Source organism: Oryctolagus cuniculus, chromosome 2 (assembly GCF_051225735.1).
Source record: "Oryctolagus cuniculus isolate XC-2025 breed Fujian yellow rabbit chromosome 2, ASM5122573v1, whole genome shotgun sequence".
Lineage (NCBI taxonomy): Eukaryota > Metazoa > Chordata > Mammalia > Lagomorpha > Leporidae > Oryctolagus > Oryctolagus cuniculus.
In genome coordinates, this window is record NC_142868.1 from 176,264,723 (window position 1) to 176,552,317 (window position 287,595).

A 287,595-nucleotide genomic window follows, 5' to 3' on the forward strand; every position below is an offset into this window, starting at 1 on the left:
CCCCACAGTGCTCTTGTACTTCTAATTCCATCTTGATGGCTGCTTCTTGGTGAACCTGGATTAATCAACACAGCCTCTCGTTTGTACACATTGTCCTATAGAAGCCACACAAGTAGCGTCCAGGTGGTCCCTCTAATTCAGGTTTCTGAGAGGCGTCACCGTGGGGCACACAGCCCCATCAGCTCAGGTGAGGCTCCTGTCCTGGAGACTTTCTTATACGTTCAATGGATCTGAGACTCAGCCTTCTGTGGGATACGTAGAGACCAGGAGCTAGAGCTGGTGGCAGAGCCAGCTACAGAAGAAGGAAGCAGCCTTGGCAGGTGGAGCTCCATACCTTGGGAGGCTGGGCAGCAAGATTTGGTGAGAGGGAGGCCAGAGGTCCAGGTAGTCAGACAGGGAAGTTTAGCAACCAGAGGAAGACGGCATCCTGGAAGATGGCTGAGGTCAGAGGCCAGATAAAATGCGCCCTCACGCTTAGGAATGAGATCAAACCTAAGACTCTAAAGGCAAGAGACAGTGTTGCTGTCTGGTCCCAGGGAAACCGGGCCATATTTGGGAGAAACTGGACACAGGTTGGAGCAGGATTCTGGCCACTGGCTCTGTGCTGCGTCCTTGGTCCCACTGCCTTGGGACAGGGCTCCTGGATGTCCCCCTGACTGGCAGAGAGGTTATAATTGGAGCCTAGGGTAGGAGGAACCTCAAGAGTAGAGGATGTTGGGGGGGGGGTGCCCAGGTATAGAGCTGCCAGTACATGAGGGGAGAGTGGTAGGCACATCCTTAGGTAGCCGGCTGTGCTGTGAGCCAAGCGCGGCTGTGTGCTTTCTTCATGCACTTAGCAGTGGACCGTGTTAACATGAGGTTGCTTTGTGACAGTTGGCAGCCTGAGGTTTGCATTCTGATGGCTATGGCAGGCATATGACTGTTTTCCAGAGCTCAGTGATGGGCTCAGTCAGCCCTGCAGCAGCATTGTGAACTGGAAGAATCCGAAGGCCCTGGGCAGATGTTACAAGATCCTGGTGATGGCACTAATGGGAAATGTGGACACTTGAGAACCGATTGCTTTCTTTGGCTCTGAATTCCAATTTCTTTTCCAAATCCATCTTCAACCAAACTGCCACAAATGGGAAAACCGACAAGCTAAACCTCTTCCTGGGCTCAGGCTTACCAAATAGGTAAAAAGGTACAAACAGCCAAAAATCTGTAGAGAAGTGAGAAGTAGCCAAGCCTTTCATTAGGCAAATGCTGCTATGTCAATCCACAAATATATGGAGCTGGCTGAGAAGCAGCAGACCTGATATGGGAACTGGACGCGCTCCAAGGAGCACATGCATGCTGGCTGTAGACAGCAAGGTCAGCACACAGCAGGCCAGGCAGTGAGGAAGCCCGAGCTGGGGCTGGGGCAGACCCCGGCGAGTGCTGTTCCTCAGGTTTGCCTCCGTGGGAAAATCTCCCCCTCCCGGGGCAGGGTGGGGGTAGTTAAATATGCAGATTCCCAGACCACGTCCAGATAATGGCCACAGACTGCTTGTAGCAAGCATGTTTAGGAAACCATGCAGACGCAAGTGCATCTTGAATTAGGGAATTTGGCCTGCTGGCCCTCTTTCGAAGATTTTTTTTTCTCTGTTCTGGTGATTTCCACCCCTGATAGTACCTCAGTCCTTGTAACATATGGAGACTTGACCTTCATGGAAATGTATAATGTTATGACGTAAAACCTGGGGAAGGCAGTGTCAAGTAGCGACCATTTATTAGCTTCCGTGCTGGCATTTTGCCCCTGCGTTATCAGACTTATTTCTCACAGCAACTTCACCTAGGTCATCTCGTTTCCTTTTACAAAGGAGGAGAGTGAGGCTCACAGAAGTTAAGAAACTTCCCCCAAATCATGCATTTAGAAGAGACACAGCTAAAATGTATTTGAAGAGTCTTTGATTGACACTTTAACCTTACTACCTAAATATAAGATTCAGGGATTTCAAAAAGCTCATGGAAAAATGTGCTTAAAAGATGGTGAACATTTTCCATGGATTTTTTTTTGAAAACCATTGCTTTTGAGATCAGTGAGATATTTCATTTCTTTAGAAAAAAATTTTATTTCTATTTATTTGAAGGGAGGGGAAGAGAGAGAGGAAGGAAGGGAAGGTGGGGAGAGAGAGGGGGAGATTGATCAATCTTCCATCTATTGCTTCATTCCCCAAATGCTTGAAATAGCTGGGAATGGGCCTGGAGAAGCCAGGAGCCACAAGCTTCATACTGGCCTTCCACTTGAGAGGCAGAACTCAAGCACTGGAGCTGTCATCAGCTATATCCCAGAGTGCACATCGGCAGGAAGCAGGTTCCAAAGTGAAGGTGGGACACAATCCCAGATGTACTGACATGGGATGTGGGCATCCCAAATGGTGGCTTAATCCACTGTGCCACATCTCCGACCCTGTGACATTTCATTTTGAGGAGGAGAGAACTAAAGCATGAAGTCATCTGGAGAGTTATGGTGGGTCCAGGATAAAATGCCTGGACCCCTCTGTCGTGCTCTCCTGCATTTTTCCAAGCCCTGCAGGTGCATAACTGGGTTTGGAACTCATGCTCCTCCAAGCCCTAAGGAGGTGGCTTGCACAGAGCTCCTTAGCTGGGGGAGCCCCTGCATAGGTCTATAGCCTGGATGGGGTTACACACTTGTTGGCTAGCTTCACCAACAGGGCTGAAACCTGTGTCCCTCTGCCAAGATCTGACCTTTATATCAGCTGATTCTCATGTACCATTTCTCATATGTGAGAATGACTAAGAAATTCAGATCAGAGCAAGCACTCAGGAGTCGGTTCTTGTAGATGACTTTTTTTTAAGTTTCTCTTGAAATAGTTTTAGTAGTTGCCTGAGAAAACTTACCTTGTGCTCATTAATAAAGCAGGCGGGGGCAGGGAATGTGGCCAGGTGACTATGCAGGCAGCAGGAGCTCACGGCTGAGCAGGCTGTGTTCTTTGGCCTGGCAAACAAAGGCATGATTTGTGCCTGGCAGCCTCAGTGCCCTGGAGGGAGCAAGAGGGCGCGCGTTGTCGGAATCCATCCTGCAAGCTTGCAGTGCTTTCTTTTGTCCTCCCTGATTTTCTCCCTAGTAAATTCCTCTTCCTTCTGTAAAACTGAGTTCCAATTCTGCTTCACTCATACCCCTGTTTCTCAGCCTTCACATGGAGTCAGCTCCCATGTCTCCCACTCAGACATCCGGTTCTGACATCTCCCAGACTACTCCACTAAATGTTGCTTGGTTTGCTTTGCCTTCCATTTTGCTCTTAGCTACAAGATCAGAAGCTCTCAGAGCGCAGGAAATTCTACCTTGCCCCTCTTGGCTTCCTTCTCTGCAGAGCACAGTACCTTCCAGAGTCAGCATCCATCATTGAGGACCGCACAGTGGATCTCCAAAGGTGCATTAAAAGCTCCTCCCCGGCTTTCAGCCACCAGATTTCTGGATCCCTTCTGTCGGGAGGCTTCTGTGGCTAAACTCACAGCCCCCAGCCTCCCTGTATGCGGGAGACCTGTCACCAGTTGTCATTGTAGAGCCTGAGGCTGAGTGCCGGGGCACAGAGAGATCCTTTTTATTTTTTGGCCGAGATCTGTCTTGAAGCCTGGAAGAGTAACTCCTGTCCTCTGTTGCCTTGGGGTGCTGGGCTCTGGCTTGCTCTGGGGCTGACAGATGACTGTATTTCTGTGCCTGAGGCATCCTGCAAGGACCCTCACTGGCTGTGGAGCTGGCCTAGTTGAGGAGGAAGCAAAAATAGGCTGAAGCCCTCTGGTGGAAGGGGAAGGAAGGTACTTTCTTAGCTGTGCCTCTGGGCCAACAGGAGGAGCCTGAATGGAGTCCTGGGGAGAAGCTTGGGATGGGCTGTGAGGAAATGGAGAGGGCTTTAAGAGGAGTGCTGACATCAGAAGTGGTTTTCAGACAAGTGACCGTTTGCGGCAGCCAAAGAGAGAAAAGGTCTGGCTTTTCTAAGCAGTGGAGAGAACTCTTGCCTGTGAACTTGAGTGTGACCTGCAAAAGAGAACTACCGCACAAGGTTATAACCCTGAACCCTGAACCCTGAACCCAACTAATTTCCAAGTCCAATACTTTCATAATCAAGGCCCAGAGTCCCTTGTTTACTGAACAGTTGATTGCAGAGAGGGGTTAATGTGGGTAGAGGAGTGGAGAGAGAGATGAGTTGCCACTGGAACTCGTGCAAAAAGTTCTCCCACAGAGCCTGAGAAGGGGTCTCGGGGCTCCCCGCTTCTTGTCCCTGGGCAACAGGCATCATGGCCAGGGCAGATGTGGGCTGGAATGAGATGAGCCCAATTTCATTTAGCCTCACACATGTTCTGGGTATCTTGGGGATACCCAGTCCTGAATTTGATCTGGGGTCATCTGGCTGTGTTACACCCACACTTGTGCTGGGTCCCACCTCTTTCCCTTAGGATCACTTGAAGTTGTCAATCCAGGTTTGAAGATCAGGATTGGAGTCTTAGAGGTTTTCCCATGGTTGAGTAGGAAAAACGCCTTTCTAGTGATCAGACCCTGTTTCTTCTTTCCTTCCCTGGCAGGGTCCAGCACTAGTCCCAGGCCCCAGGGTGCTCTGCTGGGGACCCTGCAGCTCAGGTGACAGCCATGTTAGTCCCATGGACTTCTCACAGGCTCTTGGAGAAAGAAAGAGAGGACCACAGTTATCCCTGTAAGCAGAGAGCACAGAGAAAGGTTAAGAGTGGAGGTGGATGGGGCTGGCGCTGTGGCATAGCAGGTTAAACCCTAGCCTGCAGTGCTGGCATCCCATATGGGCAGTCATTCAAGTCCTGGCTGCTCCACTTCTGATCCAGCTCCCTGCTAATGCACCTGGGAAAGCAGCAGAAGATGGCCCAAGTGGTTGGGCCCCTGACATCCACGTGGGAGACCTGGAAGAAGCTCCTGGTTCCCGACTTTGGCCTGGCCCAGCTACAGCCATTGCAGCCATTTGGGGAGTGAACCAGCAGATGGACAATCTCTCTCTCTCTCTATTTACCTCTCCCTGTAACTCTTTCAAAATAAATAAAAATAAATCTTAAAAAAAAAAGAGTAGACGTGAGAGGTGGATATGATTGTTCTATTAATTTACTGAAATGGGGATTTTATATATGGAGCGTTTATGAAAGGTTGGCTCAAATTTAGAATTGGAAGTGCCCATGTTGTGGGGCGGGGAGTTACGCTCCCACTTGTAATGACAGCATCCTATAGGAATACTGGTTTGAATCCCAGCTGCTCCACTTCCCATCCAGCCCCCTGCTAATGTGCCTGGGGAAATAGCAGAAGATGGCCCAGGTGGTTGGGCTCCTGCCCCTGTGAGACCTAGATGGATTTCCTGGCTCCTGGCTTTGGTCTGGCATAACCCCAGCTGTTGTGGCTTTTTGCAGAGTGAATCAGCAGATAGACGATTTCTTTGTCTGTTCCTTCCCCTCTCTCACGCACTGTCCCTTTCAAATAAATAAAATAAATCTTTTTTGAAAAAACATTGCAACATTCAAGGACAAGTGGAACATGTTGTATTAGAAACTGGGTTTCCTTGGGTCACAGTGTCACCAGACTCCTAGTGCTCTAATGACACCTACTTTACCCTGAAGGATTCAGAGAATGACTACTGACTATGGGAACTTGCTGGCTGTGCCCGTGGGCACCACAGTGACAGCTTTGTGACGTCTCAAGTCCGGTTCCAGGAGTGACGATAAGCAGAACATCAGCGTAAAGCTTCCTGCCATCGTGTCTCAGGTCAGCTGCTACTCAGAGAGGAGAGAACTGAGTCATAGCCTCCCCAAGCGAGCAGGGATGGCCGTTGCTGGGGAGCCTTGGCTTCTCACCTGACCAAACCGCATTTGAGCACCTCCTCCTGGGTCTGTGCTCTCAACTTCTTGTTCCCTGGGAGACTGTTCCAGAATGCTCTGAGCATCAAAAGATGGGTGAAGGTCAGTAAAGCACAGTGCCCGCGTGGCATGGGCCCAGGGCAATCGTCACAGACAGGCCCGCCATCCCTTGCAGGCTGCCAGCATGCACTCTTTTCCCTGGACACAATTTAGTTAGCTATCCCCAGTCTCCCGGCAACCCTGCTTGAATTGCGGTTGTTACAGTGCACTAACTGGGAGGGACGGCATGGAGGGCACATTGTGCTGCTAGCATCAAGCTGGGTGGGCCATTCTGCCACTTCTTTCACAGTGTGTTGAGGGTTCGTTATGGAGCCCATCTTACTCACTTGTATTGCCTCCTCCTCTCCCAGGGGTACACTCATGTGACATTCAAAACAATGGGAAATTGGAAGAATTGACAACAAAGAGGAAAGCACAAGAAACAGGAAGTGATAACACCGGAAATGAAATTTGAAGAGAGCGTGAATGGGGTCATGGAAGGTGGCTGGCTGTGCCAGCGTTGTCACGGCTGCCATCCATGAGACACAAGCTATGAGTCCCAGGTAAGAATCTCACTCTCTTATGAGATGAGAGGAAGACAAGCACTAGTCTAACTTGGCTTGGTAAGGATTTTTTTTTTTTTACAAAGACACACAGTGTTTCAATTTTCAGTATTTCTAAGATTTTTAAATTACTGTGTACTAAATAAATAAATAAATATTTCTTTTCCTATGCCTTTATACCAACAGAGTTTGTAATGTCTTGGCAATCATTTTTAAAGGTCACATAACAATTGTAATTTTGTCACTGATGATTAAAATTGCTTGTGTGAGTTCAGCATCCACAATTATTGTATTTTATTTTTACAGAGGGAGACAGAGAAAAGGAGGGGGAGGGAGATGGAGGAGAAGGAGAGGTAGAGATAAGGTGGTGGGGGGAGGGGAGGCAGTGGGGAAGAGGGAGGGAGAGGGAGAGATGTTCCATCTGCTAGCTTACTTCCCAAATGGCCACATCAGCCGGCGAGGCCAGGCTGTTCCAGGAGCCAGGAACTCCATCTTGGTCTTCCACATGGGTGGTGGAAACTCAAGTACTTGAGCCATCATTTGCTACCTCCCGGATGCGTTAGTCTGCTTTGGAAGTGTGGAGTAGCTGAGATGTGGACCAGGCCCTCAGATGTGGGATGTGGGGGTCCCCCGTGGCAGCTTTACCTGCTGTGTGACAGCACCCACCTCCCCAGTTGTTTTTAAGGTCTCACACAGCTGTGCAGTGTGAGGGCTACACACAAAAATACACACACGCACACATCCCACTGTGAGTGACTTGCGATCATTTTGCTTGGATATTTTGCATGCATGTCGGGAGAGCTTGGGCTACACATTTCATGCTGTGATGACCTTATTAGGTTTCGTAACCACTGTTGATTTGGACTCACAAGTTGGGAAATATTTCCGTGTTTCCTGTTTTCCGAAAGTGATTGCATGTATGATTGGTGAATTTACCAAAGATGCTATCTTTTCACAGAGATTCCTTCTTGGGATAGTTTCAAATAAAAAGGTCAATTTCTTTAATGGAAAGTTTAGTTTTGATGAGCTTTGATTTTCTAGTAATATGTCATCTGAAAAGTTGAAGTTGATATAAATTCATCTTTCTTATCCTTTCACTATGATTTTATATTTATAAAAACTTTAGAGATTTCTCATTTTACATTCATGCTATTGATAATTTGTGCCACCACTCTCAATCTTTTTTCATGAGTTTTGTTAGGGGTTTATCAATTTCATTAAATTAAAAGTAACAAGCTTTGGTTTCTTTCTTTCTTTTTTTTAAGATTTATTTTATTTATTTGAAAGACAGAGTTACAGAGAGGCAGAAGCAGACAGAGAGATCTTCTATCTGCTGGTTCACTCCCCAGATGGCCCCAATGGCTGGAGCTGGGCCGATCCAAAGCCAGGAGCCAGGAGCTTCTTCTGGGTCTCCCACATGGGTGTAGTGGCCCAAGGACTTGGGCCATCTTCCACTGCTTTCCCAGGCCATAGCAGAGAGCTGTATCAGAAGTGGAGCAGCCGGGACTAGAATCGGTGCCCATATGGGCTTCAGGCCAGGGCTTTAACCCGCTGCGCCACAGTGCTGGCCCCTGTTTTCTTCCTTTGGAGGATTGTTTTCTGTTTCATTAATGTCTTCTCTTCTCTTTACAAATTTCTTTTTATTCTTTTGTACTAAATTTACCATTTTTTCTGATCTATTGAGTCTGATATTTTAGTTATTGGTTCCCTGTTTTTCTTCTTCCATAATTTATACGTTCAATGTAGTAGATTCTCCTGTAAGCATGGCTGTAGTTGTGTTGACCAGTTTTCATGACATTTTTATTAACACTATGTCTCAGAATACTTTCTAATTTCCTTTGACCCATAGATTATTTAGAGATATTACTGCTTTACTTTTGGAGGATTCGCCAGTTATTATTTTGATGTTGATTTCTAGCTTAATTCTTATGATGATTTTACTATAATTAGTAAAATGAGGAATTTTGTCTTTTCCAATTTGCTGAGGCTGATTTGAATTGTGTCCTTCAAAAGATATTGAAATCCTCATCCTTAGCACCTGTTACTGGGACTTTATTTGGAAATAGGGTCTTTGCAGATGAGAAGTTAATATGAAGTCACTGGATGGTCCATTTCCATTATACCTATGCTTTTATAAAAAGGGAGATTTGGGAGAGAGGTACATTAAAGTCTCTCTAATTTTGTATTTGCTTTTGATTCTGTCACTTTTTGCTTCACTTATTTTAAGCTATGTTATTAGATGCAAACATATTTAAGATTGTTATATCCTACTAGAAAACCAGCTCATTTATCATGAGATATTCCTTTTTTCTCCAGTAATGTTTCTTGTTTTCCAGTGCACTTTGTATGTTACTGTAGTTTCAACAACCTTTTTGAGTGAGTGTGTAATGTAGTATTTCTTTCCCCATCTCTTTACTTTTAATCTTTCTTGCTTGCTTCTTGCTTACTTGCTTTCTTGACAGGCAGAGTGGACAGTGAGAGAGAGAGACAGAGAGAAAGGTCTTCCTTTTCCGTTGGTTCACCCCCCAGTGGCTGCTGCGGCCGGCGTACTGTGGCTGGCGCACTGTGCTGATCCGAAGCCAGGAGCCAGGTGCTTCCTCCTGGTCTCCCATGCGGGTGCAGGGCCCAAGGACCTGGGCCATCCTCCATTGCACTCCTGGGCCACAGCAGAGAACTGGACAGAATCCGGCGCCCTGACCAGGGCTAGAACTCAGTGTGCCAGCGCCGCAGGCAGAGGATTAGCCTATTGAGCCGCAGCACCGGCCTACTTTTAATATTTCTGAGACTCCATAGTCATGTGTCTTTTAAGTGACAGATTAAAAAAGATCTATTCTGACCTTCTTTATATTTTTCTTCTAAATTTTTTTATTTTCATTTCATTTGAGGAAGGGGAGGGGGGTCTTCCATCTACTGGTTTACTTCCCAAATGCCCACAATAGGGCTGGGCCAGGCCGAATCCAGAAACTTGGAACTCCATCTGGTTCTGTTGCATGGTTGGCAGGGACCCAAGTACTTGAGCCATCATCATACCCAGCAGGATTCTGGGTCGGAAGCAGAAGAGCCAAGACAAACCAGGCACACGGATAAGGGATGTGGGTGTCCCAAGCAGCAAGTTAACTATTAAGCCAAATGTCTACCCCAGGACCTTCTTTGTCTTTTAACTGGAGATAAGTTTAGGTTTATATCTACTGCTTTGCTGTTTGGACACCTATGTGTTTTTTTCTTTTATCTTTGCTTCTTTCTTAGACTACCTTTTTTTTTTTTTTAGAATTTATTTCATCTCACCATTTAAAAATTTGTTAGTATATATCCTTTTTTAAAAAAAGATTTATTTATTTATTTGAAAGGCAGAGTTACAGAGAGACGGAGGTAGAGAGAGAGAAAGATCTTCAATCTGCGGGTTCACTCCCCAGTGGGCTGCAACAGTTGAAGCTGTGCCATTCAGAAGCCAGGAGCCAGGAACTTCCTCCAGGTCTCCCACACAGGTGCAGAGGCCCAAATACTTGAATCATCCTCCACTGCTTTCCCAGGCCATAGCAGAGAGCTGGGTTGGAAGTGGAGCAGCCAGGACTAGAATTGGCACCCATATGGGATGCCAGCACTGCAGGTGGCGGCTTTACCCACTACGCCACAGCACCGGCCCAGTATATGTTCTTTTAATAATATTTTAGTTGTTACTATAAAGATTACAACATATGTATTAGGAATGTTTGGGAAAAACAAATGAGAGAGAGAGAGAGAGAGGAAGGAAGGGAGAGGGAGAGGGAGAGGGAGAGGGAGAGAGAGAGAGAGAGAGAGAGAGAGAGAGAGATTGTTTTAAGGAATTGGGTCACATGATGGTAGGGTAGAGTGTAGAACCTGAAGGCAGGCTGGTAGTCTGAGTCCACATGCAGTCTTCTGGCAGAATTCCTTCTCTTGGGGGAGGTCAGTCTTTGATCTATCAAGGCATTAAACTGATTGCATGAAGCCCACCCACATTATGGGGAATAATTGGCTTCATTCAGTGTCCATTGACTTGGCTCCAAAACACCTGCACAGACACCTCCAGAAAAACGTTTGATCGAGTATCTGGACACGGTGGCCCAGCCAAATGGGCTCATAAAATGAGCCATCACACATGCATCCTTGGCTTGCCACACTCTAATATAACTGATTAGGTTTATCAGTTCATTCTATTCTACCCCTTCCTGCCTTTGCATTTTTGCCATTCCACACCCCGTTTCTCTGTATATTTTCAACCTTAGAAGTTCAAGTCTTAGTAAGGAAGTGTCAGTGTTGGTCACTAATGTGCAGCTCTCCCTAGCTGGCATTGACTAAGGCATTGCTAAGTTTGTTCCTGTCAATTCACATCTGAAAAATCATCCTATCCATATGAACTTTATGCTTTGGTGTCCACTTTCGCTCCAGAAATTCTAACTTTAGACTTAGAAGTTAGCTAAGGGTACAGGTTTTGTTGAGAGCCATATTTACACATCACCTAGTGTTCACTGAAAGGGTTAAGCCTTGGGAGAGTCTGATCCTTTATTTGTTTCTTGGGTCAACTGAACTACCTGTAATTCACAATCCAGATACTTCAGTATGATTTTCTTTGTACCAAATAACACATAGGCAAGTTGCATAAAGTGTCCACTACAGTGAATGTAAGGAGAGAAATTTAACTACATGAATAGTAGGAGACTTCTGTACAATCTAAGACAAATCAAGTGGTAAAAATATATACAGCATCTGAAGAACACTAAAGCAAGTCTTATAGCTATTTTGAAACTTTACAATTTTTTTTTAACATTGTGCTGCATTTGCTTCAAATGTAGACATTACATACATGTACACATGTGCTATTTTTCTTGAAAACAGAGATATTAATACCACGGGGAAGAGATTCATGACAATGATCATGATTTTGGGAAAGAATAGTGTATTGTCATTTTCATGATATGATTCAATGAAGCAATATTTCTAACTAGATACCCAGTGACATCACATACACACAATTTTTATGCTCCATATTTTAGCTTCCACAAATAAGAGAGAACATCATATTTGTCTTTCCAGTTTGGTTTATTCAGTTAGCATAATGATGTCAGTCCCATCCATTTTGTTGAAAATGTCAGGGATTCATCCTTTTTTATGGCTGAGTAATATTCCACTATGTATATATAAAACACATTTTCTTTATCTAATCATCAGTTGATAGACATCGAGGTTGGTTCTATATCTATGCTATTGTGAATTAAGCTGCTATAAAAATGGGAGTGCAGGTAGTTCTTTCCTATACTGATTTTATTTCCTTGGACATATTCCCAGGAATGGGGTACCTGGGTCATGTGGTAGGGTAGATCTGTGTTTAGTATCCTAAGGAAACTCCATACTCTTCCTTAATAGCTGTACCAGTTTGTATTCCCACCAACCATGTATTAGGGTACCCTTTTCTGTACAACCTTACCTGAATTTGCTATTTTTAAAATTTTCAATGGCAGCCATTCTAACTGGAATGAGGTGATACCTCGTTGTGCTTTTTATTAGCATTTCCCTGACAAATAGTGATCCAGACCATATTTTCAGGTCTTTTGGCCAATTGTATCTCATCTTTGAAAAATATGTCCTCATATCCTTTGTGCATTTATTAATTGGGTTGTTTGTTTTGTTGTTGTCGAGTTTCTCAAGCTCCATGTATAGTCTGGATGAGGCAGTATTGCTGTGCAGAAATTTCTTAGCGTGATGTAATCCCATTTGTCTATTTTTCCTTTTACTGCTTTGCGTAGGACAAGGTATTGCAACATTTCCCCTATGATTTTCTCTAATAATTTGATGATTTCTGGGCTTGAGTTTAGATCCTTGATCCATTGTAAATTAGTTTTTGTATAGGGTGTAAGGTAGGGGTCTTACTGCAAATTTCTGCACGTGGAAATCCAATTTTCCCAACAATATTGTTAAAGAGACTGTCCTTTCTCCAGGGAATGATTTTAGCTCATGTTCAAAGATTATTTTGTGGGGCCGGTGCTGTGGCGCAGCAGGTTAATGCCCTGGCCTGAAGCACTGGCATCCCATATGGGCACCAGTTCAAGTCCTGGCTGCTCCACTTCTGATCCAGCTCTCTGCTATGGCCTAGGAAAACAATAGAAGATGGCCCAAGTCCTTGGGCTCCTGCACCCACATGGGAAACCAGGAAGAAGCTCCTGGCTCCTGGCTTCGGATCGGCGCAGCTCCGGCTGTTTCAGCCAATTGGAGAGGGAACCAATGGATAGAAGACCTCTTTCTCTCTCTGCCTCTCCTCTCTCTGTGTAACTCTGGCTTTCAAATAAATAAATAAATATTTTTTTAAAAGATTATTTTGTTGTAGATGCATGGGTTAATTTCTGAGATTTCTGTTTCCTTTCATTGGACTACATCTCTAGTTTTGTACCAGCACCAGGTGTTTTTTTTTTTTTTTTTTTTTAACAGTCTTGTAGTTTGATTGAAATCTGGTATTGTGATGCCTCCAGGTTTGTTTTTATTGTTTGATTGCTTTGGCTATTTGGGATCTTTTGTGTTTCCATATGAATTTTAGGGTTGCTTTTTCTAGTTCTGTGAAAAATGTCCTTGGGATTTTCATTGGGATTTCACTGAATCTATAAATTACTTTGGGTAGTATGGACATTTTGATGTTATTAATTCTTCCAATCCATAAACATGGGAGTTTATTTTTCTATTTTTGATATCTTCTATTTCTTTCATTAATGGTTTATAATTTTAATGTAGAGATATTTCACATCCTTAGTTAAATTTATCCCAAAATACTTAATTTTTTTTTGGTGGCTATTGTGAATGGGACTGATCTTGTAAGTTCTTTCTTAGCCAGAACACTGTTGGTATATAAGAATATCATTGATTTTTGTGTGTTGATATTATATTCTTCAACTTTGCCGAATTCTCTTATGAATTCTGATAGTCTGTTAGTGGAGTCTTTTGGTTCCCCCACATAAAGGACCACGTCATCTGCAAACAGGGATAATTTGACTTCCTCCTCTCCAGTTTTTACACCTTTGATTTATTTTTCTTTCCTAATAGCTTTGCCTAAAACTTCCAGAACTATATATTTTTTTTATTTTTATTTTTTTTTATTTTTTTTTTTTTGACAGGCAGAGTGGACAGTGAGAGAGAGAGACAGAGAGAGAAAGGTCTTCCTTTGCCGTTGGTTCACCCTCCAATGGCCGCCGCTGCAGCCGGCGCACCGCGCTGATCCGATGGCAGGAGCCAGGATCCAGGTGCTTTTCCTGGTCTCCCATGGGGTGCAGGGCCCAAGCACCTGGGCCATCCTCCACTGCACTCCCTGGCCATAGCAGAGAGCTGGCCTGGAAGAGGGGCAACCGGGACAGAATCCGGCGCCCCGACCGGGACTAGAACCCGGTGTGCCGGCGCCGCAAGGTGGAGGATTAGCCTATTGAGCCACGGCGCTGGCCCCAGAACTATATTGAATAATGGTGGTAAGAGTGGGCACCCTCATGGCTGAGGAAGAACTCCTAAGATCAATCCCATTCACAATAGCTACAAAACCAATCAAATACCTTGGAATAAACTTAACCAAGGACGTTAAAGATCTCTACAATGAAAATTACAAAACCTTAAAGAAAGAAATAGAAGAAGATACCAAAAAATGGAAAAGTCTTCCATACTCATGGATTGGAAGAATCAGTATCATCAAAATGTCCATTCTCCCAAAAGCAATTTATAGATTCAATGCAATACCAATCAAAATACTGAAGACATTCTTCTCAGATCTGGAAAAAATGATGCTGAAATTCATATGGAGACACAGGAGACCTTGCAGAGCTAAAGCAATCTTGTACAACAAAAACAAAGCTGGAGGCATCGCAATACCAGATTTCAGGACATACTACAGGGCAGTTGTTATCAAAACAGCATGGTGCTGGTACAGAAATAGATGGATAGGCCAATGGGACAGAATAGAAACAGCAGAAATCAATCCAAACATCTACAGCCAACTTATATTTGATCAAGGATCCAAAACCAATCCCTGGAGTAAGGACAGTCTATTCAATAAATGGTGCTGGGAAAACTGGATTTCCACATGCAGAATCACGAAGCAAGACCCCTACCTTTCACCTTACACAAAAATTCCCTCAACATGGATTAAAGATCTAAATCTACAACCCAACACCACCAAATTATTAGAGAGCATTGGAGAAACCCTGCAAGATATAGGTACCGGCAAAGACTTCCTAGAAAAGACCCCAGAAGCACAGGCAGTCAAAGCCAAAATTAACAATTGGGATTGCATCAAATTGAGAAGTTTCTGTACTGCAAAAGAAACAGTCAGGAAAGAGAAGAGGCAACCAACAGAATGGGAAAAAATATTTGCAAACTATGCAACAGATAAAGGGTTGATAACCAGAATCTACAAAGAAATCAAGAAACTCCACAACATCAAAACCAACAACCACTTAAGAGATGGGCCAAGGACCTCAATAGACTTTTTCAAAAGAAGAAATCCAAATGGCCAACAGGCACATGAAAAAATGTTCAAGATCACTAGCAATCAGGGAAATGCAAATCAAAACCACAATGAGGTTTCACCTCACCCTGGTTAGAATGGCTCACATTCAGAAATCTACCAACAATAGATGCTGGAGAGGATGTGAGGAAAAAGGAACACTAACCCACTGTTGGTGGGAATGCAAACTGGGTAAGCCACTATGGAAGTCAGTTTGGAGATTCCTCAGAAACCTGAATATAACCCTACCATACAACCCAGCCATCCCACACCTTGGAATTTACCCAAAGGAAATTAAATTGGCAAACAAAAAAGCTGTCTGCACATTAATGTTTATTGCAGCTCAATTCACAATAGCTAAGACCTGGAACCAACCCCAATGTCCATCAACAGTAGACTGGATAAAGAAATTATGGGGCATGTACTCTATAGAATACGATACAGCAGTCAAAAACAATGAAATCTGGTCATTTGCAACAAGATGGAGGAATCTGGAAAACATTATGCTGAGTGAAGTAAGCCAGTCCCAAAGGGACAAATATCATATATTCTCCCTGATTGGCGACAACTAACTGAGCACCAAAGGGGAAACCTGTTGAAGTGAAATGGACACTATGAGAAACAGTGACTTGATCAGCTCTTGTCCTGACTGTTGATGTGCAATGTAATACTTTATCCATTTTAGTATTTTTTTTTGTTCTAGTACGATTGGTTGAACTCTGTAATTAACACACAATTATTCCTAGGCATTTAAATTTTAACAGAAAAGTGATCCCTGTTAAATATAAGAGTGGGAATTAGAGAGGGAGGAGATGTACACTTTGGGACATGCTCAATCAGACTTGCCCCAAATTGTGGAGTTAGAAATGTGCCAGGGGATTCCAATACAATCCCATCAAGATGGCATGTACCAATACCATCTCACTAGTCCAAGTGATCAATTTCAGTTCACAGTTGATCACACTGATAGGTCTATGAGTCAAAGGGATTACACAAACAAGACTAGTGTCTGCTAATACTAACTGATAGAATCAAAAAGGGAGAGAATGATCCATCATGGGAAGTGGGATACACAGCAGACTCATAGAATGGCAGATGTCCTAAATAGCACTCTGGCCTCAGAATCAGCCCTTAAGGCATTCGGATCTGGCTGAAGAGCCCATGAGAGTATTTTAGGCATGGAAAGCCAAGACTTTGACTATGACCCTGTCAGAATAAGATCAAAGTCGGCGAACTCAAAAGGCTTCTGTAGCCTTGGCAACTCATGACTAGAGCCTAGGGAGATTACTGACGCTATAAACAAGAGTGTCAAATTGTTAAGTCAACAACAGGAGTCACTGTGTACTTACTTCTCATGTGGGATCTGTCCTTAATGTGTTGTCCAATGTGAAGTAATGCTATAACTAGTACTGAAACAGTATTTTACACTTTGTGTTTCTGTGTGGGTGCAAACTGATGAAATCTTTACTTAATATATACTAAATCGATCTGTATATAAAGATAATTGAAAATGAATCTTGATGTGAATGGAATGGGAGAGGGAGCGGGAGATGAGAGGGGTGCGAGTGGGAGGGAAATAATGGGGGGGCATTGTAATCCATAAACTGTACTTTGGAAATTTATATTTACTAAATAAAAAAAGTGGGCATCCTTGTTTGGTTCCTGATCTTAGTGAAAATGCTTCCAACTTTTTTTTATTCAATATGAGGCTGACTGTGGGTTTGTCACAAATTGTATTTATTGTGTTGAGGTATATTCCTTTACCAATTTTTATGATTTCTATCGGGAAATGATGTATTTTATCAAATGTTTTCTCTGTATCTATTGAGATAATCATGTAGTTTTATTCTTCCTTTGTTGATGTGATGTACCATGTTTCTTTACTTGCATATGTTGAATCATCTCTGTATCCCTAGGATGAATCCATTTGATCAGGGTGGATGATCTTCTTGATGTATTGTTGGATTTGATTTGCTAGTATTCTATTGAGGAGTTCTGCATCTATGTTCATCAGGGATACTGACCTGCAGTTCTCTTATTTGTTGTATCTTTGCCTAGCTTTGGAATTAAGGTAGTGCTGGCTTCATAGAACGAGTTTGGAAACATTCCCTCCCTTTCACTTATTTTGAATAGTTGAAGAAGAATGGGTATTCATTCTACCTTAAAAGTTTGGTAGAATTCAGAAAATCCTGGGGTTTTCTTTGCTGGGAGGCTCTTTATTACTGCTTCAATATCAGCCTTGGTTATTGCTCTATTCAGGTTTCCTATGTCTTCATGCCTCAAATTTGGGAAATTATACATATCCAGAAATTCTTCTAGATTTTCCAGAATATTGGTATATAGATTTTTGCAATAATTCCTAATGATTCTTTGTAGTTCTGTGGCATCCGTGGTAACATCTTGATTTTCAGCTCTTATTTTATTAATTAGGGTCTTCTCCTTTTTTTTGTTTATTTGAGCCAGTGGTTTATCAATTTTTCTTATTTTTTCAAAAAACCAGCTCTTCATTTTGTCCTTTGGTATAGCTTTTTAAATTTCTATTTTGTTTATTTCTTCTCTAATTTTTATTATTACTTTCCTTCTACTAATTTTGGATTTGGTTTATTCTTGTTTTTTCTAGTTCCTTGAGATGCACTGTTAGATTATTTATTTGATACCTTTCAAATTTTTAAAAGAGGTTTATTAGCCGGCGCCGTGGCTCAATAGGCTAATCCTCCACCTTGCGGCGCCGGCACACCGGGTTCTAGTCCCGGTTGGGGCGCCGGATTCTGTCCCGGTTGCCCCTCTTCCAGGCCAGCTCTCTGCTATGGCCAGGGAGTGCAGTGGAGGATGGTCCAGGTGCTTGGGCCCTGCACCCCATGGGAGACCAGGAAAAGCACCTGGCTCCTGGCTCCTGCCAGGATCAGCGCGGTGCGCCGGCTGCAGCGGCGGCCATTGGAGGGTGAACCAACGGCAAAGGAAGACCTTTCTCTCTGTCTCTCTCTCTCACTGTCCACTCTGCCTGTCAAAAAAAAAAAAAAAGAGGTTTATTTATTTATTTTAAAGTCAGAGTTGCACAGGGGTGGTGGAAGGAGGGAGAGAGGAAGGAAGGGAGGGAGGGAGGGAGGGAGAGAGGGAGGGAGGGAGAGAAAGTAAGAGAGAGAGAGGGAGGGAGAGAAAGAGGGAGAGAGAGAGATTGATAGATCTTCCATCCACTGGTTCATTCCCCAAGTGGCCACAATGGCCAGAACTGAGCCAGGCTGACCTAGGAGCCAAGAGCTTCAGCTGGGTCTCCCATGTAAGTGTCAGGGGTCCAAGCACTTGGCCACTTTTCACTGCCTTTCCCATTAACCAGGGAGCTGGATTGGAAGTGGAGCAGCCTGGATGTAAACCCATATGGGATACTGGCATCACTGGTGGTGGCTTAACCCACTATACCACAATGCCAGCCCCTCCTTTCCAATTTTTTTATTTAGTCACTTATTGGTATAAGCTTTCCTCTTAACACTGCTTTTACTGTTTATGATAAGTTTTGATATGCTGTGTTTTTATTTTTGTTTCAAGATTTTTTTCCCTTTTAATTTTTTAAAAGACTTATTTACTTATCTTGAAAGTCAAAGTCATATCTTCCATCTGCTGGTTTATCACCTGAATTGCCTCAACAGCCAGCACTGGGCCAGGTGGAAACCAGGAGCCAGGAGCATCATTGGGGTCTCTTATGTGCATGGCAGGGGTACAAACCCTCGGGCCATCATTTGCTTCTTCCCAGGCCATCAGCAGGGAACTGCATTGGAAGTGGAGCAGCTGGGATATTAACTGGAACCCACATGGAATGCTGGCATCACAGGTGGTGGCCTCACACACTATGCCATAACACTGGCCCCAATTTGTTCTATTTATTACCAGGTGTTCATTGAAGGAACATGTTGTTCAGTCTCTATGTGTTAGTGTATTTTTCTAGAGTTTCTTTTGTTAATTTCCAGCTTCATTCCATTGTTGTCTGAGAAGATGCATGATATCACTTCAAGTTTTTTTGAATTTGTTGAGACTTCTTTTATGGCCTTGTATGTGGTCTGTTCAAGAGGGTGTTCCATGCACTGATGAAAAGAATGTGTGTTCTGCAGTGGTGGTATGTAGTGTAGCTTAACTCTGTTGTGTCTTTGTTGATTTTTTTGTTGGTTGATCTCTTCATTGATGAAAGTGGAATGTTAAAGCCCTCACCCCCCCATTATTATTATATTGGAGCTTATGTTTCCCTTGAGGTCCATTAACATTTATATTATAAAACTGGTGCCCTAGCATTGGGTGCGTATTCATTTACTATAGTCACATCTCCTTGTTGAATTGATCCCTTAATAACTTTTCTTTGTCTCTTTTAACCATGTTTGTCTTAAAGTCTGTTTTGTCTGATATGAGGACAGCTCTTTCTGCTCATTTTTAATTCCTATTTGCATGGAATGTCTTTTCCATCCTTTCAGTGTGTGCATCTTTATTGGTGAAGTATGTGTCTTACAGGTAGCATAGAGATGCATCTTTTTTTTTAAATCCATTCTTCCAGTTTGTATCTTTTTTTTTTGAAATTGTATTTTTCCCCAGAAACTTTTTATTTAAGGAATACAAACTCTATGCATTTCATAAATACAACTTTAGGCAGTTTGTATCTCTTAATTAGAGAATTTAGCCCATGTACATTCAAGGTTATTATTGATAAGTAGTGACTTGATCTCCCACTTTCTCCATAAATATTCACATTGTTTGTTTTGACTCTCCTCTGTGCTTTCAATAGGAGGCCTTATGCCTTCACATTGTTTCATCATGCTGATTGTCTTCCTCTGCGTGTATGTAGGCAGTACAACCTTAAGTGTCATTTGTAGGCTGGCTGCATGGTGACAAATTCTTCCATTTTTTGCTTGTCCTGCAAGGTCTTCATTTCACCCTCATTTATGAATGAGAGCTTTGCGGGGTAAAATATTTTGGGTTAGCAAAATTTTTTTTCCTTCTATACTCTTGTCCTGTAAGGTTTCTGCTGAGAAATCTGCAGTTAATCTCATGGGAGAACCTTTAAAAGTTGCCTGGCATTTCGATCTTGTAAATTTTAGGGTATTCTTTTTGTGTTTTACTTTAGGATATTTGACTATAATGTGTTATGGTAAGGATCTTTTCTGATCATGCCTATTTGGGCTTATAGGCACTTCCTGTATTTGGATGTCCATTATCTTTCCTCAAATTGCAGAAATTTGTGATATTATTTAACTGCTTAGGTTTTCTTTTTCTTTTTTTCTTTGACAGGCAGAGTTAGACAATGAGAGAGAGAGACAGAGAGAAAGGTCTTCCTTCCATTGGTTCACCCACCAATGGCCTCTGCTGCCAGCACACTGCGCCGATCCGAAGCCAGGAGCCAGGTGCTTCCTCCTGGTCTCCCATGCGGGTGCAGGGCCCAAGCACCTGGGCCATCCTCCACTGCCTTCCACATCAGAGAGCTGGACTAGAAGAGGAGCACTGGGACAGAATCGGCACCCCAACCGGGACTAAAACCCGGGGTACTGGCTGTGGCGCCGGCCTAACTGCTTAGGTTTTCTAAGTCATTCACTTTTCTCTGCTTTCAGGAACTCTTAAAACTCATACATTTAGTCATTTGGTGGTATTCCATAGATCCCAAACACAGTTTTAGTTCTTTCTATTTTTCTTTTTTTGTCTGACTGAGATATGTCCAAAGAAATATCTTCTAGATCAGACATTTTCTCTTCTGCCTCATCAAATCTGTTATTAGGGCTTTCCTCTGTGTTTCTTATTTGAATTCCTGAATTCTTCATTTCTAATAACTCTGTTCGGTTCTTTTCCACTACCTTTATCTCCTTGCTGAGTTTCTCATGCATGACATGTACTGATTTCCTAATTTCACTTAACTGTGTCCCTGTATTTTGTAGTAATCTTAAAATCATTCCTTTGAATTATTTTTCAGGCATTTCTTCAGTACCCCCTTCTCCACAGTCATATTACCTTCCTTGTTCAAGCTTCTTGTGTTGATACATCGATTTTTGTTCATCTTGGGGATCTCGTGTTTCTATTTCTTCTGGAGATTTCTTTTTGTGTGAAGGCTTTTTTTCCTGGAGGTGTGTGTCTAAGGCTCAATGGTGTGCCTAAGACTTACCCTTGAGCTCTAGGGGTAAGTGCTGAGTGTGGCCAGGGAACCCAGCCCTGATTTGTGGGTGGGGCAAGAGTCCAGAGTGACAAACAAGGAGGTGTGGTGGAGCAGCTCCGGCTGCAGTCAGTGGAGGAGGGGTGGGGTGGTTGGAGCTGGCTGATGCGCTCACAGTTCCCACCTTTCTCGACACCAGGGTGAACTCTGATTCAGAGCCCAGAGTGTGCCCACAGCACCAGTGCAGCCCACTCCCCCAGGCATGCCCGCTGTCTAGAACTCTGACTCACTCTATGGTGCATCCTCTGAGCCCACTGTGAGATCATTGCCCAGTGTGCAGGGAGCTCTGAGTCTCCACCGTCTGGCTGGGTGGATGCACAAGGAACCCACCCACGATCTGTGGCTTTCCCAGCTCTGGAGCTTACGCCCAAAACTCCCTCAGCCACAGGGAGGAGGTGCAGGTGGTACTTCCTCTGCCCTGTGAATAGCCCTGTCCCTGGCTCAGCTAACCCCCAGCAGCAGTGGGACTGCCTGCTGTCCCCCAGATCAGAACAGAGTCCAGCAACAACTCTACCACAGCAAACTGACTCTGGCACTTTGGTGGAGTGAGGGGAAGGAGGCACTGTGGCTTCCTTTTTGAGAGCAAAATAGTGTCTCTGATCCCTGCTGGAACCCTCATCTGGACTTGAAGTCAGTGGGGACTGTGGGATTCTCCCTCCACCAAGGCTGCTGGTGGTGGGGGCTGCAGCACCTTCTTCCAACCCTCTCTTGGCAAGAGAGCGTTTCCCATCTGGGAGCTGGTTGCGTAGATGTCGGGGTGGCTGGCAGTGCAGCTGACATGTCTGTCTTCTGTCTTCATTGCCCTGGAGTTTCTGTACTGTCCTGCCACTTTTCCACTGAACATTTCCATCAGTCCCCTGGGAACATGGTCCTTCCATTGTTTCTCTGGTATCTTCCTGTGGCTGACATTGGTGCAACTTCTCAGAATTCACCCATCTTGGGTGAGATTGTTTTGACATGTTTTCCCTAATAATAGAGAATGTATGTTCTTTTCAAGTAAATATGGGTTATTTGACAATACTTACGGTATATTTGAGAACCTCAGCGAATTCTAAAAAATAAAATTAATACAAGCAATGTTCTCTGACCACAATGTCATAAATTAGAAGTCATTAACAAAGCTTTAAAAGGGACTTTCCTCCTAGAAATCAAAAAATAAGACCCAATCCTCCCCATTAAACAATGCAGGGGTCAAATGAGAAATGCAGACTGAAATTTATAAAATTTCCAGGGTACACTACTAGTGAAAACTACTGGTCAGAATGTATGGAATGTAGCTAAAACAATTACCAGAAAAATTAACTTTAAGTAGCTATGGCAACCAAAATGAATTAAATAATATAGAAATTATGAAAAGAACAAATAAATAAAAGAAATAAATTAATAAGGATGACACCTGAAATTAGAGGAAGATTTTTAGCTTAGTAGTAAAGATGCCTGCATCCCATAGAGCCTGGGTTTGATTCAAAGCTCTGGATCCTGATTCCATGGAGGCTGTAAGACCCTTAGAAGCAGTGGTGATGGCTCAAGTGATGGGGTTCCTATCCCCACATGGGGCCGTGAATTGAGTTCCCAGTTCCCAGCTATGGCCCTATCCCATCCCTGGCCTCTAAGGGTATTTGGAAAGTAGGACAGCAGATGGGAACTTCTCTCTTTCTCCCCCTGTCTGTCTGCCTCTCAAATTAACCTCCCCAAGCCAAAATTTATCCTAGAAATGAAAAAAAATAGATGAGCAAGATGATTCTTTGAAAAACATTAGCAAACTGCTACCTAAACATTGTTAATTAAGAAAATAATATCAAAAAGGGATAATAATTGAAATAGAAAGAGCCTTAAATAAAATATATTCATTCATACATACAATTCTATGTGAATTAGTTTGAACACCTAAATGAAATGAAAAATTATCTAGTAAGATATAATTTTCCCAAACTGACCACAATAGAGATGGGAAAGTCTAAACAGATCAATTTTAATACAAAGAATAGAGAAATCGTCAAAAAAGTCTTTCTGGTGGCTTCATACCCAAATAGCTTCATGGAGAATTAGGCTCAGCAAATATCCCTAACATGAAAAATTACTCATCCTCACCCATAATAAAAGAATGCACATTAAAAATGCATCTATTGTCTACCAGATAGGCAAGAAATCCAAAAAGCTGACAGCAAACTCTGCTGGCTGGGTTATGAGGACAGAAGTATTATTGGTGGGAGTACAAATGGTACCACCCTCAGGGAGGGAATTTTGCAATATCTATTAAAATTACATGTGCATTTCTGGTCCAGAAATCCCCTCCAGGAATCCATCATACAAATACATCTGACAAGTAAGGAGTGATAGATGACAAGATTATGAATCATAGCTTTGTTTTTAAAACAAACACCCTGGAAATGATCCAAGTGTTTCTCAGTGGAGGGCTAATTGGGTAAACCATGGAACAACGTCCTGTGGGTTATGATGCAGTCACGGGAGTGAGGACCTCATTACTGCTATGGGGTGATCTCTAGGAGGCAGTGTTCTAACAATGATACATACAGTATTCTACATTTTGCATATAGATGGAGAGGAAAAACATAAAAGCATATTTTCACAGAAACACTGGAAGGCTGAATTAGAAATTCAAAGTGGTCACTTGTTGGGTTTGGTGTAGGGAGGTGAAGGTAACAGGTAAGTAAGCCTTCCCAGGGCAGAGTTTTTTCTCGGTAGTCTTAAATTTGAAAGCTTATGAATATTTTATACATTCAAATCATTAAAGAAAAACAAATCCTAAAATTGAAAACAAGTGAATTTACCTTTACTTCAGTTTTTTCTTTGTTTCAGAAGGAGAGGGAGAGAGGAGAAAGACTATCTGAGAGAGAGAGAGAGAGAGAGAGAGAGAGAGAATGCGCCGTTATTTGCTGGGTCACTCCCTGAATTCCCACAATGGCTAGCGTGGGCAAGGCTGAAGTCTAAACACAGTAACTCAATCCTGGTCTCCCGTTTGGGTGGCATAAGTCCAACCACTTAGCCATGATGTGCTATGCCTTGGGGTCCACATTAGCAGGAATATGGGATTGAGAGCAGAGCTGGGACTTGAACCCTGAGCACTCTGATACAGGATGTGGGCATCCTAGTTGCCACCTGTCAACCCCCACAACCACTTTTTATTGGTTTATTTGAAAGGCAGAATCACACATAGACAGTCAAATTTGTGTCAGTTGCATGGAGAAAACAATTATTTCAAATGATTTGAAATAAAAATTGACTTAGAACTTGGTTCTGTACTGCACTGCAAAGAAATCTTAAACTTCATGAAGTGGTCTCATCCTGCAGTTTGAATAGGACATGGCCTCCAAACTCATGCAAGCAGTTATATCCCAAAGTCATAAGTTGATGGTACTAAAAAGGTGGAAGCTCAATTCAACTGTGCTGTATAGAAGGTAGGCCAAGTGAGGAGACCTTGGGTCACTGGAGAAGCGTCCTCAGAAAGTAATTTTTGTGTGGGTTGATTATGAAAGCTGAGTTGGGCCTCTCTGCTTCCTGGCTCACCCTACACAGTTCAGATGGCTGAACCAGGTGAGCTGCCTGATCTTAGACTGTGAACCTTCAAAATCACGAGCCAAAATAAACCTCTCTTTTTTCATAAGTAGCTCCCATCAGGTGTTTATTAAAGTAATGAAAAACTGACTAATGCAAGTAGATTTATTGCAGGCAGTTATTTTGAAGCTAAAGATGAAAAAAAGCAAAAGAGTGATTATGTTTTTGTTGTCAGAAATCAATATTTAACCATTAAGAGAGAAGAGATAAAACCTAAAATTGAAGAAAACCAAGCAGTAATCTTGTAATGTTAAATTTGAATTATCAAAGTACAAGCTCATGACTTAAGCAAATACATTTCATAGTTCTGGCCACCAAAGGGATCTTAAAGCAAAGGTGTCCCAGGAGCACAGTATCCCACATGGCCAGATTTTGGTTTGTAAATACTGTTCTATACAGAAAAGAATAAGGCATCTGGAGAGTCAGATGGTTCCACATCTGGGGAAGAAAATGTATGTAAGCTGAGCCTGGATTGATTTGATATTTAGAAAGCAAGTAAGCACTCAAAGGCTGCTGAAGTCATGTCGTAGGACCCAGGGGCCAGCATGCAGGGACTCCCAGTAGCCAAAATTGGGACAACAGAGGATTTATGACTATCAATGATTGGCACATACTAAGCACATAAAAAATCACCAGTCCATAATTATGCTGAGGAAAATCCTAAATAAAACATAACCTTCCTTCCTAACATTGGGGGTGTCTATGACCACAGTTTTCTGCTCTGAGTATTGGTGATTCCAGGAAGAGAATTCAGCACACAGGCTATCATTCCAGCAGGGGCTCTCAACCAGACAACCACTCAGTCCCAGGATTTAAAGGAGAGCCCTGCCTTCCTGCAGAATGCCTGCTAGAATAGACTCAGGGGACTCGACAGACACGGAGCAGCACCACACAGATCCAGAACTCGCAGTGCGGAAGACAGAAAGTTAGAGTGCAGAGATCTGGTAGCCACTCCCTTGTCCCAACCATCAGCTCAACAGCACTGTGGTGAGATAACCAGACAGATGATGCATATGCATGCTTCCTCCAGCTGGTCTTGAGCAGATGAAGGCTCCCACAGCATGATCTGTACTCTTGCTGAAAATGTTTGCCTAAGGTGCTGGTTCGAGACCCGGGTGCTCCATTTCCTGTCCAGCTCTCTGCTATGGCCCAGGAAAGCAGTGGAAGATGGCCCAGGTCCTTGGGCCCCTGCACCCACCTGGGGGACCTGGAATAAGCTCCTGGCTCCTGGCTTTGGATAAACACAGTTCTGGCCATTGAGGCCACCTGGGGAGTGAACCATCGGATGGAAGACCTCTCTCTCTCTCTCTCTGCCTTTTCTCTCTCTGTGTAACTCTGACTTTCAAATAAATAAATAAATAAATCTTTAAAAAAAATGTTTGCCCAGAATCTAAGTGGGCTTGTAGGTTTAACTTCAGTTCAAAGAAAAAATTAAAACCATAAAGAAACAGACAACTATGTCTTTTCTACAAGATGATTGAGTAGGATTCTTTTTTTTATATAAAAGATTTATTTTGTTATTTGTTATTTGAAGGACAGAGTTACAGAGAGAGGTAGAGACAGAGAGGTCTTCCATCCACTGGTTCACTCCCCAGATGGCCACAACAGCCGGAGTTGCGCCAATCCAAAGTCAGGAGCCAGGAACTTCTGTGGGTCTCCCATGCAGGGGGAGGGTCCCAGGGACTTGGGCCATCTTCTACTGCTTTCCCAGGTCATAGCAGAGAGCTGGATTGGAAGTGGAGCAGCTGGGACTTGAACTGGCTGGCGCCCATATGGAATGCTGGTGCTGCAGGCCGAGGCCTTAACCTACTACACCACAGCGCCGGCCCTGAGTAGGTTTCTTTAGCAAGAGAAACAAAGGAGGGGATGGCTGTTCTCAGCTCAAGGAGACACATTCATCAAATATAACATGAGGTTTATTGGACCTTGGTATGAAAAAAACCATTATAAAATACGTTTCAGGGGAACACAGATAAAATTTTGAATATAGACTGAGTATTAGGAAATTATTATAAATTTGATTAGTAATAAATAAATCACTCACAAATGCTATTGTGATTATGTAGAAACAGGATCTCCCTTTTCAGAGATGCATAATGAAATCAATAGGGGTGAGGTGCTGGCATGTCCATGCTTTACTCTAGAATACTGTAGCAGAACCAAACTGATAAAAACAGATAGGGCAAAATATTAACCAGTAAAATATCTAAGTGACGGACCTATGGATATTCATATGTGTGTTTCTCTTCTATATATTTGGGGGTTTTGAAAGTAAAAACTTAGGACAATGTCTTGTAGCTCAAGCTGTTTGCCAACCAAGATGCCTGACTGCCCAAGTGTGTCTCTGGTTTTTCTTTGAGATTGGTGGAGAGGGAACTGGAGTTTGTTGGCTAGAATGCAGAGCTGTTCCCATACTGGCTGGAGATTCCAGGACCCTTCCCAGTGGGTTGGAAAGGGGCCAGCAGGACAACTGGCCAGGACACAGATCGACGAGTGTCACTGTGTGTCCGAGGACTTCTTCAGCTCCGTCCTGACCTGAGGCTTTGAGTTCTGACTAACTGGGGGTCACACTGTCCCGGGTGGAGTTCTGTAAGCACTGGAACATTCAGATCTCTTTCACTGCTGGTGGCTTCCTCTCTTAGACTCCACCAGGGAGGTTCATCTGGCCCCCAGAGTCATTTGTTCACACATACCCGTGTCTCCGGCTGAGGGAATCTTGGGGCTAAGAAAATTGGCATTAATGTCCTATCAAGGAACTGAACCTGATGCTTCCCTGCAGCACTGAATTTGAGGACGGACATCTTCAGTGGTTGATACTCTGGTTGTGAACCTCAGCGGCTCATACACAGATTTTCTAGAGGGTAAACTTGAGCATTCTAGGAAACACTCTCATTTTACATAGGAAGATAATTAGGCACAGAGAAAGTAAGGAGCTTGCCTAAGACCCCACAGCTAGTGGTGCAGCTAGGGCTGCCATCCACTGGATCGCAAGCTCTTGTCAACCCTGTTGCATTTCCTACGCTGTTGCTCCCAATTCTCAGCCCCATCCAGGTCCTTCCCTAGTGCAACAAGTTTTCTGAATGTTTCTGCACTCATGTACTGCACAACTTATTTTTGACAAACATGTAAAGGACACGCTTGTGTTTTACTTGGAAAATTGGTGATTAACTAGTAATACAGGGTGGCCAACAGGTAACAAATGCTGATTTCAGAGGATGCTGCCAAGCAAGAGGCAGAGAGCTGGGCTGGTGGAGCCTTTGGCTAGCTTCTCAGTGGGGGCCTTGGACGGTAGTCAGTCTTGCAGGGCGAGGCACGTGCCTGTCTTCCCACAAAGAACAACGCTGTCTAATTCCCATCCTCTCAAGAGTTCTCATGAGATTGCCGTGAAAACTGGAGAGCCAGTGTTCCAGTTTTCAGGGGGACAATATGTCTGTCTTGGGACCTGGGTATGGGATTCTATTCAGGGCATTCTCTCCCTAATGAGCAGGGAGCCAGAACCATCACCAGCATTTTGCTGGTGATTTTTGATCCAGGACAAAGGATTTCGGGTAGCCTTGAAGAGCTGATTGCCTTGCCGTGTTCAGACCCATCAACCAATCCTGTTCCAAGGCGTCACTGTGCCTGCTTTGCACCGGGTGGAATTAACATTGTGAAAGCTTGCTTTTCAGTTCCTTTGGCTACCATCTGTTATCACCACTTAGTAGAAAATAGGTTCTTTTCAAGTTTATTCAAACCTTACTTTAGCTCCTGAGTCATTTCTCCTGCTTTGATCAAGTAGTCAATTTTGTCCTCTAGGTAAAGATGTCCATTTCACTACATTCTTGTGAGTTCCATGTCTCCATGAAATCTTTTTTTTTTTTTTTTTTTTTGACAGGCAGAGTGGACAGTGAGAGAGAGAGACAGAGAGAAAGGTCTTCTTTTGCCGTTGGTTCACCCTCCAATGGCCGCCGCGGCCTGCATGCTGCGGCCGGCGCACCGCGCTGATCCGAAGGCAGGAGCCAGGTGCTTCTCCTGGTCTCCCATGGGGTGCAGGGCCCAAGGACTTGGGCCATCCTCCACTTCACTCCATGGCCACAGCAGAGAGCTGGCTTGGAAGAAGGGCAACCGGGACAGAATCCGGTGCCCTGACCGGGACTAGAACCCGGTGTGCCGGTGCTGCAAGGCGGAGGATTAGCCTAGTGAGCGGCGGTGCCGGCCACTCCATGAAATCTTATTCCAAAGTCTGAGATGTATTGCTGCTGGCCAGACAGCATGCAAACAGGACGGGCCAGGGTTCTCAGGGAAATGAACTGCGACTGTGACAATGACACAGTTTTCCCATGGTCAGAAGTCACTCAGGAAGCTCAGCTTAATGGTGACTGTGTCACCCCTTTCCCTAGAGCTGCTTGTTCGCTCCTCCCTGTTTGAAGCACTCCCTTGAATGGGACTCTCGTGTTGTACATCACCTTGGCAAACTTCTCTTCTCCCAGGAGCCCTTGGGGAGTAGCACTGTAGAATGGCACGCGTGTTTGCAGCGATAGTGCAACACAAACGGGCATCTGAGGGTGTCATCGCCACCTCACAGGCAGCCAACTGGAGGAATGTGGTGTGACGTGAGATGAGATGACTTGTGATGATGCCCACGAGTCCTATGACAAATGAGTAGAACAGCTGACGCTAGAACTTGGAAACATACACCAGCAAGTGTGCAGCTCGAAATAGCATTTCTAGAAACTGCAACTAGGTCAGGACTTCTCACAGGCAGTTTAGCAGTCAGGGAAGCATAAGCTGGGGTGCATCTAATCTCAACCAAACACCTGAGGGAGGGAGACAACACCTTGACAAAGACTCCTGCAAGCCTTTCATGCCATCCCCACCCTGATGCCCAGGGTCAGGGCCCACCTGCTGCCCTGGCGTCTCTCGCACACGTACAGTGAATGAGATGCAGAAGGCGGCCTGCAGCTCGGGTCCTCACAGGTGCTGTCTCCAGTGTGTCTCTCCCCCTGCTCTCCTGCTGTTCTTACCAACCTGGCCTCCTGGAGGGGAGTTTCACAGCCGGGCACAACTGCTGCTTTTGCCATCTGAACGTCCTCCTCCCTCTGGGTCCCAGCCAGGGTCTGTCCTTGTGGAGAGGAGGAGACAGAGTGTCACTTTCCAGGAATCCGACTTCGAGGCCTCTCCAGGCCGGGTTCCTGTCGAGGTCTGAGCTCCGCCTGGCACTGCACATTCCCATCAGCACCCAGGCAAGAGGTTTAAGGAAAGGACGCCCAGTGAGGCCGACTGCTGAGGCCCCAGACAGACCCAGGCTTTCCTCTGCAGGAGCCGTGGAGACCCTGGGTTCAGATCTTCAGGATTCAGCCATGGCCCTGGGACCCTGAGTCCCGAGGCCAAGCTTGGTTCTGGAGCACAGGTTGCAGATGCTGGCCCCAGGGTGCACAGGCGTTTTCCCTGGGTTGCCAGAAACTGTCCTTGTCGGGTCTTCAGCTCTTGCATCTAGAATGAGAGAGACTTTACTTTATTCTGTAATGGTATCTTTCTATTTCTTTGATGTTAAAATGTCATGTCTTCTGTGAAATTGAAATAGTAGCAAACAGTTTTATTAAAAATGTACTCAGTTATCCAAGTACAATGGTGACAATTCTTGGATCATAATTCTAAAACATTAAGTTTGTAAAATTTGAGAAAATGTGAGAACCCCTGTTTGTGGAGTTCTGAGGAGAAATTGGTTTCCCAGAGTCTTGGGAATAGGAGGAGCATTTTAAAAAAGCTTGTTTATTTATTTATATTTATTTGAAAGGCACACGTGCACACACTCATATGCACACGCAAACCGAGTTATCTTCCATCTGCTGGTTCACTCCTCAAACGTTCACAACAGCCATGGTTAGAGCAGGCCAAAGCCAGGAATCGGGAACTCCATCTGAGTCTTTCATGTGGGTGGCAGGGACCCACGTACTTGGGCCATCATGTGCTTCCCCCCAGGGTAAACATCAGCTCTAGCTGGATTGGTTGTAGGTAGTGGAGTGAGGACTTGAACCCAGACACCCTGATATGAGATGCAGGTGTCTCACTCACTGCACAAATGCCCCACCCCAGGAGGCTTGATTTTTGGAGGTGATAGGTTTAAGGCTCCTAGATTCATTCAGTTCCCAGTCCCCACTTGCACTGTTCCTGTATTAGACCTCAGCTGCCCTTAGCCTTGACCCAGTTTCCTCAATGTGTGGACCTGCTGCTTCAGGAACACAATGAACTTGGCCCAGCAGCCCTGTGGTCTGTGTCCACCCCCACAGCCTATGCCCTTTGATGTGTCAACTTCCGCCTGACTGATGGCCTGTCCATTCTCCTTCAGGACACAGAAGGGGCTGTCTCCTGGCCTTCCTGATGATGTTTCTTGGCTGACTACTAGGAAACGGATCACATTTAATTCATAAAGTGTCTCATGGAACAGATTCTAATTTGGTGATATGATTTGAAAGCTCTGGACAGCCCTCAGATATCTTCCTGAAAGATCTGCCAGCATGTCTGAAGTCTTGAGTCACTTTTCAGCAAGGTTCCAGAAAAAAAAAGCTCAAGAACTAAACTTAGTTGAGGTTTAGTTTCACCCGGAAGTCGTAGCACATTGGCATAATTTAATGGAGCTCTACAACTCACCATCATGAAATGATTTATTGGATCTGATCATCGTCTTCTTATCTCCTGCAGCACATCACAGGGCCCTGGGGGAATGGCAGATGGGCAGGCATGTTTGGATGGAGGGGTGAGACAGAATATGCATTGGAGTTTTCTGTTTTAACTAGCTTTGTTTTCCATTCTGGGTAGAGTTGGTGGCTGAAGAAAGTCATGATTTGTGGGGCTGGTGCTGTGGCTCACTTGGTTAATCCTCACCTGCCGCGCTGGCATCCCATGTGGGTGCTGGGTTCTAGTCCCAGTTGCTGCTCTTCCACTCCAGCTCTCTGCTGTGGCCCGGGAAGGCAGTGGAGGATGCCCAGGTGTTTGGGCGCCTGCACCCGCAGGGGAGACCAGGAAGAAGCACCTGGCTCCTGGCTTTGGATCGAAGTAGCGCCGGCCATGCGGCCATTTGGGGAGTGAACCAACAGAAGGAAGACCTTTCTCTCTGTCTCTTTCTCTCACTATCTATAACTCTACCTGTCAAATAAATTAAAAAAAAAAGTCATGATGAGCATGTGAGTGTGTGTGTGGGTCTCCTAGCATGGTGCTGGGCGGGGAGTGATGAAGATTTGTGAATAAGACAATAGGGGTCAAAGGAAGGTGTTGGTGCTCAAAATATGTAGATTAAAGGCAGTAGCCATGAACTCTGCCTACTTCCCAGTTCTGCGCAGGCTTGTCCTTAGGGCAAGAAGCAGGCCCAATCTCAGTATTTGTGGGGCTGGGTAAGACTCTCATCAAAGCCATAATTTCACATGTCTAAATGCAGTCATATGTCACTTTATGAGGGGCTACACTGTGAGAAGTATATCATTAGGTGATTTCAAGATTATGCAAAAACTGAAGACTAGATGCCAACCTAGCTGGTACAGGGCAATCACTGGACAAGGCCTTTTGATGCAACCCAGAGAAGTGATAAATGTGAAGGTGCTGACAGTGGAACACAGCATATAGCTTTATAGAAAACAATTTTTAAAAATACAATTAGCAGGCCGGCGCCACGGCTCAATAGGCTGATCTTCCGCCTGTGGTGCCAGCACCCCTGGTTCTAGTCCCGGTTGCTCCTCTTCCAGTCCAGCTCTCTGCTGTGGCCCAGGAGTGCAGTGGAGGATGGCCCAAGTGCTTGGACCCTGCACCCACATGGGAGACCAGGAGAAAGCACCTGGCTCCTGGCTTCGGATCGGCGCAGCTCCGGCTGTAGCAGCCATTTGAGGAGTGATCCAACGGATGGAAGACCTTTCTCTCTGTATCTCTCACTGTCTGTAACTCTACCTGTCAAATAAATGAATAAAAAATAAATAAATCAGGGGTGAGTGTTTGGCTGAGGAGTTAAGATGCTGATTATGACACCTGTGTTCCCTATCAGGGTGTCTGGGTTTGACACCTGCCTCTGGTTCCTCACTCCAGCTTCCTGATGGCACAGACCCTGGCAGACATGTGATCACTGAAATAGCTGGACCCTGCCACTTGTGTGGGAGACCTGGGCTGAGCTCCTGGCTCCTGGCTTCAATTTCAAAATCATCCCTCTCATTGTGGACATTTGAGGAATAAACCAGAAGACAGGATCGATCTCTCTCTCTGTCTCTCTCTCTCAAAAAAGAACTAATAACTCAAGCCAATTAACTACTAAACAAAATATGAAATATGCACTGTGTTCCTAACTTGACAGATACACGCAGATCTCCATTATTTATTGATACTGTGTTTTTTTTTTAAAAGATTATTTATTTATTTATTTATTTGACAGAGTTACAGACAGTGATAGAGAGAGACAGAGAGAAAGGTCTTCCATCTGCTGGTTCACGACCCAAATGGCTGCAATGGGTGGAGCTATGCCGATCCGAAGCCAGGAGCCAGGAGCTTCTTCCTGGTCTCCCCTGCGGGTGCAGGGGCCCAAGCACCTGGGCCATCCTCCACTGCTTTCTGGGGCCACAGCAGAGAGCTGGAGTGGAAGAGGAGCAAGCGGGACTAGAACCGGTGCTCATATGGGATGCCGGTGCCACAGGCGGAGGATTAACCTAGTGCGCCACGGTGCCGGCCCTGATACTATGTTTCTAAATTTGCCTACTTGCTCAAATTTATTTGTAATCCTCAAAGTAGTGATCAAAGCAGAGACTTGGGTGATAATTCATGTACATGCACACAGTGTTGAAAAATGTGCTTTCCAATTTGCATGTTGCCAGGTGCAGTCAAACAGGTGACACTCTGCCTTCTTGTTTTGGTTCTTATGTTGTAAACAAGTGCCCTGTGCATGTTTAATGCTATCTTTTCTGACGTTTTTCTGCTTTCTCATGGTTCTTTCATTGTGGCAAATGGTCTTTAAGGATAGTGCTGAAGTGCTGTCCAGGCAGGGTTCCTAAGTGCAGGCAGGCTGTGGTGTGCCCAGTGTAGAGAACACTCGGGTTAGATACGCTTCCCTGAGGCCTGGGCTGCTGCTGTTGGCTGGCAGTGTCGTTTAGCAGAAGTGCATGTAACTTGAATTTATGTATTAATCATTGATAAAAGACAGAAATCAAAGTTAAGTATTTAGCAGTTTATAAAAATGTTGGGATGCAAGGTTTGGAAGGAATCTAGCTCTCTGCTTCTTCAGGGGCAAGAATTCAGTATTCAGCAATCTAGGGGCCACAGCGGCTTTGTAGAACATAACTACTGTAAGTAATGAGAATGGAACAATCCTCCAAGGTGACAGAATTGAAAAGTCCATGTAAAGCTATGGTTTGTACTTAACTGGAGTGCATCAAAACATGAATGCTCATAGAATTTAATAATTATATCATGTATGTGTGGTATCTGTTGATTGGTCTATGACATTTGGATAAATAATAGAGATAGGTACAATTCATTACTTTTATGATTTATTTCATAATATTTATTTTTATTGCCTTCATTTCAGCAGTCACTATTTTTTTATTTATTTTATTTTTAAATTTTTTTTATTTGACAGAGTTACAGACAGTGAGAGAGAGACAGAGAAAAAGGTTTCCATCCACTGATTCACTCCCCAAATGGCAGCAACAATGGGAGCTGCGCCAATCCGAAGCCAGGAGCCAGGAGCTTCTGGGTCTCCCATGAGGGTGTGCAAGGGCCCAAGCACTTGCGCCATCCTCCACTGCTTTCCTGGGCCACAGCAGAGAGCTGGAGTGAAAGAGGAGCAACTGGGACTAGAACCCAGCGCCCATATGGGATGCTGGTGCCGCAGGTGGAGGATCAACCAAGTGTGCCATGGTGCCGGCCTCAGCAGTCATTAATTTTTATAGTGACTATTATTATAATCAAGATCTGTACCTAATTATGTTCTGTTAGCAAAAATGATAAAGCATTTAAAACTGTTTTAAGTGAATATAATATGAATATATTTTCATCATAAATTCTAATGGTATATCAGAAAAATTGGTAATGTTTTAATATAATTTAAAAATGATTTTATTCTAAAATATTAAAATTATGTATTATAAATTAAATTGAAATGGAGATAAACTTTTTTTTTTTGACAGGCAGAGTGGACAGTGAGAGAGAGAGACAGAGAGTAAGGTCTTCCTTAGCCGTTGGTTTACCCTCCAATGGCCACTGTGGCCGGCGCGCCGATCCAATGGCAGGAGCCAGGTGCTTCTCCTGGTCTCCCATGGGGTGCAGGGCCCAAGCACTTGGGCCATCCTCTACTGCACTCCCGGGCCACAGCAGAGAGCTGGCCTGGAAAAGGGGCAACTGGGACAGAATCTGGTGCCCCGACTGGGATTAGAACCCGGTGTGCCAGCGCCGCAAGGTGGAAGATTAGCCTAGTGAGCTGCGGCGCCAGCCTGGAGATAAACTTTTAAAGTCAAATTTAGTGAGTCTGGTTTGTAATGTAAATATTTAAAAATTTGATTAAGCCATTAAATATTTTTATCAAAACAAAGCTATTCAGTTTTTATGCTCAGTATTCACCAATGTTACTCTATTGTTATCCAACATGTTACATTTAGATATGTAAAATTTAAAAAAAATTTTAAGTACTTTATATTGCTTCTCAGTTGTGAACAAGAACTGTAAATATAAATACAAATATAAACTCTAAATATCTCTAGAATTTGAATTAGTAGAGAAGCAAGAAGACTGACTCAGCATTACCTGGAAGCAGCATTTTGTTGCCAAAGAGTTGATTGTTTTCAGGTTATCGAGGAAGAAGTGTTCTAAACCTGACTAATCTGTGTTTCCTTTCTACATAAGCATTTTTGCTGCAAATCCTATCCACAGCACTCCAAATCCTTCTCACTCTTCTGGCTTTTTCTGACAGCAGTGGAACAAGCTTGTGGGATGCAAGATAGCTTCCAGCTTATATTGGACTAATATACCTGCCTATAACATTAGTAGTTCTAAATGAAGCATTAAAAACAAGACAAAACTGTTGAAGTCATTGAAAATTAATTAAAGGTTGACATAAATGGGGGAACTCGACAATTGAAAGAAGGGAAATGAAGCAGCTGAGGTGCACATCTCTGCTGAGGAGACCTCCAGCCCACGCAATGTCAGTGCTGATGTCGTCCAAGAAGAAAGCCATCTCCCACTGCAAGACGGTTCAGAAGTTGGGGGTGTGGAGCTGCCAGATGGCATATAAACTCCTGTCAGATAATTGGCTGTGGGGCTGGTGTTACCGCGTAGCAGGTAAAACTGCCCCCTGCAACACTGGCATCTCGTATGAGCGCCAGTTTGTGTCTCGGCTGCTCTACTTCCAATCCAACTCCCTGCTAATGACCTGGGAAAACTAGTGAAAGATGGAACAAGTGTCTGGGCTCCTGTCACCCTCGTGGGAGACTCAGAAGAAGCTCCTGCTCCTGGCTTTGGCCTGACCCAGCCCTGGCCATTGTGGCCGCCTGGGGAGTGAACCAGCAAATGGAATCTCTCTCTCTGTCTCTCCCTTTCTCTGTAACTCCAATTTTCAAATAAATAAATAAACCTTCAGAAAAAAGTCATTGGCTGACCCCTGAAATCTGCATTTGTGAGTATAAACTAAGACCCCGGGAAGCCTGTGAGAAATGGGAGCTGAAAGGCTGAGAGAGTCCAGCCCTCTCTAGTGGAGGGAGAATTTGAAGTTTGATTCCTGCCAGGTAAGAATGATTTGGCAAGAATGATTTGGCAAATCATTCTTGGCCTTCCCATTAAGACTCCACTAGAATCACATCTTAGGAATAAAAACTGCATTGCAAGACTAAAGGATTTCTCTCAGGACTAAGAGGAAAATCAAAATAGAGCCACTCTTAAAAACAAACAACAACAAACAAAACTAAAACCAAGCCTTCACAAGTTCAAAGTGATTAAGAGGAAGAGGCCCAAATACAGCATCTTTATAACATACAGGTAATTCACAATGTCCAGTTGCAATAAAAAACTACTAGATAGGTAAATCAATAGGAAATGTGATTCAAGGACAAGAGAAAAATATGTTTAAAGAAGTTGACCCCTGGGGCCAGAGATGTGGCATAGCAGGTAAAGCCACCACCTGCAGGGCCAGCATCCCATATAGGCGCCTGTTCGAGTCCTGGCTGCTCCATTTATGATCCAGCTCTCTGCTATGGCGTGGGAAAGCAGTGGAATATGGCCCAAGTGCTTGGGCCCCTGCATCCACATGGGAGACCTGGAAGAAGCTCCAGGCTCCTGGCTTCAGATTAGCCTAGCTCTGGCCAATGGGGCCATCTAGGGAGTGAACCAGCGGATGGAAGACTGACTCTCTCTCTCTCTTCCTGTGTAACTCTGACTTTCAAATAAATAAATAAATAAATATTTTTTAAAAATAAAATAAACAATGACAATAAATACATAAATATTAAAAAAAGAGGTTGACCCATGGACACCAGATGTTTGAATAAGTATAGTGACTTCATTGAAACACATTAGAGAATCTGTGGAAAAATGTTAGGAGTGAAATTTCTAAAGTTAAATAGAAGCCATAAGAAATAACCAAATGAAAGTACTAGAACTGAGAACAATTTTTGAACTACAAAATTTAGTTGATGAGATTAGTGGCAAATTTACCACTGTGGAAGAAAGGGTTATGTATTTAAAGGCAGATCCTTAGAAGTCATCCAAACTGAACTACCCAGAGGAAAACATAAAGGTTGAAAAATATATCGGAGCCCCAGGGATCTGTGAAACTACGTTAAGCAATGTCATATATATTGGAGTCTCAGAAGAAGAGATGGAGATGAATAAAGGAAAAATATTTGAAGAAGTCTTGGCAGACAAATTTCCTGATTTGATGATGCTAATTCGTGATCCAAGAGTCTTTGGGAATACCAAGTAGGCTCAATACATTGGAAATGAAATCATATGACAGTCAGCTGCTGAAGAAAACAGAGATGGTTTTGCGCACCTCATCTGGAGGCACTTACTTCCAAGGAATAAGACTTGCAAGGACAGTTGTATATCAAAACTTGGAAGATAAGGTCTCCTTATGTAGCAAAGGGTAGGTTTGTATATGTTTCAGTATACAAAATATAGTATCTCCCTGTTGAACCAAGGTTAGGCAGAGTTAATTAGAAGCAGCTGTTGGTGACGAGAGTTGGTGGTATTGGCATAGTGTTAAGATGCCTCCTGGGATGCCAGCATCCCTTATCAGAGTGCCTGGATTCAAGTCCCAGCTCCTTTGCTAATTCTAGCTTCATGCTAATACATACCTTAAGAGAGAACAGGTGATGGCTCAAGTAGGTGGGTCCCTGCCACCCACTTGGAAGACCTGTATTGAGTTCCTACCTTCTGATTTTGGTCTGGCCCAGTCCTAGCTGTTAGGGGCATTTGGCAAGTGAAGCAGTGGATGGGAGATCTGTCTGTCTCTCTCTTGCTGTCATTTTCTCTGCTTTTAAAATAAAACAATAAAATAAAAAAAATTAACAAAAAGGCAGCTGTTAGCTTTCTACTGAGTTTTTGTAGAAACTGACCCATTGTAACCCAACCCTCTGGCTTGATTTTACCATTTTTGGGTGGGTTAACTCAGACTTGATGACTAATAAATCGAGTAGACACCCAAGTGCTCCTCTTGTCATATGGAAATAGTATATTCAAGAACCCAATTGGCCTGAGCTCAGTAGCATTTTGGCTCCAGGTGGAAAAGTGGTACTTACCACTTTGGAAGAAATGGTATTGCCCAATTCACTGCCTGAAGTAAAGCTGTTGCTCAATGGGCCCTTGAATTACCAAAGTTCCTGTAAATATTTGGGCTTAGACTACACCGAAGCTGACTAACTCATAGGTTGTTGCCAATAGTCCAGCTTTTTGGTTTGCCACGTGGAAATAACACTAGAGGATTAATTACATCCCTCTCTGTGGCCATGAAATGTGGGAACAGATTGTGGCTGCTGATTGAAATATCTGAAACACTCAGAGATGCCCACAGTCAGGGCCCATTCTCTGATAAGACTAACCAGAATGAAGCTACTAACTGAATCTGACTCCATGTTTCTGACACAGAGGCTACCACCAAATACCCAATTTGGGAATCCAACCAAGAGCGGGAGGCCAACAGTGGATTAATAATCAGAATCTACCTCTCTATTATTTGCTTGGTCCACATAACCTTAGTAAGGCAGGTGTTTCATTGACTGCACCTGTTGCCTTCTCAGGTCATTATCAGGAGGAAAGGGGAGGGGAGATGGAGGGGGCTATGTAGACCTGCAAAGATGCATGATGCATCTGTCTTTTCTCTAACAAAAACCACAGGGCACTGGGGTAGCACACTTGGTGAGACTTCACCTGGAGCTTTTCTCACGTGGGAGAACATCCTGATGCCAGACTGCAGCGAGTGCCCAAGGCTTCACTGCCTGCTGAGTCCGTCTCCCCCTCCGAAGCCTCTGTGCTTTTCTCGCCACCTGCTTTAACCTTGTCAACAAGTCTACTGAAAATGACAGGAGAAAAAGCACAGATTCTGTACTTCCTATACCAAAAAACCTTTTTTCCTTGAAACAAAGATTTACTTATTTGAAAGGCAGAATTAGAAAGAGAGGAAGATGGATACACAATTCACTGGTTTATTCCCCATCTGGCTGCAATGGCCGGCCAGGTAGAAGCTAGGGGACTGGAACTCCCATGTGGTTTCAGGGGCCCAAATACTTGGGCCACCTTCCATTGCTCTCCCAGGTGCACTAGCAGGGAGCTGGATTGGAAGTGGAGCAGCTGGGACTAGAACTGGTGCCCATGTGGGATGCTGGCATTGCAGGTGGTGGCTTAATCTGCTGTGCCACAGTGCTGGCCTCTCCAAAAAACCTTTTAATGCCATAACCAACCTTATTTCCAGCCATCTATGGGTGTACAAATCCCAAGTGGCTGGTGTTTTGGACAAACAGGACGGGTTGACCTGGCTGTCCTTGAGCAGATTCTCTAAAATATGGACTAGACTCAGTTATTTCAACCAGGAATTCTATGGTTTCCTGGATAGCCAGGAGGTGCTGTTGGAGCCACTGTTAACCTGTATCTCTTTTCTGTTGTTGGTCCCATTTGGAGGGACCCCCCACTGTCAGCATTGTATTTCTTGTGTGGAAGTCAGGCCATAACTTGGCTCCCTTCCCTAAACACTATGACCTGCACCCTGGGGGTGGCCCTAAGAGACTTGCAACACAGCTATGGGAAGCTTTCAGGAAATCAGCTTTAACTCTTTGGCTAGAGTGGCTGTAGATGGTAGAAGTATCCCTAGACACCCTTCTCAGAGATAATGCTGGAGTCTGGGCAATCAATAATACATCCTGCTCTAGCTGGGTTTCTGTCTTGGGCCAAGCAGAAGGTCGCTACAGCAAGTTAAAGGCAAAGGCATCTGGCTCTCTGAGGTAGACCCTGAATATGGCAGGTGTTCATTCAGAGCCCTGGGGAGTAAGTCGGCTCTGCGAGCTGGCCTCAGCCTCAGCCTCCCGCTTGGAGTCCTGTTCAAAGGAGCCTTAATTAAATGCTGCTTGAGGCAAATTGAATGGGTTGTCTCAGGTGGACTAGATGTGGTCTCAGCTAGAACTGGCCATCTGCCTTTATGGGGAGATTTTCCAGTGGCAAGTAGGGGTAATGTGTTCAGGGGGCAATTTCCGTTTGGAATCTCTTGTCACAGCATTGACAGTTGTGTTTCAGAGTCGCCTTCCCAAGAAAGTTTCTATAGCAGGCAGTTTGGAAGACAGAGATGGGATCTCCTTCCAGGGAGAAGGCATCCTTGTGTCCTGACCGGGATAATGTTTTTCTCCAGAGCAAATGTTGGACGGGCTTAACCTGCTGGACAAGAGCCACAGGAGCAGCTGCCTGTAGAAACAAGTTTCCTGCGAAAGAGACACCTGCAAGCAAGGGTTGCATAGGCTTCAGGGCATCACGAGGCTCTGAAGTGTCCTGTGGAAGGCAAACTGCAAATGTCCCTAAGCACGTCCCCTGGAGCTCCACGGGGTAGGTGGAGTTTATGATTGCTGTCCCGAGAGAGACCATAAGATCAAAGTTGAGAAGCTATAACATTATGGTATGCCCTGCCCCTGCTCTTTATTTTTAGAGAACTTTCTTACTTTGTGATATAACAAGATGTGTCAGCCACATTTTATACTTTCTCTGCATTAGCTCTGGAACCAGCGCCCCACCTTTTTGTTTAGGAGCTCTAGATCCTTTTAGTGAGACTGGTATTAGAGACCAAGATCTGGGCACTAGGTGTGTTTACTGCTGTTGTAATGTCTTTGCTTCTTGTCCCTTTTTACATACAGAGCTAGGAAATGTTTGCATGTGTGCTTGCTTATACATACATCCATATGAATATACATGCATATGTTATGCAGTCTTTCTCCATGGGGTGACTTATTTTAATTCTTGCATTCCGTATTAGAATGTACAATCACTTTTTCCACAGTGAGAAACTTGATTCCTAACAACATCAGCATAATCATGTACTTACACGTTTTCTCAATCCAATATCTATATCCCACAGCTCTTTTTTTAAAAAGGTTTATTTATTTATTTGAAAGAGTTACACAGAGAGAGGACAGGCAGAAGGAGAGAGAGGTCTTCCATCTGATGGTTCACTCCCAAATTGGCCGCAACAGTTGGAGCTGTGCCAATCCGAAGCCAGGAGCCAGGAGCTTCCTCTGGGTCTCCACGTGGGTGCAGGGGTCCAAGGACTTGGACCATCTTCCATTGCTTTCCCAGGCCATAGCAGAGGGCTGGATCAGAAGTGGAGCAGCCAGGTCTCAAACCAGTGCCCATATGGGACGCTGACGCTTCAGGCCAGAGCGTTAACCTGCTGTGCCACAGCGCCAGCCCCTATCCCACAGCTCTTAAGGTAGTTTTAGAATTGCTTCATCCAACAATAAATAATGCTAATAAAAATTTTAAAAATCCATAATAGTTTGGGTGCCCTTTGTTGAAAAGCAATTGTATGAGGCCGGCGCCGTGGCTCACTTGGTTAATCCTCCAGCTGCAGCGCTGGCATTCCATATGGGTGCTGGGTTCTAGTCCTGGTTGCTCCTCTTCCAGTCCAGCTCTCTGCTGTAGCCCAGGAAGGCAGTGGAGGATGGCCCAAGTGCTTGGGCCCTGCACCCGCATGGGAGACCAGGAGGAAGCACCTGGCTCCTGGCTTTGGATTGGCGTAGCTCCGGCTGTAGCGGCCATTTGGGAGGTGAACCAATGGAAGGAAGACCTTTCTCTGTCTGTCTCTCTCTCTCTGTCTAACTCTATCTGTCAATTAAAAAAAAAAAAAGAAAAGCAATTGTATGAGGCTCTTTCAGAACTCTCTATTCTATTCTGTAACTCCACTTCCTTATGATATATTACTTTTTGGGTGTATTATTGGGTTCATTTTATCAATATCTTGTTAAGGATTTTTGTATCTATATCCTTGAGGAGTAACAACATGTTTCTTTTTTCTTGTAATGCCTTTGGCTGATTTTGGAATCAAAGTAATATTTTTTAAAGATTTATTTATTTGTTTGTTTGAAAGGTGGAGTTATAGAGAAGAAGAGGGAGAGACAGAGAGAGGTCTTTCATCCACTGGTTCATTTCCCAAATGGCCACAACAACCAGAGCTGGGCTAATTGAAGCCAGGAACCATGAGCTTCTAATGGGACTCTCCCATATGTGTGCAGGGGCCCAAGCACTTGGGCCATCCTTTGCTGCTTTCCCAGGTGCATTATCAGAGAACTGGATAATAAGTGGAGTTGTTGGGACATGAACGGGCACCTATATGGGATACTGGCACTTCAGATGGTGGCTTAACCCACTGTGCCACAGCACTGGCCCCAATCAGAATAATATTGATCCCATAAAATAAAATGGGAATTATTACCTCCTACTTTTGTTTACTCATTTAAAATAGCTTAAGATATAATTTATATAAAGATTATACATACAAATAATACAATTTGATTTTTGATATATTCATAGTTATGAAATTATCACTGAAATGAAATTTTATAACATTTTCATCACTCAATTAAATTTCCACGCCCATTTGCAATCACCCTCTCAACCCCATTCTTGTCTGTCCTCAAGCCCTAAGCAGCTGCTAATCTACTTTCAGTCTCTCTATACTTACCTATTCTAGACACTGAATATTAAAGCATATCATGTGGTCTTTTGAGAACAGGTTCTTTATTATTATTATAATGTTTCTAATAATGTTTTATTATTATGATGTTTTTGAGATTCATGCTGTATCATGCATTAATGCTTCTTTTGCTTTTGTGGCTGAATAATGTTCCATTGTGTGACAAAAACACATTTTATTTAGTCATTCATCTACTGATGAACATTTAGGTTGTTTTCAGTTTTGATCATTAGGAACTAGACTGCTCTGAAATTCAATGTCCAAGTTTTTGTGTGAATATATGTTCTCATTTCTTGCAGGCTAGGAATGGAATTGTTGGGTCATGTGGTAACTTAGATTTCACTTTTTGAAGGACTGCAAAATGATTTTCCAGAGTGGCTACACCATTTTACATATCCACTAGCAATGTGTGAGAATACGATTTTCCAATACCCTTGTTAACATTTTTTATGGTATGTCTTTTTGAATACAGCCATCCTATGGGGTATGAAGTGGTTTCTCATTGTGATTTTTGCTTTTCACTTTCTTGATGGTGAATTGTGTTGAGCATCTTTTCCTGTGCTTTTTGATCATTTGTCTATCTGCTTTGGAGCAATGTTTACTGCTTTAAGAAAGGATGACAGGCATATCTTGGAGTTCCATTCCAGACCGCTGCAATAAAATATTGCAAGACAGGAAGCCACACAAATATTTTCGTTTCTCAGTGCCTTGAACTTTTATGTTTGCGTTATTCTGCCATCTATTACATGTGCAATAGCATTATGTCTAAAACAATCAATGAGCATACCTTACTTAAAAATATCTTAGTATTAAAATTGCTTATGATCATTGGAGCCTTCAGCAAGTCACTAAGTATTTGCTGGTGGAAGGTCTTGCTTTGAGGTTGACAGTGGCTAACTGGTCAGAGTAGTGGTTGCTGATGGTTGGGGGGCTGTGGAAATTTCTTAAAGGAAGATAGTGATGAATTTTGCCGGATCTAGTGGCTTCTTTTCCTGAAGAATTTCTCTATAGCCTGCAATGCTATAGGACAGTGTTTCACCTACAACAGAACTTCTTTCAAAATTGGAACCCACCTCTTCAAACTCTGCTGCTGCTGTATCAACTACATTCGTGTAACATTCTAAGTCCTTTGTTGTCATTTCAACAAGGTTCACCATGTTTTCACTAGGGGAAGGTTGCATCTCAGGAAACCACTTTTTTTTCTCATTCATAAGAAGCAACTCCTCATCTATTCAAGTTTTATCATGTAGAATTAAAAAGGAGAGAACAATCCAACATGGGAAGTTGGATACACAGCAGACTCATAGAATGACAAATGCCCTAAACAGCACTCTGGTCTCAGAATCAGCCCTTAAGGCATTTGGATCTGGCTAAAAAGCCCATGAGAGTGTTTCAGGCATGGAAAGCCAAGACACTGTGGCAAAAAAATGACCTAAATGAAAGATCTCTGTGAGTGAGATCTCAAAAAGATGGGGTATCACAAAAGGAGGTACCTTTCTCTGAAGGGTAGAGAGACCTTACACTTTGTTTATGGCCTTGTCTAAATAAGGTCAGAGTTTGTGAACTCAAGAGGCTTCCATAGCCTTGGCAACTCATGACCAGAGCCTTGGGTGATTACTGACATCATAAATAAGAGTGTCAATTGTTAAATCAACAACAGGAGTCACTTTGTACTTGCTCCCCATGTAGGATCTCTGTCCTTAATGAGTTGTACTATGAGGATTATCGGTAAAACTAGTCTTCAAACAGTACTTTATACTTTGTGTTTCTGTGTGGGTGCAAACTGTTGAAATCTTTATTTAGTATAGAGTTGATCTTCTGTATAATTAAATGAATCTTAATGAAGAATAGGATGGGAGAGGGAGTAGGAGATGGGATGGTTTGCGGATAGGAGGATGGTTATGGGGGGAAGAACTGCTATAATCCAAAAATTGTACTTTTGATATTTATGTTTATTAAATAAAAGTTTTCTATTAAAAAAGTTTTATCATGAGATTGTAGCAATTCCGTCACCTCTTCAGGGTCCACTTCTATTCTCTTTCTATTTCTAGAACATTTGCAGTTACTTCCTCCACTGTCGTCTCGAACCCTTCAAAGTTATCCATGAAGGCAGAAACCAACTTTTACCAAATTCCTCTTAATGTTGATATTTTGACCTCCTCCCGTCAATCATGACAGTTCTTAATGGGCTCTAGAAAGGTGAATCCTTTCCAGGAAGTTTTTGATTTACTTTGCTTAGATTCATCAGAGGGATATCTACAGCCTTGCAAAAATGTATTTGTTGAATAAAAAGACTTGAGGGGCTGGCATTGTGGTATAGCAAGTAAAGCCCTGCCTGTGATGCCAGCATCCCATTTGGAGTCTCAGCTGCTCCACTTCCAATCCAGTTCCTTGGGAGTGCTCTTGAAAAGATGGCAGAGGACAGACCTGGGTCCCAGTACCCATGTGGGAGAACCGATGAAGCTCCTGGCTTCAGCCTGGCTCAGCCCTGGCCATTGCAGCCATTCGGGGAGTGAACCAACAGATGGAAGATCTCTCTCTCTGTCTCCTCTCCTTTTCTCTTTCTGTAACTGTACCTTTCAAATAAATAAAATAAATCTTAAAAATTAATAAGACTTGAAAGTGCAAATCCCTCCTTGGTTCATAGCCTACACAATGCATGCTGTGTTAGTAGGCATGAAATCAATGTTAGTGCTAGTGGACATATTCATCTGAGCCCTTGGTCACCAGGTGCGTTTTCAATGAGCAGTAACATTTGAAAGGAATCTGTATTTTCTTTCTTAGTGGTAGGCCCCAAAAATATATTAAAATGTTTGGTAAACTGGTATACTATAATTTGTAAACAGGTATGCTATAATCAAGGCTTTTTTTTTTTTTTGGTTCCATTTATGGCACGTAGGCAGTGCATTTAGAGCATTCACTGGGGGTCAAGGTAAATGACTTTAGCTTCAACTTGAAGTCACCAGCTGTGTTAAGCCCTGATGAGAGTCAGCTTGTCCCTCGGAGCTCTGAAGCTGGCACTGACTCCTCCTCTTTGGCTCCAAAGGTTCTAGCTGGCATCTTCTACCAATAGAAGGCCTTTCGTCTACTAGCTGAGCTGTAACTTCCGGGTAACTTGCTGCAGCCTCAACGTCACCCTCGCAGCTCCCCCCTGCACTTCCATCTTATGGAGGTGGCTCCTTTCCTCGAACTTCATGAATCAGGCTCTGACAGATTCAAACTTTCTTCTGCAACATCCTCACCTTTCTCAGCCTTCAGAGAATTGAAGAGAGTAAGGGTCTTGCTCAGGACTAGGCTTTGTTTTAAGGCAACGTTGTGGTTGGTTTGACCTCCTATGTAGATCCCTAAAGCTTTCTCCACATCATGAATAAAGCTGTTTTACTTCATTATCGTTTGTATGTTATGTGGAGGAGACTTTAAATTTCCTTCAAGAATTTTTCCTGTGCACTCACAACTTGGCTAACTGCTTGGTCCAAGAACTTCAACCAAGATCAAGAGTCAGTATCTGATGAGGGTTCTCTTTCTGGGTTGCAAATGACCATCTTCATGCTATGTCTCCCACATGATGGAAAAAAAGAGATTTCTCTCTCTGTATGTATTTGCTTATTGAATTTGGGTGCCTTCTTTACAACACTGTTTAGCCTTAATTCCTCATTGACCAATTCCCAGTTACAGTCACATTTGGGGTTAGGACTGCAACATAAAAATTTGAAGGAATACAATTCAGTCCATAGCAGGGAGTATGACATCTAACAATATTAAGTTTTCAGTCTATGAACATAGACTATCTTTTCATGTATTTAAGTACTCTTTAATTTATTTCAACAATTTTTTGGTAGTCTTTAGTGTGTAAGTCTTGCACTTCTCTTGTTAAATTTGTGTCTAAGCAATTGTGTTTTTTTGGTGCTAGTGTAAATGGATTTTTTTTTTTTTTGACAGGCAGAGTGGACAGTGAGAGACAGACAGAGAGAAAGGTCTTCCCTTTCTGTTGGTTCACCTCCCAATGGCTGCTGCGGCCCGGCGCACCACGCTGATCCAAAGCCAGGAGCCAGGTGCTTCTCCTGGTCTCCCATGTGGGTGCAGGTGCCCAAGGACTTGGGCCATCCTCCACTGCACTTCCGGGCCACAACAGAGAGCTGGACTGGAAGAAGAGCAACCAGGACAGAATCCGGCACCCCGACCGGGACAAGAACCCGGTGTGCTGGCGCTGCAGCGGAGAATTAGCCTATTGAGCCATGGCACCGGCCAAATTTTTTTTTTTTTTTTTAAGATTTATCCATTTCTTTGAAAGGTAGAATTAAAGAGAGACAGAGGCAGAGAGAGAGAGAGAGAGAGAGAGAGGTCTTCCATCGTTGGTTCATTCCCAAATGGCCACAATGGCCGGAGCTGGACTGATCCGGAGCCAGGAACCTGGAGCTTCTTCCCAGGTGGGTGCAGGGGCCCAAGGACTTGGGCCATCCTCTACTGCTTTCCCAGGCTATAGCAGAGAGCTGGATCAGAAGTGGAGCAACTGGGACTTGAACTGGTGTATGGGATTCTGGCACTGCAGGTGGTGGCATTACCTGCTACACTACAGCACTGGCCCCATGGATTGCTTTTATAGTTTCACCTCAGATTTTAATTGCTGGGGCATAGAAACACAATTGTGTTTTTATATTGATCCTATATTTTGTACCATTGCTGAACATACTTACTAGTTCTAACATTTTTAAAAAGATATATTTATTTATTGGAAAGTCAGAGTTCCAGAGGGAGAGGGATAAACAGAGAGAGAAAGAGAGAGAGAGAGAGAAAGAGAGAGAGAGGTCAGTTTTCCATCTACTAGTTCATTCCCCAGATGGCAACAGCAGCTGGGGGCAGGGCCAGGCTGAAGCCAGGAGCCAGGAGCTTCTTCCAGGTCTCCCATGTGGGTGGCAAGAATGCAAGCACCTGGGCCATCCTCTTCTGCCCTTCCCAGGCCACCAGCAGAGAGCTGGATTGGAAGTGGAACAGCTGGGACTTGAACCAACACCCTTATTCCTATATAGCCTTACCTGCTATACCACAACTCATTTTTCTTTTCTTTTTTTTTTTTTACATTTTTTTTAAAACCAGATTATATACAAGATCATGTCACCTGCAAATACTCATAGTGATACTTTCATGTCTGTCTCTCAAGCAGTTCTAACCACTTAACTCCTCTGTGTTTAGTTTTTCTGTTATTCCTTACATGTCCCCCTTCTGTATTTTTAGATTTTATTTAAGTTTTCCTGGGGAATCTGTGACTATTATTTATTAACTGTGTTATAGGGTCCCTTAGGGATGTCAGTATACATTCATAACTTACAAAATAATTGTAGTTGCAGAAAATGGGAAATCCTGCAACCTTATACATTCGTATCTCTCCATCCTTTAAAATTGTGTATATGGTACATCAGATACATTATAAATTTTATAGAATCATATCATAATACAAACATAGATAGTTAAATGGTGTCTTATACAGTTTGGGCTAGCATAATGGAATACCATAGACTGGATGGTTTAAACAACACTTATTTTTCAGTTTTGCAGGCTGGGAGTCCCAAGATCAAGGCACTGGCTGATCTGGCGCCTGTGAGGGTGCTCTTCCTGATTTGCTGGTGACCATCTTCCTCCGGCTGGATCCATAGCTGACAGTGATCTCTTTTCTCTAAGGATTCTAGTCCCAGGCACGGGAACTCCACCTTGAGGACCTGTCACCCTAGAGTCCCACTTCTTAATACCACAGTCTGGGTTAGGATCTGACCGTGTGAATTTGGGAGGACACAAACAGTAAATCCGTAACAAGTGCATTAACGAATATTAAGAGGAACAAAGAGGCAAAAATAGTGGCTCTTTTTTTGTTTACCTGGCTGTCCATTTCCAATGTCCTCTTTGTTGTTGTTGTTGTTGTTGTTGTTAAGGATCCATATTTTCCTCTGGTATGTTTGTCTTTCAGCCACAAGACCGTTCATTACAACTTACTGTTGTGTGGTTAGGATTCAGCAATTTACAAGATTTATTTACTTATTTATTTTCATCTACTTGAAAGGCAGAGAGAGAGAGAGAGAGAGAGCCCTCCTATTCATTAATTCGCTCCGTAAATGCCCACAACAGTCCTGTCTGGGCCAGGCTGAAACCATGAACCAAGTTCTTGGTCCAGGTATTCCATGTGGATAGCCAGGCCCCAAGCACTTGAGCCGTAATCCACTGCCTCCCAGGATGCATCAACAGGAAGCTGGATCAGAAGCGGCGCTCTGATATGGGATGCTATATGGGATCAGAACCAGCACTCCAATCTGGGATGTGGGCATTCCAAGCAGCAGCTTAACCTGTCATGCCACACCGCCCACCCATCTTTTGGCATTTTAAAGATATTGTTCCACTCTCTCCTGACCTAAATGTTTTCTTATAACAAGTTGGTTGTTACTCAGAGTATTGTTCTATAGCATAGAAAACGAGATTTTTTTTTTCTGTTACTGCTTTTGAGATTTGCTCTTTGTATTTGGCTTTCAAGAAAGAAATTACATATGTTGAGCCTCAGTGCGAGTTTCTTTGGAACCGTGAATCTGTGAAATTTTTTTTTTATCAAATTTGGAGATATTTTAACCATTATTTCTTTGCATGCTTTAAATCTGTCTCTCTTCTCAGAATTTCCATTACATATACATTTGACTCTTTGATTTCATCCATAAAGCTACTGATAATACATTTGTTTTCCATTGTTTTTCTAGTGATCTATCTTCAAGTTCACTGCTTTTACCTTTGTCTTCTTTGTTCAAGCTTTTATAGCTAACCCTCAATTTTTTTTCCAGAAATTGCATATTTTATCTGGAAGTTCTATATTAAAAAAATTTCTAATTCAATGCTGAGATTTGCTATCTCTCTGCTATGATTTTCATGCATTGAAAGCAAGTTTGGTTTTATATTTTACTAAGGTTAATTATTGTCTTTGAATTATGGTTCCTTGAAATAGGATGGGCCCCAAATCGAATATGACTGGTGTTCTTATGAAAAGGGGGAAATTTGGGGGCACATACACACACACACACACACACACACACAAGACCATGTAGAGATGAAGGCAGGAATTGGTGTGGTGTTTCTCCATGCTATCAAATGCCAAAGATTTCTGCCAAACCACCAAAAACTGTAGGAGAGGAGTAGACCAAGTTATCTTTCATCAACTCTGCTGACAACTTGATCTCAGATCTGTAAGACAATAGATTTTTATTTTTTTTAAGTCACCTAGTTTGTGACACTTTGTTACAGGAGCCCTGGCAAACTAATGGGATGATAGTAGCCACTTGTCCACAGATGTAAAATTTGGTTCATCTCTAGATGGAACTCGGTTGGTTTTCTCTCTTGAGGATGTGTTTAATTTTATTTTCCTTCCTATATTATTTCAGGTAATTTTGGCTTTTATTTTGGACATTATTCATGTTAAATCGTGGAGAATATGGTTGGTGTATTTTACTCTCATCAATATTATTTCCTTTATTCGAGCAGGTAAGCTCTTTGGCTGAACCTGAACTTGAAATTCTGTTTCTCATGCCTTTATTCAGAATGTTTATCTTAATCTGAGCTGTTCTGAGTCTGCTGTGCACATGTACTGTTCATGGGTCAGCCCGAGGTGTGGGTAGACAGCATTTGGTGAGTCCTCTCTCCGGTTCCTCTACTCCGGGAATGTGTGCTCTGCCACTGCTGTGTGCATCCTGTATACCATAGCATTTAGTGCAGACTCAAAGTCTCAAAAGGGGCAACAGACGCCAGTGCAGTGGATGCTCACTTCTTCTCTTCACAGGTTTGTGAATCCTCCATCAGTATCTGTCTGGTATTGTCCTCCACTTTTCAGCATCTTCAAGTAGGTTTTTCCTTGTCAAGTTGTATCACTGCTTCCTGCAGTGTGTGTGTGTGTGTGTGTGTGTGTGTGTGTGATTTCATTATTCTCATTGGTTATCAAATTCTTGGTTGGATTTTTTTCAGCATCTTAGATATAATTTTTAGTTGTCCTCTGGTTCATACATTTTCTGAGAATTCTGTTGTTGAGGGGGTAACAGTTTATATAAATGTGTATAAAATTGTTTACTACTTAAGAGCCTATTGTTATAGACTGAATGTTTATGGTGCCCACGTTCATGGTACAGTCCCAATCTTCTGGCGTGGCTGTAGTTGAAGATCGGGCCCCTAGGGAAATAGTTGAGGCTAATTGAAATGGTAAGCGTGGACTCCTGATCCGATAGGAGTCCTGTCTATTAGAAGAGACACTTGGTAACTTATTCTCATCCCCCCCACCCTTTTCTTTTTACCTCTCCCTTCCTGCCACCATTGTGCCTGCACCCAGGAAAGGCTCTATGTCGACATAACAAGACAGCAGCCCTCTACCAGGGGCACAACTTTCATCAACACTGACTTGATCAGAATCCTGATCTTGGACTTCTAACCTCCAGAATCATATGAAAATAAATTTCTTTTGTTCAAGCTGCCCAGTCTATGGTAGTATGCATAGGACAACAATAGAACAGTTAATTAAGTAATCAACTACTCACATAATGGAATGATATAGAAAATTGAGAAAAAAAGTACAACCATATGCGCAACATGGATGAATTATATACACACACTGAGGATTAGATCTTTTATTTTTTCTATTTCTGATGTTTGACCTCTGGGCCTTTGCCAACAATGGAGGGACTGCCTCTTTCAGGGCTAATTCCTCGAGATTATAAATAACTCCAATGTTCTTTTCATATGCAAGCCAACCAATCCACAGCCTGTATCCCAACCCCCTCCTCTTATTCAGGGACATTATACCCTGGGTTCATCAGCCCAGAGCTGGTCAACAGGCAACTAGAGATCTATACCTATACCTCGGAACCGCTGGATGTATTCCAACCATCCAATCTTAACTCTGTCCATCCCTCACTTACTCCTTCCTGCAGAAGTCATACCAAAGACACCTGCCCACAGGTTCTAACTCTGCATTCTGCTGACTGATTCTTGGTGCTTCCCCACGTGGCCCTGTGTAGTAGCTTGTTGTTTCTAAGGCTCTGTGAATACACACTTTTTCTTTCATGACAGTCATATCAGTGTCTGCATGCCCTGCCATAACTGATTAAAACAAACTGTAGATAAAACCTATCCAGAGAGTCCATAGTGTATCATTCTGCTTAGGTGAAGTTCAGGGTTAGGCAAAGCTAATCTATGGTGGCAGAAATCTGGAGAAGAGGATAAGCCTGGACAGGAATTAGGAGCGTGCTAGCTCTTGGCCCTACAGGCTTTGTGTGCTTCTCCTAGTGTCTGCTTCTGTTGTTGACATTACACAGACATGGTGGGGGTGCTAACTCACTCATCTAAAGCCCTTGATCCAAACCCAGGCTGGAGCTGGGCCCTAAATTGCCTCATAGAAGAAGGAGTGAGCATGGTTGAAATCAGCCAAGCCCCAGCTGAATCAAATGACTGCCAGCCAACCCACAGACACACAAGCTGAGAATGATTGGTTTTTATTAGGTATTGACTTTATGGGTGGTTTGTTTTTCAGCAAAAGCTGTTACAGTGGTGGGAAAAAAAGATAATGAAGACCAAAATGGGTGAAGAGAAAAACTGGGTGGTGGTGAGGAATTGATACAGGAGAAATTTCATTATAAAAAAAAAAGTCATTTCATTGAGCTGGGTTTTCAAAGGTCACACGGCTTGTTCTCCTAAACTGTAGGGAACCATGAAAAATGTAGTTGCTTGGGTCTGCAGTTGGCTTCCTGGGGAAGCTATGGCTGCTGATGACAGAGAAAAGCAAGCAACCAGGACCACACAGGGAGGATTTGAGCGTGGGTGGGATGAGGGGACGATAAACTGCGTCAGTGTTGGGTAGGGTTGAGTTTGAGGTCTCTGGAAGGCATCCAAGTAGGGTTTTGTAGCAGGGTGAAAATGCGAGTCTGAAGCTCAGGTCCCTGCTGGAGGTTGTATTGGGTGTCCTTACCAAGCAGGCAGTGACTGAGGAGGCTGGGGCTACATCCGCAGGGTAAAGCAAGTGCAAACAGAGCTGGAAGCAACCAGCTAGCTGACATCTGATTATCCCATGGAATGTGCTTCAGTCAGTCTGGGGGAATCCTAGGTGTGACTAGTTAGAAACTGAAGCATGATTACCAGTAAATTTGTTTTTAATGCCAAATATCTTTTATTTGGGATGACATGGTTGAAGCGAGATTTCCAAGACATTTTCAAAAGGCAGAGGAGATAAATGAATTTAAGTCAATGGTTCTCATCTATGACTGACATATTGTTAGGTATCTCAGATCATCAAGAATGACACAAAAATCTTCAAAACAAAAATAATTCTCAGTTTTATTCAAAACTGTAAATAAACAAACCAAATTACACCCAAGCCTGAGAGGAGTGTCATCTCCTTAACAACATAAAAGTCCAAAAATACTAATACTTAGTGTTCACTCAGCTCATACTGTTACCCTTTTAAAGTAGCAGTGCAGTCACAAGAAAACGTTTTATGGGCACCTCGGATGGGCCTCAGAGAATCACAGAGCAAGGAGCCACAGCCCTGCCCCCAAGAAACTTCCAGTGTAGCCAGAGTGACACTGTAGACTTCCAGAACACACAGGAAGACCTGGCTCTGACTCCACACCTCTGTCCTGACACGAGCCATCATTGGCAGAAGGCACCCTGTGTCTTCACAAATGAGCCCCAGGAACATCTTAGCACTTCAATGCTCAATCAAGTTTCAATTTGACAGGTCAAGAAACAAAATGTTTTTGCTTGGTTCATTTACACTTGTTTCCCTTCATTTGAATTAAAAGAGGAAAAGCATAATTCTGGGCCAACTATACATAATGTTCATGTCCTAAATGAAGGGGTGGCTTGTTCATGTCCTAAATGTATCTGCAGTTCCATGTCCTGATGTCAACTTCAGTAGTTTTTATCGCCAAACCAATGTGCCAATTCAGACAGTGTGGAGACAGCGCCTTGTCCCACCTTAGGGTCCATGCTGATGAAATGCTCCTGGTTCACCATAGAACCCCCAGTCTCAAGGCAGGGATAAGGCAGGGATGGCTCTCTCCAGTTCTCCCTAGAGTCTTTCATGTGCGATTGGCCAGAAGCAAAGTTCTTTGTGCAGAATCTCCACAGAGTGCTCTAGGTTTCCTCCTGAACGGTGGGTGAATGTCAGACTTAAAGGCATCTTCTACACTGGATCTTGGCTAAAAGGCCAAGAAGCCAACAATAGCATCTTCTACATAAGCATCAAAGGGTCGTTTCCAGATAGGTAGCATCTTGCTGTCATTAGATAGGACAGTGGTCACGCTTCTTGAGTGTTCATAGAGCTTCCGAATATTTTCTCCACTGTTAACACCTACTGTAGACACAGGCATCCGTGCAGGGCTGGCTGGCCAGGGATAGACAGCAAAGGCTGTGGCAGGGCCGTCTTTCTGGATGGGGGGCTAGCTTGGGCACCGCCCAGGCAGGGGTCCGAGGTGAACCAAGCCGCCAGTTGCAGGAAGGAGCCAGTGTGCAGCTCACCGTGCTGGTTCCGGGAGTAGAGTCTACCATGAGACTTTTAACCCAACAGGGAGATGGTAAATCTCATTGCTTAGCAAACAGAGGGTGCCTTGTAGCACCTTCTACCCGGTCTCCCAGGAGCTCGGATACATGCCCAGGTGGAGCAGATGAGGCGGGTGGGGGCGGGCTTTTATTGGAACAACTGGTCTAACTCGGAACAGCTTGGGGCAATCTTGAGTGGGGCTCTGGGAGTCAGAGCTGCAGCGAGCCAGCGCAGAAGGGTGAAGAAAGCTCTCAAAGAAAGGGAGACGGAAAAGGACCGGAGGAGACAGGAGCAACGTAATCTAGGAAGTTGGGACAAGAAGATGCGAACGTGAGGGGAACAGCAGGCAGGAAGAGATCGACCTGGAAGGAGAAAGCCAAGACCAAGAAAGAAGGAAGCGAGAAAAAGCAGAAAGAGGGAACGAGGCAGGAGGCGACAGCCACGGAAGTCTGCGTGCGGAATCATCGAAGGGAAGAGGCAGGAGAGACAGAGAGGGAGAGAGAAGGGCGGGAAAAGAACCGCGTCTGGGCCTGCGAGGCGCCGGGGACCCCGCTCAGGAGCTGGGAGGGGGCGTCCCGCGGGAGAAGATCCACACTTCAACCTGGCTCGGAGGAGCCGGGGCTGGGGCGGACAGACAGGACGAGGACCACGACCGGCAGCCGGAAGCCGTGCGCTCGCACCCACACCTAGCGGACGTGCGTATCTGATCGAGGCAGGTGACTCAGGGGAGCACGCGGGGATGCAGATAAAGCGCGGTGAGGCCAGTACTTGCCTGGGGGCGTGGTGGGGCACAGCCAGCACTGACCCGGACAGCGGCGAAGCAGCCGGGCCCGCGGACCAGGGTGGAAGGAAGGAAGGAAGGGTGCAGGCTTGGGTGGGAGCTGCACAGGGGGTGACGGAGCGCAGAGCACCGAGGCGCGAGCGGCGTGGCGACCGCACAGAGGATGTGCGCGGGGCGGGAGAGCGACCCCGGCTGGGTCGTCCCAGCGGCTTTCATTTGGGATTTCGTAGCCTCAGAAGTTGCCTTAGGAGAGGGTGTGATGGGTGACGAACAAGTGACCTGGGAGGAGAAGGCGGGCTCGCAGGCGGGGCCGGGGGCCCGGCGCAACTCTTGGTCCTCCCCTTCTGCGCTGGCTGCATCCCGACGCGCCAGCTCTGCGTGCCAGGCATCGTGGCTGAGCCGAGCCTGGGCCCGCCGCACAGAGGTGGGAGGCACGATGGAGGGGCGGGAGCCAAGGCCGAAGGGGCGGACGCGGGGTGGCGTCTCTTGCTTCATAAAGGGGCCGTGGGGGGCGCGCTCTCCTCTGCGCGCGCGGTGGCCATCGGCGGGGAGCACGGCGCGATGCCTCTTAGGTGCCAGCAGAGCCCGGTGGTGGCAGGCAGCGTCACTTTGGCCGCCCTGGGGGCACTGACCCTGTACCTCGCGAAGCCTTCGGGCTACGGGAAGTACACGGAGAGCCTGGTGCCCGGAGCTGCCCGCCTGCCCGCCCGCGCCGCCTGGTTTTTGCAGGAGCTGCCCTCCTTCGTGGTGCCCGTGGGCATCCTGGCCCGGCAGCCCCGCTCTCTCTTCGGACCGCCTGGCACTGTGCTTCTGGGCCTCTTCTGCACGCATTACTTCCACAGGTAGCATTTCCCTGCGGGAGTCCAGGGCGTCCAGGAGCGCTGACAGCTCGCGGCGCGCACCGGGGAGCGCGCAGAGGCAGTGCGGCCAGCTGCGGGCATGCGGGGGCCGGGGCCTGGACGGGCTGGGTTGGGACGCGGCTGGCTGCGGGGTAGAGGCCGCCTCCCCGCGCCCCCCCTCCGCCCCTCCCCTGGCCCTGCACCTTTTTCGGTGCTCCAACTCCTCTGGCTGCCCTGGGGAGGAGGTCCTGCGGGGCGGGCAGCGAGCTGAAAACTCAGGTTGGGCAGAGCTATTGGCAGCGGCTGCACCTTACCTGGGGGCCGCCGGCGCCACCGCTTCCTGTCCCTTCGCGTTTTTATGGCAAGGGGCGGGCAGGTTACTTGGGGGCTTGAGAATTTGAGTGTTGGCGCTTCCTGTAGCAAGCTGGCTCAGGGGTCCTGGTCCTTTTGGGTCTTTGCGGGATGCCAGAGGTGAGAAAGTGAATGGGGGACCCCCTACTCCTTAGTTCCCACCCGCAGGGACTGAGCTCACCCCCACCTTAGCGACCTTCCCTTGGAACTTGAATGGTGAGTCGGTCAAAGTTAGTGGAGAGCCCAAATGCTCTTCTAAACCCGAAATTTCCAGTTCAGGACTTTGCTTTTTGACCTGGGAAGGAAAGGCAGGGAAGAAACCAGGGGATGTGGGCATCCGGAGAATGAGGGGTGAAGCCTCCCGGCGCGCGGGCGGGGGGCGGGGCGGGGGGAGAACAGGGTTTTTAATCACCTGCCGTGCGCCACCATTTAGTGTCTCCTGTCTGATTTAGCCCCTCTGGGAACCTTGTGGGAAATTAAGTATTGTGTCCACGTTACACAGATTGGGGCCGAGTGAGGTTCTGTGACTTTGAGAAGATGATACAGCTAGTGCCCAGCGAGGTTCCAACATGAGCCTGCAAATCTTGGTGGTTCCGGGTAGGGAGATGCTCCAAGCCAGCAGGGGGGGGGGGGGGGGGTCAGAGTCCCTCTACGGAAGAAAGTTGCCAAAGCAAATTAAGCCATCAAACAGAAACACAACCTTATTTTGATAGGATGATCCCTGGGCCGCAAAAGACCAAGGGCATTTAGGTAACAAATTAGGTTAAAGAATTTCTCTGGAAGCTGAGCCGCATAAGTCTCTCTCCCATGAGGGGAAAATAATGCCTCATTTCGGGGGAGGAGGGACAGACAAGATTTCCACCTGTCTGTCCTGATTCCCTCCTGTCCCCTGGATCTTCTGTATTGGCCAGGATTTCATATTTATGCAACCTTAGCTGAATTTTATTTTAAAAACATAAGTATTGGCAATCATTAAGAAGCAAAGTTTATGTCCTCACCACAGATAGTTACTGAAAACATATGGTGGACAAGCTGTGCTTTTTTTTTTTTTTTGCCCAGCATTAGATGGTTTAGTTTGCACAGGTAGAAGGATGTCAGATGCCAGAGATAAGAGATCAGTTTTGATTTCACCAATTTTGGAGCAGATACCTATCTTTTTTTTAGTAGATTTTTGACAGTAAACTGTGACTGTATTGACAATTATTTTTATCTTCAGAGTAACTGCTGTCGGCAGGATAAACAGCATTTGTATGAAGTATGGTTAGTGTTTTCTGACAATCCTATTAACATAAATTTTAGACTTGTTTTTAAAACCAAAAGGCACTTTGCACAATGAATTATGACCAGTACATTAAAAAGAAAAACCAAGAGAGTAATTATCAACAAAACGAATTACCTTCATGCCGTTCTGCTTCTTCAGGGGAAAATTTAAAATGTTAGTAAAAGATTTGGGGCTTGGTGCTGCTGGAGGGAAAATTGCCCACTAAAGGCACAAATTTGAGAGACCTGTCCCTGTGCGTCAGGTGGGTGTGCCTCCCTCTCCTTAGCTGGAACTCTTTTTTTTTTTTTTGGAGGACCCTGGGGTGTTGGATCTGTTACTCTGTATGCTCACTGGGTGTCAGACTCTGTGCCAGTCCCTCTAAGTGACTTCATTCCAAGCTGTGTAGACAGGGAGCACGGCCACCTCCATTGTTTGGTGGGCATCTGGGGTGAGAAGAGGTTCAGTTACTCGCCCATGGTCACAGCTGGAGGAATCAGAATTCAGACCCAGAAAGTCTGGCTCCGTATTTCAGACTCCTAGTTATGATGAGGGGTGTGTTGGGCTTGTTCTTGCAACCTCATGCTTGCTTTCAAAAAAGTATGTATAGGCTTTAAATTTTTTAATTATAAAAAGTAACAATCACTAAAGGAAAATAGAATGTAATAGAAAAATATTTTGAATTTTAGCATCTAAGTCTATTAGGTATTAATGTTTTAGGACATATCCATCAATATCTTCTTTTTCTTGGTAGATATTTATACATCCTTGTTATATTGAATAGATAGTGGTTTGTTCTACTTGATTACCTAACACTTCATATTAAGTGTTTTCCAACATTGCCATAGTACTGACTTAATGGCTGCTTGTTATCTCAGTAATTCACCTATCCTTTCATTTATAGTTGGTCATATAATTTGCTTTGTTTTTTTTTTCTGCCTAGGTCAGATAAAGAAGTGATGTGTATTTTTACATGTACCCTTTTTTCAGAAGCAAGAACTATTTTCTTGGTTAAGATTCCAGGACATGGTCCAAAGTCCATGTACATTCTTTAGGGCCTTGATGCATATCTGCCCTGGGGCTTTAGGAGTCCCTTGGCTGCAGAATGAAGACATGGTAAGCATAAAGCGCCTGGCTGTGTTGTCCTTACTCTGTCCTGTACATTTGACGTGACACAGAGACTGGGACGGAGGGACAAGATCTCAGGAGGAAGCATGGCTCCGGTCTGGTCCAGATCCTTTTGCAAGGTGTCTCCTGGGGGCAGTTCAGAGCAGCAGCCACGTCCCATGGGATAGAAGTTAAATCTCATCACACTTTTTCTCGATACAGGATGACACACTGAAATGTAAGTTCCACAGGGGCAAGGGGTTTTGTGTCATTTCTTCATGGTTGCATCCCCAGTGTATTGAAAAGTTCTGGTCCTCACTAACATCTGCTGGGTGTTCGAGTGAACGCCACCTGCAGCATGAGTACAAAGCAGCTGAGGGGGAGCTGGCAAGTACGTGGGAATGCCTACTGCTGAGGTTGCATGGCCAGGTCAACCCAAATAACTCTCCTCCCTTCAGAATCTATTGTTGGCATTGTTCGGGTTGTTTAACCACATGAAAATGCTGCTGCCTAAGCATGTTGCTTAATCCCACTGCCAAAGTCATTTGAAGTCAGATGTATCTTGTCCCTCGTTGATCTCAACAATAGCCCTGGCGTGTCCCTTCGCCCAGCCTCTCTGATTTATCTTCACATTGCCAAGAAGTTGTGGTGTCCGAACAGTGAACATCACAACACCTATGCCTGTGCTGGCCTGTTATCTTTTTTGAGGTTGGATGGGACCTTGGTAACTGGATGACAAAGAAAAAGAAAAGCCCCGAATAGTAAAAGGTGCTGGCCAGTCTGACCTTCCTGGATACACATTTAGCGAGAGTGAGGAATGCACACATCGGAGTCTGAACGTGGAGAGCTCATTCCTGAGACGTAGCTGCTGGAACACATTCCTCATTGGCCAAGTTCAGTGACGCCTCCATCAGATAGCATCGTGCTTGACCGGGCAGGTTCCTTCTGCGGCAGCATGAACGCTTCCTGATCCGTTGAGGCTCCGGCCAGCCGTTGTTTCCTCCAGGAAGCCTGCCTGACTTCCTTCCCCATGAATCCAATTGCAATGCTGTGCCTTGAGCTTTGGTCACAGCCAGTGTGACTGTCCGAGTGGTACTTCTCATGCTGGGTCCCAGTTTTCTGTTCTAAGGAAACAGTTCTCACCTGTTCAGCGTCCTCATTTTATAGAAGCAAAGGGCAAGTGGCTGAGCCAGGGACAAGTGGGGATTGGGAATGTGAATCTCTTCATGGGCCCTGATAATGCTGCTTTTATATCATGAGGTGTGCAGGTATCTTTAAAAATTTTTTTAAAAGATGTATTTGAAAGGCAGAGTGACAGAGAGAGAGGGAATGAGGGAAGAGGGAGGGAGGGAGGGGTTTACTCTTTAAATGGCTGTTTGGCCAGGGCTGGTGCAGTCTGAAGCCAGGAGCCTGGAACTCCATCAGAGCCTCCTACATGGATGGCAGGGGCCCAAGTACTTGAGCCATCTTCTGCTTTTGCAGGCACATTAGCAGGGAGCTGCATGGGAAGCAGAGGAGCCAGGACTTGAACTAGCACTTGGATATGGGATGCTGGTGTCATAGGCAGCAGCTTAACCCAAATGTGCCACAACGCCAGTCCCCAGATGTCTTAAATATTTAGAAGTAATCAAACCTCCCTAAGGAAAATGCTTGTGGCTAAAAATCAGAGGGATAATTAATTCCTACATGGAAACACTAGACAAAAATGTCTCCTGTCACGGACTAAGAAGAAAAGCCAAGACACAATAAGCAACATTCTTATCATGATTTGATCATGTGTCAAACACATTCATGAGACATCCATAATTTGGAACAATTAAGAACAAATGAAAGATGTTTTAGATTGGGAGGTCAACAATTTTTTTTTTCTGTAAAATGTCAGAAAAATACCTATTTTAAGCTTTGCAACTATTCAGTCTCTGTGGCAACAGTGCCTCTCCTGCTAAAGCAGGAAAGTAGCCATCGGACATCTTGTAAACACATGGGCATGGTGGTATTCCAATAAAACTTTATTTATAAACACAGCCAGTGCACAAGTTTTGGCCTGTAGGCTATTGTTTACTGATACCTCCTTAAGAAAACTGAATGTTATAGAATTGCCGGGACACTGAGTATAAAACTATAACATAATTTAGCTAGGTTCTATAGCAAAGCAATGGGCATATTTTAGAAAATCTCTACTGCTTTTTTGTTGTTGTTGTTGTTGTTGTTAAATTGGGAACTTGGAGGTCAGTATTTTCTGAGAATTCTTGGGTTCCAAGTCCTTTATTTAAATTCTTATGGGAAGCAGTAAGAGACTTGGAGTGTTCATTCTAAATGGGATGACATCATAAGCACATCTGAAAAATACGGGACTGTGTTTGCCAAAAGTGTAAACCAGATTTGGAGCTCTTGTGCATTTCACTTTTACCACATTGAAGAAAGGACCATCGCTCACTTTAGATCTAACTGAATGTCACTTAAAACCACAAACAGAACAGGGAAAAAGAGATCCAGACTGGAGAAGTGATCTATACCAAGTTACACAGCAAGGAAGGGGCAGAACAGGGCTTGAACCCAGGACCCCCGCTCTTTATCCCAGTTCCAGCTTCTCAGAACCATGCTGGATCTTACGGGAGACAGGGAAGAGGCTCTGCGCCTGGTACTTGTCCTCTACAGTGAAACGAAGAAGCACCAGTGTGCATCTCCTGCTCTTTCTGGGGTAAACTTTGGGTGGCAGCAATGTCAACCTGAGCACAGCAGATGGGTGAAAAAATCTGAGAGGAACCAGGGTCATGCCAAGGATCTGGGGCTTGTCTGCATTTTGAGTGTGCACAGGACAGAGGGCAGATGGACAGGTTGGGTTTTTAGGGCATTTAGAAAGTCACCCTTCTTCCCTACCCAGGTTCAGAACTGACTGAGAGGTAGACCCAAGAATTCATCAACTAGAGACCGATTCCCACCACCCTTAGTATTGGTAAGGTGGTTTGGGGGTTTGTATGCAGTGTAGATGTTGAACTGTGTAGGTCTCTTAATACTGTACTTAAAAAGTACTCAGCAATGGCAGGGGCCGCACAACCACAGGCTTTTTGCAGTGGCACCAGCTCGGAAAAGACCCAGAGCTAGGTACCAAGCTGAGCTACCCTCCCTCTGTAAGAGGCTTGAGTGAAGGACGATGGGAAGACCAACAGGGATGCTCTGATAAGGGGCCCTTGGCAAGTGGGAGGGGGAGCACCAGTGTGCTTTGTCCCTGCACAGAGTACAAAAGTCATCTACCTACTGATTTTTGCCAGAGCCTGGTGACTTGCTTCTGGAACCGGGGCTCTTTCCGTTCCTCGGTTGACTGCCTGCCGTGCGTGGCAATGGGGATACGGAAGTCTGGACTCAAGTTGTTTAAAAAATTTCTTTGCTCAACTCAGGAGCCTAAAATGAGACTCAGTGCCACATAGAAGCTCTAAATTTTTAAAACCTCTGAACTGAGGCCAGAAGTGCAATTTGCCTTCCATCTCGTTCTGGGAGAGGGTGAAGGGAAGCAGAAGCCAATATTTATTGAGCTCTGGATGTTCACGGCTGTGTGTCATGTGTCTCACATTGCTATCTAAGTTTGTCCTTGAGATTACTGTTGCTGTGGCATTGTGTTGGGGTGAATGGAGCAAGCTTGGGAAGGCAGGCCCTGAAGCTGGTCCTGGTACGAAGGTCTAGTCCCTGAACTGTGGGTGGGAAGTGGTGTAGGAAGAGGGGTCCATATAGTGATCTGTGACTTAAGTTGTCCTGCACTCCTTGTATTCAGTCTTCGATATTTCTACTTTTTAATTCCAAATATCTTCTGTATCTATGCCATATTATCTAATCTTAAACAGGCTGTAGGCCAGGATGAAACTGTTCTCTTCTATTTGCTTTGTGTTGTCAAAGCTGACCTTAGGAGTTATTGTGAACAAAATAGGAGCAGTTGACTTTGATGTTTTTCCTATTTTACCATGAAACATCTCCACATCCTTTGTTGTGTGAGTACAATCTCTTTCTCTGTCCTGTCTCTGTTCTTGTTAAGGAGCAGAGTGTGATCTTGCTTCTATCCTGGAAAACTTACCTGTTCTATTCCTTAGTCAGCCAATGCTCTTCACTTGCCCAAGTTACATATTGATTGAGCAAATCCAAATATTAGTGTATTGGGTTGTTTGTTTTCTTATAGAGTTTTGACAGTTGTTTATGTATTCTGAGTGCTAGTATTTTACCACCTAAGTTCTTAGCAAATACTTTCTCTCAGTTTGTATCTGTCTGTTTTATCATTTTGATGAAGTCTAATTTCCCAGTTTATTCTTATTATTTTGGACAGTCAATTATTCTAGTTAAATTTGTTGAAAGTACTATTTTTTCTCTCCAATGAATTGCTACTGCACCTTAAATTTAAGATGCTGATTACAAAGGTGGAGTTGCACATTGGATTGGAATCAGATCTGATTTCTGATTCAGCCGCCTGCAGACCCTGGTTGGTAACAGCAGTAGTTCAAGTCATTGAGTTCCTGCTACCCACATAGCAGACTTGGATTGATTTTTGGTTGCTGGCTTCATCCTAGCAACCCTGGCCCTGTCCTGGCCACTGCAGGCATTTGAAGAGTGAGTCTATGGATGGAAACTCTCTTATTCATTCCCTCTCTTTTCTTCTCAAATAACTATAAAAATAATTTTCAAAAAATCAGATTAAACAAATAGATATTTTGCCAAAGACATGCAGATGGAAAATAAGAATATGAAAAGATGATCATTATCAGTCATTAGGGGAATGTAAATTGACCTCAATGAGGTACCAGGATGTATCTACTAGGTTGGCTAAAATTAAAAAGACTGACCATACCAAGCATTGGTGAGGAAGTGGAAGTCTCATACAATGTTAATAGAGTTATAAAATGGCAGCCAGTTGGGCAAACATTTTTTCATTCTTAAAAGTTAAACACGTGATGCAGTCATTCAATTCTAGATATTTTCTTGAGAAAAATAGAAGCGTATGGTCATGCAAATATTCAGATAATATTGTTTGTAGTGGCTTTATTTTTAGTAGCCCAAACCTGCCAACAACCAAAATGTTAATCAACAGGTGGACAGGCAAACAAGCTGTGGGCTTGGCCACTGGAGTGGTGGAGGGGAAGGGAAAGGGAAAGACCTTTGCTAGTATCTCTGTATCTAGAAGATGGTTTTAGATTAGACCAGTAGGTGCATTTGTGCATTTCAGGTAAAGTACTTGTGTTTATTATGAACAAAAATCATTCTTTACAACATTTAAGCTTTATAGATGTCCTAGGGTGACCGTGTATGATAAATAGTAGAGGTAGTGAGTTAACCAATTTGTATGTATCTTTTTATTATAGTTGATATAAAAGATGTGTCTTGGACCTGGAATTGTTAAACCACAATCTTATACACACTGTAGATCTCTCAGGGTTGGCAGCAGAGGGGCAGAAGGAAGTATAAAAGAAGAAACCTATGCAAATATGTTTGTATTTATATTTTGGTGATAGCCATCAGTGGGTGTGCATTTCTGTTGGCTGTGTTATAGGAGTACATTAAGTAATTGAATGGAAAAATACCGTCTTGCTAATCATTCAATAATACCCATCTGATTATGAATTGTCTTAGAAGTATTACCGTTAGTATACCCTGTTGCTGTGTGCGTCATTTTAAATTGGACAGTAAGGGAATGCAGTGTCTTAACTGTAACTTAGCCAAAACTTGTTTTTAGAGGCTTGTTATCATTTTTGTCTTACACAATTTTCATCCCCAGGAAAATCAGAATTACAGTTTTTTCTAACAGATTGAGTTGATGTAGTATGTTCTTGGTTATCAAAATACTCATATAGCATTGGGATCTTTGGACTTGTAAATGTTGGTGAAGTGTGAGAAAGCATGATGCACACACTCTATGAGCTTAGTCATTTTTAAAAAACTTTTTTCTGGTATGTCTGACTGGAACATCAGTTTTATGGATCTCAAAGAAGAAGATTTTTCTTTCATTGAGTTTCTCTATTTCCTGTTTACTATTTGTTTCCAGTTTTTATTTTCATAATGTTTTCTGCCTGCCTTGAGTTTAACATGCTTTCCTTTTTCTAATTTCCTAAGGTGGAAGCTGAGCCTAGCGATTGTGACCTTACCTTTCTTCTAATAGGGACATTTATTACTCTGACTCCCACCACAAATATTGTTTTATGACACTTCACAAATTCTGATGTTTTTGCCATTTTCATTCATTTCAAAATATTTATATTTCTCTTCTGACTTATTCTCTTATCCGTCTTATTTAGGAGGGTGTTATTTGGTTTTTAAATGTTTGGGATTTTCTGGATGACTTTAGTTATCAATTTCTAACTTAACTCCATTTTGGACAGAGAATATGACTTTTTATGACTTAAATCCTTTCAAACTTATTGAGTTTAAAACTCACATTACTGCCAGGTTGTGTCTTCTTGGCAAATGTTCTGTGTAAACATGAATATACATACTGCAGTGAGGAGAAGTGTTCTAAAAATGTCTATAGGTTAATTTGATTCGATTGATAGTACTTTTCACATCTCTTGTATCATGCTGATTTTCTGTCTACTTGTTTTATCAATTATTCAGAGAGAATTGACATGTCAGATTAAAATTGTAGACTTACTTCTCTTTACATATATTTTTAAAATGATTTATCCATTCGCTCAAAAGGCAGAGTTAAAGAGAGAGAGATCTTCCTTTCTGCTGGTTCATTCCCCGGATGTTCGCAGTGGCCAAGGCCGGGCCAAAGTGAAGCCAGGAGCCTCATCTGGGTCTCCCACAAGGGTGCGTAGTTTTAATAGCTGTTTAATGTCATTGCCTACTAATATTGACATCTGTGTCATTTTTTGGCCTGTTTTGATGGGTTAATTGTTACTATTATGGGAAGTGTTTTTCTGCTTTTTGCGTGACTGGTAATCTTTGTGTGATAAGAAGTTGCATCTTGTTGAGTGTTTGGTGTTTTCCTATTCCTGTAACTATCCCTAGGGTTTATTCAGGGATGCAGTTAGGTCACTTGGAAGTTATTTGTTCCTTCAGATATTGATCTGATTTGTTAGGTTGTTCAAGTGGAGCGTTAGGGCTCCGGCTAATTCATCTTTTCCTCTGAGGTAAGTATTGGAGTATTCTAACCGCTATTTCATGCCTGAGGAATTTTCTGTCTGGCTGGTAGAAACAGGCTCCATTGAGTATTGCTCCCTTTGATAGTTTTGTTTCCTCATATAATTACACTAACAGTCTGAAGATCTCTGGCCTCTCTCTCCTCTTGGGTACTCTGTTCTGAGAATTCTACATGTCTTGATCTCAAGAGATGTCACTTCTGTTTTCTCAACTCAGGAAGTCTCCCACCTTCTTTCTGAGTCCCCTAGCTGGGTCAGTTATAAGGCTGACCTCACTTGGTTTTTGTCTCTCAATGATCACTGTCTGTCTTGTAAGACATTGTTTCATATAATTTGACTTTTTCTTATTGTCCTGGAGAGTAAATGTTTCTTGTTAGCCTGTCTTTGCTGAAAGCACAAGTCTCTTCTATGGGTTTTAGCATCTGTCTTTAGTAATCTGATCTTTTTTTTTTTTTTTGACAGGCAGAGTGGACAGTGAGAGAGAGACAGAGTTAGAAAGGTCTTCCTTTTGCTGTTGGTTCACCCTCCAATGGCCGCCGTGGCCGGCGCGCTGCGGCTGGCGCATCGCGCTGATCCGAAACCAGGAGCCAGGTGCTTTTTCCTGGTCTCCCATGCGGGTGTAGAGCCCAAGCACTTGGGCCATCCTCCACTGCACTCCCTGGCCACAGCAGAGAGCTGGCCTGGAAGAGGGGCAACTGAGACAGAATCCGGCGCCCCAACCGGGACTAGAACCTGGTGTGCCGGCACCGCAAGGCAGAGGATTAGCCTAGTGAGCCACGGTGCTGGCCGTATTGGTTTTTAATGGCTTCTGATTATATTCAATGCTATGCCTCAGCCCATTGTTCTAATACTATACGTTCTTTAGAAAGAGTCTATATGTTAATCAAATGTCATAGGGTATTCTGGAGCATGTGTCTTCCCACCCATCTAAATTCTCAATTACCAGTGGCCAGTACCTTTTGTTTTTTAAGCAAAGTGATTAGTGTAGACATAAATATGGGAAAGCTCAATTAGGATTAAAAAAAAAATGATGAAATTCCAAAGTGAGGTTTCAAATGACCATTTTCTACTCCAGTCCTCCCAACTCCGGCAGCAGACATTGAGATTACTCTCTGGAGCTGGATCCGGTGGTTGGAAGTGGGTCCTTTGGCTTGCTGATGGAGGAGAGAGGAGATTCGTTGTGGCTCCATTGAGTATTGCTCCCTTTGATAGTTTTGGGTGATTGTTTCCTAATATAATTACACTAACAGTCTGCAGATCTCCGGCCTCTCTCTCCTCTTGGGTACTCTGTTCTGAGAATTCCACATGTCTTACCTATCCTTTTTTTGGTATAAGTTCCAGTCCTCTCCCAACTGATGATCCAACTGATGATCCAGTCTTAGGATAGCCGTTCTGTGAAATGACTGTAAGCTTCTATTCCTATGAATGTTTTCCTTGGACATTCTGCAGGGATATTGTTTGTAGCATGGCTCAGTGACTTTTCCTGTGAAGACCCAGAGGAGAAATTTCCCCTGGTCTCAGATTAGAAGCCGTGAAGACCCCCCTGAACAACTGAATTGTGTGTATGTGTGTGTGTGTTGGTTTGTCTGCTTATGATCACTGATTGCATTGGTTAGTAGAAAATTATATTTCTATATTTTATCACAGTTAATTTTTTTTCCTATTCTAGCAAGCATATCTGACTTGTTGGCATAGAATCTGAGTATTAATTTTAGTTATTGTTCTCTGTTACTTTCATACCATTATTTGCATATGCCTTCCTATTCTGTAAATTTTATGCTACCTTGCTACACTTTATACATCTGTGTTTATGGCCTTGAATCTTTTTATTCTTTGTTTTTTTTTTTGGGGGGGGGTAGAGAAAGCTGCGAGTAAATAAAATCAAATTCAGATTAAAATATTTTTGCTCTATTCAAGTGTGTGTTAAAATATTCAGAGAATAAAGGTGCTTTGAGAATAAAAAGGAGGCTCTGGAATGATGGTAAGGAACACTTTCCAGGAAAGTTACATGAGCCATCATTAAGAAGGGGGGATACTGAATGGGTCAGAGTGGTGTTTCCAGGGAAATTTTTCCATAACTGAAAAGGCAGTGTAGGATTTTCTGCAGAAAACTTCATCCTTTTTTTCCTGATTGGAATCTGGAAAGGCAAATATGCAAGGAAGTATTCTGTTCTGGTTGGTTGGTGGCAGGACAGGTTAGGGTGGTCACGTCTGGAGCCTGGAGATCAGACAGCCAGGAGGCCCAAACATTAGTCATTAGATGCTGATGCAAGCCAGAGGCAGAGCCAGGGTATCCAGTGGCAGGATAGCTTCTGGGGGTGGTATCCAGCCATGTGGGTACACTCAAAGGTAAGAACAGAGCTGTGTACTGGGTTGAATAGTGGAGCCCTTGAAGGTTCTTTGCAGATGCAATTAGATGAGGCCATACTGAGTTGTTGCTGTTACACAGCAGGTTAACACCACCTGTGACATTCCCTGACTGTCACAGCCATTTGGGGAGTCCATCAACAGATGGAAGATCTCTTTCTCTCTCTCCCTCTCTCCAACACTCTGCTTTTCCAATAAATAAAAGAAATCTCTTATTTATTTATTTTAAAGATGAGATCTGGGGCAGCCGCTGTGGCATAGCAGGTTAAGTTGCTACCTGCAGTGCTGGTGTGGCATATGGGTGTCAGCTCTTGTCCTGGCTGCTCCACTTCTGATCCAGTTCCCTGCTAATGGCCTGGGAAAGAAGTAGACAATGGCCCCTGCCACCCACATGGGAAATATGGATGAAGCTCCTGGCTCCTGGCTTTGGTCTGACCCAGCTCTGGCTGTTGTGACTGTCTGGTGAGTAAATCAGTGGATGGAAGATTTCTCTCTCTCTCTGTAACTGTGATTTTCAAAATAAATAAACAATTTTTTTAAAAAAAATGAGGTCATACTGGATGAGGATGGGTCATACATCTATTATTACTGGTGTCCTTTTAAGAAGAGAGATGCGGAAAGACAGCAGAAAGAAGGCATGAGAGGATAGAGGTAGAAATGGGCGTAATGCCACTACAAGCCAAGGAATGCCCAGGATTTCTGGCCATCACCAGAAACGAGGAACAGTCAAGGAAGAACTCTTCCCTAGTGACTTCAAGGGGAGGAAGCTCTTGCAAACCCCTTGGCTTTGGACTTCATACCTTCAGAGCTATGAGACAATACGTTCTAAAATTGTTTAAGCATTTGTGTTAGCTACTGAGTTTCACACAGAAGTACTGGGAAGCTCATACGCCTGGGAGAGTCCCATGAGGGATCAGACACGTGTCAGGACAGCACAGTTAGGTGGTAAACAACGTGGGTCCTGGTTACTGGAGTTGGTGCAGTGTCAGAGCAGTGGTTGCCTTCAAGCTGAACCTCTCATGGCCAAGGGCTCTTAGTATCTCTCTACACCAAAGGTCTGGCACAGGAAGGCTCAGGTTCTCCTCAAGTGCAGAAGCACCTCTCTTGTGTGTTTTGTGTACATTGGCCTCCCAAGTCAGATCCCCATTGAAGAAAGTGACTCAGTGGTATGGGTGGATGTAGTTTGCCTAGGGTCTCGTTTCTCAAGTCCTTCATAGTGCTGATCTGGAAGGTTAGATAATAAGCACTAACCCTGTCTCTACTTGTTCAGATTCAGATTCTGTGTCAGAAGGTTGGGCAGAGCTGAGCTCTGGCAGGCCAGGAGCTGGCTGTGGGAGCTACTCTCACAGTCTGTGATTTTCTAAGAGTGTACGAAAGCTGGTTCGGTTTTAGAAGGAATAGCAGCCGTGGTGTTTGTTCTAGGGAAGTCCCCAAAACAAGGCCCCCAAGGTGTTCATTCTGGATCTTGAGGTTGCAGATCTCCAGAGCTGTCATTGGCTAGCGTAGGTTCTGGGAATGTGGCTGAATTCTCATCCATTCCTGCTCCCTCTGCACTTTTTCATTCCCTCCTCCCATTCCACCAAGCAGCAAAATTAAACAATTTGTTGGTGACCAGGTGGGTTCTGCATTGCATTTCCTCCTGAACAGCCTTTAATAGAAATGGAGCAACTACTCCGTTACAGGGGGAAAAAAGTGGTTTTATTGAATTGAGCGTTTTACTAGGTTTGGCACTCCAATCTCTGGGCATAGCCTGTGAAGAGGCCAAAACATCTGAGCAATCAAATTAGAAAAAAAAAAAAAAAAAACCTAAATCAGCCACCTGAAGTCACTGTGTGGTTGTTTTAAGCCTGGCTGCATGTTAAAGTCATCTGGAAGAATGCTTAAATCTACTGCTGCCTAAGATCTTAGCCCAAGATTCTGATGAGTTAGTCTTCAAGATGCTACCTTCCGTTTAGTAATGGTAAAGCCACTTAGGTGGTTTGAATGTGTGGCCAGGAGTGTGATCCTGTGATGTGGACATGTGTCCATGCAATGACAAATTAGCACACACTGAGTGGTTTAAAGGAACAGGTATTTTTTTTTTTTTTCCTCTCATCATCCAGAAGGCCAGTAGTCTGAAGTTAAGACACCAGTAGGCCTCCACTTCCTCTGGGAGCTTTGATGGAAAGTCTGTCCTTTGCTTCTTCCAGCTTCTAGAAGTTGTTTCTTTACCTTGGCTTCTGTCTTCACGCTGTCTGCTCCTGTGTGGGCCTTATGTCCATCACGTATGGAGACACATTTATTCAAGGCCCACCTGGATTCTGCTGGGTGAGTTCCTTCTCTCAAGATCCCTTCTTTAATCACATATTTCACTGTAAAATAATATTCAATCTTTCACTATAATGTAATACAAACAAGTTCTGGGGGTTAGGAAATAGACATAGCCTTTTAGGGGGCTACCGTTCAACCCACCACACAAGAAATCACAAGAAGAGTAAGATTGAAAGTAGGCACCTAAATTATCAATTAAGATGGCCATCTCTCATATTGGAGTGCCTTGCTTAAATTCCCAGCTCTGGCTCCTGACTCCAGCCTCCCACCAGTGCAGACCTTGGGAGGCAGTGGTGATGGCACAAATAATTGGGTTCCAGCCACCCTCAAGGAAGACATAGATTGCATTCCCAGCTTCCCTATTTGGTTACATCCCAGCCCTGGCTATTGTGGGCATTTGGGGAGTAAACTAGTAAACCAGCAGATGGGAGCATGCTTGCTCACTCGCTCTCTCTCCCCCTTCTCCCCCTCCCCTTCTCCCTTTCCCTCCCTCCCTTCCTCCCTCCTTCCCTCCCTCCTTCCCTCCCTCTCTCCTTCTCTCCTTCTCTCTCTCTTTCTGCCTTTCAAAAAAAAAAAGTCAACTTGGATTTGCTTCACCACTGACTCATTTTGTGTTTAGTCACCTTCTCACCTGGCCTGTACATCCCATTCTCTAATATGTCCAAACTCATTATTAAATAACAGGTGCCATCTGACTATACTCACAGTGAGTATTCCTTGTCAGTGTTTGTGTTTATTCCTTGGCAACAGCCCTGAGAAGTGGGCCAAGGGCACAGAGGACTTGTCCCTCTGCCCGCTGGCATCCAGAGAGGCTCCAACAAGGAGAAGCTGCTTGGTGGTTCTTCTCTAAAGAGAACATCTCAGGGGAAACTCCATTTTATGCTAATATGCAAATAAACTAAAACTTAACCAGTTTTGACTTTATGCTCAGAAAAAAACATCTGGTGGTTATTTCTGAAGAGAAGAGTGTAAACTACAGTAATCAGGACTCTCTTGGTTCCAAGTGACAGGAAAGCCCATGTGAATGGGCTCAAGTGAAACCTTGATCTACGAGCTACTGTAACTGGAATGTTCCAGCTTCAGGTTCAGATTGATGCAGTGGTTCCAAAGGCACCATCGGGACTGGGTTGATTTCTCTAGCTCATGACTCTACTTGCATTGGCTCTGGTTTTAGGAAGGGCGTCTTTGGATGATAGCATGACAGCTGTAGCCTCCAGAATCTTGCATCTTTACAGGTTCAAGGCATATGGAAACAAGCATTTCTAGGAAAAACTATAAGCAAGGCTTTGTTGGGGTTCATTGGGTCACATGCTCATCCCTGATACAACCAGTGTGACAGGGCTATCTCCTGAGGAGACACCCCCTCCCCTGAGCACGTAGGCTAAGGCTGGGAAGGAGGTAGGTCATGGTGGAGGACCAACACAGGTCTCAGAGAATGGAGAATGAAGATAGTCATTGCCAATGCAATTAGGACCTTGGAATGAAATGCATGCAAACCAAACCTGACTTCTTTTCCAGAGCATGTGGGATTTTATTTTCCAGTTGTATGAGGGGACTTCAACAAGTTCTTGGAAAATAGACTTAAATGATAGATATTTATTTTGGTGCAAAACCATTTTGAGATGCATGCATATATGTGTGTGTATACATATACACAATGGAGTACTATGGACATAAAAAAAGGATGAAATGCTGTCATTTGCCACAAAGTAGTTGGAACTAGAAGACATCATGTCAAGTGAAACAAGACAGACACAGAAAGACAAAAATGTCTTCCCTCCTATGAACAAAAAATGTTATTAGGGGCTGGGAGGGGTTGGAGGGACAGAGGGAGTTTGGATTTAAAAAACTGGGGAGGGGCTGGCGCCGTGGCTCACTTGGTTAATCCTCTGCCTGCGGTGCCGGCATCCCATATGGGCGCCGGTTCTAGTCCTGGTTGCTCCTCTTCCAGTCCAGCTCTCTGCTGTGGCCTGGGAGGGCAGTGGATGATGATGGCCCAAGTCCTTGGGCCCTGCACCCACATGGGAGACCAGGAGGAAGCTCCTGGCTTTGGATCAACACAGTGCCGGCCATAGCGGCCATTTGGGAGTGAACCAACGGAAGGAAGACCTTTCTCTCTCTATCTCTCACTGTCTGTAACTCTACCTGTCAAATAAAAATATAAAAAAATAAAAAATTGGGGAAATTGAGTGTAGGTTACAGATTGTGATGAATATATTGGAAGGGAAATTGCATGTAAAATATATTGGGACTTTTGTACAACTCTACAGTTTTTCTTTTGTAAATTTAACACTATCTTGAAATAAAAAGTTAGAAAAAAAAATCATGGGTTTCAACATTTTTTTGCACCAGAAAAAACTTATCTTTAATCCCATTGTCCATGAACTTTTTGAAATAGTCATGAACATATTGGTCACAATTTCCTTTGCCAGCTGGAAGGGAATGAATTGTTTTGAAGCAAAACACCTTAATTTAAATCTCATTTTCTCTTGCTCTCTGTAGCTGTGTGATGTCAACACACTAGATGCCTTATCAGGACCGTCCATCACCAAGACACATAAACAGGATAGGCCTACCTGGCAACCATGGGATTGGTATGAACGTAAGGCAACTGTAAAGACTTCAGGCAAAATGATCTTTCTGTTTTCCCAAACCTGGATTAGGATTCTTCTCTAACTGCTTTTCCTGTCATTATGGCAGAGACTTCATATTTCCTGGGGATAACAAATGCCATAGAGAATATCCACATTAAAAAGATAACCGCATCTCTCCTTTTCCCGGGTCTCTCCAGTTGGAAAAAGACCCCTCTTCCACCATTTCAGTTCTCATTTTCACAGTGGAGTTGGTTTAGGTTGGGTAAATACTGTCAGATTACTATTTGATTAGAGTATTTATGTGAAGCATGAATGAGTGACAGGTTCAACTTTGCTTAAGGTATAGTGTTTATCTTCAATCTTCTAATCTGGATTGAAGTAAGAGTTTTAGAGAAGGTACTAGGCTTCTTTCCCATTCTCTTACCATCAGTTGCAAATGTGATCACAAACGATGCTAACTACACAATGCTCCACTTCTAAAAGGGCGTTGGCCATAGGTTTTAGCTATTCCTTAGAAGACAATAGAAAGTGGACCCACCTGAGGGATTTGGACAAAGGAATGGTAGTTTTGATAATAAAACTGGAAAGATTTGGAGGCTTGGAAATTTCCAGGAAAAATAACCTTTTAGGATATGATGTAGGCAAAGAGGGCAGAAGATATGATGTGAAGAAACAGAGTGTGCTCTTTACCATTTCCTAGGACATGGGTCCCAGGGCACAGTAGTGACCTTCCCCTTTGTTCTTGGGCTGGCTTTGAACTGAGAAACTCTAATGATGTAGTTCCTTAGTTCTGGAAAAAGAAAAATTTAGACATTGAATTCTAGTGTTTACTGGTACATACTATAAATAATATTTTTTCAACAATCTGAGGTTGGGTCATTATTATCTTTTAAAAAAAATTTATTTATTTGAAAGGCAGAGTTACAGAGAGGCAGAGACAGAGGCAAAGAGAGAGAGGGAGAGAGAGGTCTTCCATCCACTGGTTCACTCCCCAGATGGCTGCAACGGCCGGAGCTGAGCTGATCCGAAGCCAGGAGCCAGGAGCTTCTTCCAGGTCTCCCATGCAGGTGCAGAGGCCCAAGGAATTAGAGGATCCTCCACTGCTTTCCCAGGCCATAGCAGAGAGCTGGATAAGAAGAGGAGTGGCCAGGACACGAGCTGGCACCCACATGGAATGCTGACAGTGCAGGTGGCCAGCTTCACCTGCTATGCCACAGCACTGACCTCTATTATAATCTTTTTTTAAAGATTTATTTATTTATTTGAAATTCAGAGTTTTATACACACACACACACACACACAAAGGGGTGTGGGGGAGAGAGATGGAGAGAAAGATGTTCCATCTACTAGTTCACTCCCCAGATGGCCACAATGGCCAGAGATGAGCTAGGCTGAAGCCAGGAGGTTCATCTGGGTCTCCCACATGGGTAGAAATGCCATCATCTGCTGCATTTCCCAGGCCATTAGTAGGTAGCTGGATCAGAAGTGGAGCAGATGAGACACAAACTGGCTCCCGTATGGAATGCCAGTGTTGTATGCAGTGGCTTAACCCACTATGCCACAATGCTGGCCTCCATTATAATTTTTTATCAGTGGAAACTGGAGTTCATAGGAGTTAAGTTTCCATAGTCGTTGTGGTGGTTTAAAAAGTTGTCCTTTAATTTTTTTACACTATTTTTTTCTAAAAGACCATATCCAGTGCCCTCTCCTAGAATGTGGGACATAGCAAAGTAACAATATGTGATTTTTGAGATGAAGTTATATAAAATATAGCTTCTGCTGGCTCTTTCTCTTGGGTTGCTTTCTCTGGGGGCCTGTCTTGAGGCTACTCAAGCAGCCTTCAGGAGAAACCCATGTGAGGAGGAAGTGAGGTCTTGTCTCTGCAGCCAGCACCAACTCAGCAGCCACGTGTGCAAGTCACCTGGGAAGCAGCTCCTCCAGGTGAGTCAAAGCTTCAGGTGACTGTGGGCTTGGTCAACAACCCAGCTGCCCTCTTGGGAGGCGCCTGGAGCTAGAAACGCCCAGCCCAGTCATTTTGCAAGTCCTAATGGATAGGAACTGTGGTAATAAAGTTGTTTGTGTTTTTAATCGCTAAGGTTGAGGGTGAGTTATTATGCAGCAATAGGTAACTAATATAATCAAGTATTTAGGAAGTGGCACACCTGCCATGTTCAGTTATCTCTATAGAGAAATAATTCAAAAGCTTGTTGATTTAAAGCTAGAGTAATCCAAAACTTTTTTTTAAAAAATTTTTATTTATTTGAGAGGTAAAGTTACAACGGTTTTCTTCCGCTCTCCAAATGGCTGCGATGGCTGGAGCTGGGCTGATCTGAAGCCAGGAGCCAGGAACTTCTTCAGGGTCTCCTACATGGGTATCTTCCACTGCTTTCCCAGACCATTAGCAGAGAACTGGATCAGAAGAGGAGCAGCCGGGACTTGAACCGGTGCCCATATGGGATGCTGGCAATGCAGGCAGAAGCTCAGCCTACTACACCTCAGTGCTGGCCTCCCCAAACCTTTTTTTTTTTTTTAATTGACTACTGTGACAATTTCTTGAGAACCTTTTTTCTCCCAATAGTTACCAGACACTAGACTGCCATTCACATAGTTGGATTAACTCTTGAATCTAGATGTTAGAATTTTCCTGAGACTGGGTGCCAGGCTCATAGCATCAAAGTCATCTGGAGAAAGACTTAAGAAATTCTTGAGAATCTTTAACTTAATAGATAAATTTTGATGCCAAGCAGTGTCTGCAACTGACCTAGACAATTTAGAATATCTCCTAAGCCAGGATAAGAGACTCTATAATGGTCCACAAGCAAACAAAACTGTTACAGCTAAAAACTGATTCTCTGGGTTGGTCACCACTGGTCATATATATACACAATTACATGATTTAATTTTTAATTTAACATTATATATATATATATATTAAATATTTTTATTTATTTATTTGGCAGAGTTACAGACAGTGAGAGGGAAAGACAGAGAGAAAGGTCTTCCATCCACTGGTTCACTCCCCAAATGGCTGCAATGGCCAGAGCTGGGCTGATCTGAAGCCAGGAGCGAGGAGCTTCTTCTGGGTCTCCCACGTGGGTGCAGGGGCCCAAGGACTTGGGCAATCTTCCACTGCTTTCTCATACTATAACGGAGAGCTGGATGGGAAGAGGAGCAGCCGGGACTAGAACTGGCACCCATATGGGATGCTGGTGCCACAGGTGGAGGATTAACCTACTGTGCCACAACACCTGGCCTAACATATTTTGAGATGGCTGCATATTCACAAGTAATTATAAGAAATAATACATAGAAGTTACCTGTTACCTTTACCCAATTTCTTCCAAAGGTAACATCTTCAAATTACTATCCAGCATTACTACTAAAGCACAACCAGGAGACTAAGACTTTCATGCAGTGAGGAAACAGATCAGTTCCTTCCACAGAAGGATCTACTACGTTGCCATCTTTACTTCCTTCTTCTTCCCACCCTCACCCAATCTCTGGCAATCATTAATCTATTATTAGGTCCTACACTTTTATAATTTTAAGAATGTTATATAAATGGAATAATAAAATACGAAAACTTCTGGAGTTGACATTTTTCACTCAGCACTTTTATCAGGAGATTCATGGAAATTGTGGCATGTATCATTAATTCTTTTTATTAGAAATCAGTAGTTCATGGAATGAATTTATCTAAGTTGAGTTGGAATTTCTTGTTGTTCAGCTCTTTGAGTATATTGTTACATTCTCTTCTGGTTTGCAAGGTTTCTCTTGACAAATCTGCTGATAGTCTTATTGAGGTGCCCTGGTATGTGACATGTCATTTTTCTCTTGCTACTTTCAAAAAGCTCCTTGTCTTTTGACTGTTTGATTATAATGCGCTCTGTGTAGACTTTAGGTATATTGTATCTGTGGTCTCATTTCCCTTCCCTGATTTTGGGAAATATTCAGAAATTATTATTTTTTATTTTAAAGCTTTAAAATATATGTATACATGTATGTATATATGTCATTTATTTATTTCAAAGGCAGAGAGACAGAGCTCTCTCTGGGACCCTGTGGAGCAGCAAGCCAGCCAACCCCTCTCCTTTGTTCTTAGCTGCCACTATCACACTCTGTGTTGTGGGTACTTAAGGTGAAGGGGGGCAGACAGCGGCCCCTCAGGCAATACACTGAGAGAACAAGGATTTGAACACCAGTGCCAGCATCCTCCCTCTCTCTTTGGAGAGATATCTCAGCTTCTAAGCCTTCTCCCAATCTACAGAGCTGTGTTGGGCTGTAGTCGTCTACCTGCCCTTTCTCATTTGTACTTAGATTCCCAGAAGTCCAATTTATGGTGGTTCTGTCCTCGTTCCACGGGAGGCAAGGCAGGAACCTGTCCCCTGAGACGTGTACAGAAAGGCCAGCAGTGCTGGATGGGATGGCCCTTTCACTCCCTACGCCATCTTTGAAGCTGAAGTGTGTGTAGAGATGATCTATCTTTTTTTTTTTTTTTTTTTTTTTTGACAGGCAGAGTGGACAGTGAGAGAGAGAGACAGAGAGAAAGGTCTTCCTTTGTCGTTGGTTTACCCTCCAATGGCTGCCATGGCCAGTGCACCGCGCTGATCCGATGTCAGGAGCCAGGTACTTATCCTGGTCTCCCATGGGGTGCAGGGCCCAAGGACTTGGGCCATCCTCCACTGCACTCCCGGGCCACAGCAGAGAGCTGGCCTGGAAGAGGGGCAACCGGGACAGAATCCGGCGCCCCAACCGGGACTAGAACCTGGTGTGCTGGCGCCGCAAGGCGGAGGATTAGCCTAGTGAGCCGTGGCGCCGGCTGATGATGTGTCTTGTGCAGGCTTGAGGAAGGGGCTGATGATATAGGTAACGTGAAATACTCTTGTTACACGGGAGTCACTGGGTACATGCTCCCCATGTAGGATCTCTGTCCTTAATGTGTTTTACTATGAAACTTAAAAACAACACTACTAGTCGAACAATACCCTATACCTTGTGCGGTTGTGTGAGTGCAACCTGTTGAAATCCTTGCTTAGTATATACTAAGTTGATCTTCAGTATATGAAGGTAATTGAAAATGAAACTCGATGAAGGGCAGGATGGGAGAGGGAGTGGGAGAGGGGAGGGCCGCAGGAGGGAGGGAGGTTGAGGGGGGAAGCCACAACAATACAAAAGTTGCACTTTGTAAATTCACATTTATTAAATAAAAAAATTATTAAAAAAAAGAAATACTCTTGTTACTTATTTCAATGTGGCCATTCTTGGTTTTATGCTCATCTGTGGTACTTGCAATCTGTTTTTAAAATAACTCTTGTAAAGGCATTCTGGTCAGTATATCATTGTTAACTTAGTGATTCTATGAGAGATTGAAGGTAGTTTTCCTACTTTTCCATCTTTCTGATATCACTCTCCTACAGTGCAAATGTTTTAATGTCGAAGAAGTCCAATTTGTAGATTGTATTTTATGGATGCTCTTTTTGATGTTAATCTAAGATTTCTTTGTTTAGATTTAATTCCTGAGGATTTTCTCCTGGTTGAAAGGCTATCTTCCCTGTACTGAATTTCTTTTGTTGTTTTATCAAAAATCAACTGAGGTCCTGGCACTGTGATGTAGTGGGTTAAGCTGCCACCAGGGGCCCCAGTACTTGGGCCATCTTCCATTGCTTTCCCAGGCCATAGCAGAGAGCTGAATCAGAGGTGGAGCAGCCAAGATGCAAAACAGCGCCCATATGGGATGCCAGCACTGCAAACCAGGGCTTTAATCTGCTGCACCACAGCTCTGGCTGGCTTTTTACTTTTTAATTTCTTTATTAACTGACTGTAACTCCAGCACTTTGGTGAATAAGAGTGGTAAGAACTGATATCTCTGTCTTCTGGATTGGAAGTGGAGCAGCCAGATCTCAAACTAGTGCCCATAAGGGATGCCGACACTGCAGGTGGCGGCTTTATCTGCTGTGCCACGGTGCCAGCCCCCATCATTGACCATTAATGTAAAGTTAGTTATAGATATGCTTTATCAAGTTTAGGAAGTTTTCCTCTAGTTCTGTTTTCTGAGATTTTAGCACTAATAGGTATTGAATTTCATGAATTTTTATAGTGATTGATATGATCAGGTTATTTCTCTTTTTTATTCTATTAATATGGTAGATTGCATCGATTCCTTTTGAATAGTAACTAGCCTTGCATTTCTGGAATCAGCCTCAATTTCTCACTCATGTGGTATAATTGTATACTGGTGAATTCTGTTTATTAAATATTTTTGTGTTTAGCAATAGTGGCCTATACTTTTTTTCTTGTACCTCTCTGTCTTTGTCTCAGGATAATATGAGCTTTGTGAAAAGAATGGAAAATAGCCTCTATTTTCTGAAAGAAATTGTGTAAAATTTGTGTTTTCTTTAAATGTTTGATAGAATCCTCCAATGAAGTCATTGAAGACCTGAAGATTTTGACCCTGGGAGATTTAAAATTGTGAAATAGGTTTTCTAATTCACTTCACAAAGCTGATACAAAATCCACTGAAGACAGTTTAATATAATTTTTAAATTTCTTTTGAGGCTCTCTCTTTGAACAGTGAATTATTTAGAAATGTGCTATTTAGTTTTCAATGATTTCTTTTTAACATTTTATTTATAGTTTAATTCTATGTGGTCAAAGAACACATTTTTTAAGATTATGTTTTTAAAAAATTTGTGGTTTGAATTATGATCTAGTAGGTGGTTTATCTTGGCATACGTTCATGGTCACTTGAATATAAATATTTTCTCTCTGACCTCAGAATCAGCCCTTAAGGCTTCCTGCTCTGGCTGAAAGGCCTGTGAGAGCACTTCAGGCATGGAAAGACAAGACACTGTGGCAAAAAATGTTCTACATGAAGGACCTAAGTGAGAGAGACCCCACTGGAAAGAAGAGGCCATCAAAGAAGGATGTGCTTTTCTCTGAAGGGAGGAGAGAACTTTCACTTTGCTTATGGCCCTGTCCAAATACTGATGGAGTTTGTGCTCTCAAAAGGCTTCCAGAGCCTAGGCAGCTGATTTCAAGAGCCTTGGGTGGTCACTGACATCGTACATAAGAGTGTCAATTGTTAAGTTAACAACAAGAGTCTCTGTGCACTAACTCTCAGGCAGGACCTATGTCCTCAATGAGTTGTACTGAGAGTTAACTCTAAAACTAGTTCTCAAATAGTTTTTTTGGTGTGTGTGTGCAAATTGTTGAAATCTTTACTTAGTATAGAGATGGTATTTTATGTACAAAGCTAGTTGAAAATGAGTCTTTTTTTTTTTTTTTTTTGACAGGCAGAGTGGACAGTGAGAGAGAGAGACAGAGAAAGGTCTTCCTTTGCCGTTGGTTCACCCTCCAATGGCCGCCGTGGCCGGCGTGCTGCAGCCGGCGCACCGCGCTGATCCGATGGCAGGAGCCAGGAGCCAGGTGCTTTTCCTGGTCTCCCATGGGGAGCACCTGGGCCATCCTCCACTGCACTCCCTGGCCACAGCAGAGAGCTGGCCTGGAAGAGGGGCAACCGGGACAGAATCCGGCGCCCCAACCGGGACTAGAACCCGGTGTGCTGGCGCCGCTAGGCGGAGGATTAGCCTAGTGAGCTGCGGCGCCGGCCCTATATTTTTATTTTTTGTAGCTGAATTATTTCACTTAGAAGAATGCCTTCCAGGATCTTCTATGTATAGCATATGTGAGAATATGCTTCTTTTTTAAGGCTGCATACTATTTCATTGTATATATCAATCTAAATAACAAGCTAACACAAATAAGAGGAGAGACTATTGAAAGCTAATGACACTAGTTTGCGAATAGCAAAGCACTGCCATAGTAAACTATGGGCATATTCAAAGAGATTGAGGCTAAGGCAAGGGAAAAATTGAAAAGGTGCAAATGAGGAAGATTCATAAGACATTTTGAAGCAATAATCTTTTTTCCACAAAGATTATTAACCAGAGTGGCATTAGCCTAAGGTTGAACAGAGACTTGCTGGGCAGTTGTCACCATAGAAGTATCTTGTGTGTAAGGTTATGGTGACCTCTGTGGAATGGTTACTGTCCGGCAATTGTATGTAAGACCCTTTCTTTATAACCTCATGGCTTCATTTATTTATTTTTGTTGGCGTTGACACAGGCAACTCCATTTTGGTCCTGACAACTTTCATGTTTCTTTCACATAGAGTATAGACACCACACTTTGCCTTTCCATTATCTGTCGATGGGCATTTGGATGGCTTCCATGTTTTAGCTGTTGTGAATAGTGCTGTTAAGAATATGAGTCTGCAGATATCTGAGACTTTACTTTTAATTTTTTGAGCATATACCCAGATGCAATTGCTCTCATATGTTAATTCTATTTCTAATTTTTTGAGGAAACACCCACCATACTGTTTTCCGCAGTGATTGCCTGGTTTTACATTCTCCCTAACTGTACAAAGGTTGCAGTTTCTCCACATCCTCAACAACACTTGTTACTTTGTTACCATCACCGTTGCGAGTACTTTACTGTGTTTATGATTTTCACTTCTGTAATGATTAGTTATGTTGAGCATTTTTTTATGCACTCATTGGTCATTTGTTTATTTTCTTTGGCGAAAGGTCTATAAGTCCTTTGCTCATTTTTAATCAGTTATTTTGTTGTTAAGTTTTAGAAGTTCTATATTCTTTTAAAAATTTTGTTGTCATTTTACTTAAAAGGGGTAGAGAGGGAGAGATGGTGAGTAGGATCTTTCCTGCTGCTTTTGAGATTTTTCTCTGTCTTTGGGAAGATTCACAGTCGTGTAAGCCAGTGCTGAGCTCTGTGAGTTCATCTGACTTGGAGTTTATTGAGATTGTTGGATGTTTATATGCACGTCCTTGATCACATTTGGGAAATTTCCTGCCATTGTTTCTTAGATCGTCTGCTTGCCCCTGCATCTCTCTTCTCATCCTGGGAAAGATGATGTCCTAGAGCTCCTTGGGTTCTGTTTACTTCTCTAACTATTTTTTCTTCCTTTTCCTCAGACTTAATAGTTTCCATTGTCCTATCTTTGTGTTTGTTGATTGTTTCTTCTGTCTGATCAAACCTGCCTTTGAATAGCTGTAGTGAATATTCTGTTTCATTTATTGTACTGTTCAGCTATAGAATTTCTTTTATTCCTTCTTAGGTTTTCAGTTTCTTTAATTGGTGTTGACATTTTGTTCATACATTGTTCTCTTGACTTTCTCCACTTTTTTATTTCCCTGAATTTATTCAAGACAGTGGTTTTAAAATTTTTGTTGAGGAGGCCGTCATTAGACCTTTTGGGGGGACAGTTTCTGTTAATTTTTTTCCTTCAAAGGGGCCATGTTTCCTTTCTTTGAATACCTTGTGATTTTTTTTTTTTTTTTTTTTTTTTTTTAGTTTCTGAAAACTGGGCATTTGAATTTTATAATGTTGTGACTCTGGAACTCAGATTCTCTCCCTCAAGATTTGCTTATTTGTTTCATTTTTTATTTTTATTTTTTTTTTGTTGTTGTTTTAGGCTGTCTTTACACCAAGCGTCAGGTGTCAACATAAGGTGTTTTCAAGTGTGTGTCTTTCCTTGGTCATGTGTCACCACTTCGTAATTTTCTCTGTATATTCAGTTGTTTTCAAACAAACTCATTTTTAATGTCTGGCTGCAGAAAGGGGAAAAAGAGGAACATCAAGGGAGAATAGGAGGGCTTGGCCCTGTAAGTCCTTTGGGAGTCACTCCAGCCAGTGGCAGAAGGCTTTGCTACAATGAAGGGAGGTGCAAAACCACAGCCTCCCAGCTCTGTCTCTGCGCCTCTGTGATCTGAAGCAGAGGTGTGACCCAAGCACACGGTTCTGATATCTGGAGGGCAGGTTTGGGGTTTTCTTTGTTTTTGTTTTGCTTACCCTGCCTCCTGTAAGCTGTGTGTTAGGTGTTCCAGAAACATATGAACAGCTGCCTGCTGTGGAGCTAGGGAATGAGTAGCTGCTACTGGGCTAAGAGCTGCAACTGAGCACAATTTACCATCAAGCCTTTCGCTGGAAGTTGAAAATCTTTAGTAAATTCACCATTTCTAAAGCAGACTCTTCCAGTATAATTGTTATGGGGGGCGGGGGGCGGGGGTTGGGGGTGGGGAGGCGGGGAGACAGATTCTGCTCTTTTCCTAGAATCCTTTCCTTACTTTCTTTTGATTAATGTTGGATAAATAGACATTCATGAAAGTTTTATCCTTGCTATATATAATTCAATAATGCTTTAGTCAATTGTTATATTTAAATAATTTACATTTGTTGTATTTTTTGATATAATAATGCTTGTCTTTTATTTTTTGTTTTCTGCTTTTTTTCCCTGTTTTTATTCCACTTCTTTTTTCTCTTTTTCTGATTCCTATAGATTACTTGAACTTTTTTTATAATTCTGTTTGGATTTACTTACTGTATTTTTTGAAATCTCTCATCTATGTTCTGTTGCTTTATGTGTCTCTTGTATCTTACGCTGCTTTATTTCCATCATTTATAATGTAATTGTCTTATTAAATATTCTTCTCCATATATTTTGGATTATATAATATATTGGTGTTTATTTTTTCATTCAGTTTATGATCCTCTTGGTTCTTGGTAGGATGAGCGATTTTTTTAAGATTTGTTTTTATTTATTTGAAAGATAGAGTTATATATAGAGAGAAGTCTTCCAACCGCTGGTTCACTCCCCAAATGGCTGCAATGGCTGGAGCTGAGCCGATCTGGAGCTGAGCTGATCTGAAGTCAGGAGCCAGGAGCTTCTTCTCGGTCTCCCACGTCGGGGCAGGGGCCCTAGGACTTGGGGCATCTTCTGTTGCTTTCCCAGGCCATAGCAGAGAGCTGGATCTGAAGAGGAGCAGCCGGGACTTGAACTGGCGCCCATATGGGATGCCCGCACTTTAGGCCAGAGCTTTAACCCACTGTGCCACAGCATAAGCCTAAGTGATTTATTTATTTATTTTTTAAGATTTATTCATTTATGTGAGAGGCAGAGGCAGAGAGAGAGACAGAGAGAGAGAGAGAGGTCTTCTATCTGCTGGTTCACTCCCCAAATGGCCAGAGCTGAGCTGATCTGAAGCCAGGAACCAGGAACTTCTTCTAGTTCTCTTACATGGGTGCAGGGGCCCAAGCACTTAGGCCATCTTCTGCTACTTTCCCAGGCCATAGCAGAGAGCTGGATCTAAAGTGGAGCAGCTGGGACTCAAACTGGCACTCACGTAGGATGCTGGCACTGCATTTTTTTTTTTTAAGATTTGTTTATTTGAAAGTCATTTATAGAGAGACAGAGATCTTCCGTTTGCTGGTTCACTCCCCAGATGACCACAATGGTCAGCTGAGCCATGACAAAGTGAGGAGCCAGGAGCCTAGCTGGGTCTCCCACAAGTGTGACAGGGGCGCACACTTGGGCCATCTTCTGCTGCTTTTCCCAGGCCATTAGCAGGGAGCTGGATCAGAAGTGGAGCAGCCGGGATGGGAACCAGAGCCCATATGGGATACCGGCATAGGAGGCGGCAACTTTACCTGCTGTGTCACAATGCTGGCCCCATGAGTGATTTTCAGTGAAAACATGGACATTCTGGACATTATGTTATGAGACTGGATCTTGTTCCAACTTTTATCTGGCCGCTTCCCATACTGCTAACAGCAGGGAAGAGGGCACCACTTCAATATTTTGTCATAGGGTGGAAGACCGGCCCTGACATGTGAATGTGGAGGTTCCTGTGTTACCACAGGGGGGTGGAGCCTGGGTCCCTCCAAGTCCTGCACTGTTATTTGGCTGGGAGAACTAAGAGTGTTTCCTTTCTTCTTCCAAATGGCCTCTACCGACACCAGGTAGTAAGTGAGCGGCAGCCCCATTACTGCTGGGAAGGTTGGATATTCCATTTCTCTAACAGGCCTTCTCCGTCACCACCCAGGCCGAGACAAGGATACGGGGTTAAAAAGTCCCAGCCCCCAGCGTGGTCTCTGCTAACGCTGTGGGGAGGTCGGACGTCCTTGTTACTTCCCAGAAGGAATCAACGTGCAGGATCCCTCCTCGGCTTCCTCGGACGCCCTAGAGGAAGCTGGGAGTGCCTGTCATGGTTGGTGAGGGAAGAGTTGAGACTCCCTGTCACACTTGGTGGGTGGGGTGGGGCAATGGGACCATAGTCCCCCCACCCCCACCCCCACCCCCACCCCGAGTGTTGATGGTTGGAGAGCATTTGTTTTCTAAAACTCAATGTCTTTTAGGTTGCCCCATTGTTTGGTCCCTTGGCTAGGCAGAGCAAGCTTTGTTGGGCTTTTTCATCTGTGCCCGTTGTATTTCATGGTTGCCAACCTCCTCAGCTCCAAGTCTAGCTTGTCTGAAGCCAAAAGAAAACCTAAGGAACTCACTACTGTGTTTTCCATCAAAAGGCACTGTGTGCCTTTCTCTGCACCTTTCAGAATCTTCTGTTTATTTTCTATATAATGTCCAGGGAGTTAGTTACATGTAGCAGGAGGGATAGGGGCAAAGTATATCCACTTCCCCTTCCTGGAAGTGATGATACATATTTAATAGGATATAATTGAGAAATTATATGCTTATGATATCTACTATTTACAGCATAAGAATGGCTTTTTCATTCAGTCTTCATTGTAGACCTACTGTGTGCCAGGCATTGTTCAAGTATTGTGGATGATGAGCAGAGAATGTTTCTTTGCTTATGGACCTCACATTCTTGTGGGAGGAGGTGATTAACAAGCTAACTATAACCTGTTAGGTACAGAAAAGTGCTCTTGGAAAAAGTAAGGCTGGTTAATGAGGACAAGCCCTGAAAGCATTGCAGATCTGGTATTGTACGTAGGGTGGCCAGAGAAGCTAACACTGAGCAGATTTAAAACAAGGGGTGGGGAGGATCCCCATGCACGTCTGGGAAGAGCTCTCCAGGGAGCTGATAAAGATCTGAGGCAGCAAGGAGGCCAGGGTGCTTGGAGTGAGGCGAACAGGGGAGAAGCAGTAGATGGATTCAGAGAAATAGTGGGGGACTCAGACATTAGAGAGTCTTCAAGGACATCATAAAAACTTGGGGAATTTTTAGAAAGAAGTAATATGATCCAGCTTATAGCTTTACTAGTTCTGTTTATAGCTTTAATTATTTACAAGTTTTACTTGCCTTAAGAGTGGGATGATAGTGAGGGAAGTATGGTGGTCACACGAGAGGGATTTTGCAAATAGCCAGGAGCAGCTTAATGATAGCTTGGATTCCAACTGAGTAGTGTAGTTGGTGAGATATGGTCATATTCTGGCGATATTCTAGAGGTAGGACAGGGTTTGCTAATAGATTTTAGTGGAGAAAGAGGGAGAATATATGAGAGAGGAGTGGCCTAAAGTCTTTATTCTGGGCAAGTTAGCAATTGGAAAAAACAAACAACATCTACTGAGTTGGGGAAGACTCAGGGACTTGAGAATGGTAGGGAATTAGATATTTTATACGTATTGGTATTGAAACATCCATGAACGTGGACGTCTGGTAGGGGGCTGGCTATGTGAGTCTGAGTTCAAGGACTGCAGACATCTTGTGTGGGGATGTAAAATTGGAAGTTGTTATTTTATAGATGGCAGTCTGGTCTGTAAGAGCAAATCTGAGGCTGGGTAACTGATGAAGAAGGCAGGAAGCAGGAGGACACGAAAGAGCAGAGCACCAGCCCTTCTAAATGGCATTCATCTGTTTATGAGGGCAGAGCCCTGCTGACCTAAATACTCCCCTGAAGACCCCACCTCCCAGTGCTGTTGCATTGAGATGAAATTTCCAGCCCACGCATGCTGAGGACACTTTCAGACAGTAACAACGATGCGCGATGACAGATGTGATCACATAGGTAGCGACTGTAGATAAAGAAGACAAGAGTCTTGAGCTCCGTGGTCTCCGCGATTTAGAATTCAGGAAGATGAGAGAGAGCAGCAAAGGAGAATGAGGACAAATCAGTGAAGTAGAACCAGGACAGTGTGGTGGGCTGGAAGCTAAGTGATGACAGCGTTTCCAAAAGGAGGGAATGAATAACTGCCCAGCAAGAGGAGTTGAAAACTGGCTCCTTTGAGTTTCGAAATATGGTCTCTGATGGCCTCACCAAGACCTGTTCCTCTGGGGTAAAGGCTGGCAGAAAGGAGAAGAGAAACACAGAAATGGTAAACGAAGATGACTCTATAAAGGGAAGCAGAAAGGTGGGGGAGTGGATGAAAGAGGACATGGGGTCAGGGAATGAGTTACTATCACACAGAGCAACTGCCAATAAGGCCTGGGAGCCTTGTATTTATATACAGAAGTTGAATCCATTTTGATTGACAATGAAGTCTGAAATTTCATATAGTGAAAAATCTTCAACTGGCTTGATAATCTTAGCAATTGCAGTTATATTTGAAGAAGATTCAGTTAAATATCAGTTGGTATATGCAAGATGTGTAATTTTCAAGGTTTTGTTCTTAATTTTGATTTGCAATTTCATTTAACCCTTTCCAATAAGAGTCCCCTCAAATGAATATTTACTTAGCAGTGACAGAAAACTTTATTTTTGCAGAATACTTGCAAGTCTCTGTATCACAGTAAATACAAAAGAGTGAAAATCTTTGTTAGAAGTGTAGGAAGGAATTAAAGGGGTATGGTTTCAAACTGGAGAAAGTTGTTGCAGGGTCTGGGATCTGAAAGGGAATCTCCCTTAAAACTGTACACTGCTAATTGCCAGTCACTTGGGTTTCTTTTCATCGTGTTTGTTTTTTTTCTGTGATGAAGCATCCTATTTCGCATAACTTCATCTCAGCAGTGAAGACTTTCAGATCAGGAGAATGTTGTTTGTTTGCCAAAACTTCGAGCTTTTCAGAGCCTTCTGCCTGGGCCGTGTGTTTATCAAACCTCTTCTCCTTTTCTTGCTGGAAACCCAGCAGGCTACATTTCCTAGTCTTCCTTGCAACTGGCCAGGGCCAAAGGAATGAGCATGGGAATAATCTATGCCACTTCTGGCATGAAGCCCGATCCTGCACAACCCCTCATACTCTCTGTCTTCCTTTGATTGCTAGACACAGAAGATTTGGAAGAGCCTGGATCCTGATTGACTGTAACAGGGCATTGCCCCTGCACAGCTCGACCCTGTAGCACGAGCAAGACTGAGGTTTTCTTACATTGAACTTCTGATGTTTTGCTGTTGTTACAGTAGGCAGCCTGCCTTGATTAACATGCATGCCTTTGGATGAGATGCAATGAATATCGGTGTTGCATACAGACTTAAAATGCCTGAAGAGTAGGGGCAGGTATATGTATAATTGAAACATGGCTGTGCTTTGAGCTTGTTTTGGGGGCCTCATTGGCACTGACCTAAACAGGGCAGCAGACGAGTATAATGCTTTTCTGTAGCCTTCCAAGACCCTTTCCTCGGGTCTAAAGCTCCCAAAGTTTTCACAGGATGTCAGTGCCAGGAGTACCAAATATTCAGCAACAACCCAATGCCGGGTACTTTCCCTTGTATCATGTTTACTTAATTTCTGCAAGAATCCAAGGAGGTAATAACGATTAATGTCCATTTGCAGATGAAATGTGTCCAGGATCAGAGTTATGGAGTAATAGAATCCTTCAAGCCAGGCCTTTTGGACCAGCGAGTATGTGCCCTTTGCACTACATTTTCAGTCTGTTCTGCTTTACTCTGGGAAAGGGGGCAGTGCTTGAGAATATAATTTACTTACGCACAGTCTGGCGCTGGGTATTCAAGCTCCTCTCCCCTCTTGTGTGTATTTTGATATACGTTAGAAGCACAGAAAATAATTATTTATGCAAAGACGTGAATTGTAGGCACTGCTATGATTGAATAAGGTTGGAGGTATTCTGGAGGTGACACAGGGGCCAGAGTCCAGATGTAAAGAAGAAGGTGCAGCAGAAGAGAGCATTTAGCTTGTAGAGAAAACACAGGCAATGAACTTTTCTTTCCTGCTCAGCTCTTCAATACCAATAAATAAGGGTCTCCATGATCTCACACCTGGCCAGGGGCCTGGGAGGTAGAGCAAGGGGCTTTTGAGCCAAGAGAAGAAAGATGTACAACTAAGGGGGAAATGCAGGCCCTCAAGATCACCTTGATGTTCTGTGTCTAGAAAATCTGCCTCTCGTGATGCCACACCTGTCTCTGTACTCTTGGCAATCACTCTGTAGTTTGAAGCCTGCTTCTCCATATATCATCCACGTTCACCCTCACAGCCTTGAGCAAGGACAGGGAAGGAGTTATCATCCCATTTCCAGGCAAGGCTGATAATAGTGGCCCTTCTCCCCTGGCCTGAAACCACTTACTTTTTTTTTTTTTGGACAGGCAGAGTTAGACAGTGAGAGAGAGAGAGAGAGACAGAGAGAAAGGTCTTCTTTTTCCACTGGTTCACCGCCCCCCCCCCCCCAAGTGGCTGCTAAGGCTGGCATGTTGCGGCCGGCGCACCATGCTGATCCAAAGCCAGGAGCCAGGTGCTTCCTCCTGGTCTCCCATGCAGGTGCAGGGCCCAAGCACTTGGGCCATCCTCCACTGCACTCCCGGGCCACAGCAGAGAGCTGGCCTGGAAGAGGAGCAACTGGGACAGAATCCGGTGCCCAACCGGGACTATAATCCAAGGTGCCGGTGCCACAGGCGGAGTATTAGCCTAGTGAGCTGCGGTGCTGGCCAAAACCCACTTAATTTCAATGAAGAGATCTAACACATGCCAGGCAGCGGTGCTGGGAGTTCATATCCACAATGCAACTGTGGTCATCGGTGGCAGTCTCCAGGCCATGTCTCTCTCTGTTGTCTTGACAAAAATCAGGCGAGGAATGCTCTGGAGATGCGAGGAGATAGCTGGGGTGTGTGTGTGTGTGTGTGTGTGTGTGGTGGGGGAGGGGAGGTGGTGAGGAGGGGAGGTGACCGTGAAATCTGTAAAATCAAATGTCAGATCTCAGAGCTTCAGGATCCATTCATCTGTGCAGGAGTGCCAGTCACTTTTTGGCCAGTGTTCTGGAGTTGAGCTCTAGTTCTGTGATGGGTGTGGCACCCTGAAAGGTCCCTTCTAGAGAGTCACCACATGCTTCAGGAAGTCCAGGCTTGAAAAAGCAAACGTGTAAGTGCGTGTAGTAAGTGGACGGACATGCTAGGTTTGTTTGCTGTAACCAGTCCCAAACTTACTTAATGGTAGAACCCCTGTTTGGGGTGTATCGCTCAATTCCATGCCTGACAGTATAGTTGTCCTTTGCTATCCCCCCAGGAATCTGTTCTAAGATACCAAAGCTCACAGATGCTCCATTTCCTTATATAAAATGATGTGGTATTTGCATATAGCCTCTGCATCCTCCCATATACTTTAAATCCTCTCTAGATTATTTATAATGATTAATAAAATATCAATGCTGTGTAAATGATTGTTCTACTATTATGCTTAGGGAATCATGGCCAAAACAGTCTGTATGTTCAGTACAGACACATTTTTATCTAAATATTTTTAGTCGGCTTGCATTCACAGATGTGAAACCTACAGAGGACTGAGTGGATATCTTTTTGAAAATGCCAATTAAAGTTGAGAGCAGAGAATTTGGCTGTCATAAGACCTGGGTCCTGTCCTTACCCTCCTCACCAATGAATTCTATATTCTGGATACATTGTTTGATTTCCTTGGGCCCTAGTTTTCTCATATATAAAAATAAAGAGTTTGATAAAATTTTAGGTCTAAAAATATATCATTCAGTTTCTTTAGCCTTAAACCCAGTATGATATCCAGAGAGGATTTGCATAAGTGTTTTAGACTCAACTCAGCCTAATCTGCTCTATAACCCAAGCCTCATTTGCTCATATTTGAAAAATGCAAGTGTTGAGAGTTGCTGAGGTCTCTTCTACCTCCACATTTCTTGGACTTAAAAAAAATTTCCAACCATAAAAATCTTTCAGAGTCTAAAACCGATGATGAGTCATTTCTTTCCTGCATGAGATCCTAAGTCTCTTGTTCTTTCTAAACTGTCTGCTCCAGGCTACTTATTGTTTATTGCAAGTATTCCGTTCTTTATTTCAACTATTACATTATTCATATCTAACATTCTTATTTAGTTATTTTATGTGGTTCTTTTCCTGCTTTGAAGGAAAAACTTCTTTGAGGATATTTATTGTGTTTATTTGAAATTGCTGTTCTGCTGTGGCGATTCCATGTTCCATAGTAGATGTTTGTTCAATATTTATTACATATATTACTTAGATACTTTATGTGTTGTTGATATTGTTGATTATTTCTTTCTAGGTTTACTTCCCAAGTGTCTAATTACTTTGGCCTGTGGGTCAAGTTCTCCTTGGGAATGTCTGGTAATGTGTATTGGGTTAGGGCTCAAGTCCAGCATTCCTCCTTGTGAACTTAAGAAAGAGGAAGGGATGAGACTCAAGTTGAGAGTTAGAAATACCACAATACTGCTGTCTCCCAAGGCCCCATGTCATCCAAGCAATTAGTCATTAAACTCTTAAAAGTAGCACCAGGAAGAGCAACCTGCTAGCCTAGCCATGAGGATTTGGTGAGGGAATGAATGCCCTAGGAATGGCTGGTTAGTCTGTGCCTATTCTCATCATGGCCCTCCCAACAGGAATTCTGCCACCCTTTGGTGGGGCTGCATAGATCCCAGGCAACTTGAGCTGTCACTGCTTGCAATGGCAATAGGCAGAAGGTAGGGTGGACATTAGTTTAAGAGTTCGCCTAGGCAGCTGGCGCCACGGCTCAATAGGCTAATCCTCCGCCTGCGGGGCTGGCACACCGGGTTCTAGTCCCGGTTGAGGTGCTGGATTCTGTTCTGGTTGCCCCTCTTCCAGGCCAGCTCTCTGCTGTGGCCAGGGAGTGCAGTGGAGGATGGCCCAGATCCTTGGGCCCTGAACCCCATGGGAGACCAGGAGAAGCACCTGGCTCCTGGTTTTGGATTAGCGCTGTGCGCCACAGCAGCGCACCGGCCGCAGCGGCCATTGGAGGGTGAACCAATGGTAAAGGAAGACCTTTCTCTCTGTCTCTCTCTCTCTCTCTCTGTCCACTCTGCCTGTCAAAAACAAAAAACAAACAAAAACAAACTAAGAGTTCTCCTAGGCTGGATCAGGCTGCTCTTCACTCTAGGATGTTGCCACAGCCCCACTCTACCTAGCAGTTGTAGCCTTAAGTCTGTTTAGGGGTTTCTCACCATTTTCACATTCCTGCCATTTTGGGGGGTTGAGTCTGAGAGCAAGCAATCACTGCTAGGTTGCCGTCTATGTGATGCTCAAATAAGCAAAGAAAAGGGAAAGAGTCAGTCGATGAACTCATTCATCACTGTGGACTAACATATGTATTCTGCATTTATTGGTTCTTTAAAAATAGGACAGCTGAAGGCCTTTCTTGGAACCAAATTCAATATGATTGTGAAGCTTTCCCCAAATTATGGGTACATCTTCATTTGCAAGCTGGAAGAGTTTTGTTGTGGTTGTTAACTCGAAACCCTAAGAGTTTGATGGTGTCTTTAGGGGGACAGACCTCAGAGAAAGGGCTGGATTATGAGTTCACATTATTATAATGGATATATAGTTTTAGTAAGGCAAGGAAGCTTGGTTAATAGGCTGATAAACTTGAGGACTTATTGGGCTAGTGCAGGTATATTTGGGTAGCACTATTAAATCCTGCTGTGTTGGCAGCTGTGTAGGATTCCCTGTAGCTGATGTCAGATACAGGGCCCCTGGGGAAGAAGAGAGAGGCACCTAAATGTGAGTGAATGTGGGGAGGGAGAGACACAGAGAGAGAGAAAACACAAAGGATGTGTAACCTAGATAATATGCCACCCAGCAAGACCAGCATGGCACTGCTTCAGGAGCAATGCTTAGAAAAATTAGAAAGTTAATAAAATATTTTTAAAAAGAAAAATAGGGGCTGGTGCTGTGGTGCAGTAGGTTAAAGCCCTAGCCTGAAGTGCCAGGATCCCATTTGGCACCAGTTTAAGTCCCGGCTGCTCCTCTTCCAATCCAGCTCTCTGCTATGGCCTGGGAGAGCAGTAGAAGATGGCCCAAGTGCGTAGAAGATGGCCCAAGTGCGTAGAAGATGGCCCAAGTGCTCAGGCCCCTGCATCCTTGTGGGAGACCTGGAAGAAGCTCCTGGCTCCTGGCTTCAGATCCGCACGGCTCTGGCCATTGCAGCCATTTGGGGAGTGAACCAGAGGATGAAAGACCTCTTTCTCTCTGTCTCTACCTCTCTTTGTAACTGTCTTTCAAATAAATAAATCTTTAAAAAAAGAAAAATAAGAAATTTGTGGATATATAAATATGCATATTTATTTTACAAAAATTAGAAAATGTAGATTAGCAGTAAGAAAAAAAAAAGCATCCCTAATCATATCCAATGGAAATAATTATTGCTAATGGTTTTTTAATCAAAGACTTTTTCTTTGTTTTCTTTTTGGGACAGTAACTTTATGATTTATTTATTTATTTGAAAGAGTTACACAGAGAGAGAAGGAGAGGCAAAGAGGGAGAGGGAGAGAGAGAGGTCTTTGATCCACTGGTTCACTCCCCAGCTGGCTGCAATGGTTGGAGTTGTGCTGGTCCAAAGCCAGGAGCCAGGAGCTTCTTTCTTCCAGTTCTCCCACATGGGTGTAGGGGCCCATGGACTTGGGCCATCCTCCACTGCTCTCTCAGGCCACGCAGAGAGCTGGATCGGAAGTGGAGCAGCTGGGACCAAACAGTGCCTACATGGGATGCTGGCACTGCAGGTGGCTGCCCTAGCCACCATGTCACAGTGCCAGGTCCTGTTTGGCTAGATTTCCTAAGTAACTTTATTTTTGCCAACATTTTTTTAATGGAAAATTTCAGAGTCAGATAAATTGAAAAAAATAATGCAGCATCTGTATACCCAATACCTAGTGTCAACAACTTAACAGTTTGAAAGTTTTGTTTTATATTTCTCATGCTTATGTAATTTTATAATAATATATTTTAAATCAGAGCTTTTGTGTATTTTTTACTGCTTGCTTATTTGAGAGAGGTAGGGCAAGTGAGCTCATCTGCTGGTTGACTACCCAAATGCTTACAGAACTTCACTGAGCTGAAGCCAGGAGCTGGCAACTCAGCCCAGGTCTCCCATGTGTGTAGAAGGGACTCAATTACATGAGCCAACACTGCTGTATCTCAAGGTGTGCATAGGTAGGAATCTGGAATTGGCCTCTGGTGCCAGGAATTGAACCCAGGCACTCTGCTATGAGTCGTGGGCATCCTAACTAGCATCTTCATCACTAGATCAAATGCCTGCCCGATAATTTTATTTCTGATGATCCATTTGAAATGGTGACAACATGGCTCGTATAAGAATAAGGGTGTTCAGGGGCTAGTGTTGTGGAGTAATGTATAAAGCCACCGCCTGCAGTGCTGGCATCCCATATAGGTGCCAGTTTGAGTCCCGGCTACCCCACTTCTGATACAGCTCTCTGCTATGGCCTGGGAAAGCAGTGGAAGATGGTCCAGGTCCTTGGGCCCCTGTACCCATGTGGGAGACCCAGAGGAGGCCCCTGGCTCCTGGCTTTAGGTCGGTGCAGCTTTGGTCATTGTGGCCAATTGGGGAGTGAACCAGTGGATGGAAGACCTCCCCCACCACCCGCCTCCTTCTCTCTCTCCTTCTCTCTCTCTTTGTAACTCTGGCTTTCAAATAAATAAATCTTTAAAAAACATAAGGGTGTTCTCTGACTACACATGGCCCAGGAAGATAGCAATTCCCTAATCACATTTACATATCCACTGTGTAGTCACGCTGCTTCAGTTGTCTTCCAAATACTGCTGAGAACCATTGTATTCAAGCCAGGAACCAGCGGAAGTTCGCAGGGTGGTGGCACGGCTCTTGAGTCTCCTGTCTAGAATGGACTCCTCCCTGCTATATGCTATGGTTTGCACATTAGTTTGGGTGTCCCTCAAAGACCCACTTGTTAAAGGCTGGGTGCCCAGGTATCACTGGGAGATGGTGGGGTCTTGTGGGAAGTCCTTAGGTCACTGAGGCTGTGGCCTTGACAGGTGCTTCTCTTGTGACCTCTTGAGCCCCCAGGAGAGGGTTTTTAGAAAAGCCTGGGTTTGCAGTTGTCGCGGAAGGGCCGCTCACGCGCTTCCCCGGGTGTTGCGGGCAGGCGGTCTGTGAGACGCGCACCCGGTCTGTGAGACGCGCACCTTGGGCCACGCCAGTGCTGCTCGACCTGCACGCGGGCCCGGTCTCCTGGGGAAGCCGCTGTCCCTGTCCACGGGGGCTGTGCTGGAAGAACGCTGCCTTTCGGCTAGGGCATGGGCGCGTACCCCAAAACACTGAGGGGCGCGGTGGGCCGTGGTCAGCCGGATCAGGGGATTCTTGGCGGGCAGTTTGCAGCTGGCCATCGCAAGAGGGGGTTAGAATGAAGTCAGTGGAGGTCAGAGTGGAGCGGAAGTGCCCCGGGGGCCCCTGTGGCCGTCAGCTCTCGGCGATGCGATGTGGCGCAGCCAGAGCTGGCAGTGGGGCCAGAGGTCAGCCTCCTTAGTGCGGAAGGTGCTGTGAGGTTGCAAGACCGGGGAGTGCTGGCCTCCACAGCCTCTGGGCGCCATCCGATGCGTCTGCCTGTGCACGTGACCCCAGGGGCATGCAGACGCCTGGAATCCAGAAGTTGGGTTTGAGCGGGGGCTTGCAGGTCTACAAGTGGCATTTGCTTTTCAGGTTAAACTGGGGTGCAGGGGGCTTCAGTAACCTTCTAACAGTAACGATCGCGGCAGAGTATTTATGTAAACGTGACGGGCTGGGTCGGGTCAGGTACTGCTCATGTGTACAATAAAGGCTCTGTGACGAAAAAAAAAAAAAAAGAAAAAGAAAAAAAAAGAAAAGCCTGGGTTTGGACTCATCAGTTCTCCCTCTGCTTCCCCATGCACATGCTAATCCATTCTCCCACTTTTGTCCATGCTATGTTTGGTCTCTTGGTGGAAATGACGACTTCTAGATCTCTTCCTCTTAAATGTGTGTTTTCCTTGTAATTAGCACATGATCTGTTGGGTAATACTTTGGTATCCTGTGAATAATAGGTTTTCTGACTTTCAACTTCATCTTCTGTTTGTTAGCTGTTATTCCTCAGAAAAGAAAAGCTTTTACTCAGCAGCTGAAGTGTATACTTCCTTTTAAGAAGGTGGCCACATTGGATGTGTTTAATTATCCCTTTAATTGTTTTATTGGAGTAAGGACTTGGTGTAATAAGCATGTTCAATGGTAGCAAACATTTAAAAAAAAATTTAAACTATCACTTTGGATCCATGAGGTTTTATTCATCCAATGGTTATAATTAACTCTAGTCATGATTCTTTTTGTGAGCCAGGGTGTCTCAAGTTTGGCCCTCAGAACCCCTTTCTGATTGGCATCTGCCTAACTTCGCCAACCTGCTCTCTGCCCTTCAATCTTCAACTCTTTCCTTACTTTGCAACACATTCAAGCATCCCTCACTCTGTGTGTTCCCTGGCTCTGTTGCACAGTTGGTTCTTCCTCCTTGGTGCTCTGCTTCCTTTAGGGGATGGTATTAGGTATAAAGACCTGGTTGCTCAGTGTGCTCATTGCTGCTGGTGCGTCATTGCTCCAGGGCCTCTGGGTGGGCCCATTTTGAGTCATGACTTGAAAGTGGTATTTCCAGTTCAAACCTAATGCTATAGATTTTCCTGTGATTTTGTATTTAATCTTCTTGGACACTGAAAATCTTTTTTAAATTTTTTTTTATTTTTTTAAAGATTTATTTATTTATTTGAAAGTCAGAGTTACACAGAGGAGAGGCAGAGAGAGAGACAGGTCTTCCATCCGATGGTTCACTCCCCAGTTGACTGCAACAGCCGGAGCTGCGCTGATCCAAAGCCAGGAGCCAGGAGCTTTTTCCGGGTCTCCCATGTGGGTGCCGGGGCCCAAGGACTTGGGCCATCTTCTACTGCTTTCCCAGGCCATAGCAGAGAGCTGGATCGGAATAGGAGCAGCCAGGACTAGAACTGGCACCCATATGGGATGCTGGCGCTTCAGGCCAGGGCTTTAACCTGCTGCGCCACAGCGCCAGCCCCGGACACTGAAAATCTTGCTTCCTAATCACAACAGTCTATTTACTTCTTTGCTCATTTTGACAATATGCATAAACTCATTTATAAATTAAAATGCCAGTAATATAAGAATCAAATGAAATAAACTTTTGCTATTTCTTTGCCATTCTTTCTGTTCTTATACTATATCTACTTTATAATATATATTCAAAAGTCGCTTGACATGATTCTTTTGTATGTGTGGTTGTGTAACCAGTTTCATGTATTGTTGATTTCATGTTTCAGCTTATTTTCTGTTGTATTATTTGATTTTTCCTTTTTGGTATAATTTTTTTAAGGATTTATTTATTTATTTGAAAGTCAGAGTTACACAGAGAGAGCAGAGGCAAAGAGAGAGAGATCTTCCATTTGCTGGTTCACTCCCCAATTGAAAACAACAGCCAGAGCTGTGCAGATCTGAAGCCAGGAGCTTTTTCTGGGTCTCCCATGTGGGTTCAGGGGCCCAAGGCCTTGGGCCATCTTCCACTGTTTTCCCAGGCCATAGCAGAGAGCTGGATTGGAGGTAGAACAGCCAGATCTCAAACCGGTGCCCATTTGGGATGCGGTGCTTCAGGCCAGGGCTTTAACCCACTGCACCACAGCGTCGGCCCCTATAATTTTAGGTGCACACAGAAATGTCTGTGGTCCAAAGCTCTAATCTATATAAAAAAGGATAAATTCCAGGAAGTTTAACTCCTTTTAGTTCCTGTAGTCTTCATCCTCTCCCTTCCTCCTGCTTCCTAGAAGTATTTTTTAAAATCCATTTCTTATTTACCCTTTTAGGGATTTTATTTTTTGCAAAAATAAGCAAATTTGGCTACTATGTTAAGCAGTTTGTCAAATCCTCAAATTCTCAACTGTATGACCTATACCTTCCACTTGTAGGTGTCTACCTAAGAGAAACAAAAATATACACTCGTGGAAAATTTAGACTTGAATGTTCACAGGAACTTGATTCATGGTAGCCAAAAAGTGGAAACAGCACAAATTCCTATCAACTGATAGATAAAAACATGTAGTACCTCCATACAATGGCATATTATTAGCTTCTATAAAGAAGTGTAGTGACGCATGTTACAACATAGAATGAACCTTGAAAATGCCATGCCAAGTGAAAGAAACCAGTCACACAAGACCATGTATCATATGGTTCTATGTCCAGCAGAGGCAAAGTCATGGCGTGAGAAGGTAGATTAGTGGTTTCTAGGGGCAGAGGGGAGGGGACGTTAGGATTGACTGCTACCAGGTACTGAGTTTCTTTTTGGGATGATGAAAATATTCTGGAATTAGTTCATGCTGATGGTTGCACAACTTTTGGAATACACATAAAAGTCACTGAATTATGCATTTTAAAGGGGGTGAATTTTATGTATGTAAATTAGAGCCCAATGAAGCTTTCCCAAGAAATGACAAAGTATGTACATACATTTTCGTTTCCCTTTGCTGATTGCAAAAAGGTGGCACATTGTACATGCTGTCACTTATGTCATTTTTCCACTTAAAAATATAGCTTAGAATTTGGATGCATCTTGAAGGAATTACACTGGTTGAACAAAACCAACTTAGAAAGATTACATATGTAGTGATTCCATTTATGTGATCTTGAAACAACAAAGTATAGAAAAAGAGAACAGAAAGTGGTTACAAGGGACTGGGTCAGGGGTAGGCGTGGGGCTATGCAAAGGCAGCAGGACGGATCTTTGTACTGATGGAGTAATAAGAAAATACACAGAATTTCAGAGTTCTGGAAAATACCATCTTTCAGTCTTATACAACTACATTTAAAAACTTGAACTCTGTGGATGGCTTCCTATTTCTACAGAAATGTGAATTTTTCAGAATTCATCAAGATGTCCCAAAAGACGCAGATAATTTAAAGACACCAATACCATGAAAGAAATAGAGACATTGTCCATCACACGTGTATTAGTCAAGGTTCTTTAGAGAAGCACAATCAATAGGGATGTGCATATCTTTATGTAGCTTACGTACATCTCCATCTAAGTGCTTTATCATGGAAACTGGCCCAGCTTGATTACAGAGACCAAGAAGTCTCATGATCTGCTATCTACTAGCTGGAGACAGGAAGGCCAGGGGTGTGATTCAGCCACCTGAGGGCCTGGGAACCAGGCAGGTGAGGAGGAAAAAGCAGACAGGGAAGAGCATGACTTCTCTTGGGCAAGAGGCTTCAAAAGAGCCCCATCCCTGTTGGGCTCCCACCAGTCCTGGGAATGGGACTGCCATATTTTCAAGGCTGTGCAGAGGTAGGGAGTGGGAGATGGGACTACAGAAAATTAGGAATGTCATAGAGCTTGCTGGTCTTGCTGAGGTCCTGTCATGCCCTTGGCTAAATGCTCGCTGGGGTGCAGCAAGCCTTTGGTTGACTTCGGTTGATGCCCAGAGTTCCGAGAGAGCTGTTTCCCATCTCCTTCCCCTGTCCCCGGCGCTCTTTCCCTTGCTTGTTGTGGAGGGGTAGACTCTAGGAGGCTCTCCTGCCATTTGTACTCTCTCCGTTAACTTTCACAGTGAGGAGTGTTTTCACAATTTGAAGGGTGTAGATGGCGTTCTTCAAGTTGAATTTTAAAAAAAAATTTATTTGAGCCGATGTCGTGGCTCACTAGGTTAATCCCCCTGCGGTGCTGGCATCCCCATGTGGGCGCCGGGTTCTAGTCCCGACTGCTCCTCTTCCAGTCCAGCTTTCTTCTGTGGCCCGGGAAGGCAGTGGAGGATGGCCCAAGTGCTTGGACCCCTGCACCCTCATGGGAGACCAGGAAGAAGCACCTGGCTCCTGGCTTCGGGTTGACGCAGTGCCGGCCGTAGCGGCCGTTTGGGGAGTAAACCAACGGAAGGGAGGCCTTTCTCTCTGTCTCTCTCTCACTGTCTGTAACTCTACCTGTCAACTAAATTAAAAAAAAAATTATTTGAAAGACAGAGTTAGCTGTTGAAATCCTTACTTAATGTATACTAAGCTGATCTTCTGTATATTAAGATAATCGAAAATGAATCTTGATGTGAATGGAAGGGGAGAGGGAGTGGGAAAGGGGAGGGTTGCGGGTGGGAGGGACGGTATGGGGGGGAAGCCATTGTAATCCATAAGTCGTACTTTGAAAATTTATATTCATTAAATAAAAGTTAAAAAAAAAAAAGAGTTAGCAAGAGGGAGAGAGAAAAATAGAGAAATCTTCCATCCTCTTGTTCACTCCTCAAGTGGCTGCAATAGCCAGGGTTGGATCAGGCCAAAGTTAGGAGCCTGGAACTCTATCTGGGTCTCCACATGGGTGCAGGGGCCCAAGAACTTGGGCCATCTTCACCTTCCTCTGCTTTCCTAGGCACATTAGCAGGGAGCTGGATTGGAAGTGGGGCAGCCAGAACTTGAACTTCCCACTGCTCATATGGGATGCTTGTGTTGACAACGCCAGCCCCATATCGCATCACTTTAGATATCAGGCAAGCTGTGGGAGAACTCAAGAATCCAAATATTTCAGACAAATAAAGCGAGCAAGGGCCCTCCTGTCCCCACACCTGCCCCTGGTTCCTGCATATATCTCGTCTCTGCTTCATACCTCAAGAGATTTTTTTTTTTTCCCAGAGAAAATAGTGAAATCAGAAGGAGGAAATTAGATCAGATGTGGCCTTACCAACTTTCAGTCATTCCAGAAATCAAGAAGCCTTTTAAGATAAAGTCACTGGGTGTGGTGACCTGCTGGTAGTTAAACAAACACAATGACAGAGCTGCCCTGAGGCTCAGAGGCGCCCTCCAGTGGGACAGTACTGACCCTATCACTGCCCAGGCCTTGGCGCTCCTCCACACTTCCTGCTGGTGAGACCCAAGGGGTTTTCTGTGCAGAGGCAGACCCTCCAGGCCCACCTGTTACAACCGCAGGAATTCAAAACCGGCAAACACTACGTCACTTCTAATATAATCCCTCTTGCTGGCAACAAAACACCCCAAAGTTGATCTTAAGGTTTACATGAACAAATAAGCAAGGGTAACCTATAAATCCACCCTCCAAAGTGTAATGATTTAAGAGTAACTTCACCAAGGGTTAACATTTTTTTCCCACATTTTCTTTTTTAATCTGTGCATATTTGTGTGGTACGACATGATGATTTGTTACACATGTACATTGTATAATATCTATAATGATAAATACATTTGTCCTTTTAAGCATTTAACATTTCATTATATGTAAGTTAGTTTAAAAAGACTACAGTTATCAAACCAGACCAATGGCACAGAACCAAGAATCCAAAAGAACCAATCCATAGGATAATTTAGTGATACAATTCCAATGGCATTGCCTATCAGTAGAAAGGAGATACTTAGTAAATTGATCATCATCAGAAAAAAGTTGGATTCTTATCTAACTTCTTATAGCAAAATAAACTTTGATATATAAAAGATAAGAGAAAATCATTAAAATGACATAGAGTTGGGAGTTGTAACAAAATAATCTCAGAATGGGTACAACCACATTGGAAACAACAGAAATATTCATCAAAGTTACATGGAGGAACAGATGTGGTGTATTTAAACATAACAATAACATATAATTACTTAAATAAAGGGAATGTAGTTATACACATCATGTTTGTGTCTCAAACATAATGATGAGTTTAAGAAATAAGATGTTGTTCTTTAAGAATCAAATAATGTGATTCTATCCAGATGGAATAAAAATGAGGAAAATAAATGTTTTTATTAAAAAATGACTTTCAAATTTATTTTTTTAAATTCTCTCTCCTCATGGAGAGAGCAAAAATGAGAAAAGAATAAATAAATAAATAAATAAATAAATAAATAAATAAATAAATAAATCTCCCATCTATTGATTCAGTCCTCACATGCCTGCAGTAGCTAGGGCTGGACCAGGCTGAAGCCAGTAGCGAGGAACTCCATCCAGGTCTCTCACATGGGTGGCAGGAGCCCAAGTATCTGGACCACGATCACCTGCTGCCTCCCAGGATGAGCGTTAGCAGGAAGCTGGATCAGAAAGAGAGGCAGGATTAGGTCCAAGACACTCTGCTGTGCCATAATGTCCACCCCTGTTTTCTTTCAACTATTTATTTGGGAGAGACAAAACTCTCAGCCATCGGTCCACTCCCCAAATGCCCACAGTGGCTAGGGCTGGGGCAGGCCTAAGCTAAGAGCTGGGAGCTCAATCTTTGTGTCCCACATGCCTGGGACTGAGCCATCACTGCTGTCTCCAGGGGTCTTCATTAACAGGAAGAAGGTTTCAGGAGCTGGAGACTGGACCTGACCCCAGATACTCCGATGCAGGGCAGATACTCCGATGAAGGGTGCAGGTGTCTTGACTGGCATCTGAATCACCAGGCTAAATGCCCATTCAACTTTTTAGGGATATGTGAAAATATATTGAAATTGTAAAAAAAGTGGTGGCTAATGTGGATTTTAATGAAACAAGACAAATATTAGTGTCAGTGATTGCTTAGATCCCAGGGCCTCCCTGCAGCCGTCCCACCTGTTGGGTCTGTCTGTTCACAGAGATCTTTCCCTTCCTCCCCACTGCCCCAGGACGTTCATTTACTCGCTGCTCACCCGAGGGAGGCCTTTCCCAGCTACACTGTTTTTCCAAGGCTTCATCTTCTGCATCGGAAATGGGTTCCTCCAGGGCTACTCTCTGATTTACTGTGCGGACTACCCTGACTCCTGGTACACGGATCTAAGGTTTAGCCTGGGTAAGTGAACCTGCACGCGGATCCTCCGCAGGCCAGCTAAAGCCACTGCCCGGGTCCCAGTCACCTCACCCTCTCCCTGCTCTACCACTGCGACCGCACGGTGAGCCCCTTCTCCCCGTCTCACGCCTCCTCAATGAGGCTTCCCCTGACCACCCTGTCCCAAATAGTGGAAGACACTCAGTACTGGCTTTGTTCATTTTTGGAACACGAGATAAAGTCCAAAAATAATAAGCTGAAATCAGAATCAGCTGAAATGTCTAACCTGCTTAAAACCAACCAATGGCTTCGTGGTGCACTTAAAACCCCTGTCTGCTCACTGAGGCCTTGATTGACTTTTGACCTGTCATCCTGTCCTCATCTCCTTATCTCCCGCTCTGACCTCGCTCTTCAGGTGCATTGGACTTTTGCACCTGCTAGTCCCTCTACTAGGTTGCTCTGTGTCTCATTTTTGATTCCCCTTGACCCACAAAAGAAATGCAAAGTCTTTGGGAAAACTTTCCCAGCCACTTATCTAAAGAGAGATACCTCCTACCCCTCTCTACTCCCTGTCTCATCACCTTGCTTTGATTTCTGCATTGTGATGGCCGTAATGTGATCTTTTGCTTTACTTTTTAAATCATCTTAATTTATTTCTACATTCTTCCACTAAGATGCAAGCTCTTTAACAAGGGACCCCTTGACTGTGCCCTACTGGGTCCCAGGAGCTTGGGACAATGCTTGGTACCTAGTAAGCCCTCAATGAGTATTAGTGAATGAATGAATGATCTTAGCACTCTCCTTGTAACATAGGTGACAGAATACGTTCGACGAATCTGAGGCTGAGAGAGGCGGAGTGAGTTGGCACACAGGCACGTCTCTATCTCTGCACCACTCTGTTTCCTGTGCCCCCCCCCCCAACCTCTGCCCGTGCCCTTTCTCCCAGGCCTGTGATCCTTTGTGTAGACTGGGTGGGATGGTCATTGCTTCCTATCATGCCAAACCAGGGACCCTGGGTTCTGAGGCATTTTGATCAGGACCAAATGCGCTCTGTTGAGAGCGGGGTTGGGCCGCTCAGTGGGACAGGGAAGGTTCTGGGTTGTCATAGTGCCCATTGGGATGCAGGGCCTCCCATCCCTGATCCTGGCTCTGCTCTGCTCAGACTGGGCCCTGTCTTTACCAGTGGATGGTACATGTGGAGACACCACCAGGATATGTGGTTAAAAATACATAAAGCTGTGATCAGTATATATACGTGTGTGTGTGTGTGTTTGTGAAGTGGCAGTGGTGGCAATCTGTTTTATTGCCATACCCTTTCATCTACCTCAGATTCCTTTCATGAGCATGGGTGTATAGGTCAGGAATGCTCTCAGCAATGTGTCCCAGTAAACCAATGACTGGTGACCTAAACAATTCAGAATTCACATTGCTTACACAGCGTGGAGGGTGGACAGCTTCTGCATTCCTTTGGTCGCTTCCTGGAGTGATTAGGGACCCGGCTACTTCCTGTCCCATCTCTACTCAACACTCTCACCTGTGGCCCTCATGTTGGTCACCTACAAGGCAGTGGCTGCTGCTCAAGGCGCTGCGCTGTGCAAGCAAAGGGGGAGCAAGGAGGAAGTGGAGGCTCCAGGGCCATCAGCAAAGCAGGAGAGTTTCAGAGGACGTCCCTGGAACCCTGCCTTTGCATCTCATTGGCAGGACTAGGTTGTGGGATGCCCTCATCTTTCCATCCTCTATGGGGGGATCACAGAGGAGAAGGGGTTGGAATTAAGTCTTGAGTTCAGCAGCCCTGGTTTGATTGGGAAGGAGCCGAGGGCTTGCTGTTACCCATCTGTTTAGTTAGCTGACTATTAGACAATGGTGCTTCCCACTCCCCTGGCTTCCCCCGCCTGTCTCTACCACATGGCTACATGCAGGGCCAGCCTTTAGGCCTAGGGAACAGTACAGCCCTTCCCCCTCCCAAACTCGGTACGAGGGCTGGTTGCTCCTCACACTCCCTGTGCTCCTCCCATATCTCAGTCCAATTCTCAGACTTAGAAAATAAGTGCTTCTCCCTTCAGTTTTAGAAAAAATTGTAGCTTGCAAGGAAAACACTAAAATGAGGCCACATTTTCACTTCTCTCTCTTCTTTGCCTAGGTATCTGCTTATTTATTCTGGGAATGGGCATCAACATTCATAGTGACTATATATTGCGCAAGCTCAGGAAGCCTGGAGAAATCACCTATAGGATCCCACAAGGTAATGCCTGTCCTGGGCCCCAGGTCCCCACTCCTCCTTAGAGCAAGGAAGCTATGGTAACCAATGGGGAGGGGCAGTGAGGGCACACGTGAAGCGGTACAAACCCGCTTGCTCCTGACTTACCTTCCATGCCCTGTCCCAGCCACAGCATGTCTGCCTTTCTAGTCTGTACCCAGAAGTTAAGAGCCCCTGGAAGGAAGATGCTAATCCCCCAGAGGTGGAGAGAATGAGAGGTGTGGGTGGGGTGGGGATAGACTGCCGCCTAGTAGACAAGATTGCCACACACACACACAGGGCCAGTCCTTGCTGCCTTAGCAAATGCAGCTGAATCCTTTACCACCAACACATTTGTCCTCACTCTCCATGGATCTGGACTCACCTAGTGAGTTCTAGGGGGAGTACTTGGGTATTTCCTTTTAAAGGCATTGGAGAACCTTGTGTATGCAATCAGAAGTTAGCCTTAGAAATATAAGTACAATAATGCATCACTTAACAACAGGGAACACTCTGGAAAATGCATCCTTAGGTGGTCCCATTGTTATGCAAACAACATGGAGTATACACACATCAGATAGCCCAACTTATGATGCACCTAGGCTATATGGTCCAGCCAATTTTAAGTATTTTTATTTTTTCCCTCTTTACAGCATTTTTCTTTTCTTTTTTTCAATTAAGAACTAAGACACAAACATGCACATTAGGCTAGGTCTGCACAGGGTCAGAATTTCCACCTCCACATCTTTTTGTCATGCTGGAACGTCTTTGTTGGCAATAATGTGCAAGGAGCTTCCATCTCCTGTGATATCAACGCCTTCTTCCAGATACCTCCTAAAGGAACTGCCTGAGCAGTTAACTTTCCTTAATAAGTAGAAGTGCACTCTAAACTAATGGTAAAAGCATAGTATAGCGACTGCACAAACGAGTACCATAGTTGTCTATTACAGTTGTCAAGTGTTAGGTACTATGTGTGTGTGTGCATGAGTAATGCATTGTGCTATGACAGCTACAGTGGCTATGACGTCACCAGGCAATAGGAATTTTTTAGCTCCTTTATAATCCTGCAGTATACACTGCTGTACTGGAGGCCCATAGTTGACTGGAGCAGTGTTCTGTAGTACATGACTGCACAATTTTGGAGATAAAGGTATGAAATAGTTGAAACTGTAACTGTTCCCAAGAACACAGGATATGAGGATGACCAAGAAAAGCAGGTAGAAGTGACTCAGTCCAAATCCATTTAGAATATTTGTGTAGATCAGTAGCTTCCACCCTTTTTGACATAAATACATCCCTTTATAGCCAAAAATTTCCTGAACTCTGATATAGTAATGCGGATTAATATTCATCAAGAAAATAATGGCACAGTTATTATTAATTCAATAGCACATTAAAATAAATTCAAATGTTATGAATATGTTTTGAGTATCTGCTTCAAGCAAAAATGATATAGTAGGTTGAGGTATACCATTTACTATACTCACATGATTTATAGATCCTTTGCAATAGTCCACTGGTTCTTTTTTTTTTTTTTTAAGATTTGATTTATTTATTTGAGAGGTAGAGTTACAGACAGAGGGAGGGAGAGGCAGAGTGAAAAGTCTTCCATCTGTTGGTTCACTCCCCAAATTACCACAATGGCCGGAGCTGTGCTGATCTGAAGCCAGGAGCCAGGTGCTTCTTTCCAGTCTCCCATGCGGGTGCAGGGGCCCAAGGACTTGAACCATCTTCTGCTGCTTTCCCAGACCACAGCAGAGAGCTGGATTGGAAGAGGAGCAGCTGGGACTAGAACGTGCACCCATATGGGATGCCAGTGTCACAGGAGGAGGATTAACCTGTGCCACAGCGCCAACCCCTAGATCACTGGTTCTTTCCAGGATCTAGGGACTCTTAGGTCAGAACCACTGACACAATGGCATCCTCAAGGAAGGTAACTTTAAGGAGCTTTGATTTCTAAAATCTTCAGTCAGTAACGAGACAAAGAGGAGCAGAGAAAGCTCTTACAAACCAGATTGCCAAGGTTAGTTTCCAACTTTTGAGTTATGATGGAGGATGATTTACAAACTATTTTTATGTAACTATAGAAAAAAATGGCTTTGGTTAGAACATCTCCAGTTTATTGTGGGTCATAAAATTTGAGCTTGGATATATTTAATATCATTAGAAATGTGCTGATTTCTAGATACAGTTTTGGGAAAGGCAATAATTGGTCGGATAGAAAAATGAGACATTTCAAAACAGCAGAAGCAGACATAGCTGGCCCATGGGACACATACCTCCCACCCCTCTTCCCTTCTTTAAATTTCAAGGGAACATGCTCCTTTGCAGAGGTGTGTGTCTGTGTATGTGTGTGTGTGTGTGAGAGAGAGAGAGAGAGCAAATGGCAAAAGAGAACATGATTACTTCTCAAGCACTTCCGATTTGTATTATGTTGACGTAGTGTGTTGATTTGCGGTGTGACCGAATGTGAACTATGTTGAGTGGCAGTGATCGGTGTCCTGAAAATGTCCCTTCACAGAACAAAACTGAAACCAGACCTCCTGCCCCTCTTCCTTGTCTGCCCAAAGCCAATGGTCCAGCAGTTGCTAGAGATTTGGACAGAGCCCACCAAGCAGCTGGGGCTGCCACTCACGATTCCAGAATGTTCTATGGGCCACTGGCATGTCTATGACTGCCAAGGGAGTATCCAGCCCTGCATCTGTTTTGGTTGCCTTTATGCATTTTGGAACAGAACAGAGGGGTTTCGTGTCATAATCAATCAGCTGTGGTGTTGACTTGTTGGTTCTTCTGCACACAGGTGGCTTGTTCACATATGTATCTGGAGCCAACTTCCTGGGTGAGATTATTGAATGGATTGGCTATGCCTTGGCTGCCTGGTCCCTCCCAGCATTTGCATTCGCGTTTTTCTCTCTGTGTTTCCTTGGGCTGCGTGCTTTTCACCACCATAGGTAAACTTTCCAATAATGGTGGCAATGGCCATGCAACTTTCTTCTGACAGGTTTTATCACATGGAGTCCAGTTTATAAAGCTAGGACATTTGTTTTTATAAAGGAAGGTGGGTATTAATCATCTGGTAAGTTGCAACTGTGCAGGCTCTTCTTGAAGTTGGAATTTAGCTGGATGACAGCCGCTAAAACTTTTGCTAAGAGTAGCAATTGGCGCAGGTAGACAGAGGCACCTGAGAACTTCACTGAAGATGGGTTCACAGAAGAGCAATAGGGAGTTGTGCCCTGGAAGGCTTGCCTGGTGATCCTTACTGCTTAGCAGTAAGCAGCAGATATGAGTTAAGAGGCAAAAGAAGTGACTTCCAGTTCCTTGCTTGTTCAATTCATGTCTGCCACATTTCTTGGAGTGTGTACCGTGGGTGGGACCATGGCCAGAATTTCCCAAAGCTTCACAGATAATTCTGGGTTATGGCCAGGACACAGTACCCTGTGGGGAGCACCAGCCCTGGTGCCTGTAACTCTATTTTTAATTCCAGGTTTTGTGCTACCAGTTCAGGTCATCACAGAGCTCTGGCAACTCCAGAAGGATTATTTTCCCTGGAAACCCCGGGGCTTATTTCTGTCCCTCCCTTCTTACCTCACATTCCCGCCCTGATAACTCACAGCCAAGGTCATTCTTGGCTTCCTGGAGAGGTAGGGTAAGCCAATTGTGTGGTGCAATTTTGAAACAGCCCCATCTGCTGGGAAGTGCTGGAATTACAGGCATTTAGAACCTGTTCTAAAGGTCTTTGGCCTAGCTTTCCCCACCCCACTAACCTGGGAGACAGAAGAGCTAACTAAAATCGTCATGGGAAGGGCAGGGGTAGCCTAGGAAGTTGTTACTTGGCTTCAAACCTGAGTGTGAACTTCAGATCCCTTCCCTGAACTTGATTTTCAGGAAGGTGAAAGGCCATGCTGACAGGCAACGGACAAGGAAGGGCATCTGTCCCCTGGTAGGCAATGACCTGGAACCGGGACCAGGAGGGTCCTCCTCCAGCTCTTCCTTGGTGTCACAGTCTGGCCAATGACTCATTCCCTGGTGTTAAACCAAGGAGGGTTAAACCAAGAACGGCTTCCTTCTTCTGAGAAAAAGGGGCATGGAAAGAAATGAATGAGACGACAGCTTTCCTCGGGCCCTCTCCCTGCCACCTCCTTGGCTGAGGTGGGTGGAGGACAGAGGGGCCTTGGCTCGTAGGACTCAGTTCTCCCTGCTCCAGCCTGGTCTGGTGTCTCCGAGAGGCACAGAGCGAGAGGGAGAGGAGAGGGCGTCACTGGCACTTGGAATGTCCCTAGGGAGAGGGAGAGGAGAGGGCATCACCGGCACTTGGAGGGTCCCTGGGAGGCGGACAGTGAAGCCACCAGACGTTCCCAGCTTGTGCCACAGCACAATCCAAAGCCAGGTCTCATCCTTTCATGTCAGATTTCCCAGAGGGAGGGTCCAGGGGCACCTTTTTCACAGCCCGCATGGGGCTTTGTGCAGGTGATTAAAAAGCAAAGGCACGCATTTGCCAGAGATGGCACAGGCAGGGGCAGCTCGCTGGTCTTCTGCAACCAGCACCCAAAGCCAGCCGCCTCTTGTAAGTCTTGTTGTTTCTCTCCCAATTCAAACAAAGGTGCTTGAGAGCTACCAGGCTCGACTGGTTAAGAGGACAACCTGGTTACCGAAGCCGAAAGACTTTTGATGAGATGCATTGGTCTCCCAGAGTTGCCATGGCCAATGACTCCTGCCAGGGTGGGCTTCGGACATCAAAGCTTTATTCTGTGGAGGTTCTGGAGGTTAGAAATTTGAAGTCAAGGTGTAGGTGATGGCCGGAGCGGGCACTCCTTCCTTGTACCTCCCTGGCTTCCCCAGGGCTTGCGGTGTAGCTGCAGTCTAATGTCAGCCTCTGTCTGCCCCGTGGGCCTCAGTCTCCAGGTCTGTTTTCCTGTTCTTTTAAGAACTCTGATACCATTGGATGAAGCACTCAGTCTGCAACCCCCCACTCCGCCCCAGGCTGACCTTGTCTGAATGAGCTCTACAGCAAGACTCGTTCTAGAATAAGGTTCCGTTTTCGGGTATTGGAGGGTGAGACTTCAGCACATCTTTTGGGGGCACGACACTGAACCCATAATGTAAGTTCACACTTCAGTGACATCCCCGGACCTCATTTCAGGATACTTCCCTGGGAACATTGCCAGGTCTCTGGGTTAAGTTTGCTCATGTTCTTTGTGGTCTCTGGAACCCTGTATTTACAAGCTCAATCGAGATGGGTACATCTTTCCATCTATTCCATTCTCTTTTCTGTCCCAGTAGAATATACAGAACATTAGACTAAGCATTAAGTGTAAAATTCAGTGGCATTTGGTTTACCCACAATGTTGTTCAGGCATCAGCATTGTCCTCTGACCGCTACCCTTTCTTTCCCAATGCAAGAAGCACCAGCACTTATTCGAGGTAGACTGTAGGAGGGAAAAAGATGAGCAAGTGGCTATCTGGGGTAGTCAGACCCGAAAATAAATGTAGATACACATGTGACAAGGCTTTCAGGCACAGCAAAATGTAACTGATGACCATTGCTCCCTTCCACTTATAATTATTCCTTTCTTGTCTCTTAGGTTCTACCTCAAAATGTTTGAGGACTACCCCAAGTCTCGGAGAGCCCTTATCCCATTCATCTTTTAAAGAACGCGAATAAACCAGGAGCCAGGCTCCCACAGTATCAATGAAAACTGTCAAGCTGCTGAAACTTCACTTTTAAAGTGCCGCCACCTGCATACGTAGTAGTCGGTCACTTGGTGTTCTGCCAGCGGGCCTGAGGATTGTGAGTGGGTTTCTCCCACCCATCCAGAGAGTTCTGTACTGGTCTCCCTTGGAGCTTCAAACAGACCCTTGTCCCCTGGAGACTTTCCCTTCTTTGCTATTCTTCCTGGAAAGTGCAAGGCTCCCCCTGGTATGCTGTCGTGGGGAATACAGCTGCATGTGCCTGCTGGGGTCTCTGGAGCAGTGGGAGGGGGCGGGGCTGGAGTCAGGAATGTTCTGGGTGGAGGACATGCTTGCCAAGCTTAGTGAAGGCGTACATTGTTGTGCCTTTACAGAGTAGCAGCGATGTACATTCTGAAACCACATCGTCCTCGAACAAACTCACTCCCAAATGACGACCGAGCCGTCTCTTCGTTTTCCCTCATTAGGAAGGAGATGAAGCGATCAGGCAGACGTTAGATGAAAGGGCCCCCTCCTCAGGTGGCTGAGAACACGCTGATGCACGGAGTCCGTTTTAGAGCTGTGCAGCCTCTCAGTTGATGAGTGCCTCTGTGTTTGGAGGATTTCTCAATCCCCATCAGAGATCATCACAGCCTGGCCTGGAGAACTGGCATGGGTTTTCTTGAAGGTCGGGCTTTTATGACCACAAAGAAAAAGATGTGACCTTGGATGGCCAGTGAGGGAGCTGAGAAGTGTTTCACCATAGATGTTGCAAACCTGGGTGTTCTGGAAGCTGATGGGAATAGCCCCGTCATGAGAACATGTGGAAGGAGGGAAACCTGTGAGTGAGACTGGACGGTGTTTGGCTCAGGATGTCTCCAGGGATATGAAGTGCATCAGAGGCACTGAGAACTTCCCTGTCCCGGCGTTTCTTCGTCGCAGTCTGTGGGACCTGGCCAAGAAGGTGTGTCCCCAGGGACATGGGCCCACTGACCCTCACAGGCCCTGAGACCAGAAGCTGAGCACTGCAGGTAGAGGGCCACTTCGTGTAGGCGGAAACTTGGTGGAGTCAGATAAGGTTCCACACATAGCTTGAATACACATATATAGATATATATTCAATGTTTGCAAAATCTAAAAACTGGGGGGCTGCTGCCTACAACTCTGGCATTCTGACTTTTTAAAGCAGATGGAGGATGTGGGCACCCAGGTGAGCTGAGAAATGAGCAAGCATCTGGGTCTGCGACCCCTGGGAAGTGGTCAGCCAGCGTGGCAGCTGTTGTGCTGGGCTCTCTGTGGAAGAGGTGGACACTTGTGGTCAGATACATGAAAACATCTGGTTTCTCAGGCCTGGGCTTACGGCAAGCACTGGAAGTATTTAGCCAACACCAATTTTGTTCACTGTGATGCTAGGTACAGAAAACCACCAGGAGAAGTTTTGGAAACTTGAAAGAGCTGAAGATGGGGTAGCTTACTATAAAATAGGAACTGTAACCGTATCATAAGTGCTGTTCATGAAATGCCTCTTGAGTCACGGGTGTTCAGTGATTTGGTTTGAATTAAAAAATCTGAGACAGCTGGAGTCGCCCGCAGTGGATGGAGCCGTGTTCTTTTCCCTGTTCCCCTCCGATGTTTTGATGTTGATGTCCTTTTCTTTTTGCCAACCTGACGTTAGGAGCTGTGGGCTGAAAATGAAGAAGTATGGCTTCTAGAGCTCCTCAGCCAGAGCTCAGAAGCCCGGGGAGGTGCCAGGAAGGTACCGGAAGCTGTGCTTGGCTGCCACCCTATGTGCAGGGGTAAAGAACCCTTGCAGTGAGATACATCTTCCGTATAGCTTGAGCTCTGGGACCTGCAAGACTTCTAGTTCTTTCTATGGCATTGAAAACTGCCTTTTGCTAATCCTTTATCTTTTTTTTTTATCTTTTATTTAATGAATATAAATTTCCAAAGTACGACTCATGGGTTACAATGGCTTCCCCCCCAATACCGTCCCTCCCACCCACAACCCTCCCCTTTCCCACTCCCTCTCCCCTTCCATTCACATCAAGATTCATTTTTGATTATCTTAATATACAGAAGATCAGCTTAGTATACCTTAAGTAAGGATTTCAACAGTTTGCTCCCACACAGAAACATAAAGTGAAAAATAATAGATGATTTTTTTTTAATGATGATGAAATCAGATCAGACCTATTGTCATGTTTAATCCCAGTGAGAGTCAAGTTGGGAATTGATAATTTCTTTTTTCTTTTCTTTTTTTTTTTTTTACAGAAGATCAGTTTAGTGTACATTAAGTAAAGATTTCAATCGTTTGCACCCCCATAGAAACACAAAGTGAAATATACTGTTTGAGTACTTGTTATAGCATTAAGCCTCAGTGTACAGCACATTAAGGACAGAGATCCTACATGAGGAGTAAGTGCACAGTGACTCCTGTTGTTGGCTTTACAAATTGACACTCCTGTTTATGGCATCAGTAATCTCCCTATGCACCAGTCATGAGTTTCCAAGGCTATGGAAGCCCCTTGAGTTCTCCGACTCTTATCTTGTTTAGACACAGTCATAGTCAAAGTGGAGGTTCTCTCCTCCCTTCAGAGAAAGGCACCTCCCTCTTTGAAGACCTGTTCTTTCCACTGGGATCTCACTCACAGAGATCTTTTTGCCAGAGTGTCTTGGCTTTCCATGCCTGAAATACTCTCATGGGCTTTTCAGCCAGATCCGAGTGCCTTTAGGGCTGATTCTGAGGCCTGAGTGCTATTTAGGACATCCGCCATTCTGAGTCTGCTGAGTATCTCACTTCCCATGTTGGATCACTCTTCCCTTTATTTATTCTATCGGTTAGTGTTAGCAGATACTAGACTTGTTTATGTGCTCCCTTTGACTCTTAGTCCTTTCATTATGATCAATTGTGAACTGAAATTGATCACTTGGAATAGTGAGATGGCATTGGCACATGCCACCTTGATGGGATTGAATTGGAATCCCCTGGTATGTTTCCAACTCTACCAATTGGGGCAAGTCAGCCCGAGCATGCCCCAAATTATACATCTCTTCCCTCTCTTATTCCCACTCTTATGTTTAACAGGGATCACATTTCAGTTAATTTTCAACACTTAAGAATAACTGTGTGATAATTACAGAATTAAACCAGTCATATTAAGTAGAACAGACAAAAAACAAAAAAAAAATACTATGAGGGATAATGTATTAAGTTGTCCATTAGCAGTCAGGGCTATGCTGATCAAGTCACCATTTCTCATAGTGTCCATTTCACTTCAGGAGGTTTCCTTTTTGGTGTTCAGTCAGTTGTCACCGATCAGGGAGAACATATGGTATTTGTCCCTTTGGGACTGGCTTACTTCACTCAGCATGATGTGTTCCAGATTCCTCCATTTTGTTGCAAATGACTGGATTTCATTGTTTCTTACTGCGGTATAGTATTCTAAGGAATACATATCCCATAATTTCTTTATCCAGTCTACCGTTGATGGGCATTTAGGTTGGTTCCAGGTCTTGGCTATTGTGAATTGTGCTGCAATAAACATTAGGGTGCAGACCGCTTTTAATCCTTTATCTTGTTATCGTATGAAACACCCAGGCTAGTCCTTGAAATGTAACCAGCGTTCAATTCATGTGAGCTACTGTTTGTGCAATACCTGCCATCTCAGGACAAAATGGCTGTTTGGCAATTGCATATTTATGCCACAAGGGGGCGCTTTATGGAATTTTATGTAGGCTAATCCCAATTTAATTAGATAATTCACATATTAAGGAAAAAACAAAATGGAAAACAAAAAACCAACTTTATTGCCATTTCAAGTTAGCATGATCATAGACCTTATTTATAGTCTAGTGTGAACTCCATGGAATCTGAAATCATCCCTTGGTAATTGAACTGTTCTCAGTTCTTTAGGGCCATTGTTTTGAACCCTGTTTTGTTGTTGTTTAGGGCTAGGATATTTGTGGGATGAATATAATAGAGTTCTAGATACCTCTAGATGTATTTGTCCCCATTTACCTTAAAAAATAGAATGCAAAAAAAAAAAAAAAGGAGGTTAATTGATATTTCTATGGAGTGGTTTTTAGTTAAAACACTATTGCAGTGTCTTAGCGAACAAGATAATCTGTCTTGTTCTTGCCAAAGCGTTCAGGAAAAATTTTTCAGGAAAATTTTCCTGCTGACTTTGTGGAAGATACATTTCAGAATTTACATTGAAAGGGCTGGTACAGGTATAAAACATTGGCTAATCCCACCCCTCATATTATAGCTGGAGACCCTGAGGTCCACAGAGTTAACACCCTTTCCCACAGTACACAGCCTGATGGAGCAACCATCTCATCTCACCCCTTCAAGAGCCAGAATTCTACTTTTCTTCTTAAGGCACAGCGCAGCTTCCATAAGTGACATAGCAGAGCCCACCCAGATGGTTCTGAAGGAACTCGCCAATCATTTACTGAGTGTCCACTGTGAACAATTTGAGTGGATGGGAGGATGCTGCTGAATTAGACATGAGACTTAGCTTTTGGGAGCTGCTGTTTGGATTTCTGTAGAACTTACACAGGAGAAAAACAGCTAGCACTCCTGTGCTCTGCTTCCATTCAGAGGTATACCTCTTGTCCTGTGTGTGTTTGCTGGAATGTTCCCCTCACTCTGTGAGAGAACCAGGCAGAGCCCTGGTCATGCATCTATTTGACAAGCTGGTGGTGGTGGTTTCCCACCTTGATGCAGAAGCGATGACATATGTGTTCAGCTTGCAACTTGCAATAAGTTCCAAGTCACAGTTGCCTTGTCCCCAGCACTTACCTTCCTATTGAGCAACATGGCTCTACTGTACTGTAAAAGGGGAAAAACCACTCTAAGAAAAAATTAGCAATTAAATAGTGATTTAGTTGGCTTAAGTTCTTCCAGGAGCAAATGAATACACATATGGTTTTACAAGCCTGAAGTTTTACTATAGCTATTTTGGCTTTTAGTGGTGACTTTATGGCAATCTTGCTAAGCAAGATGAGCAAGCTCTTGGCATGGGAAGGAATGGGCTTATGAGGAACTATTTCCTTTCCTGTCTCACCTTTGGTTCTCTAACAGGCTGTGGGCTGGGGGCCAGGCATGGAAAATAAGTGTAGTAACAATAAATGGAGAGTAAATCCTTTGAGAGAGGCTGCTGATGGTTTTACAGCATCTACACTGTTCCACAACAACAGTAGGTGGCACGAAGCCAGATGGCACTAGGCATGCTTGGATGATTTCATAACCCATTGAGCGGATTTAATTTCTAAGGAAGAGAGTTGTATGTTTGCTCTACAAGACCAGTGAGTCATGATCTTAAAAGGCTCTGTGCTGTTTGTATTGTGTTTCTTTTCTTCCCACCAACCTTAGTTTGGTATTTAGAGGACTGAAGTAAATTGCGGGGGGAAGTTCAAGTGTGCACCACGCTGTGTTACTGCCTTTGGTTCTGTGCTCTTTGGGTTCAGGGTCTGATTTTGCTCAGAGCAGTCAGCATTCAGATGAGTGAGGTCCAGGGGCTGTGAGGAGGAGAGGAGAAGAGAAATTAGAAGAAGGTGGAGAATGGTGGGAGAGGGACAAAGAGACAGTTGGTGCTGGGCTGAGACAAAGACTTTGGACAACGGGGCTGTCCCTGGCTCCCGTTTTCCAGACTCCGGGAGCCTGATCCTTTCTTTATCATCTCAGGAAGGGAGTTTTTCGATTTTTCTCAAGGGGAGCTGACTTTTCAAAACACAAGCCATATGGCTGTGCCTCACAATAAATAATTTAATCACATTTCTGTCTGCTCACCTCATAAAGATGGTTTTAGGTCTGTGTAGCTGGGACACTTGGGAGAAAGGAGAAGGGCTGGTTTTGAGAGGTGTGTGGCAGCATCCCTGTGCTGTGAGGCCGGAGGAGGCACTTTTTGTGTTCCCCTTCTCCTGCGGGTCTCCACAGGAAAGGCTCCCACTTTATAGGGAGCCATTGATTTTAGTGTCGCCTGGCAAGAAAATCCCATATAATCAATTCCATTTTATTCACTCCTTGGTTTCTATTTGTCATAGATACTGTTTCCTTAGCAAATGTCCTTTGTGCTGGTTTATAACAGAATCAACTATTGGCAGGCGAGTGGAACTGAGAAATACATGAAATCAGGCCAGAGGTAAAATGAAAAGTTGGAAGATCATGCGGAAGGGTACTTCAGAAAGTCTGGCGGGGCGGGCACTTGGTGCAGCGGTTAAGACACCATTTGCGATGCTCACATTCCAGTTCAGAGTGCCCGGGTTCCAGTCCCAGCTCTGTTCCTACTTTCAGCTTCCTGCTCTTGCAGGCCTTCGGAGGTAGCAGGTGATGGCTCAAGGAGCCGCCATGTGACAGATGTGGATTGAGTCCCAGCTTTTGATGTGGCCCTAGCCCCACCCCAGCCCACAGCAGGCATTTGGGGGAGTGAACCAGGGCATAGGAGCTCCTCTGCCTCTCGAATAAAATAACTATTTAAAAAAAGTTCCCGGAAAATGGAAGTGCAAGATGAACTTGTGCTTTGTCTTCGTTTTCTCATATGCACGCCTTTTCCATGAACTGTTCTGAGGTCCCTCGCACAGTGGCTGGAGCCAAGGTGATGCTAAAGCTGCCGGGTGAAGCAGGGAACAAGCGTTCAAAGACCAACAGCAAACGAGGAAGGGGGCTGCTGACCGGGCACGCTGGACCTGGCCCCGAGGCTCGGGGCCCCTTGCCCGGCTGGGTGACAGGGAGCTTGTGGGCCGCCCTTGCCATGGTTGCTCTCCTGCAGCTCCTCCAAGGTCCTCCCGCGAGGACCACAGGCGTCCAGTTCTTCCCAGGCAGAGGAGAGCGGAGGAGTTTCTGTTTCCATGTAGGATGGAGAAAGCCCATTTCCCTTTCACCAGCAGCGAGAGCCGACCAGGCAGCCAGCATACAAAACCAGGGCTGTTTTTGAGTCTTGATTGAACTGACAGAAGAGAGAAACTCAGAGCCAGGACACGCCCGGGAGGAAGAGGTGCCAGCTGCGAGAGCAGGACAGGAGGGAAACGGATATCTTGATGGGTCCTTAGCAGCTCAGAGGGGCCGAGCCTGTGCCTTGGGGACCCCTGAGAGCTTCTGGGTAAAGGGTGTCTCCCAAGGCTGCTGCCATCCTGAGCTGCTCAGAGCGCAGGCACAGTGGGCTGGGTTGATCCTGCTGGGACTTGTCTGGACCCTCCATTTGGAGTTTATGAAATGGATCAGGGACAGGATTGGAACCTGAGAGGGCACCCCCTCCTTGGTGGCACAGTTACTAAAGCCCCCTTTTCCCAGGCCTTTTTCTTTAATTTCTTGAATTTATTTGATCACAAAGAACTTGAAGTACAAGGGAAATTTGAATAGGTGTGAGGAGCAAGAGGTGTACTGTTCAAGGTGGAAGAAGCACAGCAAAGACAGAGGAATGGGTTCCTTCAGGGGATTCTGAAGGGTTAGGGTGAGAATCACAGGTATTTGGGACACCCGCTTCCTCCCTGAACCAGAGGAAAAACTCACTGATGACAGAGGGCCCTGAACTGCAGACCAGGAGGACTGGACTCTCCAGAGGTACCTGTGTGAGAGGCTGCTTACTGTGCTCATTGGGGACACTCAGCCCCAGAGGCTGTGCTGGGAGAGGAGTACCTCCCATGCATCACCGAGTGCACCATACTCTCCCTCTCCATCCTATTACCTTCATGGGACTGTGGCTCCTGGACTGACCTCCCTGTGTCTCTCACCCCCACAATCCAGTTAGCACCAAGCAACACATCTGAGCACTCACCCCCAGGTTGAAAGCCAACAAGTAGTTTCTAGTTACTCCTCCAATAACACTCAAGCGCTCTACTGATGCCACCCTCTGTCCTCACTCACCACATTCCAGCTGCCTGGCCTTTTTCTCCATTCCCATGATTGAGGCCTTTGCATTTGCTGTTTCTTCTGCCTGAACCTCTTGTCCTTTCCCAACTATTGATCCTTCCAATCCATGAACATGGGATATCTTTCCATCTGTTTGTGTCTTTTCCAATCTCTCTCTCAGTAATGATTTGTGGCTTTCAGTGTATAGATCCTTCATCTTCCTGGTTAAATTAATTTCTAAGTATTTTACTAAATTTATTGTAAAAGGGATTGTTCCCTAAATTTCTTTTGTAGACAGTTCTTTTTAAGACAGTGTATAGAAATGCATCTGATTTTTGCACCTTCAATGTTACTGAATTTGTAATGACCTCATACCTTTTATGATAGTTAGTGTTAAAAGGGAACAAATGATGGTGACAAAGATGCAGAGAAATGAGAGCACTTATACATTGTTGGTGAGAAGGTAAATTGGTGCAGCCATTGTGGAAAACAGTACTGTGGTTTCTCAAATAATTAAAAATACAAATACCAGAGTGGGTGTTTAGCCTAGCAGTTAACATGCCTTAATCCCCTGATTCCAGCTTACTACAGCTATGGACACTGGAAGGTAATGGTGATGGCTATGAGAGACAGGATTGAGTTCCTGGCTCCTGGCTTTGGCTCAGCCTTACCCCAGCCATTGCAGGGATTTGGGGGAGTGAACCAGCAGATGGGAAAACTCTATCTCAAATAAACAAACAAGCAAACTACCCTGTGATACAATATTCCCACATCTGGGTATATCCAAGAGAAATAAAATCATATCTCAAATACATGTTTACCTTTCCCAGTTCTTGGCCACATTATTCATGGTAAACAAGATATAGACGCCTCAGGGGGCTGGCACTGTGACACAATGGGCTAAGCCATCTTCTGCAGCACTGGCATCCCAAATGGGGCACCAGTTCCAGATCTGGCTGCTCTACTGATCCAGCTCCGTCTAATGCTCCTGGGAAGAAAAATGGCCCAAGTGCTTATGCCCCTGCACCCACATGGGAGACCCAGATGAAGTTCCTGGCTCCTGGCTTTGGGCTGGCCCAGCCCTGGGCCATTCCAGCTCTTTCAGGAATGAAAAAGTGAATGGAAGATTCTCTCTCTTTCTCTCTCTCTCTCTCTCTCTCTCTGTGTGTGTGTCTCCCTCTCCCTCTGTAACTCTGACATTCAAATAAATTATTTTTTGTTTTAAAAAAGGAACAACCTCAATGTCCATCAACATATGAATGGATAAAGAAAATGTGACCCACATATACAATTGAGTATTAGCCTTAAAAAATGGAATTCTGCCATTTGTGGTGACATGGATAAACCTGGAAGACATTGTGCTAATTAAATTAGACAGAAATCCACCCCCCCCCCCAAAAATACTGCATGATCTCACTTATTGGTGGAATCTAAGAAAAAGTGAGACAAAGTAACAGAGTAGAATGGTGGTTACTAAGGGCCGGGAGGTGAGGGGAAAGAGAAGGTGTTGGTCAAAAGGTATAAACTCTTGGTTAGAAGATAAGTTCTGGACATCTAGTGTATAGCGTGATGATTCTTTTAGGTAGTAACATGGACATATGTTATACTTGAAATTTGCTAGGAGAGTCGACCTCAAATTTTCCTGCCACAAAAAGGCTAATTAAGGAGATGGATATATTAACTAGTTTGACTGTGGTAATCATTTCACAATGTATACAGATATTAAAACATCACATTGTATGCTCTATATAATTGTTATCAGTCATAGTTTAATAAGGCTGGGACACCAGAAGAAATTAGAGGCTCTGCCATTGATCACCTTTCTTTAATTTCTACTTGTAAAACACTGTAGCCAACATGGAGAGAGAACATATTCTTTTCAAGCACACATGGATCATGTACAAGCATAGAGCACATGTTGGGACATAGTTACAGTTTCAACAGCTTTAAAAGGATTCGATCTGGACAGAATATGTTATCTTACCACAATGGAAACAAATTAGCCATCACTAACAGATACCCAAAAATGTTCCCAATATTTGAAAACTAAGTAAAATATTTCTAAGCAACCCAAGGGCCAAAGAATAAAACACAGAAGAAGTTACGAATGTTTGAACTAAACGATAATCAGTATACAATATACCAAAAACTTGTACAGCACAATTAAAGCCGTGCTCAGAGGAAACATTGAGAATTCAGAAAAGAAGACAGTTCTCAACTTGTTAACCTAAGGTTACACTTTTGAAACTAGGAAAAGTAAATTGCAAGCAACCAGAAGAAACAACAGACAGCAGAAATCGATGAAATTAAAAAGAAAAATCTGTGAAACAAAAAGCTGATCCTAGAAAAGATCAATCAGATGGATAAGGTTTTTTTTTTTTTTTTTTTTTTTTGCCAGCTCCCAGGGTGCCCCAGGGTTAGCCAGTTATGGCCACACCAGGTTCTCCAGTGAGCTAGCAGAGAAGAAATTCCAGGCAAAGCACTGTTGAGTATTGCTGTTTTCCCTTCGCATACTCTGAGCAAGGCTGAGCACTTGGCTTCAGGTTGTGCTGATGCTGACCCGTAAGGCTGGGAGAAGGGGCCACGCTGATCTCATTGCCATAGGTCAATCCCTATTTTCCCTGCAGGGAGGAAAAGTAAACAGAGGTAGCCCAGGAAGAGTACGTCAAAGACTAATAGAGGACAAATTCTGCTAAACTCTGGCCCCCAGATTACCTAAACCCGACTACCCAGCAGGTCAAGGGACAGGACAGGGTAAGAAGCTCCCCCACAGAGGAGACACCAGGATGATTTTACTACACCAGCCAAAATCTGGACTCACACAGTGGGAGTACTCAGACCGAGAGGGGTGTGTGTAAGCAGAGGGCTGGTATCCGAGGCTGCTGTGTTCACCCGGATCCCTATGGCATGGGCCTGGAAACCTGTACCCGTTCTTGTGTGTATCAGTAATTCACTAGTGTCTACTTATTTAATTGTCTTTATTTATTTATCAGAGGGAGGATAAGAGAGAGAGACGGAAACACTCCCATCTGCTGGTTCACTCCCTAAGTGCCTGCAATGGCCCTGGGCCAGGGGCCAAAGCCAATGGCCTGCAACTCAATGCCAGGTCTCCCACGTGGGTGGCAGTGACCCCACTACTTGAGCCATCACCAGCTGCTTCCCAGGGTGTGCATTAGTAGGAAGCCGGAGTCCAGAGCAGAGCTAGGACTGGAATCCAGGCACTGGGATACGGGATGAATGCAATGTAACTGTGCCCTCCCAAGTTAACAGTCTCTTTTCATTTGGTGGACATTTGAGCTGCTTTCCATTTTGGGTTGTTGGAGAAAAAAGACAACTTTGGATGTTTTTGAAAGTCTCCCTGTGGGCATGTTTTTGCCTTTTTCTTAGATATGCACTTCCACATAGTAAGGTAGGCGCAAGTTTATGTTGATCATAAATTGCCGAAAGCTTTCCAAAGTGAATACACGTTTTACACTCCCATTAACAATAGATGTGAGTTCTAATTGCTCCACGCTCTCAGCAACATATATATTGCCAATCTTTTTAATGCCAACTACTCCACTGATTTAGAAGTGGAATCTCAGTGTATTTTTTAAGAAGGAGCTTATGATGGTATAATAAAAATACACCTGCTTTTACATGTACAATTTGATGAATTTTGAAAATTTCCATAGCTATGTAATCAATTACTGCCTCGAACCAGGAACAGGATATCTCCACCGCTGAGGAAATACACTGAGGGTCCTTCTCAGCAAGCACCCCACCCTCACCTCGCTTTCAGACAATCACTGATGCATGCTGTCACTATTGCTTACTTTGCCTTCCTAAAATTTCAGCTAAACAGAATCATACAGTGTGTGCTCTATTTTCACACTGCGTGATGTTTTTGAGTTATGCTATTACATGTATTATTGCAGTTTTTAATTGGGTAGTATTTCATCGAATGAATGCATACCTTCGCGTTGTTTATGCGCTAGTTGATAGCAGTGTGGATTGCTACAGATGTTGCTTGCAGTTTATAAAGCTGCTAACTGAGCACCAAAAAGGAAACCTGTTAAAGTGAAATGAACACTATGAGAAACGGTGACTTGATCAGCCTTCACCCTGACTGTTGATGAGCAACTTGATATGTTATCCCTCTTAGTATTTTTTTTATTTGTTCTACTTAATACTTTTGGATGAATACTATAATCGATACACAATTCTTAAGTGCTGAAACTTAAATGAAAAGTGATCACTGTTAAATATAAGAGTGGGAATAAGAGAGGGAAGAGATGTGCAATTCGGGACATGCTCAAGCTGACTTACCTCAAATGGTAGAGTTAGAAACATACTGGGGGATTCCAATTCAATCCCATCAAGGTGGCATGTACCAATGCCATCTCACTAGTCCCAGTGATCAATTTCTGTTCACAACTGATCATAATGATAGGACTAAGAACCAAAGGGATCACATAAACAAGAATAGTGTCTGAAAATACTAGCTGATAGAATCAAAAAGGGAGAGAATGATCCAACATGGGAAGTGAGATACACAGCAGACCCATAGAATGGCAGATGTCCTAAACAGCACTCTGGCCTCAGAATCAGCCCTTAAGGCATGCGGATCCAGCTGAAAAACCCATGAGAGTATTTCAGGCATGGAAAGCCAAGACACTCTGGGGGAAAAAAAAAAAAAAACCCTAAATGAAAGATCTCTGCGATTGAGATCCCAGTGGAAAGAACGGGTCATCAAAGAAGGAGGTACCTTTCTCTGAAGGGAGGAGAGAACTTCCACTTTGACCATGGCCTTGTCTAAAAATTATCAGAGTCAGTGAACTCAGGGGGCTTCCATAGCCTTGGCAGCTCATGACAAGAGCCTAGGGTGATTACTGATGCCATAAACAAGAGTGTCAATTTGTTAAGTCAACAACAGGAGTCACTGTGCACTTACTCCTCATGTAGGATCTTTGTCCTTAGTGTGCTGTACATTGAGATTTAATGCTATAACTAGTACTCAAACAGTATTTTTCACTTTATGTTTCTGTGTGGGAGCAAACTGTTGAAATCTTTACTTAATGTATGCTAAACTGATCTTCTGTATATAAAGAGAAACGAAAATGAATCTTGATGTGAATGGAAGGGGAGAGGGAGTGGGAAAGGGGAGGGTTGCGGGTGGGAGGGACGTTATGGGGGGGAAGCCATTGTAATCCATAAGCTGTACTTTGGAAATTTATATTCATTAAATAAAAGTTTAAAAAAAAAAAGCTGCTACTGATATTTGTCTACAAGATCCTCGTGTGGGCATGGAAGGGAAGAAATAATAAAGTAATAAATTATGAAAATAAAATTGAGATAGGCTGTACAGCACTAACAATTAGTTCTTTGAGGACAAAAACTACATGAACCTCAGGAAAAACTGATTGGGGGTGGAGAAGGTGCATACATTTGTTTTATACAACAAAAAGATGTAAATACAGATAGAAAAACAATATGACAAATGACAACAAAAACTTTTTTTTTGACAGGCAGAGTTAGACAGTGAGAGAGAGAGACAGAGAGGAAGGTCTTCCTTTTCTGTTGGTCCACCCCCCAAATGACTGCCACGGCCGTCGCACAGCGCTGATCCGAAGCCAGGAGCCAGGAGCTTCCTCCTGGTCTCCCATGGGGTGCAGGGCCCAAGCACTTGGGCCATCCTCCACTGCACTCCCAGGCCACAGCAGAGAGCTGGACTGGAAGAGGAGCAATCGGGACAGAATCTGGTGCCCCAACCGGGACTCGAACCTCGGGGTGCTGGTGCTGTAGGCGGAGGATTAGCCTAGTGAGCCGCAGCACTGGCGGACAACAAAACTTTTATGCAATAAGTGTGCTGATTTATTTTTATGAAAAGAAAATAAGCTAAAACTGTCGCAAGAAGACTGAGCAGAAGAAGAATCGTGGTGAGCTCCCGGAGGCGGCGGCAAGGATGACACCGAGGCCCAGAGTGAGCAGTGAGATGGCCATGTTGGCAACGGCAAGAGCCCAGATGCCAGTCACAACCTGTGTGAAAGCGAGCTGCTCGTCAAAACCCTGCACACCCGGAAGACATCATACTCGGAAAGAGTTCTCTCTTTTCTTTTTAAAAATAATGATTGTTTGTTTATTTTCACCTACACGAAAGGCAGAGTTAGAGAGAGATCTAGACACACACACATGCGTGCACACACACACACACACACACACAGAGAGAGAGAGAAAGCAGGAGAGCGCTCTTCTATCCCTTGGTTCACTCCCTAAATACCTGCAAAGAGCCAGGACCCATGTGTTTAAATCATCACAGAAATAGCAGTTCTTGTAAACGAGGGAGAGATGGACTTTCAATATAATTTTCTGGTACAATTTACTAATTGGCCATTTGGGAAAAATTTAAATTCCTAACTCACTTCATACAAAAATTATAGATAGATTACTATCCTTCCTGTGTGATAGGTAACTTTTAGAAAAAACTGTAGACTATGGCTTTGAGATAGGAAAGACTTTCTTTCTAGCAATGGCCCCTTCCCCCTCAGAAGAAAGAACACACACACACAAAGGAAATGACTGATAAGATCATATTTTAAAAAAATCTTCTGTAGAAAAAAGATATAGGAAGGGAGCAACAAGCCACATGCTTACCCATCAACAACCCCAAGTGGTGAGGAGCCCAAATAGCCACTTAACAGATGACGAAAGCTGCGTGGACCATGAACCTACCATGACAGGATCCAACGCACTCTCAGGGGAAAATAAATGAAAACAAAAGAGAGATATTGCAATCCATCAAATTTCCAAGAATCAAAATGCCTGCAATAATGAGAAAGTGGAGAAACCGGAACGACACGCATTCCTGTTGGGAGTGAAATCCGGACGGCCACCTTAAAGAGCATGTTCACAATGCCTCGTGAGCCTGCCACTTTGCTGACATTGCCACCAGCAAGCCAGCTGTTTGGTTCCTAGCCAACAACCACGTGCAGTCCCAGCAGCCTCTAGCCGAGTAGCCGCTGAGCAGCGGCTGAGCAGCTGCTGAGCCTTGAAAAGGTGAGGTGTTCTGCAAACGTAAAACAAAGACTGGACATGACAAGACATAAGAGGCTGAGGGGTTCTTATTTGAAGTGCTTGGGATCACAAGTGTTTTGGATTTTTTTTCAGATTGTGAAATACTCGCAATACATAATGAGACATCTGGAGGAATCAGACCCAAGTCTAAACACAAAACTTCATGTATCTTTCATATATACCTTATGCACACAGTGTCCAGGTCATTTTATACAAGATTTTTAGTGTGCCTGCGTTTTACCTGTCATATAAGGGCAAGAGTGGAATTGTCCAACGGTGGTATCATGTCAGTGCTCAGAAAGTTGGATTTTGGAGCATTTTAAATTTTGAATTTTCAATTAGGGATGCTCAACCTGTATAAGAAAAAGAAGAATCATATCTGATTTGTATTATTGAGTACTTATTGAAATGACAATATTTGGATAGAAGGATTAAATGTAATAGTATCATAATTAAAATTTTATATTTCTTTTTTATCTTTCATGTGCCTACTAGAAACTTTAAGATAGATTGGCGGCCGGCGCCACGGCTCACTAGGCTAATCCTCTGCCTTGCGGCGCTGGCACACGGGGTTCTAGTCCCGGTCGGGGCACCGAATTCTGTCCTGGTTGCCCCTCTTCCAGGCCAGCTCTCTGCTGTGGCCAGGGAGTGCAGTGGAGGATGGCCCAGGTGCTTGGGCCCTGCACCCCATGGGAGACCAGGAGAAGCACCTGGCTCCTGGCTTCGGATCAGTGTGGTGCGCCGGCGGCAGCATGCCAGCCACGGCGGCCATTGGAGGGTGAACCAACGGAAAAGGAAGACCTTTCTCTCTGTCTCTCTCTCTCACTGTCCACTCTGCCTGTCCAAAAAAAAAAAAAAAAAAAGATAGACTGGCTGTGTGGCCTGCGTTGTATTTCTTTGGACTGTGCTCGTGGTGGGAATTGCGTTTACTCAGGAAGACGTGCACACGTGTATGTGCTTGTGGTGTCACTGTTTGCAATGACAAGTTTTGGAACCAATCTCTCTGTTGATCAACAGGATAACTACTACTCTCCACGGAATGAAGTGCTCTAGAGTAGCTTAAATAAATCAAAGGTTTACATGCAAGCATGGAGAAATCTCAGATGTATAGACTATGGAATATTAAGCAGAGTACATTAAGCAAAAACCACAGGTAGAATATTGCACCATTGTGGAATTGTATGGTACCATTCATTTAACGTGTAAAATTCTACAGAAAAATAACAAATGCTGTTTATATATACATACGCAGTTAACATTTAAAACACAAGAATGATGCAAACCAATTTCAGAATAACTAGTGCTCTGGAAATGGAAGAACATGAGATTAGGGAGGGGGTATTTAGAAGCTTTGGTTGTATTATGATGGCTTATTTTTCAAAAACAAAAGATGGAGAGCAAAGCTGCAAATTGTCAGACTTTGTTAAAGCTGTCCTTGTGTACAGAGACCTGGCTCATATTCTATCCCCTATAGTTTTTTCTAAACAGTTTGGATTGGCACTGAGGTGTAGTGGTCTAAAGCCTCTGCCTGCAGCGCTGGCATCCCTTGTGGGTGCAGGTTCTAGTCCCAGCTGCTCCTCTTCCAATCCAGCTCTCTGCTATGGCCTGGGAAAGCAGTAGAAGATGGCCTATGCACTTGGGCCCTTGCACCCCTGTGGGAGACCCGGAAGAAGCTCCTGGCTCCTGGCTTCAGATCTGCTCAGCTCCAGCCATTGTGGCCATTTGGGGAGTGAACCAGCGGATGGAAGGCCTTTCTCTCTGTCTCTCCCTCACACTATCTGTAACTCTACCTCTCAATAAATAAATAAATAAATAAATAAATAAATTTTTAAACAAAACAGTTCATCGTAAAAAAGCCAATGGGACAAGTAGAGGGTGTGAGTACCTTCTGTGTACTCCCTGCCTTTTCCTTACTCCAAACTTAAGTGGAGGGAGATCCACACACATCAGCATACACAGTGACTGTGGCCCTCGGAAGAGTGACAGGCCACTCCCAGTGAATGCCCATGTTGGCACAGTGGGGTTGACCAGCATTTTGTTGAGTAATGGGATGACACACAGCAGCCATGAAAACCAATTCTGTGATAAGTACAAAAACTTCTCTGAATTTGAACAGAGTCTTGTCCCCTAGGTTGTGGGACTTTTCCTCACTTTGTCAGGTTTGTGTGGGAAAGACCCAGCCGCAGGGGTAATAGGACCTGAACTGCAGGGATATTGGCTTGGCTATTCGTTGTCAGGATGGCCTTAAACCAGTTTCCAGCAACAACCAGATGTTAGAATTGAACTGATCTTCAGTGCAGTTGACTTGAGTTCCAAGAGACAAGCGAAACGAAGTATCACCTTCCTGGGGTGGACAGTTTTGTGCTGACATGCATGTTCCAAGGAGAGGCAAAATAGCCAGGCCTCCTTCCTCTATGGGCCAGTTAAGACATCTGTCTACACATGGCCATTTATCCTTCCAACCAGCCAAAAGGGAGAACAATGGAGGAGAAGCCCCTGAGTGCCGAGTGCTACGTTAGGTGCATCTTTCATACCACATCTTAACCTGCGAGGGGCTGTGCTATGCCCTGAGAATACTGAGATCAACGTGGCATGGCCTCTGGGCCAGAGGTGTTGCTACAGTGACTGGGACACTATTACAAGAACCTAAGGCACAACAAAAACCATGAAGCACAAAGAAAATGCAACGGGCATCAGAGGAAGGAGATGTCATGGCAAGGATGCAGAATGAATGGAGTTGGCTATGGTCTGATTGTGCAGGGCCTGGGCACAGTGTGGGGTGGGGCATGGAAGAGGGAAAGTCAGCCTGGGAGGGAGTGATCGTAACACACGAGTCCATGGGGTTGACTCTACTGAAGCACTTGACTATAGTTCTCAGCAGAGTCTTCCAGCGGCAAGCCCTCCAGAACAGTGCATTTCCAATGCTCTTAGACACGCCCAGCTTTGGCAGTATGAAATTCCAGGTCTAGGACACAACGGAAACTATCCATGTCATCCGTTTGTTCCCATCAAGGTTGTTGGGAGCACACACACATCCTTGGAAAGGACCAGGACGTTGCGTGGTAAAGTTGGACATGCTGGACACCTGTGATGTAGGTTTCGCATTTCCCCTCCCTCTGGCTCCATTGTCTGCACCACAATCCATCTCCTGCATCTTTGGGGAGTAGGTCCCTCCTTACCTCTACCTCCACAAGGACTGTGGTACATCAGCATCCCTGCTGACATACATATGTGTGTATGTAAAGATTTGTTTATTTTATTTGAAAGGCAGAGCTACAGAGAGAGAGGGAGAGACAGAGTGGTATTCCATCCACTGGTTCACTCCCCAAATGGCTGCAATGGTTGGGGCCAGGCCAGGATGAAGTCAGGAGCCAGGAGCTCCTTCTGGGTCTCCTATGTAGGTGCTAGGGCCCAAGCTCTAGGGCCATCTTCCACTGCTTTCTCAGGCGCGTTTGCAGGGATCTGGGTTGGAAGTGGAGCAGCTGGGACTCGAACCTATGTCCATATGGGATGCCGGCATTGCAGGCTGCAGCTTTACCCACTCTGCCAGAGCGCCAGCCCCCTCGCTGATATTTATCTTCCAAGTGTTCTCTATGGCCTTTTCCTCCTAAAACAGGCTTCTCCCAATAAAAAGCAAAACCAAACTCTTTCCTGGTGCCGAAACCTTGCTCTTTTTGTCAGTCACCCACCAGCCCTCAGAGTCAGTTTTATGAGGAGTTCTGCGTTCCCTTCCTTCACGTCCCCTTGCCTAATCACAGTTCAGCAGAACATGTCCTGGATTCTGCCCTATCACTCTACTGAAAAGGCTCTCGCTGCGTAAGTCACCCATGGCTGCATAATGAAGGACTCCAATACCTAGTGGCTTACAACCACACATCTTTGCTATTTTCCACCTTTTCTTAGGATCAAGAATTTGGGAGCACCTCCGCGGAGTGGTGCTGGCTCAGGGTCTCTCGCAGGCTCACGGTAAAGCTGCCAGGTGGAGCTATAGTCGCCTCAAGTTCAAGTGTGTTGGAGAACCACTTCTATAACGCTTCCCTCGTGGCTCCCTCCTTCACCTTCACCCCTTTGTCTCCCTTGGTGCCTGTGTTTTTCAGCATTCTTAGCTAGCCTCCTACTTGCTTTTTTTTGTTGTTGTTGTTTTCTTTTTAAAGATTTATTTTTTTATTTGAAAGGTAGAGTTATAGAGAGAGAGGGGAAAAGATAGATAGATAGAGAGATAGATAGATAGATAGAGTCTTCCATCCACTGGTTCACTCCCCAAATGGCTGCAACAGCCAGGGCTAGGCCAGCCAAAGCTAGGATCTTGGAACTCCATCTGGGTCCCCCACATGGGCGGTAAGGGCTCTAGCGCTTGGACGATCTTCCACTGTTTTCCCAGGTGCGTTAGCAGGGAGCTGGATCGGAAGTGGTGCAGCCAGGATTTGAGCTGGCACTCTTATGAATGCCAGTGTCCCAGGCAGTAGCTTAACCTGCCACATCACAATCTGGCCCTATCCTACATCCTTTTTAGAAAAATATTTATTTGAAAGGTAGAGAATTAAGGGGAGCAACAGAGAGCGCGCGCGAGAGAGATTCATCTTCTAACACCCAGGGCCTGGCCAGGCCAAAGCCAGGAGCCTGGAACTCCATCCAGGTCTCCCACATGGGTGGAAAGGGCCCAAGGCCTTGGGCCATCTTCTGCTACCTTCCCAGGCACATTAGCAGGAAATTGGATTGGAAGCAGAGTACTGGGACTTGAACCCCACCTCTGACACAGGATTGTGGCATTTGAAGCAGTGGCTTCATTTACTGCACCACAAGGTCAGCTCCTGCCTCCTACTTCTTGGGCTGTTAATTCTCAGCCCCCACACCTTTTCCTTATTTGCCTCCAAAGTGATGGTGTGCTCCCAGAAGAACGTCCTTGGGTTCTTGATTTTCTTTCTCAAACCTGGTGGCCCATGGTGAAGTCATAATCCTTCTTTGGCAAAGGTATCCTCCTGCGACAGCCATATCCTATCTGGTTTGGGCCAACAGCTGCTACCCAGCTTAGTGGTCTCAGCAACGTCAGAACGTCTGGCTAATCAGAAGCTGCAAACTTCAGAGCCTAGGACATATTTTGCTTGTTAAACTACAGAGTTTACAAAGTCTGAAAGGCAATGAAACTCCAAATCTTCATATGCTTTGGAAACCTACGTTTCTACATGTCAACAGTAAGTGGGAGCCAACTGGCAGCTACCTTGTTTATTCGAGGCATGTGGCATCCAACAAACTATGTAATTTGCCATCAACACACCTGGCTTGCTTTCCTTTGTTTTTTTTTTTGTTTGTTTACTTGCACAGACCATGAAGTAGGGTATATCTTAGAACAGAGTTATCTAGAAACTTCCTGATGTTTCTGAACATTTCTTTTTTAATTTTTTTATTATTTATTTGAAAGATAGAGTTAGACAGTGAGAGACAGAGAGAAAGGTCTTCCTTCCGTTGGTTCACCCCCCAGATGGCTGCTACGGCCGGTGTGCTGCACCTATCTGAAGCCAGGAGCCAGGTGCTTTCTCCTGGTCTCCCATGTGGGTGCAGGGCCCAAGCACTTGGGCCATCCTCCACTGCCCTCCCAGGCCACAGTAGAGAGCTGGACTGGACGACGAGCAACCGGGACTAGAACCCGGCGCCCATATAGGATGCCGGCACTGGAGGCGGAGGATTAACCAAGTGACCCTCTGAACATTTCTAAAGATGGTGCTGAATTATTCAACATGAAGGGTGGACTTTACATGCTCTAAGTCAGCCACCAAATAAAGAGAAGCAGGTCCAGTTGTCTCTGAGTGCAGACTGGTTCCTTCAAGCATCTGTGGAGGGACTCTCTGTCCCTCGCTGTTGTTGGTTACCGACACGATAAGCTGCCTGAATACTTTGTGCTTGTCTAGTGTTTGGAAGGGGAGCGTAGAACGAGGACCATGGGAAGACCCCAGCTGTGCCCAGTTCCCGAGTTGCCTAATTTGGCACAGCGATTTCTGCTCTATGCATGGCCTCTTTCATTTGAATCACATGCGTTGTTGCTGAGACAAGGTCTCGAGGCGATCAGCACTGATAGGAACGGCGTGTTGCCTTCCTGCATGGTGAATTCTCAGAGCGAGCAGAGTCGGGACCCTCGGAAGGAAGCCGGGTAGCCGCTCACCTTTCCTGGAGACACATCTCCTTCCTGCCTACAGGTAGGAGGCAGTGCCGCCGGCGCTGCAGCTCACTAGGCTAATTCTCTGCCTTGTGGCGCTGGCACACCAGGTTCTAGTCCCGGTCGGGGCGCCGGATTCTGTCCTGGTTGCCCCTCTTTCAGGCCAGCTCTCTGCTGTGGCCCGGAGTGCAGTGGAGGATGGCCCAAGTGCTTGGGCCCTGCACCCACATGGGAGACTGGGAAGAAGCACCTGGCTCCTGCCATCGGATCAGTGCGGTGCGCTGGCCGCGGCAGCCATTGGAGGGTGAACCAACGGCAAAAGGAAGACCTTTCTCTCTCTCTCTCTCTCTCTCACACACACACAAAAAGAGGCAGTGCCAGACTTCGGAAGCAGTGGTTTCTGGTTCGGAAGCCTCATCCGCATTTTTCAGCATATTGAGGTCACGTGACCTGAGCACCTACAACAGTAAGCGGAGCAGGAAACTATTCTGAAAACCCCAAACGAAAACGTGGTGTATTATTAAATGAGCGATAAGTAATATGTAGGAATAATAGGTTACAAAAGAAGAAAACGATGCTAAGTGGCGGGCGGTTTGTTCAATCTGTTTTGCTTCCCCGGTTTTATTTTGCAAGTATAATCAGGGGCCTGCCATTACTCCAGCGATCTGGTCTGCCTGCAGTTTGCTGGTTGCATTTACAATCACATTTGCATCTTGGAACTCTAAAGATTTCCGGGAGCCTAATTTTTTCAGGGGTCTTTATCACTTGCTTACAAAAAGTTTACTTCCTGCTCCTGTTCCCTCTCACAAAATGGAGCATCCGTTTTAACAGTAGGTTTCTCTTAAAGGGCCTCCGTGTCATAGTTTTCTCCATGATCCTAACATAAATTACATAAATGAAAATGTGGGAAGCCAAGCACACTCCTATTTCATTAAAATAAAGTTCCTCTCCAGGCACTGAGATGGAAGGGTCCCAGCCAATGAAATCAGCTGCACATTGAATTCTTGTCTCTAACTGGGGTGAGGTGAAACCTCATGGTGGTTTTGATTTGCATTTCCCTGGTGGGTAGTGATCCTGAGCATCTGTTCATGTGTCTGTTGGCCATTTGCACTTCATCCTTTGAAAAATGCCTGTTCATACCTAAGGGTCATTTCTTACCTGGATTGTTTTGTTGTTGTTGAGTTTCTTGAACTCCTCATTTGGATATTATTCCTTTATCAGATATATAGTCTGCAAATATTTTCTCCTATTCTGTAGGTTGTCTCTTCACTTTGTTCAGTGCTTCTTTTGCAATACAAGCTTCTAGCAGTGATGTAATCTCATTTGTCTATTTTGCCTCGATTGCCTGTGCTTCTGAGGTCTTTTCCAATAAGTCTTTGCCTATGCCAACGTCTTGCAGTGATTCCCCTGTTTTCCTCTAGTCATCTGATGTTTCAGGTCTTCAGTTCAGATCCTTGATCCATTGTGAGTTGATTTTTGTATAAGGTAGGGGTCTCGTTTCATTCTTCTGCATGCAGAGATTCAATTTTCCCAGTGCCAGTTATTGAAGAGACTGCCCTTTCTCCAGGGAGTGATGCTTAACTTGTTTGTCAAAGATTAGTTGGTTGTAGATACGTGGATTAACTTCTGAGGTCTCCAGTCTGCTCCATTGGTCGACATGCCTATTCTTGTACCAGGACCAAGCTGTTTTGATTATAACTGCCCTGTAATATGTCTTGAAGTCAGGTATTGTGATGCCTCCAACTTTATTTTTATTACTTAGGATGATTTTAGCTATTCTGGGTCTGTTGTGATCCCATGTGAGTTTAAAAAAATAGGTTTATTTGTTTATTTGAAAGGCAGAGGCAGAAAGAGAAAGAGGTCTTCCATCCACTAGTTCAGTCCCCAGATGGCCACAATGGCTGGAGTTGGGCTGATCTGAAACTAGGAGCCAGGAGCTTCTTCTGGTCTCCTATGTAGATACAGGAGCCCCAGGACTTGGGCCATCTTCTACTGCTTTCCCAGGTCATAGCAGAGAGCTGGATTGGAAGTGAAGGATCTGAGACTTGAACCAGTGCCATATGGGATAGCACTGTAGGTGGTGACTTAACCCACTATACCACAGCACCAGCCCCTCCATATGAATTTTAGGGTGATTTTCTCCCAGATCTGAGAATTGTGGGTTTTTGATATCACATTGTATTTATAAATTGCTTTGGATAGTTGGACATTTTGATATTAATTTTTTAGAACATGGAAACGGAAGATTTTTCCATTTTGGGGAGGTCTTTTATTTCCTTTCCTTAATGTTTTATAATATTTATTGTAGAGATATTTCACATCCTTGGTTAAATTTATCTCAAGGTATTTAAAGTTTTTGTAGCTATTTTGAATGGTACTGATCTTATAAGTTCTTTCTCAGCCATGACACTGTTATGTATACAAATGCTGTTGATTTTTGTGTATTGATTTTATATCCTGCAACTTTGCCAAGCTCTCTTATGAGTTCCAGTAATCTTTTAGTGGAGTCTTTTTCTTCCTCTATATATAGGATCGTATAATCTGCAAACAGAGATAATTTGATTTCCTCCTTTCCAATTATATCTGTTTTATTTCCTTTTTCTTTTTCTTGCCTAATGGCTCTGGATAAAACTTCCAGAACTATATTGAATAGTAATGGTGACAGTAGGCATCCTTGTCTGGTTCCGTATCTTAGTGGGAATGCTTCCAGCTTTTCCCCACTGGCTGTGCGTTTGCCGTATATTGCCTTGACTGTGTTGAGGTATGTTCCTTCTATACCCAACTTGCTTAAAGTTTTTATGAAAAGATGTTGCACTTATCAAATGCTTTCTCTGCATCTATTGAGATAATTATATGGTTTTTATTCTTCAATTTGTTAATGCGATGTATCACATTTATTGATTTGTGTATGTTGAACCATCCCTGCATATCAGGGATAAATCCCATTTGATCTTTTTGATGGTTTGTTGGATTTTATTATTAGTATTTCTTGAGAATGTTTGCATTTATCTATATCAAGGATATTTGTCTATAGGTCTCTTTCTTGTATCATTTTTTTGTTGTTGTTTAGGAAATTAAGGTGATGCTGGCTTCAAAAGAGTTCAGGAGCATTCCCTGCCTTTGAATTCTTTTGGATAATTTGAGAAGAATTGGAATTAGTTCTTCTTTAAAAGTTTGTTAGAATTCAGCAGTGAAGCCATCCAGTACAGTGCTTTTCTTTATTGGGAGGGTCTTTATTACTGATTCAATGTCCATCTTGGTTATTGGTCTGTTTAAGTTTTCTATGTCTTCATGACTCAATTTTGGTAGATTGTATGTGTCCAGGAATCTATCCATTTTTTTCTCCATTTTCCAATTTGTTGGCATACAGCTCTTTGTAGTAATTCCTGATGATTTCTTTTTTATTTCTGTGATATCCATTATAACATCTCCTCTTCAGTCTCTGATTTTGTTAATTTGGATCTTCTTCCTTTTTTTTTTTTTTGTTAGTTGGGCCAATTGTGTATCAATTTTGTTTATTTTTTCAAAACACCAGTTCTTCATTTCTTTGACCTTTTATATTTTTTGGTTTCAATAATTTTCATTTCTTCTCTAATTTTATTATTTCTTTCCTCCTAGTAATTGTGGGTTTGTTTTGTTCTTGTTTCTCTAGATTCTTGAGATGTGTTGTTGGATCATTTATTTGATACCTTTCCAATTTCTTGATGTAGGCTTCCCTCTTAACTTCCATAAACTTCCCTCTTAACACTGCTTTTGCTGTATCCTATAAGCTTTGATACGTTGTATTGTCATCTTCATTCATTTCCAGGAATTTTTTTCATTTCACATCTTCCTGTTGAATTAATCCCTTCCCATACCTTCAGGAACTTATAAGACATGTATGTTTCGTCACAAGCAGCATGTCTTTTCCCTGTTCAACCATGTTGGACCTCCCCTGCAGTTGGATTCTAACTTCTTTCACTCTTGCCCTTGTGTAGCCCATTCTTAACACAAAACCACTGTGGTCCTCTGAAAATGCAAGTCAGATCATGTGACTGTTAACACAAAAGAAGAGAAATTCTTACAGTGGCTACAAGTGGCATGGTTGTGTCACGGTTAGTGCGGGCTCGTTTTGTCTTGCCAGCTTTCTGGATTCCTCAACCAGAGAAAGTGTGATCCCGTTTTAAGGCATTGCAACTATCAGCCCCTCTGATGGAGATGTTCTTGCTTTATGTGTCTGCGCCACTTGCCCCTCTGTTCCTACAGGTACCTACTCGATGTTCTGCATGTTTTTTCCAATGTTGCAGGGGCTAGAAGTCAGAATCTATTGTCTCAAAAGAATTGCTGATGTATGATGTCCAGGGAGGCCCTCATGCAAAATTACAGTCCAGGACAACCAGCGACGCTATATAGCAGCGAGAGTGTCTAGGGAGGCCTCTTAGAGGGTGTAGAGGTGGCTCCAGCATGCCGCAGGCTGTGGTGATCTTGACTATGACAGAAGGGACTGGTGGCTCTGGAGCACCTCAGTGGCACTGGCAGAAGGAGTAGGCTCCAGCAGCATGGGGTAGAGCGTGGACTCAGATGAGTGTGGCTTCCAGGAGCTTTTGAGTGGCAGTGCAGACTCCATAGAGATGACACTCAGATCACAACAGGTTCCCACAGGAGGGGATGGTTTGTGGGGCAGGTACACCAGTGTGGGCTCCTTCAGGGTTTTTGTGCTGCATTGTGTTCCCCCAAATTCCTATGCTGAAATCTTAACTCTTGGTGTCTCAGAATGTGACTCTCTGGAGCTAGAGTCTTTAAAGAGATAATGAAGATAAAATGAGATTGTCATTGAGTGTCTTTACTTAACATGACTGGTGACTTTTAAGAAGAGGAAATTCAGATACAAATGTGCATAGAGGGAGGACTATGTTGAAGACCCAGGGAGAAGGTAGCTCTGATGGTTAGCGTGACAACTTGACTAGGTTGTGGGGTGACCAGATGTTTGAGTAGACATAACTCTGGGTATGTTGAGAGGGTCTTTGTGGATGATATGAACATTTGAATCAGAAGACAATAAGTCAGATTGCCCTCTCCAATGTTGTCCTTGTCCAATCTGCTGAAGGCCTGACTAGAGTCAGAAGTAGAGCAAGGGAGAAGTCACTCTCTGCCTGACTCTTAGATCTCAGACATCAGTATTCTCTTGTCTTTGGACACAAAGTGGAACGGACACAGTCAGCACTCTTGGTTTTCAGGTCTTTGGACTTGGACTAGAACAATATCATAAGCTTTGCTGGGACTCTATCTTGCTTGCTGTCCATGTTAGGACTTCTTAGCCTTCGTGATCACATGAGCCAGTTCTTTACAATATCTGTCTGTCTGTCTATCTTCCTATCTTCCTTCCTTCCATCCATCCATCCATCCATCTGTTGGTTCTATTTCTCTGAACAACCCAAACTAATGCAATGGTCATCTACAAGTCAAAGAGGAGGACCAACACCTTGCTTCCAGTCTCCAGTCTCCAGGACTGTGAGAAAATAGATTTCTGCTGTTTAAGCCGCAGCTACACTTTGGTATGGCAGTCCCAGAAAACTAACATAGGTGGCAGTGGCTTCTTGTAGTACCTGATTCCTTGGTAATGATGCTTCTTTCCCCATCTCCCCACTTTGTTTCTCTAGTCTTTATAACCCTTTTAAATAGTATCTATCATATGAAATTCCATTGTGCTTAATATACCTAAGGAGGTTTCCTTTTCCTGAGTAAACTGATACAGTGTTTGTTACCAAGGGTACTGGCACATAATGTTGGGTTAGACTATCCTTGTTGATATCAGCACAGTTGCCATGGATTTTGAAATCTCTGTGTTGCCTTGAGCAGCTGGAATTTGTTTATTTGGCTGAAACCTAGCCTGGCCAGGGGCCTCATTCCATGAAGTTAAGGTCCCATAACTTCTTTGGTGTAATGGAAAGCAATGAGAGAGGTATTAGACTAAATTTTTAGATGTGATTCTCCACTGTCTCCCCAGGATGAGCCAGAGAAGTAAGAAATGTTTTGATGAGGGCAACCCAGTCACTCCATTGAGCTCTGTACCATTTGTCCCCTGCCAGTACAGATGAAAGAGACAGATGCCTCTGTTGCTGTATAGTCCCAGAGTAGCTGAGATGGCATGGGGGCAACATGGACCTAGTAATGCGATGGATAGCAACAGTGGAGCAGGAGAAGGAACACTGTGGCCCTATGTGGCTGTTTGATCTGGATCTTTGGGACTGAAGGGCAGCCACTGAAAGTAGTCAACATAATACAAAACATTTGAGATTTGGACTGATTTCGCCAACTTGTCACTACAGTTGAGAGTTGGGTTCTTTCACCCCAAACCCTCATATGAGCTGGTGTAGAGACCTGGTGCCTCTTGAGTGAAGTCATAGACTGAATGTGTTTCAGGAAGTTGTTGATGACTGCCACATTGTGTAGTGCAGAACATTCCTCCAAGATTGCCCGAAAGGTCCCGGTTACATACATCAAGATGATAGTGAATTGAGGAAGGGGAAATAATATCTTTAGGATTTATAGATAATATAGAATTTAAATTGATGGCAATCCCTATGGAAGCTAAATATACCCATGTTCTGCTACAGTAGGGGCTTGTGGCCATTGGATGATAAATGAAGTTTTGTTCTAAATACATCTCATGGAGGGGCTAGAAAGTCTTTGGATTTACTGTAGGGTTATTTCCAAAGTTCCTGAATGCATGATTGGAGTAGACCAGCTGTCGGAATCACTGTGGTTTCCTGGCTTATGGACTGAGCGCTGTTGAGATGGGAAGATCCAAGCAGAAACCCCTGGGACTACCTCTTCCTACCCATAATGGACCAAAGCCAATGCCATCCATGTGGATGACTTCCAAAAGTCAGTGCCACCATCAAAGTCTCATAAGATGCAAGGGTAATGGTTCCTCAGGTAGCCCCACTTAACTTGCCAGTTGGTTTGGTCAGAAGACCAATGCATCTTAGAGAATGACTGTGCATTTTTGGAAATGTGTGATTTTCCATTGCAGCAGTGATAATTGTGGGATGAGACTGAGATACCTGTCTCCAACTTGCTTATGTTTCAGGAACATTTCTACTCATTTATGACAAGCTGCTATGTATGCCCAGTGCTGTCAACTGGGTTTCAGATAATAGCAGGTTTGTGATGAGCAGTTGTGATTGAATGGTATTTTGGGTTCCACAGTGAGGCACTTAGTCTCAGCCACAGCTCAAGAGTAGACCAGGAGCCGTTTCGTTTCTTTTCTTTTCTTTTCTTTTTTTTTTATAGGCAGAGTGGACAGTGAGAGAGAGAGACAGAGAGAAAGGTCTTCCTTTTCCGTTGGTTCACCCCCCAGTGGCCACTGCGGCCGGCGTGCTGCGCTGATCCGATGGCAGGAGCCAGGTGCTTCTCCTAGTCTCCCATGCAGGTGCAGGGCCCAAGGACTTGGGCCATCCTCCACTGCACTCCCTGGCCACAGCAGAGAGCTGGACAGGAAGAGGAGCGACTGGGACAGGCGGAGGATTAGCCTATTGAGCCATGGCGCCGGCCAGACCAGGTGCTGTTTCTTAAAGGAGAATAACTGCTTAAGGAGGAGAGCATGGCTGGGCTCTTTGACTCTAGCACCTGGACTACTACTAGGACTTGCCAAAGATGCCATACAATGTCCAGTGTGCCACACATGCCATGGGCATCACTGCACCTTCTGGACTCTAGGACTCAGGTGGCCAAGCAGCTTTCATGAATTAGACTGCCAAGCCTTCTCCTTCTCTCCGCCTAATTCAAATTTGGCAACCTTAGGAGTTTCTCGGGATCTGAATCAGAGTAACACACTTGAAGTGTGATGCAGTATAGTAGGACCTTGTCGTCCGTGTTGTCCAAGCCAAGCCATTCCTTGATGATTCTCAAAGAAAATCTCGACCCACGGAGAGCTCCTAGTGCTTTAGACCCCTGGATACACACTTGCATTTCCTGTAGATCTTCAACACTGGATTCTCCTGGAAACAAGACTTTGGCCCTTTTATGGAGCTTCATCTGACACGTTCTTGAACAAATATTGTGCTTTTATAGATCTTCAGTATGTATTGGGCAAATGCGTGTCTTCCGTTGCAAGTGTATTCTCAATTCTTATCTCAAACAGCCTACTTGGAAAGTGTCTAAGACACCAAAATCTAATCCCAGTGTCCTGCTGAGAATCACAAGATCTCATCTCCCCATCTGGGTCTGCCTCCCTGATGACTTCAAGGAAAATCTCAGAAGATTCTAAGATTATTTTTATATAGGAAATGGTGAAGTAACGAGGTTGTGAAGCTGGTCGACACCTGAGGCTGGCCAACACTCACCTTCTTCCTTCCTGCAAACTTGGCTTTTTTGGTTTTTGTTTTGCTTTTTGCAAATAAATCTTATTTTTAAAAATTCCAAGTCTGAAGTCTTGTATTTCCCCAATACTCTTTTTTTTTTTTTTTGACTGTCAACACAAGGGCTGTTCAGGTAACTGCTTCTCAAAGTGTCAATTTCACTTATACAGATTTCCTTTTAAGTGCTCTATTAGTTATTACAGGTCAGGGAGAACATATGATATTTGTTCTTGTGGGACTGGCTTATTTCACTAACTATGATGTTTTCCAGATTCATCTGTTTTTCCATTTTGTTGCAAATGACTGGATTTCTTTTTTTTTTTTTTTACAGTATTCCATAGAGTACATATCCCATAACTTCTTTATCCAGTCTTCAGTTGATGGGCATTTAGGTTGATTCCGTATCTTAGCTGTTGTAAATTGAGCTACAATAAACGTGGGGGTGCAGATAACTCTTTTATTTGCTCTTTTCATTTCCCCTGGGTAAATTTCCAGGAGTGGGATGTCTGGGTCATATGGTAGGGCTATATTCAGATTTCTGAGGTGTCTATACACTGTTTTCCATAGTGGTTTTACCAGTTTACATTCCCACCAACAGTGGATTAGGGTACCTTTTTCCCTATATCCTTGCCAGCATTTGTTGTTTGTTGATTTCTCTATGAAAGCCACTCTAACTGGGGTGAGGTGAAACCTCATTGTGGTTTTGATTTGCATTTCCCTGATGGCTAGTGATCCTGAGCATTTTCTCATGTGTCTGTTGTCCATTTGGATTTTCTCTTTTGAAAAATGTCTCTTTAAGTGCTTGGCCCACTTCTTAACTGGGTTGTTTATTTTGTTGTGGTGGGTTCCCCAATACTCTCTATCTGCTATTCCTGTGCAGAGACTTCTCTAAGCCTAGAACGTGGTAGTCTTGATTACAGAATTAAATTTAATGGGGTTTGCATTGTGGCTCAACAGGTTATGATGCTACCTGCAATGCTAGCATTCCATATTGGAGCACTGGTTCAAGTCCTGGTTGCTCTGCTTTCAATCCAGCTCCCTGATAATGTACCTGGGAAAACTGGCTGAGGTAACCCAAGTACTTTGGTCACCAATACCCATGTGGGAGAGCTGGGTGAGGTCCCTGGCTCCTGTCTTCAACCTGCTCAGGCTTTGTTGTTGCAGCCATCTGGGGTGTGAACCAGTAGATGGAAGATCTCTCTCTCTCTGTCTGTCTATAGTCTGTCTTTGTCTCTTCCCTGTCTCTGTCACTCTGCCTTTCAAATACATAAAACTGAAGAGCCATTCCCCTCCGGCCCAGATGAAGTAACCTTTGCCCTACTTAGTGAGTTAATTCTTAGAAGTAACCTTTGCCCCACTTAGTGTGCTAGTTCCTAGAAAGAGCCCTAGGCACCAGCTGTCACTTGAGATGTGGTTCGCAGCAGGAACCCCGCCTCAAGGCTTTGCGATAACTCCTAGTTGCAGAGCACCTTCTGGCGAGCAGCAGATATCCCACCCTAAAGTCTTAAAGTGACTCCTGCGATAGCCAGAAAAATTTTCCCGCCACTAACCCCCTCATTTAAATCCCCCAACCAGTGTGTGAATCGTGTGTGTATCATTTAAACCCTCCAATTAGCATGTAAATTGTGTGTATTAAGTAAATTGTGTGGTTTTTCCCTTTAAAAATGCTTGTTAACAACTCTTCGGGGCTTCTTCTTTGGATGGCTTTGTGCTGTCGCAAGGCCCGTCTGCGCAGACGTTGAATAAATCCTCTTGCGTGTTGCATCTACTGGTTTGGAATCTGAGTCTTTGGGGTGCGCATCTCGACGTGTTGGGGTCCTGGTTTGGGAACCCAACAAAACAAATGTTTTTTAAAAAGAATTATTTATTTATTTGAAAGGCAAAGTTGCAGAGAGATAGAGTAGAGAGACCTTCCAGCCGCGGGTTCACTCCCCAAATGGCTGCAATGGCTGGAGCTGTGCTGATCCGAAGCCAGGAGCCAGGAGCTTCTTCCAGGTCTCCCACACAGGTGCAGGGGACCTTAGACTTAGGCCATCTTCTACTGCTTTCCCAGGCCACAAGAGAGAGCTGGATCGGAAGTGAAGCAGCTGAGACTCGAACCAGCGCCCACATGGGATGCCAGTACTGCAGGCAGTGGCTTTACCCTCTATGTCATAGTGGTACAGGCCCCAATAAAACAAATCTTAAAAAGAAATTTAAAGATCTAATTTGTTGGTGTTTTTGTTAAAGTCAGGCAGTGGAAATATACATTGCCCCCCACACTATTGCCATTTTTCCCGTGGATAGAATAAAGGATATAGATATAGCAGCAAGAGAAGTGCTACAACGAAAGAAAAAAAGGAAGCTGGGAACCCATGTGATGGGATCCTGGGTGAATGTTTATCTCAGTCAAATTTTTCTTACTGCACTAAGGGTTTGGCACAGCAGTTAAGACTCTCTGATATGCCATCATGCCACAGCAGAGAGCTTGGGTTTGTTTCTTGGCTCTGCTTCTGATTCCAGCTTCCTGCTAAAACACACCCTGGGAAGTGCAGGTGACGGTTCAAGTATTTGGGTCCTTGCCATCCATGTGGGAGACACGGATGGGGTTCCAGGCTCCTGCCTTCAGCCTGGTAAAACCCCAGCTGTTGGGCACTTGAGTGAGTGAATCAGTGGTTGGAAGATCTGTGTTTGTCTCTTTTTCTCTACCTTTCAAATAAAAATGAAGTCAATCAATAAAAGCTTATGAAAAACTTTTCTCTCTGCTAACAAACTAATTACACACCCTGATGAAGTGTTGTCAGTTATCCAAATGGGGGAAAGCCCACTCTACCAAAGTCGGAATTATTGTCAACAGGGGAGTGACCAGGGTCTGGCCACATAAGTGGGACCATTTGAAAGGTACCAACAGTATGTCTCTGCTTCTTCTGTTTCTTCCCACAAATCTCTCCTACCGCTTTAGCTTAAACTCCTGGTTGCTATGAATTCAGCTGGCACAACTTAAGTTAAAAACACAGCTGTGGGGAGCAACCCGGACTAGACTGTTACTGGAATTAAGACTTATTCTATGCATCTGCTCTCCCACAATATGGCGCTGGGAGAGAAGAAAACAGCTTCTACGCAGCTGCCTCCAGTTCAACCAATAAACTGTAGGACCTACTCCTGATTGGAGGAGAGCAGCGTACTCGGCGTGTGGGCAGCCGAGTTAGGATTGGCGGAGGAGGACTATAAAGGAGGAGAGAGACGGCATGCACCAGGAACATCTAAGGGGAACATCTAAGGGAACACCTGTGCAGCCCCCGAGAAGAGCCGGCCGTCAGTGTGTCGCTCCCCTGCGGAAGTGGGGAATGTGGCTAGGGGGAACTGCCCTTCCACGGAGGTGGAAGGGACAGTAGCCAACCCGGGAAGAACCAGCAGCAAACCCGGGGAGGGCCGAGCAGACGAAAGAACAGCGCAGGGTCCTGTGTCGTTCCTCCATGAAGAGGGGGAGCGACACACAGCAGCCCCCTAATTCTGCTGTCTTTGGAAGGAGACAGAGAAGGGCGGGGTCGCCACACAGAGGACTCCGTGCAGGAGCACAGCAGGTGCAGTGGTGCATGTGGCCAAAGATTGCTTAGGCACAGAGTGAACTGAGCTGCACCGGGGAGTTCTGGAACCTTCCCATGAGATGGCCCCACCCTCCTGCATCATCTCTGTGGCTTCCTCTTGGAACCAGCTCCCTCTGGTCCTGAGAAGTGCTGACAAGTGGGCGGCTCTGCGGTGAGATGGGTGGCAGGTACGTCTGGCTGCTTGGTAGGGGTTAAGTTCCTTGAGAAGAGGGTGGGCTCCGTCTTGGTCTCTGTGAACCACCCTCCACCCAGTCGCTGTAGCAGTCATGTAACAGTTGGTCAAGTGCTCTGGGTCAAAGGGCGCACACTGCTCCCTGCCCCTCATTTTCCCCGTGCACTGCCTCTCTCACTGTGCTGCAGTCATGTGGATGTTTGGCCAGCTCCTCTTCGCACATACTGTTCCTTTCTCCAGAATGTTCCTCCCTTCCCTCTTTGCTCAGACAACTCCTCACATTTAGAGTCTCAGTTAATGTTGCTCCTGCAGGCCAGGACTTAGCTAAGCTTGGTGCTATGGTGTTTTCCCCTCTACAGCCTTTCCCCATGGTAATTTACTTATATGTAAAGTATGTATAGGATGCACTTCCATACTAGATCAGAGACTCCAGGAAAACCAGAATTGTGTCCATCTTGATGACAATGGGCACACCATAGTGTACAGTACTTGGAAAATGCCAAGTAAAAATTTTCTGGGGTTAGGGTTCCCATGCGACCTCTGGTTCGAGTCCCAGCTGTTTCACTTCTGATCCAGTTCTCTGCTGATGTGCTTGGGAAAGCAGTGCAAATTGGCCCAAGTGCTTGGGATCCTGCCACCCACAAGATAGAGCTGGATGAAGCTCCTCACTCCTGGTTTGGCCTTGCCCTGCTCCAGCTGTTTCAGCCATTTGGGCAAACCAGCAGATGGAAGATCTCTTTCTCTCTTTGCCTCACCCTGTCTCTAGAACTCTGCCTTTCAAATAAACAAACAAATCTTTAAAAAAAAAATCTGCTGGGAGAATGCAATGAATTAGCTCAGCAGTGAGCACAATGCCATGCGAAAGAGCTCAATCAATGTTACAGGGTTAGTGGAATCCCTGACCATCTCTGGCCCTTCCTGCTGCCTGCCAGGAGCTGTCATGGCTCTGCTCGGCCTTCTCCACCGTGTTAGGGAGTCCGAGGAGTCTCTTGGAACAGGTTCTGAGCAGGATCGGGGGACGGGGTCTGTGTTCCACTGCCATCCTGTGGGGACCATGGCAGGGGTGAGGGAGCAGCCTCATCCCCAGGGGCTGCCTGGAAGCCTAGAGTCCTGGCCACAGAGACAGTCTGCTGAGCGCACTCGTCGGATTCAGCCACTTGACAGAGGCACCAGCAGCACTGGGCACAGTGCCCTTCCGCTCCCAGGCCCCTGGTGTTTGAGGGCGTTGCTGCCTCTGTCCAGCCCTTGTTCTCCTTGTCTGCTTGCAAACGTCCACTTGCCTCTCCAGACCGGGCAACCCCTGAATCTCCTGTGCACCTTCTCGGAGCCTGTCCTACTCTCCCACTCTCCCTGCCTCCCCCAGGACTGACCACTCAGCTCCAGTGCCTGGCTACCCCCAAGAGGGACTTGACTCATGGAAAACCTGGGGAGGGCATGTGCCTAGACACGGCTGAATTTGTTTTAGGAATGCTGTTGTGTGCTGGAGTAGATGAGAAGCCGATGATTCCCAGGTCGGCATCTCCTGCTTGGATGATGACTGAGAGGGACTGAGAGCCCAGTTCACTGTTTCTGCCCTTTGGGTCTAGGTCCTGGTCAGGTGCTTAATGGATGCATGAAAGAAGCTTGAAAATGAAGTGAATGGTATGTTAGAACCATGCCGTCTGGAAGGGAGGCTAAGAGCTGGGTTCTAGAGCCAGGCAGCCTGGATTAGAATTCTGTTTCCTTCACTTACTCTGACCTGGGGCAAGTTATTTCACTTCTCGGTGCCTCAATTTTCCCATCTGCAAAATGGGTATTAAGAGTACCAACTCCTTAGGGTTGTTGTGAGGACTAACTAGTGATGGGTGTTTATAAAGGCTGGAAGAGAGGTGGCAAATGGTTAGTGGAATGCCAGAATTCATTGGCCCAAGTGGCTCATCAGAGCCCTCTGGAATTCATCTGCCAGGCACTGGAGAGGGAGGCAGTGAGGAACGGACCAGCACAACACCATTCCCCTGGGGCCAGCAGTGTGGGGGGCAGAGAGGCAATTAAGCAGCGTCAGAGCAGCTCTGGGGACACGCTGCTGCCTTTTTCTGATAGACTGGCCCTGTCAAGCCCTTTCAGCTCAGACAGCTTACAGGGTCTGTCCCACTGCTGCCTTCACAGGGCCCTGAGCTTCCTGGGAAAGCTTTGGCCTCTGTTGTGCTGTTTTACAGAGTGCGGTGCTGGGGGTGGGGCAGGAACCCAGCAACCTGCAGAGGCCTCCCGGCTGTGCCAGGGTGAGCAGCGCCTGCTTCTCTCTGTGTCTCCCTCCCTCCCTTCAGAAATCCTCCCAGTTCCACACCAGCTCATTACTGCTCCGTGTCTCTGCTCCCTTCACAGTAAGGCAAAGTCCATGCTTATCTGGAAAGATCTGTTTATTTGAAAGGTTGAATAACAGAGAAAGACGGGGCAGGGGGAGGGAGGGAGAGAGAGAGAGAGAGAGATTTCTATCTGCTGGTTCACTTCCCAAGTAGCCAAGAAGCCAGGAGCCTGGGGTTCCATCCAGGTCTCCCACATAGGTGGCAGGGAGTCGTCACTGACTGCCTTCCCAGGCACATTAGCAGGGAGCTGGATTGGAAGAGGAGCAGCCAGGACTAGAACTGGTGCTTGTTTGGGATGCTGGCTTCACCCACTGCACCACAATGCCTGTCCCAGCCCATGCTTTCTTATCCACACCATTACTGGCCATTCTCACCTCTGCCACCTGCAATCCATCTCTCACTGAAGCCACTGTTATGAAGGCCAACAAAGGCTTCCTGCTGTTACTGTCAGTAGCCATGTCCCTTCCCGTCCCTGATCCGGCCCTCAGCAACTCCTCTTTCTTTTGAAGCCACACACACCTTCACTTGGCTTCTGAGACCCGCGCTCTGTTTCTCTCCTACGTCTCTTGCCATTCTTTCTTAGTCTTTTTGGGCTCTGCTCATGCTACCCATCAGTCCTGGGGTTTCCCAGGATTCAGTATTATGATCTCTCGTCTTCTCACTTCCCAGTGATCTGAACGAACGGCATGACTTAAGATACCACTTGTAGGCCGACATCTAAGTTCTATCTCCTCTCGTACCCAAACTTGTTCATCTGTCCACTCAATTGGAAGCCGACTTGAATATTTAATAGATTCCATGAATGTGACCAGTCTGGGGAAGAACTTAATCTCCCCACCCTCCAAACCTCTTCATCTCTCATTAAACAGTATCCCATGTACCTGGTTACTTAGGTCAAAATCTTAGAGATGTTATAATTCTTTTTCTTTCATGCAACCCATTTGATGATCTTCCACCTTTATCTTCAGAATATTTCCTAAATATTTCTATTTCCCTTCATCCCCATGGTTACTATCTTAGTCTGTGCTACAGTGGTTGTTTAAAAATATTTTTACAAGTTGTTTGAGTCCCTTCAAAAGCTGGAGGTTTTTTCCTCTTTTTGAGTGTGGGTTCAACCTGGTGAGTCTCGGCTAAGAACATGACATGGTGGAAGTGACTGTATGCAATCTGCTCTGGAGGAGGGCAGCTGCTGTCATGAGGGCTCCCCAGCAGCCTTGGGGTGGAACTGAGGCCTCCAGCTAACAGGCATGTGAGTGAGCCACCTAGGAGCCCCAGTGAGGCCTCCTGGTGACTGTGGAAATGTGTTGATTGTAACTTCCTAGGAAGTGCTGACCCAGAATTACCAAGCTGAGTCATTTCTGGAAAACACTGTATGTTTATTAGTGTTTATTAGGCTACTAAATTTTACAATGCTTTGTTATACAAGAAGAGGTAAATAATACACTGTATTAGCTTCCCAGCGTTGTCATGACAAATCACCACAACTTTGTTCTCAAACAGCCCTGGGGGCCAGCAGTCTGGCATGAGGACGTGGGTAGGGCCATCCTTCAGAAGAGTTGAGGGAGGAAGCCTGCCTTGCTTCTTCCAGCCCCTGGGGGTTTCAGGCATTCCTTGGATTTCGGCTCCTTCACCTCAACCTCTGTCTCCACCTTCACCTGGCTTTCTCCTCTGTCTTTTCTACTGACACTTTCCATTAGATCAGGTTCCACCTAGAAAACCCAGATGCTCTATTATATCATCAAAGACTCCTTTTCCAAATAAAGCTGCTGTTGCAAATTTCAGGAGTTATGATGTAGACACGTCTTTTGAGGAGCAACCCTTCACCCCCCTTTATACACCATCATCATTTCTTATCAGGATAACCCTGTTACTGGAGAAGCAAAGGGTCCTTGTCTTTACACAAGGAAGAATCCAGGTGTGAGACAGAGAGTAGGGGAAGCAACATAGCAAGGTGTATTAGGGTAGGGGCATCTGTAAGAACGGATGGGCACCTCTCCAGACAGGACCTGAGAGAGTGTGCAGTGCACATTTAGGCTGGGGCTTTTAAGGGGATGGGTCTTGCCTTCCCTCCCCCTCTCCTTCTCCTCCCAGAACAAAGGACTTATTAGATGTAAATACAAAAAATTCCCTTCTGAGTTTTTACCCCTGAAGTTATCAGACAGGGGAAGCCTGGCTGGCATCACCCTGCCTTAGAGGAAGGATGTTTATCAGGTAGAAGGGGCAGGACCCCCTGGAAGGTAATCAGGATCCCTGCAGGATGTTTGAATGCAAATACTGGACTGCACCTGGAAGGTTTTTGGGATGACTGAGATAATGCTGTAGATGTCAATTCCTTAGGCCTTTGTCACACACACATAAGCTCATTTCTGACTTCCTACCTAATAACCTCTTAATTTTTCTATTTTTCTATCCCCTTAAACACTCTCTCCCCAGGGATTTATTCCCTACAAAGCAGCCAGAATGATCTTTTCAATCTGTAACTCCAACCATGACACTGCCCTCTAATGATTTCCTATCACATTTAGAATGAAATGCAAACTCCTTACCATGGTCAGATCTGTCCTTTGCCTATCTCTGACTTCAGTTTTCAGATAGCATTGATGCTGTCGTGGTTGTGGTGTCCCTCAGGTAGGCAAAACAGGAACCAAGCAGATTCCACGAGGATGGGAGATCAGGCATTCCAAGTACGCATATGTGAACCACACACACTGGGAGGCTTATGCTGAAATCAGTATGAGAGTTCCCTGGAGCCTGGAAGGCATAGGCAGGGTGTGGGATGTCTGGGGACATGTTCAGGGATTGAGACTCAGAAGGAGGGGACAGAGTAGACATTAGAGGAAGTACGAGGCCTGTAGGATTCAGCATAGGTGGGCGGGTCCATGCAAAAGTCATGGTGTTGTTGTAAATGGTGATTCACTCATTCCTCTTCCTTATTCCTGGAACCTATGTATGTGCGGTGTTACCAGGAAGAGGCAAGGCTCTACAGGGTTGTCCTCAAGTTCAGGAAATAAGGTCTTCTGCAAATGCGAACTGCCAGATATGTGCCCACGAGAGTGGAAGAGTAAAAAGAATAACTTGCTTTAAAATTCTAGTGAGGTACAGGCTTGCTGAAGTTACCTGCAAACTCTGACTCCTGGAGAGTCCGTCTGCAAGGGGGAAGAGAGCATTTGTGCTGGATGCCTTGGACTGAGTCCCCCAGCTTCCAAAGAGTGTTCTTCTCATGGGAGAACCTGGAATACTAAAAGCTACATTTCTTCAACATCTCTCTGGAATCAGAGTTCAGGATGTGAATTTGGTTTTACCAGTCATGCAATTTGACCCTTGCGTGAGTTTTTAGACACTTAGAGGTAAAATTCAGGTCATTTTCCTTCGAAGAAAGTTCTAGAGACATACACTATCCCTGCAGATAGGCTCAGGTCATAGGCTGCAGCTTCCTGGGATAGAGAAGGTATTGTCAAGTCCACAGCTTCTTGATCTGACTTCTAATCCTAATTAGAGATTGGAGTATCCACTCCCCAAATTCCTGGGCATGGGAAGCAGCTGGAAAGGCTGTGGGTTTGTTTGTTTGTCTTGCTGCTATAGCTGTAGTGACAGTCTCAGAGGGGTACCTCCCATGGTGGACCAACTCTATATTGTTGGAGATGATTTTAGAAGCACCAGTCTAGAACCTGATCCTGAGGCCTTTCCACTGATTTCTGAGAAGACTCACTTCTTCAGATTAAATCCTTTCCTGCTTAGAATTTTCAACAGGGGAATTTCTATTTCCTGAACCAAAGAACAGGAAAGACTTGAAAGCTGTTGCTTGAAAAAGGCCATTTGATGTGTCACAAAGGAACCTCGCAAGGACATGTGGCTTTTACTTTGATGCATGCACTGAGATCCAGGTTAGACCTCGGGCTTACCACCTTAGGACCTGATCTACTAGATGGGGTGTGGGTGTTGACTCATGTTAACAAAGCTCTCAAGAAGAGGCTTTGAGAAGCCAGAATGCAGATTTAATAATTTATGATGAGGAATCCACTGCCAAAAAAACCAGATGCAATTATTAGCATGACCGACTCTTCTCTTGGTTGTACTTAAGTAACACAGAAGCTCAAATTTTCAAAGTTCGTTCAGTGAACTGGCAATGGAGCAAAGGAAGAGCCATGATGGAGGATTGTCCCCCTGGACCAGATCAACTGCGGTCCAGCGCATCCAGGACAATGGTTGAACGCACTCTTCAAAGCTGGTGGCTCTGAGCCCCTCATTTTCTGAGCTTATAAGGAAATCAACTTCCCTTCTAATACTAAATATGGAGGGGCTGCGACTGAAATTGCAGGGTGAATGTTGAATGCACCTCTCTTGGCAGTCTGCCAACGAGACTCAACCTGGGGAGTTTGTTTCTCCAACAGGAGTCTAACCTAATTTCTATTTAATGCTTCTTGTCTTTAGGAAAGTGTGCAATACCTGTGCAAAGGTCAGGAGAGCAGATTTAATATTGGTAATGAAGAGTAACTCTGCCTCTTGGAGAAGGAGCTGTGTTTAACCAAATATCTTGATGTGCTACCTACAAAGGGCTTCAAAACAGTCATGGAAAATGAGCATCATCTGATTCCATCTTCCATGAACTTTTTAAGTTCCCCCTCTCAAATTTTTTTGGGGAGCATGAAAGAGTAACCCTTGGATAATCTCATAGATTGAGTGTCATCAATCAGAGACTACATAATTCTGCATGAATAATGAAAGCAGAATTTTGATCATCCTATGGCAACTTAAGAATGGACAAGGTGAGGACAATGATTCCATTCCTTTCACCTTCCTCCCCACACCAAAGACACAAGAAATCCTCTAAGAATTAGAGGGAGGGTGTTTGGGGAGATGACTCAACATGATACACTAAGAAAAGAGGGAGGCAAGTGAGAAGTTCCATATCCAGTCCTGTGGAGTTAGGGCTGTGACCCCTTTGCTAGTGCTCTGGAATCTTTGACAAAACACTACCGTTCATGCCAGTTTGTGAGAGTGGTGCTTTGGGAAAATAAGGAGAAGGGGCTGAGCCCTAGGTTTGGAGAAAAAACAAAGTGCAGAAGGGAGGTTGTAACATAAGACAAGAATTATGTAGAAGGAAGGAGTTGGACCAGGTGATGGCCAAGAGAAGTGTGTCTCTAAGAATCTCCAGCAACCACAGCACAGGAGGGCGCTGAGTGATGTCATATGCAGAATCTACTTTGATCTGCTTTGATCTAAATCACAAAGGACAGGACAGTTGGGGTGTGTGTGTGCAAGAGAGCTTGGAGAGTCAAAATCTTTGCGACCAGGAGCTGTAAGGTTTGGTTTAAAGCAGGAAGAAGGTGTCAGGTACATGACAATGTAGTGGACAGCCTCGAGCTCTGCACATAGAACGGAGCTTTGAACTGGTTAATGTTCTTCTTGTCTTCCTGGAAGGTGCTGATAACTTTTTGGAAGCTGGAGGGGGAAGCTTTGCTTTGTGTTCTTGGGCTACTCCCTCCCATCTGATGTTGTTTGGCCAATGTGGTTTCTTTCTAATTCCTAAAAGTATCCCTGTACTCTCTTCTCGCTGAGCACAACGTCATGTCAACTCACACTTCTCTGACTGTAAAAAGAGAACAGGGCACCTCCTCTTTGTTCTTTAAGTCTTACAGGAATTTTGATGGAGAGCAATAAAATTCCATCCCAGTAAAGACAGTAATTGCAGGGCTTTAAATCCTTGATGAAAGGCCCTTCTCCACCAGAGGAGAGTATCATCTTCCAATTAGAAAGAAACGGCTCCTCAAGGTCAAGTCTTGCCGCTGCCTTTACTATAAACGATTTCTGATTGCAGTGTGGAGACTAAGCAGGGCTGTAGGAAGCGTTGGGCTGCTACGTGTGCTCTCTGGAAGGTTCTATGTGGCTGCCAAATGCTTCCCCTGCAAGAGTGAAAGAGAGTGCCTGTCTAGTGCTCTTAAGTGTCACATTCAGAGCCAGAAATTCTTATTCACCGGAAAAGATTTTGTGGGTGAGAGGAAAATTGTCAATGAAGTTTTTTCCAACTTCATGAATAGAACCAGGGTAAATTTATAAGTAAATAAAGCCTACTGAGTCTTAGCAACATTTTTTCCACAATGGCCAAAAGGTGGAAGCAACCCAAGTGTCTCCATCAATGGATGAATGGATACACAAAATATGGGATACATAATGAAATAGTGTTTCCTCTTGGGAAGGAAGGGAATGTGGGTACATGCTACAGCAGGGAAGGATCTTGGGGACATTGTGAAATAGGCCAGTCATAAAAATGATGATGGCTGTATGACTGCACTTAAGTGAGACCGTAGGAGGGTCAGAGTCATAGAGACAGAAAATAGAGTGATGGATGCCGGGGGCTGCAAGGAGGCGGTAATAGGGGAGTGATAATTTAATGGGTATGGAGTTTCAGCATGGAAAGATGAAAAATGGCCTTCAGATGACTGATGGTGATGGTAGCACGAGGGTGTGAACGTACTTGATGTCACTGGACTGTCCATTTAAAAATAGTTAAGATAGTAAATGTTATGTCATATGTATTTTACCACAGTAAAAAAAGAAAAAAAAAAGAAAGCTTGGTGAGAAAGCTATTGACTTACTTGCAAAAGTTTGCATTTCTTTAAATTACATTTTTCAACTCATGTTCCATGAAAGTACTCAGGGGAAAAATATTCTGTTGTTTGAATATCAGCGAGGGAACCCTGCACACAAAACATGCTAATCACAGGCTGTCGCTCCCCCTCTTCGTGGAGGAACGACACAGGACCCTGCGCTGTTCTTTCTGTCTGCTCGGCCCTCCCCGGGTTTGCTGCTGGTTCTTCCCGGGTTGGCTACTATCCCTTCCACCTCCGTGGAAGGGCAGTTCCCCCTGGCCGCATTCCCCACTTCCGCAGGGGAGCGGCACACCGCCGGCCGGCTTTCTCGGGGGCTGCACAGGTGTTCCCCTTAGATGTTCCCCTTAGATGTTCCCGGTGCATGCCGTCTCTCTCCTCCTTTATAGTCCTCCTCTGCCAATCCCAACTCGGCTGCCCACACGCCGAGTACGCTGCTCTCCTCCAATCAGTAGCAAGTCCTACAGTTTATTGGTTGAACTGGAGGCAGCTGTGCGGAAGCTGTTTACTTCTCTCCCAGCGCCATATTGTGGGAGAGCAGATGCGTAGAATAAGTCTTAATTCCAGTAACTCAGTCTAGTCCAGTTTGCTCCCCACAGATCCCCCTTTCTTTTTATTTTTTGGCGTTGATACGCACCTGTCTTCGGTGTCCCGCGGCACACACTCTGCTCTACTTGCTAGAGTTGCCACAGGTTCTTACAAGTCCTATCAATCAGGCAAACCGAATCCGAGCCTTCTCATTGCCGTATTGTGGGGGAGACTTATTAGTGTTGGTTCGTGCCTATCTTCGGTGACCTGCAGCTCATACTCTGGTCGAGCTGCTTGCTGGTGCTTACCGCCTTAATCAGGCAGACCGAATCCAAGAATCCTAATTGTTGTATTGTGGGGAGGCCTTACTAATGTTAATTCGTGCCTGTCTTCGGTGACCTGCGGCGCATAAGCTGCTAGCCGCCCGCAGGTGCTCATCGCCTCACTTAATCAGGCAGACCGAATCCAAGCTCTCACATTGCAGTGTTGTGGGGAGGCCTTTCTATTTCTCTACTTCTCTATCTCCGGGCATTCCTATTTCTCCCATTTTACTTCTATCTGCCAACCTTCCCATTTCTCTCATTTTACCCGCTACACTATGGAAACTTCTAAACTTCTATTTCTCTTATCCCCGTGGCTTCCCGGCTGCGCCCGCCCCGAGGCTGCTTCTCGGCAGCTTTCCGGCTCTGAGCCGCTTCAGCCCGCGCCTCTCTCATCTGCGCGGCTTGGCTTCGCGCGCTCCGCGGTCTCCACGCCCTTCGCGTCTGCACCACGGCCTCGCGCCAGCCCCGTTCCCTATCTATTCACGCCCCGTGCTCTCTCTGCACGCGGTGGCTTCCGCGAGTAACACAGCGTAGCTTGCGTCTCCGCCATTAGCATTCAATCTAAGTTCCCCGGGCTAGCCTGGCGAATTCAACCCAGCTTACGTCTCCGCCCCACAGTTTGGCTTCCCGTCCTTTGCTCCCCAGGCTAATCAGACGGATCCCAATCTGGCTTACGTTTCAGCTTCTGGTTTCAACTTTTCGCCCCCTATTCCTGGGCTAACTTGAGAATCCCAAAGTGGCTTTCGTTTCCGCCTTGGCCTGCCCCCCGCGGCTTCAATTTCCCTAACATTTTTCTCTACCCGGTATATTTCCCCAAGCTTTCCTCCAACGATATTCCTCCCTCATTTCTCCTGGCCTCTCCCCACAGTCCGCGTCCGAGTCTGTTTGTTCTAGCTTTCACTTTCGCTTTCGACCTTAGAGATTTCTCCCAGCTTCCCCCCGTAGTCCGTATCTGAGTCTATTTGTTCTAGCTTTCACTTTCGCTTTCGACCTTAGAGATTTCTCCCAGCTTCCCCCCGTAGTCCGTAGTCCGTATCTGAGTCTATGCCTAGGCTTTCAATAGCTTCTTCCGGCACCTTTTTCGTCCGGCTTTTCCCTAGGCTGTTTGCTAGTCTCTCTCTCCGGTATTTTCCCAGTTCTTCCCGTTTCTTCCCTCTTAAGTTTGCTATCCGACCTAGGTTTCCTAATCCGAGTCATTTCTTCCCTCCTAAGTTTCCTATCCGTCCTAGGTTTCCTACCCGAGTCACGGCACCATTATGTCGCTCCCCCTCTTCGTGGAGGAACGACACAGGACCCTGCGCTGTTCTTTCATCTGCTCGGCCCTTCCCGGGTTTGCTGCTGGTTCTACCCGGGTTGGCTACTATCCCTTCCACCTCCGTGGAAGGGCAGTTCCCCGTGGCCACATTCCCCACTTCCGCAGGGGAGCGGCACACCGCCGGCCGGCTTTCTCGGGGGGCTGCACAGGTGTTCCCCTTAGATGTTCCCCTTAGATGTTCCCGGTGCATGCCGTCTCTCTCCTCCTTTATAGTCCTCCTCTGCCAATCCCAACTCGGCTGCCCACACGCCGAGTACGCTGCTCTCCTCCAATCAGTAGCAAGTCCTACAGTTTATTGGTTGAACTGGAGGCAGCTGTGCGGAAGCTGTTTACTTCTCTCCCAACGCCATATTGTGGGAGAGCAGATGCATAGAATAAGTCTTAATTCCAGTAACTCAGTCTAGTCCGGTTTGCTCCCCACAACAGGCAAGTCTCTCAGAAGACCTGCATTGAAAATTAAATAACTTTAATTATTTCCTGTGTATTTGACCCTAGCACATCTTTTCCCCTCAGAGATTCTTCTGCAAAAATATTAGCTTGGAATTCACTATTTTAAATCATCCTCCCATGTACTTAGTAGCTGTGTTAGGAAAGTAATGGGTGTTTTCTCCGTGGACGTTGGGAGCTCAATTCCTTGTAGATATATTTGGGGAACCTTGTGATTAGCCATTGGAGATTTTATTGAACTAACAAAGCACTACAAAACAAAGACCTTAAGTACAAAAGCTCTCAAAGAGCTGACCTACCTTCTTGCAAACTGTGTATTTAGATTTTGTGGATAATAGAAGCCCCCTGGGAGCAGCAAGGTGGATTACAGGCAAGTTTCTTGCAGATGGAAGTTGAGTGAGGGACAGTAGCTGTCCCATACAGGCTGTTCAAAGTCCTCCAGGGATTCCCCTTTACCCTGTTTAATATAAGAGGGTTTCTTGGTCCTGCTTAGATGGATGGGCTTATGTAAGAAAATACATTGCTTTTCTGTTACTATTTTATTGTTTCTCCTGAGTCTCCATCCAGGGAATCACCACAAAAGAAGAGGTTCTCTCCCACAGTATCTCATGCCCACAGCCAATATTTGGGGCAGATTATTTCTACTTTCTGGAAACAAGGAGCTTGGATCACATTTAATAAATTTCTGCCAGTCTAAGAAAAATAGATTTCATTTTCCCAGATGAAAGAATGGTTTTCCTTTTTCTTGGCAAGTCCACATCTGTGTCTACCTCATGAAGATGTTGAGGTTTAGATACTTCCTGTTTTGTAAGTATCTGTAATTTCCAAGTAGTTTATATTTCATCCCTGCAAAACACTTAGGGGTTCTGTTTTTTTTAAGAAAGCTTTTATTTAATAAATACAAATTTCATAAGTACAGCTTTAAGGATATAGCAGTTCTTCCTCCCATTCCCACCATCTCACTCCCATTCCTGTCCCACCTCCTACTCCCTCTCCCATCACATTCTTCATTGAGATTCGTTTTTAATTATCTTTATATATAGAAGACCAACTCTATACTAAGTAGAGATTTCAGCAGTTTGTATCCACAGAGACACACAAAGTATAAAGTACTGTTTGAAGACAAGTTTTACCGATAATTCTCCTAGTACAACTCATTAAGGACAGAGGTCCTACATGGGGAGCAAGTGCACAGTGACTCCTATTGTTGATTTGACAATTAACACTCTTATTTATGACATCAGTGATCACCCGAGGCTCTGGTCATGAGCTGCCAAGGCTATGGAAGCCTTTTGAGTTCACAAACGCTGTCAGTATTTAGACAGGGCCATAAGCAAAGTGGAAGTTCTCTCCTTCTTTCAGAGAAAAGTACTTCCTTCTTTGATGGCCCCTTCTTTCCACTGGGTTCTCATTCACAGAGATCCTTCATGTAAATCATTTTTTGCCACAGTGTCTTGGCTATCAATGTCTGAAATGCTCTCATGTGCTTTTCAGCCAGATCTGAATGCCTTAAGGGCTGATTCTGAGATCAGAGTGATGTTTAGGGTGTTTGTCATTCTATGAGTCTGCTGTGTGGACTGCTTTCCATGTTGGATCATTCTCTCCTTTTTAACTCTATCTGTTGTTATTACCAGATACTTGGTCTTATTTATGTGATCCCTTTGACACTTAATCCTATCTATATAATCAATTACACACTTAATATGATCACTTTAACATGTAAGATGGCATTAGTACCACCCAGCTTAATGGGATTTGGAGTCCCATGGCAAGTTTTTAGCTTTATCCTTAGGGGTAAGTCCATGGGAATGTGTGCTAACTGTTGCCACTTCTGTTGCCAAGTTTTCAACAGATTGATCTTAGAAAAGGTACGTTTTAAAATTTTAACTTTTTCAGAAGAAAATTGAGCATTTAACAAGTGAAAAAAAAATGAAGCTTTAGAAGCATCTGTAAATGATACCATTTGAGGACAACCATTAAAAGAATTGAAAGAGTAAAACGTCTGAACCAGAAAAGAGAAAAAAATAAGAAACATGCAACAAACTGAATATTAATAGACAGGGGCCAATGCTGTGGTATAGTGGATAAAGCCACGTGCTGCAACACTGGCATCCCATATAGATGTGGGTTCGACACCTGGCTGCCCTGCTTCCAGTCCAGCTCCCTGGTAATGCTCCAGGGAAAGCAATGAAAGATAGCCCAAGTGCCTGGGCCCCTAAGCCCACATGGGAGACCAGGATGAAGCTCCTGGCTCTTGGCTTCCTCCTGGCCTAGTCACAGCTGTTGTGGCCATCTGGGAAGTAAATCAGCAGATGGAAGATCTCTCTTTTTCTCTATCACCCCTTCTCTCACTATAACTCTGACTCTCAAATAAATAAATCTTTTTTAAAAAACAAATTAATTAAAAGAAAGGAGAAAAATGAAAAGCAAGGTCAAAGAATAATTGTAGGAACAAACCCAGATATTCCAATAATCAAAAGAGCATTAGAAGAGTTAAACATGCTGGTTAAAATAGACTTAGGATACATGTTAACACAACGTTCTACCATACACATTTCCTTGAAAAAATATTTTTGAAAGAGTTAGAGGGAGAGAGAGAGCGAGACAGAGATCTTCCATCTACTGCTTCACTCCCCAGATGGCTGCAGTGGCCCAAACTGGGCCAGGCCAAAGCCAGGACCATCATCTGGTTTCTCATGTGGGTGGCAGGATCCCAAACACTTGGCCATCTTCTGTTGCTTTTCCCAGGCCATAAGCAGGGAGCTGGATCAGCACCCAAATGGGACACTAGTGGTGACTTTACCTGCTATACCACAATGCCAGCACCTACCATATCCTTTTACTTAAGACTTACCTAAAACTCTAAGACTTGGGTAAGTTAAAAACAAAAAGTATAGATAAAGCTAAAACACATAAACTCCAAACAAAAGAAAGCAGGTAATATGATATTAATTGCAAAGAAAATAGATTTTGAGACAAAAACAATCTTTAGGAATAAAGAGATCTCTATATAATATTTTAAAAACCTAAATCACTAGAAAAATGCCCCAACATGGTTCTAAAACATAAAGCAAAAATTGTTAGGGTAATTGGGATTACCAGAGAAATGGGCAAATACAACAGCAGAATTGAAGATTTAATAAAAAAAAATTTTCAATTATTGATAGGTAAAACCAATACTATGTTATGGTTGGGATTAACTGATAATGTATCATTGAACTTTTATTTTGAAAGGCAGACACACACACACACACAGACTGAAGCCAGGACCAAAAACTCAATATGCATATCTCTCATGTATGGCAGAGACCCAAGTCCTTGAGTCATTATCACCTGTCTCCCAGGGCGCACATTAAGGGGAAGCTAGAATGGAAAGAGATGCCAGAACTCAAGCCCATGGGATGAGGTTATCCCAAGTGTCATCTTTACCACTAGATCAAATGCTCATCCCCTGTGTTCTTTGGGTTGAGTGCATGTTTAGTGCTAGATACTACTGGACATGTTGGCTTGCAGAGGTGACACACCGATGTGGTCCTGGGTCTGAGGGAGCAGACGGTGCAGGTCCTGGGGCAGCGCAGAGAGGGGTAATCAGGATGCCCCCTGAATGTGGTATAAAATTCAGAGGCAGAGCTTAGTGGTTAAATTTGCATACTTGGGACTTATGATTTTGAGTCTTATCTGTATATGGTAACTGCATGGCTTGGGACAGTAATTTAACCTCATTCAACCCATCTACAAAATGACATACAATGCTTACATCCATATACCCACTAGGATAATATGACCTGAAGTATTTGAAGCTCTTTAGATAATGTTTGACATAGTCTCAATAATTGGTAGGGCTTACTATTACTTGCTATTTTACAAAAAGCTTTGAATCAAAAGTTGCTGCTGAATCTGATGATCAAGTTTTAATAACTCTCTGATTGATAAATATTCTGTGGATGAGTATCAAATGGATGAGTCTATTTTCCCTGAAATCCCAGTTTTCCAGTTTTTAAAGTATTTTTGACAACTTTACAGTTTTGTACATTTGGCGAACCTAGGTGCTGTTAACTGCTTTCAGCAGTTCTTTGTGTGTTATAATTTCAGAATTAGAAGAATGCATTGTGTCTTACTTCATGTCCTAGTTAAAATAACCACTTTGCCTGTGCCATGTCTAAATATTCTAACAAAACTTAGAGCATGAAACTCTTAACTCAGGGTTAAGCTGCCACCTGCAGTGCCAGCATTCCTTATGGGCACCCATTTGAGTCCCTTGTTGCTCTATTTCTGATCTAGCTCCTTGCTGATGTACCCAGAAGAGCAGTGGAGGATAGCTCAAGTGCTTGGGGTGGGGGCTGTGCCCATGTGGGAGATCAAGAAGAAGCTCCTGGCTTCAGATCATCCCAGTTCCAGCCATTTGGGGAATGAGCCAGCAGGTAGAAGATCTCTCTGTCTCTCCTCTCTCTCTCTCTCTCTGTAACTCTGCCTTTCAAATAAATAAATATATTTTAAAAAGAACCTATTAACTTAAAGTTAGGGAGTACCTGGTTATGAGCTGCCACTTCATTCTAAGAGATCAGCCCTAAATGTGTCCAGGACCCAAATCAGAGACCCCGGGGCATCTCTGTCATCTGTAATTCATTGAGATATCAACAGATGCTTACTGAATGTTTCTGAAATGTCAGACTCGCTTGTTTTAGGAATAGTGAAGAATACAGCTATGAAATAATTGTAATTCTGTGGAGAATCTTACTGTTTAGAAGGAGAAAGAGGGGCTGACACTGTGGCATAGTGGGTAAAGCCACGCCTGCAATGCCTGCATTCCAAATGGGCATCAGTTCAAGTCCTGGCTGCTCCTCTTCCTATCCAGCTGTGGTCTGGGAAAGCAGTGGAGGACACCCAAGTCCTTGGGCCCCTGCACCCATGTTGGAGACCTGGAAGAAGCTACTGGTTTTGGATCAGCCCAGCTCTAGGTGTTGTGCCCATCTGGGGTGTGAACCAGTGGATGAAAGATCCCCACCCCTACCCTCTGCCTCTGCCTCTCTGTAACTCTGCCTTTCAAATAAATAAATCTTTAAACAAAAAAAGGAAAAATAAGATGAACGTGTAAAAACTGTTCTCTTCCTAAGAGCAGGAAGATGCTAAGGAGGTCTGCTCTCAATCGGTTCTACTTAGTTAAGTCTGGAGATTCTAACTAGAGTAAAAATTATAAAGAGAAATAAAACATGCAAATAATAGAGATGAAAGTTAAAACTCTTTATTTTCAGAAAAAAACTTGAAGTAAATTTATTAATGTGAATATAAATGCACAAAGTGTAGAAAGATCAATTGTATTTCCACTTAATAGCTATAGAGCATTGAAAAATAAAATTTAAAGACATATCAGTTATAATTGTATCAAAATATGAATCACTTAGGAGTAATTTTTAAAAAAATTTATTTGACAGGTAGAGTTGTAGACAGTGAGAGAGAGAGAGACAGAAAGAAAGGTCTTCCTTCCGTTGGTTCACTCCCCAAATGGCTGCCACAGGTGATGTTGCGCTGATCTGAAGCCAGAAGCCAGGTGTTTCTTCCTGGTCTCCCATGGGGATGCAGGGCCCAAGCACTTGGGCCATCCTCCACTGCCCTCCCAGGCCACAGCAGAGAGCTGGACTGGAAGAGGAGCAACGGGGATTAGAACCCAGCGCCCATATGGGATGCTGGCACTGCAGGAGAGGATTAACCAAGTAAGCCACGGCGCCAGCCCCCGGGAATAAATTTAATGAAAGATATTCAAACCCTCCACACTAAAAATTATGTAGCACTGTGGAGAGAAACTGAAGAAGATAAATGGGGAGACATATCATGTTCATGAATTAGAAGACAGTGTTGTTAATATGTTAGTTTTCCCCCACATTGTTCAATAGAAATGTAATTTCAAACAAAATCCCAATGAGCTTTTTTTGTTGAAATTTATAAGCTGATTTTTAATACTTACATACAAGTACTATGAAAGACCTAGAATAACCGAAATAATCTTGAAAAAGACAAAACTAGAGGACCTTGTTTCCTAATTTTAGGCCTTTATGAAACTATAGTAGTTAACATAATGTGGCTTGGGCATTAGAATATCAGAAAAATGGAATAGAATAGAAAAACTAGAAATAGCTCCACATATGTAGAGTTGATTGATTTTTACAACTTTTTTTTTTTTAATTTTGTTTAAGGAATACACTTCATGAATTTAATATATACAGATTTGGGAACACGATGATTCTTCCCCTGACCCTGCCTCCCTCCCACCCATACTCCTGCCTCCCTTCCTCCTCCCTCTTCCTTTCCCATTCTTATTTTTTACAGAGATCAATTTTCAGTTAATTTTTATACTCATAAGTTTAACCCTACACTAGGTAGAGAGTTTACCTATTAGTATGAAGAAAAAAAAAAAAAGAAGAAAAGAACAAAACCAAACAAACAAGAAAAACATTGTTCCTTGATAGTCAAGGCAAGGGCTGTTCAAAATCATCAAAGTGTCAGTTTTGCGCCTATGGATTACATCTTAAGTACTCTGTTAACACAGATCAGAGAGACCAGATTTGTCTTTTTGTGACTGGCTTATTTCACTAAGTATAAGGGTTTCCAATTGCATCCATTTTGTTGTAAATGACAGGATTTCATTTTTTTTTTTTTACTGCTGTGTTGTATTCCATAGCGTATATATACCATAATTTTTTAATCCAGTTTTCAGTTGATCAACATCTGGGTTGATTGCATATTAGCTCCTGTAAATTGAGCTGCAATGAACATGGGAATATAGATCACTCTTTCATATGCTGATTTCATTTCCTTCAGATAAATTCCCAAGAGTGGGGTGGCTGATTCACATGGCAGGTCTGTTTCCAGCTTTCTGAGATATCTCCATACTATCTTCCACAGTGGCTGTGCCAGTTCACATTTCCATCAGCAATGGATTAAAGCGCCCTTCCATCCACATCCTCACCAGCACTTGCTGTTTGACAATTTCTGTATGAGAGCCATTCCAATGGGGTGAGGTGGAACCTCATTGTGCATTTCCCTATGACTAGCGATCCTTATTGGCCTTTTAAATTTCTTCTCTTGAAAAATATCTGTTCAGGTCCTTTGCCCATTTCTTGACTAGGTTGTTTATTTTGTGGTTGTTGAGTTTCTTGATCTCTTTATAAATACTGGAAGTCAATCCTTTATCAGTTGCATAGTTAGCAAAGATTTTTAAATTAAATTGCTCAAGGGCCGGTGCTGTGGCATAGTAGGTTAACCCTCCACCAGTGGTGTCTACATTCCATATGGGTGCCAGTTGGTGTCCTGGCTGCTCCTCTTCTGATCTAGCTCTCTGCTAATGGTCTGGGAAAGCAGTGAAAGATGGCCCAAGTGCTTGGGCCCTTGTATCCATGTGGGAGATCCAGAAGAAGATTTTGGCTTTGGATCAGCCCAGATCTGGCAGTTGTGGCCATCTGAGGAGCGAATCAATAGATGGAAGACCTCTTTCTCTGTCACTCTTTGTCTCTGTCTGTACCTGACTCTCAGATAAATAAATTTAAAAAATTAAATTGCCAAAGAAGTCAGTGGAATCTCAAAGTTATTTTGGCAGATGTTCCGGAAAATACCAGATTACTGCAAGGGAACAAAATGAACCTAAACTCTACCTCATACCATATGCAAAAATAATATGATACAAATCATATACCAAAATGTAAAAGCAAAAACTATAAAGCTGCTACTAGAAAATACAGAACATTGTTTTACCTCAGAGTATTTCTTAAATAGAGCCAAATTTGTTAACTATGAGATAATAAATTGTACTGAAACAAAATTAAAAACTTTTCACCAAGGAACATCATAAAGAAAATGAATAGGTGAGCCAGGTACTTGAGAGTATGTATACCTCAAGTAAGTACTTGAATTCAGAATATATACAGAATTTGTATAGCTCAATAATGAAATGATGAACATCTCGATTTCAAAGAAACTCAGCACAAAAGAAGGTATTACATAGCCAATAAGCACATGAAAAGATGCTCAAGATTATTAGTCATCATGGGTTGAAAATTCAAACCCCAATAAGACAGTATACACCTATTTAAATGGTTACCATGGAAGAGACTGACAGCAGTGAACACCGGGCAGGACCTGGAGTAGCTGAAACTCGGAACATTGTTGCTGTGAGTGTAACATGTTCTGCCCACTTTGAAAGAATATATCCAGCAGTTTCTTAGGATGTTAAACATGCAGCAATTTGATTGCCCCATAGAGCAGAAAAAAAGGATAAATACATTCATTCTCTTTTATTGCTGAGTTGTTGGTGTTTTCCTACAAGTCAGCAATGAAAGAGAATGAATTACTAACGTACACAACAGCCCGGATGAATTACAAAAACATGAAAAGCAGCCAGATGCTAAAGAATATATACTGTTTGCCTCTAATTATATTTAATTCTAAGATAGAAGCACTGTAATCTATAGTGGCAGGAATCAGCAGAGAGGCTGCTACTGTTGAGGGTAAGAAATGGGGATTGATTGGAAAGGGACATTGGAGAACTTTTCAGGAGGCTAGAAATGGGGGAGATGAATGAATGTATATGTTTGTCAAAACCCATTCAACTGAGACTTGTGTGTCTAGTCATATATGAGCTGAACAGAAAGTACTTTATTGTAAGGTCACCACTTACACTGATTCCTAACTCACAGAGCCAGGTGGCCTGTTCTTGGACCACATTCTCCTGACCTCAGAATGCTCCCTGCTTCTAGGACCCCACTGTGCTGTCTGCAGCCGCCAGCTTGGTGGCCTTCATTGCCCTCTCAGGGCAACGTCCCTGGTCCCTTGTTACCACCCCTCCCTTGCAGATATTCTCAGCGCTCTAGTTCCTTCCCTGCGTATGCCACCCCATCCCACACAGCCCTGGAGACTACCTTTTCCATGCCTACCTGGATGCAGCTGAGGGGTTCTGGGCACCAGTCCCCCAGCTGGGTTGCTCAGTGTGACTTTTCACTTCCGTGATGACCACTTTTACTCCAGGCTCATCATTTCCAAATTACAAATGGGATGTTGGCACTGCCAGCCACCATGCTGCAGAGAGAAACTCATTCGTTCATTCTCCTTAAGGAATATTTGTAGATTGTCCAGTGTTCCAGCTGCCCGGCTTTCAGTGAATGACCCTGCCTCATGTTCACTAAAAACAAAACAAATCAAATATCCCTTGCCACATTAAAAAAAAAAAAAGATACAGAAACTGTTCCCATGTGTCCCACTACCAAACCCAAACACCTGGTGGCATCAGCACCCAGTTTTCCTCCTCCCTTCCTGTTTCTGGGAAGAAGATTCCTTTTTCTCTGCTCCTGATTTGTGCCCTGAATCTCACCCCCTTGTGGCCTCTTCAGGCCTTTTGTTCCCATTTTCACTTTCACTCTTGCTTGAATGCACCCAGGAAGTGTCCCAGTGTTCGCATGTCAGCCTTGTTATCCCAATCACCTGGCTGTTGCTCCAGTTCTCTACTTCTGTCTTGTGTGAGTCACTTGCAGTCCTATCCTCACCTCATTCAGCCTTTGGTGTTATTGGGCTTTGCCTTTGCCTCCTCTGCTCCAGAGAAAGGCATCTTGTTGAGGTCACTTTATGCTGCCCACGCCAAGGGTGATTTCTCTGTCCTCAGCTTATTGGGCAACCTTTCTGTGTAACCCTGGGCTCTGAATCACTTCTTCTTTCATAAAAGATGCTTCTCCCCTTCCTGGACGCCAGACTCTCCTGGTGTTCTCCAAACTGCCTGGCCTCTCAGGCTCCTTTGCTGATCTCCATCAGTCTTCCCCGACCCAAACTCTAAAATGTGACTTCTCAAGGAATCAAGCAGCCCAAAGCCCTCTTATCTTTCCCCGTTAAGTCTGCATTGCATCCATTACCAGGACTTTGGATATTGCTGTCTACCATGACCCTTATGTGAATACCAGTAGCCCGGATGTGTCTTCTGGGCCCTGGACTCTCACAGTCAATGACTTGGTTTATATTCCTGACTTGGATCATTCACAGAAATCTCAGAAGTAGCACATCAAAAGTCAGCTTCCTTTCTCCCACCCACCCTTCCACTGCCCGTCCTCTTCTGGGTACGCTGAACCTGGGGCGAACCGGCTCATCGTTCTTGCTGTGGTCTTCTCATTCACTGTTCCTCCCCCACATATTTGCACTCAGTCCTCACAGATTGCTGTCAATTCGGCCTCTAAAACATGTGCCAGAATTATTACAGACATGTCCATACCTGTCTCCACAGATCTAGGTCAGCATCCCTTGCCTAAGCCCTGTTTGACCTCCACTGGTTTCCTGTTGCAACTTCATCAGCAGCCAGGGTATTAAACACATGGGTATAACAGAGTGTCCCACACCCACATGCAAGCCCGCCCCCACTGCAAGCTGCTCAACTTCAGTTCTTCATTCTGCTCCACCCGGCTGACTCCGTGTCAGCCCCAAATGCCCGTGTCACTTTCTCAAAGGCATCTTCTCGCAGCTGTCCTGTCTCTGATGGATTTCTGGCTACCCAGTCTTTCCCACTGTAACATGGAACCCAATTTGCACATATATATTTGAATATGTGTATCATATTTGATGTTAATTTTCTCTAGCCATATTTCATCTCTGAAAGGTGATGACTGAACCTGTTTTGTTTACTGTGATAAAGCAGTGGGTTCAGTTCCTGGCCCAGTGTAGATACACCAGAATTTTTGGGTGAATGGTTTATTGTTGGGGAAAAAGTAGATGATGGTGAGCTTTCCAATGTCAGGGACAGGGACGGATCAGTTGTCTGCTTTTCCATGTGGCTGTCCGTAGCCCCCTCCAGGTGGGTTCTATCAGTTCCTGCTACAAAGTGCTATTTTATGGCCCTTTATTGACACTTATGTTGCACCTGATGGTAGATGTTACAGATGCTCACTGGCTCCTCATTCCCTCCTGCTGCAAGTGGTAAGGAGGACCTTTTACTACTGAGCTAGTAGTCTTGGCTATGTGGCTTGTGGTGCCTTTCTATATGGAGGGCTAGGCTTCTCTCATGTCAGGTATTGGTCATGGTGAGCTCTTTGGCCAGCAAGTAGCAGTGGGAGCTGCCACTTGTGAGGAGAAGCATTGCAGCCATTGCTGCGGTCTGTAGACTCTCTTTCCAGCCAGGAGAATGGCAGTGTCCTACACAGGGGCTGCTTCTGCAGCCTCATCCCTCATTCCTAACAACCTCTGTACCATAGGTCCCATCGCACGAAATCACTGCTTCTGTAACCCATTGAGATTTGGGACTGGCCATTCCCCCAGTTTAACTCAACACAAGCTGATGCATGGCTTCCCTTTCTGGAAGTTACTTGTGGCTAGATAACTGGGTATACCAACAACATGTGGAAAGCAGTAGCGTGTCACTTCCGGGTGGGTTTAGCTTGGTTAAGCCTCTCTGAGTTTATTATTATTATTATTGTTTTTATTTTATTTTTTATTTTTTTGACAGGCAGAGTGGACAGTGAGAGAGAGAGACAGAGAGAAATGTCTTCCTTTGCTGTTGGTTCACCCTCTAATGGCTGCTGCGGCCGGCGCGCTGCGGCCGGTGCACTGCACTGATCCGATGGCAGGAGCCAGGTGCTTTTCCTGGTCTTCCATGGGGTGCAGGGCCCAAGCACTTGGGCCATCCTCCACTGCACTCCCTGGCCACAGCAGAGAGCTGGCCTGGAAGAGGGGCAACCGGGACAGAATCCTGCACCCCGACCGGGACTAGAACCCGGTGTGCTGGCGCCGCAAGGTGGAGGATTAGCCTAGTGAGCTGCGGCGCCAGCCAGTCTCTCTGAGTTTTAGAAGTCATGGCCTCTGGGCCTGAAGGCAGTGAGGCAGTGAAATGTTTGGAACAAAATGTGCGGTGGATTAGGTACTGTTGACTGGATAAAGAGAGAGAGTGAGATTGCTCGGAAGCCTGAACACAAAGGTGCCTGGACTCTGCAGCCCAGATCCTTAACTGTTGGCATTTTCGTGGGTAGGATCTGGTCTCTGAGGGTGCTGAAGCCCTAGTCCATTCTCTGCTGGACTCCTCACAATGAAATGAGGGTACCGTGCACTTGCACCTGAGGAGTCCACACCCCCTTCCTCTTGCTTGGGGTCACCTGTGTGTCTCATTGTGGTATGCAGGGATTTTTCTCCTTGTAGATGTGCAGTTCTTGGGAGAGTGGCCTGAAAAACAGCATAAAATACCTCCAGGCTCCAAGTTCTGCTTCAAGAAGCATTCCTTGAATTCTTGCTGTACTCCTCACAATTAAAAAGCATGGTCTCTCGATAACCACCAGGTGGGGGAAATATTTCTATCTGCATTGTACAGATGGGGATGTAAGTTCAGCGAGAGCAGAGATCTGCTCATGGGTGCACTAGTAAGTGGGGAACCTGAGATTTGCAAATCTTTGAATTCTATGCCTCTTTCTTCTCCCTTCCCTCCCATGCTGTGTGATAATGACAATAATACATATACCATTACTAATCTTTTAAATTTTTATTTTATTGTACTATTGAGAAAGAGAGCAAGATCTCTCATTTGCTGATTCACTCCCCAAATGCCTGCAACAGCTAGGACTGGGTCAGGCTGAAACCGAGCCAGAAACCCAATCCAGGTCTCCCACAGGGATGGCAGGGGCCCAACTACTTGAGCCATCATCTGCTGCCCCCCGGGGCGCACAGTAACAGGGATCTGGAATTGGGAGCAGAGCTCATACTCAAACCCGGGTACTTCTGTATAGGGTGTGGACGTCCTACGTGGCATCTTAACACCTATGCCAAACAGCTGCCACTCTCCATATCTCATCCCTGGATATTTTCCCTTGAAAGCTCTTTCTGCTGGCCCAGTGTTAAAGGCCGTTTCTCAGTCTCCCGAAAACAGTTCTTTATGACAAAAATTTTTTCTTACAAGTGTGATGGGAGAGCTCTGAGGGGCAAGCTCAGGGAACCAAAATAGCAAAACCTCTTTTCCCAACTCCTGTTGATCACTCTGTGCAGGTTGTGGCAGCCAAACCAAGCCTCAGGCTGATGTAGGAAACCAGGGGAGCATAGCACTCCAGCTAGAGTGAGACCATCCATCCCAGGCCTTGCCCAGCATCCCTCTGAACACAGTGGAGAGTGTTCCAGGGGTGGAGAGGCCCCTCTCCCTAGAACTAATTGTGGGCTTCCCAAGGTAGACAGCACATGATAATTAGGGGGATGTGTTGGGGCATAGCACTGACACCCACATCTCAGACAGTGCCACCCACTGCTTCGGCCTGCCTCTTCCCTCAGGCCACTGGCTCCTGACAATGACTAATCCTTTGCTGGAGGCTCTGCTGGGCACCCGGGGACTGCAGAGGCTGGGGCCTGGAGAAGCTCCTGGTGGGACTCTGAATAGCGTATCCAAGTTCTGCTGAGCACTGCCCTGCTTGCCATGCCCCCTTCCTTTCTGTGAATGTGGGTGGGAAAGGGATGGGGCTCCTGTCCCTGATCTTCCAAGTGAAAATGGGTGCAGAATTGGACTCCTTAATTCAAGGCCTGCTGATTACTGCTTCTTGGAGATGTTATCTGATTCCCGTGCCCTATTGTTAGACTCCGGAAAACTTCCTTTAGCAACATGAGTTGGACATTAACATATTACTTAGCTCATTCTGCAATTGCTGATATGGAACCATGCTGCTTCCCACACTATGTGAAAATGGGTCTCAGCTTCCTGAGCCCCGGTCCAAGAAAGAGACTTTAGTGTGGGGCTTTTGCTTGCTTTCCTCTTGCCTTTTCCCTTTCTCCAAGGGAACCTTGGTGGCTTTGGGAGGGGAAAGTTCGGTGTGCAGCAGCAGCCATCAGGGAAGTGGGAAGAGGCTGCCTGACTTTCCAGGGCTCTGAGTGGAGCAGGGACAGACAAGCCCATGGTCTGGCCCATTCTCAGTGCCCTCTTCCTGCCAGAGCTGAATGAACTGGTCTGGTGCAGTGTCAAGATGGCATCAGGCCCCTGGGGACGATAGGACTCCACAGGTGGGCAGAGGTGCCTGGCCCACCCTTCCTCTGCTTGGAGTTGGCTCTTCTTGAGCTGCTCTGGCTTCCTTCCTCATCCTCTGCCCAGACCAGGTTTCCCAACTGTCCCTTTCTCAGCTTCCCCTGAGAGTCCTCATTTGTCCATTTCTGGCCTATTTCTATCCTCTTAGCAAGCATTCTTTCCAACCCACTTTGGAAATGTTCCTCATGGAGGGTTTCCAGCAATCCCTGCCCAAGCAGAGACCCAAACCACGAGTCACTCCCCTGAGCCCTGCCCTTCTCTGGAAAGTCCTGCTTTGCCCAAGTCAGCATTTCCGGTGACTGGAGCTTATTCAAGCGAAACTTACTTCCTTGTTCCTGGATTGTCATTGTTGTGTTTTCCTTATTAGTCCACGTCCAGTGTTGATTGCCAGGCTCTGTTGTGAGTTGCTCAGTCAAGAGAACAATGTGGGCACTCAAATCCTAATCCGGGGCATCCAGTACAGTGAAAGGAGCATTGATGCTGGAATTAAACCTGAGGTTCAAGTTCAAGTTCTGCTAGTCGCTTATTCCAAGAACCTGTTGTTTTTAGGTGAAAGTGGGGCTTCTAATATCACATGCTTGTGAAGTTTTCATGAGTTATTATATGCAACAGAAATTTAATATTATACAGACCATTGTGCATAATGATGTTGGTGGTGAACAGGAAGAAAAATGAGGCTACTGATTAGAATAAGCACATGATTAAGACAAGTTTCTCCTTTGGATGTGATGGAAGCAGGCTTAGGCAAACCTTGGGAGAGAATTGGCACCTTTCCCTCAGCCCTCTACAGCTGAGCAGAGGTCACTGAGCAATGTGTGTTCCTGGAGATAGCAAGATAAGGGAGGTCTGGTTTCTGCGTTATGTGCCATGATAGAGGTGGATGTGAAATGCAGTGGAAATAGATGAGTGAGCAAGAAAATTTGCTAGATGTGATTGCCTGTGGGAATCTAAGGCTGTGGTTCTGAAGAGTGGTTGCATTTAAGCTGAGAAGGAGTAGGGAGAGGGAGTCCTGGGCTGAGCCGATGATCTCAGCAAAGGCAATGAAACATAAAAATAGTGATGAGTTCAGAGAACAGAGAGCAGTGGACTGTGTCCAAAGCTGGGCTGTGTGTGGGTGAGGTAGCTGATGTGAGGCTAGAAGGTAGGCTGGAGCAAGGTGGGTAAGATGCTCCTACCCTGTGTGCCGTGACTGTCCTCACTGCCCTGGGAGTCTACCTTTGTGCATTGCTCTGAGTTTTCAGAGCTGCTTTCCCCCGAATCTGTGCACCTTTGCAGCTGCTCGCCCTCCTCTTAAACACCATGATAGGAACTTCTGCAGCAGCACCACTTGCCAGGGCCATCTGCAGGGCTCAGGGCAAGAGTGAATGGAGGCCTAGAGGTCATATGGGTGCATATTTCTAAGTTGTAAACTAACTTAAAATGTGAAATCCAAATGTTCTATGCACCTCACTTGACAAATGTACCTGCATCATCGCCCTGAAATCCAAGTTTTAACTTAATTTTCAAGCCCTGCAGAGAACCACCCTCCCCTGCCCCCCAGTCTGACTCCCCTCTCCACTTGATTCCCCTCCAAGTTCTGCCCTAGTGACAGTTCCTCTCTCAAGCACGTGGGTGGGCAGCACAGGAATATTTCCAGGCCATGCCCACTGCCCCAGGAGTCACTCCAGGGGATCTAGCGATGTGCAAACTAAGAGTCAAGGGTTGGGCATAGCAGGAGCACAACTCTCCTCTGGGACAGGTCAAGGGAAATGGGCAGGCAAAGCTTGGAAGTGAGCTGGAAGACAGTATTAGGAAGGGACCCCGGTACGTGAGGCATGTTTAAAAGGGGAGTGACGATGACTCTGAGTGGTCCTTTTCCTTAGGACCAGTGGATTTCTCACTCTGTGGGAGAGGCATATCACCAGGCAGGCCAGAGCAGGACCCTCCTTGGTGGTAGCCCAGGCCAAAGGTCTCAGGGTGGGCTGTGATGAGCCACCTTCTGCTAAGTCCTACTCTTGGATTTATTGGGCTGAGTTTGTAGAAGCACAGGAAGACTTCCCATTATCTCTGTCTCCCAATGGATCTTTTAAGTGCATCCGCTGTGGCCCTTGCCAGACAAGAGGCTTGGGCTAATAGTCATATTTTGTCATGCCACAAGAATGTTAAAATTTTAGAAGCTTACTAGGGAGAGGATTACTCCAGGATGTTCTGTATCAGGAAATACTGGTCCAAATAACTGCACAAAAGTGACAAGCACACCATAGGCTAGAATGCTGCTGTAATCTGGTATTAGCTATACAAATGCTGGGCAAGAAATGGCAATGTCCTTAGCATGGGCACAGCTAGCTCAGATATGAGTGAGACTCGGAGGGCACAAAGGATAAAGAACCGCTGCACTCATGGGCAGGTCTTGTCCTTGGAAAGAAAGCTTAAAAAAAAAATTCAAATATTATCCCAGGCCATAATACTTTAGCATGTCAGGACTGGGAGGGTCCTTGGGGTTTTACGGATGAGAAGGGAGCTTGCCAAAAGTGACAGAGCAGATCTTTGGCTGTCACCTGAGTCTTTCCTGTTCTACACTGGGACTCTTGCCACAGCTTCATCTCAACCCAATGTTTGGTTCCAAAATCCTCCAGACCAGTTCAATGGGGCTTCTGTCTGTTTATAGCAGAGACATGGGGAGGTTGGCAAGAGTTTGCTGCTGCTACTGCTTTATCCTCTTCCCCCTCCTCATCTCCTCTTCCACCCCCTCCTCCTCTCATAACTTTCACTCACAAACCTCCCATTGAAGCACCCCCAGTTAGCCTCTAGGCAAAGATGCTTCTTGGGTTTCCCAGGAGCTGCTGCTTCACTGGCGCCCCAGACATAGCCGCTGGGCTGTGTGACAGATTCACGGGGCAGCCAGTACTCAAAGTCTTGTCTCTCCTTCCTACTTCCACCTGGGATTCTCAGAAGGGTGGTAATAATAAGATAGAGATGATGGATAGGGGCAGTTTAATATGCTGAAAATACTGATAGTGATCAAGGCTAGAAGATTACAGCCGCCAAGTCACTAAAGACTATTATTTTGGTCTGGCTCTCAACTGGAGACAGAAAACAGCCAGGAATCACAGGGAAAGGCAACGTGACCAAGAGACCCCGTGATAAGCATGGCTGCCTTGCTCGTCACTGTTCTTTGGACTCATCTCTCAGCTGTGAGTCCTTCTCGGGGGGTCTTCTGCTTTTTTCCCTGCCTAAATCCTGAATCTATCACAACCTCTGCTCAGGCCCACAGGTGTCACATATGGAGGGTTAAAACCTTCCTTATCCAAGTTCATGTTCCCTTCTTGTTCCAAGAAGCCTCCAGCCACCAAGAGGTACTGTTTTCCACAAGGCTCTGGAGCTCCTGAGAGAATAAGGACCAAATGCAAGTACTGGGCAGACCCTGCAAGAGTGCTGTTCCCCTCACCCTTCTCTGTGCATGCTGGGCCTGGGGGCCTGGGGGCCCGGAGAGATGTCACCGGTTCCCTGCCTCTGCTCTCCTGGCAGAGGAAGTCTGAGACACGGAGCCCTTCTCTAAATCCCCATGGAGCCAAATTGTCAAATGGGTGACTGCTAAGATTGCAATCATCTGGTTCTCCTCTTTCCCTGTAACTTTTTATACTCTAGGTTTAGTTTGGGATCAAAGGATTTCCCATGATTCTTTTAGTCAAATGCCAGGTTTCTGTTTATTGAATGATTTCCATTCTCAAAGCACTTTCTGGGGCTTGGAGAGTAAAAACAGAGGAATAAGTAATTGCGTTTTTAACAAGACAGAGCTAGGGACCAGTGCTGTGGTGCAGCAAGTTAAGCTGCCGCCTGCAACACTGGTGTCTCATATTGTTAGGTAGGAAGTCAGTTATGAGTTTATGTGTGTGTGACATAAAGGCCTAAAGAGAAGACATCTATGTCCAGCATATGCATTTGCATCTCAAAGTCATCCTGACAATGTTTCAGGGGCAGCCCGGTCTTCTCATCCTGCCCTGCCCCCTTCTACCTGATAACCTGCCAGGTGGAGGTCCCCACCCCTTCTGCCTGACAAATCTTCCACAGTCTCCCAGATGCAGCCCAGTATCTGCATTTCAAACACCCTGCTCTGGATCCCCATTCTCTAGGGGGTCCTGCTCACCCTTCCTCTGAACCCAGGATGGCGCCAGCTAGGCTTCCTCCTGTCTGATACCTTCAAGGGAAAACGTAGATAAGAGCTTCTTAATATTTACAGCCATAAAATCCTTTGTTTCAGGAGGAGATGTGTGAAGATAAAGACCCATCTCCTTAACCAACCCCCCCCACCCCTCCGCCGGCCTCAACTGGACCGCACGCTCAGCCCTCTTGCCTCTCTGCTGAGCCACCTGGTCTGGCCAGGTGTACTCCACTCAACCCTCAACCATGTAACCTCGCTCCTTCCTCCCCCCCCCCCCCCCAGTCCCAGCGACTGTACTCTTTCCCAGGTCCTGTCTGGAGAGGTGCCCATCCATCCTTATGGATGATGTCCCTTCCCTAATAAACCTTGCTATTTTACCTCCCACTACTCTTTGTCTCACGCCTGAATTTTTTCTTGCACGAAGACAAGAACCCTGTAATTTCTCCGGTAACAATATGAGTGCTGGTTCAATTCTCAGCTTCTCCACATCTTATCCAGCTCCCTGCTAATGCAGCGAGGAAAGCAGTAGAAGATGGCTCAAGTGCTTGTGCCCCTGCACTCATGTGAGAGACCCAGATAAAGCTCCTGGCTCTTGGCTTTGATCTGGCTCAGCCCTGGCCGTTGCAGCCATTTGGGGAAAAACCAGCGGTGGAAGATTCCCTCTCTGTTTCGCCCTCTCTCTACATAACTCTGCCTTTCAAATAAATAAAATCTTTAAAAGAGGGAGAGAGGGAGAGAGGGAGGGAGGGAGAGAGGGAGAGAGGGAGGGAGGGAGAGGGGGAGAGAGGGAGGGAGGGAGAGAGGGAGGGAGGGAGGGAGAGAGGGAGAGAGGGAGGGAGGGAGGGAGGGAGGGAGGGAGGGAGGGAGGGAGGGAGGGAGATAGATCTACAAGACCCCAAGCCTGCTGGCCCACAAGCCTTACTTGTCTTCTTGCTGTTTGGGTCTCTGCCGTCTTCATTCTGATTCTCTCTAGATCACACTTTCTTATTGCTGCCACCAATTCTGTATGAGTGAGGCTCTGCCAAGGAGGGGGTCTCTTCTTTTCACTCCCCCTCCCCGTAAAGCATCAAAGGCCATTCTGGGGAGTATCTGGCTAGAAAAGCCTAGCCTTTGCTCTCTGTTGCTGGCAAAAGATTCTAGAATCAGACTAGAGTTCAAATATCGTTTCTGTCTGACTAGCATGTGACTTGTGGGGCTTGCTTAACCTCTCTGAGCCCAGTCACCTTCTGTATCTATAACATAGGAAATTATATTTATCTCCTAGGGATTTTTTAAAAGGTGAGTGAGATCTATATGGAGTGTCCGGGACCTGGCACATATTAGCTGCTTCATAAACCTTTGCCCTCTTAAAATGTCTCCCATGATGGAAGTGATCTTGCCTTGACCAGTAGGCTAACCTCAAGGTGGAGATCTCTCATGCTAACGTTTACAGCAAGAGCTGTACACTCTCCCGAGAGAACTTAAAGTTACTTGACAGATCAGGAAAGAGCTCTGAATGTCTTATCTTACCCTATCCTCATAAAAATGTGCTGAAATAAAGCTAACAATACAGGCAATTTCCTTAGAATTCCCCATCACAATTTTTCAGTGCACTGAAATGCAACTGTACTGTTGTAGCTCATGAGAAAAATGTCATCCTTCCAAAAAATGATAAAGATTGTATTATGAACCTTTGGGATTACTCATGAATAGCTAGAATCTCAAACATTAATCTGCAAATGCTGAGGATCAGCTGGCCTTCAAGGCTCTGAGAGAGGGAGAGATTTCTTCCAAGAGTCTGACATAGGATGGAAGGGAGGTTCCCATTAGCAGGCATAACACGGGCCAGGCATAGAAAACACCACCAGTGAGTGACTCACGTAGGGAGGAAGGCTCTATGCAGAAGGCCAATCTGGTTTCTGTCTCCTCCCCTGAGTGCTGGAAATCCGGGATACTCTTGAGAATGGGTCTGAAATACTCTCGATGAACAGATGATCAGCTTGCTCTCCCTCCCTGTTTGCTTTGGGGACTCTATCGGTCTTTTATTGTTGTTGTTGCTGTAATGGAATATCTGAAGCTGGGTAACTTCGTTTTAAAAAGAGGTTTATGTAACTCATAAGAACATGGCACCAGCATTAGCCTGACTCTGGTTAGGACATTGTGGTCCATGACATCACAGTAGTAGGAGCACATGGGAGAAGAAATTGCATAGTGAGTCAGGAAGCCACAGTGGGGTGGGGGGGAGTAAGAGACCTGCTCCTCTTACGCTAACCCTCTCATCAGAACTAACTGAGGGGTCCTACAGAGCTGACCTAATTCTTTCAGAAGGCAATACCCCAATTGACCCCAATTGCCTCCTGCTAGGCTCCCCCTCTTAAAGGTCTAAGAACCTTCATATTGCCTTGCTGAGGGCCAAGCTGCCAACACAGGAATCCCCGGGGGAGGGGAGGAAATCACACCTAAGCCATTGTATGGACTCTACTCACTTTGGGGGCCATCTGCCTAGGGATGTAAACAGTGGTTTAATGAATATCTTTTTAAAGGAAAAAAAGGGGTTCCTTCCTTTATTGTAGAAAAACAAAACAAATAACAGTATTTGCAACACTAATTTCTTACAGAGGGTTCCAGTGCCAGGACATATTTGGAATAGGAACAGCAGGTGATCTTTCTGTAGCATTTTGCACCCAAAATTGACTTCCCAGACTGTAGTAACAGAACTGAGGAGTCAGCCCCAAGACACATGAAGGAAGTTCTCAAGTTTTCACATGATAGCTATTTTAAATACGTTAATATGCTCATGCAAGTCTGTATTCTGCATTCTTTCTCTAGGGAGTGGTGAAGTGTAGGAGGGCAGATGAAGAGCCCTGGATTCAGTTTCTGCAATGTTGGCTCAGAGGGCCATGGATTATCTATCACGTACAATAAGGATTGACCTTGAAGTTAATCGATGCCTAGGACATGCATGACACATGGCAGAATCTTATTAAAGTTGATGAAAAAATGGATACATGAATATTGCCTACTTTGGGGCTCATTCTTAACACAGAGTGTGGGGGACACTTTAGATCCAGGATTTGGGATGAGACCAATTTTCTTCTACCCAGGCGCTCATGGTCCTCGGTGACACCAATTGCACACAGTTTTTCACGTGAACCAGACCACACAACCAAGCCCTGATCCCTTGCCTTTAACCAAAACCTAGTTTGTCATTGCTATCATTCACCTATTCATTGCTTAACAAATATCTTTCAATTAAGTATTTTATCTACCATGGGTAGGCAGTGTTTTGTATGAAACAAAACAGATAAACATCTTTGGCCTTGCAGACCTTTTGTATCAGTAATACCAAATGCTCTAACAGACAAACTTAGAAATCTCAGTGGTAAATACATACTTTTTTTGTTTTGTTTTGTTTTGCTTCTGTAAAAAATAGGCAACAAAGAAGCAAAGAGGCGGAGGGAAGCATTCAGCTCTTTGTGTTCATTTAAGGACTTGAGATGACTGGAAGCTCAGCTGTCTTCTCCGTATGGCTTCCAAGGTCACCCTGGACATTGGCCGCCAGCTGTTGCTGGTTGAAGGGGGAGAATGGGAGCACAGGTGTTGAGTACCTCATTTCCCTCACTTTACACCACCAGCTTCATCCATCGAGTAATTGTAGCCCCTGTCTGGGCAGTGGTTCCCCTAGAGAGACTCTTTGGAGAGGGAGGGCAGGAATGTTTGTGGGCAGGCAGACATCCCTTCCACCCGTGCATTCTCTTAGTGAAAGAAGATAAACATATAAGGGTGTACATTGTAGAGTATCTCCGATGATCATAAGACTGGGGGATGGGAATGAGGGGTACAAACAATTGTGCAGTTTCCCCCAGGGACTGCTCATTGCGCATGTCTACAGAGCCAAGTGAGTTGGTCTTTTCAATGGGTCATGAAAGAAGGACTGTCCTCCCTTAATGAGCAAGAGAAGCTCAAACCAGCCAGGCCTCACTGTGTGCAGCTGGCCACCATGTTCACCTTGTCATCGCCTCAAATGAGGTTGTCAAAAAATAGGAGGATGACAAGGATGATGCAGACAGATCAAGGTAGGCTTAAATATGCTTGTTGGCTTTTTCTGTTCCTGGAGTTTAGTGTGTCTGCAGTGCAGAGCCTGGCTGAAGTTCACATGCTTTTAGTTTAACTGTGTCCATTCTTGGATAATCTGTTTAGGAAACCAAGAGAGTAATGCGGTCTTTAGGCTGAAAAACACCAGCTGGTTACCCAACAAGGCTGTTCAGAAAGGAGCTGGTGAGGGAGGTTAGACGGCGCTAACGATATGTGATGTGGAAGAAGAAAGTTCTGTGTTTAATAAAAGGCAGAGGCTTGGGCATTTCTGAAAACACCACCATTGCTGCATTGTGGGCTCAAGTCAGCAAGAATACACTGATATTTCTTACAGATCTGGCCTTATGCTAAGCACCAGGTGATATGGTGGGAACCTCAGTTTTGATCTCAGGGGCTCACCCTTCATGCTGGAAAGAGATACTTCATCAACAAGAAGACTGGATTTCACTCGGACGGAGAAGGGCTGTGTGTGGTGTGCTAACGATCCCAGTTTTGTTAGTGAAGAGCTGTCGAGAGTTTCTTTGCTGGCGAGCGGGTCACAGATACAGAAAATGGGGAGTCAACCTCTCAGATCTTTATTATCTCTGGAGAGGAAGGATAATAATAAAGCTTTCCTTTATAGGGCTATTGTAAGGATAAAATGTAATCAAGGTATGTGAACAAAATACTAATCAGGTGTCAAGGGTGATTATTAGGATTAGTTAATACTATAGATGTCTGGACGAACAAGGGAGGACTTGGATGTTGGTGCTTTGAGAATATCACAATGTCTTTCGTCTACAGTGGAGTACATGTAGTAGTGAAATCAGGATTACAATGGAATCTATTGAAATAAGAATTATTTTCTCCCCTCTCAAGCAAAGTTTATTTTAAGTGGAAAAAAAAAGAACAGAGAATGTTAGGAAAAGAGTCGCAGATTGGTGCCTCCTCAATTGGGGCACCAAAATGTTAGGAAAAGAGTGGAAGAATAGAGAAGAGGCAGTGCATGGATTTACAGCCAGGCCGAATGTGTTCAGAGAATATAAATTCGTAGAGGTGTCTGAGTGCACTTTGATGGAACATGTGGCAGAAGGCCCGGAGACCCAGGGGCTGGGCCTTTTTAAGGAGGGCTAGGAGTGGGGGTAAGGGGCAGGAGCCCAAGGGAATTCCTAGAACTGGACGGGGCCCTTGAGAGCCTGGAAAGGAATGCAGGGTGGGGTGTAAAGGCAATAGGGTGCCAGACCCAGTTCAAGTCAAGGGCAAGGAATACATTCCAAGTTGATCTCTTTTGGGCAATGAGAGAGAATGTCCTTCTGTTCCATCAGAGGGTGCCCCGTTAGCTCCACACAAGAATGTACATCTGGAAGCAAAGAGAAGGGGTGAGCATACCAGAAGATGGGCTGTTGCAGAGGTGGGTTAAAGAATGGTGATAGACTTGTAAAGGGAGTTAGGGCACAGCCAGGGCTCGAGAGGCCAGAGCACTAGCTAAAACTCCATAAAGGCTTCACAACTGTTAGCCCAGCCCGGATCAGGCCTTCAGGGAGCACTCTAAAGTGAATTGGCTCTTCCTCTACAGAGGGCTTGGCCAGCAACCAAGACTCTTGGCAGCATTTTAACTCTTCCTTTCACTTGTGATTTCCTGGAAATGTGGTTCTAAAAGGCAAAAGGCATGTGTCCAGAAGGCCTCAGGGATTATATGACTTATCAATGGACTTTGGAACCTACTATACCAATACAGTGGGTATTACAAGCCAAGATATCTCTTAAGAAGATGGTCTAAGTTAGTGTAATGCCATATAAGTTAGAGTTGGCCTACTCCCAAATCTTGCAGTTACATTAATTCAGTCAAAGTCTCATAATTCTTCCTAATGTAGATAAGCACACATTAAATGTCTTCAGTTTGTAAAATTTTCTAATTTTATATTGTTTTCCCTTAATTTACAATATCTTAAAAAATCGCAGAAAGGTCATCTGACATCAGTGTGATGGCTGAACAGTATTTTCCAGGGCTTGATGCCTGGCAGAATGTCAATTTGAAAAGCTATCCATGCTCAAAGATACCTTCACAAGAGCTGTGAAAACCAAGTGGGAGATTACAGCACCTGGGTATCGTACAGAAATAAGAAAATGTGCATTGAGGGGGTTGGAAGGATAGTTTCACATTATCTGTGTCATCACTACCCTAAATCTAGTAGGGGGAGAGAGACGCTAACCTAAAACCCAACACCAGGTATTCTTTGGTAAAACTCAGGGTGGGCAAGACCATGGACCCCATACTCCAGGCTGGTACTTGTGAAATAAGCCTCCAAACCCACTCTCTTATCTGATAGGATTCCAGAGTGCAAGGTTCCATCCTGGAATGTGGCAAGCCCCTACAGACGCAGGTTAGAGGCCTGGCTCCTGTGGATCCAGGTTCCATGTGGGCCCCTTGGAAACCTGCTCCAGGCTCACCCTCAGAGACCCAGGCTCTAAGACAACCCCCTTTTATCCAATCAACAGGTCCATTTCGTGGATCCTGGCCACAAACCCAACCTTGGTGACCCAAGAATTGATTCCTACTACCTGTTGACCCAGGCATTAAGATATCCTGTCTGAGGACTCCTTTTCCAAGTGTGCCCTTAGGCAGCTTTCCCAGAATCTCTGGATTTTGGTTGACTGGTGAAGAGCTGTCTCAGATAAAGTTAGTCTGCAAAGGCTGGGATAAATTCTCATTTCTTCAAATGCTTAGACATCAGTGTCAGGTAACAAGAAATATGAAGCAAGCAGGAGGTACAAAAATCACCAAAAGAGAGCACACTCATCTTCAGTATCTGACCACAAAGGAAAGGAGATCTATAAACTGAATTCAAAATAATTGTTTAAAGATGCTCTGATAACTTCAGGAATATGCAGAGAAACAAAGAAATCAGGAAAACAATCAAAATGATTAAATTTAAAAGGAATATAGAATTTTATACAAAAATAAATTCTGGAGTTGAAAAAATTACAATGAATCAATGAAAAGTACAGTAGAGAGCATCAAAAGCAGAACAGATCAGTGAGAAGAAACAATGTGAACTTTAAGACAAGGTTTTTGAAAATATACAATCAGAAGAGAAAAAAGAAAAATGAATGAAAAAAGGTTATGGGATTTATGGTACAACATCAAAAAATGTTTGGGTCATAGGATTTCAGGAAGAAGAGACAAAAGTGGTAGAAAGATTATTTTAAGAAATAATAACAAAACTTTCCAAATCTGATGAAAGACACAGATATCCAAGTGCAGGAAAGTCAGACATCTCCGATCAGTTTTAATTCAAACAAGATTACATCCAGACATATTATCAAATTTCCAAGACTGAAGACACAGGATTCTAAAAGCAGCAAGAGAAAACAAGCAAATAGCATATAAGGGGATCCCAATAAGGTAGTGGATTTCTCAGCAGAAATTTTATAGGCCAAGATAGAGTGCAATGCTATATCCAACCTGCTAAAGAGGAAGCTGCCAGCCAAGAATATTGTACACAACAAAGCTTTTCTTCAGAAATAGGTTAAAATTTTTTGACAAGCAAAAGCTGAGTGAGTTCATTGCTGGTAGACCAGTTTTACAAGAAATACTAAAGGACGTTCTTCAAGCTGAAAGAAAAGAACACTAATTGGCAATATGAAAGCTTATGAAAGTATAAAGCTTACTGGTAAAATAAGTACAAAGTCAAATCAGAATGCTCTAATACTGTAATGTGCAAATCATATCATTAGTATGAAGATTAAAAGACAAATCCATTAAAAATAACTTGTTAAGGGATTTATAATATAAAAGATACAAATTGTGATATAAAAGCAAAATGTTGGGGGAAGAGATGGAGTCAAAGTGTACAGTTTTAGGGGCTGGCACTGTGGCTCACTTAGTTAATCCTTTGCCTGTGGCTCCGGCATCCCATATGGGCGCCAGTTCTAGTCCTGGTTGCTCCTCTTCCAGTCCAGCTCTCTACTATGGCCTGGGAAAGCAGTGGAGGATGGCCCATGTGCTTGGTTCCCTGCACCGGTGTGGGAGACCAGGAGGAGGAACCTGGCTCCTGGTTTCAGATCGGCTCAGTGCCGGCTGTTGTGGCCATTTGGGGAGTAAACCAACGGAAGGAAGACCTTTCTCTCTGTCTCTCTGAATGTCTGTAACTCAACCTGTCAAATAAATAAATACAATCTTTTAAAAGTGTACAGTTTTTGTATATGATCAAACTTAAGTTGCTATCAGTTTAAAATAGCCTATTATAATTGCAAGATATTTTATGTAAACCACGTGGTTGCCACAAAACAAAAACCTATTGTGAATATACAAAAGATAGAAAGTAAGGAATTAAAGCATGTGTCTAGAGAAACCATCTCATCAAAAAAAGCACGAGACCTGATATCTTCACTGTTGAGTTCTATCAAACATTTAAAGAATGAGTAATAATACTTCTCAAAAAGCTGAAGACTGATACTTCCAAATCTGTTTTTATGAGACTGGTGCTACCCCAAAAACCACATAAGAAACTACAGGGAAAGAAAAGTATGGGGCAATATCCCTGATGAACATAGATGGAAAAAAAAAGTTCAACAAAATACTAGCAAACTGTGTCCAACAGCACGTTAAAATAATCACTCATAGGATCAAGTGAAATTTATCCCTGGGATACAAAAATGGTTCAGTATAGGCAAATCTATAAATGTGAAATGCCACATTAGCAGAATAGAGGACAGACGCCTTTGATAAAATTTGTCATCTTTATATGAGTCCATCTTGATCAACTTAGTATGGAAACAATGTATTTCAATACAATAAAGGCTACATGACAAGCCAATAGCTAACACCATATTCAATGGTAGAAAGTTGAAAGCTTATTCTTGTAAGATTAGGAACAAGATAACTGCCAATTCCATTAAATGTAGCACTAGAAGTCCCAGCCAGAGCAATTAGACAAGATAAAGAAAGAAAACACCTCATCACTGGAAAGAAAGAATTTAAATCATCCTGTGTACAAATGACATGATTCATTATAAAGGATAACATATTTAGAAATCCCTAAAGACTCCATGAAAAAACTACTAAAACTAGTAAGGGTATTCTGTAAAGTTGCAGGATACAAATCAATACACAAAAATCACCAGCAATTCTAAATACTTACAATGAACTAGCTGAAAAAGAAATCAAGGAAACAAGCCATTCACAATGGTTACAAAAATACTTGGGGATAAATTAACCAAGGAGGTGGTAGACATGTACACTAAAAATTCTAAGACTCTGGTAAAAAAAGATACAAATAAATGGAAATAGGTCCTATACTGATGGATTGGAAAAATTGATATTGCTTGAATGTCAATACTATCCAAAGCTATCTACAGATTCAATGGAATCCCTGTCAACATTCTAAAGGCATTTTTCATAGAATTAGAGATTAAAATAAAAAAATTCATATGTAATTACAAAAGACCCCAAATAGACAAAAACAAAAGAACATGGAAGTATCACATTACCTGATTTCAAAGTGTACTATAAAGATGTAGTATTTAAAATACTGTCATAAAAACAGGGATATAGCACAGGGAGCACAAGAGAGATTAGAAATAAACACATACACTTACAGAAAATTCCCTGTGGACAAAGATGCCAAGAATACACAATGGAAAAGGAGCATCTCTTCAACAAATGGTGCTGGGAAAACTGGTTATCCGCAGACAGAAGAATGGAATTAGACCCTCACGTCATGTACAAAAATCAATTCAAAATGGATTAAAGATGTAAACCTATGACCAGAAACTGGAAAATTACTCAAAGAAAACTAAGGATAAAAGCTCCATGACACTGGTCTGAGCAATGGTTGCTTGAATCTGACCTCAAACTCACAGGCAACAAGAGCAAAAATAGACAAATGGGATTGCATTAATTAAAGAGGTTGTTTCACAGCAAAGGAAGCAATAGAGAAAAAAGATAGCCTATGGAATGGTGGAAAATATTTGCAAGCCATAAGGGGCTAACATCCAAAACATACAAGGAACTCAACATAATAGCAAGAAAATAAATAGCCCAATTTTTAAAAATGGGCACACAGGACTGGGTGTTTGCCACAGGTTTCCTGGTGCTGGTTAGGATGCTTGCATCCCATATCTGAATACCTGAGTTCAAGTCCAGCTTCCTGTTAATGTGCACCCTGGGAAGCAGTAGGTGATGGCTTAAGTAGTCGCAACCCCACCACTCCTGTGGTAGATCAGGATTGAATTCTTGGCCCCCTGATGTCTAGACATTTCTCAGAAGGCATACAGATGGCCAATGAGTATCTGAAAAATGCTTAATATCATTCATCATCAGATAAATGAAAAACACAATGAGTTATTGACTCATCCTTGTTAGAATGACTTATCAGAAAGAGAAAAGATAACAAGTGCTTCTGAGGATGTGGTGAAAGGAGAGAACCTTGCCATGCTATAGGTGGAAATGTAGATAGTACAGCCACTATGGAATACCGTATAGACATTCCTCAACAATGCTAGCAATCACCACACAATCGAGCAGTACCACTATGGATATATATCCGAAGGACATGGATACTCCCAGAGTTCTTCCCTGCAGCATTGTTCACAACAGCCAGGATATGAAATCAATCTAAGTTAGATAACGTGAATGTGTCGTATCTACTCAAGGGAATACTATACATCCCTACAAAAGTAAATCTTGTCAACTTGTAATGACATGGATGCATCTGGAGGACTTTGTGTCAAGTGAAACAAGCCAACTAAACAAGTTGAACTTTAGAAGGGAAGAGCGGAAGGGTGCCTACCAAGTGCAGGGGGCATGGGAGGTTGGCGAGATGCCTGCCAAGGAATACAGCATTTTGGTTAGGTCGAAGGAGCAAGTACATGAGCTCTATTGTAGAAAGGGACTGCATTTAACAGCACAGTATATTTTGAAAATTACTAGCAGAATCTAAGTATTCTTACCACAAAGAATGATAAATATGCAGGTATGCATATGCTAATTAGCTGAATCGAGCCATTCCACAGTGAGTACATATTTTGACATGACGTTGTATATGCAAATATATACAATTTTTGTCAATTCATTCAAAATAAAAGGCACAGAGAAATGATGGCAAATACTTTGCTGAATAAAAAGGAATCATATGAAGTTAAAGTGTTGGTCAAATTTCAGTATTTGGGGTTCCCACTAGTTGTTACTAAAATAAAATTTCTGTAACAATGTAAACCTTTATTGGAAATCTATTTCACTTATTTTTCAATGCTTTGTCGTAATAGAGAAGAATTTCACCTTCAGAGACAAGATGTGGGTGGAGGTTGGCTGAGCAGAGAGAATCAAACCAATCCATTCCATGGAATTATCTGCTGTGGGCATCCCAGTTAACTTGTGTTTCATTTCATTCTCACTAGGGTTGATGCTTCTTTTTAATAAAGATTTTATTTATTTATCTGAGAGGTACAGTTACAGACAGAAGGAGAGACAGAGAAGAATATTCCATCCACTGGTTCACTCCCCAAATGGCCACAATGGCCAGAGCTGGGCTGGTCTCTCACATGGGTGCAGGGGCCCAAGCACCAGGACCATTTTCTACTGCTTTCTCAGACCATAAGCAGAGAGCTGGATCCGAAGAGGAGCAGCTGGAACATGAACCAGCGCCCATACGGGATGCGCATAGGCGGAGGCTTAGCCCACTGTGCCATAACACCGGCCAAGGATTCTTACAGTCAGTGTAGTCACCCCCGTGTTGTAACTGAGGATAGTGAGGCCACAATACTGATTTTCACCAAGGGTCACACAGAAGTGATGGAGCAAGTATTCAAACCAGTCTACTGGGCCCCAAAGCTTAAGCTCGTTCCTCAGCCCTTCCCTTCAGCCTCCACGGTGTCCTGGCACTCTGGTGGGGCTGGCCCAGGAGGAAGTTGAGGGCTGGTGAAGCCAGATGGGTCAATAAAAAGAGGAAGAGCCTCTCCTCCTGGAGTTTGGGGAAATTGGCTCATTACAAAACCTGCCCCAGGCTGAGCCACTCTCTGATCCCACCTCCTTCCTTCTTCCTATTAGAACGGGATTTCTCAGTGCTGGTTCTCTTGATGTGTTCGTCTGGCTAATTCCCATTGTGCGGGCTGTCCTGTGCTTTGTAGGATATTTAGCAGCATTCGCTCTCTATCCACCAGACACCAGCAGTGCGCCTCTCAACTTTCAACCATTAAACTGACATCCAGATATAGCCCAATGGTCCCTGGGGTGAGAGACGCACCCTGGTTAGTGCCTGCTGTTTCCTGCTGACCAACAAGCCCTGTTCGCCTGAGTCTAGGGGATTCACAAGAGATTCGGTGCTAAAACAGGGCCCTTTAGGGAGATGGGGATGATTGGTCACCCTACAAGTGAAGGTTTAATGAAGCTGTGTGGGTGGCAGGGGGTGGGGGTGGGGGTGGGAGTGGAAGCCCAGAATGAATGGAGGTGTTGGGGAGGGGCAGGCAGGTGGGAGGGTGCTGGACCCACAGAGAGCCTGTTGGTGCTGCTCAGGAGGGCAGTGTGCCCTGTGTTTACCCTGGGAGTTAATGGATACTGAATAGGGAGAGGGCTTTTAGCTCCTTGTTAACTCGGCCAATGCCTGTGAGCTACATGCATTATAATTTAGTTAGTATTTTGAAAAATTTTGCTAGTTTACCCTGATAACTTATCAAGGGCATTCTTCTGAGAGGACTTTGTGAATGAAAAATCTCAAAAATGGGTTGCTAGCAGGATAATTTTGGTTGTGTTGCTGAGTAACTGTGTCGTAACCGTGAAAGATATTTTCACTCTTCAAAAGGCACTTCCGAAGTATCTGTCCTCCAGCCTTCTGAGTTCAGTGTCATTCTTATGCCTCTACGGGATGAAGACAGCCGAGTTCTGAAAAGAGCAAGAAACGTGCTGCGAGGTCCGATGGCGGATCCGAGTCTGGATTGCTGGGCCCTGAGCCCTGGGACCTGCCTACTCCACCAGGCTCTGGGGCAGTAGGGGTTGCATGTCGGTGCTGAGTCTGCTGTGAATCAGCTCCATCGCCTGTGGCTGACACTGGCCCTGCCCCTTCTCGGTCTTGCAGCAGGCTAAGCAGGCTCCATGAGGGCAGTGCCGGAGTCCCGCAGTTAGCAGGTGCTAAGGCATTGGCCCTACTGATATCTGCGTGCACCTTCCTCTGTGCTCTTTGACACAGGTGTGGAGGGTGTGATTTGCTGTAGATAATTGTTTGCATTTTTCTCCATTACATAAGCCAGCAGCTTTTGCCAAGAACTGTCTGTGCCCTGAAGATCCAAACTGGTTGCCTCTGATTGGCTGATTTTGTTTCATTTTATTGGGAGGCGTACCTTTCAAGTTCCAGAGTGGTGATAACTACCAGTCTCTCTCTCTCTCTCTTGGAGTAAGGTACCTGGAGTTCAGGGACCCCAGCCGGTGACAATGACAGCTGATGAGTTGGTTTTCTTTGTGAATGGTAGAAAGGTAAGCAGGAGCTGACCTTTGGCCTGTTGTTCCTGGCCCCCTGAGAGGGGAGGCTTATACCATGGGAGAGGCATGTCTGGTTCCCTCTCTGTCCTGTTTCCTCTCACTGGGCTCTCTCTCTCTCTCTCTCTTTCCCCTTCTCCTCCTCCTCCTCCTCCTCCTCCTTCTCCTTCTCCCTTCAAAGGTGCTGCTGCATTTTGGTAACGCTGGGGAAAGAAGAGCTTCTCAAGGCCAGAGCCCAGGCAGGTGCTCCATGGGCAAACGAAAGAGAGAGGCATCTGTGAGCTTGCTGCTGGCTGCAGTAAGCAGACCCTGGCACAGAGTGAGAAAGGGAGACGGAGTTCTAGTTGAGAGGGGAGGCCACTCCTCACATTCCATGCTTCATCGAAGATGTCTAAATTCTTTGCTCCTCTCTCTCTCTCTCTGGAACGGAGTGAGTCTTCTTGTTAGTATCAGGAGATAAGACATAGCTGTGATTTTGATGTGTTATTTGTATAGGTGTAACTGCTAGTCCCCATTTACTGTGTGGGGACATATACTGACACCTTGTGGTGAGCCACAATTTTTTGCATAGAACACACATTCTCTTCTACCCACCACCACCCCATCCATTGGACTTAATGCTACATTTAAGTATTGCAAATCTCTTTCCCACTTGGGTTAACTTTAAAAAAAAAAGATTTATTTGATTTATTTGAAAGAGTTACATAGACAGAGAAGGAGAGGCAGAGCTAGAGAGAGAGGTCTTCCATCTGTTCGTTCACTCCCCAATTGGCTGCAACGACCCGAGCTGTGCCGATCCAAAGCCAGGAGCCAGGAGCTTCCTCCAGGTCTTCACATGCAGGTACAGGGGCCCAAGGACTTGGGCCATCTTCTACTGCTTTCTCAGGCCCTAACAGAGAGCTTTAGAAGTGGAGCTGCCAGGACTCGAACCAGCCAGTGCCCATATGGGATGCCGGCACTGCAGGTGGCAGCTTTACCCGCTACGCCACAGCGCCAGCCCTGGGTTAACTTTTTCAAAACTCTAGGGCAGATGGCAGAGGTACGAGCCAGTCATTAGGACAGAGCAAGGGTGAGATTGTGCAGTTTCATGCAAGTGCAGGGAAAGAGAAGGCAAACATATTATGTGTTTCTGGCCTTCCCGTGGCCCTCTGACCCCCGTGCTGGGAGGCGCACCTCTGCTTCAGCTCAGTTCTGTTTGGGATTGAGAGGTATGGCAAAAGGGTCACCATATTTGTTCCAGTGTAATTGGCCATAGGGACAGTATGAGTGACAAGTGAGCCCCCTAAGAAGGGCACTGAGTTGAGTGAGTTTCTGAAGTGATTTCCAAGAACACACTGGGCAACGGCGTCAGCTGCATTTTTCCTGGTCCAGAGTTCTCTGCGCTACTTCCTCTTCAGGGTTGACAGGTGGCACCAACCCAAGAGGGCAGGTAGAGCTTTCAGGTGACGAAATCAGACTCTCACTTCCAACGTCTCGCCTTCTTTGCGGCCAGCAATTCTATCAGAGCGCTGTAAGAAGCAGCTGCCACACTGGCTTTCTAGAGATGCTACTTACACAAAGACATCTTCTCTGTAGTTTTTTTTTTTTTTTTGGGGGGGGGGAATTCTTATATTCAGTAAGCAGCCAATCAGTGACTTCCAAGGCTGCGTCTTACGCTAAGGTTTTATTATTGATTAAGCCATCAGCTCGTGGGTGAGAGTGTAAGTTCCAAGGAGCATTTCAAGGTACATCTGGCTTGCTGGAAATGGGTTGCCCTTGAATGTTATTGTCACTTTAGGAAAGCGATTTGCCAGTTTTAAATGGTACCATCGTAGCAAACGCTGCTCTCTCTCTGGAAGCGTCCAGCAATGCCGGGTTCCATGGTGAGCAGCCACATCTGCATTGGAGGAAGATGTAGGCTCCGGAGAAATTGCTGGACATGTGGGGGAGGCAATGCAGAGCACTGATGTGACAGCAGGGCCTTAGACAAGACCCAGCAAGGGAATTTCTTGCAAATAAAGGCAGCAGGAAGTTTCCTCCTATTTCTAGTCTCAAGATGTTCTAGACCTTTTATGAAAGGATATTGTGCAAATAAGTCATCAAAAAAGAGCTGTGGGTTTTTTTTTTTTTTTTTGACAGGCAGAGTGGACAGTGAGAGAGAGACAGAGAGAAAGGTCTTCCTTTGCCGTTGTTTCACCTTCCAATGGCTGCTGTGGCCGGCGCGCTGCGGCCGGCGCACCGCGCTGATCCAATGGCAGGAGCCAGGTACTTATCCTGGTCTCCCATGGGGTGCAGGGCCCAAGCACCTGGGCCATCCTCCACTGCACTCCCGGGCCACAGCAGAGAGCTGGCCTGGAAGAGGGGCAACCGGGACAGAATCCTGCGCCCCAACTGGGACTAGAACCCGGTGTGCCGGCACCACAAGGCGGTGGATTAGCCTAGTGAGCCACGGCGCCGGCCCAAAAGAGCTGTTAAAACGTGGTAACTCATTCTCAAATGTGAGCTTCCTACTCCTTGTTTCGTTGTTCTGCTGGGGACTCTGTGCCCATTAGCTGGGGTGCTAGAGAGGGTAGGAGATGCAAACGAATCCAGTGCCTGTGAGGTGCTCCATGGTGGCACTGCTGTCTAATTTTCATATTGTTTCCTGCTCTCAAGTCAGAGTCAGAGGGAAAGAGTTGTCCAGGGTTTGACTGACTGATGATGTGTAAGACTCATTTTTGGGGTGCACACTGTAATGCAATGTTTGTGTGCAAAGTCTAATAGTCAACTCAGGACAGTTAGCATTTCTTCTCAAATGTCATGTGTGTGTGGTAAGAGCCTTCAAACTCCTCGAATTATTTTGAAATATGGGATGCCAGCGTCGTGGGCAGAGGCTTAACCTACCATGCCACAGCACCAGCCCCTACTCTCTCTGCTTCCAAGTGATTGACATTTTTAGCTTCTACATGTGAGTGAGAACATGGGATACTTGTCTTCCTGTGCCTGGCTGATTTCACTCAACACAATGTACTCCAGTTCCATTCAGTTTCTGCTAATGATGGGATTTCATCATTTTTATGGCTGAATGATATTCCACTGTGTATATACACTGCATTTTTAAGAACCCATTCATCTGTCAGTGGGCATCTGGGTTGATTCCAAGCCCTGGTTTTTGGAAATAGTGCTGTAATAAAGAGGGGTGTGCAGGTAACTCTGATAGAAGGATTTCATTTCCTTTGGATATACATCCAGTAGTGAGACTGTTGGATCATTTCGTGGTTGCATGTTCAGTGTTTTGAGGAACCTCCATACTGTTTTCCATAGTGGCTGTGCTAATTTTCATTCCCACCATAGAGTGTGCAGAATTCTTCTTTCTTCGTATCCTCACCAGCATGGGTTACTTTTGGTCTTTGTGATAATAGCCACTCTGAGTTGGGCGAGATGCTATCTCCTTGCGGTTTTCATTAGATGATCTGATGATGGTCTTGTTGACATTTGACAGCTGTCAGGATTGTTAGCATTGTAGCGCTACCCCTTTTGGAGGCCAGTTTCCTGGGCAGCCTTGCTCCCTCTGTTTCAGCGGAGACTGGGAGGATCTGGCTCTCAGGGTGCTGAGGAAGGTGTCTGGGAGTGATTCCCGCCACCAGCAGGGGTCAGCTACAGAGTGCTGCAGTGGCTTTCCCTCACCCCTCATTCACTCCTATGGCCAACACTTGCCACGCTCCTTCTGAGGCCTAGGGCTGTGGAATGAGCCCTGGAAGAATACGGTCTTTAAGATCAAGCATTTGCCATTTGGGAGTCTATGGACTAGTTGGAGAAGTGAATTATGATTAGGCAAAATGATACATTCCAAAATGTCTTTTACAGAATACTAGCCCCATGGGATACTCTGCATATTCTTTTTTAAAAAGATTTCCTTTATTTATTTGAAAGACTTACATAGAGAGGGAGGGAGGGAGTGGGGGAGAAAGAGAGAGAGAAACTGTCTCTTATGTGTATTAGGTGCCCAGATAATACAGATGTGACTCATAGATGAATATTAAAACCCCTGAGGAATTCTGCACTAAACAAATCTGTTTGTATTTTAAAATTATTGTATGCTTACAGAACACCTGCTAGGAGAATTCAAAAAAGATGAAATAGCCTTTGCCTACATTCATCAGCTATAATATTTTGTCATAGTTGTTTTATCATGTGCATACATACATATATAAACATACATACATGTGCATATATAAATGTATGTATACATAAAGAGATGCACATATATAAATTATATAAATACTTTTATATACTTATTTAATTATTATTTTTAAATATTTTTTTTATTTATTTGAAAGGCAGAGTTTCAGAGAGAGAGAGAGAGAGAGAGAGATCTTCCATCCTCTGGTTCACCCCCCAGATGGCCTCAATGGTTGGGGCTGGGCCAGAACGAAACCAGGAGCCAGAAGTTTCATCTGGATCTCCCATGGGTGCAGGGGCTCAAGGACTTGGGCCATCTTCCACTGCTTTCCCAGGGATGTTAGCAGAGAGCTGGATCAGAAATGGAGCTGCCGGGACTTGAGCCCATGTGGGATATCAGCATCGCAGGTGGTGGCTTAACCTGTTTTGATCTGTTATGCCACAACGCTGGCCCCTATGAAGATATTCTTAGAGAACCACATTCCTTTATAAAATCCAGGACATTTAACTTTAATATAAATGCAACTATAGATTTATGCAAAATTATTCCAATTTCCCCAGTAATTTCACTGATACTCACCCCCTGCCCCAACCCAGAACCTAGGGTCCTGCCCTACCGTTGGCCGCCATGTCATGATCGTCTACTCCAGTCTGAGACAGCCCTTCGGCTCTCCTTTGTCTTTTGGGACACTGATGTTTCTGAAGAGAAAGGCCAGGCAGTTTTCAGTGTGTCCCTCATTTTGCGTTGGTCTCATGGTTTCTTGTGATTAGGTTCTGAGTCTGCCTTTCAGGCAGGACTGCCTCCAAGCAGCGCATCTGAACCTGGTGCATTCTGTTGGGCGGCACAGGAGGTCAGTCTGGTCCACTGTTAGTTACGAGAACTGTGGTCCCTTGGAGAAACTGCTGTCCTTCTTCATAGTAAAGGAGCATTGACATGGTAGATTACATATCAATTACATATTAAAGAGTTTGGATGCTTGGGTTTTGCTAGAGCAGTCTGCTTAACCCAACCTTTCCTAAACCCACTTCCCCATGAAGCACCTTTCCCTGGGAACACCAACTGGCATCCTGGAAGAGAACATTCCACAGAGCACACTGGGCAAGCCCTACAGCCATTCTCCAGGAGTGGTACAGAGATTCTTGGAAGGAATTCAAGGAAAGGTGGCTCACCTGTGGCTGGGTGATATGGAAGCCTTTACTGGGTGATATTTGGGGTCTTCGGATGCAAGAAGCAGGTGGGAGAGGAATGACCTGTGCAAAGGCCCAGGAGATGGAGAAGATAAGATGTATCATCGATATAAGCTGACCAGGTTGGGGTGGGTGTTTGGGACAGTGATTAAAATGCTGCTGAGGGTGCCCACATCCCCTGTCAGAATGCCCCTGTTTGAGTGTTGGCTCTGCTTCAGGTGATGGTTCAAGTTGTTGGATCTCTACGTGGGAGGCCTAGCTTGAGTTCCAGGCTCCTGGTGTCAGCCTGGCCCAGCCCCACCTGTTGTGGGCATTTAGGGGAATGAACCAGCAAATGGAAGATTTATCTCTATCTTTCTGTGTGTGTCTCCCTCTCTGTCTGATCCTCTCTGTCTCTCTATCCCCCACTCTTTCAAATAAAAGGAAAATAAATACATGAAAGAAAAAAACAGAAGACAGGTTTGGCAGGGAAGTGGGAGGAAGAAAAACTAAAAATGGAGTTGGGAACATATTGAAAAGGGCCTCTGAAAAAACCGGCCTCAGGAACTAGGCTGTTCCCTCGAGTACGTGGGAGGTCCCGGAAGGCACTGAGCAGGGCAATGATAGGGCGCAATGCAAGCAGCACTGTGGGACGGGGGGAGGAGCAGCAGGGCAGGGGAGCAGTGAGCTACAAGGCTCCTACTGTCATCTGCTGCACAGGTGAAGAGGGTCCTGGTTTTGTGCACTTATGATTTCTTCTGCAGGATAACAGAAGGGTTTCCTTCTGTGAACTGTGTCATCTGGGTATTGAATGAGCTGACTTATATATAAGCTATGTATATATGCCAAAACCAGCTTATTCAATATCTAGATTCTATCTCCTGTTTCCCTTTAAAGCACTCAAAGGGCAACTGACAGTTTCGTGAGCTTTTTGTTTAATCTTAGTTGATAAAATCTCCTAGGTTATCATTAAGCGGCCCAACAGTCCCAATGTCGGTGGCATGGTGAAAGCATTGAGACCACTTACCCCGCTGGTACTGTTGACGTTGGCTTCTGGCTTTCTGGGCCTTTCAGGCATTTGGAACCAACCCTGTTCTTCCCCTGAGGATGGCCACCATAGGGGACACTTGATCGTACATCCCCGGCTGGAGTGAGGAGTTTTTATCCCCTAGTCTCTCATTTTGGATGGTCCAGTCTACATACTCTGTGCTGGGAGCCTGGACTCATCAGCTGCTGAGGCAGTCCTCTTGAGAATGGTTCAAATGCCTTCATCCAGCTCGCTCACTCTTGGACAGCCTCTACTCTGTCCTGGCCAAGGCTTCCCTAAGTGTTTGCATTGGCAAACGCCAGGGCTATGCTCCAACCCCAACTCTGCCGCATCTCCTCAGGTTTAAGTAGGCATTTAAACTTACCATTGTTAATTTTTTTTTCTACAGGCAGAATGGACAATGAGAGAGACAGAGAGAAAGGTCTTCCTTTGCCGTTGGTTCACCCCCCAATGGCTGCTGTGGCTGGCACACCACGCTGATCTGAAGCCAGGAGCCAGGTGCTTCTCCTGGGCTCCCATGCAGGTGCAGGGCCCAAGGACTTGGGCCATCCTCCACTGCACTCCTGGGCCACAGCAGAGAGCTGGCCTGGAAGAGGAGCAACCAGGACAGAATCCAGCGACCATTGTTAATTTTTTGAAAATATTTATTTGAGAGGTAGAGAGAGAGTGTGTGAGAGTTAGAGTTCTCATCCATTGGTTCACTTCTCAAATGCCCACCAAGTCCCAGGGGGCAGAAGCTGGGAGCTGGGAACTTAGACTAGGTTTCCCATATGAGTGACAGGAACCCAATTACTTCGAGCCACCACCACTTCCTCCCAGAGTCTTCATTAGTAGGAAGCTGGAGTCAGGAGCTGGAGCTGGGAATTGAACACAGGTCTTCCAATGTGGGACATGGACAACCTAATTGGACAACCTAATCTCACCTGCTAGCCCAAATGCCTGCCCTTGTTGTTAGTTTTGAATTTTAGGTTAAGCCTATGAGTAGTAGTTGAGTTACACCAGACCACTATATATCCCCTATACTGCAAGAGTGTGTGTTAGCTTGTGTGTAGTACAAAGGAGACCCCCTCACTAAGTTGGAAACATGAGGCAGATGCCTTCTCCCCTCCCAGCTTAGGGAGATGTGACACTCCTAGTACAGTTTTCTGTAAAGAAATCTATCATAAATTCTCTTCCCTTAACCATCCCAGTAACCCTTAGCCTGAGAGCCTTTATATGCACAGGGAGTGGTGAAATAGGTTTCATAGAATTCCTTTGATAATTTGCATTGGGAACTAGCACCTCACTGTAGACAACATTTTTACCTCACTGAACACACGGCTGGATCTTTGGTTTGGGATTTCTCCTCCATTTCTGACGAGTGTTAATGTTGTTGACTTGACAGCCCATCACATGCAATACTCCGCCATGAGCACAGGCCATGGGACTGGCTTCTGCAGTCACCTACAGGGCCCTCTCAAGGAGGCCAACCGTACGGTGATACAGTGAGCTATGCTGCCAACTGTGACGCTGGCATCCCATATCAGAATACCATTTGAGTCCCTATTGTCTACTTCTGATCCATCTCCCTGCTAAAATGTCTGGGAAGGCAGCAGAGGATGGCCAAGTACTTACTCCCCTGCCATCTATGTGGGAGACCCAGATGGAGTTCCTGGCTCCTGGCATCAGCCTGGCCCAGCCCTGGCCATGAGGCCATTTGAGGAGTAAACCAATGGATGGAAGATCTCTCCCCTCTGCCCCTATAATGCTGCCTTTCCAATAAATAAATTGATAAATATTAAAAAATCGCTGGAGGCTAAGCCAGAGCTGCACGCTGATCCTGTTGGCAGTCCCTGGGATTTGCAGGTGTGGTCCATCAGCAGACATGTTTGACTTGAAGGGGCCTTGGTCTTGGTCAGTCCAGCAGGGCTGGTGCAACACTACAGTATTCTGTGCTGGGTCTAGATCTGAACCCCAAGGTTGAAGTTTAGCATTTAAAGGTACGAACACACGCACAGCCTGCTGTATGGTTCTTATGTTCATTCTTAAGGACTTACCTAGAAAAATGCCTGAGTTTCATGATCATTAACTCTGTAAGTTCTTGAGTGAGACAATGAAGGGGGACATTGAGGATGGCTAAGTATACTCACGATATGCTTTGCTTCTGTTTTCTTTTCTTTCTTTTTTTTTTAAATAGGTAGTGGAGAAAAATGCAGATCCAGAAACAACGCTTTTGGCCTACCTGAGGAGAAAGTGTATCCTGCCTCTGGAGTGGGAGTGAGGGGGAGGGGTGACAGGGACTCAGCCTCATTTCCTAACGACCAGGGTGGCCACAAAACGTGGAGGAATAGGAAGGTGGGCACTTGCATGTGTCATGGCAGCTGTGTCACTCTGTGGCTCAGCCACCCAGTCGTTTCAGCTCCCTAGATCTGCAATTTCCAGCGACCACGTGAGCGGATTGTTCCTGATGCTCTTTAAGATCCTTTGCGGCTAATGCTGGCAAAGCCAAGGTTTAATCATGAGCCATTGGAAAACCCCTCCTTAGCCCCGGTGAGCTTCTGGTCCTTGTCCCTTGGGAAGAGTGGAACCTGCCTTAGCTCCCATTTGCTTAACACAGAGATGGACTTCCTCGGGGACAGTCCAGCTCTGTCTTGGTGGAGGGTGACAGGGAAAGGGCTGCGGCAGGAATGGTGTAGAGGCACCATCTGCTGTGGAGACCCTGGGAGGCCTCAGGGGACCAAGGGCCCCTCAGAGGGACCTGGGTTCCTCTCTTCACTCAAGATCCCCAGTACCTTTGGTCCTTTCAGAGTGTGAAAGCGTCAGAGACTGGGAACAAAAGTTCAGTGTGATTTGCGTAGCTTATCTCACTTAATCCCCATAGCAACTGCATGCAAGTGTAATGTGTAATCCTCCCAGTATTGGTGGGGGAGGAAGTGAGGGCTGGCCCTGTCAAGTGACCTTCCTTTGCTGGCACATTTTGGGCGAATTGTGTCCGGGCCTGGACTAAAGCCTAGAGCCCTGCCCCTGACCTCTCATCCATGCTGGGAAACCTCCAGGGGTCTGTTGCCAGGGCTCTACCCCTCGTGACCTCATCTAGGAAGCCGCCTTGCTTACAGAGGGATGAAACATATTTGGGGACAGCAAAGGAGTCTTTCAGCCCCTGAAGAAGTGAGAGTCAGCTCAGGACAGCAGGTTTTGACCTGGGCTGGACCTGTCTGGAGGCTCACGGCAGGGGAAGCTGGTGGCCTTTGGGCACAGGAAGTGTCACAGCCTAGGCAGGATCTGGGGGAGGGCACAGGACTCCCTTTCTCTCACCCACTGACCTGGGAGGGCTGGGAAGAGACACTCATTCTCCAAGATTGCTGAGATCAATTTTTATTTTAAAAACTGAAACTGATTATAGTGTTTGAACAGTTTTGATTTTAGTCTTGAAGACCTGCAAGCCTCAGAAATTCCTTATCATAGCAGTTGGCTGCTCAGAAGGTCAAAGCTCAAGTGCAATTCCAAATTGAGAGTTGGCACGGACCCGGGAGATCCAGGCAGCTTACTCTTCCCTGTGCAGAGAGTGCATCCGTGGGGATCCCAGTGAGAGAGGAGACCCCTGCCATGAGTGCTGCCTGGCTTCGGGCAGCTGCCGCCAATCATCCTTCAGTGCCCCAGCGATGAACTGCCTGCAGCCTGAAAAACCAACAAAACAAAACCTAGGGCATAGAAAGTCCTCCCTAGGTGTGCCTGAGGGGGCAGCCTGGAGAAGGGGTACACACCCAATCTGGGGTCAGATGACTGTGCTGGGCCCCAGCTCCAGGGCGACTGGCATTCCTGTGTTGTGGGACTTAGATTACCTCTTAGGTCTCTGCTTTTGTGGGGAAATAGTTGCTGCCCCACCTGCTAATCCAATTATCATGCAGATTGCACAGGCTCTGTGAGGCTATTCCAGGGTTAGATGCCCGATCATTGTTAGCTGCTAAACTTTATCTTGAAAATGAGGGACCTGACCCTGTGATAGTAATCTCCGACTTCAGAGGGGACCCGGGGACTTTGGGGAGTGAAGGAGTGACCAACACCACTGCTGTTCTCTGGAATAGCCTATCAGTTAGGCTCCTGTAAAATCGCAAAGCATCAGAGTTTCTCTCTGCAAGTCCATGTGTGTGACAGTTGGGCTGGATGTTGGTCCTTGACCACAAAAACAAGAATCTTGATTTTAATTTCCATTCACGTTTCCCTTGAGCTGGATATTCACAAGCCCCCGATCCAGCCCGAATTTTGCTTTCTGGGACCTTGTTAGCCCCAAAGGGTTAGGGTGAAAGCTGAGACTCAGGGAGTCACAGAAAGGATGGCTGTCCCCTTCTGTCCCACGTGGCCTCACCACATGCCCAGTGTGGGAGAGGTGTGAGCCGTCCCCCTGGCTCAGCCTTTGGGCCGTGTGACTTACCTGCCCAAGGGCACCACAGCTCCCCGAGAGGAGTCTCCAGGCTGCTGGGTCCCAGGGGATGCTACTTGGGTGCTGTGTGATGGGACCCTGAAGCCTGTGCTGGTCTGTGCGGGGGAGATGGCCCTGTTCTCTGCCCCCTGGTAGGCGGTACGCCTCTCTGAATGAGCAGGCCTGCATGTCTGCTGCCTCCCCAGGTTGACAGCTCTGAGCCTCAGTGTGGGAATGGCTGAACCCACATCACCCTTCCAGGCACAGCCCAGCAGTCTCCTTTTCCAGAATCCACTTTCCTTAACTTGACCTCCCAGTGGGGCTGAGCGGGACCAAGCTTGGCTGTGGAGAAGGGGGCTGTGGCGCTTGCACGGTGATGCTGTCCAAGTATGATCATCTCCAGAACAAGATTGTGTATCCTTTGTCTGCTGGTGATGGCCCATGTGAGAGCTCGAATGCGGGGTCAGCTTGTGCATGAAAGAGTATGCGTGTGTGTATGTGTGTGCATGTGCACCTTTGGGGGAGCCCCTGTGTTTCTGAGCAGGTTCAGGTCATAGGGAAACCGAAGAATGACATCCTAGGAGGTGTCTGCCTGGCTTATGAGCACTGATAAGACTCTGAACTGCTGACACAGTGATCTCTGAAATCCTGGCTCATATCACACCCCATAATATCTTCCCATAACTCTCCCTTGCCCCCAGCATAAAGTCCATGCTCTTTGCTTAGCAGGCAAGGTCCTTCACAGCATGCCCCAGCTTTCCTCTGGTGGCTACCTCATCCTGGGCCGGCACTCATTCCAGCAGAGGCACCTGTGTACTACTGCTGTCCATGGCCACTCATCCATGGTCTTGTTATAAGCTGATTCCTAAGTCTTGAATGTCCCTTCTCCTAGGATGTCTCCGCCTGGCTAACTCCACTAGCTCTTTAGGACTGGGGCAAACTAGTGCCTGCTCCAACAGGCTTCCTTGACCACCCAACACTGAGTTAGGTGCCCCTTGCCTGTGCTGGTCCCAGAGGACCCTGTGCACTGCCCCCCTGAATCATTTACCAGAAGATGCTCAAGTATGAGGTTGGCACTCGGCAGTGGATGCTGACTGTTGAGCGAATGAGTGATAAACAAAGGAAGGGATGAGAGGAAGTTCTCTCTAAGGGATTGATGTGTGTCTCAGGCTCCCCAGGGTCTCCCTCCCGCCCTCCCTCCATAGACGAATGGGAGAAATAGAGGTGGACGAATGCAGGGAAGCAAAGGTGACTGCAGGTTCTGACACTGCAGAGGCCGAGGAAGAGTGCTGTGGAGACAGGAGAGTGCTTCAAGGCTTCAGCCTGCCAGAAGCTACTACCCCCTCAGCCTCCCAGGGCCAGGCTGAGTGACAGGCAGCTGAATGTGACCCTGGCTTCCTTTGCCACAGCTCAGAGGCTGAAGGTGTATGGATGCCTGACCCTGCAGGACTCTGGAGGAGCTCAACCTCACCTGGGCAGAGTTTCCCTTGTTCCTTGCCTAGAGCCATAGGTGGAGAGGTGAGGGCACCAGTAGATGAAACAAGAACATAAGATGGAGAGAAGACGCAACAGAAAGTCCCACTAAGTCCCCTGACCCTGCCCTGTTCCCATGACCTGAATGGACAGTGGAATGGCCTTAATCTGGGATCCTAGCCACTTTTCAGCCAATGCCTGCTTGGCACCCATCTGTTCCTTGCACCATGTTGCTGTGACAACTGTGGAAGGCATAGGAAGCACCAAGACCAGGCTGCACCCTGTGCAGGTAAGCAGAGGAGGGAGCCGTGCCCTGGAGCTCAGGCTGTGTGCTCACTTTAGGTGGCTGGGCAGCAGGTCACTGGCTGGGGCGCTGGAGGCTTTGTGTCCTGGCCACTTCCCCACATCCCCTGGGAGCTGTCAATAAGAAAGAGAAGGCATCCAGGCCCCAAGCTGCCTTCTGTGGCAGAGGTCAGTATAACATTGCATGACCCCAAGAGGTCAAGTGGATCTGGTGGACAGGGCGATCAGCTGACCTTGAACTGCAAGGAGCAGTGGCTGGGGAGCTCTTCGTGGTTCCTGAGTGTGCTGAGAGACCCCCAACCTCCCAGTTTCTGGGTCCACATTCTCTATTCCCCTTGATTTTTTTTTTTTTTAAGATTTATTTACTTCTTTGGAAGTCAGAGTTACACACACACACACACACACACACGGGGGTGGGGGGCATCTTCCATCCACTGGTTAACTCTCCAATTGGCTGCAATGGCCAGAGCTGCACCAATCCGAAGCCAGGAGCCAGGTGCCTCTTCCTGGTCTCCTATATGGGTGCAGGGGCCCAAGGATTTGGGCCATCTTCCTACTGCTTTCCCAGGCCATACCAGAGAGCTGGATTGGAAGTGGAGCAGCCGGGACTTGAACCGGTGCCTATATGGGATGCTGGCCACTGTAGGCAGCAGCTTTACCCACTAGGCCACAATGCTAGCCCCTCCCCTTGATTATTAAAAAAAAAAAAAAAACACTACCAGCTCTCCAGTGATTCCTCTTGAACCCTTCCCCTCCCACCATCAGATCATGCAAATGTGGATTTCCAGGCCACCGCCCTCATTGAAGTGAAGATTAGTGCCTAATAAGATTGCAGACAGCCGAGTGCCTGACCAAGGTTTTCTCCCTGACGGTATCAGAGCCCCTGGTCGTAGAGAGAAACCATGAACCCTTGGGCAGTGGAGGGCATCAGAACACTCCCTGGCCAAGAGGAAACAAGTGGGAGCAGAGCACGGTGGGCAGGGAAGACCACTGCTCCCAACCCTTCAGGTTTGGGACAGCTGAGGAAGGACCATGGCTGAACTTGTCCGCCCTGCAGGAGGAATGAGAAGCTTCGTCAGGACTTGTCATTTTCTCTGAAGCAAGTGCATGGGTGGCTGAGACAGAGGGATTAGGTCTGCGTGGCCAGTCTGAGAGCCCTCCCTTTCCCATGGGGCAGCTCCTATTCCTATAGCACTTACTTGGGCGCCCCGTGATCTGCAGAGGCAGTGTTTCCGTTCTTGTCCCCCACAACCCATCCGCACTCAGCAGACAGCATCAGTTAGAGCATGTACCCTCCTGCTGAGAATCCCCGAAGGGTTTCACATCACAACCAGAACAAAACTGAAGAGCCCGGCCATGGCTTGTGAAGAGAAGCTTCCTTCCCCACCCAACTCCTTTGGCCCAAGTGGGGTTCTGTCCACTGTCCAGCGTGCCAGACCGGTTCTGTCCTCAGAGCTTTCTCCCTTGCTATTCTCTCTGCCTGTTACATCTTCTTCTCTGAGCTGTGTCGTGTTCCTGATTTGGTCTAAATGCTCTCTTCTGGGGCCTTTTCTGACTGCTCTGTCATGTTGGATCATGTCCTTGTATACACATTCTCTGCTTAGCACTGATTTCTACCTGGCACTTCCTTGTTTATTTTTGTCAGTATTTTCCCTCCTAGAATGACTGACTCATGAGATCGGAGACCTCATCTCTCCTTTTCACGTCTCTGTGCCAGCACCTTACAAAGCCTGATGCAAAATTGGTTCCCAGTAAATATTTATAAAATCAAGGGCTATAGATATGTATTTACTTAACTAAGTTTGAAGAGAGGCTCCCAAGAGACAAAAATAAAAAGCATTGTGGATGAAAAGAATTCCCTTGCAAAAAAAAAGTCTTTTGGCTTTGAATGAAAATTTTGTGACATTCAGTGCACCTATTAAATTCTGACACATCTCCTCTTATTTCCCCACTGGGCTTCGAGGGTTGCCTTAACATAAGAAAGCAGGAATACAACAATGCTCTCGTGTGGAATGAAATATATTCTGTGGGTGCTTCCTAAATGCCAGCTGAGGCCGAGTGCAAGTAGCACAGTTCAAGGAACAATACACAACTCTCTCTTCTGTTCGACATGTATGGTTTCGGGCTGAATTCCCTGAGCCTGCTTCTTCCTCTGCTAACTTGAGTGTCAGAAGCTTCTCCTTGCTTCTAATTGTCTCTATCACTTAAGGGGGTCTTTCCCCTGACAGCTAGCATTGATCAGCTACCAGCCATATGCCAGGCATAATGCTGAATTTTATGTGGCTCTAAAGGTGAGCCCTAGGATGGTCTCCATCACACAGACAAGGAACCTATGGCTCAGAAGGGCTTGGAACCTGCCACTATCCCCCACTGCACCTAGAAGGGGCTGACAGAAGCCTGCAGGGCCCCTGGGAGAGGTTTTGCCAACCCCGTGTCTATGCCATCTGTCCCCTTTAGGAGAGAATTGCCAAGAGCCATGGCTCCCAGTGTGGATTTTGCACCCCTGGCATCGTCATGAGTATGTACACGCTGCTCCGGAACCAGCCTGAGCCTACAATTGAGGAAATTGAGAACGCCTTCCAAGGTACAGCTCAGGAGGGGGAATGGCAAACAGTGCCCGGTGGGAGTCAGGACAGGGTCAGGGTAACAGCTGTGGGGGTGGCCCTTTGGGGGAAAGGTCAGACCACCCCAGTGTGGCAGCTGACACCCATTAGGAAGTTAGTCCTGTATTAGTTTGGAGGACTCCCGTTTGGCTTGGAAGCCTCCTGGGACATCTTATCTTTGCACTTATCTTCCTGGCGTGTGCCTTCGCATCCTTCCCCATCATTGGGCTGGGCTTGGTGATTGGCAGCTGGCACCAGAGATCATCTGGGGACTCCAGAGAGGCTGCTCAGATGGCTTCCTTCCCTCTCACCTTCCATCCAGAATAGGATTTTGCTGGGCAAAGACCATGCATGTGGAAGTGGCCAGGATTCTGAGGCATTGGCTAGGACTGGCTTCCCATTTCACCTCCTGTGAACAGGCCCAGGAGCCGGTACCTTGTGCCTGCTCCTCAGAATTGAATACAGAAGGCTCTCTGTCCATGCCCCATTTCACCCGGCCATTACTCAATCGGTTATTTTGCATCCTATTTTATGTCAGGTGCTACATCAGCTGTTAGGGACAGAGGATGAAAAACACAGTCCTTACTCTCAGAGGGGTGCATACTCTTGGGAATCCATCATGCAGTTTGATAAGCTCACTGGCAAAGGTATGACCAAGCACCAAGTGAGTGCTTGGGAGGGATGCCTGGCCCAGTCTGTGCATTCTAGGAGGGCTTCCTGAAAGAAGTCCTGATACAGGCTTTGAAGGTAGGAAGAGCAAAGGGGACCTGCCAGGTAGAGGAAGCAGAGCATACAGAGGCAGGGTGGTAAAGGGAGTGCCAGACTGGGCTGGGAAAAAGTCACAAGGCCCTCAGCTGCCCCAGGGGCCGGCACTGATATCACAGCTTTGTCGTTGACCCACAGGAAACTTGTGCCGCTGTACAGGCTACAGACCCATCCTCCAGGGTTTCCGGACCTTTGCCCAGGTAAGTGGAGGCCCCAGAAGAGCAGTGGCCCTGCCCTTCCTGGGGGAATCACACTTGGGAGGGATGCCGAGGGCCTCTTGCCGAAGAGGGTCAGCTAATGCGTCCTCCTACTAGGGAGTGGCCTTGCCATTCTTGTGCAGGGAGGGGCTCATGGCCACAGCCTGGGGACTCTCACCTGCTCCCTGGAAGAGGCACACCACCCAAGCCTGGCTTCCTCCAGTGCCTTCAGGCTTGGCAGCTTCCCTTGGAGACTGGCAGGCTCAGCCTGTGGCACAGGTGCTCAATATGGTACTTAACACCAACCCAGCCGGGCTCAGCACTTGCCTCCCTTCTCCAAGCTGCTGTCTGCACTTGGCACTCAGCTGAGCTTATGAAGCTGCTAATTAACTCTCCAGACAGTTTGTGAACCCCTGCGGTGCCCACAGAACGCCTGGTGAGAAGCCACAGCTGAGGGTGTGGGTGTTTGATTACACGAACCTGGACACACACCTGGTGCTTGGCGAGAGTACAGAGCCCTGGCCTCTCCCTCCCTGACTTAATCCTCTCAGCTTCTACCTGATTCCTCCACTGGGTTTAGCTAATCCTGACTGCAATCAAGCCATCATCCTGAATGTGATTCTGGGTCCAGGGGAGAGTTATGGATGCTTTTCGCTCGCCTTTAGGGTTGTGCTGTGTCCAAACAAGCCAAGAAGGGGTGAGTAGGGAGGGAGGGAGGCGAAGCCTTAGAGGAATGGAAAACATCACACCCTGATGATGAAGCATTAGCAGCTGCGGAATGAAATGAAAGTGATTGAAAGCACAAACTAGGAATCTGCAGACCTGGGTTCAAATCCTGTTCCCTCACTTCATTGATGCATGACCCTTGGCAAGTCTCCTTGTTTCTCAAATCTCAAATGGGGATTATAGTTGTACATACCTCACAGCACTTGAGAGAACTGAGTGCCTCTTGTAGAGCTGCTAGGACAGGGCCTGACACGTGTTAAGTATTGAATAACTGGCCTGTGAATTATGACGCTGATACAGTTCTTTCACTACCACTGTGTGATCTTCATAAATTTCTCAGGCCTCTCTGAGAACCAGGTATTGTTCATCTTGCCTAATTACCTCATAAGAGCCTGCTGTAGAGCAGAAATTGATGAAATTGAAAACAGGAAATCAATAGAGAAAATCAATAGCTGGTTCTTTGAAAAGGTCAGTAAAATTGTTAACCTAAGCAGACGAAAAAAAGATACAAATTCTTAGTGTTAAAAAGAGACTAACACTACAGATTTCATGGACTTTAAGGTGATGATAAAGACATATTATGAATAATTTTATGATTATGAATTTGATAACCTAGATGAAATGGATCAATTTCTTGAAAGACACAATTTGCCAAGACTCACATATAAAGAAAGAAGTAACTTGAATTAAGTGTATGTCTATTAAAGATATTGAATCTAATAATCTCCAAAACAGACAGTTCCAGGCCCAGATGGATTCAATGTTGAACTCTATCAAACATTTAAGGAACAAATTGTAATCTTTTCCAGAAAATAGAATTGGATGGAATACAATAGCCAACTGCTTTCCTATACATTAACAATGAAGAAGTGGAATTGAAATGAAAAACATAATATCATTTATATTGGTACCTCTCCCAAATGAGAATACTTAGGTACAAAAGTTTCAAAAAAATGTCTAAGCTCTACATGAGAAAAACCACAAACCTCTGGTGAATGAAATCAAAGAACTGAATAAATGGAGAGATTTTGAAGACTCCATATTGTCAAGACATAAGTCTTTACCAGTATAACCCACAGATTCAACATAATCCCAATCAAAATCCCAGCACATTGTTTTGTGGATATTGAGAAATTGATTCTAAAGTTTATATGGAGAGACAAAGGATCCCAGATAGCTGATTTGATATTGATGGTTACAATTATTGAGACATTGTGGTATTGGTGAAAGAACAAACAGATCAATTAGACAGAATACAGAGTCCAGAAATAGTCTCACATAAATACAGTGAATTGATTTTTTTTATTTGACAGGTAGAGTTAGTGAGAGAGAGAGAGAGACAGAGAGAAAGGTCTTCCCTCCATTGGTTCACTCTCCAAATGGCTGCCATGGCCAGTGCTGCGTCGATCTGAAGCCAGGAGCCAGGTGCTTCCTCCTGGTCTCCCATGCAGGTGCAGGGCCCAAGGACTTGGGCCATCCTCCACTGCCTTTCCGGGCCACAGCAGAGAGCTGGACTGGAAGAGGAGCAACTGGGACTAGAACCTGGCGCCTATATGGGATGCCGGGCACTGCAGGCAGAGGATTAACCAAGTGAGCCACCACGCCAGCCCTGTGAATTGGTCTTTTACAAAAGAGCAAGAAACAATACACAGAGCAAAGATAAATGGTATTGGAACAACCAGTCATTCAGATGCAAAACAATGAATCTAGACACAGAATTTATATGCTTCCAAAAATTTACTCAAGGGGTCGGCACTGTGGTGTAGGGGGTTAAGTCTCCACATGCCATGCTGGCTTCCCATATGGACACCAGTTCAAGTTCCAGCTGCTCCACCTCTGATCCAGCTCCCTGCTAATGCACCTGGGAAAGCAGCAAAAGATGGCTCAAGTACTTGGGCCCTGCACCCATGTGGGAGACCCACATGAAACTCCTGGCTTTGGCCTGGCCCAACACTGGCCAGAGAACATTTATGGAGTGCACCAGAGGATGGAAGATATCTCTCTGTCTCTGTCTCTGTCTCTCTCTGGCTCTTGGTCTAGGTCTCCCCCTTTTCTTCTCTGTCTCTCTAAGTCTGCCTTGCAAATAAATAAATTAACAATATTTTATCAAATTGGATCATAGATCTAAATGTAAAACATCACATAAAAATCCTTTAAAAATCATAGGAGAAATCCTAGATGACCTGGGATATGATGATGACTGTTTAGATACAGCAACCAGAAGTAAGAAATAAATACTTGATAAGATGGACTTCCCTAAAATGAGCATGTTATTACTTTGTAAAACATAGTCAAGAAAATGGAAAACAAGCCCTGTGGGAGAAGGTGTTTGCAAAAGACACATCTGATAAAGGATTTATCCAAAATATCACAAAAAATTCTTAAAGTTCAACTATGAAAAAGAAAAACCTGATTTAAAACATGGGCCAAAGACCTGAACTGACAGCTCACACAGAAGGGCTATGGATGGCAAGTCATCATGTGAGGGTTCAACATCCTAAGTCACTGGGGAATTGCAGACTCGGACAATGAGATACTGCTCCCACCCGTGGGAGTGACCAAGTTCAAGACATTAGCACCATTGAATGCTAGAGCAGAGCTGGATAAGTGGGATCTCTCATTCGTGGCTGATGGGAGTGCAAGATACACAGCCACTTTGGAAGACAGTTTGACAGTTTCTTATAAAACCAAATATTCACCAATTGCCCTCCACGGTATTTATCCACAAGAGTTGAAATATACGCCTACAAGAAAACCTGCACAGGAATGTTGGCAGCAGCTTTATTCATCATTGTTAAAACCTAGAAGTGACCAAGGTATGTTCCAGTTGCTGAATAGATAAATAAGCTGGACTGCCTGCAGACAACAGAATATTTCGGTAAAAGAAATGAGCTATCAAGCCTTGGAAAGGCATGGATGAAACACAATTGTGTATGCAGGTACTTCAAAAGGCTAGTGGAAAATGGGATTAGAGATAATTAATTTTGGTGCAAAAGGGATTTTGAAATCTGTATGTAGTTTTTAGATAATATGTATTTCATGAACTTTTTGAAGACCTCTCTTCATATGCATGGATTTCAGAAATTTCTTGCCCAAAAATAGATCCTTGTGCTCTGCAGTGAAAACAATGGGTCTGAAAAGGCTTCATGTTGTATGATGCCATTTGGGTGATATTCTAGAGAAGGCGAGGCTGCGGAGGCGAGAATAATGGCCACCGATATTAGGGGGGAGAGAGGATTGGCAGAGCATCCGAGGGGTTTCCAGGCAGTGTGGCTCTCTTCTGGCAGAGAGGATACACTGTGTGATACAGTTGCCAAGGCCTATAGATGGGACACTGAGAGTGAGCCCTCAGGTAAGCTGGGAACAGGAGGTGAGGTGATGTGTCAAGGAGGTTCACCAAGTGAAGCAAGTGTAGAATTCTATTGTAGATGTTGATTGTGAAGGTGATTGTGTGTGTGTGTGTGTGTGTGTGTGTGTAGGGTGGGGGAAGTATTTGGAAATTCTCTGTATCTTCCATTCAGTTTTTCTGCAAACCTCAAACTATGAAACGATGTTGTTATTATTATTTAAAAAAAAAAAAACCACAAGCCTGAAAGTCTCAGCTTACTTTATGAAGTGGAAGTTCAGTAGTGTAGGGGTAGAAAAATCCAGCCCTATCCAACTTGGGCAGACCTCGTGGGCGGTGGTGCACATTGTACATCACAATAAACATGTCAGTGAAATATCAAGACCAAAGATCTAAGTAGCGATGCACTGGCTTTTTCATTATCTAGAAAATGTACTTCTGTGAAATACGGTGGTCCCCGGGCAGGCCAGGCGAGGAAGGCTGATGGCTGACTATGCGAGGGTTCTTCTCGCTGCTTAGGAATTCTCCGCATCACTCCTTCTCCAAGAAGAAAGATGAGAAGGGGAACAGGAGCCTCACTCCCTCTCCCTACTTCTCTTCCTTCCTATATAATGAGGGGGAAGGGCAAGGTGACAGGGGGGGTTGCAGAGTAGACCCAGCAGGTCCAGCAGTCAGCGGACCCAGAGTGGTCTGCTCGCAGGTGCAGGTGCAGGGGGCGAAAGCCGTGCCATTGTCACCTGATAGGTGACACTGTCACACTGACACCCATGGCTTCCATGGTTCTCTGAGAGCTTTCTTGGGGAGGATATTCTTTGGGAATTGAGTGGGATGGTGTCTCCCATGGCTCCTGTATAGAAGGTTGCTCCCAGCCTGCTCTTTCAGGAGTCTGCCACCCCAGAAAGTAACTGGGTTTGTATCTGTGAGTCCTCCCTGTTTTTGCATCTTAGCACAACTCCACGAAGCTGGAGTGTCTTCTGAGCCCTGAGCTGCAACGCCTCTTCTCCGGAGGCCGATTAGTCATGTGGACACACCCCTGCCCTGCAGTGACCTGGCTCTGGGAGCCTGTGATTCTGGACTTGATTCTTGAGAGGCCCTGAGCAATTCCATTCCTGTAGGTTCTAGGTGACCTGACCGGCACACTTGCTCCAGTCGAGGCCTGCAAAGAGTAAGAGAAAGCAGAGCTGTCTAGGCAAAAGGGCCTATTCAGTAGTGGGGAGGCCATGGTGCGCACCAGCTGTAGGCTCCGGTTCCAGCACCAGTCCTGGGCATCCCTGGGAGTGTCCCATGGAAAGCCCAGCCTGGGGGACAGCAGGTATGCCCCATAGAACTTGGCTGATCTGGAAGTAGATCCCCTTGAGTCCCGAGACAGCCAATACGAATGTCTCTCCTAGAGGCTTCCTAAGAAGGAGAAGGGGCAGAAAGACGCAGGTTGATAAGTAGGGCCTAGCTTTCATGAGGAAATTTCTTTGAGAGTGAATTTTCCTGTTGCTCCTATTTGTTTATCCATGGGTTATACATTAGCCAAGTGAGAGAGAATGTAGGGGAGGCCTCAACTCTACACAAAGAAACACAAGAGGTGGGGTAGGGTCTCTGCTCCGCACGTTGTTGCTGGTCTAGGCATCAGAGAAAGAGTTTGCTGGGTATTAATCATCTAGAGTCCTGACTTCCTGTGAAAATTCTGCGAATATTCTTGCATGCACGTTGTCTCTCTAGGATGGGGGGTGCTGTGGAGGAAGTGGGGACAACCCAAACTGCTGCATGAACCAGAGGAAAGAGCAGAGGGTAAGTCAATCCCTTCTGCCCTGGAAGGCTGGGGTCAGCACACTTCTTCAAGAGAAAACTATGGCTAGACTCGGTGGTGGCCAATTGATGAGGGTGGGGAGGGTGCACGGCAGCCCTGGGTCCTCTGGCAAAGACCTCTGTGTTCCTGATTGCCAAAAGCTGCCTGCCAGGGGCTGGCAATGAACTTGGAGAAAGGGCTGGGTTGGTCCCACAGGGCATGCAGAAGGTGGAGATGCTCTGCCACTACCCATTCTCTGCCTGCAGGTCACTCTCTCGCCATCCTTGTTCAAACCAGAGGAGTTCGCACCCCTGGATCCCACCCAGGAGCCCATCTTCCCCCCTGAGCTGCTGGTAGGTGTCGTTACAGGGGAAGACCAGCAACATCTCAGGACCCTGAGTCCCAGTCCCTGGAGACCTGTTTTATTTTTATGCCCACTGGGAACTTTGTGTCTTCCTTGACCTGTAGGTTTCAATCTAAATTTTCCACCCTTTTTCTTCTTGTTTGTTTATTTTTACTGAGAGAGAGACAGAGAGAGACACTTTCATCTGTTGGCTCACTCCCTAAATGCCAGCAATAGCCAGGTCTGAGCTAGATTGAAGCCAAAAGCCAGGAACTCAATCTGGGTCTCCCACGTGGGTGGCAAAGACCCAAATACCTGAGCCATCACCTGCTGCTTCCCAGGTGCATATTAGCAGGAAACGGGAATTGGAAGTGGAGCTGAGACTTAAACCCAGGCACTCTGATATGGGATAGGCAGTGTCTTAACTACTGTGCCAAATGCCTGACCAACTTCCCTTCATGTTTCTGACACCTCGACCAGGTCAAGTTCCCCTGTTGCATTGTCCCACAGCACAGTATGCTTCCTTCACCCACGTCACACTTACGGTTACTAATCTGATATCTGTAGTCATTGCTAGACTATAATCTCCACAAGGACAGGGACTGGGACTTTGTAGTACACTGCATCACAGTAGCAGGTGCTCAGTAACCATTTCTTGACCTCCTGTCAGTATCTGAGCCCAAGCAATCTATTCTTTCCTCTATACACAGTCTACTTAAAACAAAAACAAAGAAGAGAGATTTTCAAAGGATGCGACCCGTGGCTTTACAGCTCTGTTTGAAGGACACCTGCTTACATCCACTTCCTCTCTTCACTCCAACATCTGTGACAAGCAAGGCTCAGAACACATGGAGCTTAGAAGGTGCTCCTGAGGGTGTTGTGCTCATGCAGGCTACCTCTAGTCTCCACGGACAGAGAGAGCGGGTTGGCAGGGCTTTCCCTGGATGGTGGAATCTTGAAACCACGGTCAGTTTGAGTTAGGGGCACTCTGTCACTCTGCACATTTCACAGCCAGTCCTCCCATGCGCTCCCCTCTGACCGACACCCATCCTCCCTGGCCTGTGTCCTCTCACCTCTTGCCTGCTGTACCTCTGGGAGACAGTGAGGGGGCACTTCAAGGAACACAGGCTTCCAGCCCTGTCATTTTGGGCCCTCGTGGACCCCCATATTCCTCCTATTGGATGTGCCTCCTTGGCCAAGGTGTCCCCAGACAAAGTGTATTAGCCTGAGTGGAGCTCCCATCTCAGCACGTATTAGTTCTCCTTTCTCCTCCCTTCACCTGCTGAGAGATCTGAATTCAGTGCTACACAGGTCAGCAGAGGAGCTGACCACCTGGCGCACTAGGGGAATGGCAGCGGGAGGCAGGAAACAGGGCAGTAAGAGAACTACCTTTCCCAGAGACTCAAGGACACTCCTCGGAGGCAGCTGCGTTTTGAAGGGGAGCGTGTGACCTGGATCCAGGCCTCAACCTTGGGGGAGCTGCTGGACCTCAAAGCTCAGCACCCTGATGCCAAGCTGGTGGTGGGGAACACGGAGATCGGTAAGGGCCCTGGCCTGGTCCCGGGACCTGGGAATGCTGCTGGAATCTTCCTGCCTGCCCTCACTTCCCCCTGACCTTATCCTACTCCTGCACTCCACCCTTGCCCCACTGACTGCTCTAGGAACCCACCAAGGGACCTTGGACACTTGGATTCCTGCAAAAACCCAGGCTTTGGAGTCCCACAGTCCTGGTTCAACCTCTTGCTAGATGTGTGTCCTCAGAAAAGTTACTGGTCCTCCTCTACTCTCACTTCCCTACTCCTTATATGGGGGCAGCAGGACATCTTCCAAGGGTTGCTTTGAGTGTTCAGTGAGATGCCTGTACACTTGCTGATGTCTCCATAAACCTTCTTTCTTTCTTTCTCTCTTTCTCTCTTTCTTACAGGCAGAGTGGACAGTGAGAGAGAGAGACAGAGAGAAAGGTCTTCCTTTTCTGTTGGTTTACCCCACAGTGGCCGCTGTGGCTGGTGCACTGCGCTGATCTGAAGGCAGGAGCCAGGTGCTTCTCCTGGTCTCTCATGTGGGTGCAGGGCCCAAGCACTTGGGCCATCCTCCATTGCACTCCTGGGCCACAGCAGAGAGCTGGACTGGAAGAGGAGCAACCGGGACAGAATCCGGTGCCCTGACCAGGACTAGAACCCGGGGTGCTGGCGCCACAGGTGGAGGATTAGCCTATTGAGCCACAGCACCGGCCTCCATAAACCTTCATAGCTGACTAGCTGTGAGCCGGGTGCTCAGGGAAGGATGCAGGATAGGAGAGTCACCTGGACCCCACTCCTTCCTTCAAGGCTCCTGGATTGAGGTGGGGTTGGAGGTGGGGAAAGTGGGTATTCAGGCCAGTGTCTGAGGCCACTTTAGAGAGCTGGATGGGAAGTGGAGCAGCCTGGTCCCTAACCGGCACCCATATGGGGTGCTGGCACTTCAGGCCAGGGCGTTAACCCACTGTGCCATACTGCTAGCCCCAACTACCTGGTTTTAAGAACAGAGGAGTGATAGTTTAGCAGAGTTTCTAACCTGATTAGCCTGGAAGGACAGAAACCCGACACAGCTATGTGGGCTATGCAAAGCCAGGCAACATGAAGCACTCCCCACTGGGTGCTGGAAGGCAGATTTGAAGTCTTCTCTCTCATTTGCATTCATGTTACACTTTCGTGTTTCTATGACTGTTTACCCCAACACTCAAATGTGCTGTTCTTAGCTGCGTGATCTGATTAAGATATTTATCTTCCCTCTGCCTCAATTTCTTCACGTGTAAGTAGAAAACCTCAGGACCTCAAAAGGTTGTTGTGAGGTTTAAGTGGGTTAAAATAGGTCAAGTGCTTAGAAGAGTTCTTGACATGCCTTAGTTTCCCATGTTTTCTAATGTTACTACACATACGTGCATGCACACGTGTGCACACACACAACCACTGGAGTAAACTTGAGTTTGTTTCCCTTATATTTGGTTAGGTTTTTGTTATTGTTAGGTTTTTAAAACTTTATTTATGTATTTGAGAAGTAGAGCTACAAACAGAGAAAGGGAGAGACAGGGAGAGAAAAGTCTTCTATCTGCTGGTTCACTCCCCAATTGGCCGCAATGGTTGGAGCTGGGCTGATCGAAAGCCAGGAGCCAGGAACTCCTTCTGGATCCCCCATAGGGGTGTAGAGGCCTGAGCACTCAGGCCATCTTCTGCTGCTTTCCCAGGACATAGCAGAGAGCTGGATTGGAAGAGGAGCAACTGAGACTCGAACTGGTGCCCATATGGGATACCGGTGCTGCAGGCGGAAGCTTAGCCTTCTATGCCGCAGTGCTGGGTCCTTAGTTATGAGAAAGAAAGACAGAGTTTCATTGCTGACAGTCTGAGGCCACACCTAACCCATACCTCATCTACTGCATTTCTTAATCCTGAGACACACATGGAACACATTGTGACTGTGTCATATAACCCTGTGTGGGATGGTGGTACCATTGCTGAGGCCTGACTCGGCGATACTACGCTGGGCCTATAACCCAGGCATCTGGTTTTGTTCCAGGCATTGAGATGAAGTTTAAGAACATGCTGTTTCCCATGATTGTCTGCCCGGCCTGGATTCCTGAGCTGAACTCTGTGGAGCATGGGCCTGAGGGTAAGGGGGTTTGTCCTGAGCCCACAGAGGGGCTGAGAAGCTGGCATGGGTCATGAGAACAGTGGCGCGGCCAGGGCAGTTTACCCTTTGGTGCTCACTGTTACCTGCCTCTCCTGGAGCTGCCCTTGCACAGGGAAAGGGGTGACCAAGGAAGGGGTTACTTTGCTTCTCCTCTACAAGCATCTATGGTGGGTGCCAGCAGGCAGGCGGGAGGCTCGGAGGTTCTCAGGAGCTGTCCTGGGTCCTGACTATGCATTGGAATAGCCCTTGGAGGGGGCGATGGGGAACTTGGGGAGGCTAGGACTTGGGTGCTTTTCAAAAAACTTCCAGGGCTTCCATCCCAAAGATGCTGATTTTGATGAGTTGAGAGACACTGATTTAGAGGAAAGAGCATCTGTTGTAGGACCAAGTCCTGGTTCTTTTACTCATTGTGTGGCATTGGTTTAGTCATTTAGCATCTCTGGGCCCTCGTATCCTCACTCACACAAACACAAGACCTGGTCGAGCTTTGCTCGGGTAGCTGCACAGCCTCATGGGCTCTGTTGAGGGATGGCATTCACCGCGAGTATGTATCCCCAGGTATCACCTTTGGAGCCGCTTGCCCCCTGAGCTCCGTGGAAAAGACCCTGGTCGATGCGGTCGCTAAGCTGCCTGTCCAGAAAACAGAGGTGTTCAGGGGCGTCCTGGAGCAGCTACGCTGGTTTGCTGGGAAGCAGGTCAAGTCGGTGGCGGTGAGTCCCTGCCCAGAGGCCGGTGAGGCCGGCAGCACGGAAGGCAGGGTGACTGGCCACGGCTGCTTCAGCCCAGGGATGCCCCACATCTTACTGTTTAGAATGGCCTGGAAGAAGATTCCAGGGCCCCACCCTCAGAGATTCTGACTCAGTGAATCTGAGATGCAGCCCAGAGGTCAGGTTTGTAACAAGCCCCTCAGCTGCTTCCGAGGAAGCGGTTTGCGGGGTCACTGTAGGAGACCCCTGGTCAGTGACTCAGTCTTTACCCCTGAAGTCGGAAAGAAACAGCTTCCTGCTTTCTTCTTCATGGACTTGGCTGAGGCTCTCATTAGATGAATAAGAGATATGTTAGGAAGCCAAAATTGGGAGGGGGGTGGTTTGCTTTCAGAGTCTGGGGGAGAAGCACAGAACAGCACCGAGGGGAGGGTAGGATCTCTCAGACCAGCCCCCAGATTCCTAGTTTGCAAATAATGGTGCTCACAGCTCTGGCCCTTCAAGGTTCACAGCAATTTATGGTGTTGAGAAGAAAGCTGTCCCATCCATTCCATGCATTTCCTTGTTTTTTAAATTAAAACAGAATGAAACAAAACAGTCTACTCCCACAGCTCTCACCCTGCCCACGCACCTGCCACTTTCAGTTAGAAATGAGGCGTCGCCAGCTCAGGCAGCTCTGCTTTGTTGCCCAGTTCTGCTAACGCGTGCTTCCAGGAAGGGTTTTTGTCTATTGTGCAAACATCTTTTCCAGTAATGGGAATCCTGTATCTGATTCTTCTTTCATTTTCTTTTGCTGAGTTGCCAGGAGGCTCAGCTCCAACTAAAGCAAATTGTGCATCTTTAAATCTTCCTCCTCTTTTTCCTCGATCTGTATCTACTCTTTTCTATTTTACGAAGCCACATGGCCCCTGTGATAAACCACCTCTGTCCTTGTGAAAGAAGGTTGTGTGGAAGCTGCCAGACAAATCTACAGGGGCTTTCCCTGGTTTGCCAGTGGGTAAACATCAGAACTGGCACCCCATCCCAAATGTTCTGATCCCGTTTTCCTAAATGTGCAAGCCCTCCCATGCCATTCTCATGTCTCCATGGGGGCGTCCCATGTCCAGGAGCCAGCTGCTGAGCCGGGGTTTCCTGGAGTGGGCTCTCACTCGCACTCTCTGCTTGTCCTAGTCCATTGGAGGGAACATTATCACTGCCAGCCCTATCTCCGACCTCAACCCTGTGTTCATGGCCAGTGGAGCCAAGCTGACCCTTGTGTCCAGAGGTGAGTGCCTGAAGTGGAGGCTTAGAAGGAGAAATTTGCAGGGTTCGGGGTGGGGGTGGGGTAGAGGTAATGTCTCCCAGGTAGTCATTTCCTAGAGGAATGGAGTCTAAACTTCAGTGACCCAGGCATCTTACGGGTTGGATTTTTTGGAAGCTCCAAGAGATTATGTGCAGGTTGGAGGTCAGGAGAGCTGGGCCATTTCTTTATAGAAAATCCTCAGTACCCTCTGTCCCCTAGATGCCTTACCTGGCAGGATGCTGGGGCCAGGAGGTGCCAGCTTACCATAGCTGCCTGTAGCATCAGGAGCAATTCTGCCAACATGGCCATTGCTGCAAATTCAGTTCCAGGAACTTACAATGAAGTGAGTTCTACCATTCATCATTGCCAAATGATTGTGCTTTGTTTATGCTCCTGCCATTGTTTATACCTCCCGTGTCTGCACAGTGGAAATGCTGGAGGAGGGTGTGCTCCTGGCCATGTCCACCCTGGGACCACCCCCAGCTCTGACCATTTGCTGGAAGCCAGCCTAGGGTAGCAGGATGCAAAGCAAAATCCGTCCTGGGGAAAAGGGACTGGGGGACATCCGCAAGATGCCAGTACACACAGGATCCTGGAGGGCTCCCTACCCAGGGAAGTCTCACAGAGGGTGCTTAATTTCCCAGCCACAACACCTGTGTGGTGTCACCTCCCAGGGCGGTTCCTTAGAAACTCAACACCCAGGTGTTCCTAGGGGCTGGGCACACAGGCAACCTGCCTCACACCTGCCAAAAGCACAGACTCCCAGAAGAAAAGCAAGTGCTCAGTATATACTGCTGTTTCTGTAACCACGGCAGGCACAATGGACAGAATGGGGGGAGCCTTCTCCTTCTTCTTTTAAAGATGTATTCATTTATTTGAGAGGCAGAATTTCAGAGAGAGGAAGAGACAGAGAGACAGAGGTCTTCCATCTGCTAGTTCACTCCCCAAATGGCCACAACAGCCAGAGCTGGGCTGATCCAAAGCCAGGAGCTTGGAGCTTCTTCTGGGTTTCCCATGTGGGTGGCAGGGGCTCAAGAACTCATGCCATTTTCCACTGCTTTCCCAGGTGCATTGACAGGTAGCTGGATTGGAAGTGGAGCAGCCGGGATGTGAACTGGCACCCACATGGGATGCCAGCACTGCAGGCTGTGGCTTAGCCCACTTTGCTGGAGCACGGGCCCCACTTGGGTCCCTTCTCATTTTGCCTCCACACAGGCACCAGGAGAACAGTTCGGATGGACCACACCTTCTTCCCTGGCTATCGGAGGACCCTGCTGAACCCAGAGGAGATCCTGCTCTCCATAGAGATCCCCTATAGCAGGGAGGTGAGAAGTCAAGAGCTGGTTCACACTGTACCCACGCTACTCCCCCCACCAGGCTCCAGACAAGGAGACCAGAGTCTGCCATGGGGGACCAGCATTACATCTCTCTCCTTCAACACTGACATTTTTCTCTCTCAACTTCATCTCTGATGAACCAGCCCTATTCCCCTCTGGGCAAGATGTTGCAGCGTAGGAGCACATAGGACCATGGACTTTGAAACCAGAGAGCTGTGTGTATGATCTTGAGTGACTCCTCTCCCTCTCTGAGCCCCATTGTCCTCATCTGTAAAATGGGCATGGTGTTACCTTCTGTGCTGAAATTCCTGGGTAAGGCTCCTGGCAGGTGTCTGGGGACCAGTGGTGATCACCAATTGTTAGCTAAACACACAGTCTCGGAACACACCCCGCTGTTCAGTCGTCCTGGGCCATGTCAGAGGAGGCTCGTTTTCCTCTGCGGAACCATGCGAGGTGTGGGTGCTGAGTGGAGAAGCCGCCCATGAGTCAGATCCCCACATGCTGACCATGGACTTGCCGAGCTGTTGGCTCACCACCCTTGCTTGGGCTGGTGATGAGGGATTCCTGCTTTATGAGCAGCTTTTCTGGCCCACTGGGCAGGTCTGGGCAGCTCCAGATGCCTTGCCCGTGTTCCTCGGGGCCTGTCCTGGCCCCGCCTGGTGTGGTTCTCTCCTCTTGTAGCAGCTACCAGCCAGGGCACTTGCCACCAGGCGCCTTTTAGATAGGTGTTGGGCCAGAGGCTGGGGGCCGGCTCTCAAGGTCAGTGTGAGGGTTGCGGCTTCTGTGTTTCAGCAAGTGCTGCCAGGCATGTTTTATCCTTATAAATTTTGACCTCCTTAATGAGAATGCTAATGAAATTAGAGCAATTATGTCCCCGAGGTGGTTTCTTAATGATTTTCCAGCTTGTCCTTGTAAGTCATTTAGAGCAGTTTGAAATTTTACAGATCAGTACAACTACTACTAATAATAATGATTTGAATATGAGTGGGGAGAGGGTAAGGAAACAGGCATAGCACTACCTGGTTTTTATCAAAAAAAGTCATTTCACAAAGTAAAAATTTTATTTAAAATAATTTTAAAACATTTATTTCCATTTTATTTTAATGGCAGAGTCAGAGAGCGAGAGAGGGAGAGAGGGATTAAGGTTGAGATTGGAGGAGATCTTCCATCTGCTGGTCCACTTCCCAGATGCTGGGCTGGACCAAGGTGCAGCCAGGAGCCCAGCACTGCAGCTGGGCCTCCCCCATGGGTGGCAGGGACCACATTCCTGAGACATCATCTATTGTCTCCTAGGATGTGCATCAGCAGAAAGCTAAGTCAGAAGCAGAGTAGTGAGGACTTGAACCTGGCACTCTGATATTGGAGGCAGGTGTCCCAAGTGGTGACCTAACCACTGTGCCATACACCTGGACCAAGAAAGGAGATTTTGATACCCAGAATAAGGATGCCTTCTCCTGAGGCTGTTGTCATTCTGATGCTGCCAGTTCCTGGCAACCCAGGGAAAACGTCAGGTGGGCCAGCATCTGCAACCTGTGCTTTGTCTGACTTGCCACCTGCCTGCAGATCCTTTCCCACAGCTGGGACTGTTCTCTGGAACTTTCCTACAAGTGCAGGACTCAGGCACACCCTGATCTGTGAGTCCCCATATCACTTGCCTGCTGGTTTGCAATGGTGTTGTCCCCTCGCTTCACCTCACTCCCTGTGTTGTCACCTCCCCTGGCCATATGCAGTCCTTGATAAACAAGGTGGGAAAATGATGCTTTCTGCTCTTTTTCTAGAGTGAGTTTTTCTCAGCCTTCAAGCAGGCCTCCCGCAGGGAAGACGACATTGCCAAGGTCACCTGTGGCATGCGAGTGCTCTTCAAGCCAGGGAGCATGGAGGTGAAGGAGCTGGCCCTTTGCTATGGAGGGATGGCCAACAGAACCATCTCGGCCCTCAAGACCACTCAGAGGCAGATAGCCAAGTAAGAGCAAGCCATGACTGCTGCCACGCCACGGCCACTGCTGCTCCCGTGACTCCTGGCTGTGGGGAGCATCACTGCTACGGCCACGTTAGCTGCTGCTGCTACTGGTGCTACCACTTCTACTTTAACCACTGTAACTGCCACTACTGGTACTAGTGCGACTAGTGTTACTACTGCTGTCCTCCCACCGTGGCTGCCGTGGCCATTCCTACTCTCAATGCAGCCTCTACTGTTACTATTGCTACTACTGCTGCTGCTTCCACTACAGTATCGCAACTACTATTACCACTGGTACTACTATTATGACTATTACTATTTTCCCTGATGGTATTTCTACTACTGTCACTTACCATGACCCCTATTATTACTGTTGTTCCTACTACAGCTGCCACTTTTACCACTGCCTTTCTACTGTTACTATGACTAGTATTTCAGCTAGTTACAATTAATACTGCCATTGTTACTACTACAGTTACTATTGGTACTCCTCCTGCTGCTGCTGCTATTACTACTGATACTTTCTAACATTACCGCTATGACTCCTATACTTTTTGCTGCTGCTGCTGTTATTGGTACTATTACTATTACTAGTATTGCTGCTGCTACTAGTGATTCTATGACTAGTAGTGTTATCACCAGTCCTGGTCCTACTATTACTAATGCTTCCTCTATTACTACAACTTCTATTTCTACTACTACTATTACTATTGCTACCACTGCTATTGCTAGTGTTACTACTGCTGGTATTACTACTCATGGCAAATGTTGCTGTTACCAGTAATACTATTGCTACTGCTACTACTATTACTACTGCTGTGGTTAACGCTGCTATTAAAAGTACTGGTGCCTACTCCATGGCTGCAGTTATACCAGGTCTTTCACTGGCAGTATCCTATATATCCTATAATACCCATGTGGGATGGAGAAAGTTTAACTTGGAGTTTGCCTCCATGGTTCCAGGAAGTTCCTGGCTCCAACACTTAGGAGATGAGTGACATAAATTAGTTTATCTCCCCATGCCTCAAATTTTTTACATTGGTAAACTGGCATAAGATGTTTCCCTTAATTAAATGACAAGGGACTTAATTACAAAAACTTTTGGCCATTGCCTACCTCCTTTGTAGGGTCTCGGTCATTATTATTATTATTATTATTACTTTAAAAATTGCTCCTAAGGACGAATAAAATCAGGCTCAAGGAGGTTGGCCACTGGCCCAGAGCCTCGGGCCCCGAGTGTCTGGGCCAAGTTCTATAGGGAGGTCCTGTGACCTGCAGCATAGCGGCATCTGGGTGCAGCAGGCGGTGTGAGCTCCCTCCACGGTCCCGGTGTCGGTGTCGCGCAGGTCCTGGGGCCCTGAGCTACTGCAGGAGGTGTGCGCGGGCCTGGCCGAGGAGCTGCAGCTGCCCGCCGACGCCCCGGGCGGCATGGTGGAGTTCCGGCGCACGCTCAGCCTCAGCTTCTTCTTCAAGTTCTACCTGACCGTGCTGCAGAAGCTGGGCGGGGAGAACCCTGACGACGTGAGTGCGGCCGGCGAGCCTCGGCGCGTGGTCCTTTGGGGACCGAGATGCGGGTCTGGGTGGGCATCTGCGGGCACAGAGAGGAGAACAGGAAACGAGCCAGGCCAGGAGTGGCCGGGCTGGGACTCCAGGAGGCAGGTCCTTGCCCTGTGTGTGCCCTTAGACCCCCGTGGCACTGGACTGGTCTCTGGGCTCGCTGTGAAGCTGCCAGAGTGTAGGCGGATGGGCAGCCCCTAGCTGCAGAGCCGGGGGACAGTGTCCGTGAGCAGGGAGAGTGGAGCAGGACCTGAACGTGGGGTGCGGGAGTGCGTGCAGGCGGAGGCGGAGCCCAGCTCCAGAGGCCTGCTCACCAGCAAGCACATCTGCGCCTACTGTGAGCGCATGCCCAGTGACAGCGGGCAGCCCCAGGGTGGTGGGGAAGGCGGCCGTGGGGGCGGCCTCGCGTAGCTGGGAAGACCGGCCCTGTGCCATGGAGCGGAGAGAAGGCAGGGCGGGAGGGACAGCGAACTCCCTCTGTAAATCCTAATAACGAGGTGGGCTTCCGGCCTAGCTCTGGCCTGGCTTTGGTTAAGTTGCCCGCATCCCACGTCCTGGGTCCTGGGTTCCCTTCACTACTCTCAAAGCTTCCTGCTGAGACCGGCAGGTGATGGCGCAAGCGCTGGGCTCCCTGCTGCCCATGTGGAGACCTAGGTTGAGTTCTGGCTCCCAGGTTGGCCCAGGCTGCTGGGTGAGCCAGTGGGTGGGAACTCTGTCTCTGTGTCTTGCAGCCTCTTAAACAAAAGTACAAAAAAATTAATACTTAATTTTTTTTATTATAAGAGTAGTACAAACTTACTGTGAAAAAATTTAAAAACAAATTCGCATAAGAAAAACAACCAAAATTACCACTACTCTCAGATCCCAGAGAAAACCACGGCTGATAGTTCAATCAGTATTTCTTGGATCTCTTTCCTATACTTACCTGTCCAGCTGTCTATCATACTGTTTGTCCCTTCATCCATCAAAATATCTATCATCTTGTGATCTTTGGATTTAGATATATCATTTCCTAAACAGATTTAATATCATACTGCACAGAGGATTTTGTAACCCCCTTGCTTCTTCTTTTTTTTTTTTTAAAGACTTATTTTATTTATATACTTGAAAGGCAGAGTTACAGAGAGAGAGGGAGAGAGAAAGATCTTCCATCTCCCCAAACGGCCACAATGACTAGAGCCGAGCCAGACCCAAGCCAGGAGCCTGGAACTCCATCTGGGTCTCCCACATGGGCGACAGGAGCTCAAGTATTCGGGCTGTCTTTCACCGCTTTTCCAGGCCCATTGGCTGCGAAGTGGAGGTGCCCTGTCTTGCACCAGCTGTGCAAGGGATGCAGGCAATGCTGGTGGCAGCTTAATTCGTCCTGCTACAACAGGTCCCCCACCCTGCACCGCTTCTGTTGAGATGCTGGACCCGAGGAGGACCAGGATGGCTTTTCCAGGGGGGAGGGGCTGGGGAGAAGGTGTTGCCACCAGAGGGAGCAGCACACACACATGCAGATGCAGATCTCTCTGCGTGCCCACACAGCGGGGTGGCCGGGTCTGAAGTGGAGTCTGCTACTCAGTGCCACACGTGCAGAGCCCACGTGTCGAGCTGGATCCAACTGTGACTCAAAGGGGTAGAAAAGGAGGGGATGAGAGGGACAGTTGTCACCTTTGACGCCTGGGGACAACCAAGGAAGGCGTCAATGATAATACAGTCATAGTTACCTGTGCTGTCTCCCCACCCCCAGAAATGCAGCCTACTGGACCCCACCTTCGCCAGTGCTACCTTACTTTTCCAGAAAGACCCTCCAGCCAATGTCCAGCTCTTCCAAGTGAGTAGACGGCCAGTGTCAGGGCCTTGGCCGGCCACATTGGTGAACATGGTTGGTGGTTGGTGAATGACTAACTTGAGTTGTATGTAGGTACATAAAACTCCTTACTCTTGGGCAGAAATACTCAGAGAATGAGAACCAGGTTGATGTCAGTGTAGCTATCTGTACTCATTGCTTATGGAGAACGAATCTTCATTCTGTCTGCTCTGAACCCGCCATGGGCTAATGTGCAAAGCCAGGAACTGTCTTTAGCGTGAGAGGGACAAGGTGAAGGCCCATACATTTGTCCTGCAAACATTTTTGATTTGGGGGCCATCCAGCCTCCTCTACAACTTGTCAACTCTGTTGTCACAGAGAAGCAACCACAGACAGTACATAAGTGACTGTGCATGCTGTGTTCCAATAAAACTTTATTTCCCAATACAGGCAGTGAGTTAGATCAGGTCTCAGGCTATAATTTATGACCACTACACTAGAGTGGGGCATGCACTCCAGGGCCTGACCTCTTGGTTTCAAATCAAAACTTTGCCAATTTCCTACTGTGCAGCCTTGAGAATGTTGCCTGCTGAGTCTGTGCCTCTTGGGTGTTACTTATACCCCCTGCAAGCGTGGGTAGTGAGGGCACCTGTTTCACAGAATGTTTTTGAGAACTCCATGGGTTAATAAAAGTGAATCATGTGGGTAGTCCTTGGCATGTAGAAAACACTCAAAAACCATTAGTCATTGTTTTGAAAAACAAAAGTGGAACTTTGTTGTAAAATTAATACATTTTTAAAGCATTTTGGAAAATACAGAGAAGTACGAAGAAGCAAATGAAAATCACCCAAGTCTCACCTCCAAGGGAAGATCATGCTTATATTTTTGTTGACCTCCTTCCACTTTCTCCTGTTCATGTGTCACCATACAAGGGAACTGGAAAGCTCATGGAACATGGGATTAAGGGAAAGGTTTATTTTGTTGCAAATTTTTTTTTGAAAATCCATGCATATGAGGGCATCTTCAAAATGTCCATGGAAAATGTGAATAATGCAAAAATGGCATGGATTTAAAAATTTTTTTGCATCAAAATAAACTTTTTAAAGAAATTCCATTTTCCAAAAACTTTTAGAAATTGCTCATACACACATACACACACACACATATACACACTTTATTTATAGCATATATTCTTTTCTCCTACTGAATTCAAGTCCCTACATACAATGTTTTATGATCTGTCTATTCTCAACATGAGCCTTCTTGTAATTAAACTGCTCAAATGAACGTTTTCATGCTTCACTGTATGATATGGTGTAATCCATCCTCTGATGGTTATGAGCATTTAGGTTCCTCCCTGTTCTTTACGTACTGACACCATGACCACTTATCAGTGGCTTCTTAGGTGCCTTTCTGATGGCTTCTCCTCAACCTCACAGTTTCCCAGGCCTGCAGGGGAGCAGTGTCCTTCACAGCTCAGCCTGACCAGTGATCTTGCTGTTCCAGGAGGTGCCCAAGGGCCAGTCTGAGGAGGACATGGTGGGCAGGCCTTTGCCCCACCTGGCCGCGGGCATGCAGGCCTCCGGGGAGGCCGTGTACTGTGACGACATCCCTCGGTACGAGAACGAGCTGTCCCTCCGGCTGGTCACTAGCACGCGGGCCCACGCCAAGATCAAGTGAGTGTAGCCACCTGTGCAAGGGGGATGCTGGGAGGATGCACGCACGAGACTTCTCGCACCCTGCCTGGATGCAAGCCCAGAGACCACGAGGCTCCTCCAGCGCCTCCCAGTCTGGAGGAAGGGAAAGGATCTCAGAACCGCAGTCTGAGGAGCAGCAGGCGGGCTCGGGGCTCCTTGATGCCTGGGGGAGATCTGCTCCTGGAAGGGAGAGGGGCTAACATTACAGGGGCCACAGCAGGAAGGCCTTGGAGCCCTAAGTTGGCAGCTGCTGTAGGCTTTTACGAGTTAAACATTACATTGGCCTGGTGAGCACTGGGCTAGACTTCCACGTAAGACACTCAAGGGGAGACCATGGCCTTGGAATCTCACAGACCTGGCATTGCTGGGGTTGCAGCCCTGCTCGACTGCTTAGCAGCTGAGTCCTGGGCCTGTGGGTGCAAGTCCTCATCTGCCCACGTGTAGTTGGGTGTGTGCGTGTGAGGATTAGCCATGGTGTCCTCAAAGCACCTGGCAGAGAACAACCATGTATACCTGTTTCTTGAATTTTGAGAGCCTGAACGACAAGCAACTGCCACCTCTATAGTAATAATAATAACAGAGCAATCATAACAATAGTAAAATTTAGTATGCAGTTGACACTTAATATTTGCTGCAGCCTGATTTGAAGAATTTTATATATATTGGCTCACTTATGCCTCACATCGACACTATTGGCAGTTGCTATTATTATCCCCCATTCCAGACAGGCAAAGTAAGGCACAAGCAGGTTAGTAACAGACTCTGCAGGTTATCCAACTGGCAAGGAGTGAGTTGGAGTTGGAAGCCAAGTGGCATTTGCTTCTGCTTGTTCAAGCCAGAGACTGTGAGATTCATGACCTGGTAGGCACTGGACACCCAACCTGCTGACTACAGCAGCTTGGAAACCCCTTCCTTGGACCCTGCCACTGCAGGGTTAGAAATCACGTCTCTGTCATTGGTGTTTTCTCTGCAACTGCTCCTAGCCTGGGCACAGGTTCCAGGAATGGCGGCCAGGACACAGATATAATCTCTAACACATGCATAAGCTTTTCCATATCACTGAAAAAAAATGTTTATGTAAGTGGCTAGGGCTACCAGCTGTGGGGTAAATTCATTTGCCTTTGTCTTTGTCTTGATCCCATGGTGACAGTACCGTGACCCCTACTGTCCACACTCTAGCAGTGCAATGGGTGTAGGAGGTGGGGAAGCGTTGTAGGAATTGGGATGCTTGTACCTGGAAGGGCTCCTGGTGGACCAGAGCTGGGCTGACTTTGGCAGTCCTCTGCCTTTGGCACCCTCACAACTTAACCTCAACTCTAATCCCAGTTACCATGCCTTCAGACTGAGTGACTTCGGACAAGCCACTTAACTGCCCGAAGCTTGAATTCCCCCACCTGTAGAAAGAGGAAAACGCTCATTCCTTTCGGCTTGCTTGTGAGGATTAACTGTTTGGAAGGTGGTTGATACTTCAGGGCAGTTTGCAAGCATTTCACTAAGTCGCCCCCACCCTATACCCCCCCGTGGACACAAGCCAGAGTGATCAGTACACAACTGAGACTGTTGTAGTTGCTAAACAAGCTGGGCCTTTTCCCTTTGCGATCTGCATTGACTCATTACGTGTGGTTTGCCTGCTGTGCTGGGAGAGCACCATGAAGAGCAGGACAGAAATTCAGCTGTGTGCACAAGTTCAGGGCCATCGATCCCCAACCCAGCAAGGGCCTTCCTGTGCTGATTCCGGGTGGGGGTTAACTAGTACTGTGGATTTTAGCCAGTAACCTCCACAGTAAGTGCTGCTCACCATGCTGGGTCTCCTTTGCCCTTGGAGAGCAGACAGGACACAGCATAAGGTCCATGAAGACCTGACCTGTCTTACTCATCTTATACTCTCAGTGGCATTCAACACACAGTGGCCTCCATGTAATAACCATTTCATCAGCATTTACAGAGAAGAACAGAAGTAGAATCTAATAGAAAAGAAGGTAACAAAGGGAGGAATGAAGGCGAAGTAAATGAAGGCAGGTTGTCCAATCTGGTGACTGCTCCAGCTCTGTGTGTTGTCCTGGTTCCTCACTTGAGTTATTCTTGCAGGTCCATAGACACTTCAGAGGCCAAAAAGGTGCCAGGGTTTGTTTGCTTCCTCTCGGCTGCTGATATTCCTGGGAGTAACGTAACTGGACTTTGTAATGATGAAACAGTTTTTGCACAGGATAAGGTATGTCTTGGATTTCTTTATAAGAAGTAAATGGAATAAGGATTGCCATTTTCAATTATGCTCATTGTTCCAAATCCCTGATCCTGAAGGATTACATTTGCATATGCAAATATCTGGCCATCATCCACTTGGCCCATCTAGGGAATCATCCATTAAGAGGTAGGATATGTTTTACTCATTCATTTAATTGATGGCTCTTGTTTATACACAGTAGGCTAATTCTATGCCAAAGTGGCAGCAAAACCTGACTGGCAGTTGCATTTGAATTAACAATTAAGCTCTTAAAGAATAATGTCAAAGTCCTTTATTCATAGGAAAGAAAGATACTGCAAACAAACCATAATAGTACCACTGTATGTGTTGATAATTCATTTATATGAAAGTTCATCTGTTGATCTTGGCCATATGTAATTCTGCAATAACAACAAGACATTTCCAAACATTTAGGGTAACTGCTAGAAAAATCCTCTGCCTTACTCACAGGATATTTTTTGAAGATCATTTTTTTCTTTAATTCTAATATAGATCAGATTTTGCAAACTAGATAGTAGTGGGTATTACGAAGGGTAGATTCACTTTGTTGATGTGAAAATGAAGGAGAAAACAAACCCACAAGAGACACAAGAACTCTACCAGGAGAGCATTTAGTGAAAGAACAAATTGTTTTATGAACTTTGGGAGCCCCAGAGAGCACTGCCTTATGCTTAATGAGGGTCATCCAAGTTCAACCACCACGAACCAAATAAGCCAATGACTTAGTTGGGTCCTCAAGAGATAATTGCCAGAGATTTGCTTGCTAAGTATTCATTCCTCTTGTCAGAAGCCTCATATTCCAAAGTGATGATTTTGATAATAGTTTATTGTTGCTGTGTGTGTGTGTGTGTGTAGGATGAAAATTATTCCTGAAAGAGATCCATTAAACTACTATGGAATTGAATTTTCTTTTCTTTTTAATATTCATTTATTTATTTGAATGGCAGAGTAGAGAGAGAGAAGGAGAGAGAGATGTCTTCCATCTACTGTTTTACTTCCTAGATGGTCAAAACAGCTAGGTCTGAGCTGGGCCAAAACTAGGAGCCAGGAACTCCATGCTGATCTCTCATGTGGGTGGCAGGGGGCCCAAGTATTTGGGCCATCTTCTGCTGCTTTCCCAGGAGCATTCATAGGAAGTGGGATTGGAAAGAGAGAAACCAGGACTCAGGCACTTCAGTAGAGGATGCTGGCATGGCAAACAGCAGGTTAACCTGTTGCGCTAAAGCTCTGGCCCCTGGAAGTGAAGTATTCAAAGAAAATAAAACAATAAAGCAACAATTATTATTCTCTAAGTTCTTAAAAATCTTGTTTATGGGCCATCGAATCCAAGAAAACCAGCATGTGGGAGCCACTGCTTTGGAGCATATAAATGAAATATAAGATGTGATTGCGGCCTTTGAGAAGCTTTTCGTATAAAGCTGGGGAACAGAAGGCAAGAGAGGAATGGAAAGAAGATAAAGAGTGGGAGTCAAGGCCTAAGCCTTACTTGTGATCTAGTAACTAGCCACTGTGGTCTTCCAGGTCTCTGTCTCTTCATATGAAGACCATATGAATATTTGGAATAGAGCCAAAGTGACACACACACTGCCTAGTGCCACAGTTCCCGTTATGCTCACAGCAGCTATTAATAATCAATTGCCAGTTCCATCCTGCCCAGATTCACAAAGGAATGCCAGAACTGAGTAGGGAAAATTGCCTTTAAGATTAACTCTGTCTGCCATCCTCATCCTGGGGATCTCTAAGCACTTAGGAAGAAGCATATAACCTCAATTAGTAGGACCAGGGGATGAAAAGGCTCCAGGGCCATCAGAAAAAGTGTTTTGATTGTGAGACAGCAGGGATTTCTTTGCCTTTTTGAACAATGCAAAAACTGGGTTGCTTCACGAGGAGCTTAGGCATGTTTTCTGACAGTCCACCTCCACTCCTAGGTCACATGTGTTGGGCACATCATTGGTGCTGTGGTCACTGATACCCCGGAACACGCACAGAGAGCTGCTCAGGGGGTGAAAATCACCTATGAAGACCTTCCAGCCATTATCACGATTGAGGTAATTGCGAGTGCACTGCTTGCAGTGAGCAGCGAGCATCCCGTACCTGCAGGCCCATTTATTAGGATCCTCTTTAGAAGACCGGAGCAGCAGGTAGAGATTTGGCTACATGGGGCTTTAAATCCCTCCAGTCCTTGGAGATTTTTTGTTCCATGAAGCCTTCCTCTTCATGATCTTGGGCTCAGTCGACTAACAGCCAAACTGAGTTCCTCCATCCCCAAATTTGGCTCCAGTGGTTCCTCCTGGGGTCCTTGTTTTTCTGCAAGAGCTGGGGCGGTCCACCTCTCGCTGAAGAAGTGCAGGAATTCCGACAGAGCTTCCCTTCAGTCTGCATGCGAAGCGTGTAGAGGTTCAGATGAGAAGAGAGAGGAGGAGACCCAGAGCTTCCTTCTCCCTGATCAGAAGCCGTCTTCTTTCCGCCCCTGGGAGGCAAGTGACTGAAGCTTCTTTTTGATCCTCAGGATGCTATAAAGAACGAATCCTTTTATGGGCCTGAGCTGAAGATTGAGAAAGGAGACCTCAAGAAGGGGTTTTCCGAAGCCGATAACGTTGTCTCAGGTACAGCAGCAGTGAGGAGGGTGCGCCCTGCTTGCAACCCTTAAATGCAAAACTGCACGTTGATCCCAGGGCAGGGAGGTGAGTGCTAAACAGCTCCTCAGAGAAGATCCCCTCTTCCGTTTGTAACAAAACGGTGGATAGCTGGCTGGCGTCCACTCTCAGTCATCTTAATCTCCTGTGTCTAGACTGGGTAACCTATGTGGTTCTTGAGAGGTTAGGCTGAGTAATGTGTTCTAATTTGGAGAGCCATCCTGGGCAGTAAACAGCCACAGGTGTAGCCAGCTGTGGGTCTGCCAGGCTGTAGCCACAGAGTCCTCACCTGCCCCGAGTGCATGAAGGTGGTCCTTATCCATTGGCAGCTGGCTCTCTCCCCTTGCCTGTCCTTCCCTCCTCCTCCCCCCGACCTGTCTCTGACACTGAAGTGGGGTCTATGGCTCTTCCCCTAGGACATGGCTGCTACTAGTGTGCCTTTTGGAATTGCTCTGTAGGTTGGCTGTGGGGGCACTGCCGAGTCAATAGCAAGCCACCTCTCTCAAAGGCCTGGTAGCTTCAGTTTCAGAAGATGCTCTTATTTGCTGCTTTCTGATTGCCAGCCTGAATAGAGAGAGAGCAGCAGTCAGAGGGTGCGTAGCTGAGCACTGCAATGGGGATACGCACACCATGCTGGACTGTGGGGCAAGTCAGAGAGGCAGAGCCAGGAGAAAGACAACCTTGGCATGGGCGTTGGGTCTGGCAGTTAAGAAGCTGAGTAGCGTGGACCCTGGAGGGCAGCAGTGATGGCTCCAGGGAATCAGGTCCCTGCCACCCACAGGAGGAGCCCAGATTGAGTTCCCAGCTGCTCGCTTTGGCCACCTGGCTATTGCAGGCAGTTAGGGTGTGAACCAGCAGATAGGAACTCTGTAAGTCTCATAAATAAATACATAAATAATTTTAAATAAGCATTCTATCAGATATTTTGAAATAATAATCTTTGCCCACAATGAGAAATAGCCAGGGTGAAGTTCATTCACAGTTGAATGAACAGCTGCTGGGCGCTGTCCCTGTGAGAGTGCCTTTTATGTAGGGTTGTGGTGGCCTCTGTGCTGTGCGGTCCTGGCAGAGTCTGCTGTGATAGCTGCTGTGAGGCCATTAAGTGCGAGGACCCCTTCTCCATATCCTCCTGGCTCGCTTTCTTGCTTTCCTTTCATTACAGTTGACCCCAGTGACTCCCCTCTTGGTTTCAACAGCTTTTACCTTCCTCCCACACAATCATCTTTTCTTTACCTTTTCTAAACATTTATAAGGAGTTGTATTTAGAAATATTTGATTTCCTCGGGCTGCAATGAGAAGCAAACTTTGCACCTAACATATTTCAGTGTTGCACAGGTTTCTTTTGGGGGGATGGGGAGTAGGGGGACTCTGTAATTCCCAGATGACTGAGAATTGAGACTCCTTTGCAGCCCAGTTGGGGAGCCTAGAGGCTCCCTGTGAGCTGTTGGTTCCTGCCCGGGCCACATGCAGAGGACATTCTGTCCCCAGACAAACCTGCCCCTCGCAGCCCGGGCCTCACTGTGGGCTCTCATTGCTTCCCTAGGAGAGTTGTACATCGGTGGCCAAGAGCACTTCTACCTGGAGACTCACTGCACCATTGCTGTCCCGAAAGGCGAAGCAGGGGAGATGGAGCTCTTTGTGTCCACACAGAACACCATGAAGACCCAGGTAGGAGACCTGTGGGGAGGACAGAGGGAAGTCCCACGCAGACCACCAGGGCAAGGTGGCCAATGGCAAGAGGGAGACCTGGGCTGGTCTGGAAGGGGACTGGAGAGCAGTGGTGCTGGCGCCTGTTGTTAGCTCTTGTCACTCCAGTGCTGGGCAGCCTTGGTCAAGTCATATCCTCCCTGAGAAGGGGTTGGTAACAACCGCAGGGACCACAAACGTATCTACAGCAACTTGAATGTTCTCAACTGTCTGTAATGGGACAATGGTTTGCCCACTGGCCTTGTGCTGACCTACTGACCTCTGGCCAAACAGAAGCACTTTTGGCTTTGCAAGTACACTGCGAGCTGTCCGCCCCTTTGGTTTAACAGTGAGGTTCTGAATGGTCTCAACTCAGCCTGCAGTGCCTGATGAGGGCTGGACACCAGTACTACCAACCGGAGGGCTGAATTCAGAGAGGAGGGGCTTTTGGAATCAAGGGATTTCAGAATTTGCAACAGTAATTAGGCCCATGCATATCAAGAGCCTCTGGTTTGGGACTGAAATAAGAACCAATGATGTATTCAGTGCCCGTGTTGTTTTGTTTTGTTTTGTTTTTTTTTCCCCCATAGAGCTTTGTCGCAAATATGTTAGGAGTTCCAGCAAATCGGATCGTGGTCCGAGTGAAGAGAATGGGAGGGGGCTTTGGAGGGAAGGAGACCCGGAGCACTGTTGTGTCCACAGCAGTGGCCCTGGCTGCATACAAGTGAGTTCTCCCAGCAGGCCTTGGGAAGAGAAGTAGGTCTGTGTCCGCCAGGAAGCTTTCCTGGATTCCTCCCTGTTGGAAGGAGTTTGCCTCTGCTTTGAATGCTCATGACTATCTATTTGTAGAACTCTCGGGCTTAGGGATGAGCGCAACATGGCCTGTTTCTTAGTGTTCTGACATGTGTGCCCCCGTCTTCTCCCTCTAGCTGGCCGCAAGTTCCCCAGGGATAGGCCCTCCTCATGTCCTGTAGAGTCCCTGTCCTGTCTCAGTTCAGCTCTGCCCCAGGAGCCAGCTGGTACAAGAGGGCTCCCTTGCTGTCTCCATCCCCAACACTCACAGGGCTGGGCAGCTGTGGATGGCCCACAGGCTCCTAATGCTCTTGGTGCCCACGCAGGACTGGACGCCCTGTGCGCTGCATGCTGGACCGTGATGAAGACATGCTCATAACTGGTGGCAGACATCCTTTCCTGGCCAGATACAAGGTCCCGGGTCTTGGGGTGTGCCAGGGTGGGTGGTGGGCAGGGTCTCCCTGTGAGGGGCCAGAGGACAAAGGTCCAGGGAATGAGAGCTGCACTGTCACCCTTTGCCTATCACTCTGCCAAAGTTCAAGGAGGAAATAGCAACGAGAGAAACTCAAGTCTGGCAACAGCAGCACGGAAGGGTGTGCTGGGTGAGACTGACGGGCCAGTTCCCGAGAGAAACCTCAGAGGGTGGCATCCATGAGTTCTGTGAAGTTGCTAGGATCCGAGTTTGGTCTTTGGAACTAAGTTGGCCTCTGACACATCGTTTACCATCAGACCTAGGGGTAACCCACCATGCTGGGTGCCCAGTGTCGATGTGTCCACAGCCTGCTGTGAAATCCAGAATGACCACCTGAGAAATTAGACTTCCCCCGGGCAGGGGTTGGGGTAAGGGCAGTTGTTGGGGTGGGCACCCGCTTTCCCAGTACATGGTTAGGCACTGCCCGGACCTCCCCCTGGGACAGTGTCTTTCCTGGGCTCCATGCATGACCAGTCCTTGTTCTGACAAAGAGCCTTTCTTCCTCTACGTACCAGGGTGGCCTCCCAGGCCTGCGTCTGGCCCCGTGCCATGCACTGGCCTTGAGCAGCTTCCCTCAGCCGCCTGACTTTGTTTCATGCTTTCACCCTCCGAGAGGAATTACATTTCTCTGATTCCTAAGTTCTCAGGAGCCTGTAGAACAGCAGCTTGATCTTCCGGAGTCCCGGTTTCCACATTTGTAAAATGTCCTGTGAAGGAGTGCTTTGATGCCATGCAAGCACATTCGTGCTCGTGTGAAGCGTAGCGCTTGTCTCCTGCCCAAAGCTCCATGGGGAGCCCTGCCAAATCCTTCCCAGTCTCTTCCCGGCCTGCCCCCTGCCTGCCCTATCATGATCAGCTGTCTCTCTCCTACCTCCTCACTCCTTCTGTCAGAGCCAGCAGCTGGGCGCAGGTGGAAGGGATGAGAGTGTGGGAACAGCGTGCGAGGGGCGGGGAGCCAAGGGTGCCCAGTGGGGAGGTGTGAGGTCCTCTCCTCTTCCTCTGTTAGGGTCAGGCCCTCTTTTTCATGGGGTGGGATCTCCTGCTTTCTGTCCCCTCCCCCCAGGTAGCAGAGGTGGGACTGGAAGATCAGGGACACAGGAGGGGACTGTTGTTGAAAAGTTGCTCTCCTTTTTGGCAGGTGGGTTTCATGAAGACGGGGAAGGTTGTGGCTCTGGAGGTGGAACACTTCAGCAATGCAGGGAACACCCAGGATCTCTCTCAAGGTGTAAGTAGGACCCCTGCCTGCTCCTGGGGTGACAGGGGGTTAAGGGCACGCCCCATGGCCCGATGGCACACACAAGCACAGGTCTGCCCCCCATTCCTGCCTGCGCTGTTACAAGTAGCCTCCTGCGGTCTGCATCCCAGGCTCTCCATCCTTGGTTAATCTCTAAAGCACAAAAATGGTCATAGTACTTCTCGGATTAGAAACAGCCTTGTGCAACTATGTTGCCAAACAAAACAGTTCCAGAGCTTTATATATGGTGTGGTGACATTTTATTTTGTGTATGTGTGTGCTTGCGTGCATATATTATGAATTCAATTAATTGGGATTTTTTTAAAAAGATGTATTTATTTATTTGAAAATCAGAGTTACACAGAGAAAGGAAGAGATGGAGAGAGAGATATATTATCTTTCATCCGCTGGTTCACTCCCTAAATGGCCACCACAGCCGGGGCTGGACCATTCCAAAGCCAAGAGCCAGGAGCTTCATCCAGGTCTCCCTTGTGGGTGCAGGGGCCCAAGCACTTGGGCCATCTGCTTCCTTTCCCAGGTGCATTATCAGGGAGCTGGATGAGAAGTGGGGCAGCTGGAGCTCACTCTCCAATATCCCCAGCTGCCAGGATTGGGCCAGGCTTTTTTTTTTTTTTTTTTTTTTTTTAGCATAAATAGAGGTTTTATTGGTCAGTCTGGGCGGGTGACACACTGACCTGCCCCAGCTTCCTGGTGTACACACCCAAGCCCCTTAAGTGGGCAGGAGAAGCAGCCCAGTTCGCTGATGGTGGGCAGTGCAGGGGGACCTGGAGACCCCTGAGGGGTAACAAGACTACCGGGACCGGGACCAATGTCCTAGGAATAAATCCAGGATGGAAAAGGCATCATCCAGGGATGGAGACCTCAGTAATTCTGGATCGCCTCTTGGACTGCCGTCTGCCTCCTGCCGGGTCACTGTGGTCTCCGAGCGGCCCTCACTGTCCACCACAGTCCAGCGTTCCTCCACGGCCCCATCTGGCTTAGTGATCTTGGTCACAGAGATACTCTTGAAATAGGATTTGGGCTGAGGCTGCAGAACTGGGCCAAGACCCTCCTGGGAAACCTGGGAATCAAGATTGTTGTCCTCTCTGGCCCGGGGATGGGGAGTCACAGGCCACACATCATCAACCTGTGGAAAGGCCTCTGGGAGCCCCAGTCTGCTGCTGGTTTGGAAGACTCAGTTTCTGCATCACTTTCCACGCCCCCCCCCCCCCCCCAAAGATCCTGGGCTGGTGGCTATCTGAGTACTTAAGCATTGAGTCTCGAAGCGTCTGTCCCCGCCGTGGATTCTCACCAGCTGGCTCTGACTCGGGACCTGGAAGCTCGGGATTGTGGGAAGGCAAGGTCCAGGCCCCCATCTCGCTGAAGATGCTATTGAAATCCCGGACTAGGTCATCAAAGCCGAAGTCTAGCGCTAGTATCCATATAGGATACTGGTATCACAGGTGGCAGCTTTACCCATTGTGCCATGGCGGCAGGCCCTGTTAATTGGAGTTTAGTTAATTATTGGGGTTGATGTGTAACACAGTGGTTAAGTCACTGCTTAGGATGCCCACATTACATCTTGGAGTGCCTGTTGGGAGTCCTGGCTCCTTCACCTCTGATTCAGCTTCCTGCTAATGCATACTCTTGGAGGCAAATGATGATGGCTGGGGTCACTGGGTCCCACGAAGTGGACTTGGATTGAGTCCCACACTCCTGGCTTCAGCCTGGCCCAGTCCTGGCTATTCCAGCATTTGAAGGAGTTAGGCGATCTTTCTCTGCCTCTCAAATAAAATGAAAATAAATTTTTAAAACAATTTTAAAATATTCTTTAAAACAATAAAATAAAACTTTCAAAGAAGCTAAATTTAGCAGGGCTAAACTGAGCAAAGAACGATTCACAAATCAAGGAGCCCTCAGAAGAAGAGGTTCACAGAGCCTTGCCCCACAGTGTAGGTAGGCAACCTTTCTGGGCAGGGAGTGAAAGTGATGGACAGACACAGACTGGCTCCAGCCGGGCATTTGCCTCGTTTGACCGTGGGCTGGTCTGATCTGGGACTGGCTCTGCTGTTTGGTACAAGTGTGCACCTCCATGGTAGGCTTGCAGTGAGTTTATGTGCAGCTCGTTATATAATTTATATTATATATACACACACACATATGTATGTATACTTATATACATATAAAATGGACATTATTGTCCCAGAGTTCTGGAGGCCGGTAGACTACCGTTGAGCCTGGGTAGGGCCATCCTCCCTGTGCAGGGCTCTGGAGGAGAATTCATTCTTGTTCTTTCCAGCATCTGACAGCTGATGGCACTTCATGACTCCAGTCTCTGTCTTCCTAACACCTTGTCTGTGTCTGTTTTCCTCTAGTTCTATAGACCTGGAAGTGCTTCTTTTTTCTTTTCTTTTCTTTCTTTCTTTTTTTTTTTTTTTTTTTTGACAGGCAGAGTTAAACAGTGAGAGAGAGAGAGAGAGAGACAGAGACAGAGAGAGAGACAGAGAGAAAGGTCTTCCTTCCATTTGTTCACCCCCCAAATGGCTGCTACGGCCGGTGCATTGCGCCAATCTAAAGCCAGGAGCCAGGTGCTTCCTCCTGGTCTCCCATGCTGGTGTAGGGCCCAAGACTTGGGCCATCCTCCACTGCACTCCTGGGCTATAGTAGAGAGCTGGACTGGAAGAGGAGCAACCGGGACAGAATCCGGCACCCCTACCAGGACTAGAACCCGGGGCACTGACACTGCAGGCAGAGGATTAGCCTGTGAGCCGTGGCACCAGCCTGGAAGTGCTTCTTGACTTAGCACCCAGAGGTGTCTCCATCCTAGGAAACCCATGCATTGAACACCCCTTGCCTACCTAGCACCACGGCCTAGCAGTGCAGTGGGCTGCAGAACATCACTTGTTTCTCTTCATGGTTGTGTCGCTGGTTGGCAGCCGTGGCTCACTCTCCCTGCCTGGCATCATGAGACTTTATCATTCCACATATTATGAATCTAAGACAAGATCAAAGTTCAAACTTCCAAGTACAGATTCTACCAAATACATATTGATTTCACACCATCATAAGGTCAACAAATTGTATCATGATTTAGGGACTGTTTATGCCTGTGACTGCATTAAAGGCCCACCCCAATAATCCCACATAAGCTGCTTCTCTTTAAAGCCTTCATTTTGTCACACCTTTTGCCATGGATGGTGGTGTGGTAGTATTCATAGGTGCTATGATTTGGAAGTGAAAATATCTTGGGGAGGCATTTTCTTTACATCACAGATTTTTGTATCAAATGTCCATTAGATCCTATTGAGTGATGGTATTATTGAATAAGTCTATATCCTTTCTGATTTTTTGTCTATTTTAAAATTAACTTTGAGAGAGGAGCATTGATATCTCTGACTAGCATTATGGATTTTTCTGTTTTTCCTTATGGTTCTGCCAGGTTTTGCTTTTTATTTGCAGCTCTGTTCTTTGAAGCAGACATAGTTCTTTTGGGAGGACTGTTTTATCTTTATAGAATATCCCCCCATAATATTTTTCTCTGAAGTCTGCTTCATCTGACATTAAGCCTACCACTCCTGCTTTCTCTTGATTAATGATTGTATGACTTATCTTTTTGCATCGTTTGACTTTGAACCTGCTTGCATTGTTGTACCTGAAGTGCCTTTCTTGAAGTTTTTTAACCAACTCTGCTAATCTTTTAACTGTATTTATATTGGTTAAAGTAATGACTGATTATTGGGTATAAGTCTGCTACTTTATTTTTTGTTTGTTTTGTTTTGTGTTTGTTCTCTTAGTTTTTTTGTTTCCTTTCCTGTGAGTTACTTGCACATTTTTTCGAGTTGATTTTTATTTACTTGTGGTATTGTTGAAGGTATCTCTTGTATAGTTATTCTTGGTTGCTCACTGAATTGGCGCTGTTGATACCTGTAACTGACAGTAGTCTATGAGTTGTCATTTCACCAGTTTTGGCAAAATTTAGAAACCTTAATCCCTCTACATCTTCTTGCCTTCTCTACTTACACAATTTTTATTTAGAATTCTTTTTTGCATACATTTGGAGCCACATTGAAATGGTATTATAATTTTTGCTTCAACTAGTGGACATGACTTTAAAAACTCGAGAAGAAAAGCCTGTTGCTTTTACCCATGTTTTTGCTTAAAGTGTTTTTTCTTCCTCCCAAGATTCCAAGGTTCCTTCTTTGATGCTTCTGTTTCTGTTTAGAGAACCCCTGCAGTTATTATTCTATTACAGATCTTCTGGGAACAACTTTTCTGAGTTGACCTTCATCTGAGAATGTCTTGTGTTTTTCTTTCTTACTCCTGTGGGGTAATTTCACTGCCCCGTAGGAACATTGAGAGTTCTTTTCTTTCAGCATCTGAAAAATGTGGCACTTTTTTAGAAACTCCATAGTTTTTGCTGAAAAATCACTTGTTATTCTAATTACCTCCCCCAGATAGGTAAGGATTCATTTCTCTGATTGCTTTCATGGTTTTTCCTTTATCTTTAGTTTTTAGAAATTTGATTATATGTCTGCTTATGGATTTCTTCAAGTTTATCCTGTTTGGTGGTCACTCAGAATACAATCTATAGGTTTATGCCTCTTGAAAAATTTAGCAAGTTTTCAGTTATTATTTTTTAAGGATTTTTAGCCCCTCTCTTTTATAAAAAATATTTATTTTTATTTATTTGAAAGGCAAAGTCAGAGAATGGGCATGGAAGGGAGAGTGCGAACCATCTTCCATCTGCTGGTTCACTCCTCAGATGCCTTCCGTAGCTAGGGCTTGGCCAGGCTGAAGCCAGGAGCTGTATCCAAGTCTCCTATGTAGGTGACAGAGACCCAAGCATTTGAGACATCCTCTGCTGCCTCTCAGGCTCATTATCAGGAAGCTGGTGGAAATAGAGGCAGGACTCAATCCTATGTATTCTTTTTTTTTTTTTAAGATTTATTTATTTGAAAGTAATTTAGAAAGAGGGAGAGGCAGAGGCAGAGAGAGAAAGAGAGTTATTCCATCTGCTGGTTCACTCCCCAAATGGCTGCAGTGTCCAGGGCTGCGCCAGGCCAAAGCCAGGAGCCAGGAGCTTCATCTGGGTCTCTCACGTGGGTGCAGGGGCCCAGGGACTTGAGCTGTCTTGCATTGCTTTCCCAGGCACATTAGCAGGGAATTGGATTGGAAGTGGAATAACCAGGACTTGAGCCAGTGCCCAGTGTGATGCCAGTACTACAGGCCCTAATCCTAGGTATTCCAATATGGGATTTAAGCCTCCTGGGTAGTGGCTCACCCACTGTGCCAAAATACCTACGTCTAGCCCCTCCTTTCCTTCCCAGACTCCAACAACATGAATATTAGGTCTCTTTTGATCATGCCACGTGCCCAGGAAACTGTTATTTTTGTTTCATTCTGTATTCTCAATATGGCTTGTATTTGGTAATATATATTATTCTACTCTTCAGTTTGCTGGTTCTCTCCTCTAACCCTTCTCTGCTACTGTGGAACCCGTCTAACGAGCTGTTTTGGTTTTTATATTTTTCAGCCCCCTAAATGTCCATTTGATTCTTTGTATCTTGTATTTCTTTGCTGAGACTTTCTGGTTTTGATTCCCAAGGCTTTGTATATTTTCATTTGTATCAAGTGTGTTTGTAATTGCTCATGGAGCATATTTATCATGGCTGTGTTAAAACCATTATCAGATAATTTTACAACTTTGTCACCTCAGTGTCCTTGTTCTTTATCTTTTATCATTCAGTTTGAAATATTCCTGTCTCTTGGTTTGATTTTTCATTGAAACCTAGAGCAACCCAAAGTTAGAGTACAGATGGTGATGATCTGCCGAGATGCTGAATCTTATTTAAACCTACTTTTTCTCTTTTGACACTGTTCTCTGCTATTGCTCGGTCGAGGTAGAAGTCTTGATTTTCCACTTGGCGTTTGCTGATTCACAGAGTGGTAGCAGCTACTATTTGCTCTGGGTGGCAAATCAAGGTGATACGTGCTGCCCACTGACACTGGAGGGGGATGGCCTGCTCACTACTGGACTGGAGTCCTCCTCCCCTGACACCACCCAGCCAGGGAGAAGGTGTGTCTTTATGGCTAGGCTGGGTGGAAGTCCAGGCTTCTCCTCTGTTCTGTAATTTGAGGGGTTGGAGTAGGACGTTATTAATGGTTGTTGAAGATTAAAGTCTCTGCTCCCTACCTGGAATTCTCTGACACCCCAGGCCAGAGTATTGGGCCACCACATTACAGTCCCAAGACTGAACATCCAGGGGATTGGAAGCTGCTGTGTATGGGGGGGGCGGGGGTTGGCAGGCATGAGGTCCTCCTGTGTTGTAGCAGTAAGAGAGAATAGAATCCCCCATTGACGAGGTCAAGGTGGGGTATTAGATAAGCACATTATTTAGAGATGTGGAAGAAGTGAATCTGAATGGCCGATAAGAGTCGGAAGTGGCTGCTTTTGGAGGATGGAAGGAAGGAAAGTGGAGGGAGCTTCTGTTTTTCTTTTTTTTCCCCCTTATTTATTTATTTATTTTGACAGAGTGGACAGCAAGAGAGAGAGAGAGAGAGAGAGAAAGGTCTTCCTTTTGCTGTTGGTTCACCCTCCAATGGCTGGCGCATCGCGCTGATCCGAAGCCAGGAGCCAGGTGCTTCTCCTGGTCTCCCATGCAGGTGCAGGGCCCAAGCACTTGGGCCATCCTCCACTGCACTCCCGGGCCACAGCAGAGAGCTGGACTGGAAGAGGGGCAACCGGGAGAGATCCGGCGCCCTGACTGGGACTAGAACCTGGTGTGCTGGCACCGCAGGCAGAGGATTAGCCTAGTGAGCCGTGGCGCCAGCTGGGAACTTCTGTTTTTCCTAACACCACCTACTGGAGTATTTGACTCTCAAGTATTTGTACTACAGCTTTCATGGGAATTAAAAAAAATTGACAATGAATTAATAAAATCAGCTGTTCTTTTAAAGGAGCTGTCAGGTTAGGAAAGAGTGTCCCCATAGAGGAGGTAGGTGGGGGGATTATGGTAAACAGTGTGCAGTAAGGAGATGATTTCAACAAGCCAGGGAAGGAGCAACTGGGGCTTGAAGAGGAGCAGCAGACAGTGTGGCTGGGAAATGCAGGCCTGCCCACAGCCCTCTGAGTTCTATTTTGAGGATCCAAGGAAACCAGTGAATTGCTCTCTCCCATCTTGGTTTCCTCTACTTCAGATCATGGAACGAGCTCTATTCCACATGGACAACTGCTATAAAATCCCCAACATCCGGGGCACTGGGCGGCTGTGCAAGACCAACCTGCCCTCCAACACAGCCTTCCGGGGCTTTGGAGGGCCCCAGGGGATGCTCATTGCCGAGTACTGGATGAGTGAAGTCGCCACGACCTGTGGGCTGCCAGCAGAGGATGTAAGCTGGGAACCTGGTTCACGAGCCAGGGAGGGGTCAGCCGACACTGGGGGAAGCCTGGCTTTGTGTCTTGAGCGTCTCTCTTGGGCTAGGGGTGGGCAGATAGCTGGGAACCTGGTTCACGAGCCAGGGTGGGGTCAGCCGACACTGGGGGAAGCCTGGATTTGTGTCTTGAGCGTCTCTCATGGGCTAGGGGTGGGCAGATGCTACCGAAGGGGCTGGAAACTCAACTTTAGGTTGTGATCCCCCATCCCGGTTTCTTGCCGCTGAAAAGGCTTCAATGTCTCTCTCCTTGGGAAGGTGCGGAGGAAGAACATGTACAAAGAAGGGGACCTGACACACTTCAACCAGAAGCTGGAGGGCTTCACCTTGCCCAGGTGCTGGGATGAATGCCTGGCAAGCTCTCAGTTTGAGGCGCGGAAGAGTGAGGTTGACAAGTTTAACAAGTAAGTTCTGAGGGTGGACGAGAAGCACGTGCTGGTGCCCCTGGGACTTCATGGTCTGAGGCTTCTCTGCTGAACCCCACACACGAAGCCAACACTCCAGTGTACAACAGACCCGGTTGGGTCTGCCAGCTTGTTCCTAGCCACCTGTTTATGACCTGGTAATGAACTTCAGCCTGGAGCAGGTGGGCTCAAGTCTGCCCTCAGTGCTGTGACCTATCACTCACAGTTTACTTGACACAGCTACGTGCCTTCTGGCAACAGCGTATTATATTTATTTTTCAATTGAGAGGTCGAAAAGAGAGGAGGAGGGAGGGCAGGAGGGAGGCAAGGGGTGAGAGAGAGAGAGAGAGGGAGAGAGAGAGAGAGAGAGAATATGAATGAATGCTGGCTCATTTCTCAAACATACACAGTAGCCAGGGCTGGGTCAGTCTAAAGCCAGGAACCTGGAACTCTGTACAGGTCTCCCACATGGGTGGCAAGACCTCAACCATTTGAGCCATCATCTCCTGCCTCCCAGGATTGCATTTGCCAGGAAACTAGGTTGGAAAAGAATAAATGGGCCACAAACCGGGCACGCCAAGAAGTGGCTTGCTCTCCTTTACCTCGATGTCTGCCTAGGACTCTGAACACCACAGATATGAAGCTGCCTCTGATGCTTATCTATAAACGTGAACTTGGTGGCCATCACCATCTTGTTGATAAGTCTCCCTGGAGTTTATCATCTGCACAGTGGGGATAGTGGTACTGACTCTCTTCACAGAATTGGAAAAAGTCAGACATAAAGCATTGTCTATTAGGAAGGCATAGCACAGTATCACAGCCCAAGATCACCAGAGCCCTCTGTCCCAGTCTGAATGCCACCCAGGGACGAAGGGTGGTGTTGCTTTAAAGCCTGGATTCCTGGGGGACAGGAGGGCCCAGAATCCACACTCCCACCTTCCTTCTCCTTGTCTGCGCTTACTTGGTCACAACTCAGTATGTGCAGAACCAAAGATGTCCTGTCCTCTGATATGAAGATGTTGCCTGAGAGTATGTCCACTCTCACATGAGGATGGTTGAGAAGCTTCCATGAGAATTATTCCTTTTTCTCCAGGGAGAATTGTTGGAAAAAGAGAGGACTGAGCATCATCCCAACCAAATTTGGAATAAGCTTCACGGTTCCTTTTCTGAATCAGGTATTTGCTTCCTGTGGCTTCACCCATCTTCACTGGCCTGGAGCCCCAGTTCCCCCAGTAACCGTATTGCAAAGGGAAATCTCCTTGACAGTGGTAACAGAGCTGACCGGAGGAGCCTTTGCTGGTTAAATGAGCTTTGAGCTTGCATGTCCCTTTTTGCACAGTATGTCACAGGACAGTGAGACTCCGAGAAATGGGTTAGTCTCTAGCTTTCTCCTCCTGCGTGTGGAACTGTGGCTCTCTTCTTTTCCATTTTACTTCTTCATCTGAAGACCCTTGACCTCCTTCCCTCTGGGGATGAGAGACAGAGAGAAAGGCGTGCAAACATGTTGTCAGTGACCGAAGGGTTGTAGAATCTAATCATGAAGTTCATTCAGATGTACCTTTTGTTAGGGGTTTGCATCCAAAACATTGCTGCTGGCTTTCTTTGTTCTCGGCTCCATGCCTTTGGTTGGATGCCTAAGCTGAGTCACAATTCACTGATTGTTTTGTCTGTCTTCCTCCTCTGGCTCTAGGCCGGAGCCCTGGTTCATGTGTACACGGATGGCTCTGTGCTCCTGACTCATGGGGGCACCGAAATGGGCCAAGGCCTTCACACCAAGATGGTGCAGGTAAGCAGCCCTCCGGGTGTCCCCTCCAGCACATGCTGTCTGTTGCGAGGGAAAATGCTGTGGGACTTTCCAGAAGCAGGAGTAGGTGTGGGATCTCCCCCGGCCCTGCCACTCATTCGCGTGCCGCCTTGGGCCAGTCTCCTCCCCGTATTGGCCTCAGTGTCCTTATCTGTAAAGGACTGGCCAGGAGACTTCCATCGCCAGCCCTCCAGGGCCCCATGGCTCTGCGTAGAAGGAGTTGGCTGCCACACTCCGCGAGACTCCTCCCAGTGGAATAGGATAACGAAGCTGGCCTAGAGTCAGTACATCTGTTTGGCTCATGAGCGCTGGCCAAATTGAAGCCAAGGTTAGCTTAAAAAGGCACTGTCACCAATTAAGTTTATGCATGTTTTATCTAACCAAATCACTCCGCAGAGTGCTGTTTCAGACTCAGCCAGATGTCCGGGTATCTTAGAATCAACAGGATTAGAACCTGCAAGATTATCTGCTTGCCCCTCTCAGTGAACCTGAATTCTGTCTTGGGGAGATGGTTAGCCAAGCCCCACGCTGACCCCTTCCCTAGAAGGTGCTGTCTTCTCTTTTCACAGGTGGCCAGCAGGGCCCTGAAGATTCCCACCTCCAAGATCTATATCAGCGAGACGAGCACCAGCACGGTGCCCAACACCTCTCCCACAGCGGCGTCCGTCAGCGCTGACATCAATGGACAGGCGGTCTATGTACGGAGCCCGTGGGAGCTGGCAGAGCAGAGGGCCTGGCGAGTCTCCCGGGCGGCTGCGGCAATGGTTCCTTTCAGCCTCTTTGGCCATAGCCTTGCCCTTGGCTCTCCTTCCTGGAGGATGCTAAAGGGGAGGCCCAAGAACCATAATTGCTTCCACCAAAGCCAAGAGGGATGAGGGAGGGAGGGGGAAGGGTTTTGGTGGGGGGAAGCAGGGGCTTCTGGGAAGGTCCTCTTCCTGTTGTTGGAACTGGCCACAAGGGAGTGGATCACAACTGAAAATTGATGCTGGGATCTGCCTGGTCAGAGCCACTTGATGGGAGTCCTTCCAACATTTGGCCATGTCTCAGCCTAAGAGCTGGATGGGAAAATGTTCTCCCAACAAGGGCTGAAGTGCAGGGTAGTGTTTCTGCCATGGGCCTCCATGATTCCCGGGAGGGTGGCACCCTGGGTACAGCATTGCTTGGAGAGGACTGAGGCCCCGGCTTCGCCTGAGCCGTAGAGTGCAGAGGGCTGATGTGGGTGGCTGTATTTTCTGCAGGAGGCTTGTCAGACCATCCTGAAAAGGCTGGAACCCTTCAAGAAGAAGAATCCCAGTGGCTCCTGGGAAGACTGGGTGAGTCTGAGTTCCTCCAGGACACTTTGGAAGATGCACGGGCATCAAAAGCAAGGCTTCTGTCCTTACCCCCAACGAGGGTGAGGGCCAGCAATTCATCCCACCAAGAGAAGCCAGGTGGTCTGTATGATTTCACAGGACAAGGAATGCTGGGCCCTTCACTTCCAGGATCTCAATGGCTTTGTGGGACTTGGAGTTTTGGCTTCCCTGAGCCTCAGAGGAAGGATGACCACGGATGATGTGAGGTCTTGCTTCGCTTGGCACTTGTCCAGTGCCCCAGTTGTTGGACAGCCTGGATGAGCCTTGTCTTCAAACCTCTGCCCGTCCACAGGCTGCCCTGGCAGCCTCTGCTCTTACCAACCCTCAAACCTGGGTCTACTGAGAGAGCGTGACCATGCTTGAGAGAGCTTATAGCATCCCTGTGACTGTAGGATTGACGGGTGGAGTAAACACTCCACATAAAGATAAACCCGGTCCTCTAGATCAGAGGCCAGGAAGGGGCTGTTGGGTGGGAGACCACAGCACCTCCAGCAGGCAGAAATACCGGTGGTGCCCGTGTCCTTGACCCCCAGAGTTGGAATAGCCCTAACTGTAACACATAGGGTGTGACTTCATGGAAACCAGCTCAGGGGGCACGAGCAGCTCTCCCTAGCTTAAAGAAATAGCACTTCCACCAGATCCATGCATCTTCTGTGCCTCCCAGGACCTTATCTCCCCTTCCCACACTCACAGACATCAGGTGTGTAAATGCCTTAGGGATGCACTTGAGTGTGGTAATTTGGGTTTGGGGCATGGATTTGTCAGGCAAATTTAGTATCTTCACAGCAGCCTTGGTGGCAGTTTTGTGATGTTGGGCCTGTTGATCTGAGCTTTGCCCTCAACTCCCTTGTAAGCAGATAATCCCAATAAATCACCCACAGTATACCACCAAATCCACACCTACACATGATATGATGTGCCTAGTGCAGATCCCAGGCCAAAGTCTTTTTCGGGAAGCCTTGGTCTTCTCATCTGTAAAATGAATAGAACAGCGCAGATCTTACAGGGTTATAGTAAATACTAAGTAAGATAATGAATGCAAAGTGCTAATTAGCAATTGGTGCATAGTAATAAGCTTGATAATTGACAGTGACATTGATACAAATTATATTAAGGACATCTGAAAGCTCAGTGTTGTGTTCATGCTGGGGAGACCAAAAGGCCTGTTTTATAGTTAAAGAGGTGATGGACGGAGGGCTTTATCACTAGGAACCTGTAAGGCTCACGAGGTAAGTAGCTTGGGCACTGCAGAGAGTTCCTTTCATGATGGCTTGAGTAGGGCATCAGCATCAAGGACGGGCGATTGGAACAGTGAGTTCGAGCTGGTCACTGAGGAGTAACAAGGATTTGGATGAATACAGCAGAAGTGCATAGATGAAGGTGCAGTGGTGTGGGAACAAGGAAGGGTTGGGAGAGTTCCCAGCTGAGACTGGCCAGGGTGCTGATGGTGCGCGTTCTAGAAAGGGCCAGAGAGAGGACTGTGACACCCAGCCCCAGGCTCTGCTCCGTAGGTGATGGGGAGTCGCTGAACGCTCCAGGGCAGAGCAATGACGTGGGAAGCGCGGTTTGGTAAGAGGATCACTCCTGCTCTGCCGGGGAGCTGGCGGGGACAGGAAGTCTGGGCAAGAGGTGGAAATAGTACTCCAGGCTTCAGCTGCTGAGGCCGTGGTGCTGGCAGTGGCGATGGGAATGGGAGGTGAGGTATGGAAGTCTGAGTCATAGGAAAATGAGTTGATCAGCTTCCAGATAACGAGGCTGAACTCATGAAGGCTTGGTGGCAGGTCAGGGTATCTGGAAGCCACGCCTACCCCTCCCTGATGACCCTTTCTGTCTGCAGGTCACAGCTGCCTACCTGGATGCCGTGAGCTTGTCTGCTACTGGGTTTTATAAGTAAGTATGGGTCAGCTCTGGCCCATTCACTGCAGGATGTCAGCCTTAGCTCCCTGGTGCCTTCCAGCTCGACACCCGTCAGCCTGGGGTCAGGAGAGAGCAGGTGCACCGAGACGCTCATCTCTCCAGCAGACTTGTCCTGGTTTCAGCCTAGTGATGCCCTCAGATACGTGGCTTACCCAACTGTGTGCCAGGGGGCTAAAGCAGGAGTCAGCACTCTGAGGACCTCATTCTAGTTCTGGCCTCAGAGTGGACTCTCTGACAGGGGACAGTCAGTGGCGCCCTCTGATCCTGTTCTCACCTCCACCATCCCCGCCAGTCTCAGCGTTCCCCTGCAGGATCCAGGGGTGTTTGTTGATCTCATTCGGGCATTGCTATTACCTGTGTGCTGCTTTGTACTGTGCATTGCGTTCCTTTTTAAAAGTTTATTTATTTAATTGAAACAGAGAGGGAATGGAGAGGCAGAATGTTCTCCCATCTGGTTGTTCGTTCCCCAAAGGCCCACTATGGCCAGGGCTGGGTCAGTGCTGAAGCTGGGAACCAGAAACTCAATACAGGCCTTCCATATCGGGGACAGGGCCCTCACCACTTGAGCCATCACCGTTCCTGTCAAGGGTCTGAATTAGCAGGAAGTTGGAGTCAGAAGCCAGAGCTGGGTACCGAACCCAGTCACTCTGATGTGGGACGAAGACATCTTGACCGGTGTCTTAACCACTAGGCCAGACGTGTGCCCCTGTGCATTGCATTTCTTTAGAGAGGGTTTCTTTCACAGGAATGAGGGCCTTTTGCGCACGCAGTCTCATTGCAAGTTGCAGAAGATATGTGCTGTCTTCCAAATCACACTGCTAAGGAAGTTCCATTGCACCCCACGTTTGCAATGAGACTGCGTGTGCATATGGGCACCCATATGGCATGCCGGCACTGCAGGTGGCGGCTTTACCCACTGTGCCACAGCAGAGGCCTCCTTCAGTACCTTATACAACTTCAGTTTTTGCATAAACCATATGTATGTGTGTGTGTGTGTGCATGTGTGTATACTTACACCCCAGAGTTTATAATATTCTGTATCTCTGTGGCTTTTTGTATTACCACACAAAAACCATGTGAGGAACCAGCACTGTGGTATAGTGGGTAAAGCCTCCACCTGTAGTGCCAGCATCCCATATGGGCGCCTGTTCGAGTCCTGGCTGCTCCACTTCCAATCCGGCTCTCTGCTATGGCCTGGGAAAGCAGTGGAAAATGGCTCAAGTTCTTGGGCCCCTGCACCCACGTGGGAGACCCGTAAGAAGCTCCTGGCTCTGGGCCACAGATCAGCGCAGCTCCGGCCATTACTGCCAACTGGGAGTGAACCAGTGGATGGAAGACTTCTCTTTCTCTCTCTTTCTCTGCTTCTCCTTCTCTCTGTGTGTGTAAGTCTGACTTTCATATAAATAAAATAAATCCTTAAAAAAAAAAAACGCACTGAAGGACTAAAAAATGAAAAAAAAAAAACTATAGAAGGGACTATCTGTTTCTATTTATAACATTTTCCTCTAATCGTCTGTGGAAATTTCCACAGAGCAGAAGGTGGGGAGTGGTTGTTTCCAGGTGGCCCAGGCTGGTACGAGATATCAATCTCTTTAGCTTTCACCTTGACAAGGGCGTCAGGTGAACTGTGAGCACAGCCAAGCGCTGTCACAGGCAGCACCTTTGCTTCCGGAGCCCCTGGATCCCAATTCAGTAGACCCTTCATGTGCGATTTCTGTGAGTTCAGGCGAATCTGCCGATACTTAACACTGCTGGGCAGGGAAGGATGACAGGGTGAAGACCATTGGCAAAACAGCAGAAACAGGAGACGAAATGCTCTTGGTTACTTGAGTTTCACAGACAGGCTCAAAATCTCCCAAACACAGTTTTGTTTTTTTTTTTTTTCTTACCTGCGATCTACCAAATGAAAAAAAATTAAAACCTTTGAGGTATACAGATTGTGGTGGACACCCGCGTGTCTGTGGGGAAGAGGTGTGTTTATCTTACTACGCACGCAGTATCCTCCGTTCTCTTCTAGAACACCCAACCTGGGCTACAGCTTTGAGACAAACTCGGGGAATCCCTTCCACTACTTCACCTATGGGGTGGCCTGCTCGGAAGTGGAAATTGACTGCTTAACAGGAGATCATAAGGTGAGAAGTTCGCTAAGCGTTCATTCTGCAGGGAAAAAGGGAAGTGAAACCACGAAGAGCAGGTAGAGACAGACTTTGCAGTTGGGAAAATACTGCTTCACATCCGGCCCAGTCCCACCGTCCATGAAAGGCGAGAGAGGAGTATTTGAGGCTTTATAGGTCGCACGGAATCTGCCTCAGCTCTGCTGTGTTGTGTGAAAGCAGCTATAAACAGGCAACTTCAATAACAGTTCATGGAGTTAAAAGCCAACTTGATTTTGGTACCAAAAAAATTGAAATCATATGCACAAATAAGCATAGCTGTTTTCCAATCAAATATTTTTGATGGGCCCTGAAATTTGAATTTCATATGGTTCTTCCTTGTCACAAAATATGCTTTTTATTTTTTCCCGTCATTTAATAATGTAATTGTTAGTGTTTAGACCCCACGGAAAGGGAGGGACAGGCTGGAGTCAGCCCACAGAGAGTAGCTGGCAGACTCCTTTCTTACATGATCTGTGCAGGCTCCCCAGGTCTGCGAACCGGCTCTGCTGCTCGCACAGTATGCGCAGCTCTCTCTGGTGATCCGGAGATCATGGCTGCTTCCCAGCCCCACCCAGCTGCCGAGAACTCAGACCTCAGCTGCGAGACAGCCGCACAAGCAGGGCGGGAACGCTGTCACTTCTGCCTGAGTGTGCCCAGCTCACTGCTGCTGCTGGGTTCTGTTCTGGCCAGACCTATGGTCTCAGGGCCACCAGGGCCCACCTGCCTTATTCCACAGACCTCTGTCATCTCAAACCGCTTCCGTTTCACCATTCACTTTAGAACCTCCGCACCGACATCGTCATGGACGTTGGCTCCAGTCTGAACCCTGCCATTGACATTGGACAGGTAAGGCTCCTGGGGCATCAGGGCAGTGATGGACTTGGCCGCTGATGTGCCCCCAGCAACTCCCCACCCACAGCGTGTTGGCCTCGTGTCATTTCTCAGCAGGCCAGGATGTGGTACCTGCGGAGTCTCCCCCAGAGCGGGATTTCGATTTAGGGCATTCACACCTCAGGGAACAAGGTGACAAATGTGAAAGTGAGAAGGCACACATGGGTGTGTGTGTGCACATGAACTCCCACGCGTGGTTGGAGAAGGAGAATGATTGACAGAGAGTGGAGCTTGCATTTGCAGTCAATGCCTTGGCAGTGGGGTCAGAAGAGTTGTTTCTCTACTCAAGCCTCATCCACCCAGGATCGCTTTTGTACTCCAGGAAGTAAATGCTTCCCAGCCTGGTGGAGAGCCCTGGGGGGGGCTCAGCCACCAGGAGTGAAGGGATGGACCAAGGAAGACTGCTTTGGGGAAATAGAGAACCACTGGGCAGCAGGGAAAGGCAGAGGGGGATTCCAGAGTTGAAGTACTGGGCAGCAGGTAGAAAACATGAAGTTTTTTTTCTCAAAAATGGACCATTACCAGGCCTTGAGGAATCCGTCATCTGTCAATCTTCTCATTCACCCACTGAACAACTTTTCAGGGTGACCCTGCTTTGGGCAAGGCCCACACGAGGCACCACAGATTCGAAGGTGATTAACACCTGGTCTCTCCCCCAGTCCTTGTTTGGCCACCGTGGTGTCCCGCGTCCCTGTTCTGAGCAAGGAGGCTGGAGGAGCAGATATGTGGGCCAGCACAGCAGGGGCAGGTGCTTTAAAGGGACCTGGAAGGTTCGGCAGGGGAACTGGCTCCCTGAGGACAAGCAGGTGTGCAGAAGCCACCATCCAAGGGACACCTCCTCTGTCAGCTCATGTCTCAGCTGTGGGCCACCACTTGCCCTGTGGCAGCATGCAGGGAGTGTCTCCATAGGCACCATGGCAGGTTGTCACAGGGAGTTGGCCTACCCCTGTGTGAGCTCCTCGGATTGTTGACGAGTTCTGAAACTGACTTCAGTGCCAGCACCTTCACTCAGCCAGAGTCAGAGCCTGGCCAGAGAGGCTGTGCTGGGCTGGGGCTTCCTCCCAGGCCCTGCTGCAGGCAGCAAGTGGGTAACCATGGTCCCTCTCTGTCCTGCAGGTGGAGGGGGCTTTCGTCCAGGGCCTGGGCCTCTTCACCCTGGAGGAGCTGCACTACTCCCCCGAGGGGAGCCTGCATACCCGTGGGCCCAGCACCTACAAGATCCCTGCCTTTGGCAGCATCCCCATTGAGTTCCGGGTGTCCCTGCTCCGTGACTGCCCCAACAAGAAAGCCATCTACGCTTCCAAGGTACTGTAGCTCTGGGTCTGTGCTGCCTTCTAAGCTGTATGGTGCGGCTGGGTCTGCAAGGGCTCATCGTAAAGAGTGAAGAAGGCTTGACCTTGGCCTTGGTGAGGGCAGGAAAGGGTCTGAGAACCAGTTCAGCTGGATTGAGGACACCAACCTAGTATGTGCTGCAGCTGGCTTCTTTGGTCCCTTTGTCACATCCAGGAGGTCAAATCCAGACCAACGCCCCCGTCTCAGGCATGCATGCCTCACGCTCGATCCTCAGAGAGGACTTGCCAGGTCTGGCATCCCCATGGTTCCGTGAGACTCAGTATCTTTGCTGTGTCTGAGAGCATTGCCTCTGTGCTTCTTCGGTCGCTGAGGCCTTAGGACTGGATCACAGTGCCTGTAGGATTGCGGGTGACTGTCCTGCTTCCTCCTTGTCCCATTCAGTATGAAGATGTGGTGGAGAATTCATTCTGTGGTGGTGTAGTTCTAGTTGTAAGGAGCACAAAGCGCCGGTTGTACCCAATGAAATGCCCTTTTGCTCATCTCCTGGTTGACTTAGTGTTGGGTGAGCGGCAGGTCTGGGATGCATTGTGACCCTTTGGGGCACACCGTCCAGTGCAATGCAATCCACGGGGTTCATGCTAAAACGCACTGCCGTGCAGTCCCTCCCCACCAAGAAATGTTGATTGAATAGGTCTAGGGTAAGCACTGGAAAACACCTTTTGAAAAAGTCTATTTAGTGATTCGGAAGCAGGTGGTCTCTGAGCCATGGTTTTGGGGCGATGGACAAGCCCTGTCCCAGAGAGCCGTAGAGTGCTTCAATTCCTCTCTGTTGCTGTGCCTGGAATCCCAGCAGATGTCGCAAATACAGGTCCAGTGCCTGTAGGTGTGAGTCAGAGCTGCGAGCTGATTGTTCTGGGTTAGTGGCTGGGTTAGTGGCTGTGAGCAAAGGGTTAAGACTCGTGGCAGATCTGGGGGTTTATAAAATAGGATCCCTTACTAGAACAATAGAGCACTTAGTAGCACATCATGTTTGCATGGTGTCTTCTGAGAAAATGACACCGGGAGAGGTAAGGAAATACGCCCATGGGGTCCAGTCATTCACAGACTCCGTTGCTGTCAGCCGCTGACGAATTTTCACTGCTCCTTCCTGCTGTACTTGTTAGTGCTGGGGCGGTACTTGTCTCTGATGACGTCACTGGTCCCCCTGGTGCAGGCTTGCTGCCCAGCGCCCTGGGTCTGCGCAGCAACGTGAAAGTGGGGCTGCTCCATCTGATGCCCTGCTCCATGCTCTGTCTGCTCAGGCTGTCGGTGAGCCGCCCCTCTTCCTGGCCGCCTCCATCTTCTTCGCCATCAAGGACGCCATCCGCGCAGCACGAAGCCAGCACACAGATTACAACACGAAGCCGCTCTTCCGGCTGGACAGCCCTGCCACCCCGGAGAAGATCCGCAATGCCTGTGTGGACCAGTTCACCACCCTGGTAGGACGTCCCCTCGAGTGCCCGTGTACCTGGGGCAGCCAGGGGCCAGATGCCCATTACAGGGGCAGGTTCCACGGAGGCATGGGAAATGGGGCTGTCCCTCAATCAGGCGGCCTGGGGTCAAAGAGTGTCCTTGGCTGTGCATTTGCAAGAGAACAATGAGAACCCAGAACCCCCCTGGAGGCAGCTAATAGCTGGGTCCTTTTAGAGACAGGAGGAACATGGGGTGTAGTTGTCACCCACAGATGTTGCCTTTGCCCAGCTGGGTACTGGTGATGGGTAAAACTCCAGAAGAGCTTAATCTTCATCACCTGTCCCTGGTTTTTGGGAGCCTTCTTTGTTAAGGATACAATGTGAGGGTGCGTGGAGGTGGAAGGAAAAAGAGGAAGTCATTAATGATCTCAGCCATGGTTGTTCTAGGATTACCATGTGCCACGCTGACCCTGGGGACATGTAGGTGCCCTCTGGGGAGACCAGATGACTGTTATGTGGTGCTCAGTAACCACCTTGGAGGTGTGGGTAGCAGAAGATGGCAGAGAAAGTCCATGGTCATTACTGTTGGAAGCCCCATGGGATGTGTCTAGGGGATGGAGCTGGCAAGGAAGGCCATGTCCGGCAGCTCCTTTGCTTCTCTCTTGCTGGGATCTCAGAACCAGCTGAGCCTCTGACTTGGTGTGGGCACTGTGCCCACACAGCTCTCCGGGAGCCCCTGCTACTCCCTTTGCTCTGTCAGGCCGGCAGGAGCAGCCTCTTCTTGACACACACGCTGGATTTCCTCCTCATGACATTTGCTGGGTTTTTAGGGTTCACAGGTAGAGTGGATACGCATGCTCCAGGCATGGGGAGGGTGGTGGGCAGCCCCCAGGGCGGCAAATCTGCCACCCTGGACCTCAGCAGCGAGGGTGAAGGGGGCACGTGGGTCCCCAGTCAGGCCACATAACTGGGAGGGGAGAACTACACAGACCACGTGTGGCACTCCTGGGAAGTGGAAACATAGATACTTCCCACCACGGCCCCCAGTGCTACCAGTGACCCCTTCCCAGTGCTACGTGCCTCCCAGCGAGCTACACAGCTTGCAGGGACAGCTCCTGGCCAGCGAGCCGAGGCCGAATGCAGTCATTTCCAAAGGGCCTCGGAGGGCTCGTGGCTGCGTCACCACACTCCAGCAATTTAAAATCCCTGCAGCGGGTTGAGCTGCGCAGCCAACTCCACGAGCCAGCCCTGACTTCGCTGGCCTCTAAGAAGGGACCGCTTCTCTCTCGTTCAGCGTGGTATCTCCAGAGCCTCCAAGGGCGGCTGCCCCACGCCCAGCGCTCAGTTCCAATAAGCGAATGATTTGGGAAATGACGGGGTCGGGCCCTGGAGCGTTCCACGCCTGGGACCACTGGAATGGTGGGAGATGGCCCCGGTGTGCCAGGGTGGGGTAGGACCCCCGGAGGAGCCTGCCAATGAGGACTCTGCTATTTCTTCCTAGTGTGTCACTGGGGAAGTGGAAAACTGCAAACCCTGGGCTCAGAGGGTCTGAGGACAAGTCCCCAGTGGCGTGTTCTCCTGCTCCGGGGGGGGTGTCCCCGTGCCGCAGAGCATGGGCCTCTGGAAGCTGCAGGATGACAAGGCTGTGACGCAGCAAGACAGCATTTGGAAGCAAATGGAATGCTCTGGAAGCTATTGATTGACAAAGATGATTTGCAAATACAATGAGAAGAAAATTCAGAACTGTGGGGCCCATGAGGCCAACAGGCCACTGAGGTCCTCGCTGTTTTCATCCTGCATTTGGACTAGGTTTTGGCAGTGTTTGTACCACGTCCCCACTCGCTGGACAGCCTGTGTGTGCAACCTCCCTTGTCACCAGTGTCTCAGTCCTTCAAGGACTGCCACAAACCTCCGAAGCTTAAGCCCAAGTCACTATAAATCTGCGTGCCTCCCTCAGGCATCCTTGCAAACCAGTCCACGTCATGGTCCAACCTCAGAGCCGTCCTCCAGTTTTGCAATGAAGCAGCAGGGGTGAGACAAAACCTCTGACCACTTCTGTGTCATTGGAGAGAACGAAGAATGAAAGAAGTTCAAGGTTAACTGGAGCCAATTTTATTAAGCTGCATAAAGTATGATTGCTCCCTAACGCAAAAATGCAACCAAGGCAATTATGGAGCACCTACAGTGTACTAGATTTCCTCCCCTGTCCTCTCTGTGTATTGTAAAAAAGAAAAACGATGGAGTGTATGAATCGTCTTTACACCCAGATTAATCTAGTGTCGCTATCAGGGAGCCTGGGTTCTCATCCCAGCTCCGCCTCGGCCTGCCTGACCTTGGACTGTCACCCCCCTTCCAGTGCTCCATTTTACTGCAGAACGAAAGGATTGGAGCAGAGGAATCGCTAAGATCTTCTCCCGCTCTCGAAGTCTATAAATACACGGCCTGAAAACTCCGGTTACATAAGGGATCTGCAGCCATCAAAGACTTGGCTCCTGGCCTCTTGTGCAATAGCTGGGCCTCACACACTCTGCTTAGATGCCTTCCAGTCTCTGCAGCTGGGACGGCGAACAGGAGGAAAACAAACACCCCCTCTGTTGCTCTGGGCAATGTCACCCCAGCATGGCTCTGGTGGGTGGTGGGACACTGCCGTGTGCCCCCATAGTATGAAACACTCAACCTGTCATAGTCCCTGGGTTGGGCCACAGAGCTAGGATGGCAGAGACTCTGAGTGAGTGGGGCTTGACACCACTAATAAATGAACTCCCTGCTGTTGCTATGTGAGAAGTGCTTGTTCATTATCACAGTCACACCGAATTGCTAGCATCTCCCATGTCTTAGCCACACATCCTCAAAACTACATGCACCAAACACGCATTCCCCTTCTGCCCTCGTGAGCTCCCCTTCTTTAGAATATTCGAGATACACTGGTCTTTACAGCCTGGTTAAGACCACAGAACTTTAAAAGCCAAACACTGAGAGGCCGGTGCTGTGGTGTAGCAGGTAAAGCTGCCACCCATGCTGCCAGCATCCCATATGGGCTCCACTTCAAGTGCTGGCTGCTCCACTTCCCATCCAGCTCCCTACTGATGTGCCTGGGAAAAACAGGGAAAGATGGCACTAGTGCTGGGCCCCTGCCACCCAAGTGGGAGACCTGGAAGAAGCTCCTGGCTCCTGGCTTCAGCTTGGCCCAGCCCTGGCCTTTGAGGCTATCTGGGGAGTGAACCAGCAAATGAGACTCTCTCTCTCCCTCCCTCCTCCTCCCCCGCCCCCCGTAGCTCTTTCAAATAAATAACTAGATCTTTAAAAAAAAGTCAAATGTCAAGATCCACGCAGGTCCATTTCGGATGATTTTCTGGGACATTCTGGGCAGGGTCTGCCCCTTGTCGCTTACTAGTGGGGCTCTCTCAGAATCCCTGTCAGGGCCTAGGTACCACGGTGGAAGCAGAGTGGGCATGGAGAGCCAGCGAGCCAGTGCTGTGTGACTGGAAAGTCCCTGTGTTGCTCTGAGGCACCGCTCAACCCCTTTGCCTTGATCTGAAAAAGAAAGAAAGGGAGAAGGGGGGCCGGGTCCTCTGGGGCCGCACAATGCACGCCGCCTGCAGTGCGGCACCGTGGCCGGCAGAGGGCGGTAGGAGACTGCCCACAGCACCGTGCCAGAAGCCGGTCATTGAGCATCTCAGGGACCAAACGTCCTCAGAGGTCGCGCCCAGCTGGATTCCGAGCCGACTTAGGGGTTTACCGGGAGGATAATCTCCTCAAAGGGGCTCTCGAGTCATGGCCGGCTGCGGGAGTGTGCGCTGGCAGGGGAAGGTGAGTCTGCGTTCTGAGCACCTGTCACTTGCCAGCTGCCACATTTATACCTTACCTACAGGGTCTCATTGCTGCGCCGGAAAGACAAGCCTTACCGCGCCCGGCCTGGGGCTCCGTCGGGGGTGGCTCGCAGGCATCTCAGGCTGGCCTCCTGTCAGGTGCGTTCTCACCATGGCCGAGCTGCAGACCTGGTGTGGTGCAGCCAAGGAGCCCAATCCTACTGCAGGGCAAGGGGGGCCGGGTGGCCAGGGCGGAGGTCGGAGGAGGAACCCCGGGGGGCGAGGGGTAGGGACAGAAATAGTTCTTTCTGATGGATTTATGGCTAGGAACATCCCTGCGCCAGGGCTATTTTTATCTGTAGCTGTGGGGAGCCTGGAAACCCAGCCAGGTGCTGCCTCTCTTGGACCCTGGCACAAGGCCTTGCGTAACACGCAGAACACGCAGCTTCCTCGGACAGGAGAGCCCTCGGTCTGCCCTGTGCTCCCAGGCCCGGCGGGGGCTGGCCCCTGGGTCCCTGTCCTAAAGTGCAGGACAGCCTGTCCCTGAGGTAGGAGACAACGCCTGTGATGAGCTTGTCCCCGTGAGACAAAGCAGCCGTCCACAGGAGTGACACTGTCAGGCGTTGCCCAGGGCACTTCTGGCGTCATCGCTGCCCTTGAACTGGCCTGACCCTGGCCCCCGGAACCAGCTCAGCATCCCACAGCCACAAAGACCTTGGGGACTTTGGACTCAGTGCCTCTGTTTCAGAGACGAGAAATACAAGCCCTGAGCTCAGTCTGGCTTCAGGGCAGCTGGCTCCAGTGTGGCCAGGACTTGTCTAGGCTGTCTAGACAATGGCAGAGGCGGGCTCACTGGCCACACTGGCCGGCTCCCGGTCCAGGCTAGATAAATGACACAGTACACCACTAGTCTGCACCCTTGGGGTCAGAGGGCTGGAGAATGTGCTAGGAACCTGTTTATGCTGCTTAGGAAGGAGGCATGGTGCACTTGGGGGTCCGAGAAGCACCAAGGCAGGCAGGGCCAGTGCCTGGGCTCCCACCCAAAGTGGACCCTTCTCCGAGCCCCGCAGGAGGGGACAAAGCAGCAACACAACAGCCCCACATCCCAGTGTGAGGTTCCCTGCCCTGCATACAGAGGAGCCGGCTACAAGTTGATTTTGCCACCTCCTGTAGATCATTCCCAACTTGGGGACCTAAAGGATGGAAGTGTGGGGTTGGAAAGATGGAGATAGTGGTTTTCCTTGGAGAGAGCAAGCTGAACACCCCCCTGCCAAAGTGCAGGGGGTGGGGGAGAGAAGGGGACCCACTCAGAGACACAGACCCTGGGGTTGTCTTGGGAAGCTGTGGGTGGATAAGCCCAAGGCACTGGGGAAGTGAGACGAAGGGGGCGAGAGAGCTGCTCTTCCTGCAGAGGCAGGCCAAGGCCACCCGCGAGGCCACCAAAGAAGACTGCCTGCAGGGGGCGATGTAACCCAACAGGGGAGAGGACTCTGATGCCCTAGTGCTGGCTCCAGAGTGGCCATAAGAAACCCACACACACCCTTGCTCTGCCTCCTCTCTTCCAGGCTGAGCCCACCTGCCCCCAGCCCCACTGCCCCTTTGTAGTAGGGAGGAAGGCAGTGAGCTCTCTGCTGTGCCTCTGTGACTGCCTGCGAGGGAGACCAATGCTGGGGGCAGGTGTGTGTGTGTGTGGACACTCAGGCTGCTTCCCTGTGCCTTGGTGCCCCTCATCAAGCTGGGAAGACCCTAGCCCAGCACCGAGAGCTGAGTGCCATGGGGCTCGCTCTTCTCCCCTCCCCCCTCCCCACCTGGCCCTGTTGGCAGGTGCTGCTCATCTCTGAGTGCTCCACAAATGGAGCACGGTTGTGCAGTGCTCCGTGCTCCTCTCCCACTCTGCTGTGCCTTCGCAGGGCCCGCCTGGCTGCTGACATCCTCGTGGGGCCCCAGCTTTCCTCTCTTCCCACCCGGGCTGGATGGGTCCTTGCCCTGGGGCAGCAGCACACAGCATGCCTCGGCCCGCTCGTGGCTGGTAGGGGTCAGGGGCACCAAGGTAAGTCCCTCTGTGTCTTCTCCTCTTCCCTCCTCTCTTTTGTCCAAGTCCCTTGGCTGCTCTGAACTCAGTCTGAGCATCTTCAGGACAGGCATGGCTGATCATGCCTCCTTGCTGTTGGGCTGCCGTGGAGGTGCAAGGGGTTAGGAGGCGCTTTGTAGAGGGCAGTGCTATCCACATTGCCAGGCCTTTGGCCACGCCTTATGGGAGAAAGGCTGCTGGGTGAGGGTGGAAAGGGAAAGTGCAAGAATGCATCAAACTGTCCACAGTGGGAGGGGTGGGGTGATGGGGAGCAGGCAGTGTGCACACAGCTGTGGCCTTAGACCAGGTAAGACCAATTCATCATATGAGGGTCCTTCACAAAGTTCATGGAAAATGAATGAAAGCTAAGTATACTTTGGTGCAAAAACAACAAAATTCTGAAACCCATGCAAATGAGTATTCTGTCATGGCACAAAGGATCCAAGTGATTGCGTTCCGTGGCTCAGCGGCTCGTGCTAATGTGTTTCTCCCAGCTCCCTGGGCTGGGGAGCAGGGATGGCTCCCAACAACCCATAGCTGAGGAGGAGGCGCAGAGAGGCTGGGGGAAAGAGCCCATCATCCTCGCTCAGCCACCTGCCTTCGGAAGCCCTTATCAAAAGTGCAGCAGGAGAAGGTGACTCTGCTGTTACCCATGCTACTTCTCTCATCTGATGGTGGCAATGGCATCCTTTTTTTAAAAAAAAATATTTATTTTATTTATTTGAAAGGCAAAGTTACACAGAGGCAGAGAAAGAGAGAGACAGAGAAAGTCTTCCATCTGCTGGTTCACTCTCCAGATGGCCACAGCGGCTGGAGCAGTGCTGATCCAATCCAAAGCCAGGAGCTTCTGCCAGGTTTCCCACGAGGATGCAGGGACCCAAGGGCTTGGACCAACTTCTACTGTCTTCCCAGGCCACAGCAGAGAGCTGGATTGGAAGTGGAGTAGCTGGGACTTGAATCGGCACCCATACGGGATGCTGGCACTGCAGATGATGGCTTTACCTGCTACACCACAGCACTGGCCCCACAATGGGCATTCTTACACCAAAAAAAAATGCACAATGGTTTCCCTTTCATTGTTTCTTGTACCTTTTGCAGTCAACCTATGAGGGATGTAGTACAATCATACCCATTTCACAGATGAAGACACTGAGGCTGAGGGAAAGTGGTGGTGCAGTCAAGGGCGCTAGCTTTGAAGTCAGCTGAGGTCTCCTATCTTGGGTCTCCCACTTACGTGCTGTGTGATCTTGGCCAACTTGATGAAACCTTCAGTTTTTTCCTCCTTTGTAGATGGCGATCGGGAAGGTTCTTTCCTTGGGTTGTGGAAGAGGATGGTATCAGAACCTAACTAAACACAGACCTCGGAGGCTAGCAAGGAAGCTGTGTGCTCACAGCAGAGCTTGGATAGCCGGCAGCTCCACGGTGGTCACCTTCAGTGGCGTGGAGACCCTGGAGGGGCAGCAGGGAGTTTCTGGGGGGCCTGGAACGTTCTGTGTATCAGTCTGGGTGCTGGTTACAAGGCCGTGTCATTTTCAAGCCTTGGTTGAACTGTTCATCATGATTTGTACATTTTCATGTAGGTGTGTAATTATTCTTCAACACAAAGTTTCCATTCGGAAAAAGAACCTTTGTTTGCAATATCCTATTGTGATACTCTTCCACAGCTTTGTTTTGCAACTCAGCATTACACTTTTGATATTTATCCATTTGGGCTCTTGGGTTTTTTTCTACTTTAGTCGTTTATCTGTCATAGACAGCTTGGTTCTCTGAAAGTGCCACAATTTATTTGTTTCATCCCCGTGCTAATGGGTGGTTTTGCAGTTTCCAGTCTTCCATTATTACAAACTCCGTGCAGAACAGCTTTGGACTTGGTGCCCTCTGCAAGTCACGCACTTTCTGGTGAGGTACCTATCCCAAATGAATTTCTGTGTGCACCTCTGTTCCTTTGTTTTCAACTCTTTGGTGTTTCAGTTGGGCCTCATAAATACAAACGTGGTTGCTGTGTGCATGGTTTGTACTGATGAATAGTACAGATGATGCATGAGTTAAGCGAAACCTGAGAATTTTTCTCTTTTAACTGGCAAAACAAGGTGTTGGGACCAATCCTCTCTCCTACTTATTTCCATCGTCTCATTTAGCATTCTTCTGTCATGATGTTCTTGGTCATTCTTTTCCCATTGTCTGACTTCTGCACCATCACGTTTTCCCCCATCCCCAGCTCCTTGTCCTGGCCCCTTTCTCTCCACTGGCCTGGAAGTTTTCCAAGTCCTTTCTACTCTTTTAGAAGTCATCATTAAACTGTGCCACACATGCTTGATTCAGAAAAGCCTAGGCTTAATTAATGTTTCTGTGCTGTCACCAGACAGTATCCGAAGCTTTGTGTGTGTGAACTTGGACGGTCTGCTCCCTCCCTGCGTGTGGCTGTAATTAGGCGTCTCCGTCTCACCTGTTTTGACACTCCCATTAGGCACGGTTGTGCTGGTTCTTGTGCAGGCAAAGGCATCCTTCTACTCAATGCCTACCTTTGTTTTTCTCACCATTGCTTTCACATCCCACTCCTTCCTGCAATGTTCAGTTTCTTCTTTTGGAAACACATCCTTTAATAGTTTTCCAGCCAGAATTTGTGAATAGTTAACCTGGTCTTATTTGTAAAAATGTCTTTGTCTCCATCCTCCACTTGACTTAGCTGGGTATTGCATTCGAGGTAGGTATTCTCCCCACCTCCCCAGTCCCTGAAATAAATAAATAAATAAATAAATAAGCAAGCGAATTCCAATTTGTCATTCTTTTGCAGGTAGTCGTTTTTCTTTCCCTGGATGCTTAAAGAATTATTTTTTTTTTCATGTATTTGAGAAGCCAAGAGACAGAGAGGGAGAGCTGCCATCTGCCCACATGATAGGGCTGGGCAAGAACTGGAGCTGTGAGCCGGGAACTCAATCCAGATCTCCCACGCAGGTAGGAGGAACCCAGTCACTTGAGCCATCATAACCTCCTCCTAGAGTCTACACTGGTGGGAAGCTGGATGAGGAGTTGGAGCCAACGCTGGGAATTAAACTCAGTACCCAGATGTGGGACATAGGCATTTTAACCACTAGGTTAAATACCAATAGTTATCTGATTGCTTTTTTCTATTAAGGTATCCTTTTACTTTAAAAAAATTTATTTATTTGAAATGCAGAGAGAGAGAGAGAGAGAGAGAGAGAGAGAGAGAGAGGTTTTTTCCATCTGCTAGTGTGTTCCCAAAATGACCATAATAGTCAAAACTAGGTACCAAGAGCCAGGAACTCAATCTGAATCTCTCCTATGGGTCATCTGCTGCCTTCTCAGGCACATTAGCAGGAAGCTAGATTGTAAATGAAGCAGCTGGGACTTGCATATAAGATGCCGGTGTTTCAAATAGTGGCTTACTCCCCTGCACCATTCCGTTGTCTGGGTACAGGTTAACTCTTTAGCTGTTATTCCTGTCATGCCCTCTGCTTCTTCAGCCTGAGGATTGTTTTCAAATCTGGAAAATTCTAGGCCATCCTTGCAACATTCTCTCTTCTTCACCCTTTCCTTCTAGAACTTCTAAATACATTTATATTGGATTTTCTCATTCGCTCCTCCGTATGTCTTACACTGCCTCCTGTATTTCTCATGTCTTTACCTCTGTGCTGCTGAGTCATTGCCTAGGTCTACATCACAGTTTATTAAGGATACCTTCTACTCTCTGGCTTTCCTTTTAAATAAATCAAGAAGCAACGATACCTTTATATTTGTACCTTCTGTCTCCACCCCCTTTTTCCAATTCACTTGAAATAGCATTGTCTAGATTATGCTCCAGAAGCAACACAATTCCAAATCTCCATGGCCAAACACAACAATAGTTTGTTATCCCAGGTACCCACTGCACGTTGGTGGGATCTGTACAAGGTGGTCACTCAGAGACCAAGGATGGCAGAGGCACCACCATCTGGGAGTTGCACCTGCTGGAATGTCCAGTTAACTGGGTAGCTGTGAGAGCAGAGGAAGATGTCTGGGCAGTGTCTCACCAGCCCTCCTATGGTCCAGCGTGGAAGCAGCACACCTCACTGCCTCCCAGGACCACTGCTTAGCCACAGCAGGGGCAGTCTGGGAGCTGTTGATAGGTTCAGTGAGCGAGGCTGTTATTTGTCCCACTCACTCCATTCTATCAGGATATTCTAATCCTCATCTTGTTAATTCAAATAAAATACTTAGAACAGTGCCCCTGGCATGTGGATGTGTTTGCCACCCCCCAGAAGGTCCTTGAACCCCTTGTTTTATGGGGGTCTCATCACATGTGCATTGGCCATTACTCAGCTTCCAGTCCCTCTTCCCTCTCTGGGGTGGGGGTGGGAGTAAGACAGAGAAAATTCCAGTCTTCTAACCGAGGCTGGGTCTCTCTGATGCCCAGCTGGTATCCTGGAGCCACCTTATCAGAACAAAACTGCTCCTATCACCCAAGCAATTCCAAGAGATTGAGGAGCTCCCTCGGGAACTGAGGCCAAGGCCAAGGCCCCGATTTTATGTAGGAGCCTAGCTCTCTAGCCCCATCAGCCTGATGACGTCTTCACGTCTTCACAGAAGGATTTGAAATTCCTGAGCCCAGCCCTGAGGCCTTGTGTCCGGGTGTGAGACGCCCTGGGCTGCGGTGAAACTGGCCCAGCTCTCTTGACCTTTGGACTTTGCCTTTCCTCCTCTTTTCCAGGACCTAGAATTTCCCTTTTCTGTTGAGCTGAGCTGGGAGTTAAAAAGTTAAGTTACATTTTCTACAGCACATGTGTCTATTTGAAGTAAATGAAGGAGAACATTTATTTACTTAAAACATGTTGCCAGAAGTTGAATCTTTTAAGGGTTATGGTTTAAGGCATTTTAGATCCTCACTTGCAATCATAATTTTTGGTACTAACTCCGTCTTCGGGCCACCTGCCTGAGCACCATCAAATTCCAAGCATTAACCATATTTAGATATCCCACATTCTAGTTTGTTCTTATGCTGCCAGCATTCAGCACCAGTCGGCTTCTCCTTCCTTGTTTGCAGTCATTTCTAGGGCCCATATCTGAATCTCCAACTCTGCCATGGCAATTTACTTTATTAAACAATAACTGCGGCCGGTGCCGTGGCTCACTAGGCTAATCCTCCGCCTTGCGGTGCCGGCACACCAGGTTCTAGTCCTGGTTGGGGCGCCGGATTCTGTCCCAGTTGCCCCTCTTCCAGGCCATCTCTCTGTTGTGGCCAGGGAGTGCAGTGGAGGATAGCCCAGGTGAAGTGCTTGGGCCCTGAACCTGCATGGGAGACCAAGAGGAAGCTCCTGGCTTCAGATTGGCGCAGCACGTGCCAGCCGTGATGGCCATTTGAGGGGTGAACCAAAAGAAGGAAGACCTTTCTCTCTGTCTCTCTCACTGTCTAACTCTGCCTATCAAAAAACAAACAAACAAACAAAAACCAATAACCATCCGTCCAAGCAGTGAGCCATCCTTCCATCAAAAATGTAGCCAGGACTACCCAAGAGGTGACACTAACTCAGCGCCATGCCACGAAAGAAAAAGAAAAAATGCAGTGGCCTTGGCTACTGCCCTGAATGGCACACGGTCTGCTAGGAGAGAGGACACGGACAAAAATAGCCCTGGACCCAGGTGGACCAGGGCAATGGCTGAAGTCAGGGGCAGAGAGCAGGGAGAATGCTGGGGAAGTGCCCCGGAGCTGGAGGAACCAGAGATTTCTGGAGGAGCATTTGCACTGTGCAGAAGGATCGTTCTCCGAGGCTGCTGCACTGGAGTGCTACAAACGTAGTGGATTAACCCAGTGGCTACTTATTTCCTCCACAGTTCCCTAGGTCAGAGGCACTGTGTGTGGGGCGTGGCGCCCCGGCTCCTCTGCTTAGTGTTTCACAAGGTGGAGGTTGGCAGGGCTGTGTTCCTTTGCCAAGGCTCTGAGGATGCACCTGCTTCTAAGCCCATTCAAGTTGCTGGCAGGATTCAGGTCCCCATTTCCTTGCTGTCCGCCAGCTGGGGGCCGCCCACACTGCCGCCATGCGCCCCACATGGCCTCCTCCAGCAATGGAGCTCGTGTGTCCCCTCCCACTTCAAACCTGTGACTGCTTCTGCCACTCTGCCTCCAGCTGCAGAGTTCTGCATTCTTGAGGGCTCGTGCAATGAGATCGGACACACCTGGATAACCCAGCAACTCCCTGTCGGAAGCTCTGGAAGCTTCATTCCATCAGCAGAGTCCTTTCAGCTGTGCAGTGTAGCTTGTCTGGGAGACCCGGGGTGAGGGCATGGGCGTCTCCAAGGAGCCATTACTGTGCCTTCTGCTGGCCATGTAGAATTTTCCTCCGCATGGTGCTGCCAGGACACTTCAGGTAGCAGGAGAGGGCAAACACAGTCATGGGGGCTGGGAGCCATGTGTAAGGAGCCGTGTGGACCAGCCAGTTCCTCTGAACGGTGAGACGCACGTGCGAGCTTTGGACAGAGCGAGACCCTCTGGGAGACTGAGACAGCCCTGGCTCCCGACCCGAGGCACGGAGGAAGTTAAGTGCCGCTGGCCTCCGTCCTGCAGGAGAGGTTACCTCTGGAGCGTTTGATTCCTGCGTGAGTGCTGACCCTCTGGGTGCACCTTCAGTAAGTAATTTTATTTGGCATTACAGAGTTTCTGTGAAAAGCACTGGCCAGTCAGGAGAGTGCAATAATAACCGGTGATCCAAACCTGCAGTGAGAAGCACCATTAACCTTTTGGTGTTTGTGCGATTACTTTAAAACCAGACTGTCAATGTTCTTCCTCCAAGGTATTGTCAATGATCCACGGTTTTCTGTTGTGCGGATAGCACTATGGTTTATTTAATGAATTCCTCCCATGTTGGCATGTGGCTTGTTCTCAAGTTGTTCCACTGGTAAACAACACAGACATGAACCTAAGTGGGGCTGCTTGCGTGGATCTGGTAAGCAAGACATGATCAGACCCCAGCAGGCAGGAGGTGGGTGCAGCCCCTCCCGTAGGTTCATCTGGGGCCTCTCAGCTGAACCGCTGTGCGTTGATTTGTGATTAACTTACTGCAGCTGAACCTGAGGGCCGCTGCAGGGACTCTTTGGTACACATAGGAAAGGTGCTGGTGCTGATGTGGTGGCATTAGGGGAGGGCTCCTCGGAGGAGGTGGCATCAGAGAACCACTGATGGCTGTTTGAGTGTAGTGGGAGCCCTCATGAGAGACTCTCCCTGGGACTTTTCTCTTCGGAGTCATTTCCATGGGCAGGAGAGCAAACCCAGCAGCGAGAGGCAGATGGCCTCAGTGGGTTGGCAGTGGAAGGGACCAGGCCTGCCCCCAGACCATAGCAGGGACGGCAGCAAGATCTCTGGCTCCTTCACTGTCTCCCACTCCTGCCCCCTGTTCTGTCTCTTGTATTCCTGCCCTGCAACTGTTTCTTCAAATTCAGCCTCATCCTAAGCCACTTTGTCCGGAGGGTGACAGTCGCTTGGGAAGGGGCACAAGGCAGCTGTCTGCGGTGATGGGAACTTTCTGTGTGGGTCGTGCTTCAACCAAGATGCACTGTGTACTTAAGAGCCGTGTGTTTCGCTATTGGTAAAGGAGCCTCAATTTGCTTCGAAAGAAATGTGTTCCACAGTGGCAGGCCAGTGAGATCTCGCTATACAATCTCTGTTTATGTTAGCATAAATGGGCTGAGGCAGGGTGAAAACAGGAAGAGAGGCCCAGGAGGGGCTGCCTGGGGCTGACCTCCCCCATGGCGGATGGAGAAGGGCAGGCTCTCTGCTGGGTCTGGGCCGGGCAGCCTCTGACCTCAGCTCTCTGGGGAGGCACAAAGCCCCACTCCTGCAGGCCTGGGCTGTGCGAGAGCTTGAGATGCCTGGTGTGAATGCCCAGCCCAGCCCCTGATGAGAGACAAGCAGCCAACGCAGGGGAGCCCATCTTGAACCTGCAGGAGCTTTCCCATAGCGATCTGCAGGTGGTGCTGGGTTCCTACATGTCTGCCCAGTGGGTCCCCTGTAGGGGTTGGGGTGGTGAGGCAAGGGGCCCCTGGGAAGAGGGGCTGAGGAAGCTCCCGGTTGCTTATTTCTGAGAGATGGGCAAGGCCCAAGACATGTAGAGGAGCTCCGTGAGGGGCAGGTAGGGGCCTGAGGAGTGGGCAATGTGGACTGAGCGAGGTGGGTACAGGTGAGCAGGGAAGAGGTCTTTCTTCCAGTGGCAACAGGATGGAGGGGTGACAGTCGCTCTGCCTGGCTCCGGGCTGCTGACTTGTCTCTGCCTGTCCCCCCCTCCCCCCTGCGCCAGCCACCAAATTTACACCTCCACATGGTGACAAAACCTGCTTACTATGGTAAACTTCTAAAGCCAATTGTGGAGGAATTATGCATGCATAATCTGCCTTCACTTTGAGATCATTTATATCTGAACAGCAACTTTCGTGTCTGCACGGCTGGTTATTGGGAATGTGTAGGCCACAGTTTGTGTAGATGCCAATTTGCACACCACCCATTGTAACCTAAATGAATGGGGCTGAACTCCCCAGGAGGATCCAGAAGGACAGCGATTTAAAATCACGGCCTGTTCCAGCCAACAGTGTGGGGCCTGTGATGAGAGTGGGTCCTTCCCAGGGGGCGTGGGCTTGTGGAATGCCCCTGTGGAAGTGTGCAGAGTGGCCTGGGGCTGTGTGGCTGCCTCCCCTCCTGGTAGTAGCTGAAGTGGATGAGTTCCAAATAGTAGTCATCAACTTTGTAACTCACTACATAGGCGCTTGGTCAACCATCTCTTGGCATAGAAATTAAAGGGAAGCTCAGTGAGTGGTCAGAGGAACAGCCCTCCCCTCCCCTCCCCTCCCACCAGTGCCCCTGGGGCAGATGGCTCTGTGCTGAGAAGTCTCAGCCCAGAGCAATCAGTGGCCAGAGTTGCTTATTGAAAACGCAGCTTCCAGATCACCTCACCTTCTTGCCCAGGTTCTGATTGAGTGGGTCTGGAACAGGCCCAGGAACCTGCATTCTAAACAAGCTCTGGGGTTGATGCTGACACAGGAGATTCACAGGGATGAACTGATGACAGCTGACCAAGGAGAAAGGACCCACCCTATGCCAGGTGCACCTGCTATTCTGAGAACTTCTAGGATTGGCACTTTGTCATCTGTCTCTCAGTTCTGGGTGGGAAGTGGATCAGGCTGTTAAGCAAGGAGGTGGAAATTAACCTGTGTGTGAGAGAGAGGCCAAAGGAAAACCAAGCACCTGTGGGAAGAAATGGAGCAGCCTCTAGCAGCCTCGGAAGCTCACCGTGGAAGCAGCACACTGCTTTAGGCTTCCGTGTCCTGCCCATGCCCCAGTAACTACACAGGTGGTCCCAGCCTTCCCTGCAAGGGGAGTTCCCCTGGAGAACCCTCTCTGCCCCACGCCCAGGGCTGCCCAGTCTGATAACACTGGGTAATAAAACTTATTTCACACCCAGCCAACTCTTTGTTCAGGAGAAGGGGTGGGCAAAAATGGAGGAGGACCTGGGCTCCATTCCTTTATAAGCCCCAGTCTGAATGCAAACTGCAGGCTCAGCTTTTCCCTCACTAGCCTGCTGAGTCTATCAGGTTTATTTCAACTCTCAGCTCTTTGTAGAGATGCCCACCTGGCTGTCAGGTGCCTTCTCTTCATTAAATGATGCAGCCTGGCTTATCCCAGTATGAATGACTGGACACTGTTTCAGATCCATCGTTAGAGCGGATGCCCTACCTCATGAAACCTTGCTACCTTGCTTACCACTACTCTGTTTTATGCCTAAATTTTTCTTGCACGAAGAACCTCTGTTCCAGCCAGCTCTGCCAACATTACCCTACATTTCTCAAGGCAGGTGGGTGTTGTGCCACTGCTCCATCCATTTGTACATTTCTGCATTCCTCCATTCATTCACAACACGAATGAGCCCCGTATGCGGCAGGCCCTGGGCTAGGAGCTGAGGAGTGATGGGTGAACAACACCCACTGTCCGAGATCTTTAGAAAACAATTGCATGCATGAATACAACTTTGCCAACAATTCTAAGAACTAAGAATGAAAGTTGCAGGTCCCATGAGAGATAAAACAGCAAATCTTGGTTTAGCCCAAAGCATTGGAAGAGTCCTCTGTGGGATGTGGCATTGAAGCTGAGACTTGAAGGATGAGTTGGACTTAGGGGAAGAATGTTCTAGAACTCACCTTCCAGACGCTTCTGTGAAGACGGGAATGTTCTGCTCTGTGCTATCTGCTGTGGTAGCCACCAGCCACACTGAGTTCACCACTACCTCCTCTCCCCTGGCTCGGGCTGCTTAGCACTGGGGGTCAAAGGTCATGAGGAGATTGCCAGATTTTGCCTTTGTGGTGGTAGGAGCACCCTGACAGCACCCAAGTGTTTCTTGGAGTGTGGACAGATGGCTCACAGACTGTGGAATTTGCCTGTATTGTCTGCCTCCTCCAATTTGTATTGAAGTAGTTTGTACTGCTTCCTTCATTTGTTGAGTTGGGCAACAGGGGTGGTGACCATGGGCTGGGCACAGCACTGTGTTATCCCTGTGCATTGTCTTAGACTTCACAGTGATGAGAGGTGCTGCTTGTTATCTATGCTTTACCAGTGAAGAAAATGAGGCTCGGGAGAGGTACAGGGCAGCTAAGCCAGCCATCAGGCCCCCTTGGTGTTCATCCCATGAGCTGAAGAGTTCTATTCATGCAAAGTCCCACCCATGCTGTGCATAGCAGCTTTGTTTGTAATTGCCAAGACTCGGAAGCCACAAAGATGTCCCTTGGTGGGTGCATGGGCAAAAGGTCATGTCCAGACAATGGAATATTACTTAACATGAGTAGGAAATGAGCTATCAAGTCATGAAAAGCTATGGAGGGAACTTAATGCTTATTACTGAATGAAAGAAGCCCATCTGGAAAGGTTACATACTGTGATTAGAACTCTACGTGGATGATATTCTAGAAAAGGCAAAACTCCAGAGACAACAGTTCAGTGGTTTCCAGGGGCTTGGGGACAGCAAGAGATGAACAGATGAAGCTCTGGAGATTTGTGTGATATTAGGGTAGTGGGTGTGTGTCATTGCACATTTGTCCAAACCCATGGAAAGTGCAGTGCCGAGAGGGAGCCCTGGTGTACGCTGGACCTTGGAGGTTAGTGTTGTGTCCATGGAGGTTCGTGCATTGTAGCAAATACACTGCTCTGTTAGGGGATGTTGATGGTGGGCGGGAGAGGCTGTGTAGAAGAGGGCTCTGCATTTTCCATTCAGCTATGCTGTGGACCTAAAGCTGCCCTAAAAAATATAGTCTCCTTTAAAAACTTTCAGTACCTGTCCAAGGTCCCAGGGCTAGTGAACAGTGGTGCTGGGCCTAGCGTGCAGGGCTGTTCCCCTTCCAGGGCTGTCCCACCTCCCTGGTGCCTTCCATACCCCACAGACACTCTGGTGTTTAGTGACAGCTTTGAGTTACAGTGATTTCATGATTGGGCACGAATCCCATTTTCCAGATAAGGAAACAGGCTTAGAGAGGTTGGCTGACTCACTCAAGTCGCCTAGCCTGTGGATGCGAAGGTGAGTCAGATCTGGAATCTAAGTTAATTGACTCAAATCTCGAGGCTGTTGTTGGATAACACTCTGAGCCCCTGATTGAGAAACTCATCAGGTCTAGAACACACACAGAGCGGGGTCTGGACTGATGGCCTGCACCTGCACCTGGCTTTTGCTGGGCCTCGCCTCATCCCTTTCCTGGCTGGCAGTGCCTGGGGCCTGTGTGCACCCCCAGCAGGCCATGGGTTCTCTTCTACATGTGGGTGGCCAGACCGTTGGCTGCGAGGGAAGCTTGCAACTGCAATGGACAAGACCCTTGGGAAACACAGGGGGACCCTTGGAACTCCTTGCTCTGCCCCTTCTGTAACGGCAAGTCTTCCCATGCCTTCCCCTTCCCGGCCGAGGCTGTGAGCTCTTCTGTCTCCAGTCCTGGCCTCCTGCCAGGCCCCCTCTCCTTTGGGTCCTTTCTCTTCCCTTTGCTTCTAGGCTGCACCCCTTCCCTTTTCTCTCCCAGTGAAGGAGATGGGGCTGCTGCTCATGTCTGTTTTGAGTTGTGGCAAGGACGTAGGGTTTTTCAGCTCTTGTGCCAACTGGTCATGCATGCAAGTTCCCCCGGGAGGGGGTGTGACTTTGGGCAAGGTGACTCTTCTACCAAGGTGAATATTTATTATTTTAAAAGATTTATTTAGCTATTTATTTGAAAGTCAGAGTTAGAGAGGGAGAGACCGAAAAAGAGAGTTCTTCCATCTACTCTTGCACTCCCCAGATGGCTGCCATGATCAGTACTGGGCCAGGCCGAAGCCAGGAGCTTCATCCAGTTCTCCCATGTGGGTACAGGGGCCCAAGTACTTGGGCCATCTTCTGCTGCTTTTCCCAGGCCACCAGCAGGGAGTTGGATCAGAAGTGGAGCAGCCAGGACACTACTTGGCACCCAAATGGGATGCCAGCATCACAGGCGATGGCCTTACCTGCTACACCACAATGCCAGCTCCTTACCAAGGTGATCATAGAGAGTTGGCAGCTGGCAGCACTTATGGCAGTCAAGGGCACAAGTCCTTCGGCCCTGAAGAGGGGTCTGGGCTGCTCATCCCAGGTCTACAGAAGTCCTGCTTTTGTGCCACTGGGATCCAGCACTTCCTAGAGGCTGTGGAAGCATCTCCTCCCCGTGACTGCTTGATTTTCACTCACTGTCAAAGACAGGCAAGTAGATTCACTACCTGGTGCCAAGGGCAGCCCTTCCTGTCCTCAGTGGGCAGCAGCAGCTCTACCTCCTCCTGCTGGCCAGGGTTGACTGCCCCAAATTCCTGCCTCCTTGGCAGGAGGGAGGCAAAGTGTCCAGGTGGCAGCTTGTAGTTCTATGAGTCTTATGTGATGCCAGATACGCACACACAGACACGCGCGCGCGCCATGGGTAATCATGGCCTCTACACATGCAGAGCCCAGGGCTTCAGGGATAGACAGCAAGAGCTTCCTGGGGAGGTTGCTGAGAGTGGTGGCAGGTGGGACCTCTTCCTGTTGCTTCCCAAGGCCTGGGTTCTACCCAGGGGGGACTGCAGCCCCCTAAGGGGGGATCTGGGAAGGGCAAGGAGGCTCATGCAAGCAATCTGAAACAAAGTCACTTGCTGTCACCTTAACGTTTTTAGGAGTGCTCCCTCTGGCAACATAGAGCCTGTTCTAAGAGGACTTTGAAGTCATGGCAAGAAGGGTGCAGGGTGTCTTCCCGGCTCGGCAGGGGTAGCTGGAACCCTGCCCATGGAGCACCCCTGAGTCTTTCTGCTCCCATGGCTGCCTCCCTGGGCTCTAGCTCCAGCTTTGGCCACAGCCTACCCCACAGGGTTCAAACTCTCCTTTGCTCCCAGCCCCTCCCCAGGGGTCTCTGTACCCTAGGCATTCCCCAGCATTTCCTGGGGGTGTTGAAAAGATAGGAAGGACCGGGCAGTTAGAGTTGCCAGGGAGTCTTTGGAGAATAGGCAATTTTTCCATTTGATGATAACTACGAGGAAGGAGGCAACAGGCCTTCACTGAATTCCATTCTGAGACAGAATCAACGAGTTTCCTGTGCGATTTTCTTCTAGGGCCTTCCAGGTTCCTTACAAAGCTCCTGGGAACAGTCCACCCAGAGCCCAGCCTCAGCTTTCTGCTCAACAGGGCTGCTCTTGCCTTGCTCGGGCCAGGGGTCCCACCTGAAGGGCCCCTGGTATTTTTAATCATGGGTGTTTATGGAACCTGGCCCAGGGTGGGGGCAGCACAGGGCCCTGTGTGTGGTTTTTTTTTTTTTTTTTTTTTTTTCCCTTTCCTGGACCTCCGCTGGGCAGGAATTCCGAGCCGTGTGTGTTTACAGAAAGCCACAGGGGTCCTGGGAGAGGAGCTCCTCTCACTGACCTCTGACAGGCTCCTGGGAGCCTGGAGCCCTCTGCGTCCCACTCCTCCCGGCCCACTGCCCGCAGCCAGGGCACACAGCTGAGCTCTGCAGAGACGAGGGCACCTGCTCTGAAGCCTCGCACAGGTGCCAGCTTCCAACCTGAGCCGTCGCCCACTGCTGCAAGTATTTCCAGAACCTCTCCTGGGGGCATGGTCGTGGCGGCAGAAACTGCTAACCTGTGGGCAACGTAAGGCGGAAACTGAGCCTCAGAGACGTCAACACAGTGCCTGCCACTTAGGAGCATCGACAAACACCAAGTAAATGAACTTTCTAGCTGAAACCCACGGCCTTGGCTGTCTCTGTGCATCTTCATTCCAGCCCTACAACTTCCCATCTTGAGCTTTTCCAGCTCAACAAGCTGCTGTGTGGGCCTTGGAAGCTGGCCCTCACGTGCCTGACCAGCCCCCTTGCTCCCCAGAGCCCAGGCCTTCTGGATCTTTCTGTGTCAGTCTGGGCACGTCCCACATGTTTCCTTAGCCGGAGATCCTGCTGGTGGCAGACAGGTGGGACAGAGCAGAGAGCAGACAGCATGGTCTGCTGATTTAATTACTGCTCTTCAGAGCAGCTGGGTTTGGGTCTGACGCTGCTAATGGCAGGTCTCTCTGTGGAACAAGAGCAGACAGCGTGAGCTCCAAATAGAGGGTTGACAGGCCAAGGCGGACGGGAACCAGCCCGGCAGGCAGAGTCCGCGGCTGCCGCTCCTGGCTCTCTTCTCGCCTGCTTAGGGGAGCAGGGTGCCGAGATGGGTGACCCCATGGGCCGGGGGGAGCCTGAAGCCTGGATGGAGGAGGGCAAGGCAGGGACCCTGACTCAGGGGAAGCCAGGCTGTACATGGCAACGTCCAGCAGGGGTGAGCCCAGTTATGTGCTGACCCAGCAAGTTCCTTGGAAGCGCCGTTTGTCAAGTCTCTCCCAGGACCTTTGTTCTCTGCTGCCCTTCAGTCCATCTGGGGCCCGGCCAGGAGTTTACACACAGAGGAAGGCCTGGGGTGTCCTTGAGTGCGGCCTAGAGGTGGCCCCAGGGGGGTGGCCCTGGGAGACCCCGGTGAAGAAGCATGGAGATCCTTTAGAAGCTCTCAGAAAATGAATTAGAAGATACGTGTACTCTAGTGTGATTCTTCTGTTTAATCCATGCATGGTTTTTCCATGATGCACGTTTCCTGGAACATCTTGAAGGCTCTGTGGAAGGCCCGGGGAACACCCCCAGGCCCATGTTGGCCATCTGGTCTGGTCTCAAAGGCCAGCTGGACGGCTGACCACCCTGCTTTTTTTTCCTCTTTTTTTTTTTTTTCAATATTTATTTATTTGAAGGGCAGAGTTAGAAGATAGTTCTTCCATCCACTGGTTCACCTCTCGCTCCCAAAATGGCCACAACAGCCATGACTGGGCCAGGCTGAAGCCAGTAGCCTGGAATTCTATCCAGGTGTCCCGTGTGATTGCAGGGGCCCAAGCACTTGGGCCATTTTATGCTGCTTTCCCAAGCACATTAGCAGGGAGCTGGAACTGCGCCCCCTATGGGATACCAGCAGCATTGCAGACAGTTGCTTGACTCCTCGTGGCACCAGGCGGGCTCCATGGAGGGACTTTTCTGAGGCCACGTGTTTAGTGGGAACGGACAGACTGTCCATGTGTATGGACCGGCCGATACTACGGATATTCTCAGGAGTATGGAGGAAAGTCATGGTCAACCGGGGGCTTTTCCAAGGGGTCTGGGCGAGAAGGAACTGGCAGGAATACCATCCTCTCGATTTGTGTGTGGGCTGCTCAGAGTGTGGCCCAAGAGCAAGGTCATTGCTGTGGCTCACCCAGCCCACCGTGCAGCTCTTCCACGCGCTCCTCCACCCCCTGCCGGTGTGAAGCAGCCATGCCTTTTGTGGCCAGTCCTGACTTCTGTCACCACAATGGTGTGGCCTCTGTCACTCACAGCACATATGAAAGCACTAGTCTGGCGTGGCTGAGCTGTGAAGGACTGTGCAATGAGGCCGTTTTAGCAGTGAAAAGGTTCGGACTGGGCACTTGACCCTGGCCCATCAGACCACCGGCTCCTTCCCCCCTTGCCTGCTTCTGTTTACTCTCCTGTTTTCTTCCATGACTTGTTTTAACACCTGGTGCCAGGTGCTGTGCTTATGTAAATTGTTGTATTTATTCTTCCAAAGAGCCTTGCAAAGAAGCATCATGAACTCAAGTTTTACCGGAGAGGGAACTGAGTCTTGGCAAGGAGGGACGTTTGCCCAGCACCTCCCAGCTGGCTATAGCAGTTGGTTCCCCATTCTGTCCTCAGAGCTCCTGCTCTTTGCAGGTACACTATGTGAGTCCTTGTCACCTTATCTCATTCACAAGCAAGATGGATTGGTCTTTGAAGCTGCCATTCAATGAATGTGGAAAGGTGATTGGTTTTCTTTTGTCTCCTGTTTCCAAGAACTAGCGTTCAGCTTCTCCATGCCCAAGGGTGACATCTGCCCAGTCCTGTAGCCCAGAAGACGCATGGGAGCCACTTCTTGGTCCACTATCCTAGATGCCCCAAAAGGGCACTACAAAGATGAGGGAGAGAGGATGGCTCTGAATTCTGTACCCATACATCCTGCTTCAGTCCCCACTCTGTGTTCTTGGGTTGCTAACTTCCTGAAGCCTCAGTTTCCTCGTCTGTGAAATGGGTATAAAATGAGACCCTACCTTATAGTGCTGTTGGTGGATGACATGAGGTAACTCACAAAAGATATTCAGCAGTTTGTCTGGTATGTGACAAACACCCAATAATTATTGTCTTTGGCCCACAGCTCATCACCTACATTCTAAAGCCCTAAATAGCCCTGGAAATTGTATGGTTGGTAACAAAGCTCATTTGGAAGCAAAAACCTGTCCTGGAGTGACACACAGCTATGTTGATGTTTTATTCATCCCAGTTAGCACAAATATGCGTGTATTTTACTGCAGAAATACTAACAAGATGCTGCCCGGTTCCCTGTCTGGGGCGTTCAGTCCTAGATTATACATGCACCTTACCTCGTTTCCAGGTGGATTCCAGAATCTAAGGAATTATGAATTCCCAAACACACTTGGGATTCTGAACCTGTATTACTTTTTTTTTAAAAAAAAGATTTATTTATTTATTTGAAAAGAGTTCCACACAGGGCAGGGAGAAAGAGGGATATCTTCCATCTACTGGTTCACTCCCCAAATGGCTGCAATGGCAAGAGCTGGGCCAGTCCATAGCCAGGAGCCAAGAGCTTCTTCTGGGTCTCCCAAGTGGGTGGCAGGGGCCCAAGGACTTGGCCCACCTTCTGCTGGTCTCCTGGGCACATTAGCAGGGAGCTGGGTCGGAAGCAGAGCAGCCAGAATTTGAAGCAGCTCCCATTTGAGATGCCGGTGTTGCTGGTGGTGGCTTTACCTGCTATGCTACAACGCCGGCCCCTGAGCCTGTATTACTTTTAAAAGTAGAGCCTGTGTACCCACTGTTTGGGTTATAATAGCTGTGAGGGCCAAAACCTTGGGAGGCACAGGCTTAACTCTCCCCTTTCCTTCAAGAAACAATGGATCTGGGGAGTGGTGTTGTGGATCAGCAGGTTAAGCTGCTGCTTGAAACCCTGGCATCTCGTGTTTCAGTCCTAGCAGCTCCGCTTGTAGTTCTGCTTCCTGCTAATGTGCTTGGGAAGGCAGCAGGTGACAGCCCATGCACTTGGGCCTCTGCCACCCATGGGGGAGACCAGGATGGGGATCCTGGCTCCTGGCTTAGGTCTGACCCTAGCCCTGGCTGTTGGAGTCATTTAGGGAGTGAACCAGCAGATGAAAGATTGATCCCTCTCTCTCCCTCCGTTCTTCCCTCTCTCTATTGATCTGCCTGTCAAATAAATAAATATATAAGTCTTTTTAGAAAAGAAATAATGGATTCTCTAGAAGGGCAGGAAGAGCTAGAGGAAGTGGAGTCAGTTGGAACTGTGTATCTCTTTGTTCATTTGCTTACTTGATTGTAAGGGGTTTTTATAGCACCTTTGGTCCTGGCTGAGAAAATAAAGTTAAGAACCATTTCAATTTCTAGATCCCAGCAACAGGGCAGGGATCCTGTCACTTCCTGTTTGTTCTGCCTCCCCTGCTCCCTGTCCTGCTCAAGGAAGCTATGCTTTCGTTGGAGGAACACGATATTCATGCTTGAAATAAGCAGTAACACGTTAGAGATTAGACTACACTGGACTCTATGAAAAGATCACGAAATTAATGTTCCAGTGAGCAACAGAGCTGGCGTGCACCACAGACGCTCAGGAGAGGGGCCCCGTGTCAGGGAGCCTGTCTAAGGCAGGATCATTCTTAGAGTGTAGAGCCTGCAGGAACGGATACGAAAGGGGAGGAGGGGCCCTGAGGATGGTGTGGAGGGAGAAGAAGGGGCTTTGGAATTCAGTCCTAACTCCATGTTTACTAGCTATGGACTTGGGCAATTTGGCTAGCACTTTCAACTCTCCATTTCCTCATTTATAATGTATGTATATATATTAAAAATTACTGATTTATTTAGAAAGTAGGAGTTACAGAGAGAGAGGGAGAGGCAGAGAGATCTTCCTGCTGCTGGTTCACTCCCCACTTGGCCACAATGGCCAGAGCTGGGCCAGGCTGAAGCCAGGATCCTGGAGCTTCATCCAGGTTTCCCTTGTGGGTGGCAGGGGCCCAATCACTTGGGCCATTTTCCATTGCTCTTGCCAAGTGCATGAGCAGGGAGCTGGATTGGAATTGGAGCATCCAGAACATGAACCAGCACCCATGTGGGATTCCAGCTTTGCAGGCGGCAGCTTTATCTGCAATGCCACAATGCCAGCCCTTCTAATATATATTTCTAATCTTTCTATCTATGAATATTATAAATACTAAATAAGATCACATATCTGAAATGTTACTAGAACATTATTTTTTTTGGTAGACCTAGTTCTTGAAATTTGACTCTCAGAATCTCAGCTCTCACGGACTCTACCATGCCTGCTGACCATGAGCTGGGCACTTTATGGAGTAGCTCAAAGGTGTGTGTCTGATGAAGCCAAACAAATCAGAAAGAATAGAAGCAAATAAACAACCAACCATTCCATTGGCCAAAACCCCACACAAATTCTCCCCTTCACTCATGGCAGCATCGACAAACCCCTCCCTTTCAGCCCTTCCTGCTGCTCTAATGAGGCCACATCCTCATCCAGTGATGCAGAGAGAAAGCCACCGAGCCCTTGGGACCTTTGCCACCCAGCCCAAGATGTTTGTTCTTGAAGATCTCATGTTATCTTCTATTTAGGAGCTTGTGGCCTGTTGGAACCCCCAGCACCACCCCAGGTCGGTTCTTGATGAATGATGATGGTCCTGACAGATTGGGTCTCATGGCATCGTCCAGCCTCAACAGGTCACACAGATACCAAAGCCATATAAATCCTGCATGTCAACTAGGGGAGAGGTCAAGGGGAAATGTAGAACAAAAGGGAGTAGAGGTTATCGCTAGTACGAATGCCGAGGGAGAGAAGCCAGCACTGTAACCCACCCAGGGGAAAAAGTGGACCAGAGCACAGTTCACACCACACCCACCCTCCAGACAGGGGGCTCCATATTGATTCTGATGAGAAACAGCCCTACCCAATGTAGAACGCCTAGTACAGCTGGGGAAAATAGGGGGTTTGGTGAATGGTAGCTATTTGTGTAAGGAGCAGGAGTTTGGAAGTTGCCATCATCATCATCTCCATCATCTTCATCTTCATTTTCATCTTCATCCACTTTTTGGAGGATTATGGTGCCCGAGGACCACCTCTTCTATGCAGGCTGGGCCAGGAAAAGCTGCCTACTGCAGTAACGGTGAGAAGAGCCTGGCTGGAGTAGGGCTGTGCTTGGCAGTTGAGATACAGAGGTTGGAAGATTTTGCACATCAGGGTGAGCCTGTGTCTGCAGTCACTGGGGGTCAGTGTTGAGAGAGAAAGCATTGAGAATGACGGGAGGGGAGCTGGGTGTGAGTGTTGTGAGCTTCAGGAAGACAGGAGAGGAGGCAGGGAGGTCAACAGGGAAAGAGATTAAGGGGTAGGTCCCCATGACATCTTCATCTTGTTAGTTTATTATATATTCACTTTATTATATCAAGGTAAGTTTCTCATATAATTTATTGAGACAAAATTCACACAACATAAAATTGATCATTATAAAATGTACAATGCAGTGGCATTTGGTACAGTTCATAATGCGATATAACCATCATCTCTAGTTGGTTCCAAAACATTTCCAGCATGCAGAAAGACCTCTATTCATTGAGTGATCCCTCCCCACCCCCACCCAGTCCTGCCTCCCTCCAGCCTCTGGTAACTGCCCTCTGTCTTCCAGCTGCATGGATTTCTTTATCCTGGATATCACATATGAATTGGCTCATTCCCTGTGTGACGCGCTGTGTCTGGCTTCTTTCACTTGTCACGATACTTTCTAGGTTCATCTGCATTGCATCATTCCTTTTTATGGCTGGATAATATTCTTCTTTAAAAAAGATTTATTTATTCATTTGAGAGGCATAGTTATGGAGAGGCAGAGAGAGAGATAGAGGTCTTCCATCCACTGGTTCACTCCCCAGATGGCCACAACGGCCAGAGCTGTGCGGATCTGAAGCCAGGATCCAGGAGCTTCTTCTGGGTCTCCCACACGGGTGCAGGGTCCCAAGGTCTTTGGACATCTTCTACTGCTTTCCCAGGCCACAGCAGAGAGCTGGGTCAGAAGAGGAACAGCCAGGACTAGAACTGCCAGCACGACAGGTGGCAGCTTTACCCGCTATGCCACAGCACCGGCCCCTGGGTAATAGTCTGCTGTATGGTTGGAGCATATTGTGTTTATTCATCCATCTGTTGATGGGCATTTGTGCTTTGTCCACTTTTTGACTATTTTGAATAGTCAATATAAATGTGTGTATGTTCCTAATGACATTTAAAAACTGTATTTTATTTATTTAAAAGGCTGAGTGAGGGGCCAGCACTGTGGCATAGCAGGTAAAGCTGCCACCTGCAGTGCCAGCATCCCATATGGGCACTGGGTCTTTCTCTTTGCCTTTCCTTCTATCTCTCTGTAACTCTGACTTTCAAATAAGTAAATAAATCTTAAGAAAACTGAGTGGGGTGGAGAGAAAGAGGAGAAAGAGAGGAGAGAGGAGAGAGGAGAGAGAGAGAGAATTTCATCTGCTATTTCACTTCCTGAATGCCCACAACAGCAGGGCCTGGGCCTTGTCAAATCCCAGAGCTGGGAACTCTATCAAGGTCTCCCATGTGGGTGACAGGGACGGAAGTACTTGAACCACCACCTTCTGCCTCCCAAGGTGTGCATTAGCTGGAAGCTAGAATAGAGAGTGGAGCTGAGACTTGAACCCATACACATCAATATGTGATGCAGGCATCCCAAGCAGCAGCTTAACGGCTGTGCCAAATACTTGGTCCACCTGATAACATTTTAAAGATGACTTTGAATGCTTTTGTATGCCTTTATACTTCCTCTGCTTGGGTGCTTTGGCAAGCAAGACTTCCAAAAATATACTTAAGAAGTTGGGGTCCCAATTTTAGTTACCAGGGAGCCATGGGTATCCATAGGCAGAAGAGGCAAAAGACTGGATAATCCAGTTCCTGGGGTAACAGCTCGAATTCAGCCCAGGGGGCCAGTGAGAGGCAGTGTGGCCTGGTGGGGGGCAGCCAAGCTTTGAGCCAGAAGACAGACTTGTGTTTAAGTGACGGTCCTCTTGCTCCCAGGCTGTGTAGCAGCAGAGTAGATGGATCTCTGACCCTCAGCTTCCTGGTTTCTTTGAAGATGCCAAGATCACTGCTTGCCTTCCACACAGAGCTATTAAAGACCAGAGGCAGTGTCCGATGTGGGGTGCTTGCACAGAGTCAAGTGTCACACATGTCCCAGCACACACATGTGTGCTGTGACTGTTACTCCCTTGTCAGAGGACACACAACAAAACACTGAAGACTCCATCAGAAGACTTTGTGTTAGTCACAGTGCATTCTTTGCAAGTAGTAAAAAATGGAGCTCTACTGGGGGCTACTGGCTAGCCTGCAGAATTGAAGGAGAAATGAACCATCAGCCTCAAAGGAGCAGTGACCAGGCAAGGTCTAGGACTCCAGGGCCAAGGACTGGCTGCCACAGTGAATGGGTGATGGTTGTTTTTCTGTCTTTGCTTCACTCCACTCAAGGTTCAAACTCCCAGGACAGAGGACTGATGCACTGCTTGACTAGGGCAGGGCAAGGATCCTCGATTGACAATCCCACCAGGCTGCACACTGCAGGAAAGGCTGATTCCCCAAATGGAAACCAGGGAGCTGCTGAAAGGAGGGAAGACGAGTGGATGCTGGGAGGCTCCTGAAGCCTCAGCTGCCAGCCTGAGACTGCCCTTTGCACTGCTGAAGCAGAGGCAAGCAAGGCAGGGACTGCCGAGCCAAAGGCGCTGGAGCTGCCATAGAAGCAGAACGTGACTTGGACTAGTCTAGGATTTGGGGTGAAACTTGGGGCCAAGCACTTGCACAGCCTCTACAAGGTGCTGCCCTTATGGACCATTCATGATGCATGAAGTCCAGGGGCTTGGGCTTGACGTGTCCACACCACACGGCATCTGGCAGCTAAAAATATCCAGGCTCCAGGGAGCCAGCAGAGAGCTTTCCCAAAGCCGGCCAAGGTCTTCAATGTATGTAGGAAATTATTCATCACACCCTGTGATTCTCCTTGGTATGAGCTGTCTCTACACTTTAAAAATAAGTAAATATGAATGGAGGCCCACCCGGCCCCTCCTGTCTTTAACTATTCATCTCGGAAATAGTTGGTAACCCCCACTGTCTATGCCCCCCGGGAAGGGCTGCCACACTCCCTGGAAAAACAGGAATCTCTTATCAGATCAACAGGAAATTCTATTTTTACTCGATGTTAGAATTAAAAATACCACAGGGGGAGAAAGGCTCTCCCATATCCAAGCCATGCTCCAAATTTATCCCCCAGCTGAGCAGCTCTGCTCCATAATGGCTGCTCTCGGGGTTTTCTCCAAGATGGCGGCAGATGGCGGTGAGACCAAGAGCTTTGCCAGCCTCACTTGAGTTCCTTCTAGTCCCAGGAAGCAGTGCTGTCTGAGGGTCGCCCTGGGAGCAGGGGGCGTCTTGGCCTAGAAAGCTGCTCAAGACATTCCCTGGCCGGCGCCGCGGCTCAATAGGCTAATCCTCCGCCTAGCGGCGCCGGCACACCGGGTTCTAGTCCCGGTCGGGGCACCGGATTCTGTCCCGGTTGCCCCTCTTCCAGGCCAGCCCTCTGCTGTGGCCCGGGAGTGCAGTGGAGGATGGCCCAGGTGCTTGGGCCCTGCACCCCATGGGAGACCAGGAAAAGCACCTGGCTCCTGGCTCCTGCCATCGGATCAGCGCGGTGCGCCGGCCGCAGCGCGCCGGCCGCGGCGGCCATTGGAGGGTGAACCAACGGCAAAGGAAGACCTTTCTCTCTGTCTCTCTCTCTCACTGTCCACTCTGCCTGTCAAAAAAAAAAAAAAAAAAAAAAAAAAAAAAAAAAAAAAGACATTCCCTGAGCTTCTCAGGCGAGCAGTGTTCTCATGCTCACCAAAGGCCCTTGCTGATGGCCCTGTCCAAAATGTGGCCCTTGCACGTGGCACCCCATTTCTCAAAAGCCATCAGGAGAGGTGAAGCCAAAGTGTCACGAGGCCTGACTGTGCCTGGCACGTTCCAGGATGGGCCAGCCCATTCCGGCTTCTAGCAGCCATCAGCATCGTCAGCATCTCTGTAGAGAGAGCTGACCGGGACTGGGCACATTCCAGGGCTCTTGCTCTTGTTCTCTTGTCTTTTTCTTTGGTTTCACATCTTGTTGCAGGTTAAAGCAAAGCAGAAGGCCCCAATAGCTGCTTGTGTGGGTGTGGCCAGCATGCAGCCAGGAGCGGGCTTCTGTTGGCTTAGCAGGACAGCTGCCTTGGCTGGGCCTCCTCCCTGAGAGCAGCCAGCAATCCACTCAGTGCCCAGCTTGCTGGAACTTGCAAGTTGCATGACTCCTTCGCATAAGGCTGCTAATATACACTTAGCCTTGTGTCTGGAATGTGATAACCCAATGCCTTCTTTACTTACAGTTTTCCCACCCCCTTTTTAAAGGGGTGCAACTCTAAGAGTGTTTCAGGACATCTGGGTTTTAACCCTGGCTCAGAAGCTGGGCGCTTTGTGAGATTCACATCTCAGGCCTTGAGTTTCCTCGTGTGTGCTCATAAGAAGCTGCACCTGCTTAGGCTGGAAAGAAGGGCTACAGCTTTCCAGGGAGTCTTTTATAAGCGCATTCATCCCCTTTGTTAGGGCTCCACCTCATGACCCAATCACTTCCCAAATGCCCTATCTCCTAATAGGAGATCATTAACCTGCCCATTTTGAGGAGACCAAAACACTCAGTCCACAGCAGCTCCCACTTCTGAATGTCGAAGACCCCTGTCCTATCTACCTGGAAATTTCTGGCAAGTGTGTGAGCTTCCCAAGCTGTGTATGGAAGGGGCTGTATCCCTGCAGAAGTGGTGCTAAGGATACAGTGGGATGGGGGAGACCAAGGAGGGTGCCACTGCTAGCCACTTGGTGCCCGGAGGCTTCTCTCTCAGGTGGGAGTAGCAGGGGGCAGAGGACAAGTGCAGGAGGACTGTGAGATCCTGGATCTTGGCACCTTAGACAAACGGCTGGAATTTGGTGGTGGAGGAAGGGGGGGATAAGCAGGAGGGTTTGACTGCCCACGTCTGGAAGAAAGGGGTGCCACCCACAGAAAGGAGCGGGTGGGGGTGGGGAGCAGGTTTGGAGTAAGGGGAACAGCACTCAGTTCTGGACGTACAGAGGGAGGCTCTCTGCTCCCTTATGTGGGGACCTTGGAGGTGAAGTGCAGTGGGCTGTGACATTGCAAGCCAGAGTCCCCCAAACCCTCTGGGAGGCCAGGAGAAGACTCGAGCCATCCAGCCTGAATTCCTGGAGCCTGCACAGATGTGTCCAGTGGCCTTGGACTCCCAAAGGGGCAGAGGCAATTTGTTTGGCAGTGGCCTGGAGCCAAGGTACTTCTTAGGAATCCTTCTTGGGCAGGACAAGGGATAGATGTGTCCCTCTCATGGCCTCAGGGTCTTGGGAGCTCCCTCCTGAACTCTGTGGGGAGGATCAGGCTGTTGGCCGGGACTCACTGTCAAAGGTACAGGCAAAGCCCAGTGCCAGGGGAAGGGAGGACCTGCGGGGACAGGTCCACCTCTAAAGGGCCATTTGTACGTGTCCTGGGCAAAGACTGCTCTTCAGAAATGGGGAGAAAGCTAAGCAAATGACAAACTTAGCAGTTTGGGGTCCCCACCATGGGTGGCTGAAGGGGCACCTGTCTCCACCCGGCCAAGGTGGGAACCCCTGGCCCCCAGCAGCCCCGAGCTGGCCAAGCAGCTGCACTGGCTTCACACCAGCCCTTCTGGTGGCAACTCGACTCCTGACCCATCACTGGGATCTGAGTTTCAATCAGATCCCAATGTGCCACTTCCAAGGCTGCTGCTCGCATCCTGAGAAGACTTGGGACCCCTGTGGACACAGCCTCTGGAGCCCTTGCTGCTGCCGACCCCCTGCAAGACTCTCGATATGATTATTTACAGTAATAATGAAAAGCAAAACAGGAAATTCTTATCCCCTTTGGCAGGAAATTCTTCAGCTGGGTGGAAGGTGCTGCCCGGGGGGTTTGCGCCCTCCGGGAACTGTTTGGAGGTGATTGATGGTCCAAGATGGCGCCAGGCCTTCCTCCACCCACCGGGGGAGAAGCAGGAGGGATGGGCTGGGTGCTGGGAGTCAGGATCTGCATTATCTTGGAATGTACATTTCTACGGATAACGCATTCATTGTCTCCACTAATAACTTATGGTCCTGTTTTTAATCTTGCCCTGGAATGGGAAGGCAAAAAAAAAATAAATGTTCCATTTTAGGCTTGGAAAGTTCTTTTCTTTCGTACGTGCAGTTGGATGGGAAACCTCAGGCCCTGGGACTGAGGGGACATTTGCCTCTACTGAAGATGTGTGAGTCCAGCCGTGCTCTCTCCCAGATATGGAAACTGAGGCTCACTGGGGTTAAGCAACTTGGCCGAGAGTGGCAGCAGAAGAAACAGGTTTCCAATAGGCTGTACATGACCCAGGGGCCCAGGCAGGTGGGGAGAGTTCCCCACTGCGTCCACAGCTCTTGGCAGAGTGCTCCGGCAGGAGCAGGCAGGTCCTTGATATTTTTTGAATGAAAGAATTAAGGTCGGGTGGAGGTGGGAGGCTGGTTATCTGAGGTTTACCTGTGTCTGGATCTCCTTGCTCCCATTCCCAGGATGTCTTTCGGTTATTTCCAGTGTACACAGCATTGAGGATGTGGTATCTCAAGATGCCGAGGCTGTGTCACCAAGGGCTGGTGTCTCTGTCTCTGTCTCTCATTGTTTAATCGGTGTTCTGTTCTATACTGGCCCTTGGCTGTCATCTCAACCTCCTTGTGAAAAGAATCCTTATCCCAGATTCTGCATTAGGAAAAGGTCAAGGCTGAAAATGCTCAGAGCCCTGTCTCAGGCTGAGGATCCCCTGGCGGCAGGGGGATGGGGGACAGCAGATCTGTGTTCAAATCTCCTTGTCTACACCCCTTCCTCTCTCTCCATTGTCCTGATAATGCATTGCTTCGGAGTAAGAAGTTCTAGATTCTAGTAACAGGGCTGTCACAAACTGGAAGGCTCTTCTACTCTCTGAGCCAGCTTCCACATCTGTATTTTGTTTGATGGCAAAAGCTTTTGTTTTTAATTGGTTTTTAAATGGCATTCTCTAAAAAGCCATGGGATCTCAAGCCCACTATACATCCAGCTTTCCTTACTGCACCTGTCTGCTTGTTCGTCTGCATTTGAGTCTGGATCTTCAGACAAGAAACCTCACATGGACTCTGCCGGGGCCAGTAGCCTCTGAGGATGTGATGCCAGGGTGGCACCCGCCCCCCCGGACTTGGCTCTTATTTAAGACATTTTTTTTTTAAACCAACAGCGGCAGTCCCCTGCTGCAAGGTCTCCTCTGTCTCTGGTGCTTTGCCTTGTGTCCTGCCACTTTGCCTTGTCTTCAAGCCCACTTTAAACTTCTGCCCCTCCCTCTGGGGTCCTGAGCTTGTGTCTGTTTATCCTGTTTTTATGCCTAGATTAGTTAGCACTGACTGGTTTGGGGATCCTCCACAAGTCTGGCCTGAGCAATCCCATACTCATTCATTCATTCATTCATCTTGTCATATATGTCGCTCCCCCTCTTCGTGGAGGAGCGACACTGAACCCTGCCTAGGCTTCATATCCGAGTCACGGCACCATTATGTCGCTCCCCCTCTTCGTGGAGGAATGACACAGGACCCTGCGCTGTTCTTTCATCTGCTTGGCCCTCCCCGGGTTTGCTGCTGGTCCTTCCCGGGTTGGCTGCTGGTCCTTCCCGGGTTGGCTACCGTCCCTCCCACCTCCATGGAAGGGCAGTTCCCCCTGCCACATTCCCCACTTCCGCGGGGGAGCAGCACACCGCCGGCCGGCTCTCTCAGGGGCTGCACAGGTGTTCCTTCAGATGTTCCCCTTAGATGTTCCTGGTGCATGCCGTCTCTCTCCTCCTTTATAGTCCTCTTCCACCAATCCCAACTCTGCTACCCACACGCCGAGTACGCTGCTCTCCTCCAATCAGGAGCAGGTCCCACAGTTTATTGGTTGAACTGGAGGCAGCTGTGTAGAAGCTGTTTCCCTTCTCAGGGCCATATTGTGGGAAAGCAGATGCATAGAATAAGTCTTAATTCCAGTAACTTAGTCTAGTCCGAGTTGCTCCCAGTTTCTCCCCACAATATATCCACTAAATATTCATTGTTGGTTTTCCATTATGTCTTTCTAACTCTTTGCTACCTTTGAGGCTGCTAGCTCATGTATAGTGTGCCTTCAAATTGACAAATTGTTTTCACTTGTCCCTTCCAATTCAATCATTAGGCTAATACTTGGAAGTAGGCAGCCTATGCCTGTGTTGATCTGTTCAGGTTGCTATAACAAAATACTGCAGAGTGAGCAGCTGATAAACAACAGAAAATTATTCCCCACAGTTCTGGAGACTGGGAAGTCCAAGATGGAAGTGCTGGTGTTTTTCAGTGCCTGCTGAGAGCCCAGTTCCTGGTTCACAGTCCTCTCCAAGGTCTGTTCTGCGAAGGCACCAGTCCCATTCAAGAGAACTCTACCATTGAGGCTAATCACTCCCAGAGGCCCTGTCTCTTAACACTAGCACATGGGGATTGGGCCTCAACATGGGAGTTTTGGGACACAAATATGCAGGTGATGGCTGTGCCCATTTATAGATGAAGGAGTAGAAACTTAGAGGACTTAAATTACCTACCCAGGGAGTAAGTGTTTGGTCTGGTGGTTCACATCCATATCCTGCTCACCCTAGGGCACAGCAGGTGGTGGTTCAAGTACTTGGGTTCCTGTCTCTCACATGGGAGACCTGAATGGAGTTTCTGACCCCCGGTTTTGGTCTGACTGTTGTGGGCATTTAGAGAGTGAACCAGAAGAAGAGAGATCACTCTGTCTCTTTCCCTTTCAAATAATATAATTTAAAAAGTTTAAAAAGTTAACTACCCAGGATGGTGACTAATCATGGCAGGGCCAGCTGTGGTTTCCTAGGTCTCAGGTTCTGTCTTTTCTAGATGAAAGGGGAGAGCTTTGTGTGCATTGGAGAATGTCTCAAACTCTGAAGACAGAGAAAGATCCCTGTTAAAATGAGTGGGCCCAGGAGGGGCAGGCTGGGTAGGATGAAGCCCTAAAGGAAGTTGAGAATGTGGGTCCCGGGGGTACAAGGCTGGACGGGAGGCAGAGGAGGACTGGGGACTCTCTGGTTGCCAGTACACCTACTGCAGGGCTGAGCACTTCCTCCCCAGGCCTGGGACTCCCAGTGAGGGCTTGGGTTTTTCAGAAAAGGGCTGTGTTGGGAGCTGGAAGCCAGGAGCAAGCTGCCAGCGATGACGAAGGGCAGGGCACAGTCAGAGAGGGTACCAGGGAGGTTCCTGGAGCAGAGGCAAGTTCTGAGAGTTCTTGCAGGCAGAGTTTAGGAGACTTGGCAACGGCTGGCAGAGTGATGTGATGAGAAACAGATGACCCACTGGCTGGCTTCTAGGAGCTTTCCAGGACTGAGGACTGACGAAGTGATAGCTTGACCTAGAGGACAGGGAGCTGAAGGCCGGTGACCAGAAGGATCTTGATAGCAGTGGTGATCAGACCATGAGCATGAGATTAGGAGTAGCAGAGAGAGACTAAGACTTCAGCCCTGTGCCAAGTTAACTGAGTGAGCGAGAGAGTGCTTCTGTAATTTAGAAATCCATCTGTCCTTTGTGCATTGAGATCCTTCTCGGTGTAATAAAATTGGTGGGAAAAATATCTGTCTTCCTTCCCCAGGTTAACCTTTGCCCTCCCCTAGGACCCAGTTACTTCCTTGCTGCATCCTGCTGGGACCCCTTTGGGTTTGTAGGAAGACCCATTCTTTCAGGGTTGTCTAGGACTTGCTGGTTTTAGCAAGCAAAGTCCCATGTCCCAGGAAACCCTCACACTGTGAGCAACAGAGCTTTTGGAAATACCCATCTTTGCCTTGGGAGACTAGCTCTTGGCCTTGCATTGGGTTGAGCAAACTCTTCTCCTCTCTAACTCTGTACTATCCCTACCGTCAGTGGCTGATCAACAAGTTCCTTGTCACACAGTTCATCAAAGGGCAGTCATGACCTTGGTGGGAACAGATGAGGACCAGCTAGTCAAGTCCTGGGAGCCTTGTTAATGTGAAAAAATAAAAAGGCCTCCCAGATAATGAAAGTCTTTTCACTCATCACAGATTCATTCATCTTTCCATTATAATTAAGGGGCAGAGAGTGACAACATAGTGAGCCCATAATGATAGGCGACTAATGAACAGATACAGCACAAGTAATGTTAGACATGGACAAGGTCAATGGCTTGAATATTTAAAGTGTTTATGGCATTCCATGTCTCAAGTCCAAAAGGACTTTGAAGAGCAATTTGTTTATTCTTTGGTCCCTGGTTGGGCTTTATGTAAATAATCTCATTATTTCCTACATTCTAATTTTTGTTATTTCCCCAAAGAGTTTGTGCCCTTTGCTCCTTTTTGTTAAAATTTTTTCGTTCCTTTCTGAAACACTTTTGGTGTGCTTTAAAGACTATCGAGTTGGATATAAAGGCAGTTGACTGTCTCTCTCCATCTTTGAGAAGTCTTCATTAGAAATAAGAAGACTTCCTATTGTTAGTTCCAGATCTGCCATTGATTGGATGGTAACTTTGGGCACAGAGCTTTCTCTCTCACCTACCATAGCCTTAACCTTTAAATTTCTTATTTGTAAAATAGAGGTCTTGATAACAGTGTTTACCTTAAAGAGTTGTTGTGGAGTTCCAAGGAAATTCACGTGAGAAACCTAGTTGGGTATACATTAAGTACTTAACAATCACTACTAACGTTGAAACTCACACAAGTACTGCTGGTAGAACCTTGATTTCGCAGGTGAAGAAAACAGATATTTAGTCATCCAAGGTCCCTGCATGGTAGATCTGGGTTTCTAGTTTGGGCAGCTG

The 287,595-nt window shown here is 46.6% G+C and overlaps 2 protein-coding genes, 1 long non-coding RNA gene and 1 pseudogene across 11 annotated transcripts; 2 read left to right on the forward strand and 2 right to left on the reverse strand.

Moving 5' to 3' along the window:
* Positions 1–5,615: 5,615 nt before the first annotated feature.
* On the forward strand, positions 5,616–112,318 carry SRD5A2 (steroid 5 alpha-reductase 2). Of its 9 annotated transcripts, none has more exons than XM_089327775.1 (6): positions 5,616–5,755; positions 6,258–6,449; positions 102,694–102,857; positions 104,974–105,075; positions 107,870–108,020; positions 110,652–112,318. In XM_089327775.1, the coding sequence occupies exons 2-6, from the start codon at positions 6,373–6,375 to the stop codon at positions 110,716–110,718; spliced, it is 561 nt and encodes a 186-aa protein (XP_089183901.1). In that variant the 5' UTR covers positions 5,616–5,755; positions 6,258–6,372; the 3' UTR covers positions 110,719–112,318. The 9 variants fall into 9 exon arrangements, 7 of the variants coding, with proteins under 7 accessions (XP_089183901.1, XP_002709977.1, XP_008252790.1 ...); XR_516296.5 differs by lacking the exons at positions 5,616–5,755; positions 6,258–6,449 and adding an exon at positions 55,715–56,031 and having other exon boundaries at positions 110,652–110,986; positions 111,132–112,318; XR_011386720.2 differs by lacking the exons at positions 5,616–5,755; positions 6,258–6,449 and adding an exon at positions 55,715–56,031 and having other exon boundaries at positions 107,870–107,908; positions 110,652–110,986; positions 111,132–112,318.
* Positions 112,319–147,590: 35,272 nt separating this feature from the next.
* On the reverse strand, positions 147,591–148,968 carry LOC138848714 (uncharacterized). The gene is made up of 2 exons (XR_011386809.2): positions 148,782–148,968; positions 147,591–147,944 (listed from the first exon to the last, which is right to left on the reverse strand). It is a non-coding gene; the product is annotated as an uncharacterized LOC138848714 (long non-coding RNA).
* A 38,056-nt stretch (positions 148,969–187,024) lies between these two features.
* XDH (xanthine dehydrogenase) lies at positions 187,025–252,899 on the forward strand. The gene is given in 36 exon segments (NM_001122938.1): positions 187,025–187,127; positions 195,662–195,719; positions 198,202–198,298; positions 199,538–199,646; positions 202,118–202,244; positions 203,167–203,228; positions 209,011–209,079; positions 209,344–209,430; positions 210,819–210,960; positions 212,973–213,065; positions 213,645–213,796; positions 214,961–215,054; positions 216,288–216,397; positions 218,188–218,372; positions 219,716–219,890; positions 221,659–221,742; positions 223,225–223,394; positions 225,504–225,627; positions 227,589–227,708; positions 228,170–228,266; positions 229,840–229,964; positions 230,573–230,706; positions 231,101–231,188; positions 232,385–232,471; positions 239,678–239,869; positions 240,170–240,315; positions 241,409–241,490; positions 242,006–242,101; positions 242,689–242,817; positions 243,358–243,432; positions 245,309–245,361; positions 247,406–247,520; positions 248,325–248,390; positions 249,552–249,740; positions 251,030–251,206; positions 252,681–252,899. Coding segments are annotated over 36 exon segments (4,002 nt in total). The 5' UTR covers positions 187,025–187,085; the 3' UTR covers positions 252,732–252,899.
* On the reverse strand, positions 233,159–234,574 carry LOC149128153 (HCLS1-associated protein X-1 pseudogene; annotated as a pseudogene).
* Positions 252,900–287,595: the final 34,696 nt, after the last annotated feature.

Bases quoted from the DNA above. Each gene is read 5' to 3' on its own strand.
- SRD5A2 (XM_002709931.6), top strand. From the start codon at position 55,751: ATGCCTCTTAGGTGCCAGCAGAGCCCGGTGGTGGCAGGCAGCGTCACT. The intron at 56,032-102,693 runs GTAGCATTTCCC...CCACTGCCCCAG, and splicing joins TGCACGCATTACTTCCACAG to GACGTTCATTTACTCGCTGC. The intron at 105,076-107,869 runs GTAATGCCTGTC...TTCTGCACACAG, and splicing joins CACCTATAGGATCCCACAAG to GTGGCTTGTTCACATATGTA.